A 274,345-nucleotide genomic window follows, 5' to 3' on the forward strand; every position below is an offset into this window, starting at 1 on the left:
TATTGATTGATACAATAACTTAAACAGTGGCTTGTATACAATGACTAATTATTGATATCTTTGAACATAACATTCACATACTTTGTATATAATAAGTTGGTTGAACTAACTGTAGATTCGTTAAAACTTTATTTTTAAATTGCTAGAAAAGGATGACAATAACGCATATCTTTTTGTAAATAGATTTTATTGAAGTTCGATGAGAAGCGTTAAGCTTTGTAATTATTAATATTAAATTTCCCACCAGAGTAAAAGACAAATCCATGATAAATGTCTCCGCCGGCATCTACAGAAGTGAAATTAGATTAGTGTATCTTAATGTTTATAATACTATACTAGGTATGTAATGTAATATGATGATAATAATATAATTCATGTAGTTTAAATTTTATTTTTCGATCAACTTTCATCTAAATTATTTTAATACGAAAAGACAAATTTGTTTTCCATAATAGGACATGTTTCAGATTTTTTGAGCACATATTACCAATGATAATAGCAATGTTTGTGTAACATTGATGGGATTCCTATTATCGCAAATTATTAATTTTGACAGATACCTATGTCAGATGTCCACAATATGGAAAACATTCATTTTGATATCTTTTCACGTATTTCCTACAATCTGTATATTAAATTATTGTTTCTTCTCCCATTGTAATGAATAGTAGAGCTGGTTTTATTTGTTTTTAGTAATGTTTTTACACATTTTTTTTATTAAAATTCATCAATGAATTAAATTTCTTTTTATACATTACATCTTTAACGTTTTACATTCCTCACAATATTACAATGCCAGTATCATACAGGCCGCATAATTCTAATGACACACGTTGAATGTAGAACGAACAATGACATATTAAATGGACAACTCACTTCATACCGGCGCGCACGAGAAATTGTGCATGAAAGTCATTCACAGATGTATAGGTAGATGTCACGTGACCATATGACATATCCATTTCCATTATGCGATACAAGCTTCGAGAATTTATAGTAATATAACCTTTATTGTAATGGCGTATTATTGTCATGACTCATTGCGTTAGAAACAGATTCTCGGTTACTTACGACTTCTCAGAGATTAGACGCAAGTGAGCCCAGCGCATCACAAGCGACTCTCCAATGGTTTCTGTCATTCAATTGTATTGAATAAACATTCATCAATATCTTAAAATGGCATTTTATAAATAATAAATAATACTAACACATGAAAAGTGATATCCCATCTTTCTTGGAGTGTTTAGAAGATTTTTTTTACAATTTTTAACTAGGCACATTGGCATTTTGTAACACAATAATAACGGTGGAGTCGAAACCTGACAGTCAGAAATTTTGTATGGGCAGACCCAGCGGTGTCGCCAGACCGCTTGCAAGCATAATGTTTATTTGAGCGTAGGATACCGATATTAAAATATGAATTTCGCCATCCGACAGACCCGACACAAAGTGAGTGTCATTTTATTTTCTAGATGCTTCGTCCATATTAATGTCATTGAGAACGAAGCTCTTACTACAATCGCTGTAATGTGGATAATTTGTGGCTTAGTATTTCATAATTAAACAGATGTCACTGTGTGTTTAATTTTTTAGATTATGCAAATCAATCGAGAGTGACTAGTAATTTGAGTTTAAATTCTGACGAGATAATTGTATGTGCGGCCTGTCGATCACGGCTTTATCGAGCGAGAAAACTCGCTGATGGCATAGATCCTGTTAATTATCGTGTAGGTACTCCTCAATTATTGAGAATAGGAGAATATATGATTCTTTGATACTTCCATTATCACCATTCGTGCCATCCCCTGCTTTTTTCTCGAATTTTCAGTTACAGAGGCCATTCTCGAGAGACAAAAATATGGTTTTGTCTATTGTTAAGTATATGAATGTGAACGCTATTCAAATACTGCTGCGATGTGTTTGTCAGAAAGTGAGAATCTCTGTAACAAGTCAAAAAAAGTTAAGAAAGGAATAAGGAAACAGCACAAATGGCAATAATCCAAGTAGCCAGAAGAATACTGATTATATTTTGACGTTTGACAGGAGTTGAAAATGATTTAATGTGATATAGTTATTGATAATAAATAATTATGTGCTGTGAAGTACACTTATTTTTAATTAAACTATTGTTAAATTGCATAAGTGTATTATGTTAAGAATGTTAATTAAATTAATTATAAGAATGTCTAAAAGCTCACTAATTAAAAATATTATATTAAATTTGTCTGTGAAGCTAAAAACACTTGAGTGCAATATCTCATATTATTATCTGTACTTAAAAATAATTAATATGTACGACGTGACATCTGACAAATTCCCATTGTAATAGCATTTTCCCTTATTTTAAAAAATATATATGGAATAAACCGAATTGATTTTATGCTAAAAAGACCAAACATGTTGCACACTGAGATCTATAGGGTCATAACTGCAAATAACATAATCTTGAGTAATTTGAGTTAAATAATTAACTACGATTTAATTAATTGCAGTAGACTGCTGAAAAATACGGCGGTCTAGCACAATAAATATTGTACCAAAGATTAAATATTTTTTAGGCAAAAGGGCCTCATGTGAGATAATGCCTCTATATAGCTCTAAATTAAAATTTTAAATATAAAATAACCATAGACACAATTTGTGGGAGGTCACTGCCTGCTTCCAAGTAGCAGTTAATGCCATATAGCATTAAAAGTAGATTTCTATCGAACTGCATTCATAAGTCATTTTTGGGTAATTTTGCAGTTATGACCCTATAGATCTAAGTGTGCGATGTATCTATTCGAATTTCTGCATCATATTTGCTATTAATTATTTACTCAGATACAATGATTCATTAAAAATACATTATAATACCTAGCATAATGAATATTATGTCAAATGTTGGCACACATTCTAGACTGGCACCCGAGCTTAATTTACCTCAGGGTGATGTATCTAAATTGTTGTTAAGTATTTCTTTTATTAGATATTTGGAATATCATTGTAAACCAATTGTGACATAACCAATGATAAAATATAAACACCTATATTCACTATTGCATTCTACGGATGTCATCTATACGGCCATGTTTAGTTATGAACAGTGGTATAGTGGAAACCATATTGGACAGAGTGCCAATGACATTAATATGGACGAAGCATCTAGAAAAAAAATGACACTCACTTTTTTGTCGGGTCTGCCGAATGGCATAATCTGTTCTAACGCCATTACAATAAAGGTAATATTGCTATAAATTCCCGATGATTTTTGTCGGGTCTACCGAATGGTTCGGTTCGAACGGGTTCGCTCAAATGAACATTGACACTAGAAACACTGTTCTAACGCCATTACAATAAAGGTAATATTGCTATAAATTCTTGATGCGTGATATCGCATAATGGAAATTGCGTGACCTATGCAATTGTGCGAATGTTGCTATGTTCGAATTTACTTGCTAGCTACAGTATTGAGTGCATTGCCCATTAATAATGTCATTGCAGAGCGCACATGAAATTTCTTTTGTTAAAAAATTCGCTCTGTCTTTTAATTTAATTTTTTAGTAATTAATAGAAATGTTTGGAAATTTTTTTTAAGAATGATTGTTAGAATAAAAACAACATAAAAACAGTTTCCTCGTATGTACTATTATATTTCGTACTATACCACTGGTTATAATGAAACAAAATACAGACGTGTACATGACGTCTCGAATGCAATAGCAAATTTGAGTAGGTACCTATTTGCGAGTGGAGAACTACAAGGTTCTAAGTGTTTGTCCTTGGCGAAACAAAAGTAACAATGAGGCAGCTGAGAATAGTACTTCATTGTTGGGTTTGTTTTCTCAACGACGAACACTTAGAACCTTGTAGTATTAGGCTCGCGTATTTAGAAAAATGTGATGATGTTACATAAACAAACTCTTGACTTATTGTATTGAAGACATGAAATATTGATACTAGTTACTATGAGTATTGACATTGATATGACATTGATTGATACAGTGACACACCAATTTTACGTTTCGTAAAAAAATTGTCTAAAAAAGCATGGAAAAATTTAACAAAGTAATATTTTTTTTTAATAAAAAATTATAAAAATTTAAATAATGCTTATTATGTTTAATTTTTTTTTATAAAACTCTTACAATATTATAAATTGATTTCAAGGTTTTGTCTTGTACGTCATCGTAATGCACAAAAAAAAACTACAAACAAAACGTAAAAATAATGTAAACAACAAGAATGAAAAATGTCAGCAACAGGCGACTGTAATATTTGAGCCAAAACGGGGAATGACAATACCATGTGGTCGACCACCCTTGCAGTAAAGTAATCAATTGCATTTTGAGAACATGAACTTGGACACTGTAAAAGTGTCTATAAAAAGAACTGTTCGTATCGTCTGCACCTTAATATTGACATACATTTATATTTTTCATTGAATTTTGAATTGCGGGGAATAAAAACATAAAACCAGGTATTAAATGTACTGAAATGAAACCAAACTGCAGAAACTACAAACAAAAACCAGGAAAATGTGAATTCCGGGTACGTAAAAGCGGAGTTCTACTGTATAATATCATGCTATATTGAAGATTTATAAAAAATATAGGACATTTAAAATACATGACGTCTTCTACTTACAAGTGAATATTCTTTCAGTAGATTCGACTGTAAAATATATCTGGATATATATATATTATATTTATATGAGTACAATAATATTAATACATAAGTACACTTTAGTGGCTTAAGAATTTACCATACAACAAAATATTTAATGAAATATTACTCTGTGCCTTCTGCAACATTAATTATTATAATGTACAGAATGTTATTAGAATTTAATATTTTAAGAAAAAAAAAACAAAATAAATGTAATATTTTTTTATTACGTGTTTTATTATACCATGTTAACCAGTTTTTAACTCCGTAAGCTGCTGAAGTGGATTCCTGCATTCTACTGTTTTACAACTCTCCTAGCTTGGGCTTAGTGTACGTCCTGAGTGGCAGCGTTTGGCGCAGCGTTGAGCGTTTTGCGCAACTCAAACATATAACCGTATAAATATATAACCAAAAAAAGACATTGTCTACGAACATTTTCACACACGGTTATACGTTTGAGTTGCGCAAAACGCTCAACGCTGCGCCGAACGCTGCCACCTAGGACGTACACTTAGTCTTTCTGGACACAATAATTGCCACTGGAGAGCCAACGGGGTCTGGTCTACTCGGGGCAGTTTTTAAACCTTTTTACGCCCTAGGCAGTTTTAAATCTACAGACCTGCGCATCTATTCTATACACAAGACTGCTTTCAGCTGCTATGGAACTATCTACGGTAGGTTTGTATCGAAGTATTAGCACTTATTGTAACAAATACAATAAGGTAGACGCATAGGCCCCACATCTTGAAGCGGGCCCCCAGGCTAGGACCTTTGGCGGGTCCCCTACCTATCGCTAAGGATAAAGGCAGTGTAACGCTCTACAATCCATAGTACAGCCAAAATGATGATGACCGTAATATGATGTACACGGTAAAATTAATGTGTATATTTAACGTTTCTTTTGTATATTTTAATACATATACCTATCCAATTGAATTATGGAGTTGTCGAGAATCGATACACTATTAAAAATTGTATCATACAACCATATAATTTTAAATAATAACATTATCGAAGGAAAATAACGTTTTTTGCTATTAAAGCAAATTTGTGATGTGTGTTAATCTCACGTATCTGGTCGACTCGCCACGCCGGGCCCCCAGGTTACAGCCCTGTGTGCCCCCCCCCCCTTGTGGGGGCCATGGTTAGCCGTCTTAAGAGTCAAAACTGTCGATCTCGCTCTAAAATTTACAACAGCCAAAAGAGGTGCATTTAAGGTGATGTACTAATACTTCAATACAAACTTACCCTAGATAGCTGCCGTAGCGGCCGAAAGTAGTCTTGTGTATAGAATAGATGCGCTGAAATATGTACTTTTCAGCATGATGCATCAAAACTGTCCTTGTACTTCATAGTCGCATGAATCATCATTGACTAGCAATGTGAGCGGCTTGGGTGTACAAGTTAGATTTAAAAACAATCAACAGTCTTGCATAATTGATTCCATATGCAGCCCATATCCTTAACTTGATTGCGTCAATTGCAGTGGAGTGTTGACTAGCAGTAGAGAATGATTTCGGAATTATTGTGCAGGTAATCTATGTATCTTTTCCGCATCACTCTAGAGATGGTCTAAATTGCTGAATAATATGAAAGAAAACGTCGGTGTTAAAGCTTCGTATGCCCTAGGCCAGTGGTCAGCAAAGTCATTAGTCAACAGAGCCAAATATCAATAGTACAAGATTGAGATTTATTTTGAGAGCCAAATTTCTTAAACTCAACTAAATTAACTTAATAAACTTTAAGTTTTAATTAGACTATAGGTAGGTACACAGAATAAAACTTGATATCATACTTAATAATGATCTTATTTATTGATTAAAATTAAATTGTAAGTAAGGTATCCATAAAATTAAATCATGACAATGACTGACAAACACTTAATGTGAAAATGGCCTTGCATCTCCTTGGAAAGTTTGGATAAGTCAGTTTTGTATATTGTTGTTTTTAATTTTAGGCACGATTCCAGATTCTCATCAATAAGACGACTCTCATTTTACTTTTAATAAGGTTCATGCTTGAAAAAGATTGTTCGCATGAATATGTAGAACCGGAAAGGGAAAGAACAGTAAATGCTAGTTTGTTCAACTGATCATAAGAAACAACGCCGCATTCAAGGGGCCAAAGAGCCGCGGTTTGCGACCACTGCCTTAGGCACTCTGACTGCTTTATGGATAAGAATGCCATGGGTCTACTGAAACTTAGTTATCCTTGAAGTCCACTTGATCTAAGGCTATTAAGTATTAATTACATTTTGAAGAAGACCTGAAAGATGGAGGACACGTAGGCTTACCATAATTATTTTTTCCAAATTGAGATAAAATAAAAACAAATAATTACAAGATAAAAAGAACTTTTTATATATAAAAAGTTGTATACAACGTTTTTAAAATTCCTGATGAATCATATAAACTTGACTTGACTAGCTTAAACGATCAAAAAAATTTGTACTCGATAGAAATACTGAATAAATTTAGAATACTGAAATGTCATTTTGCCATTTCATATTGATTTCCATAGTAACACATGTATATATTAATAATTTAGTTGCTAGGACCCCAGACCGCTAGCAACCAATAATAGTGTTTTACTTTTTACGGATTTCTTCCGAAATAACTTTTCATACAAAACAGAATTAACTGAAAATGAATTCAATTCTACTTAAAGATGGCTAAAAGTATTAAAAGAATGCATTGGCATTGTGTTCTGATATATTCTAAAAGTTTCAAATGTCTAGGTAGTCGGGAAGTTAGTTAAAAATCGATTGCAAGATTTGTACTGGATAAACAACCACCGGACAAACAAGAATACGACCTAATAAAAACGTTGTAAAAATTAAAAATAATTATTTATTGTATACAAAAAAACACAATAGGTACCTATTGAAATTGGTCTAAATCAAACATTAATCATTTTGGTTTTGACTACTCATATTTATTGCTGTTATGAATGTATTTCAGAAACTGTTTGCTATTTTTAATATTTTATAATTTAAAAAAAATCAACAGCCCCGTTAGTGTACTGTCTGGCGATGAGTGATAACAATAATACACACAATTCGTGTGATATGATGTGAAGCCATCTATAAAAGGTTTTCTGTATATAGATTTTTTTTTTAAATACAATATAATATATAAATGCTCAAATTGTCGGTCTCTCGGTTACGGATCAGAAAATATTTACTATAACATTATAAACCAGTGTTTTGCGTATTTGGAAAACTATGTTAACAAAAATGTTAGATCTGATACAAAAAATACTTAAGTTGGTAACGTTGTACATATCTCTGTTTATTTCTCTGTCACCATGACCGTTCAAGACAGCACAGATTTCATCACCCGAATTCTAATTTATTGTCAGTGAAATTTACTAATTATTAGCTTTCAGTTAATCGAGTTAAGGCTATACCTCAGTTGAGACATGGTCTAAAAAGATCGTGGCTAGGCGATACGCGGATTGTGCAAATGACGCGTGCCGAACGAAATATAATTTGTCATATAAATCCAACATGCGTCCATTTAATGTTCTGTTTATTGTTCTATTAGTAACAATAATAATATATTCATTGACATGTTTTCTTTTTCAAGTAAATGGGTAACGTTTTTTAGTCATCTTTACACGATTTAAGAATTAATACCCCCGTCGCCATCACGAAACAAATTGACGTGTTCACAGCTCGACGTTCGCTCTCCGATTGCCAGTGAGTCCAAAATTTCATTGCACCTATAAGTTGAAAATTATTTGCCGTTTCACTGAAGTACCGTCTTAAGAGATTGAAACCTCATAATAATATATTACCTATACATTAGAGGTGGGAAAACTGGTCGATTTTGCAGACCAAGTATACTTACTACGAGCGGAATGCAGAAACATTTGTCATAACTAAAATTTCCTTAGCAGAAAATACTATGCAGAAACATTGTCCTTAGTTAAGATCATTTCTATTGAAAATAATACCATATTTAAAAATTCTCTTTCCTATAGTTTAGGTACCTAAATTATAATATAATTGTTAAACGATGACAAAAATATGACAACTGCATTTTATAAATGCAATAACTATAAATACATATTAATATTTAATTATAATACTCTTATGTTTCCGTTATAAATCATTATACGTGATTCCACAGGCGCCGCAAGATATTTTTTTAACATGGTAACACTAGCGTCAAGTGTCATTCTATCATCTGGCATCTTGTATTTCTGCGGGCTGGCGTATAAAAGTAAAATAATATTCTGCAAGTAAATGCCAAACGAATTAACATTATCAATATCCATATTGAGATAAATTGTTAAATGAATATGAGTGGACTGTTTTATAGCACGCGAATTTATTTTTACAGCAGCTGTCAGTGGTAAAATGGTAATAGGGAAAGGGGCATGTTCATAACAAAAGTTGTCTATGGTTAAGGATTCCTTACTCTATACTCAGTAGAGTCTATAGTTAAGTCATCCTTTTCGGCGACTTATCCTTAGGATCGAAATCTTAGATTGTGCATGCCACTTGTCAGTATAAAAAAATACTTAGTATCGAAACTTGTTCCAAAATACTTACTAGTATTTGGACTACTATATAGAGCGTTTGGCATGCGTATGCGACATAAGTCTCATACTCAACTGGAACTAAAACCAACTCCATATTAGTATTTGAATTATCGGCTTCAATAGAATCGCTAAAAATACACTGAGCTCAGCTTTTCGAAATGTCATCTTACCACATTCGCGAGGGAATATACAAAATTTATGATCTCATACATACGATTATGTCATTCGAATGCATAGACTAATAAATTAAAATATATTTGTAGGTATTCAAGTGCTATTTTGTTCGCACACATTTAATGTAAATATTGTTGAAAGTCTACCAACTGGCGAGCGACTCGCGATGATATCATCACAAGTTTTTTGGAACAAGTTTATTGGGCCACACATACTGAGTATGGGTAGTTTCATCCGAGACTTGAATACACAAACTGGTGACAGTATTTACAACTCACCTCTAGTATACAGTGTTTTGGGCAGCAAAGACTTAGGCCATACTTAGGCTGATTATTCAAATGTAGCAATGCTGATGACTTGAAACTCTTTTTGGAAGTTGTCACCTTGGACGATTGTCGTCAGCTCCAACTTGATATAGATAATATATTAAATTGGGGCAGGTGTAACAAACTAGAATTCAATATTGATAAATGCAATCTTTTATCGTTTACCAGAGCCTCAAAAGTATTGTTTTTCCAATACTCGATGCATGGCAGAGTTCTGTCACGAATATCATCTGTAAGGGATCTTGGCATTACGTTTGAGAGTAAACTGACATTTATTAGCCATATAGTTACCATTTGTAACAAGACGCTTAAAATGTTGGGCTTCGTCAAGCGTACTTCCCGGGTCTTTTCAGATGTTACGGTATTAAAACTTTTATTTAATTCTTTAGTTCGAAGCAGACTTGAGAGTGGGTCTATTGTTTGGGCACCGCATCAGTTGAAGTATGGCCTTATGGTGGAGAGGATACAGAAGAAATTCTTGAATTACTTGAGGTTGTATGGATACTATCCGTGGCTTTATCCAACTGACTTTCTCTTAGGCATGCTTACATACCGCAGTCTGCAATTTAGAAGAAATCTTTATTTAGGTACGTATTTTTTTCGACTTATACGAGGTATAAATGAGAACTCTGCCATTCTGGGTAGTGTTGACCTGTGTGTCCCTGATAACTATCTTAGAAATAGAGACCATCAGTTGTTTATTCTCCCAAGGTGCAGAACCAACCTGCCACTGGTAATGCCAATTGGGAGGGCGATAACTATGTTCAACGAAATTGCTTCGGGTGTTGATATATTCCACCTACGTGAGAATGAGTTAAGTGAGTTTAGGTGGACGTTGTTTTATAAACTCTTAAAATAGGGTCTGCTTAACTCATCCGGTGTACTTCCTTGTACCTATCTAATTTATCTACTGATCTATCTCTTTTTTTATGTAATACTGTTTTATATTTCTTTGTTTCTAAATGTCATGTTGTGAACGTCTTAAACTTATAATTTGTAATGTCCACGTTAAAAAATAAATAAATTGAATTGAAAATAAATTGAATAGAAAGACTTTGATAGGGAGGAGGATAGAGAACAGAGACATCTGTACACCGGATTCAAAATAAGCAGGAGTTAAATAAAACAAACATATTTTTAGCTTTCATATTTTATTTATGTAAATAATTATAAGTAGGTATTCTATTTAGACAGAGATAAAATTCAACCACCACCATACGTAAATTATTATTGTAGTAGGCATTCAAGAACAATATTTTTAGAGAAACACATTTATTTCAAAGCATTAACATTAAACTCTTCAATCAAAACCATTTTCATAATAATCAAAAATTTGATAGAATATTTTAACTGATTTTTAAATATTAATCATTAGGTCTCTTTAGCACCTAGGTACCTATATATAATATTTTGTTGAATTATATTTGCTTATAAGAGACATAGAAAAAGACAAAAAACTAAAATAGCACTAAATGACAATAATTATTGTAAGGTTTCAACTATTCTATAGAAAACAATTTTGTATGCTTAATAATAATTGAGTCCTACTCCGGAAGAAGAGCATTATCGTATTATCGCATTATCGAGATATCGCTAATTTTTTCATTAAACCATCCTCGCAGACCACATCAAATGAAGATCTCAAGCAAGAACATGTTACCTACCTAACATTTTTGTCGAAAATGAGTTATGGTATGGTATGTTTTTTCCAGTGAACTAACTCTTAGGCTTCGGCCACACCGAAGTGCTTCGCTTAGTGCTAAGCTTGTCTACTAAAAACACTACTGCCACATTTCACGCTACGTGCTTAGGTAAAAATTCATTTGACTTTTGGGAGCGCTCAAGTCAACAGCGATGTCACTCTCAAAACTAACCAGAAAGTTACTTTTCACAAGAGAATTTAAGTATAAAATTTCGAAAGTCTGAAATTCGAACATATTTGGTGCATAATGTCAATTCTTCTAGAAGTACTCTTGGAGAGTTTCAAATTCTCTATAAAGAATTTCGGAAATATGATGAAAAGTTTTTTAGTTAGTTGAGGATGAACCAGGAAACATTTGACTTATTGTTGGGCGAATTAAGAGACATTACAAGAGGATGTTCAGATGTTCTATAACACCCGAGGAACAACTTTATAATAATTATACTCTCTTTTATAAACTGCTCCTATTAAAACTTCCTCCATCTTGAATAATCACTAGGTGACACAATAAAATTAACCAACACGTTTGTTCGCCGGGAGACTCACTAAATGAAATAATCACGTAGCGAGGCGCGACGCGTGCAGTGTGGCCATTGCGATAGTATAGTGTGCGTCCGTTCTCTAGGATATGTCACCTAGGTCGTAACGTAGCACTAAGCACCAAGCGAGGCACCTACCTGTGTGGCTTGAGCCTTACACTATTTTTCCGAAGAGGGCTTCAATAATTATTGTTGCAAATGATTTCAAAAAACTATCATTGATTGCTAATTATATTCTGATAGAATCTATTGTTGATTTATAATTTTAACAAAACTATTCATTTTATTACAATATTTTATTTAAAAAATATGTTAACAGAACAGTTACTTAAGTTGAAAATAATAAATTTTAATATGGAAGCAAAGTTAAATAATTCATTACTGTTTTAAATACCAATGTAACATGGAAATAGGTTCTTAGTTAGTAAAGATAAATACATAAGTTATTTACTTATATTTAAAAAAATCTGTACACAAAACTGAATACTTTATAATCTAATTATTGATTTATGTAAACTAAGTTAAAAATAAAAGTACTATAATCATAGTAATAAAAAATTTAATTCCTATATTAGCGTAATATTTACCATGGGCATTTTAATTTCTAATAATTATTATTAAAAAAATTAGCATTGAAATCATTTAATTTTTATTTCACAATAGTGCACTTTTTAAATAATTACTATTATTAAGAAAATAATGACTGTATGACAAACAACCATACTTTCATATACATATATAAATGTTATTGAAAATTTATTTGCTCAATTGCCCAATATGGAATCCAGCCCAGTGCCTTCTGTATGCTAGTCCATTGACTTATCGTACTAGTCACAGTGGCTAGCAACGGACAAGCTAAGCCTACTTAAGTACCATTGAATTCAAAATTGTGAGCACACTAGTCTGTATTCTATATGCTGGCATTCACATCACGTCGTTCGTGGATGGAGAGCATTATGCCATCGCGTTCGACTGTTGCAAGTTTTCAATGGGAGGGAACGAGAGGGAATGCAGTGCTGAATGCTGAAGCGGGGGGGAAACCGCACACCAGCTTATAGAAGACAGACTCTACGTCGTATTAATATATATAATATATCTTCAAAATATTCATTTATGTCGTTTCTACATACATTAAGACTCATCCCGCTCATTACGATAGCTAGACGCAATCACAAATCGCAGTCAAACGTCCACCAATCCGTGTCACGATTAAAATGATGCGAAATGCAGAAATACTCTTTATGTCCGAACCGTCCCAGAAAAGTTCACCTAGACTCAGTGATGCCAACTGTATTATAATTTTAATTTTGGGAAAAATGTAAAATACTATAATTTTACGCCAAATATACCAAAATACTATAATTTTAAAGGATTTAAGACGAAAAATGTTCCTGTACTATATATTTTTCAGAAATACTACAATTTTTACGCTTATATACTATAATCAGCATAGAAAAATATAGCAACACTGCCTAGATTGCTACTTTCTCTAATTTGTGGTTGCGTTTAGGTGTTATAAAGGGCGGCAGGGCCTAAAACGAATAGCTTCATAATTCAATGGATATTTAAAAAATACTGCTTCTAACTTGGGTTTATAGATGGTGAAGGTGGAACATTTCATTGCATTAATGATAAGTAAGCAACTTTTTTGTTAATTCAACAGTTTGAAAGTGTTCTGATCAGCTAAATTTTAAAACTGTAGGCACCTCGCACACTAACAACCGAGGAGACCTCAACTTATCTAAATTCAAGAAAGCCAGTTTAAGACGTAAGTTATGAAAGATACGGTTCTATAAGGCAGTGGCGAAGAGTGAAAGTAGGCTGTTAAGATCTAAACTAATTGTCAGTTATACGTCTTTGTTTTTATTGAACTAATACTATAATTTACAGATGGTGTTGTTTAGTTTTTAAAAATGAATTAAACCCTGTCTAACCAAACCACTATAGTTTTGGTATACTTTGGACAATGTGACAAAATTGTGCACACTTTTTCATTCATACTTATTTGTTACGTTAATTATCTAAGAGTTCGTATCACACATATTGATGGTTATTTCTTTAATTCATTAAGCCCTGCCCTAGCAAACCATAATAGATAAAAAATATTATTATATCGATAAAATATCCAATATTATGTCTGATTTAATGGCATAAATTTAGATATTTTATAGATAGATGAGTATTTTTGATTGTTTATGTAGATATTATGGCTTGGTTTTTGCAGGGTTTAATTGAATTTTAAAAACTAACCAACACCATCTGTAAATTGTAGTTTTAGTTCAATAAAAACAAATATGAATGACTATTAAAGTTTAGCCTGGACTATTTATGTTCGATCAACCTACCCCCACCCTTCACCACTGCTATAAGGCAAAGTTGTTTTTTTTTGATCTCCCGTAATGCAATAACATGATTTATTCCATAGAGTTAAACACTCAAACTGGATAAATGTTATTGAACAATATATTGACATCAGGCGAAGAATTAGCAATGCCAAATAAGACATATTATAGTATCGTCCGCCATTATCATGTGGTATATTTGATGGATGGCAATGGTGGAAACTTCACCCAAAAGCAACAAGCATGAAGCACCTGTAACCTTAACACAACTTTGTGTGCATAAGTGGATTAAGTTACATGTGTTTTGATAATTTGAGAGGTGCGAGGCCTCAGGGTTAACAAAAAAGTTTGGTTCTTACCACTATAATGAACTTCTTACCGCATAGATAAATGCAGATTCAATTGATTAATAATTATTATGATTTAATTATGTTAGATAAGTTGTCATATTATAATGTAAAAAAATATCCAAGCTTACTAGTTTGGTGAGATTCAACATAATTCAAAACAAATAATTATGTTACCTACTTTTACTATAACCATCCTATCTCAGGATTCATTTTTGTAACATCTCTTCAACTACTTTCAAAAAGATAATACATAAGTCGGCTCGAACATCAGGATTCGCCGCGTGTCGAATTTGTCAATGTGATGTCATCGTTAATCCACATAACAAACGTTGCCAAATGCAGCACCACAGATTGATTGAATGCGACTATACAACATGTGCAACAGGTCAACCATCGACATTGGAAGAATATTGCCCGTCGCGCCTCTCGCTCGACGCGGCCATTTGTTGTACTAGCTAGACATCAGTGGTCACCGGTCACGCTTTCCACACACAACACATCAAACTGAGACATCAATAATTAACAAAAATGGCAGACGAACGGTTCAACATTATGACTGAATCCGATATTTTCGCCTTCTACTTAAATTTCTGCGATACCAACGTATAATAATCTGTGCTTCAGCGTTTGACGACATTTTGCGTAATGGCATCTGACTGGGAGTATATTATTATTTTGACGTTTATAGATGCGAGTGTCACTAGTGACGCTAGTAGATGTGCGCGTTCGTCACGTGTAATAATGTTTCGCGCGGCTCGGAACTCGGTCGCGTCGAACGAGGCGAGTTTTGATATGAGAGCCGCCAAAATTATGTTTAAACAATGGGATCAATTTGAGACATTTTGACTAGTCAGATGTTGGCATTGATCGACCACATAATATTATGTCCATAAATAGTCAGAATAATAAATTAATATGACTTTATTTTTATACTACAAAAACAAAAATTAACATTCTTGTAACGAAATAATTTATTCATTTGGTGTTTAAATTAGTAACTATTTGTAATCACATTTCCTTGAATCGTATAATACAATTAATTTTATTCTATTGCGTATGCACCTAATTGTAATTATTAGTAAAAATGGGAATCTTTTGATGTGAATATAGCATAAACAAATTTGTAATAATTACCTAATTTTTTAGTATTTAAGATACAACCGCCTAACGGTATAAGGGAACACACTGTTGCCATTCTGTTTATCACATCTCACGATTTCTTTGACAAATAAATTACTATTACATCATAAAGAAAAACAAACTAAAATAAATTTTATTGTTAATTTAAACTAATTCCTCCTGAAGCATAAAAAAGTAAATATATATTACAAAATATCACCTTCATCCTTCAGAGAATCCTTTTCTATTCCACATCTTTTTAACAACATTTACTAGAGAAATTACATACTGATTTTTAATTGTCCATTAACAGAATATAGATTGATCTTCTGTTACCGATTAACATAAATATTACACATAACATAACATTAACTTACAGTAATACCCCGACTTACATAGATTAATTTGTATTTATATTGTTTCTAGTTTTAATGATAAATGAGCAAAAAATTTAATCGAAACAACTGCAACTGCTAGACAAGAAAAAAATAAAAGCAATCGGCTTCCGCCGTTTCAATGCTTGTCATCTTGACTTCTGTCATTTCGCCTTCCGTCGTTTTGACTTCTATGCCTTGGACTTAAATGACCAACCATCTACGCTCTACGATGTAACTTCAGGGTATTACTATGTAGTTATATCAATCGGAGTGACCACAACGCTGACTTATGCTAGAATTATAGTGACATTCATATAATATCATGTAGGAAGAGCCTTAGTACCTGTCAAAATCTAAGTAATTCTATAAAACATCAAACTTAAAATTAGCTGTTTTAATACATTTATATATAAATAAAAATAAATAAAACTAATATAATAAATAAATTGTTTCCCAAACTTACAGCATAGCCCTTTGGAGACCGATTTTACTTGGCTATATTAGAACTTTGATCTTCTAAACACACAATTGAAAATTTTCTTACCAGTCAGATTCGAGACGTCTTGCGATTTTCAAAATCATAGTAATATAATAGCGCCTGTACACGTGCATGGATTTACTTGCACCAATAGTGTGTTTTTAAACTATCGTGATAATAACAGTTTACACATAAAAATGTTGACTGTCTCGCCGACCTCATTCTTCAAGAGTATACAAGACGCGATGTTATCATTGTATGGTACTATTTGACAGGTCGTGAAAATCGGTTAAACTCAAAATGAGTCTCTGTATGGTGTAGTTCGTTTTTTACAGGCAGGTTCGCCACTATTGTTCTACTTTGCAGATATCGCAGTCTAATAATTGTCGCGTAGAAATTCAGAAGCTTCTAAACTTTTTGATCCACGTATGTAATCTTGCAATTTGCACGATATAGGTACGCGTTTACACATGCATTTTTTTATTATGGCCGCGATAATGCATAGTCAGCAGTAAATCCATGCACATGTTAACGGGGTATATGCCAAGTTATAGCAATTTTTCACAAAGGTACCTACTGATTTTATAAAAAAATACCTCAACAACATACTCCTACAAATGTCTTGCATATCACCAGAGGTGCGCTTACCACACTTTAGGAAACACTAGTAATCAATCAATACTTCTCTAAAAATGTATGTACTTAATGAAAAATCACTTTTTTTATTTTACTTTGCACAATGGATATAATTTTGATTTCGCCACAGTAACAAGACAAATGCATCGGCAACAAATAAACAAATACTAATACAACATCGTAACACAATCTGTTTACAAAACTATTAATTTGTTACCTTATTAACTGTCATATTACACCTTAAAAACTTTGTGACCGTAGCGTGTAACAAATGATAATCATTCACAAAACATATCTCAAGTTATATTACAATCCCACCGTCGGTACAATGCCTTTGCGGAAAAGAAAAAAATTACAATGTATATAATCTTGGAGCAAATTTTTGTTGAATATTCTGAAGGATGCACTTCGGTTTAAGATTTGAGCAACTTGTTGGCTCGTTGGTTCGCAACCGCTATACGTGTCTCGTTGCTCTCACCCTAAAGAAAACAGAACATTAAACAATTACACACATAACTCTTAAAAAGTACCTATGTTTAGCAGTGGCGAAGGGTAGGGGTAGGCTGTTAAGATTCGCCATAAACAGTGCATATTAAACTTTTTCAGACATACATATTTGTTTTCATTGAAATAAGACTACAATTTACAGACAGTATTGATAAATTTTTGAAATTCAATTAAACACTGAGAAAGCTAAGCCATAATAGATAATAGTCAAAAAATACTTGTCTATCTATAATTATCTATTATCGGTATTATTGGTATATTTTGGTTAGGCAGGGCTCAATAAATTAAAAAAATGAACCAACAATACATGCAATATGTATTTTTAAACTATGAATGAAAAAGTGAGCACAATTTTGTTGTATCGCCCAAATTAGATCAAATTATGGTTTCATTTAAGCAGGGTTTAATTGATTTTTAAAAACTAACTAACACCGTCTGTAAATTGCAGTCTTAGTTCAATAAAAACAAATACGTATGATTAACAAAGTTTAGTATGCATAATTTATGGCGGATCTTAACAGCCTACCTCCACCCTTCGCCACTGATGTTTAGTTATCACACAAGATCCCAGGAACTGGTGAAATAGTAAAGTCCTCCAATGTAATTTAATTACATATTGGTATAAAAAAGCACTAATATATGAGGCATCTAATTAACAAAAAGCGACAAGTCCACAATTTAATATTTTCGGGAAACAGCGTTTTTATGTTTCAAGCTTCAATTATTTGTTTTAACGTGAGATTTTTATTTCCGTTGTATTCCATGTCGAAATTAGAACCAAATGGCAATTTGTTTCAGCCGATAAACTCTTAAATGTAATAAATATAGGCAAAATAAAATTGGACTTAGAGCTACTTGTACTTCACTTTTTAATTTATCCCGCATAAGGCACATATTTCCGTGGCACTGTCATAAGTTAACCAGATGCTACAGTATGGGAGACGCCCCTTTCAATATTGAATGTTCCCTTATTGGTTGACTTAAACACGCGCGAAATCAACCAAGCTTTAAATAATATGAAACACGGACTTGGCGCTTTTTGTAATAAATCGAGACTTAAAATATTTTTTTTCATAGGGTTATGTCGCGTTTTGGAATTTATAGATCAATACATATTGTGTAAAATTATACAAAGAATACGTGCGTATTTTTTTCTCGATTTTGACCAAATGTGGACTTATCGCTTTTTGGAATTAGATGCCTCATATTCCTTTCTCAAAACTAAAACACAACCTTAACAGGAACTGTAACTGTTATTTTGTTGTGATAAATTCATTGGTCGAAGATTAAGCTACCATGAATGCTATATTATTTTCCATTTCGCTATACTAAACAGTTAATACTTTTACAATTTCTCCGTTAAATAAAATATTAAATAAATAAAAAAGAAAGTAAGAATATTCAAAGCAAAAATTTAATATTAGTAAGTATTTTCGAAAGTAAAACAAATGCACCGTTATATTATAAGGAAATACTCAATGCTTACACATTTATACGAAAGAAGTAGTCTAACTCTGTAAAACTGGTGGAAAATTTTAGATTACAAAACTAATTTTCTTCTATTTTAGCAGTGCATAGTGCCAGCAGTTCCAGTTAATTAAAAACACAGAAAATAATCAAAACATCTTCAATACTTACATCAATTATTGTCTGTCTTGAAGATGGAGGTGGCGAGTTTTGTGAAGATTTTGTAGTGGCTAATGTGACGTATGTGTCAATATTTTTTGTGTATAAAATTAAATGATTTAAACAAAATGTTAATTTAATATTTGTGTTGACAAATTTTTTTGTTAAATTATTTTACCTATGTAATGTTAATCTTTACGATATGATTGCTTAAATTTATATACTCAGTTTAAGGCAGTGTTTCTTAACCTTTTTACACCTGCGGACCACAGAAAATGGGAGAAACGCAGAAATAAAAAAATATCAATTATTCAGCTGTATGAAACGACTATATTGCAAAACAATTTCCAGTTGATTTCGTCACATAAAACCATTAATCTATTTTAAAAACAGAAACACAATGCACAAACACTTGCAGGTGCACGGGTATTGAAGATTTTATTGGAATTTTTAGCGTAGGCGTTTGACTCCAAAAATTCGCAGACCAGAAATTTCAGAACAAAAATAGTTGAGAAACACTGGTTTAAGACATATCGAATATATCAATGGTTAAGGGTGGAGGTAGGCTGTTAAGATACGCCATAAATGGTGCACACCAAACTTTGTCAGCCATACGTATATGTTATTATTGAACAAAGACTACAATTTACAGATGGTGTTGGTTAGTTTTTAAAATTCAATTAAACTCTGCAAAACCGAGCCATCATAGATAATAGTCAAAATATACTCGTCTTTCTATAAAATATCTAAAATTATGCAATTAAATCATACAAAAATTTGAATATTTTATAGATAGAAAAATTATCTATTATAGTTTGGTTACGCAGAGCTTAATGAATTAAAAAAATGGACCAACAATATTTGTAATATGTATTCTTAATCCAATGAAAACCAATAAGGATGAATGAAAAAGTGTGCACAATTATTTTGTTGCATAGTTGCATACCAAAACTATTATGGTTTGGTTTAGGCAGGTTTTAATTGATTTTTAAAAACTAACCAATACCATCTGTAAATAATTGTAGTCTTAGTTTAATAAAACAAATACGTATGACTAACAAAGTTCAATGTGCACTTTTTATGGCTAATCTTAACATCCTACCTCCACCCTCCACCCTTCACTATAGCAATATATAAATTCAAGAATCTTATTTCTCACAAAGATTACATTTCATTTAAATTCACATTACATTTCTATTAAGTACAGTAAAAGATAAGTGATTAATTTATTTTAATATTATTTATTATTCACATTTTTGTAACCAGAATAATTGAAACATTTTTTTGTATAATATGTTCTCGATAAACATAAAAATTCTCTTACAATTACAAAAAGAAAACATTGAAAAAAAATTATTACTTAATAACTGATTTTGTAAAGAAGGAAATATTATATATTATGTAATATAAAGAATTTATTGAAATAATATGTATTTTAAAACATTGATTACAGAATGATATAATATTATAATGTAAATAGCAAAAAACGATTACACACTTAAATGGAAAATATATTACTAAATTAGTCCCTCCAATATTTAAGTAATTATAGGAAATTATTTACATTTTATAGAATATAATATTAAAAATGACTGGTGTATTTTTTTAATAATTATCAAGAATAAAACAATTATTTAAATAGGTTTTCTACAATATCTACAAATTAATAAAAGTCGATCTCTGTTAAATATGTGCCTAATTATATTATATTACAGTTTAAATATTGAATGCAAAGATCTATACGATTCTATCGATTACGTAATCAAAAATAGCTTGAGAAAATCTGCTTTTGAAAATGAAAACTTTTCAGAACAATACAAATCTGATATAACAAACATATCTCTTCAATAACGGGAACTATTTGAATAACAGGGTAACGGTTATCAATATTCTCAAACATAACAGTATTAATGACTCCGGAATGAGACTTTCTAACATAGATAACCGAGTGAAGTATTTAAAAAAAGTTAACTATTAGCCTACAGCGCTTAACTATGTACTTATTAATGAACCAGCATTATAGAAGTTGTAGTGGAATAAAAAGAATACTTTATGTTATTATATTATAGCGCGGCATCAATAATTTTAAAGTAGATCTAAAGATAGGCCATGTAATACATATGGTAATAGGTTTCTGATGTAGTAAAAGTAGAGTTACTTACAGGTATAGAGTAATAATGGTGCAAAACAAATATGTTTGTTAATTCTACAGTTTCATGTAGACAGCTGTTATGGACTATGAACCTAACATGAAAACAGTCCCAAACAAGGCCTGAACTAAAACGAACCATAAGTGCGAGTGAGTGAGCATTCAGCACGTTTATATCTCCGCTTTATGCGTTATAATAAGATAGAATTTCTATAGCTGAATTAAATATTTTTTGTAAATGTAGCCGGTAATTATGAATTTATTTGACTGATTACATTCAGGTAGCCCTAATTAGAAGCAACACGATGGTATAACGTTTCATAGATAAGTTCATAATAAAAAAAGAGGTTCTACTGTGCTTTTTATGCAAGAAACTCGGCTTCATTTTGCTTATAACGTTTCATAGTTAAATCGAGGTTCTACTATGTGCTATATGCAAGGAACACAGCTTCACTTTGCCTAAAAATAGGCTCTCTCTATATACCATTACTCTGAGGTCCTAAACTAAAACAAATCTATACTTTTTATTTGTCAAGAAAATATAGAGTTAACAAAAAAATTTGTTTCTCACTATGATGAATATGTTAACAAACACAAAATTCAAATTTTTAAATTATTGAAAATCAGTTTTTCTTGCAGTTAAATGATGGTTTATCTCTGGAAATCACTTTCCAAGAAATTTAATGTATATAATGGCCTATCTTAGTATAATGTATCAATGTGTAAACAGTGACATAGTAATTGGCTATTTAATTACAAATGTCAGAATGACAGTGCATTTTCTACTGACGAGAGAGGGAGAGACACAATTTAATAAAAATATTATTTGTTTCGGTCACGATAAATAGGTATTTTTCAAATTTAATTTGCACATATGACTTTAATCTGTCAGCCAGTGACAGATTTTTTACATTTCGACAAAAATCAGCAAATTAATATTTTTACAGTAGAAAGGGTAATGAAATTATTGAAATTAAATATACATCGAGTTTTAATGTTGGATGTAAGAAAAATATACAGTAACGCCAAATTAATCTATAATTTTACATACCCAATTGGGATATAATTAAGCTGAGGACCAATTTCTATGTTAATTAAAAACAATTGAATATAACGTAAGTATATTATTTGTTTTGTAAATTAATATTACATGGCTGGTGTTTTGTCTTATTTACGATATTTTCCATGTAATGTTTTAAAAGACAAATGAGTGATTTAATTGATAAAAATATTTTGATTAAATGAATTGCTAAATTAATTCTAACTAAAAATCAGGAAGATCTAAATTTATTAAAATAATATATGAAATAACCAAAGGGTTATTTTTTTACAATAATTATTTTCGGGACAACAATCAAATGATTCTCGGATGTTACATATTTTTTTTTGTATAGAATCTACAATACTTAAGACACCAATATTGAGCCACTTATCAAAGTAAAGTGAGACTACTTTTTAAAATTAAATTATTTTATGAAATAAAATAAATATTTGTAACCTAATGTGAAAATTTCAAGTTATGTTAAAAAAACATTGGATGTTAATTCTCATCCAATAAAATTATATTTTTTAAATAATTACTAATTTGATAGTATTTTTTATGAACAAATATGAACTATTATTTCTTTTGAAGATCATCCAAACAAAATTTTAAAATTTAGATTAAAAGACAAAGAATATAGTGTCTATTTGACACTTAAAATATCTAATGTTGGTTAAAATAATTTTCAATATATACAGGTATTCCATAAGTTACGATTATATCAATTATTGTTTACAAATTGCACTTATGATTGAAAAATAATGAATATTTCTTAGTAAGTATATTATTATTATGTAGGGTTAAATAGCTTCTTTATAAAAATTATGATTTACATGCATTTTTTCAAGCGTTTAAATAAAATTATTGCAAAACAAATTTCACCGTAAATCATGAAATACCTGTATTTTATTATAGAATAAATTAGCAGTTAAAAATACAATGCGGGGTCTTCCGGGGCTATGTGAAAGCAGAAAAAGGTATTCCGTTTAATTTTATTAAATAGAATTTATTGATAAACATCTACTACTTAAGTCTTAAGATTAGAATAATATTGTGAATAGGTATTGAAGATATGTTGATAACATACAAATATTTCGCATATTCATTTACATATATTGTATTTATTCCTTGTATTGGCTAGCTTAACGATTATGTCACTTAACAATTTGTTAAATATTGTTTCACACATTCTGCTGTTTACAAAAATATTCCTATGGTGAAATCCATAATATATATTTTTATCCACACTGTAAACCTGAACTGTCATCTTTGTAAAAACTAATAACCCAACAAATATAGCAATACGTGCGAACAATTCGGTTTACTTCAATTCCTTGTTTGACTTCTGCTAATCCTAGAAAGATATTGTATTGATCGTTCGTCACCCGCTTGCAGCCCCCGACTTTACATTCAAAGATGTCTACTTAATAAAACAATGTGAATTTGCAGTCGGAAGAGACATCTTTCTCAGATGAACAACCGGTTACGGTTACAAAAACGACAGCTCATGTTATATTAATATTTTAAAGGCTTACTAATCTAACTAATATTTGAAGGAAAAAATTAGGAAATAAAGAGGACTGCACAGAAAAAAAACAATTTCAAGAAATAAAAAATACTTTAATAAAATAATAATCATATTTTTACATAAATAATAATACATAGCACGTTTGTCGAGTAACTGGACGTTGTTTAATGGTAATAAATATTTTTTTTGGATGCATAAGTTATTAAAAATATATATAGGTTTATTAATTTATTAATTATAATAGGAATTGCACCAACTCTAATGAATGTAATAATAATATATATATATATTGAGGACTGATTCATATCTCATTAAAAATCAAATGCATTGTATTATCGAATCAAAGATATTTTTTCTCGATAATCAGATTAAAATTAATAAGAGAGAAATAAAATCATAATGTCCTAGGAAACTTTGTTTAACTAGAATCAGTTACGAATTGGGTTTTAAATTTGCATAGTCAACGAATAGAGAAGTCAGTAATATGCAGCAATAATAACTATCAATGACTACGATTAAGTATTTCTGCTTCTTTTATCTCCTGTCAAAATCTATGCGACAATTAAGAATAGAATATGAAATCACAAAATATTAAATAATAGTTTTATAGTACCTACTATGCAACCACTAGTAATTGTGAATATATTTTTTTAATATTGTTTGTGCCTCATTCATAAATAATAAAAAAATCATTGAATGATCAAAAACTGCAACAACTGAAACAAACATCTTTGTTAATGTTCTAAATTTAAAAACTGTAGAATTAACAAAGAAATTAGTTTCACACTACTATAATAGATTCTTCTGTTCTATTTAATATTCATCAAGAACTGAAACATGTTAGCGATGATTTATTTATGTTCAGAGATTCATAACTATAACTGCTGGAAAATATAAAATTAAATTATTAAAAATTATAAAATTAAAAAACGGGATAAATTAAAGAATTTATCAATAAAAAAATTAATATAATTTCGTTGTACACTTAAGATAGAGCTTTGTAGCATAAAATTATGAGACCATCTAGATCGATATTTTTTTAAATTTTATAAAATATGTTTTTAGTTTTAGTAGGTACTCGCAGTTTCTTCAAATATATATTATATATACCTAATATACGCTCCCCTTTATTCACATACAAATATTTGTGGTTGCAAAGTATGTAATTAATTAAATTATAATATTATTACATAGATTTTTTACATCCAGAGATTATGTAATATATGATTTTATGAAAATCTTAAAGACATTTATTTATTTAAACGTAGTTGTTTATACAATAATTAAATAGGCTACATGAAAAGGTTTCAAAAAACTACGATACTCCATAATCTTGGCTATATAAATATGTTCATTATGGATACAGCCTTAGAATATTAGAAAAGTTTAAATAATACATAAAATTCTGTTATGCCTGCCTTTATAAATGTTAAAAAAACATAATAAATAAACAGCACTGACATCTATTATAATAATTTAAAAGATACAATTATTATAAATAATTATATCTCAGTTGCACCATAAATGATGAACAGTAAAATATAGTATGGAAAGAGTTAGGTTACGTTTTATTAATCTACAGTTTGTTGTTGAATTGTAGCTATGAAGCAGAACAAAACAAATAATTCGTCGTTGAAACTAGAAAAATGTGTAACCCCGTTTTAATCGAAAATTGACTTTGAATGCCATCTAGTGGCCGTTGTTAATATCTACCCGTCTTGCAAATGATGTAATTCCAAAATCATGGATGATTTAATTCCATTATATTTGTATACGAAAACATATTGTTTTTTGTCTCTCCTGTTAAGTACGGTTTTTGGAGTCTCACAATTTTATAGATTCAACGACGATATGGTATATTTGACACTGCATATATATATTATTTATTTAATATGTAGGTAATAAAATTATATTTCGATTCCATCAAAAAAGAAAATACTGTTATTTGTATCCACGGATTGGATTAAAATGCTGCCACGTTAATTAATGTATTACGTTCAGGAGCATCTGGCTATGCGATAACTATTAAAAAATATATGATATAAAAAAAAGTACTTTTTATAAGCAGTTAATAGCTCTATAATTTGTCTCACAAAAGCTATTAAATTGATATTTTTTCTTTTAATAAATAATAATTATCTACAGCATACCATAAAGTTTTTACAATATTCAAATGGAGAATTAATATTGCTTTATCGGTCATGGAGGTAAATTTTTAAGAATCTTGCTATTATTTGAAAGATTAACTAGTTATTTTTTTAATTATTTTTTACATCCAAGATATCTCAAAAATTCTTCACTCGAAACGACAAATACCGAACGATATTGTTAAACTTTAAAGATATGCACGTCCGACGTCTACAATAATATTATGAGCTTCGTGAAATGTTTAAAAGTTTTCTATAAAAATCTACCCATCCAGAATTTATAAATTTCCATACTCTTTCGTAGGCAAGTCACTGTTGAAATATAAAATAATAAATGATTATATTCCATAGAGAAAACAACCATCGACGGGACAGCCGACAACCGCTTAAGGGAAAGTGTGATCGACTCGATTCCTTGAAAGAAGTGTGCGCCATCTCTTAGTGAGTAAATAATCATTCAGAATTTTATTTTTACAATAATTTCTTCCTACCTAAAAACTCCCCTTTAAAAAAGTTAGCGTCGACTATCTATTCACCAGACTCTGCCAGCTTTTAGGTGTCATCTGCACAATCTACAATTATTATTGAATGCTAAAAAATAACATTATTTTATATTTTATAGCATATAACAATCAGATAAAAATGTATATTTAATTATTATTTTTAATTTGATATGACCTATAATCAATAAGTTGTAAACGTCGCTCAGACAAGCCCGACTAAAATAAATATAATAATTTGAAATATTATTTAGACAAGGTATGATATTATAAATCATAACATTAGTCCGTAGCACCAAATTAGCAAATGTTACAATTGACATTTTATCGTAACAAATTGACATAAAAACATTACAAATATTTACGAAATAGCCAAAAAATTTTAATGGCAAACTGTCCAGAATAAAAAAGCACTTAATGAATTAGATTAATATTTTGATTCAATGAGTTTAATATATTGTATCCGTCATTTCCACAAACATGAAAAAATCATATTTTTTTATAGACAAGTAACATTGCTGTCTGTCTATCTATTTCCATATAAAATATGCCAGATTTCAACAAAAAACAGTGTTTTGAAAAGAAAAACAAAATGGCCGATAAAAACTACGGCATTGTCCGAGCGATGTCGCCAACTTTACAGATGACAATATAAGAAAAAAACACAAAACAATTTGTCCTAAAGCTGTACAGGCCAGAAAACTTAACACATTAATAATTAATAATTATATCACCGACTCGGCTGATGACTCCTCACAAGGCAATATAATAGAAACTTAAACATACAGCCTCGTCACATTGCAATAACACGAACATTCACAATATAATAAAATATCGTAGCGCTTAGCGTACCGTAGGCTTTAAATTCACACACATTAAACAAATACGCAATAACGACAATCTTACATCAGAGGATAATAATATTCACAGTGACTAAATTGTTTCAGTATCATACCATGCAGAAAAACCTGTCGACTGTCTTAAACATGTAGCTTTACATGGTTATGAAAGTCAATAAAACACCAATAAATATTTTTAATTAACAATATAAAAGATTCATTATATCCTTTGTTACACTAACTGAATTAAAATGTTATAATATAATTTACATATATAGGTATATAATATACTTATTATGTAATATATTTCAAAGACTTTTAATTGTTAATTTCATTATTTTAATTATTTGTACATGTATTATTGTTGTTTAAAAGTGAACGTAACGTTAATTTCAATTAGATAAACAAAGGATTCTTTAGTTTCATTAAATAACATGGAATTCAATATATTAGTTTAAATATCTAGTCACCCACTATTAGGAAACATTGTAGAGATTGAAAAATATGACAATAGGATAACTATATATTTGACGTTTTATTGCATTCTACAGATATTATAATATAATGATATGGTAAACAAATTTGCCATTTTCCTGTGACTCCTCTGATACAAGATATGCCCTTCTATATTATGTTGAGATGTAATAATAAAGGTAATATATTTGTTGTTGTCTGTCGTCAGTGTGGTCGGGTGTGTTGAATGAGATTGGCTGGTGTGGTAGACTTGCGGTCGGCGGCCTCCGCCGCTGCCGACTTACTTGAGGAGATCGTGGGCCCGCTGGTTGGCCACGGCTATCCTCGTTTCGTTTGATTCTCCCTACAGAGACAATTATTCCATTTTGGATTTGGACATTTGACAGCCGAGCGGGGTATTTTATGACACATCGGTGACGTTTCGGGCGGGAAGGATGCAAACAGCGGAAGAAATAGGGCGGCTAGGTTTTTCAAAGATTATTTAAAAGCAACGATGATTTTTACAACATATACAGTACTGACACAGTAATTACAAGACATTTAGAAATCTCTCGATATATATATTTCATCGGCATTAATGAAACATCTCCAATATATCTGCGCATGACAGCAGTACGTTGATAACTCAAAATACATTTTTTTTAGGACAGTCAGAGAAGTCATAAAAATGCTGTGAAGATTTTCGTATTATCAACATATTTATGCCATGTACCTGGTGACAAGATTTCATATTAACGGAAACATAATATTATATATTTTTGAGTAAGTACTGATAACACATATCTAGTGGTAAGGGTCGATATAAAAACTTGACGCTGAGGTAAAATAGGATATTTAAAAAAGCACTTATCAATCAATCAAAAACATAAATCATTTTATTTAAAATGTGTATGATTTTATACTTTAACAAGTTACATACTGATAACCTCTCCTCCACAACACTCCTTGAAGAGCGTGTGTGAAGATAGAGAAGCGGTACCGCTTTCCTCGAAGGTCAAGCACATGTTACGAGACATTTGGGAGAACTAAATAAATATGAAGTGAAATACGGAAGTTAACTGCACAGCCCCCGTTTATTTTTACATATTATATGTTGAAAGTTACAAACGTTATAAGGCTAAAAAATTTACATCAAGTGATTTTTTAGCCCTGCGGCCAGAGCGACGTATCTGGCACACGGTAAGGGGTACATCCCAATGCCAGAAAAGACCCAATATATCTCATTCCCCTGGAGAGACAAGGATGGGGTATTATAGTAAAATGAGATAACACGTTGAGGTCATGGTCTCAGGTAGGCAGCATTCGCCACAAACATGTTAACTTCCCTGATATCACTGTTTAAACTGGGTAAAACTATTTCTTTTCAATGGCAGTAAACTGATCTCATTATTTAGTGACAATACATATACGTATCATTGCTAATTTTTTTTTGTCTAGATCCAGATAATATGTGTTTACAATAAGTACCACTTAAAAATAAAAATATTTTTGGTTCTATTTACATCAATATTTGAATCTTGAAATAAAGTCAATGTTTCATTACTAATGATAATAATATGGAGAAATTGATTAATTAGTTATGTACTCATAAACTAGATCTGATGTAGTAAAGATTGCATTTCCACAACTGTGTTCAAGACATGCTAAAACGTGGCTGTATTTGAATGCACAAATCAAATACAGCCACGTTTTACAAGTTGAACGCAAAAGGGAAATTGACTTAATCTTGTTTGTTTGTAGTATAGTAAGTCGTTAATATATTTCAGTATTGTTTTAGTCGAGGATAGATTTTAACATGAAACAATGTATTTTGTCAAGGTTCAATTACGAAATTGAAATACCCCATACTATGGACAAACATCTTTGACTGTTTTTATAATAATATTATGTTGTGATGTTTTTCTGTTGATAATTATTATTAGTCTTTAAAACAAACATGCCCCGTTTCGATTGGTTTGCATAATGTGTCAAAGGATAGTATGAGAGAATGGTTTGGACAGTTTGTGAGATGATTTGGACAGTTTTTCACATTATATGGACAGTTTTTGACGGTCGGGATGAGTGAAATGAAAAGAAGTAGTGATTCATGTATGCTGTCGCCAATATGTTATGCCGATCATGTTCAAAATGTTAACAGTGTAAAGACACTCATATCACGAGAATAGAATTTGTATAGAATCTGTATAGAAAGAGATCAGGTACTTTGTAGTCAAAAGAAAAACTAATGAATCGAAAATTTTTGAAAACAGCATGCTGCAGACGTGTTATGAGCGTTCCTTTTTTCTAAATTCAAAATTAAAACCAGTGAATGAACAAAACGGATGCCAAAACCAGTCACTCATAAATAAATTAATTATCTTTATTCAAATCTTGCAAAGATACTTTAGTGCAAAAGAATGTTAAATAATTTAATTCTTTGACATTTAAATATAACCCTAACGAGACAGTTTTTTTGTCTACATTGTATTACATACATAAAATTAATTGTTATTGTCATTCTATGGAACAAGATATTAATTTTATCATTCCATTACATTTGCGCTGACAGTCGGTATCTCCTTCGTAAAAATAAATTTTAAGAGATTTTAAACAAGAATTGATTATTAGTTTTATTTTGTTCAACTTCTCGGGGCTACGCCCACATATATATATATATACACATATTCAAAAATAATGCATTTGAGTTAGCTAGGTGATTCGAACCAGCATACGACTAATCAGGAAATAACACAAGTCTTAACACTTGAATTTGTTATTTCTAAGTCTCTTCGAAATTTAAATTAAGAAACTAAATATTGTCTTTAATTAAAAATTATTAATTACTAACAATATTAATTAATGTTCTTTGAACATAATATAATTAAAATAGTTCTTCATTTAGATTTATGTACCAGGAATTTGATTCAATAACAATAAATTTGTAAATATCAAATTGAAAGGTACACGGCAGAAACAGGCTCATTGCATTTTTTTCATTTTTGAGATTTAAATACGAATTTGTTCAACTGAAGAAGTGCTTCATTGCTTCATAAATGAAGGGAGAAGAAAATGTAATCAAGGCAAAAACAACCTCATTGTGTATAAAACTGCACAAAAACATAGTGATACCAGATCGGGTGTCAATAAGATATGTTTTTATTACTTTTTTACACTTTTATTATATTTCAAAATAAATAAGAAATCATTATATAAATTCTTTTACTTAATACACTGAACTCCCCATTTACACGGTAGATACGTTCCACGCGATACCGTAACAAAAATTATTCACTATGTTTTAAACAGATTCTGGCCAAATCGGTCTCCAACATGCATTCAGAGTTAATGGCTTTGCACCGTGTTATTTCAAAATCGTGTAAAAAGGGAGTTCAGTGTATTAAACTCATTTTCCAACCAATAACGATTTCATTCTTCTTTTTGCTCTCCTGCACAATTATCATTTTGTTAATGAGCCTGTTTTTTCCGTTGACATGTAAATTGTACGTAAAAAATTTCACCGTGCCACAGTTAGCTGCGACTTTTCTTATCGGAAAGAGATGACCGTATACTATACGGTCTCCAATTTTCATAGCTGATTTTGGCAAAATTAATGAATTAAAGAATTTTTTCAAGAATCAATTTATACTCAATTAAGTGATTTAATTGATTCTTAATAATCAATTAAGAATCAATTTATGCGTGAATTTTATGTCAGTACTATACGACCCAGAGAGGCTGTTTGTCTCAGTCTATCTGTTAATGGCTGTCTTTAATATACGGCCATATATTTCTGATACAACATTTCACGGTGAAGTGTGATACGGCGAACTGCATACGTACAAGTTTCCGGACACGGTTTTTGCCGAGTACCCTTCAATTGTGATTGAAAATTGATACACAATTTTATTCGACTTGTTGATGATTTGTATATATAATATACTTAAATAAGTACCTAAGTATACTTAAGTAATATAATAATAATTATATATTTATTTGTTTTCTGCAATAGTTAATAATTAAGCGTCAAAGAAGTAAATATAATAAAAGAAAGGTTAGTGGGGGGTCGGAAAGATTGATTTGTATAAAAATATTGCAAGTATTTCTTGCGCCCACTAATAAGACAAGAAAAATAGAGTGCGGCAATCGGTGTGACATAGAGAGAGAGAGAGAGTGACTCGATGATGAAAAAGGAACGACCACAAAGCTGAAGATAATATGAAAGGACAGACACATTGAAACATGACACACAATGAAAGGAAACACATCAATGAATAGAAATATATTCATGAAACAATCGCAACCACATTTCAAAATAACAGAAGGTAAATTATTTTGATGACAACTACTACCAATCCAAATCTACGAAACTGAAAGACTAGATTATGATGATAAATATTAAGATGTTAATAGTAACCAACAACTATAACTTGAGGTGTGGCCTTGGTGATAGTATCGCAATACAAATATTACAAACATCAATTATTCTTGGTGGAAATACATTGTATTAATTGTTAAAATAAAACATCGGCATTGTCATTTTGAACTGGACGAAACCGGTCCCGATTATTATTAAACTAAGTGGAATCAGTATGTTGTATTTTATTTTCAGTGTTTTCATACTAATTGTTTTTTTTTTTAAATCTTCCATTGATTGCAAAATTTTGTTCATTGCGACTGTGTCCGAAATATATCCACCGCTTTTTACACCAGGTTTTTATTTCAGAAAATGTACCGTCAACAAGTTATAAAATTTAAATTTCAATCAGTGTTTAGTCGCAGCGCTGTTATTTTAAAAAGTGGATTCGATTGTTTCATATTCAATTTGAAAACAAGTGCAAATGAATCAAAACAAATCACTAAGCTTGTCAGCCTCAACAAAAAGTGACAGGTTGTAAAAATCCAGTTGCATGAAAAGTGTACCAAACATCTCAATAAAATAATTAATAATATAGATATCTTAAGTGTTGGTACATTTTCCAATACAAAGAGTATGGATTTCCATGACTATTCATGTGCAGATTTATGATCATGTCGTTGATAATCAGTGTAAATATTTTTAATAGCATTGAAAACGGATTTAAAAAGATGTGTTTATTATAAAAGAATTAAAATCATTTCATTTGGAATAGTCTGTATTTAAATTTGGAATCCTTGTTATAAGATTCTTTTTGACTCGTATTGCAAAAACCTCACATGTCCAATTTTAGCCACAATAACTAAAAATCAGGTGATACTCAATTTATATTTTCTATCACCAATATAATAATAGCTTTGAAATGTAATTAAATATTTGGCAAATATTTTAGAATTGCCTGAAATTTGTTTGGTACCTAATTTGGACATTATGTGATTTGCACAGTAAGACAAAAATATACTAAATTGTGTTTTTCTGTGTTACCTCATGCCAATATTATTGAAATAATCAATGAAAATTAAAGAATAATTTATTATACACGGCTTATAACATTAAACCAAAGTGGTCGATTGCAAAAATTATCGTTTTAGAACAATTTTCATTGACAATGTGTTGAGCCATGCACACATTCAAGGAACAAGAAACACTCGGTGGAATAATTAATTCTCCGAGTGATAATTTAGGGCAAGTGTTCAATAAATACAACACACTGGTATATATATATATTTTTAAATATGATATAATGGCATTTAACACAATATGCACAAAAAAATGATATATCAGTATGTCTTATTTATTTTGCAGTGCGTCATTAAATCTTTGATGAATTTAAGTGTATTCTTAACACACAGCAATCATATAAGCACCAAGCATCTTCTCTATAGAAATGACTGTGAACCAACGCATGGTCGAGGTAGCTTTACCCCGCCACTACACGCTATTGTAACATCATAACATAACCTTGTTATCGTAACAATAAATTACCAGAAAGGTAACAATATGATGAAAATAATGTGTTTATTTAAGGCTTTCTCCATTCGGACTGTATTTTACAGTCAACGCGGGTTGGAATGTACATATCACTTTATCAGTTAGTTTGCATCAGCATATCGCTTGCTGTCAGTATTTCGGTGGGTACTAACAGCAAGTTGACAGTAAATATGTATGATTACAGCCCAAATCGATTGCAAAATGAAGTCCATGTGAGGTTCTATGCGATAAACCTCGGTAGATGTGTGTGTACGTCCGCGTATAGAGATGACATACCTTGCGGTTGATACGATCGACCTGTCTATTCTGGTTCTCGAGTTCAGATCCCATGTCAATGGCCATGTTGCGCAGGTTTCCTATCATCGTGTTTACTTGACCCATATTATCCTCCATCTCATCTTCTCGAGCGTCATTCGTTATCCTGGAATAGAAGACGCACATCATGAGACATTGGGTCTGATAAGAACTCGCAGAACTCACTTGGAGAGTTTACAAAAGTAAAAATAAGTTACATAGTATATCCAGAAAACAGTTTTTTTTAAATATGGCGCAATTTCGATTTTTTTTCAATATAATAATTATATATTTTCGATATATTTTTGTTAGGAAAAACCAATGTGCCAGTAAAAATATATCTGTATAAGCATAAAAAAATTACGTGAATAATCAATTGGAGAAAGAAATTTTTTACCTGATGCAGTGGGTCTATTCTATACTTATCGAACACTAAATTGATAAATAGTATCAAACTTAGGGTAGGTTTGTATCAAAATATTAGCACTTATTGTAACAATTACACGAAGCCGGTTTTTATTGTTGCAATAAGTGCTATATTTTAACAGCACCTATCTTGCTGCTGTTAAAATATAGCACTTATTGCAACAATAAAAACCGGCTTCGTGTAATTGTTACAATAAGTGCTAATATTTTGATACAAACCTACCCTAAGTTTGATAATATTTTTCACTTTATCACTTTAGCGGTCGATAAGCATAGAATAGACCCACAGATCAACAAGAAGTCATAAACACCAGCAACATAAAATTTTACATATGGCTTGTGACAAAAACTACTATGGAAATTGTAAGAATTTGTATGGAAATAAATGAATTATACGGCATTCTATTTGTGGTCAAATTTCCATGAACATATCCCATAAAGCTAAGTTTAGCAATTTTTTTGAATTTCCATCCAGAGTATTATTGACTGTAGAAAGACAACTGCACAAGTAACTTACTGTACGTAACACATCATCACGTTATTTGATCTTATGGTCCGTTAAACCAGCACATAGAAAATTGTTTATTTATTTAATGAAAACACAATGATTTTAAATTTAGATTGTATTGGAAATTCACTGTTTTTGCTTTATTGAAAAATTAGCCATCACTTGTATGGCTTTGCATTTCCATATGAGGAATCTAAAAACAAAAACGGCAGTTTCCATTTTTGTCAAATGTTGGCAAGTCAACAAAAGTGTGTTTTCTCCTTCTTATAGGAATAATTTCTGAAAATAATTTTCTAAAATGTTAGTTTGTCCATATTTTTTGGCATACTTACTTTGTATAGTGTTTTACGATAATACTATGTACATTTTTTTTTTGCCATGTGTGATCCTAAGAAAATCATATGTGGAGGTTGTATTAAGCCCATATTCCATTGGCAGATTGCGTCTGGCCCGATCGTCTGCCACGACTGTCAAACTCTATTCTCTATGGTTTTCAAGGATCGTGAGCGATCTGGTCGAAAGTGGGAAATTTTCTATTATCCGTCGTGCGATCCTTTCATTATCAAGCGAAGATTGCCGAAAGCGTACGAAAATAGCCGAATATGCGGCTGAGTCATGCAAACGGTCGTTCATTTCATTATTTTCATTCTACTGGTCGATTTCAACTGTACAACTACAAGATGGCGAAAACTTAAAAAATATATATGGAGTATCACCGAGGACACAGTCCTCGTCGAATAAATACACGCCAAAGATATAATGTGGAACGTAAAAAACCCGCCATATTCAATGGCGATCACGCTGTTCTTCAGTTAGCCAACTTTTGACCCAGTGTTTTCGTTTACGGCGAGTCCTGACCGCCTGAGCCAGTTGAAATATAGCCATACTCGCTACAATAAATTAGTCTTTGGATTATTCGATTTCGATATTCGAATTACTCAATTGGTTTGGAGATTCAAGCTCGCCCAGTTATTCATGATGTAAATTAACAATAAGTATACAAACTTTCTATAAATGTCAAACGGCCGCATAAATTTTAACAGATCTGATGCTCGCTAGGTTTGACAGCTGACAGCTCAGTTTTGTTGACGTAAAATTGCGCGGGAATGCGTTCAGTGTAGCCACCAATCTAAGAAATATCTAGTTTTCACTCAACCTATATTTTTAATAATAGCAACACTAGTATTATTTTAACCAATCAAATCAAGGACCAACGAGATTGAATCGTTGCGTGTAATTGCAAATAGCTAGCGACGACGGTTGGCGTCGATCGTTGGATCGGGTTGGGTCTGTGCGTCTGCCAATGGAATATGGCCTTTAAAACATTTTTGTTTTTACGAGAAACGTTAGCCACTTACTCAACCTATTAGGTCCATATTCTGACTCTAAACACACATTAAAAAACAAAATGTCAATTTGCAAGACCGGGATTCGAACCCGGCACCCACAACATTATAAATCGACGCGGTACACATGTAATTTCTTCTAGTACACAGCAATTAGGAGGGCCGAGTGTGATTATTGTTACGGTCACTTCACGTCACTCTGATTATGTCTCATTTTCTGTCAATAACTTCTAGCTAATGTTATATGTTTATAAATCTGTGGAAAGTTACGATACTTTTGCTTATGTTTATTTTTTATATAAATGTTAATTTTCATTAACAAAGCATATAGAAAAAATTAGAGGTTAATGTGTTATGACAGTTTTCTTTCAATACAACAGTTTTTGTTTGAATTGGGGTACATGAATAGAATTGGGGTAGAAAATGAATAGACTTGTAACAGAGCCTTAGTAATTTATGAATAATGTTACAATTACCTTCCGATATATCCCGCCTGAGGTCCCATTCCGTTACGATCGTCCATAACTCTCTGTGGCTGGTTGTTCACCACTTTGCCGTCATCGTTCCCTTTCCACGTGCCGTCATCTTCTTTAAATGATGCACTTCTGCAATGTGACAATAACAACAAGAAATCATTACAAACTGTACCAAAGAAAGATTTACATAATAAATACGAACTTTTGTGTTACAATCAATTCATTAATCTGACAGGAAAATAAATTTCATTTTTTTTATTATGTTCTATATTTAAAATTGTCTTAATTTTTATTCAGGTTCGTTTACTTAAGAATCGTAAACCCCTTTATATATTAAACTGCCCTGATACTTTATAATAATATTCCATAACGCAATTTGGTCTCACATTTCTTTCTTCCAGTCGATTTTACATGGCTATAGAAGTTTTAATTTAATAATTACAATATAATAATTAGGAATACAATGAATTGTTTTTTACTTGTTACAGGGGAGGACGCAGATACCGCAGCACTTTTCCATGCCGGAGAGATTCTTCTCAGCCTCCCGCATGTCGGCATTGATCTGGTCCATGCCCTCCTCGATGCGGTCCAGTTGTTCTGTTTAGGGACCCACCCGAATGGGTTCAAGGACATATAGATTAATTATTGAGTCCTTTTAAATTTGAATACAATACACTATATTCAGAACAGCTCCATTTATTCAGTCAGTAATTTAAATATGTTGCCACTGTTTTTAATAACCATGCAGTATTCGTTGGCAGATGTTTTTTCCCATATTCGCTCCGAGATAAAGTTATAAGTAAGATATTGGCCTCAAATTTATATAAGTAACAATATTTATTGTATCAGTGGCTCCCATTGATAACGAAGAAGTTAGTGACATCAAAAATACTGACATGCTTAGGGTTCATTTCGGGACCATTAGAACCAAATTTTTAATATAGTTTGACCATTATCTTTTTGGGAAGTACTTACTGTAACCTTTTATGTAAATAAAATGAGTGGGTAGTTATTTAAATAAAATACTAACCAAATAAATAAATCTATCCCAAACTGGAAAGATACAGAATAAACAGCTTCTTAAATGTAATTATGCTCTTCAATTTATAAAAAATCCATTCTTTATAAGAAGAGAAGGGTTTCCAAAACTACTTATTAGTATTTAATTTAATTAACTATTTCTTATACAGAAAAGAGACTGAATGTATATTACATATTAAAGTGAGACACTAGTCTCAGTTATATTTGACGATTCTATTGAATTGCATCAAGCGTAAAAGAGATCAGAGAGTACTTACATACAAAAAAGACTGCAATAACAAAAATATTTTGGTATTTTTATATTAATAAGATACTCAGACACAAATGCAGTCTCCTCCAAGTTCAATATTACGACATATAATATTTGAATTATTAGATTTATATTTCAAAGTTTTTGTTCAGCATACTTACAATTAAAAAGGTATGCATTCTGCATTAAATTGATTAATTGAGGCCACGAGTAGTACAATGGCCTAACCTACAGTTCTTTACGTGTGCTGATATCCATTTAAAATGTTCTCTTAAAGCGGTTTAAAATAATCCAAACACAATTTTCAATTCAAACAAGAGATATTAGGTATTTTTTTTAAAACAACAATAGTAACTATAAATGCCTTTATTCAAAATTCGCACTGCAGGATTAGGCCAGTGTTATAGTTTAACCTCATATTCAACCTAAAAAGACTTGCATACTAACATAGCTTTATATTTACTCTAATTGGCTTCCGAGAGAACTTAATTTAAAATTGCTATACTTACTAATGCAGTTTAGAATTTAAATTATTTTTAGCATTTGCTTAAAATCAAAAAAAAATAATAAATTTAAGAGTAAAATTTTTGTGGTTTTTAATATTTTATTGTAGTTTTCAAATATACAGAAGTAATAATAGGTACCAGATTAAAGAATATTAAAAATATTACTGAATTTATTGATTGTGGTCTGTACAAAATGGAAACTATTTATTGAGAAATTAATTAATGATTAGTAGGTAACTAATTAAACAATAATTCTTTCTACTGATTTTTTTTATTAATTAATTTGTACAATGCAGTACCTATAGAATTTGAAACAGTTTTAGAACAATACTTACTTTACATATGAGTTGTCTGGTATCAAAAGAAATATTCCATATATTAAATAAGGTGTCTATTATCTAAAACCAACAAGTCCACAATTCAATATTTATGGTACAATGACGTTTTTGCATGTCAAACGTAACTGGTTAAAATTAGTTTATTTTTATTATCTAATTTGAATATGTCCATTTTATTAGCCGATATACTTACTTACCATTTATTGTAATAAAATACAAGAAAAATAAAATTGGACATTAACATTTAATTATTGTATCATTTTAAATAATAAATTTCGTGAAATTAGACAGAATTATGTATGTGTTATATTTATTCAATTTTTGTCAAATGTGGACTTATCGGTTTTTGAACATAATAATATACACATCAATTATATGGGATAGTTCTACTTTTAATACCAGATAATCATATGTACATGTGTTTATTTCTTTCAAAAAGCAAAACTCACTAACTCACAGTATTATAATGATTCTTAACTTTCTTTAGGAATGCAATTGTTTAAATATTAAAGAACATAAGGCAGAACAGAATACAACATTTACAGACGTCTCCCAATTTATAAAAAACTCGCGGTAAGTGATTATTTTGTATCTACATTACTTGATAATACTATGTATTTGTTAATATTGACATAAAACAACAAACTAGCAAACTTAATAATCACCTATAGGTATTTCAAACACGTTTGTTTATGCCTTTTTTAGTTTGTAATTATTTATAATCAAATATTTTGATTAACTGTATAAAAAGTTTGAATAATTGCAATATGCATAATTCTCCAGGACAGTAAAAATATTTTATGAACAAACCCTGAAATATTCTATAAAACTAATCAAGTGTACAGTTTTAGAAGGAGCACCTCCAGCTAAATAGTAAATATATTGGAAACTGTAGTTAACACACGTGTTTCAGCGGAATAAAATATTTAAAAAAAGATTTAATTTTTTTTAAAACTGGCATAAATTGTGTTATGTTTTTAAAACAACGCAAGTGCCTAAATGAAAATGTTCTGTGTAATCTACTCAGCCTTGTTCGATAATGTAACACCATTAAAATTAATTAATATTTAACAAAAAGCAGCAAACCTTGGTTGGGAAATATTTTCAGCACATTCGTCAAACATTATGGAAGAGAAAAGCGAAGAAAACACTCAGGTGTGTGTTTTGAATGGTCATTGTCAGTATTTATCGTAATCGTAGTATACGTATTATATTTTCGGTAATTACATATTAACTGAACTACCCTACATACATACAATACTGTGAAGTTAACGAGCAAACTATATTGTTAAAACAAGACTATCATAAATCCAAATCTCTATGGAATCCAAATCCAAATATGTATATAATTTATCATAGAAATCTCTGTGTTTATCCACATACGAAATTAATTAAAATAAAACACTTATTCTTATTACTTCTTAGTACTTATTCCAATAACTTAATAGTGATTAGGACCGGTTTCGTCCACTTCAATAGGATATTCTTAACCATTGAAGTAGACAAAACCAGTCCTGATGATTATTAAATTATGTATAATAATAAATGTAATATTATGTTTTATTTTAATTAATACAATGTCTTTTCGCCATGACTTGACAGTTAACACCATTAATAAAGTAACTTCGTTTTTCTGCGCCATATCGGCTTTTGGTGCTATATTTGGCCATCAGAATGATATTAAAATCACATAAGAGATTATTGTGATAAAATATATTTTTTAACTTGGAATTATGTCACTATTGAATTGTCATGTATCAAAAATAGAACTATCCCACATATAAAATATATGGGACAGTTCTAGATTTTTTGCCTTGAATATGTTTTTATAACCTAACATACAAGTATTGAATACTGTAGATATGTTTGGTTAATTAGTTTAACGTCAACTTCACAGTAACGTACATGTCTTTAAGGAAGTCCCGTTAATAAGTAAGAACTGTATTTCCATGTCTTGTGAACCGAGTTAGTTAGTGCAGTGCTTCTTGTATAAAATTTTCACGAGGAGATATAATGGAGACACGAATGAGTGGGTAGAATTCGACTCGGTTATGTGTAAACCATAATGACAAATATTGTTGGATATTGTATTGAACTGCTGTAAAAGATTTATGGTTGACTCGTTTTCTGACGTGTGGATATATTGTTTGTCTCTGGTGTGCGATTGATGTTGTTTTCTTTTTATAAGCGGTTCAGAATAAAAGTGACGTATTTTTAGTTATGCCACTGTTGGGCTGAATTTTTGAGATATATAAATTCATATTTTAATGTTTCATGATGATACTACCTATTTCCATATGTTGGGGTAAAAAAATATCAATAGCTTTGGCAAAATTCTTGTGTTAATAATGATAGCAATAGTTCAATAGTAGATACTTATATGTATTAATTAACGTGACTTTTATGTAGTACACCTCCGTCATATTTGTTTTTTTTTTGGTAATTCGACAATATTTGAATTACTTGTGTTGACAGCTGTTTCGGGCTATAAACCCATCTTCAGAACGACCATAAAACAACTAATTGTCAAAAACTCAAAGAGAACATTCCCAATTATGACGTCTGAACGTATTCTGTCAATTTATCTTCTTCCATTCACAGAACAGTGAACTAAATTAAATAATTGAAACTACAGCACTATTATGCAAAACAGATAATATATCATATTAATACAAAACACTATTTCTGTCATGACGTGGATACAAATATTTAACTTTTTTTAAATTAGTTATTTTACATAATATATTCCAAAACAACTGTGAACATAAATAATTCAAATGTCATAGAAATAACAAAGAGATTTGATTTTAAAATGAGTGAATATACGATTCAAACAATTTATATTTTGTGAAAAAAAATATTTGAGAAAAACTAATGTAAATCAAAATCCTCCTTGGTTGTGTTTTGACTTTTGAGATACTACTGTATTCTTTCTGGCTGTATACAAAATACAGACAGACTTCTGTATTATTATCTCTAAGACGTCATAGCGTAATTATGTTGTGTGCATGGACGAGAAAGTTTTGATTTTAACATCCCTAGATGGCAGGTATGATAGATATAGAAGGCATTCTGTATTTATCTACATAAGTGTACGCATTCAAGAAGACCTATTAATCATGTATGTATGCGAATCTATTTAATTTATATAGTGTGTACATAAAAAATATACTTAGTTATTGAGTAGTAGAAATTTCATATATGTTTATTTAACTTGTTGTTTAAATGGATTTATTTATGAATGAATATCTATGGCTTAAAGTAATATTTTTTCAGTGTTTATTAAAATAGACAATCTTCAGATAATATATTTTTCAGTGGGGTTTCGTTATTATTTATTATTGATTGTTTATGGTAAATGATTATTATTCATAAGTATCGTGGGATTTGAACGAATGTTTCTTTGATATCTTATTTCAAAATTATTCCAATAAAAAAATCCATTGACACTCGCCTGGGCCGTGCAGCCGTATTTTAACATAATATAAAATCCTGCAGTATCAAAACGATGTACATAATTCATTTTAATGACATATTATAGAGAACTATTCGGAACAAAACTAATTGTAATGCATTAAAATTTATACTTACCTATACAAATAAAGACAATTTATTAGTAATCCTTTATTGGTGGCCGAAAAATTAGATTACTAATTTGGTTAATGTTAAAATTGTTAAAATTCTATTCTACAATGATTAAAAATTTACTATATGAATCAAAGTTAATTCCAATGGTTATATTAGCAGACTTTTTCCGAGGAATGGTTGTCAGCAATTCGACGATCAATCGGCTTATTGAACTGAATCAAATTGCACCAGCGATTTCAGAGATGGCTGCTCTACCAACTCGGCCACCGTGGGTGGTTAAAATTAGGTTGATAGCAATTGACACACCAATATCAGAGGTAATTTTGATAAAAGCCGGTATTACCAGCTGTATAAGACTGAAATACCTATCAACTCAGCCGTAAATAAGACCACGCGCACATGACAACCACTAAACATTACCACAGATAGCAGAAAGTCGCAGGTTTGATTTTCAATCTATAGGCAGTTTGGACATGGGGATACCATGCAAAAGAATGGGCGGGTTTTGAACAAATGTTAGTTCGGCAAAAGAAGGACGTATGAAGACTGAGGGTGTAGCCGATCACCCGTTACAGTATTTGTGGGTAGATGGGGCATGTGGTCGGTTACATCCCCCACCCCCACAAGTCTTGTCTTTGTCATAATGACGTTCGGAACACGTGCATTTCCTCGCATAATATCCCCATATCCAAACCGTCCCCATATCGAACATAAAAATTGACATCCTGCTTTTTGCAATAACGTCAAGTTTTAACGTCTAGATATTGTAATAAAAAACGTTATGTAACAAAAAAGCAATTACATTTTTGCTGTCTGAAGTCTGAATGATTGATATCTTTAATTATGGCAATACTGATTTTTTCAGCCTTCAAAATATATTTAGACGATATTTTAATGTAGCTAATAAAATATGTAATAATTATAATCATAAAATAGATTCACATAAGTTTGCTGGATCAATCAATTTAATAATAGGAAGTGGTTAAAAATAGACAGTTCACATTATGGAATGACGTAAAGCTGTTGTTTAGTCATTTAGTGGAAGAAACCATAAAGTAGTTAGTATATTTCACAACGAGCAAAAGAATTAGTGAAGAGGATTTTTTATTGGAATAATTTCGAAGTGAATAAATAAATGGTTTTATTTCTGCTGACGTGGAAAGTCATTGAAGTAGAGAGTAATCCGAGTGAGAAAGAGAAGTCCCTGAAAAGCAACTATATACTACATTGTGCTCTTCTAACACATAACAGAAAACATCAGGAAGTTTTATCACCGACACAAACAATAGAATGTCACTGAACAAATCCTGATGTTGGCTCCCTGAACAACAGTGAAACATAACAATGCAGAATTATCCATATATTCATTGTCTATGCTCTTGTTTTCCTTTTTTGAATATTTTTGTTATTGGAACTGTTGCAAACTTTTTGAAATAAAACTATTGACCTGTCAAAATAAACCATTTATAAAAATCAATCAGTTATTCATATTTTACGTTTTCAATTTTCATTCTACTCTTTTGATTGATGAGAATTAAAGAAGATATCATTATATAAATAATTATTAAATAATAGTATTTAATGACTAGTTGACAATAATATAAACTGCCATTAGCAAAATAACTATAACCAATTGAAAATATAATATACAGTCGAACTTAGTTATTACGGTCACGGAAATAGCGAGATCTCGGATGTAATGAGGAAAGATTCGTTGAAATTTTAGTTTATGATTTTCTTCGTACATTTATTCACTTTTATAATGTTCACGTTTAAAAACAACATTTTCGACCCTAAGCAATAAAATCCGACTGGGCAAGTTAACTAGACCGATGCCGCCGGGATATCAGAAAGTACGTAATTGGTGTTTTCGACGACAACATTGAAAAAGTATCCACGCATATGGTTGAAATTACATGTAAAAAATCCAAGCTATGTGAAGTCAGTAGGTACCTACCAGCGCCGGTGGCTCAGCACTTCATTACAATAAACAACTTATTTTGTAGTTTATGAATGCCATGCTTGTTTCAAGGATTTTTACGATGATTTTCAGATTTTTTATGTTCTATGCTTAAATAGAACGTGGCGCGAAACACGTTATACAACGAGTAATGCTTATAACGAGGAAATTAAGTCGGTCCCATCTTCCTCGTAATAACCAAGTTTGACTGTAGATATTGTTTTCGGACGATTTCGCAGTATATCATAAAATGTTGGGTAAATTGTATATAAAACAAAATTCCCTTAAAAGTTCAAATTTCTAATACACAGGTAAAAATATTTTTCGACAAAATATATATATAACTAAATTCATTCAATCTGTTTCATATCTCAAAAATATGAAGGTACAACAATAGACATAACTTATTATGTTAATGGTAAATATATTGATAACAACACATGATTAGATATTAATAATTTTAATTCTGTTTAAAATTTGTAATTTTTATATTACTAGAGTATTAGATTATTTCATACATATTTGTTCGGTGATAAGACTTCCTGCATTCTACACACTTTGATTCCACTGAATTCCGTTCAATAGAGAGAAATAAAATTATATTTAAATAATTATGAAAAAAATAAGAAACGTTTAGCAGCTATGAAAGAAACAAGATGGAAACAAAATTATTGCAAGGTGCGTCAAAATAAATATAAAATAAAAATAGCGTGATTCCGGCCTGCCCTCAGTAATTAAAAATTAAATAAAATTCTCTTACTACTATTTTGACAGACTATAAATTTAATGACAAAAAATAAATAATTGTACTAAAATAAATGAGGGATTTTTTTTTCACCGCAGGCAACCCAAAACACGCCTCCCCCTACTTATGACAACTTAAAACCAAATGTTAAAATAAAAATATAATATTTACACATTAAATTTCCGTATGGAGCTCATTTCACAATGCCTATTCAGTTAAATACCATTGAGGTTGTGGGTGAAATAGCTATGAGAGAAATTTAATGAAATGGGTGTTTCAGATGAAAATATCATAATTTCAAGGGTTTATATAAAATGTAATTAGTTTTAAATGTGACACTTCACATAGGATGACAGACAATAATATGTGAAATAATTTTTAAAAAACTAGATAATATTTTAATACCTAATAAATTAATTTCTTATGTAGGCAATTATTTCACCGGCTTGTAGATACTATCACTATAAAGGTATAAGCCATAAAGTATAAACGACTCAACTTTTCACAAAATTTGCTCCTGTACATTTAGAAAAAAAATATCATGAAACAATACTGATAGGTTTGTGACAATATCAAATTTATTAAAAAAATTACACGTCTTATATAATATTTACTTTCCCATGGCTTTCTCATATATCTAATAGGTGTATAAATTTTTTATACTCCATTAATATATTATATTTTTTGTTATTGATGTTATGATTTCATCAGAGTTCAATACAGTCACATCTTTAAAATATTTTCAATACTGATTTGTAGCATGTAAAAAATATACAAGCATATATTATTCGTAAATACTAGACTAGTAATAAACTCGTTATATTATTAATAAAAAAATGTCTATAATGAACTCGGTAGTTCGTGGCCTTAAAATTACAAAAATTCCATCCGATCACCCGTTATATTAAAAAGAATAGACTATGAATCGTTGTTATTGTTACAAAGGTGTGGATGCTTACCCCCTTGCTCATCCAGCATGACGAGGGTTTTCATGCCCACCTCGTGGCTCTACAAAACACGCACAGTGTAACTAGATCTGGCGACGATGATATCGCAATTCGGGGATGAGGGTCAAAGGGACGGTGGTTTTTCAGAAACGTCTCAACAATGAAAACTTCTGGGCTCACTTGAACCCGTCAGCGATACTTCAAAAAAATTGTGAACCCATCTGTGATAATGTCCCCCAAATCGTCAACTGTACGAGTCACACTATTGAATACATTCCTATTTTTTTCTTCCAAAATTATGGAACCCTTCTGCTAAATCTTATAAACATTATAAAGTAAGGATTAGCTTTATATAATATAAACGTGCAATGTAATTATAAGATTTAAATGCTTAAAATTTTCAACGGGTGTTGCTATAACTATAAACTTGTACCTAATCTAAATTTAAAAACGTAACACCATGAAACATATTAATAGGCTGACATTGTAAAAAAAACTTATAGGTGTACAGAAAAATCTTAATACCGTTCAGGAAACATAGACATTATGGGAACCCTTATTTATTCCAGTGTTTTTTTATCCAGGAAGTTGTAATGTTATCTAGGTGATTAAATATTTTATAGCGTAATACAATTCTAGAGGATTTGTTCGCAGATTAAGTTAACTATGCAATGTTGGCTTTCGGACTTGAGATTAACCCTATTTCGGATTAAGGAAATGCTAAAATATTAAGCGTAACCCTATTAAAGTTGACAGCTGAAGACTCGAACTAGGATTACAGAATCAAAGAAGAAGTTAACATATTCTTGAAATATTCAAGGCGAAAATAGCGAATTTTTCAATTGCAGAAAAAATAAATTGAATATCAAAGAAAAAGATTAATCACCGTAATTTTATTTCGAAAAAAAGACACGTTCGCGTTATGGAGGCTTTTAGATTTTATTTATGTTGAAATTTTTCGCATTGCAAAAAAAATACGTGGGAAAAAAGTATCGATTTTTACACGTCTTTCGGGTAATTTAAATAGGGATTTTTTAATTTCAAATACATATGAGCCAATGCGTCACAGGTAACTAAAAGAGATGCAAAAACATACGTTTGATTCTAGATATTTGAAATCAATAATTTATATTTTGAGATTCTCTTTTTAAAAATATGTGGCAACTGCAAAATTAATATTCTGCTATTGGTATCTACTTTTATAATAATAGTAACGATGTTCATGTCAAACAATAAATATAGGCTGAAGAATAATATGTGAATATTCACAACGATCATACCAAAATTGAATTCAATTGACATCGAACGAAGTTTAATTTATCGATTACGATGAATACCCATAAACAAAATTCCGCATTACACATTCGGGGCGCGTTCCTTCTTATGTCACGAATATCATTTTCCATCCGCGATAAGCGAATTGAAAATGGAAGCAGACTAAAAAAGGGTCTCGCGAGTAAACACGGAGCTAATCTAATAACGGCTATGTAATTTAATATAGCAAATAACGTAACGGATAAAAGACGCGAAATTTCCGTCATGAATTGCTCTCCTTACAAATATGTTTAGGCAAATAAAAAGATACAGATATATCTCCATCTGTCAACCATACAAATCAAAAAATATGTAAATTTAAAAGAGAAAAGAACAAATTCGGGGAAAACTTTCCCCGTATTAAGTATCCCTTCATGATACCCTTTCAATGCTTTTTTTAGACTGGTAATACATTACCAAGTCTATGATAAGATTCGATTTACCTGGCAACCCTTTTTAAAATCAAATTTATAAAGATAAAAATAAATAGGCTTTAAAGTTATACGCCTGAGATTATCTACCTACCTAATAAAAAGCTACAAATCTCCGTAGGTAATATAATTACAGTTTAACCAAAGTAAATTTACGTTTGAGTCATGATTTTATATTATAATGAATGTAAAAATAATTAGATCTGAATAATTAATAAAGTTACAGTATAAATTATCTTTGCACACTGGATATAAAAATGTTACTGAATATTATGAACAGTCAATACCCGATAAAAATAACACTTTTTTTTAAATAATAAACTGCATTTTTTACCTAAGCCTATAAAATCTAATTATAGTTAAAGTATCCACAACATTATATACCTACCTACCAGCCGAAATATTTTAAACTTCGAAAAGAACATTAATTCTGTTTGTTTGAAATTCGAATTGTTGAGACTTTTCTATGGCGGGGAAAAACTAGACAGAGGATGAAGTTTTAACAATTCGCGTAATCAATTCCGATTGAATAAAACCAATTTAGAATTTGGCTATTGAAGCATTTTTTGCGCCGATCGTCTTTTTATTTTTTTATATCAGTACCTGATATAACACATGCACGATTGGTAATTTTTAAAAGAAAAATTAAATTACGGCGAAAAAAGTAAAAGTATACTTGACGTTAATTTGAATTAAGAATAATTAACGTTATATTATACAATAATTTCACAATTTACATATCAATATTCAAATGTTGAATATATGTAAGATACTATTTATTTTTTAACTTACAAAATAAGGACATTTAAACACGATTTTATTGTTCTAAGTGTATTAATAACAATAGGTACCACAGATAAGAAGTTGAAAAACTTTTAAGTTCGTTTAATTATGAATTTGGAATACTTCTAAAAGTTGGAATACTATCATAGCATCGCTTAAAATAGTACCTATTTCAAAATAAATCACAATTTAATCATGACGAAATTTCGTTTTACGGTAAAAAAAAAAAAAATACTATACGTATATAAACGAATTGTTAAAACTTTCTACGGGTGAAATTAAAGGGTAAGTATCCAGAAAAATGAAACAAATCAAAAATAGAAATTAATACAACTGTCAATAATTAAAAAGCAAAAAGAAATTAATAATTCAAAATTCATCATCTTTTATACATGTCCACAGAATAATTTGTCACGTATGTCCCGGGTTTCGCCTTTCAGCATCATCAGTAATTTGTTATTACCGCATGGTTTGTTTAATTTAATGCCTACTAAGAATAAATTGACAGTGTAAGTGTCTTCAGAGACCTGCGCATCTATTTTATACACAAGGCCGCTGTCGGCAGCTATCGAGGGTAGTTTTTCATTTTTTGTATCGAAGTATTAGCACTTATTATAACAATTAGAATACGTTAGTATTGTAATTGTTACAATAAGTGCTATGTTTTAACAACACCTCTCCTGGCTGTATTAAATTTTACAACGAGACTGTTTAGACGGCTAATTTATTGTACCTAATTGTTACAATAATTGCTAATACTTCGATACAAAAAATGAAAAACTACCCTCGATAGCTGCCGATAGCGGCCTATAGCAGTCTTGTGTTTCGAATAGATGCGCTGATGTGCAATTGCGAAATCATGATGTTGAGTGACATAATTCTGTGAACGTGTAAAAATATAAATCATTTTAAATTCAAATAAAATTTTTACCAATCACCATGGTGGGTGTTAATAAATCAAAAATACTTAAAAAAAAAAACTTTAATAAACGACCCTTTCTGATCCACTTTTGTAGGAAAATCAATATTTTTTGCATTGAGGTACGTAGGTCGATAGTCGAATTTTAGATCAACTACCATTAACTAAGTACAACTGTTTTTTGACCAACTTTTGTTTTTATAAAACAACCAAACTACTTACCTACAAACTTATCTGACGAATGGGATGGGGGAGCAACTTTTGAAAACTACCCAATCAAGACTCGTAAAGCCTCAATTACATTGAGCTTCTTTACGAGCTGTTTATTGGCGAATTTACAATCTGCCTGTAAAGTCGCCCAGTGTAATCATCGAATAAGATAATAAGCAGGTTGTAAACACTCTACCGAGAAAAGTTGAAAGCCGGCCAACTTTACACGCTACACACCGGCGTGTGGGCCTACTGCGTCTGCGCAGTAGAGCGCAGTACCAACCTCCCGGTAAAAAAACGAACTACGTTCCTTCATAATAGTCGCTGGCTTGTGGCTTCTCAGCGAATGGAAAATTTTGTGTGTAATCATCAAATCGCAGTAGCTGAATCGCCCGCTTTTAAATTCGCCAATAAACAGCTCGTAAAGAAGCTCAATGTAATTGACGCTTAACTGGAAAAAAGCTGACATTCGAATGAAATTTTCAAAATGGCGTCCAATGGTAGTTAGTAGTTCCATTTTTGGCCATTCTACACATAACTTTGTAGGTCTTTACTAATAGTTATTGAAAATATAACAAAAAGTCCAAATACCTAATCATCTAATTAAAAAATAATTCTTAATGTGGTTGAATCGTTCAGAAAGAGTCGCCATATAAATAATAAAAATATATACGACAGTACCCAAAAAAGACAGTTCGATTATTTGAATAGTGGAATATTGTGTGTAATATAAATATGTTATTGCTATTAATCAAATTTGAAGGTCCAAAAGCGTTGTGCACAAATCGACCCCAAGTAAAATGTGAATAATTATGGCATTATTTTATTTTAATGTCGATGATTCAGTGAAATACCTCCACTTAGTTTAAATGCAAGGAGTTTTAAAAACGATATTCGTCTCTGTTCTGGCAGAACACACTAACTGGAGAATACTAGTTTTGAGTAATTTGACTTTGAAGTTGTTAAAATGTTTGAAATGGTCTATCATGTAAGTTTATTAAGTAATCGTAAAAACGATGACTTTAAAATAAAGACTGTTTATTTATTGAGAAGGTTTCCAGACGGTAAAGTTTGAAATAAGGAACATTTTGGTATAACTAACTCAATATGTCATTTTTTCGAATTAGTGTCTTCTGCCAGAACAGTGGCAGATATATCCTACTCTGCATAAAGCAAATATGTGTACTAAGAATGTGTTTAAATGGCATAAGAATTCAATTTGATATATGATTGAAAGTGTTCCTAGAAAAGGGTTATATATTATAATATAATATAACGCTTTCGAACATATGTAAATAATTTCAAAAAACTTTTTAGTTATAAAAATAACTTGATATTATGCTAATGTATTTTTATAGAAAATTGATGTCCATCACAACTCGGATATTCTCATTTATATTTTATATAGACCGTTACATGTTGGCCGATTTCTGATGGTGAACAACGTGGGTATTGTTGTACTTGTTAAAAAAATAAACCAATTCATATAATATTTAGATTTATCCAAATAAGAGTAAATTTAAACCTTTTTCGAAGACTACGTCCATTTTAATGTAACAAAATATTTTAAAATCACTTTATATGTTCCACTAGAAAAATATGACGCCCAACGGGACTCGAACCCGCACCCACTGGATTCGCCCCAATGTGCTTTGCCACTTGGGTCCTATCTAATGGCGATGAAATTAGCTAGTAGTTCATACAACTGAAGCGCATAAATTGCGTTAATTTTTGGCAATCGGCTTTTGTAGTTTGAATCAAGGTACCAATGTACTTACCTTGATTGCATAGCCGACGTCTGGATCTCTTCAAAATATAGTTTTAACGTATTTGCACTTAATAATAATAAATAAATTTAATATTCCGAATCCATTGAAAACATTTTTATTTACATCGTTTTTATTAGCTCGTATTCTTGTTTGTCCGGTGGTTGTTTGTCCAGTACAAATCATGCAATCGATTTTTAACTAACATACCGACTAGCTAGACATTTAAAACTTTTAGAATATATCAGAATACGATGCCAATGCATTCTTTTAATACTTTTGGCCATCTTTAAGCAGAATTGAATTCATTTTCAGTTAATTCTGTTTTGTATGAAAAGTTATTTCGGAAGAAATCCGCAATCCAATCCACTATTATTGGTTGCTAAGTGGGTGGTCCTAGCAACTAAATTATTAATATATACGTGCGTTACTATGGAAATCAAAATGACATTTCAGTATTCTATATTTGTTTGTTTTTTATTTACTTCATATCAAGTACAAGTTTGAGCATATTGAGCATAATAATTCAACAGAAAATTTAAAAACGTATTATATAAAAAGTTCTTTTTATCTTGTAATTGTTAAATATATCATTAAATACGAAGAGTTATTTTTGAGTACTGTCAGAAAATATTCTTAAACTAGCAACAAATTATGATAAAGGTCAATCAACAAAATATTAAATTATAGTATTGTTATAAAGTTTATTGGATGGCAGGAATCAAGTTTTATGGAAACTGAAAACCAAAACAAGCGAATTAATAATAATTAAAACCAAGCCATTCCTAAATCAAAAAACACAATAGTAGATATAGCAAACAGCTCCATAATATAAAAAATGTTCAACTGATAGTTTTTTTATACTTTAAAATAAATGAACAGTTAATTAATAAAGGAAGTAACTAAGAGCCATCGATCAAAAAAATATTAAACCTTGTCTTAGCAGAGTGAAGAAGCTTGAAGAAACATTGTCTCTGGTTGCTGGTTATTTATAATTAATATGGTCAGAAAGTTTCTGAAGATGTTGTAAAAGATTTGAAATTATTTTGAAAGATGGCTAAGAGATAGGAAAGGACAAAAATCGTACGTCATCATTCACGCCGTCCACTTTCCCCCCACACCAAAAATCCCATTGCCCATAAATATTGAAGACACTGAAGAATCAAAACAAAAAACAAGAACGAAATGAAAACATCTTTCCTAAACAACTAAATAATGAAGTAAAAACAGTATAAAGTCAGAACGCAATACTCAGATGTCGAAGACGAACCTTAAACTAAACGATAATAGGATGATAAGAATAGCTTTGCAACAACAAATCGGCCCGCTCTATTGAACAAACAATTACCATAAGAATAAAGGAACCGCGTCGAGAACAAACCCCGAGAAAATAACACACATAGAAAACACGGACAAGTCCCATATATAATATATAAAACACAGAGTATTAATCAAAACAAAAAAGAAATATAAACATAAATTATTGTCAATCCAACCAAGAGATCATATCAAACAGTTAAAAAAAACAGTAAAGTCCGGTTAATGAGAGAGCTGAGAAAATTGGCAGACTGCAAGGCACATTTCGACGGACTACGGTCGATCACTCTCCGGTTCTTACCGCCTTGGTCACCCAACATTCGGTTCGTCTGGGCCCCGCTTTCCTCGCTCTACATCATAGAACACACATCAGTTACCGGTTACACGAACCGTGACCTCCAGCGTCAACAATATATCCAAATACTCCAACATGGGGGGAGACAACGAAAACAATAAAAAAAAACGGCCAGGGTGGATATTGTTTCTTTTTTACATGATGGTTTAAACAGGTACGTACATAATATAAACAGGATATAGAAAATGTGTGCATGTGAGACGATCTAACGGCGGCGATTCGCGAGTGAGGAAGGGACATCGACAGCGGTTCGGACCACAAGAAGCGAGACTATTCTAATGTGGTGCGCAAGACGCGGCCGACCGAGGACGGACGACCGGTGACTTCCCCAGATTGGAGTGCCGCTCGACGGTGCCACCTACCACCGAAACCCTCCAAGCGAGGAACTTAAATAATTAAATTAAAGCCCACCATCAAAATAATATATTATATACATCGCAGTAAAAGCCACTCCCGGGGTGTTTTAAAATATCGAGTTCGAGGGGCGGCACTGTTTGAGTGGGCGATCATGCAAGACACTCCAATTGCCTCGTGAGGAGGGTGTCGCAAAGCCTTCCTGCCGCGTCCGTCCCCGGCGCGGGCGAAGCGAACAGAATCCGCAAAGTCATTCACGCTCAATTTCAAGTCTCAGATCGGCACAGCACAAGGAACTACGGATAATATATATATATAACCAGTCATAGCGACACACATGCAGCTAACTTGCTCTCGGTATCGGTCGTTGTATTGTATATGTTTCTGCTCGTTTGTCCGTGAATCGTTATCGTAGTGTGTGGGACCGGAGAGCCCTCGTGTTTCCGCTTTTGTGGTGTTGCCCTAGCGAGCGCGCCGGGGCAGGCCTGAGCCTCCTCCGACGCTTCATTGCGTGTCGAGTAGTGTTGTTAATGTAGGAATGGATCACTCACCTCCCTGGTCGTCTAGAGCGACCAGAGTGCGTATTCCGGCCTCCTTGCTCTACGGGCCAGCAAAAACAAAACAAAAACGGACATATCCATGTTAGTATCGTCGGGTGAGGTGGACAGAATCGGTGGGTATCAGACATATATATATAGATAGATAAATAGTTGAGATCGCATATATAAGATCGGTCTGGAGTGATGTGAGTGTGGTTGTCCGAGCCTTGGCAGCGGCGGTTCGCCCTCCCCGTCCGGAAGGGTGTATTTACAGGAAAAACGGTTATGGAGATGTGATCGGTTGGCGGTCGTATTGCCATGTACCTATGAGGGAGAAATGCCGCTCCATCGAACTGTCTCCCGTCGCTTGTCTGTCAAATCTGCGAAGAGTTGTGGTTTAGATATCAGCGCTGTTGTATTTCGACGTGTTGTATTTTGACAATCATATGGAAACCTCGGGCCAAAGAGATATCGCGTCCTTCAAAAACTGCACTCAGTACAGTCAAACTTAATCACACGATTTTAAAAGCAAAAAAGATAAATTTACTGATTTTTAGACGGTATTATTTTATTAAATGTTTATATTATAGCATTGACTCGAAAAACCTCATTAAAACGAGACTGTATTTAAAAAAATCTTGCAAAGTAAAACTCCCTGGCCCGCGGTTGTACATTTTGTGACCGGCTTTGAAAAGTCAGCCGAGGCCAACTTCGATATTAGTGGAGATGATTTAGTTGGAACTTGACAAATAGCAAACGAACAACTACAACTTCTTCAGCTATACGTTGATCAAAAATATATAATAAAAAATTTGGAAGAATGTAAGAGATTTTTGTTGTGTCAAGCTGACGGAAGTTTCAGTGGTCGAGTGAGATTGCCAAGTTCCAGAAGTGACAATGACGAATCATGACATACTCCGGTGAGAGAAGATATAATGATGAATGACGAGTGAGAGATCAGAGGACAGATGAGGTGTAACAGAACAGAGAGTGACATGCATCGACAGATCCTGCTGTGAGATCTACACATACCAAATTTAATGATTAAAATAATGTGCAAGACGCGTGTTTTATCGCACTGAAGCTTGTCTAATAAAATTACATGAACGTGAATTAACAAAACATAATCATATTAGTCAGTATGTATTGATACCGTCTAAAATAATTGGATAATTATGCAAAAAAGGGAACAATTATAAATAATATTTTCTATAAGTACTGTAATGAGATTTACAAATAACGACACATTATTTGAAATTGGAAAAATTTCTTTCCCGCGGACAGATCTGAAGCGCTTAGTTTCAAATCCCCCTAAAACGGTTTTGAAAATTTTTGAGTTAGATAATATGTATTTAGATGGACATTTTGGTTACCTACATGGTGGCCAAAGATTGATCTTTATAAAACGCCAAAAACCGTCAATACGTATGATCAAAAATTAGGGTAAATTTCAAAACCCACTAAAAAGGTTGGGTGTACGGATTAAATAATAAATAAATAAGATTTAATAGATATAAGTTTTTCTCATTTTTTCAAAACTACCTAAAATTGTTTTTCTCTGAACTACCTAAAACCGTTTTAGGGGGTTTTGAAACTAGGCGCTTCAATGTAGTATTTATGTGTGTAGTTTCCATGGAAACTTTTTATTCTGTTAAAAAAATGTAATTCATTAATTCCAAAAATGTTAACAGTTTCCATTTTGCATAAGTTAGCCATATTATGTACCTTTATATTTATTTAATAATACTGTCATTTTTATAGTAAGTAGGTTGCGATTAGTATTTTGTGATTTTAATTTGTTCGGTGAGTATTAAACCAATTCGCCTTTGACTCCTATAAGTAAATGTGTAACGATATAAGAAATTTATTAAATATCAAATTTCTATTTACTAAAAAAAAAAAAACAATTGTGTGCTAACATTACAATATTAATCTATGAATTGTAGTGTATATATATAGTTTTGTTTTTGTTTATGGTTGTGATTTTTTTTCGGCGGTTTAATTTTTAAAAAAAACACGAAAAGTTGTGAGAATACGTCTATACCAAATATCCCAAATGGAATATTTTATAAAAAATGCGATAAATCAAATTAGCCCTGTATTTTTTTTAAATTTATTTTCATTTTTCATTTTTCATTTTTTTTTTTTTATATAATATGTAGGTACAGATTATAAGTGTGTAGATTTCGTATAATTTTGTGTGCAAAAACAAAAACAAACAAAATCGATGGCATTCGAAAAATTTCTATTGCATTAAAAAATTATACAAAACGTACCAGCAACTATTAGTTGAAAATAAAAAATAAGCTCTCGCAGAGAAAATCCCAGAATTATTAGTTATAGAAAACTACTAGAAGATACTATTTTATGAGCATCAGTGGCATGTTTAAATAGATTTAGGGTGAGTCTGACCCTTTATACATTTTAGATGAGCATAATATAATAATATACTCTTGTAAAGGTATATTAAAAAAACTGACGTTGTCATAAATATTTACATCGATTTATTGATAACAGATGCAATAGAAATTTAATTAAAAATCTGTGTGATAACGTGCAAAATGTATGGTGCAACAGGCAAAGAGCGTTTCAAACTATATTTTTTGAACATTGAAAAGTCATTCATTCCTGAGTATGAATTCAAGTGCACATGATACCTACCGCATATATTATACGAGCAAAAGATTCAGATGATTTTTTTTAAATAATTGTTTGACATTAAGAACTGTTTTCTATTTCAAAAAATGTATAATAACATATTATAATAAACATGTCTCGATCACGCAAAATGAGGTATCAAAATTTCTAGAGCTGTATTAATTTATTTCAATGTGATAATTAAAATTTCTGTATAACATGTTTTCTTTTTCCTGAAAAAATAAGAGGGATGTTTTGTAAAACCTCTATAATATTTTATTTTCGAACACCGACAAAATAATAATCTGAGATTTAGAATAATATTCTGCAAAATTTCGAACAAACAACGAAAAACAAAAGTCCTGGGAAATGTTCCAATTTTGAATTAATTAAATCGAACATTTTATTGCGGCGGTGTTGCTCGCATCATAAAAAGAGTGCACACAGAAAATAATGACAAGAAAATGGAAGAAAAAGGAATGCTGTCAAAGTGAGTGATGAAGTGAAATTTCGATAGAGTGTGATGGATTATTGTGTCACGTGGTAGCCGAACATGTTTTTCTCATATATTTAACGCGGTCAATACAACATAAACCAAATTTAATAGTAGAATACTCATATATACCAATTATGGAATAATAAAAACCCAACATTGTTTATTTTTTAATTTTTTAGCTAAACTTTTTTTTCTCTAAACATTGATTATTAGTAGTATAATTTTTACGTGGTAATTTATGGATTCACAAAAAACTCAGCATTTGCATTGGTTAAAGAAATGTGATTTTAATTAAGATTTATTTATTTTTATTATTGAAAACGTTATTATCAAATATTGTGTATTTTGTAGTTTAAGGTGATATGTACGATGATGCATCGGATGTAATTATTTTTATATGTCTATTATGGTCCCCTTAATTTTGATTGTACTTTGTGCAATAATGTATTAATAATCAGTGTCCATATGATTTTTACGATGGTTTAAATTTGAATAAGCTGTTCTAAATAAATATGAACGTAATAAAAATAAAGCATGTGAAAAAAATGTGATGTAAATTATTGCAACTTTGTGGTTGTGGCTATTTTATGGCATGTCTCTTGATACCTGGTGAGTGTCGCGATGGAAATAACGTCAAGTCGCTGACATGTTGTGATGATGGAGGGCTCACGGTATGGAATCGGTGGTATTTGATGAATGGCAGTGAACTCTCGTCTCCGGGGCTGATTTTAACGGCCACAGCGCAGTCAGATTGCTCCCGCAGACCACGCCATATTTCCATGGTACGCGACCACGTTCACAATCGACCCAACAGCATAATAATATATTTTTTTAAGTTCCTAAAAGTCACACGTTAGATTTTTTAGTCATAATTGAACATTGGATGTCGTTACCATAGATATTAGTCAAATAATGCTACTAAATTTAAACCATTCTGTGATAAAATGTGAAATTCAAAAATGGTTCTACGTATGTCACGTTTTTTCTAATAATTCCGCCAAGTTTCAATTGTTTGAATTTTGAATGTTATCAATTAATTACCTATACTAAGCATACATAATATTATGAAAGCATAAATTACAATATAATACCTATACTGAAAGAGGGTGTTCAAGTATACTTGGTATATATTATGAAATCTAAAAAAAACATAGAGGTTTTTAAAATTTTCCTCAGCTACAATTGTGCATGTATTATTATTATTATTATGCTGAATGTATAATATGTATATATGTGTCACAATAATGACACTGTTTCTTTAATAGTTTTATTTATTTAATAGTTAAATAAATAAACGTGTTAAATGACATTTTCAAATCTGGATCTAAGGTGCCATTACTACACGAAAAGTTTTTAAAAGTTTCTCTTTTCTTCCGATTCCTAAGTGGATATTGGGAAAATTTAATAAAAGTAAATTAGCTGAAATACGTATTATGTAGAAACCTTCATGGAAAAAAAACATAGAGAAAAGTCCAAGTATACCTAACATTACCGAAATCCAATGTTGCTACACTAAAAATCCATCATGGTACCTACTTAGAATTTTATTCGAATTTATGAAACAAAATTTATACACCTTGGAATCGTACGGAATTTAACGCCAAACGCATTAATAACATTGAACATTGTTCGGAAGTTTTAATTCCCTCTACATAAGCGAGACTGTATATAGTATCTAGATATTATATACTTTCGCAACACCAGTATGCAAATATAGAAAGTTATTTATTACACTTTCCCAAAATTATTTATCCGAATTACTATAATCTGCGAACCACTGTAGTACATTTGCGAACATACGTTTATGGCTTTATATTTATCTGCAGTAAGTCCTACGTATATTCAAATGGCTTTATAGCAATAGTGGACTACGTCATATGATCATATTTTATTTTTGCGATTAAAATATCAATATTGGTAATGTAGTTAAAAATATACATCACAATATTATAATGCCTACTCTGTTGTGTCAAAAATCACTATAGTTACAGGGATTTGTATGACCACGAATGAACATCGGACACTTCTATCTGTGGATATATTCCACATTTAGTATGCGATATAAACGTAGCTTAAAAACTTCTAGCTAATAGTTATAATGTATCAGTTATAAAGCTTCATTTTCCTATGCCAATCTGATGTTCCAGTAACCTGTTTGTTTCATAAATTCTTCGATAGAAATATATAATGTAATTATTATAGCCGAGCGCTTGATAGGAGACGAGATATTATATTAAAACCAATTAATATAGATAGACTGACAGAGATAAGAGTATAAATATGGAGATCGTTATATATTTTATATAGTGTAGACATGCTTTTATTACATTAAATTCACCAACACAGACTCAGTCCAATAAAATTTATAGAGCAAAAAAACGTTGACACATTTATATCAAAAATGCAGATATAAATACAATTAAAAATATTGCTTCTCGCGTTTTTTTTCATAATTAAATTTAATAATTAATTCCAATATTAGTTTGCCAGATCGTGTGCCATAAACAATTTAGTTTGCTCTATAAATCACTATTGGCAGTCGTGGAATACATTAATTTATAAATGCCATTTTCATATAACTGCCATTTTATTACGAAGAAAATTAATGGAAGCAAAGAATATGCACGCAGGTACACGACGAAAAACAGGATTTAAAGAAGACACAATAATATTAATATACATTCATTTAATAATAATATTTAGTCCAAAAACACGATTAAAGAATGACTACTTATTAGCCATAAAGATAGAATTTTGAATTTGGAAAACTAAAGCATTTAAAATGGCTGGTTTAATAGAGCCGTAAAATGACAACTTAACAGAACTAAATTGTCCAGTTTTTTGCAGTAATATTCGTTGATCCCATTTTTTCAACAGAAAATAGTATGATGGAGCGAAACCTGTGAAAGATAATATTATTTATTCGCCGTCAGTACACATTATTTAGCGATATAAATAAAGCATAGCTATATATTATAGTAATTTAAAGGCTATGCATTCAAAATATTGTCGTGTAAAATTAGTATTAAAATACTTATATCAAATGTGACGTAAGCAGCCCATACCGTTTTCCTGGATAACTTCTCGAAAGATTAAGACTAAATTAAAACTTTTTATAAAGTTGGTAAAAGTGTACAATAAGGGCGAAATTTTAAATTATCCCTCGAGGAGTTTTCGTGTTTCCATAGAGAAAATGACAACAGAATTTCTTTCACAAGATTCACTCTATGTACCTCTTTTGAAAATCTGTCATTCGCCGGCCGGCACCAATTTACGGACACAAAAAAGATTACATACTTACTAGGTACATAATTGAATATACCTGCGAAGTTTTTTTTTTACCAAAAAAACGTAATTATTATTCAAATGTAATTTATTACTTTTAAAAAGTAGTCATAAATAAGGTAACGTCGAATAGCGAATGATAGATTCATCGTATATTAGGGATGCAATATAATATTCTTACTATGACCCGTCATTTTAAAATTATCATTTATAGAAAAATGGATATTGGTTCCTTAGTTGGATCATTTTTTATTTAAGTATAAAATTATGTGTTTATTGACCGTAATAAAATTATGACTGACGTGAGGTATATTGTCAAATACTAACAAAATATGATTAGATTATTTTATAATATATTTTGCGAATAATATCTATAATTATTATTTTGACACATGATTACTAGAAATGTCCAACTAACATGATGTGAGTTAACTTAATACAATAGTTTTAACCTGTCAGAAAAAGGTGAAAACTTTATGGCATATATGAGAAATTTGACCATTTATTATATGATCGTGATTGAAAAAAAATTTGCATCCGTAATATACTAGTACATTTAATACACTGTAAATAAAATAAACATAATGGAAACATCAATAATACAAGTCATAGAGAATAATATGTATAGGCGATAGATAGTGAAGGTATAGACAACAAAGATAGAAATACATAGACGGAGAGACAACAAACAGATAGGCAGCCACTAGTCAGAGCACATTTAGTGCGGGAATATGGAATAAGATTCATGGATCGGGAAGAGGGAAAACCCCGGAGAATGTGTTAATGAATTTTTCACGTTTTCATTTCGTCGCCGAGGAAAATCTTTGCGCCACTTGTGTTGCGGAGACCCTTTTGTGTTGCCATATTAATCTAGCTTCCCTTTCTTGTCCCACATGTCGACATTATATATCATGGCAATATTTTGGCGTCTAGCTAGACAACACAACGGTGTAGGTATCTATCTATATTTAATATTATGTCAGCTAACGTGATTGCGGTTGATGAATCAGTTAATACAATTGAATGAGAGAACCTCAGAGTAATGATATATAGTGAGCGTCTATTTTTCGGCAAATTGAAGCCATGTTTCTTGCGTATAACGCACAGTAGAACCTTAATTTTATTATTATCAACTTACTATGAAACGTTAAACCATCGTGTTGCTTCTCAGTACGGCTACTAAATTTAAACACAACATAGTTAACAAGATGTTCTACTAAAATAACTAGAAATAATTACCACTTACTCTATATTTAACACAAAACCAATAAATTTCAGCAACACGTGCTCGCAGGTTTTAAATGAATGTACCTAATCAGTCTAATCCATTTTTATCGGTGACGTTTTGAAAAAATATTTAATTCAGCCGTATAAATTCTATCTTACTCTAACGCATAGTGCAGAGATATATAAGCGTGCCGAATGCTTATCACTCGCATTTTTTTTTTCAGGCCTTGGACAGAACGTCACTCAGAAAGGTGTGACGTCAATAATGGACGATCCTCTAGTACAGTGCTGGATTGGATTAGTTTCCCTTTCACTTGGCAATATTCAGTTAAGTATAAACTAATGTAAATGTAAACTAATTTCAAACTAGATTAATTTATTTATTATTAATTCATATTCTATATAATAACTAACAACTCAATATGAACCATTGTGTTAACTGCCAATTCTTAGTGAAAACTCGATATATAAAATAATTCTTAACCAACATTTTAATATTGATCAGGACCAAACTGTCAACTGAGTCAATCAGTTGAGATTGTACTGTTAAAGCGTTCGAAAACGATCCTGATTTCTACGTGGAATATTTACTAGATATATACATTGCTTTATTTTAATAAAAATAACGAGATATTTTTAAATTTCGGTGTCAGTGTGACTGTAGATACTTGGTTGTATAAGTTAGCCAATGATGGTTATACTGATATATACCCAGTTTTTTCACAAAATACGTAATTGAAATAGTTGAGTAAATCAATCTTGATATTTATTAAATAGTGAACAATTTACAAAGTGTTAACTTTAATTATTAATACAATGTCTTTCCGAAAAAAAGAGACAGTTAACACTTACAATTCAAAAATATTCTCAAAATAGTTTAAAAGTGAGATACCTAGTAGTATTACCTAGTATTGAGTTGATGTGAATTTGACTTCATTGGAATTAACTGAAAAGTTGAAAAGGTAAGTTGACCCTTATACTTTCCAAGAACTTGAAAAACGAAATGTTTCTTCAGTGTCAAAATCAAGATTAGAAAATCTGAATAGACAAACTTTACATTCGATAGAAAACGTACAAAGTTCCGAACCAATAATAAAGTTGAAAGGGATATCCTTTAGAACTTTCTCTCGGACTAGACGCTTTTAAAATTTTTCGAAATACCAACTAACTTCGCTAGAAAAGGGTCGTTTGCTTAGACAATATGCAGACAAAGATTTTCCTCGTGGTATTCTATTACAAACACAAAATATATAATAATATATTATTTATTTTTAACCTGAAATCAGAAAATATGACATTATATTCGGACTGTTTATTTTAGTATGAAATTCAATATTTGGATTGCGAGCACTGAATTAAATTCACCAAAATTCGAAAGCCATTAGTAAAACGTCATGTTGTGTAAATATTTATCTAACTTGAGTAACTGAACATTATTTATACAGGTATATTTATTAGTATTTAGATTTAGACAGTTCCTTCTTTAAATATGACCACTGTTATAACTTAATTAAGGTTCAATTGGAAAATATATTGAAAGAATAAAAGTTATTGTACCAACATTTAATTGTAAATACTGTCAGAATTTTATTAATCTAGGCAGTATGCAGATACAAGTAGCGAAGGGTGGAGGTAGGCTATTAAGATTTGACATAAATAGTGCACATTAAACTTTGTCAGTCGTACGTATTTGTTTTTATTGAACTAATACTACAATTTACAGATGGAGTTGGTGAATTTAAAAAAAAAAATTAAACCCTGCCTAACCAAACCATAATAGTTTTGGTATGCTTTGGGTGATACGACAAAATGTTGCATCCTTTTTCATTCATAATTATTTGTTTTAGTATACACACATATTTTGTTGGTTAATTTTTTTAAATTCATTAAACCCTGCCTATATAAAACTATAATAGATAAAAAAAATTATTCTATCTATAAAATATCCAAAATTATGTATGATTTAATGTCAAAATTATAGATATTTATTAGATAGATGAATATTTTTTGACTATTATCTATTATGGCTTGGTTTTCAAATTATCAACATCATCAGTGTGAATTGTAGTCTGTAGTTCAATAAAAATAAATACGTTTGGCTGACAAAGTTTTGTGTGCTCGTTTATGTCGGATCTTAACAGCCTACCTCCACCCCTCGCCACAGGTAGATTTAACCACCATTGATAATAATTATTACATTGTACGTAACTTATAGATACATAAATGAATAAAATATATTTTTATTATTTACCATTAAGATATTGAATTTATCATTCGCATCTTATAGGTCTAAACAAATGTAGAAAAAGATATAAATCAACTAGTAATGTTTTTTATTTAATGCATAAGAACGTTCAGAACAGCCATTCTTCATATAAAGTGAATTTTCATTGTATTTTTACACTGGCAATGACAAGTCAGTTTCGTCCAAACTTCGAGCGATCTATTTTAACTGTCAAAAACAAATGTCTACTTTCACGACGATAGAGAATTCGAAATGACAATGATATCGATATCGGCGGGGCGTTTTGGGATAAGTCTAGGAAAGGGTGCATTTATATTATCATTTTGAGGAACGTTCGGGGGCACAATCAATGGTATTCAATATTATTCGGTAACAATCATTAATATAAAGCATTTCGGAAAGTAAAAGATCATTATTGGATCTCCGAAAGGATTCAAGAAGCACATTTATAAATAGACAACGCATACATTTTTCTATTCGATTAATAAAATTCAAATAAAGAATAATTCACTTTTTCAAACAGTAAAAAATATATGCGTGTGTCTATCGGAAAGGTTGGGGGGGGGGGGTATATAGAAAATTATTTTGTGATGGAAATATTATTATGTGTGTAAGTTTTATAATAAATCGAATATGAAGATAAAATATTTATCATATAATATGGGGAAGGGGTAAAGCTATTTTCAACCTTTCGTACATTATTATTACTGAAAAAGAAATAAGTGCACGGATAGGTAGAAGAAGAAAAGCGTATTTTTTTTTATTTCGCCGTGTGTATTTTTTTAATTTTGAAAAAGTATTAAATTATCGCTGTTTGATTAGTAACCCTTGCTGGCCATTTAATTTAAAATACAGCCAAAATATCGCGAATAAGCGGAAGTAAGTTTGAAAATAGAATTATTAATAATGTTTCCACAGTAACGAAAAAATGTAAAACTATACTTGATTTAAATGGCTGTTTGCTTTTAACGAAATTAGAAATATATTCTTGTCATTCTAATCGCGTACTGGTTAAGATAACTTACAAGATTAATGAACGTCGTACTTCATTTATATTTTTAATTAAAATATCTAAATTCGTCGTCGGGATTTAGCAATTGCTTCACTTTTTAAATAACATTTTGTTGGTGACACATCTCTTGAAGTAATCTATTTTTGACAGTTTTTATTTATTTAAATATTTTGTGCGTAAAATTAATAATGTTTCCAACAAAGGTGTAATGCAATATTTTTTTTATAATAAACCAATGCTTATATTTTAGTGAAAATCAAACAACTTTTACTAATAGCAAATTATGTGTAAATTAAATTTAAAACTGGGGATACTCTCATGTATGAAAATTTTAGGATGATATGAATATTATTCAATTAAATATTATTGTAAATTCAGTAAAGTTCAAACGACAAGCAAGGGTCAATTAACCGAAACTCGTTTTTTAAATGTGATAAAATGTTCGTTTTGTGTGTGGGGTTAACAACGTCAAAAAAAACAACATAAAAATTGGGGAAAACACACATCGGACATGGTAATATGAGGAGAACGGGACAGTCGACTGTGAGAGACAAACTCGGGAAAACGGGGTACACAGACAACATATCAACATATAGTACAGTTGCCAGACAGAATTTTAAAATGCTCGCATAATGAATTTATTTACAGGTAAAATATTTACACAAAAATATGTTTTCTTCAAAAGAAAATTGAACGAGATGCGAATGAAAATTCTGCCATTTTATAAAAACGACATGGTGGAAAATATTCGCCGTGTTATAATTAGTGTTAACTTGACATCATAATATTTAGGTAACCTTCACGCCTTCAAACGTGTTTGATTCATTTGGAATATATATATATTTCATTTAACATTTAAATAAGTATTTAATTTAACTAATGTAATCATGAACGTTTAAATGAGTGCCATCGGTCATCTTATTTAAAAGGGGTGAATGACCAATGGTCGACCAAATTGAAAATCTAGCTTCAATTTCCAATTTTTGGATTAACCAATTTCAAAGATTTTTTATGGAACGGCAACATTTTTTCCGCGTGCGAGCATTTAAAAATGGCGTCTGGCGGGAGTTTCTTATCATGCAGCACAGATGGCAGGGCAGCGACGGCACACAGACGGACACACCCGCGGCGGGCTGGCCGCGGACGCCAGACCCCCTTCCGGGGTCCCCAGACCCTTAAGAGACCAACCCCCACTACACACACAGACCGACCCGCGCTGCAAACTCACATCACATCATTGTTCAACGCCTCCCTCCGTAAACGTCAATTTTATCGAATTTGACTATCGTCTATATACTCTATGGTTAATATTTGAAACGGTCGAATTCAAATGTGGAATGTCGAGCTGTCAGTTCGAAAATTATAAGGTTATAAATTGCTCACCAATTTAGGAGCCGTGGTTTATGGCATTAAAATCTCTTATATTACAGGTATAAAAAAATCGTCATTTTTATCATTTAAACATCAATAAGATGTACGATTGTCAAAATTCGATTAAATAAAAACCGCAAAGTTCATTAAAAAAACAACGATCATAGTAAGTAGATACAGGAAAATATTAAGGGGTCTTTTAGGATTTGACAACGATTAATGTCGTGCATTTAAAAGGCGCCTCTTCATCATTTTCTTAAACTACTTAGATACTAAATTTAAAAACAAATGATATAAGACAACATGGCTCTGTTTGATACCAGGTGCTTCAAAACAACGTTGAAATCTTTTTAAAATCATGTCAGAATATTAAAAAAATGTACTTGTTAATAAATTTGTACGGAAGAGGTTTTTTTATTAATTTCAATTACCTAAGAGCCTTTCTAGCCTTCCGTTAATTTGTGGACGGTATAGCTACAATTCGAATAGTTTTTAGTTGAACGATAAGCACGATACTGTTTTACTTTAAAATCCAACCAATATAGGTACAACATAGTGTGAAAAAATGCATCGTTATATATATATTTGAATATGCATACCAACTAGGAATTTTACAAACAATAATTTAAGGGCTGACATGACAAAGCTACAATAAATTTAGATTAATAATATTTCTAAGAGATTTAGACGTATTCATTGAAATAAAAGAAAATATTAATTACCCGTCATTTTAAAAGTCGTCAATATTAATGATAGGTATCATTGAAGAAGGAAGTAAACACAGAATGCGAACGTCATGAAATATGCTAAATTGATATCGCTGTGGAAATAAAATCTCTGTGATTATTAAGAATTCTCTTTTCATTGAGTTATTCCTCGCAATGAAAAGCTGCCAAGTGTATAACTATGAAGACCAAGCTAATGTTTCCCTGAATGTTTAATTAAGGAAAGCCTTTTGGGACGCCGCGCGCACAAGAGCTTGTTTTAATGTCAGACTTTTGTATTACTGCATTCATAACGAAAAATTCAACCGAGTACCAACGAATATAATATTAATATTTTGATTTACTGGGACAATTTTGCATTTTGTAAACATCATTGACTTTGTTTTATTAGCTAACTACACCATATTTCAACAGATCCATAAATTAATTACATATAAAATGTATTCCATAATATGTGGTAGATTAAAAATCCATTATTACTAGAATAGATGTTTTAAATTGTTAATTACTGATGAAAATGTCCTGAATATACAAATTAGAATACTTTAATCAAATTATAATTACTAAATTACTTCAATATATAAAAATACTAGAGAGTCAAGAATAAATTATGGCAACATTATTATTTAAGTAATTTGATAGAATAATAAAATTACACTTTAGATATAAAATGATTTGCTCTTCAAAGTAAAGTTTCTTAAAATGGTTAAGTATATTGACAGTAAAGTGCATTAATCAAACTCAACAAAACAAAACGTAAATAAGTATCGTTTACTCAAGGAACAATTTATTTGATTTGTTATTTATTAGCTGCAGTGTTGATCATAAACACGGCATTATTAATTATGGTCCGGATGTAGCTAATCATAATAAGTCACTTAAACCTTCGATTCGTAATGAAACGTTTAACAATAATATTACGATAGATAAATTTAGTTAAACCTAATCTAAAAGTCAAGTCAAGCGAACAATACTCTGAACCCCGCCAAGTTCGAAAACTTCGCGACAGTTTAATTGCAACGAAGTTTAATCAAGTTAAAACATCTACCGACCGCCTAATATTATTTGCGAACGATTTAACAGCCATAAACAAAGCGACGAAAAACATTCCACAGTTTGAATAATTTATTCATAATTTTCACCGCCACTTTTTGAATTCGACCGCTTCCGTCGGAATAATCCGATTAAAATATGAGAAATAAAAATATTTCATTCAATTGATAGCGTCGACCGATCGAGACTGGAAAAAATACTGTTTGTTTTAGAAATTGGTCGACATTTTCATTTTGCGTAGGAATAATCTGTCACACGGCCATTTTGAATCACATAACAAATGAAAACAACAATTACGCTAACGTGTTATTAAATTTACGTGTGAAAATTTAATGCTACAAGTTGATTTCATTTGTTTCAGTGCAAGTAGCGCGTTTAAATCATAATTATATTAAGAAAAAATATTCTATCTTAGCCATAAATCATAGATTCTTGTATAACACAATATAAAGATCTATTTGTTCATAGATAATAACTAGTATACCAGAGATAAAATGGAACACAATTTAAATTTTTAATAGATAATTAATAACATCGCCGATAAATGGAATAAGTTATTTGAAAAATTTTCTATGTGATTCGAAAGGGCCAGATGTGATAAATACCTTTTAAATCTTATTGCATGAATACCAATTAATCTAATAACACTATAACACTAATACCATAACTGGATAGTTAATATATCGTCGTGAGACTTACCTCTTCGCATAGTGCTAACATACGCCGGGTGCTGTCCAAGGACTGAAAAATAAAAAGAAAAAAAACGATTATAATTAATATATTTCACAGCAAGGTTTGTTTTACACCCATTACAAATAATGACAAACAATGTTTTATTATATTATTCAGACTTCCACGGCTGTTTTTTTATCGTAATAGATTCTTGGGTTTCCGCCGCGTGTACTTCTTCCTTCTTTCCTCGACGTTTCGGACTCGTTGCAGATGCCATTATCAAGAGATATAATATGTTATGATGAAGTGTAGTGTAGGTAGAGTTGGGTTTCGGGAATTTCCCGACGGGAATTCTCGAGAATTTTTCGAGATTTTCAATCCCGGATCTCGAGAATTGAGATTTTTAACATTTCGGGAAATCCCGGATCCCGAGAAACTTTTCTCGAGATTCGGGATTTCTTTATTATCAAATATTAATGGAAAAAAAACGATTTTTCTATATGAAAAAAGTACACAGAAAACATAAAACGTTCAAAGACTGGCATTTTACACAATTAAGCCAACTTCAACTCAAAATGAGCGCAATTTTTCAACCTCAGGAAATTTTGTGTCTCAAAAAAGTACGCGATTGTCAGACGCAGCGATTGACAGTCTGTGTTTTTTGAAATTGTATTTTAATACGTTAGTTTTTGAATTATCTTTGTTTTCCTACTTCTATTTGTTGGTCTTCTTACATAAATAAAAAAAACATATTTTTTGGAATTTGTTTTTACAATGATTTTAGGATTTTTTACAGATTTTTTTTAAATTTCCAGAAATCTCGAAAATTCTCGAGAATTCTTTTCTGGAAATCCCGAATCTCGAGATTGAGATTTTCTCAGGAAATACCCAACTCTAAGTGTAGATGTATGAATGCAATCGTCGCTGTAAGAATTCCTTTTCCTGAAGATTCCCTCTGGCATCATTCCTAAGCAACAGGCCCGAAACGTCGAGGAAAGAAGGAAGAAGTACACGTGGTAAAAACCCCAGAATATAATAAGATAGTGTTTTATTAGTCTTCTTGTATTGATGGAATCACGATTTTCAGAACAGAAATTTAATCCAATGTTAAGAATGAAATTCTTACAACTTTTCATACAAGGCAATTGAATCCTTTAGCAGGGCATACATTTTGTAAATATGAGAAAACCGGTCATAAATTGTTTTCTTTTACGTCACTTGTAGCGCTTTAATCCTCGATTATTCCACTCTTTATTACCTACTACTTTATTATAGCTTGATCGTATAGTTAAATAACTATTTTTAAATGCTCAACCCAATTTGACATTGTACATTAGTTTTTCATCTTTACGTATTGACACATGCCTATATCCCCCATCAATTATCCTGTAATCGACAGAATTAGAAAGAAAAATATTAAGATAATATAATATAACTCGTGTGTCGTTAGTATACTTGTAACTTTAAAATAGACGAAACAGAGTGAGAAAGTGAAATAGAAATATAAATAAATATGTGAAAGATAGATAGTATGTAGGTACGCGGGAAGCATCCGTTGAAACCGCCTAATGTAATGGGCCGCCATTTTTTTTGAGCAAAGTTTTGTTACTGCAATATATCCATGTCTCATATTCCATGTGAAAAACCAAATACATGTAATATTTACTTTCCCCGAATCCGTGGATTTAATCAAAGTGTAACACCCCGAAATAAACCCGTACATATCACTATGTACAGACTACAGACGATATAATAAGTAGGTACAAAATAAATTGTAATCTTAGAATGTCGTCGACGTTGTCCAGTCTTCTATGTTAAATATTTCTATGGAATTATTTCCCAAACTTGTCGCTAATATAACTTTGCCGAAGACCCAATCTATTTCTAGTTTAGAAATCTATGCAATTCTATAATTAGACTATTCCAATTTTGAATTAATATAATTTCGTCATAATTTATTTAATCAATACGATTCAAATTTCTGTTTATTTCTCTAAGAACTAATACCGGAAATAGAAGAATTACTATAAAGTATTGCAAAAGACATCGTGCAATACATGAGATCAACTTGGGTAGGAAAATAGCCGCTATTTATTTAGCAAAGGCAGTTATAGCGGCACAAAAGCATTTATAAATGCTCGAGAAAAACAGTTGGTACAACTTAAAACTTTATTGGAACAAAATTGGTTTAACGTCAACTATTTTTAATCAATTAGCAATTTCGTTTAGTTTGGTTAAATATTATAGGGTCATAATTAAATTAAAAAAATTAAAGTAGTGAGACTTTTACTTGATAGGCTTGGATTTTTAGCAATATGTCGGCAGATCACGATCGTTTTTCATTCGATATTACATCTCTATAGACGGGTAGAAGAGGGTCATAGATCATAGAAATATAAATTTGATAAAAACACGTTCAATCATATTGATACTTCTTTGCAGTATGTTTTAATTGTGACCACAGTGGCAGCTGTAATTGTCGGATCGAAATGATTTTTGGTGACGTGGAAAATAAGAAATCGACAATTATTCTAAAAACACAATCACAGCAAGACGCCTTAACTTTATTTAGGCCTCTCAATCATCCAGTTCCTCAATTATTTTCTAGCGTCTGGACAAAAACTATTAAAATGAGAACTCTTGTTACCAAAACTAAAACAACATTACCAAAAACATAATCATATACCTAGCACACTTAATGATATAAGAAACAAATCTTTAACAAAATAATTCTGATACAATAAGCTTCAAACCTCGTTTCGCTACAGGATATCAAGTAGGCAATAATAATATCGAAGGAAGACCTTGTTCCCGCTTGGTCTCATGGTGGTATTTTTCATGATGTAAATGCACCCACGAGGTATAAATGAGAACTCTGGCATTCTGGGCAGTATTGACCCGTGTCACCCTGATAACTTCTTAAAAATCGAGAGCATCAATAATTGTTTATTCTCCCAAGGTATAGAACCAACCTGCCACTGATAATGCCAATTGGGAGGGTGACAATTATATTCAGCCAAATTGCTTCGGGTGTTGATATATTCCACTTGCGTGAGATGAGCTTAGGTGGACGCTATTTTATAAAATCTTAAAATAGGGTCTCTTTAGCAAACTCGGTATACTTCTTTGAACTTATATAGATGTATAATTGTATTTTCACTGCTTTTGTATGTTTATATTATGTTCTGTTTTTATATATTCATTTGTATCGCTTTTATTACTTTTTTTCTTCATTATAATAATGTTTCATGTCATGTTGTGAACGTCTTAAATTTATAATGTGCAATGTCCAAAATATGTCAAACAAATAAATTGAAATTGTCAGTTTTACGATCAGTAATAATAAATTAAGCGCTTCTCCGGAAAAAGAGGATTAACGTCATAATTCAGGTTTCCGGCAAATCAGATCAAATGACGCACCATTCATTTATCTACATACTAGCCAAAAAACATTATTTAATCTCCACAACAGGTGGCACTAGCAGTATTAGTAATGACCCGAAGCACGTATATGATTTTTTAACTCGCGCGCTGTGTTTAATGGCAATTATCGTAAAACGTGGATTACAGGAGAACGCTATTTTTCCGGTGAGCAGCTATTTATTGAAATTATACTTCTTTGGGGGCGTTTGGTTGAGAGTGAAATTGAGAGCTGCGCGCGCACACCGTTACGAAAGTGCGTGACAGTATGAAGTTAGCAGCGAATAAGTCATAAACGCATGTTTGATAGTAGAATTGTTCTGTTGCCTAGGCAACGAACTTATTATTGTAGGCCATTTGCAATTCCTTACGTAAACAAACGATTAAACGTCAGAGTGACAGTTGTTACTTTAAAAATAAAAACAACGAGAAATAATTATATAATTTAGTAATATAGGTTAAAGTGTATAGAAAAAAAAAAACCAACGGCGCTCCAATAAGCGGCCCTTTTTTCTGAGTGTGTAATTTAACAAGATAATTAAGAGCTAGTCGAAGAATCTAGGTTATCACAAGTTTTGTTTTTGTTTTGTTACGCCAAAGAAGTATAACTTCTAACGCGCGTAAATAAGTACACCACACACCGATTTTTCACCACACATAGATTCACGAGTTCCATTATAGCTGCTTCCAGTGATAATGACTGAAAACGAACGGTATAAAAATGTATCGATAATAGTAACACGCTTTGCAGTCCCTTCCTGTAGTGAAACGGAATTTCAAGCTCATTGGTTGTATAGTAAAAATGAAAATACTTACATCATCTGTAACCTGACCGGCTTTCATTTGTAAATCCTGAAGTTCCGTCCTAGGAACGCCAGGGGCCTCCCCCGCGGGCTCCGCTACCGCGCCTGAAGGCATTCTGTAACAACAAAATAAAACATATGTTATTATAAAAATTATAAGTGGTGTTATGTAGCTGATTTTTAAGGGTGCATATATTATGCAGTCTACAAGTATGCATTGTAAACAGAAATCAAGTTAACATAGTATTAATGTCGATTACTCATTTCGGACACATTGCTATCTAAATATCAAAAGGCGATTAGTTTTTTTTTTACTATAAACGTGTATTAAGCCCGTGTAGAGGTTTACTCAACCCTACAACTTTCGCATTATTGTCTATGGTCATTTATATAGCATAGATAATAATACGAACAGGAAATGACAGTCAATAAATCAGTTGCATTTCGGATTTTCAACGGTGTAGTCAAATAAAATTATGCGCGCAATTCCGCATAATCTTAATCGTAATATAAACCTTCAAACTCAACATAAAAACTAATGTAATAATCCTGTATTAGTGCCGGGTGTATCCAAACTTATTATCTACAATACAAAACCAAGAAATATCACCATTGTGTATTATTCAAATGTGCCCCGAATATACCATGTCACGCATTACACACCAAGCAACCGAATACATCGGGGCAACCTTAGCAACCCAGAGATAACCTACGATACCCGTTCTAATTGAATTCAATTATTTATATTTTAATATGAGGCGCCAAGGCCAAACGGCCTTTTATCCTCGTCATCTGTAGTATTCGCGTTTGTATACCTATTAACGAAGAGCGCATGGCTCTTTGTCGTGAGTCTGAAGGAAAAAAATGAAAAAGAAAAATATCTGGGAAAAATAGGGGATATACAGTGATTTCCCCTTCGAATTGACTGAGTCAGCACTGCGGAATATTTTTATTTTATATGTATGTAGATGGAGAGGTTACCAAATGACCGCTTTTTTGTCTCCTACTGTAGGGAAAAATATAAACTAAGAAGACTTTAAAAGCAGTATTGCTCCTGGTCTCGAAAATTCGGTGAGGATGGCTGGATCATAATTGTTTAGATCTGTGATTGACTGGTTTGGGAAGTCTGCTGTCATGGAGCTGTAGAATGTTTTAGAAAGTTTCAAGACGTGGTCGTAAATGGTTTCTACGTTCAAGTCTCTATGAAGAGTGGTATTGCGTACAAACCATGGGGCACCTGTGATTGTTCTAAGAGATTTGTTTTGTATCGTCGGTAGCGTTTTTACATGTTTTGTAGGATTAGCATAACGCATATGTCATAATGGGACAGGTGATCGCAGTATAGAGAAGAAGTTTGCTATTCTCATAAGATATTTCATGGATGAATTCGAACGCTGCTCAAAGAGATTAGTTCGGTTAACACAAGTAGGTATCATAATATAATACAAGAAATTGTAGTGAAAGTATTAATAAATCTTTGGTGAAGATTTAATAACAAAAAATAACACTCTCGTCCATGTTAATAATATTATTCCCGTGTGATCCATTTAACTACACGCCATCTCGCACCCCCTCGGCATATCAATTCATAAATTTAATTTTGCCAAAGTAATTTGACAATATTTGACGCCTTTGGCGCGAGAATTTTCCGAGCGACAACAGCGCCTTTCGGTGATGGTTATGAATACTAAAATTCCTACTGCCACACGATGCTCGTTTCCACATAATAATATCGTTATTTAATATGGGGAAAACTGACAAAAACGACTATTTTTCCTTTGTCCGCAGAATGGGCGGACTTACTTTTGAGTTTACTCGGATTAGGCAGAGCATCTCTACCGCATTTAGTTATTTTTATACTTTTATCCAACCGGAGTTCATTTATAATATATACGTAAGTACTATTTTATGATGGTCGCCAACCTTTTCAGACTGGAATTTATAGTTTTAATAATAATGATAAAAAGAACACAAGGATATAAAAATATACTAGTAGAGAAGGGTGGAAGTAGGCTGTTAAGATCCGCCATAAATAGTGCACATTAAACTTTGATAGTCATACGTATTTGTTTTAAGACTATAATATACAGATGGTGTTGGTTAGTTTTTAAAAACCAATTAAACTCTTCCTAAAAAAACGATAATCGTTTTGGTAGGAATATTTTGGGCGATACGACAAAATTATGGACACTTGTTCATTCATACTTATTTTTTTCGTTGGATTAAGAATATAAATTACACGTACTATTGGTTCATTTTTTAAATTCATTAAGCCCTGCCTAAACCAAATTATAATAGATAAATATTACTATATCTATAAAATATCCAAAGTTATGTATGATTTAATTGCATAATTTTAGATATTTTATAGATATACGAGTATATTTTGACTAATATCTATTATGGCTTGCTTTTCGCAGGTTTAATTGAATTTTAAAAACTAACTAACACCATCTGTAAAATAAATCGTCTCTGTTCTGGCAGAACACACTAACTGGAGAATACTAGTTTTGAGTAATTTGACTTTGAAGTTGTTAAAATGTTTGAAATGGTCTATCATGTGAGTTTATTAAGTAATCGTAAAAAGGATGACTTTAAAATAAAGACTGTTTATTTATTAAGAAGGTTTCCAGGCGGTAAAGTTTGAAATAAGGAACATTTTGGTATAACTAACTCAATATGTAATTTTTTTCGAATTAGTGTCTTCTGCCAGAACAGTGACGAAATATTGTAGTCTAATTTCAATGAAAATAAATACGTATGGCAGAAAAAATTTAATGTGCACTACTTATAGCGGCCTACCTCCACCCTTCGCCACTGAAAGATACATATTACATTGCGTCATCACATGTTCACATTATAAGAGAATCATATGGGCCTCCAGAGTGGAGGTTGTATCAACAGGTTGTTTGTTTGTACGAGAAATTGATGTTAGCTACTTGCTCAACCTATTAATGTCAATATCAATAGTCTCAAAATACACGGTGAATTTTGCCAGATGTGAGATTAGAGCCCGGGACCCGTGAGCATCGAAGGAGGTAGGTGTGTAAAAATAGTTATTTTTTTATTATTTAATTTAAAAAACGAATGAAAAAATATTAAGTATTTATTAAAAATAAAAATAAAATCAGTTCGTGCATTCATTGTCTCCCAGCTCAACTTTTGTGGCTGTTTTGCTCTTAGCCAAATGTGAAATCAATCGAGAAGAAAAATGTACATACTTACCTATTATTTCTAAAACTCATGGCTGAAAATACTTGTTGTCGAATGTATAAATTTTCAAAATAGAATATCATTTTTTTCGTGAAATTAAGCACCGATAAAATTGTTGAAAAGCAATGCATTCTCCAATATTTTATTTTGATGCAATACCAAAATTTCCACATGTAGTTTAGTACGTTTACATTAAAAGGGTTAAAAATCAATCGTGCCTATTATACTGCTTTTATATGAAAATAAATAAATCTTTATGAAGATTCAGTTTTTAAATCGTAAATAATACTCAATAACAATGAAAGCATGAGTTTAAAAGTTAAAAAATGTTTCTTATATCTCACGAGAGCTGATTGTTGAGGATTGCTGAGTTTTTGTTAAGGTTATTAAGTTAAGTAGGTACATGATGTTGATTGGAGAGTATTAGAGGATCTGGTTAGATTATAAAATTAATAGCTTAATTACAAAATATAATATATTGACAGTGCTATTAAAAACGTTGATCGTCGCTATTTTAAATACATAACGTTCAAATTATGAACAAAATCTGACAGTAATAACGTTTCCCGCGCTTTTTAATATTTTGGGAAAATAATAACAATAATGCCATACACGAAATCGTTTCGAAAAATAAAAAAATATTTCGCGTGACAGTTGGTCGCAGAGGAAATAGCGTGCGGTCTATCTCGAACAAATGGCTTTCCTGCTTCAGACGTTTTGTTTTATTTTAGCATTTTAGGAATCATAAACTTCGCTCATTACAGTCGCCATTCGGTTTGATATGACGACGTTGTTTTGGACAGTGATAATTGACAACACGACGCTTCTGGGATTTAGTTATGGAGGTAGTAAAGAAGCAGAATAATTATTCTATGATGGGCTGCATTGTACATAGGATAAACTTAAACACGTATCAAGAAAATGCTTGTATTTCGTTCTGACAGATACTCTCGGTATATGCACTCACGCTTATTCAATATTGGTGTATTTCAAAGTTGCTAACACTATTGCACGTATATGTGTGGTTCATTTTCGTAGGACACTAACACATTCAAACCCCTGCGTCAAAATGTGGTGTAGCCTATCGGAATTATATTTATTAATCTGTTAAGAGTTGCAGAACAACTCTGAATGACTTATAAGGTTAACGCGTGTTGACGGTGCCGAGGTCTTCAGCACACTGATTGTGTTCGTCCTCGATTAGTGACTGGCTAATATAACTCGTTACATTATTTTAATAATCAATAATAGTGACTATTTAAAAACTGCAATTTTTTAAAAAATGTTAAATTATTCGTAACAGTAGGTGCAGTGCTCGAAATGGACCGGAGCGCACCGGAGCGCCGTTCCTGTTCGTGAAATCGGTAAGACTATCGCTCCGTTTCGTGGACAAAATAATTTGACCGTCTGAACTAGATAATCCATATAATTAGAAAATCAAACACACTTATTTTATGAAATACATATAAAATTTGATAAATATGTAAATATCTTCAGAAAAATGTCGAGCGCTCCGCTTCGTAAACTTTTCCATTTCGAGCGCTGAGTAGGTACCTTTACGGCTTTGTATTGTCTTATATTATCTACACTGTTTGGAGGTTTTCTTCTATCCTGTTATGCCCATCTCTAGTTTTAGAATCTAGAACTAGATGAATTGAAGTTGTATTGTTTGATGTATACTAACTTATACTGAATGTCACATATTATAATATTATTAATCTTGCCCACATTTAGTTTAATAACAAAGTAATAATTGACTGCAACCACATATAAAAACAAACTAAAACTCTGGTGATGAGATCTGATCTACGTGAAACTGTATGAAACCTCTTTGAAATACTTTTACTCCCACATATTTATATGTGCATTGTAAACTGATAAGTTGAAATGTCCCTCGAAGTGGACAAAACTGGGCCTGGACGTTATTAAAATAAATTATGAATGAATGAATAACAATAATAGCATTTTAACTACCTAACATAAAAGTAATATATTATTCTATATTTAAATTCGCAGTGCTGCCAACAGGCAATTCACGTTAAATGAAATTACCATCCAACGTCCCTTACGAATGCTAATGGCAACCCTATCAAAAATATACGTCTCGAAAAGAAAACTCAGACTGTGGAGTCGTGCAAACTGATTTTACTAAATAATAACGACATAATAATAAACAGCAGCTGTTGAGAGTGGCCCACGTGTGAAGGGTGAAGGTCGCATTAATCGAAACACGTGGATTTATTCACTGGGCGTGTGCCAAATACATTTCGGTAATCTATCGAGTCGGCTGCGCACGGAGAAGGCTTGAATATCGACTATAGCCGTAGATATACGATAATACTTTTAGTCAAAGTTAAGAATCCCGAAACTAAGATAGGTACAATAAATTAGGTATATCAAAAATGTAATAAAAAATTACTTCTCTACAAAAACATCTTTGATAAAAATAAAAAAATACAGTATACCCACCCTTTTTACTAGAATAAACAGTGGAAATATTCTGAGATATGTAATATGATATATTAAAACGCTTACATTTCGTCGCCGAGTTGATAAAACCTTCGAGTTTTGTCAAAACGTTTTTTTTTATATATTACGCCGAAGAGTTTAGTAGAACTCGTAATGTTTTATATACAATCATAATTTAAATATACAAACATAATTTTTGAAAATACTTCTGAGAAAATACATTATAACCAATAGAAAAAATCTTGTTGAAAAAAGTAAGACACCCCGCAGGAATCGAACCTGCATCTATCGGGTTTCGCGCCCACGCACATATACCACTATGCTAAAGGTACCATACTTAATTACGACAAATTTGAACTAATTGCTTTTATAATACTCTCTAAAGCGCTTTCTAAATTGAGCTAATATTGGCTATCGACTATTGTATTTTAAATCAAAGTAGGTATTACTTTAATTACTAACCGACGTCACGGATTACTATTAAATTATTACACTTGCTAATAATTTTTAATTAATCACTTTTTTATTCAACGAATAATTCACAAGATTTAAGAATGTAACATTTACATTAACAATCACTAAAAATCGCAAACCATATAGGTACCATAACAAAACATAAAAGCAGACTACCATCTTTCAATGCGCCAACGTACATATTGTTATTCTTTTAATGGCGACCATTTTAGATACACTGCAAACGTTGTGGAATATAAACAATTCAAACTCTTTTGTTTCAAGAAAAAATAACTTTTTATATACAACGTTTTCAAATTTTCTGTTGAATCATATAAACTTGACTTGACTAGCTTAAACGATCAACAAAATTTGTACTTGATGGAAATAATACTGAAATGTCATCTTGACACGTCATATTTATTTCCATAGTAACGCACGTATATATTAATAATTTAGTTGCTAGGACCCCAGACCCCTAGCAACCAATAATGGTGTCGAAACAACTTTTCATACAAAACAGAATTAACTGAAAATGAATTCAATTCTACTTAAAGATGGCTAAAAGTATTTTTAAAAAAAACCATTGGCATCTTTTTTTGATATATTCTAAAACAGCGCTCGAAATGGAATATTTTCCGAACCGGAGCGCTCGATATTTTACGAAAATATTAACATAGTTATCTAATTGCATGTGTATTTTATAAAAATAAGTGTGTTAGATTTTTACATTATATGCCAATCTAGCTCATATGGTCAAACTAATATGTCCACGAGACAGAGATAATTTTGGGGATTTTACGAACCGGAACGGCGCTCCGGTGCGTTTCGGTCCATTTCAAGCCCTGTCTAAAAGTTTCAAATGTCTACCTAGTTAAGTTAGTTAAAAATCGATTGCAAGATTTGTACCGGATAAATAAGAATACGAGCTAAGAAAAACGTTGTAGAAATAGTCGGTATTTAAAAATATCAGATTGGTGTAACTCGGTGGAATGTAAATTTGAAAATTATTAATAGTCAAACAATGTTTATTTTGTTTTATCTTATACTTTAATTTAATTAACAAAATGGCGATCGGTAAACAAAATCTTGTTTCATACAAACGATCATCTTTCAAAATCTCCTTAGGCACTGTGAAAACCACAAAGAGAATGAAAAATCAACCAACTCATCATTTGTGCTCTTCGGCTGCGAGGCTTTTCCGTGTACCAAAAAAGGACGACAGATTGATGGATTTCGCGGGAAAGCGGGATAAGTAATACAACACGAGCTTTTAATGTCCCGTCTTACTCTGATCCTGGGAGATAAAAAGAGAAGGACTTAGTGAGGGTAGTTAGGTGTAAGTATGTTTGCGGAGTAAGTATCGGTTTCATTAAATATGTCTACGATGAAAGGGAAAAAAACGAGAAGAATATTAAAAAATGAGAATTTTCGATAAATATTATAAAAACGGAAAATTGTTTTTATTCAGTTATAAAGATAAACATGTGCAATTACAAGTCTAAATTATTACTGTATGTGGTATACTAGGTATACTGAGAATATTTGAATTAATCCATGCCATGCGTACCTATCTAAAAACGGCAAGAGACAAATATATTTTTTTAATTCAATGATAAACTTACAATTTAAAAAATTAAATGAACATTCATTGAACGGTTTCAGTTTATTGTTTTAATTATTTTATCATGATTTTTTTTCACTGAAATGTAATGCTAGAATATTTCATTTGAAAAGTATTGATTTTTATAAAAAAAAAAATACCCACTAATAATATCCACCACGTTGATTCCCCTTCCTGCCTAGACTGAGCAGGGTGGCCGATTTCCTGAAAGGCCGCAAGTACGGAGCATGGGTTTCAAATTTGACTTACCCCACTTCAAAGTTAAATAAATATGTTCTACATAACTGTAGTAAAATAGTAGTAAATTAGTAGTAAGATTTTCTGACCGCCCACCGGTTCCACAGTAACGGTGATTTATAAAGTAGGAAAGTAACTTTACCTTATAAAATTTATAAAGCAGAGTTACAGCAAGTTTTCGCAAGACTTTCGCTAAGTTTGGCAGAATAAATCATTATAAAACAACTTACTGTAGTTAAATCTATCTTTTTATTTATATTTTGCATACATATAAACATGAAGTCTGATGAAATTACATTTAATTAATTAAATTATTAATGATATCCTTGAGGCTGATGCTGTGAAACTAAATACTGGATATCTGGCTCAATTTTTGTGAGGAGCAAACGAAGATCTCTTTCGGAAATATTCAGGCGGTTTCTTTCTTTGGTCATACCACGTCCATCGAATTTATGTTTACTTTCTTCATCATATTTAATTTCTAACAGTTCTTCTTGGCAAGTTCTATCAGCCTCTCATTGAAAATGTTTTTAAAACCCCTACCGCCCACCATGAAAGCTGGAACGCCCACTAGTGGGCGGTAGGGAGCAGGTTGACTACCCCTGGTCTAAATTATGTTGTTGATACATAGCTATCCGTGTTTATTTCGTCTGAAATTTAGCGATGAATATACTGGCAACACAGTCCGGAACAATTTCAGAATGATTATGTCAAAAACACACAAAAGTTGCCACTTCCGTCATGTGTGCTGAAATTCTAATTACCCTCCCCCGGTGCCCGATTCAGCCCGGCCTACCCCAAAGTCAAAATGTATGTAAAACACTAATTATTAATCTAACTTGTTTAATTAAAACACCGAAGAGCCGCGCAGCATCAGTTTAATAATTTCGCTCGCATCCTGGACTGATAGCGGAAAGGGTGGTCGGGGGTAAATGGCATAAATCAGCCCCACTCTCCCCTTTTGCTCATATTTTCCCGCATTTTCATGAAATTTACCGCCACGTTTGGTAACGACCTTTTATGTGAAATTATTTATATCCCTCGTTACGAGGTTACTCGATTTTCTAAAAAAAACTTGAAACATAGGAAACATTATATCTATGTCATAAATCCAAAGTGTTTAAAGCCAGAATTCAATACTTTAAATTTAAACCTTCATATATTTAAACAATTTTATATTAATCATGATAATCATCGTCGTCAGTAATGTGACAACTCGGAGTGGCCCCTGGCTTCCTCCAACAACTCTCCAGCTGTCCATATCCATAATGGTCTGTTCAAAATATTATTATATTATTAAAATATACGACAGTCAGTGATGAAAACTCCCTACTATACGATTATTTAGCATTAAATGTATAGGTACCAACCTGAATTTTTAGCCACTAAAATGTAAGTCGGTAGGTACTTGTGTGTTCATTTAAATTAGGCAGTGAAATGTACAGAATTCACAGAAATCTCACGATTATCACAGCCTTTTAAACGCATATAAAATATAAACAACTATGCTGATGATGTAACAAACACTATTCCAAATAATATGGGCGAAGTAGGCGTTTTTTGAGAAGATTATGATGTACCTATCTACAATCCGTAAAATAACACATTATGTTTGAAAAGAATTGTATGATATTGTGATAATGACAATCTACCGACGCCGGTTTTATCTTTCTGATATTCGGTTTATGTTCAAGAGGTTCCTTTCAATGTACCGGATACCAAAACTGTGTAGAAAGAATTATAGCATTTGTGAGGTTAATGCGGTTGAGGGATTTTGCGGGAGAACCTTCCAAGCAACCAATATCCACAGTGGATTGCAGTACAGGTGATGATATCATGTTTCATTATATTAAATCACCCATCACCGGTATTACATGTTATAAATTTGAAAATGATTTAATTCCTAAACAGTTTCATAGTACTACGCACGGGATATCTAATTATGTCTCACCGTGGAACAGCATTTAGTATATATGGCTTCTGACTGGTAGTTTGCCAGCTCGAATTCCGCTGATTATGTGAAATTATCATGAGGTTTTAAATCCATATAAATTCAACCGATCACTCTATGGAGGTGTATACTATATAGATACTATTATTTAACAATATTATATATTTATTAGTATCGTCTCTGAAAACATTTCAAGTTACTAAAATTTGATTTTATGAATCTCCAATATCATGGTAAAGAAAGGAACTTCTACCATTCGGTTTTGATGCTCATGACAGTAGTTGTTCAGCACTAAAAAAAATGGTGAATGGGAAGATTCATTGCCGTTGACTGGACGCCATGGCAACGGGCTACAGAAACCAGGGTATCGCAGCACAAATGTATGAAATGGGCGAAGAAATACGCGAACGATACGTCTTAAACAAACAACTAGAGTTTAGATCAGACGTGGGCAAATGCGGCTCTTCATTGGGTGAAGTGTGGCTCCCAATATCTCTTGATAAAAATATAAGTATTTTCTTTCCCCATTATACTTGTATTTTCACGAGTTTTCCTTTCCAAATGTGACTATAGTGTGGCTCTTTATATATATGAAAATCCAGAATGTGGCTCTCGTGTATGCCCATCCCTGGTCCAGACAACCAAGTCAAGACAACGTAAGCTTGGATTACCGGGTCTGGTAAAATTAATTACGTGTAGTCTTTTCAATGTATGTTTGGAGTCAAAACATAGACCTAATAGGTTGAGCAAATGGATAACATCCATTACTTCTAAAAACAAAAATCTATTAAGAAAGCTCTTCATCATAAGACAGCCGTGATTATCATAAAATAAATAAAGTGAGGTTTAAGGTTGTTGGAAAAACTTACATCGATGGTCACATGCCTTAAAACTGCACTGCACTTCGAAGACTATTAATTGACAACACGTTGATACATAAAAATAAATAATGGCAAAAAATACATTTTGGCAGCCTGATATTTTTAATTAACATTTCAAAGTGTCAGACCAAAAAAAATACAATAAATTTACTGGCATACTAATAATAAATATTACAAGATAAAAAGAACTTTTTATATACCTACCACGTTTTTAAATTTTCTGTTGAATCATATTAAACTTGACAATTCTATGTATTAATAAAAAAATATATTGTAGGTAGGTACTCGATAGAAATACTGAATAAATATAGAATACTGAAATGTCAATTTGACATTTCATATTGATTTCCATAGTAACGCACGTATATATTAATAATTTAGTTGTTAGGACCCCCTTAGTAGCCAACAATAATAACTTTCCATACAAAACAGAATTAACTGAAAATGAATTCAATTCTGCTTAAAAATGGCTGTTCTGATATATTCTAAAAGTTTCAAATGTCTAGCTAGTCGGGAAGTTAGTTAAAAATCTTCAATCGTCCAATAAAAATCTTGGACAAACAAGAAAAAATATGTACTGGACACACAAGAAAAAATTAGTACTGGACAAATGAGAATACGAGCTAATAAAACGTGGTAAAATACATGTAACTGTGTTCCTAGAACCTAAATTGCCACCCTATTGATAAACGGTATGTATAATATTTCAATAACGCTCTGCTATATAGGTGCCTATCTCTCTATTACATAAACGTATATAAAGAAAACTACTTAATTGTTCAGAAGAAAAGATGTCGCGACCCGTTTCCCTATTTCCCACGTCACATAGTCTCACACACTGCCCCAGTGGCCGGGAAATACTCGTAACAGTAACCCCAACCGGGACACCCCCTGCCTAACCTATTTCCATGCAATGGCGTGGCGGGGCTAGAGGGTACACCAGTTCATTGAAATCGGAACAAAATTATACCGCCCTTGCTGGTTCGCCAATTTGCAATATGCCGTCAATTGCATATTAATGTGACAATATTTACTCCTAGAACTTACGTAACTGCGACTAGTTGCTAGCTAACTTGTCTATGGTAATATCCTGTTGATGTTCAAATATACTTTGGCTTATAGCGCCTGTACAAGTGCATGGATTTACCGGGAGCAATAGTGCGTATTTTAACACAGTCAGTGCTCAAAACACGCCTGGCGTGTGGCCATTACATATATTCACTGCTGACCAGTTAATTACTATATTTAATTATGATGCAAATTGCTACACGCCAGGCGTGTCTTGAGCACAGACCGAGTTGCGGTAATTAACTGGTCAGCAGTGACTAAATTGTGACAGTGTTAAACTATCGTGACAATAACTGTTTACACGTAAAAGTGCTGCTGTCTCTCAAATTCATTCTTTAAGAGTGAGCGAGACGCGAAGTTGTCATTTTATGGACTATTTCCATTGATATACTACTGGATGAATCATATGCTTCTTAAAATGACGCCCGATTTTCAGCGAGTCGGCCTTTGTTAAAACTTACTGAGTAAGCCCGGTCTAGCTTGCATCTTACTCTAATAGTCAGCGCATGACGACTTGCTCTGTCTGTTTTGCGTTGCAGCACCCTTAGGTTCACTATTCCAAGAACGCAAATTTAGTTTTACAGCCAGGGCAATACGGGTGAAATTCGGGAATCCATGTTAACGGTCTTAACACATTATACCTACAAGGAAATATTATAAGACGATATTCGTTATATCTTTTGTGAATGCTTTTGTGGTACATTTTTAAAATGACACTTGTATGGGAACTGCACATCTAGTAGTATATCAATGACTATTTCACACAATTTGACAGGTAGTGAAAATCGGTCAACCTGAAAATTCTTTCGTAGTTCGTTTTTTGCTGGCAGGTTCGCCACTGTCGTTCTAATGCGCAGGCGCAGATCGAAAAAGTTCTATTGTCGCATGAAAATTCAAAAGCTTCCAAACTTTTTTGGTACATGCATGCAATCTTGCCAACTGCAGAATAATAGCGCCTGTTATGGCGTGCATGGTATTACTGTCGGTAATAGTGCTTATTTTTAAAATATCGTGACAATAACCGTTTACACGTAAAAGTGCTGACTGTCTCTCCAATCCCATTCTTCAAGAGTAAGCGAGACGCGATGTTGTCGTTTTATAGTACTATTTTGACAGGCGTATTGAAAATCGGTTAATCTAAAAATGAGAAGTTCGTTTTTTTACCGGCAAGTTCGCCATTATCGTTCTACTGCGCAGCCGCAGATCTTACTTGCGCATAAAAAATCAGAACAATTCAGAAGCTTCTAAACTTTTTGATTCAGGAAAAGACATGTTTCCCCATACATTTTCGTACTGTGCACATTAAATCCATGCACCTGTAAACGGGGTGTTCCTATGTTTCGATTTGAACGGGATTGTCCCAGTTTGATAATGGTTCCGAAGTTGCAGCCGGTTTGACATTTTGTCCAGGTTTATAATGTTATAAGTAGGAATTGTCCATGCAAGAGATCGTTGACTAGCCCTAAAACGGAATCAATTGTATTTTATATAAATAATAAACAAATGTTATTACATCATAATATAATGTGATATTTTTGTTATGGTTTGTTAGTCATCGCAAGACAGTGCAAAAACCAGGTATTTATTTACATAATATTACCTTCAAAACGTCTGACTACACTTCTGAAATATGTTTGACGTTCAAAACCAAATCGTCACCTCAATACTACAACTAGATAACTCTGATTTGGTCATTGTTGCTAAAATGAAATTTAAACTTTACTTGACTAACATAAATCTAGGCTATAATTAATATTAAAAATAAAAATGGAAAACTGTGCTTGTCTAATTGGGAACAATTACATAATGTTCAATTGTATGAAAAAATATTGTAGATACCTATATTATTTTATTTATTTAATGCATTTATGGTTTTAAAGTTGCCTATTTAATATTTTCAAACACAAAATTAATACAGTTCGCATTAACTTCGGACTTACCTAGTTAGTTTTATCATTTTTTAGAAAAGGAAATGTAGAATCATTTTCAATAGCTATCTCAAAAACAGTGAAAATCACGTTATCTAGTTGTAGTATTGAGAGGTGACGAAATGATTAATGTCTGATTTAGAACAATCGTAATATTTTTTTTTCGAAGTTCAATTTTGTAATTTTCCATACAATAATAACCCTTATTTTTTTAGTTTTATATTTTATTTTATGTCTTTTTTTAAATAATAATTATGGCAAGCCTAAGAATACATGAACCATATAACTAATTAATCAGTGGACGTATGGCAATACCGTCCTCTTAATATAACTAACCACCTATTAAAGTGGTCAAATCAACAAATCAGACTGACACTGCTCTAACCAGTCTAGCCCGGACGGTACAGTTTCAGTACAATCTATAAAACTCGAGTCCGCTTTTAAAACGTAAAATTATTATTAAAATACTACACCTACATTAATCCAATTATGCCCAATATGCATTAACTTAATTGTATGTTACCTACTTTTAGATTTCAGATGACCTTAATTCATAGTTAAATTATTGTCATTATTAAGCACGCCTATGTGTAGGTAGGTATTAACACCCCCTCGCATTAATGAGCGAGCACTTTTGCATTATATAGGGCACTTCTGGGGTAATGTAGTGGAGGGAATCGTCGCTTTGAGAGATCGTTTGCACAAGAGTATCACACAACATGTACCTTATATACCAAGTACATTACGCTATGTACCTCTCCGTCAGTGTTTCTCAAACTTTAGAAAATAACAGAGGCCATCACACATATCATCAGTATTATATTGTATTTTCAGTAAAGCAATGTGAATCACATTGCCCCAACACTAAGAATTGACAGTTCTATAACCGCGTCAATGATTCAAGCGCTGAGAACTAAATGGATCTAAATGAATATTTTAAGGCTCATTTAGACGAGTCACTGCGGATGATTATCCGCAGTGAATTGAATGCAAGCGTTCATTTTTTGTTTACACGTGTCACTGAAAGTGAAATACACAATTGATCCAAAATGGCGTCAAGGGAAATTACGCTGCAGGTTGTAATTCAAACAATGTGTGATTGTTTGTTATATGAATGCAGAAATTTCATCGAGAGAAAAAGGAATACGAAAAAGAGTCGTTGGTGGATAAAACCATAGACTAATATTCTAATATACATGGGTAATGCGACGTAATATCATATGGAATGATGATAGACTTTTGGAATAATCCGCAGTGAACACAAAATGATCAAAAAGTAGAACCAGTTGAACTTCATTCACTTTTGATTCCGGATGATCACTTTCGGTGATTCGTTGATGAATGTGCGTTTGTTTACACGGTTCACTGGGGATGATCGTCAAAAGTAAATTATGTAAACGGGACTTAAGATAACAGAGGCCATCAGTTATCAGTGTTATCACACATATCATCAGTTAAGAATGTCCCATTAAGCGGTCGAAATCGTATTATATTGTATTTTAAGTAAAGCAATATCTTTCCACCAAGAATTGTCAGTCCTATAACAGGGTAATGATTCAAGAGCTGAGGACTAAATGAATATGTAGCCAAATTCAGTAAATCAATTCCAAAGTTAAATTTCTGATTGAAAATTCTACATAACTGTATCCAACATTATATAAACGAGGTCCGTTTTCAAATGACACATTATTGTAATATATTCCAAAAAGAAATATAAATATTTATTTAATTAAATACGTTACATAGTATGAAAATAATAACATTTTATACACAGGAGTAAATGGACTGTGACCAGCGTTGCCAACTTAGCGTTTTTCTTGCCAGATCTAGCATTTTCGAATAGGTGTCTAGCTTGCAAAATTCGCATCTGCCGTATGGCGTTAAACCTAGCGTTTTTTGATACCATAAACAGCTTAAAATTTCTCATAATAAAGCTAGAATATTATACCAGATTTGCTTAAAAATCAACATGCTGGTCATTTTATGTACCTTATACTCGTTTTATCTCACTAAAAAAACAAGTACCAGGTGGTAGTGCTACCTGTCAGCATTACTGTCGATACGCTCAATGCGTTCAATGTGTCCAACGAGCAAACATAGAGCATGTGCATGTGTCTGTGCATACCTTTGGAAGACAGGAGATTATGTGTGTGCTATGTTATGTTGAGCTCCGTTACAGACAGATAAATCAAGGCATAGGACTTATTATATTATGTTTATGACTTGTTTTATTAGCTGTAAAATACTAAATTCTTTTTGAATCTTTGTTTTTGTAAAAACTATGTTAATAAATTATGACATATTTTTTTTTGAAATGCTAGTTTCTAGGCATTTTTTCTGCCATCTAGCTTATTTTCATACCCTGGCATATTTTTGTGAAAGGCAACACTGACTGTGACTCAATGTTTAGAAACAAATGCTTATAACTTTTCACGCAAGCAGTTAAGTATACATTTGAATTGATTTTCACTGATAAATACGTATATTGTAATGTGAAAACTGTCACATACCTATGGCATTAATTCTCAGCCCCTTAATTATTCAAATTTGGAATCAATTTGAAAATGTATTCCATTCTAAATTTATCATGGAACTTCCACCGATTTCCTCATGCTGTCAATATATTTCGATTTCCGGATTTTACAAGGCCGGCCGTTCGATTATGTAATAGCGGCGAATTGCGAGCAATGCCTGGCAATGGGGGAAGCGTGGCGTATACATTACAAGGGTGAAGGTTAATTGTCGCGAGGGGTAAGTGCTGAATAAAGGTTGCGGCGAACCTAAGGTACTGCCATTGTAATTAGTCACCAGCCAATGTATATTAGTGCAATCAGCCTAAGTGAATTTATAACAATTTAAAAACACTATGGCCAAGCCGAAAAACCGAGGAGCGAATTACTTGCGCTAGTCTGGTCACAACACCAGCAGAGAAATCAGCAGCATAATAGCGAATAGTTCTTCTTCTATCGTGTCCATGCCGGAGATGCACATACACTTTTCCACTCCACGCCTTGGCCACTGCTATGCCTTGGCTCTCAACATGTCGTCAATGGTACAGATGGACGTAGCAAGCGGTCAGACCACCACAGGCACGACGAAGCAGATGAAGTTGGTTAATTATAAAAAATCAATTAAACCAAACCATAATAGTTTTGGTATGCTTTCGGCGATCCGAGAAAATTGTGCATACTTTTTCATTCATACTCATTTGTTTTCGTTGAATATTACATATTCATTCTAGAGCCGGAGTGCAAAGTTATGAAGCAGCAACTCTATCAAATGCAGTTGGGCCAAAGGATAATAGTGTTGGGCAGTGCCAAATACTCGATACTAAGCGAGAATTTAACATTTACATTGATCCACAAAAATAATTTGTCACGAATAACGCGATTTGATTAATCATTCCCAGCCAGTTCGATGTTTTCAAGGTTTTCTTTTGAGGTTAGGTTATTGAAGGATTTCAAAAAAACTTCGATGGGTTAACGCAGGGGTCGGCAAACCGCGGCTCTTTGGGTATTGGCGTGTGGCTCTTTGCCAAATTCCCAATTCACAAATTTTACAAAAACTTTTGCAAAATTCATAATTTTTATTTTTTGTCATTGATTTGTACACTTATTTTATATAATGATATTATCGCGAACTTAAATTTTCCTCCAGGATGGTTGATGCAAAAAGGTATGATTGTTGCTGTTTTAAATCCGCCCATTGCAAAAGTCGACAAATCAAATATTTCTCTCTTTGATATTGACACGAGCACTTTTGAAATACAATTTTATTAGTAGATTTAACAAGCAAAGAGTTATGGAGCTCCAAATTTGTAGGTCTTGCCACCAAAATTGAGGATTTGGAGAGAAAAAAATGCAATTTAATTTCACAACACAAGTGGTTATTCTGTAAAAATTATATTTATAATTTCAACAATAAAAATACATTTACGTTAGTTTTATTCGGGAAATCTTCTTCACTTAAGCCGCGTTGACACGGTCCAAGTACAATCCAAGTACACTTGGATCGAGTGCCACCCAAGTGACAGCTTCATACTAATTATTCCTATCCAAGTTAACTTGGATGAGTAGGACGCGGTCCAAGTAGCTTGGATAGGAATAATTAGTATGAAGATGTCTCATACGAGTGCACTTGGATGGCACTCGGTCCAAGTGTACTTGGATCGTACTTGGACCGTGTCAACGCGGCTTTAACAAATAAACAATGATAAAATGTAATTAATTCATTAAATTAAACCATATTTATAAAAATATACGTATGGCTCTCGAAAGTTTTTTTAACCGTTGTGCCATTCATATTTGGCTCCTTTAACTCCAAGAGTTTGCCGACCCCTGGGTTAACGTATAAAATATATTATGTTTATATTATTTTTATTTAATTTTGCTAGTATTTTATAAGTACCATCATCATACAATCTAAAATGCACAATGAGGTAAGTTGCTCTTTGATGTTGAATTCTAAGCAATAGTGATATATCTTGATTTTTTTAACCATTTTGTTATAGTTATTTTTACGTGCAAATAATGTTATACAAAAAAATCGTAACATTATCTATCATAAACCGCATAAATAAACAAAATAAACATATAGTTAACTAACTATTTCTTTTATTCAACGAATAATTCACAAGATTTTAGAATGTACCATTCTAATTTTTGAACATGAGTGTTTTCAGAAGTATGTATGTTCAATATAGTTAACTATTTGATTTATGTGAAACAAACATTAAAGTTTAATTATAGCGAAACCAAAATTTTTAATATATTCCACTGTTGCTTTCAGGTAACCAGAAACTGAGCTTGTGACGGGGAAAAACCGTGCATAAACATAAACCGTATAGTGTGAAAAGAGCGTGAACTTGTTGCCGATTCGGATTTTTCCATACGGCTAAAACCGTATAGTGTGAAATAAGGGTTCAAGTCATTCAACAAAAATATCATAATATACCTACGTAGATATTCTGATAGACTTTGACTCGATACAAGAACCACATTATATTATATTATCGAAGTTTCCCTTTCATCCCAAGTCACCATTCAATCATACTATCATAGTATCTATTTGTCAAGCGTTACTTGGAGTAAAGTATATTACTTATAACAAATTTCGTACTTCCGATGTGTTAATAATTGTATACGGTGGAAATGGGAGATTCATCAGCAGGAATATAATATACTGGAGTAGTTCCTCATCACTGTGTATCGTTGTATAGTCCACGCGATGGAGTCAGCAATAAAATTACAAAACCTGACATGTTTATGCAAATTGAAAATGAACGATTTGAACCGTATCCGGTAATTATGTATGTTCAGAAGCTTCTACTACGTTAAACAACTTGTTATTTTAGTTTTAAGACAGCTTGGTCGCACATGACAACCATTTGTATGTGCGACAAGTCGCAGGCCATAATATGTTTTATTGCAAAGATTATCTATATATAAGGAAAGGATTCTGCGGAATCAACAAGGCGTCGTAAGACTTACGAATTCTGTGATTTGCTCACATCATATTATCACTGCCTGTATCTTTCCTAATTATTCTTCTTCCTCGGCCGTGTCCGTCCTTTAGTTGGAGCATATGGACACCACACAGCTGTCTCTCGCCAGTCTCTTACATCTTCCCAGACCATGCCAGCATCACGGAGATCCGCCGTATACACTATATGGATAATATTTGGCGGAATACCATGACGCCGGAATCCAGTTGGATTTAATTAATAATAACAGGCCAATTCTTGACCAGCGACGGGGGCTTCCAATAGACCGGCATGACAATATCGTTCTTTACCAATTCCCGTGCATAGATTTAATGCTGACAGTACGTACCACGGGACTAGAGTTGAGTATTTCCCGAGAAAATCTCAATCTCGAGATTCAGGATTTCCCGAAAAGAATTCTCGATAATTCTTGAGATATCGGGAAATTTGAAAAAAAACAACTAAAAAATCCTAAAATCAGTGTAAAAATAGACAAATTCCTAAAAAATTTGATTTTTTTTATGTTTGTAAGAAGACAAACAAATTGAAGTAGAAAAACAAAAATAATTCAAAACATTACTTATTAAAATATAATTTCAAAAAACACGGACTGTCAATATCTTCGTCTGACAATCGCGTACGCTTTTGAGACACAAAATTCCCTGATGTTGAAAACTTGCGCTCATTTTGAGTCGACGTTGGCTCAATTGTGTTAAATGCCTCGATCAGTCTTTGAACATTTTGTGTTTCCTGTCCACTTTTTTCATATAGAAAAATTTATTATTTGACAATGACAATTATTATTTGATATTAAAGAAATCCCGAATCCCGAGAAAAGATTCTCGAGATCCGGGATATCCCGAAATGATAAAAATTTCAATTTTCGAGATTCGGGATTCGGGATGAAAAAACTCGAAAATTTCTCGAGAATTCCCGTCGGGAAATTCTCGAAACCCAACTCTACACGGGACCCAACGTGGCGATGTGAAGCATCTATTTCAAGACCGAGTGTGGTGCGGGGTGGGTTTTGGTTTGGAGTGATTAACTTCAATGACAGTACGTATTATCATGCAAGTTGCAAAATTGCATGCATGGAGCAAAAAAGTTCAGCAACATCCGTATTGTCACGCGATTGTTGATATCTGCGTCTGCGCAGTAGAACGATAGTGACGAACCTGCTATAAAAAATACGAACTATACCGCGCAGAGCATTTTGACGTTTACCAATTTTCACAACCTATCAAATAGCACCATGCAATGACAACAATGCGTCTTGCTTACACCTGAAGAATGACATTGGCAAGACAGTTAGCATCTTGCGTGTTAACAGTTATTATCGCGATAGTTTAATTTACACACTATAATGGGTGCCAGTAAATACATGCACATGTACAGGTACTATTTGAATGGGCTTGACAATAATTAGGTCGTAGGTATATTACGAGTAGTAACAAACTTTATTCCTACTGTAGAACTAGGAAGGAATTTAAATTTGTTTTTTCTATTCTATAAAAATTCTTCCTGTCAAATAACATAAATTTCTTACCGGCTATTTTTCATCGAAAAATTCTAAATTCTGTATTCATAATATCTAACGACAGTGTTTACATCAAGGCGACATTTTTTCCTACACTGCAACACTGCTTTCCGCGATAAAGGTAATTGAAATCCGAAAAGCGGCAGCATGGCAACCCCAGACCGCTTTCCCAAAGACGGTGAAGTACCTAACTTGTTTTTATCTCGTACAACCAACCTCAAACTCCGAGGCGGGAAAATCGATTTAAGCTTTTCCCGAGACGCTCTTGACGCGTCGAGTGCCACCTTGAAGAATAAAAAATACGAGTCAAGGAGGATTAGTTATTGTTTTTATTCAGCTTACGCGCCGTTAAGTTGTCTATGGCTCGGAAAAGGGGTTCAAAGGCAAATGGAAATTCAGATCGATATTCTGAGAAAGGCGAAATATAAATATTGGAATATTGGAGGCGAGAATTTCTTTTTATAAAGAATATAATCAGTAATCACTTTACTTTTCACAATACTAACAAAAGTATTTCGATTACTAATTACAAATAAATTGTTTTAATCATAAACATTATTTCCACAATAAAAACAACATATTTAGTCGAATTCTGAATACATTTGAGTTATATCGTATATTGCAGTGATATATTCAAGGCAATTGCCCCCTGGAGGGCGCCCGCATGCTCAAAATAGACAAATAATACCACTCGAGACCTCCTCTTTACTTACGAACCATTTTACGTATTTTGGATTCATCAGAAGTCGTGCAAAATCTTTCGTCTATAAAAATAAGCTGGTATATGTTGTGTTTTTAAGTAGTGTTATATGTACTATGCTTGCAAATCAACAATCATCGTATTTAAAATATTTACGTATACATCTCTCGTATAAAATCTACATATTGTTCAGACTTAGCTCCCAGATATACAACAATCTCTTCATTTTCGACCGATATACGGCACCTGGGGCTTCGAATTTATTTCTCATCGAGTATTCCATATTTGAGCGGAAATAAATAAAATGTCAATTGTATATAAGTAGGTAAGTACATTAAAACATAACATTACGTAAAAGGAATCCCTCGGCCTCTGGGAGCGTCCGGATTGACAATATAATCCCGAATCGCCTTTTCCCCGCTGACGTGGCAACGGTGTACAAAGAAAAAAAATCGCGGGAACGACAAAAAAGGCGGGAAAAGTCGGAGAGAGAAACTTCCACAAAATAAAATAAAAAAAACACAAAGGCTCTTAAATACGAGGATGGAAGCAGGCAGTTTTTATTTTATTTCTTTTCCTTTTTTATATGGGAAATTATAAACAGCGACCTATGTTTGTAATGTTGTGTGGGCGTGCTTGTCTTAATTTATTGTGGTGTTTTATTTTTTTTTAACATGTCTGTTAAATGAAAACATCGTGGGGAAATTGAGTTTTTAACAATGGCAACAATTTCATATCTTGCTTCCATTTTCAAATATGTATAATAAACGCCGCAGCAGATTAACTAACTATACGACAGATAATACTACTTACATAAGTATTGACAGGTTATTACAGATATTAGTAGGTTGATATATTAATGAAATATTTTCAATATGTCCAACAGAAGAAATGTATAAGAAAAATTCGCACCACGGAGTATTTTCTCGAGTGTGCATCAGACCGACCGCCTGTATGTAATGATGATTCATGTCTTTCACAACCAGTGATTGCAGCCATTTAAGATAGGATAAGTATATACTCAGAATATCAGTCCTATGCGACATTTCTTTTACCACGGGAATCGCAGTTGTCAGTTCCCAATGAATACGACAAAATATTTGTCAGAATCACCACCGCCTTGCGCTACAAAGAATTTTCCAGGGTCTTTGCAAGGCGGTTTCATATGCCCTGGCTGAATTCAAATTAGCAATACCCGATGCGGGTAGAAGAATAGTTTTCAATAAGGCATATTTCTCAGCCGGCACAATTTTCATTTGACTAGCATCAAGTAGAGTAGGTAGTTTGCGTGCCAAAGTCGTGAAAGAAACCTCGATAGTAAATGCGAGGTATCTCTATCTAAGATATTTACATAGTATTTATCAAAATTTATGTGTATTTTATAAAAGTAAGTGTAATATTATTTTCTATTATATGCCATATCTAGCTGTCAAAATATTTTTTTCCACGAGACAAGCGATAATTTTACCGATTTCACGAACCGGAACGGTGCTCCGGTGCGCTTCAGTCCATTTCAAACCCTGTATATTTCTTCATGTTTTTATCACATATTATGATTAATTGTCAGGCGCACATAACCTGGAGAGACTGGTAGTTTTGGGTAGCCTCCAGGGAAGGCGAAGCAGAGGAAGAGCGTCTGCGCGATGGAGCGACGAAGTGAAAGAGCTGACTGGGGGGCACCATCCATTCTGCCCTGAGAGAAGCGGAAGATCGAGAAAGATGGAAAGTCTTGGTCGCTCAAAGGATGGCGAAATTTAAATATGGTCACGATCCTCAGCCATGAGTGCACGACCAAGAAGAAGAAGATGATTAATTCTATATGCACCATGTTTGAATACGTTAAATCATATGTGAACATATCGTGTTCACATAAGATTATTTTAATACTGACCTATTCCGGCGGACATTCATATAGGATTAATATATTACGGTGCATGATTTTGTTTGCTCTCACATAGTATTAATTTAATATCGATTTTATTTCGTCTTTCCACGAGTGATTTAATACAGATAGTAGAGGAAAAAAATTCGCATCACGTGGTACCAATAACTCACTTTCTTCAAAATCACCACATAGGAGGTATTTCACTTCTTTGCTCAACTTGCCTGATTCTCACGGGTGTATACTAGGCTTTAAGATTAGACGGAATTACGTGGCTACGAATAATAAGGAATCGAGAAGGGTAGTGAGAGCTTAATGCTATTGTCCAGCAGTGGATTGAAACAGGTTTATGGCGATTTATTTTCTGGATTTCGGCATTTAGAAAGCCGGCCTTTATTATTTTATTATATTGTCCGGCACCTGCAGCCCTGCATAATTAATATCGGCTAGCCTTATAATATAATACATACACGATAACAGTTTTTACTTTAGTAAAGTTGATTAGTAATAAAATTAATACGATGAATCGAGGATACGTGATGGAATTTGAATTTAAATTCTAATTCATTTTAGTGTTATACTATTCCATTTGAGTCGTTTTTTGCGACCCGGGTTTCGCCTTTCAGATAATTTCGATAAATGCACACTTTCAAGGAATACAGTTAATTCTTACTTATATAATAAATTAATACAATAAAAGAAAGTAAAAACCCGTCGTAGATACAATAGATACTCACTATTAGGTATCACATTCAGTAAGCGTATTAGATTCTTGGGTTTCCACAGCGTGAACTTCTTCCTTCTTTTCTCGACGTTTCGGGCTCGATGCGGAGGCCATTATCAAAAAATATGTGTTATTATGAAGTGTAGTGTGTGTGTATGAATGCAAACGCCGCTCTAAGAATGCCAAAAAGAATTCGATTAGAGCAAACGTTGCTCAGAGTACCTATGTGCTATGTCAGTCGTGACGACCAGAGTTACCGGATCGAATATTGTATTATGTTTTCAGCATCGGACCTTACCAACGGTCCCCAATTCTTCACGTGGTCCAATGGAAGGTGTATGTCAGTAATAAGACTCGATGGATGTTAATCTTCAGCTGTGTTTTTTCGTCGTTTCTCAAAGTAAAGTTACATGTTGTAAAAATAAAAGGGAAAGAGCTCAGGAAAGTTCGATCCGCAGTGAAACAACTCGGTGAGCAGAGCTGAGTTAAGTTTGAACAAGTTGAATTACATTAGAATCATTTACAATAGTATACATATGAAATAGTAAGTAAGTAATATTAGTTTATTAAATAGTTAAAGTATATTATAGTTATATATTATTTATTATAGTTAAAGGGTTTGTATGTGTGTAGTAACACAGCTAGATAGGGTGGATAAATTGGGGTTGATCGATAATATAATATTGAGTAGGTACATTGCAATAGTCGTAATCACACCAATCGAATATGCTTAACAATAGTATATAATTAGTAACTTAGGGTGTCTATGAATTAAACAAAAGACAATTTATTATTGTTGGTGAGATATCACAGAGAGGGGAGTTACCGATACATAACAATTGGATTGGATTGGATAGAATGAAGAAATACACGCGGTGGAAACCCAAGAATATATTAAGATAAAAAAAACAACCGTGAAAGTCTTGACTGACTCGTAATTAATTGGTAAATTTAATAAAATTAGCTAATGAAAAAGGTCACTAAATATACTCACCTACTAAATATTAATAAAATAAAACAAATATACGATGTTAATGTATGTTCTATTTTCCAGTCAAAGCAATACGTAGACTTTCTATTTATATCTTGATGAATTTACTAGTGACAGACGATGACATTGTCTACAGTCTACATAATGGCATTATCCTCCTTTCTTTTCACCTTCGTTCCTCCAGGATGATACAACGCTGTGAGTAGGTTGTCATATCGAAAGAAAAGGTAGGTATTGATACTTAAATAATTACAAGATAAAAAGAACTTTTTACATACAACGTTTTTAAATTCTGTTGAACCATATAAACTTGACTTGACTAGCTTAAACGATCAAACATTTGACAAACAAACAACTTGACATTTCATATTGATTTCCATAGTAACGCACGTATATCTTAATAATTTACCCCTAGTAACCAATAATGGTGTCGAAATAACTTTTCATACAAAACAGAATTAACTGAAAATGAATTCAATTCTACTTACAGATAGATGGCTAAAAGTATTTTAAAAAAATGCATTGGCATCGTGTTCTGATATATTCTAAAAGTTTCAAATGTCTAGATATTCGGGAAGTTAGTTAAAAATCGATTGCAAGATTTGTACCGGACAAAGAAACACCAGACAAATAAGAATACGAGCTAAGAAAAACGTTGTAAAATACAAATACATTCAAAATATTACAAAGAATACAGTATCATTTGGTTTCACCATAAATAAATTTTATTTACTTTTAACTCAATTTTACTTCACCTACCGACATCTCACTGGAGCAGCCGAATCGAGTAACGATTCGATACGAAATAACACGATACCGTCTAAATTTGTTACCAGGTAACATGCCGAGGAAACAAGACCAGCGAATTTATTCTATACACAATACTGTTATCGGCAGCTATCGAGGGTAGTTTTTTCATTTTTTGTATCGAAGTATTAGCACTTATTGTAACAATTACAATAAGTTAATTATAATTGTAAGTTACAATAAGTGCTATGTTTTAATTAATATAAGAATATTTTAACACGAGTATTCTTAATATTGTATTGTACATGTCGACTGTGAAAAGGAAAAAGGGCATAATCCACACAATCAAATTTTACAGGAGGCATAAAAATGTTTTTGTTATGGTTTTCGGTCAAAGTTAAAATACAAAATCGTCATAACCTTGAAGTACGTGATAATTGATTATTTTGTTTTTATATCCCTTATCTGATATTAATTATTGAGTTAATTAAAAAAAAACACCAAAAATGATGTCGTTATTCCCACAGCACTTCCATTTTTTTTAATTGTGAGCTAAATTTAGACAATAAATCGGCATTTGCAGCTTACATCCATTGGACACAATGTGTATTTAGTCGTGTACAATGTTATTATGCAATAAAACCTATTTTGAAAAAACTGGGGGTTACGCCCTTTTCCCTTCTAGAGTCGATATTATATTCAGATATAATAGTATATGGTAGGTGCCTATATAAAACTATAGACACCTCATTCAAAACGAGACGATCAATTTGATGAAAAGTTACATTTTGTTATATTATAGATATAGATAGAGCATAAATGGGATTGTGTATGTCTTCTATATATGTATATATTATCAAAACATATTCTGTTATATTCGATTTTATTGATATTGGGCTATTAAACTATAATTTTTACAGTAAAATCATACTTTATTTGACATGACATATTATTATGACGTCTCGCGAAGTGACGTGACCATAGCCGACCGTAATTACATTAGCTACCAGTACAGTCCTACAAACTTATCTAAATAACGGTCAAAATGGAACTACGAACTACCATATGGACGCCATTTTGAAAACGTTATTCAAATGTCAGATTCTGTCCAATTGCGAGTCTTGAGTGGGTAGTTTTCGACAGTGGCTCCCCCATCCACTCTTTAGATAAGTTTGTAGGTATGTATGAATTAGTTTGCTTATTGAAATATTGTTTCGCTTTGTGAATTTCCTCCTTTTGTGACTAGTTGTCAAAACTAAGTTTACTTATATTTTTAGTTTATGTGAAAACTATTTTCAAAGTGTTTGAATATTTTTCGTCGGTGTTAATTTTGTCTAACGCGGTGTGCAATTCCCACCCATTTACCTATAATATATCTAATGTTCGCTAGCATTTTTTTAAAATGGTAATTCACTGCGCACAAATCCAAAGTTTACAGCGAGATAATGTTAAAAGATATCAATTAAATTTCAACCAAAGCCGTTAATAAAAGTGTCTCCGATATAACTTAAAACAAAACCAAACTTTGTCCATTAGTCATTTCGTGAACAATGGGATAGGAAGTACCTAACAACCAGTGCGGACCAAAGTACCTGTTACTGTTACTTATATCTTTGTGAATAATAGCTTTCACACGCTCGCAAAAGTTCGGAAATACTTTACGTATACCTACAAGAGCAGTGGATTATAATGCCGGTTTTAACCGTATACCAAAATATGGAAAACACAGACTTTCCCGAGTCAACAATGATCATTTTGAATTCTTGTAAACCCAAATCTAGCCAAAACCTTGCCTCTACTATGGTGACCATAAAAGTTGTAATTGATTTGCTGAAGATTGAACTAATGCAAATAATGTACCGATGATGTAATAATATGTGATTGTAAATTATACATAACTGTTTTGAAAAATCAGTAAATGAGGTCTCATTATCTATGTTTTTTTTTTAGTGTTAAGGAAGTTAAGGCAAGTCAAATCATTCAAATCATATACGATTGAAATGAAAATCGGTTATACACGTTTATCCTGGATACAGTGGCAAACACATTTTGAAAATAGCCGATATACTGGATTATTTCTTAGTGTGGGTTAGTTTAGGTTAGGTTATCAAATAATCCAGTATATCGGCTATTTTCAAAATGTGTTTGCCGCTGTATCCAGGATAACCGACTAGTACCTGAAAATCTTTACGACATGTTATACAAATACACCATATTTACGGGATATACCTATCCACAATGTTGGAAATAAAATGCTTTCTTCTGAAAATCTTTTCATACAATACAGTTATATTTTGTATTCCTGTTTCACGTAAATCTGGATGTGGTGATGTAAAAACTGTTCATAACGAATTTTTTTCATAATGAAACTTTTACCTGTTAAACGTGTTCCTCTGAATTCCTAGTATAATATACTGGAAACTGGCATAGGTATCCTAATACTAACATATTATGTTAGTATTAGGGTACCTATGCCAGATTCAGGAGATTTTCCATATGCATGGTCTAATAACTGCACTATAGTGTTTTTGTATATTTAATACTAGGGATACAAGATTTTTGAATACCAGTATTTTGTTGATACATTTCCTCTGTATTTATTAGTACCGATATCCGAATTCTCTTTAAATCGAGATAAAATGTGTATATTGCCATTTTAAAAAACTTCAATGGAAAAAATCATAGAACAGTTCAATGTGGCAAATTTTGTTACCTACATTTTATTTTATAATAACTGTTTTGTCATAAAAAGTATCAAAACAGAAAAGTACCTACCCATATTATGAGGGGACAAAGATACAGCATTCCCCAACTTGTCAGTTATCACCCAAGAAAAGATCAAGAAGACGAGGCCACATTTCATGGCTTAACAACCTCTATGTTTGTTACGAGTGCAGCTCTGGCAGCAGCCAATATACCAAAGATCGCTTTGATGGCGATATACTGTTTTTAAAACCTTTGGCACGTTTTTAACATCACTGAGGATTATTCTCATATCGTTTACAAAAAAATGCGAAATGATAATAATTGTACTGTACTATTTAATTATTTTCGATAAGATTGACGAAACCTGTAGATAATCTTGTGATCTCTGCCATCTTTCTACATTTATCCAAGTCCACAATCTTAAGTCGACAGTAAATACATTTCGTTGATCCGCCAGGCTTAAAGGGTACCCCTAGGCCCAGACTAGAATAGACACCATAAGCCTAAATGGTGTCTGGTAATAATATATTTGAAAATCCTTGATTCTGTATTTAAAGACATACTTAAAATAGTTACAAAGATCGTAGTTTATCTATTGGCATACCCATTGAATGCTCGGCCAGTCTTTATTTCAATATCTGCATTACGTATATAGGTAAGTTAATGGCTACATTACTTTCATTTTTATTTTTTCTTGGTTTATATAAATTCCCAAATAATATTTTCCATGTTTTTGGCTACTAGTTATAATATGTTTTAATATAAAGACCTTCCAAAAAAACACCAACTTCCTACCGCATTGATTCTTCCGCACGCAAACTGGCAATTTTGTTGAACGCCATTGATTTTACCCACATGGGTATACTAGATACCCACCTAAATTTTGGCCATAGAGAACAAACAAATATTCGCCATACACGTCATGTCAATAGAATATAAATTTAAAAATAGTAACACAGTTGAAATTTAAGTATCCGGTGTTACCAGCACTGAAATAATAAATTATTTTACGTTATACGATACGTTTGACGTACAGACCTACAAACTTATCTGTAGAATGACCAAAAATGGAACTACGAACTACCATATGGACGCCGTTTTGAAAACGTCATTCGACTGTCAGATTTTATTATATATGCCCACAATGGCTTATAACATCATGGGTGCCAGGTTCGAATCCTGGGTCTAGCAAATACACATGTTTTTCGATTTACGCTGTGAGTGAGAGTGTGGAATGGACCTAATAGGTTGAGCAAGTGGCTAACATTCCATTTCTCGTAAAATCAAAAAAAAAATTCATACAAACCTCCACTCATGATCGGACATGGTCAAAAAAATGTTTAGCAAACATATCCATTGATTAATAAAATATTTGGAAATACCTACATCTCCCGTCAAGTCAATAGCGAGAAGTTTACTCAGTATGCCGGTTGCTGGACATCGTCTGTCATTGGGACTGGGACTTGGGAGTGATCAAAATATCACCGAAATGGTCGAAAACGGCGATTTTATTTGCTTAATACTATTAGATGTTACATTTTATATACATTTTAATATTTTTAAGGAGGACGAGTTTGACACGTGTTTACAGTTTTGATGGTTATGAGCGTCTCCTGCGCGGGAAAATCGTTCGCTGTCAGTGAGTACAAAATACGGAGTTTTACATTCAGACAAACAACGTTGCCACGATTTTTTTTTTCGTAATCAACCATTATTATGCGTCGGTTTGAAAATGGTTCAGGCCTCTTTAGACCCCCAGAGGAGACATCCACAAATAGGGACCAAACAGTGGTCTAACAAAAAAATAATTCGCCGGCATTATATAAAAAAATATTCCATTCCATAGAGATCAATCTCACCCTAATTCGGTTTTCATTCGATCCGTAACACTGCCCTATCTTTTTTTTATGACACATCTATGGCTATAGAATCTCGAATGAATAAAAGCGAGTAGTTTGGGGAAAGTGCGAGAGAAAGCGCCAGTGTCGTCGGCGGTCGCAGCTGGCCGTTGCGAAATCAATACTCGACGGCCACGGGGTGGGAGGGAGAGGGGCGGCGGGAGGGAGAGAAAAGCGCGGAAATGCGGCGGCGAGGCACGTCACAATACGGGCGCTGGGCGGGAAAACTCGGGGACGTCTGTCGTTGATTACGGTACGGTTTACATTTATATATTATAACGAGCGCGTTGTGTGTTGCAATACTTCGTATACCACAACCATTGGGATCAACCCCATTTTCGTATACCGATTGTAGAGATAACTTTAGTACATTTTTACGTGAGACCTTCGTTGGAATATTACGTAGAGCACGGGTCACCAACCCTTGGGTCCCTAGAGGGGTCACAATGTACTACTTTCTAGGATGCCGTCCATGGTTTTTTTTAAACTAACAAACAAAATCCGCCAGTTACCGGTGGAACAGATAAAGTAGTCTTAGAGAGACTAAAAAAAATTAATGTTTTATAGTAACCAAACTATTCAATAATATATTATTAATTAATTTAATAAAACGCAAATTTTTTTTTAATAAGTACTTATTAAATAATAAAAGTGGAATAAGTACTAAAAAAATTTGCGTTTGATTAAATATTAATCAATAATACAATGCAGTTCCATCATGAATTGACAGTTAACACAAAAGAAAATATGTAATATATTAGTTTTGAATTACTACTTAAATATATTTTTATACGATGAATAATAAAAATACCTATATAATAATTAAGAATGTCATATTGAATCAATGCATTTTACCGTGACTCCTAAATGGCATCAGTAACTGTCTAAATTTCAGTTGTAACGTAGGTACGTAATCTATTCTCTCCTGTATCCATCTCAGTAAATGAAAAATATGGTCGTCAATTTAACGGAATTTGAGATAACCTCGGACGCATAGTTGTTAGTAAATTTCATCGTGATTAGTGTGGTACATATTAATCAATTGAAAAAAACACATTACCCGGAATTAGATGGATGCAGGTTCGAGTACCTACCGCTCGGTGTACCCGAAATAAAATTATTAGTTGTTCGGTCAAACCACCTCAAATTAACATAGTTGGAAGAACGTACTGATACAGCATCAAATTTACCATAAGTACTTTTCTTCAGAAACAATTAACCTGCTTATCAAACTTTCATATAAATAGCGCCAGTAGATAGTACCTCATCCCCGCATGCCATACAATTTATCAAAAGATCAAAACGTCTAATGATTATTAAATTTGATAATGATAATGGAAAATTTAAATTATCAAATGTTTTAAAAAAGCAATTTTAGGCACATTTTAGATGGCAATTTTTCCGTGTCATTAACAAAAGCCAACGAGAGTTGAGTTCTCATTACCATAAAAATATTAACCACCCTGCCATCAAACGATAAAAAAATACACCCACGTTTACAACTTTGCTCTTGCACATGTATTGTAAATAAATTAATGAAATTAACCCCTACAGTCTATACCAGTGGTTCTCATGTGCGGCCGCCAGCGCTTTACAGAATAATAATATTTCAATAAATTATTTATAAAATTATGAAATTAGTTGAATACACACGACTTGTCTTAAAATTCTTTCCACTCTCAAATGATCCATAATGTGTTCTTGTGATGAGATCATGACCTGTGAAATAGTCTCTTTCTATTTTATCTTCTTTTAGTGATTTCATAGATAAAATTACGAACACAACTTCTAAATTTAAATTAAACCTTAAAAAAATAGTGTCTTTAATCTCTAAATATGGAACTTGATAAAAAGTTCAAAGAATTGAATTTTTCGAACTCTTTCTTTCGTAACTTCACCTTTTCAGATGATGGCAAATGAAAATTTCATAGGAATACAAACGAGATTAACATCATTTGCAGTATTTAACTTAATTAACTGGACTAACGTTAATTAAGCGTTTTTGGAAATGAGTCATGACCAAGTACTTAAAAACCATTTTAATAATACCACAGTTGAAAAATTTTGGTCGAAGTTATACGTCGACCAAGAATCAAGTCAATTCAAAGAGGTGGCAACAATTGCTTTATTAATATTGCCGATTTTTCCTACTACTGTATACTGTGAATGATCATTAAGTGTAATGCACTTCATAAAAAACCAATATCGAAGCCAGTTGACAGAATGATGTAAACTTAGAAGCAGCCATGCGGCTCGCATTGAAAAAAAGGAGTATTGAGAAATGTCCATTTACATTATTTTAAAATAAATAGATAAGTACTAAAATGTTCAAATGTTTTTTATTAAATGGACTTGTCTATAAATAAATAAATTTAACTTTAATTTTTGCAATCACAACAAAAGTGAATTTTGGTGCGGCCACCAGACGTTTCCATAGAACTGTCAATGTCAATTGTGCGGCCACAGTTAAATTTCACGTGAGAACCACTGGTCCCCACCCCCATTAATAATAAAAAGCATCCAATCTATTTCCACAAATATTGACAAATTCTAAGCATTATTACGGTTGGCAATAAAATTATTAACTTATCGATTGATAATAATTTTGAAATTGAAATTTTCCAACAGTATTTTTATACTTCCTACTATTTTTAAACGAATAAATAACTCTATTTTCCGAACTCTTGTCTGTGGTCGTATTTATTCGCGCCAATTATTTTTGACAGCTATATTGATGGTGCCTAAAGTGCCTTACAAATCCGATAAATTCGATGAAAACTGATCGAATTACAGCGCGAAAAATGCGATTTTCCTAAATAGTAACACAATATTTTTACGACCAACATTTTTCTGTTGGAAATATAAATTTGAGGTGGGTGTGTGAATTTACTTAGGTACATAACTACACGACAGATTATTACGGATCAAATGAATGTCGTTTTTTCTGCAACCAAAATAACAGGACACATTTGAAGAAAACTATATAGCTATAAAAAAGGTTACTAAGACTTATGACTCAATTAACTGTAGGTCATTTCGCACCTCAGATTACTTGAAGGATATTTCAAATTGTTATCACCCGTATCTGTCAAAGACAGGAAGCATTTTATCATTTTCAACAACGTTTCAGTCATATTGATACAGAATCTTTCAATAGTCGAAGTTCTTTGGTGGGAATTATGAAACTTATTGCCTAACTGCCCTAACTAAACTTATAAACCAAACTTTCTCATTAATAAACTTTGACCATTGTAAAAACCATTTCATAAATCAAATTATTACTTTTCTATACGTACATATCCCTAGTAGCATTATCTTTAATACATAATTACTACCAGTTACACACATACATCATATATAATACATTATATTGGTGTGATACGTTAGGAAGATTAAAATAATGTACTTAATATCAAATATTGACACAAAAATACCACTTCCTGCATTTTATCATACAAAGGTAAAACTCCAGGAAAATGGGGTCCAGAGAGAAGGCGAATACCACGACAGAAGAATCTAAGGACAAGAATCAGTTTGATGCGAGGATTGTTGATTGGGACAGCACGTAAATAAGAAGAAATGTTAAATGTCCACTTTCAGTTTTGAGTCACTTGCAACTTGCAACTAAGCGATACAAAACCTCGTTGGCTGCAAATCGCTACACGCCAATCGATCAACAATTTAAGGCTATACCTCAGCTGAGGCATGGTCTAAAAAGATCGTGACTCGGCGATGCGCGGAATGCGGGTCGCGGGTGCAAATGACGGAAGCCGAACGAAATATAATTTGTCATAAAAGTTCAACATGCGTCCTTTTTATGTTATGTTTATTATTATATTCGTAATAAAAATAGTATATTCATTGACATGTTTTCATTTTTAATACTTTGGACGCGGAAGACGCACACGATGCGTAATGACCAGGCGGCCGATCGATGTAATTAACGTGCATTTTAAAGGGGGCAATTAAAATCTCATTATCTATTCAGCAGCGAAAGCGTTAAGTACATACGTAAAAGTTTTTTAGTCATCTTTATACGATTTAAGAGTATTTTCATCCGACGCCATGACAAAACGAATCGACGTGCAGACGCCTCGACTATCGCTCTCCGAATGACAGCGCGGCCGTAATTTCGTTTTACATACAGTTGAAAATTATTTGCCGTTTCACTTATGTACGCTCTTAATATCTGGCAATGAACGACTCTACGAAGTGTCAAAAACTATGTACGCGACAATGGGTTTTGTTAAAATTTAGTTAAAAACATACTTTTAGAAATTCCTGGATGCTAGTGCCCTTAGATCCAATAGACGAAACAGTTGTCAAATATTGATTTAATTAGAAAATATCGGCTGAAACAGAATTTAATTAATACTTTACGTGTTCAGCATGGGTCAAAATGGAGCTTTTATTCTATTTTCAAAGCATTATCCTGGACATTTCTTAAACGTTGTAGATAATCTTTTTATATAATTTTGAAGCCTTATTATCCTTTATATTTATTTTAAACATTTGATGACTGCATAAGTATTTTTATTACATAAAATAGTATTCTTTTAAACCTCTCGCTCTAATGTTTTAGAATATAGTCATATTTCAGTACATAAATGTGCAGTGGTGTTAAGATTTTTTACATTTATTAATTTTTAAACGCATTTATAAAACCATCAGTATAATTTATGTCGACATTATTATAGTGAAATATTTACGATAAAAAATTATATTGATAATCTCTGTGATCCCAAATTTGACAAGAATTAGGCATTTTATTATTCAAAAAATGGGCAAGATTAACACATTTGAATATAATTCTAAAGATACTGATTATAAGCTAAATAAATATAAAGGATAATAAGGCTTCAAAATTATATAAATAGATTATCTACAACGTTTAAGGAATGCCCAGGATCATGCTTTGAAAATAGAATAAAAGCTCCATTTTGACCTACGCTGAGCATGTACCCCCTTAATGCGACTTAATGTCCAATTTCGTCTTTTTGCGTATACATTAATTATTGTAAATTACTACATTCCATTTTTTTAAATTATTAGTAGGTACAGCCAGCGGCATCTATGGGTGTTGGCTGCACACATTTTGAATACAACTGTCCAACACTGATTGTTTATTTTCCACATCGTCGGCTTAACTAGAAAACTGCTTATCTACGTATTTGGTCGAAAAAAAGTTGAGAACGCCATTTTGTAGAGAATTTTGTACGTCATCGAACTGCAAACTACGTATAATTAAAAAAAATATGGCATTTGCACAATCTTCGCTTTAGAAAAATGCGTAACTTCTAACATCATATTAGTGACAAGAAAAGTGCGTATCTGCTTTCATTTGCTCTAAGTTTGGCGAGCAGCGAGCAACGTTCCTGTTCAGACTAGTTCAATTGCTCAAATTTGGTGTTTTTAAACGAATCTTCACATTATTCGAGGTATGTTATGTCATTATAATATCATTAAATATTAAGTTTACATAAAAAAGTGCTGTTTACATGTTTAAAATGAACTTTAAATTCACTGTGGTAGATACCTACTTTTCTCATAAGAGTGTGTCAGTAGATACGCAGTTTGCGGGCGTTTGTAATACGATTAATATGCTATTATTATTTTTGTTGATCCCATTTCTTGTACTAAAACTTAATTACTGACACTACAAAAGTATAAAAAATAATTTACAGTTTGATAATAAATATTATTATGGTTATTTACTTGTTTTATTAAAATTCACGGAAGGGGTTAGTGACACATTGAATTTTTATGTTACAGAAATCAACTAACATAAAATTATGAATGCCCTTAAAAATTACGACGTCAATGATGATGGTAGTCTCACAAAGAAAATTGAACCAGTGGAGACAAGGACTGTAAATACAATTGATTCAAACAATCTTGAATTAGGTGAAATTTGCATTTCGGTAGCACAGGTGGAAAATGGTTATGAAGAAAAGACAACTCATTGTTTGAGCAAGCGGAGACTCAAAACTACATCCAAATGGAGTCAAATAACAATTTAGAGACAACTCATTGTTTGATTGAGCAAGTGGAGACTCAAAACTACATCCAAATGGATTCGAATAACAATTCGCTAGACGATGTGTTAGTCTTTGCAGAGCAGGTGGAAGGAATACATACAAAAAAGGAGGTACAGCTAGTCTGTCAACTGAAGATAACATAGTTGATAAACGAAGATCTCAAACGGGTCAGATGGATAAAAACCAATGGGCAATCGCAAAAAAGAGAGAAAAGGGTGAATCTCACAAAGGAAAAAAGAAAATAAATGGAAAATGGAAGTATGGCATCAGCAGAGAAAAGAACACTGAAAGAAAGGTGTAATTGCAGTTCCTCAAAGAAAGATCGCTCTGTTATAAAATGTCAGTCGATATCAGAAGAGAGGAGAGTTATTTTTAATGATTTTTTGGAAGTTATCTTGGGCAGAAAAGAAAGTGTTGGTTAATACTCTTGTAACAGTTAATGCAACAAATAGAAAAACCAGTACGAAAAAAGCATCAAGAAGATCAACTTCCACTGTGCTATCCTTAAAATGCAGAAATAGATATGTCAGAGTGTGCAAGAAACTATTTTTGTAAAAATTTTATATGTAAACATTTTAATAAAATATTATTCTTCCCTAAGTTAATAGTTCAAACTTATTTTCCTATGATTATACTTGGTAGGAGAAAAGCTTGCTATGTAGGTACTTCTTTCAGCTTGTTATATCATGCTGTTACATTCATTGTGTGTTGATAATTGGGTAATATTAGTATCCTCACACTAAATTTGCATACTTAAAATAAGTTACGCAAACTGCATATCTCCAAATTTTATGTTGGTAAGGAAAAGAGAATAATACGTATCTGCATTTTTTGTGTTTTTTGGGAGACAGGTTGAAATTTTTCTTAATATTTGAATGCCAAATCAACAAAAATTATTATTTACGTAACATATGTAAAATTCACAACATGATATTGGTTACAACTGATTTTATTCAGTTTTTATGCTCTCCTGAACATTTTGCTAAACTGTAGATAAGCAGTTTTCTAGTTAAGGCGACGACATGCTTACAAAATGAACAATGGTTTCCCATTAAAAGGTTATTATATGTATCACGACATTCATTCGTAATCTTCGATTACAGTCATAGATAAACGACAACATGATTGCAGTCAATAAAGTAATGATGGCATGTAGACATAAAAGAAAAATAAGTACCCAGGTATTATCTATGAAAATTGCTGCTTGCGTTTGTAATAAATATCATAAAAAGGCGGGAAAAGTGACATATTGATGAAACTATCCATACATTGTAATCCAACATGGTGAGTTATTACTTGTCATAAACAACTCAATTAATTGTCATACCTTCAAAAAGAATACCATGCTAATTTATTTAAGGTCCCACATGCACCACGTAGATCAAAATTGAGTTTTAATGGTATTTTCAGAGCACAATCCCGGACATTCCTTAAGCGATGCACCACGTAGATCAAAATTGAGTTTTAATGGTATTTTCAGAGCACAATCCCGGACATTCCTTAAGCGTTGTAGATAATCTATTTATATAATTTTGAAGCCTTATTATCCTTTTTATTTATTTTAAACATTTGATGACTGACTGCATAAAGTATTTTTATTACATAAAATAGTATTCTTTTAAACCTCTCGATCTAATGTTTTAGAATATAGTCATATTTCAGTACATATATGTGCAGTGGTGTTAAGATTTTTTAGATTTATTAATTGCTCATTTTTTGAATAATAAAATGCCTAATCCTTGTCAAATTTGGGATCACAGAGATTATAAATATAATTTTTTATCGTACATATTTATGTTATTTAAATAGTAAACAATTTTACTAATGGTTTTATAAATGCGTTTAAAAATAATTAAATCTATATGTATGTACTGAAATATGAATATATTTTAAAATTCTAAAACATTAGATCGAGAGGTTTAAAAGAATACTATTTTATGTAATAAAAATAATTTATGCAGTCAGTCATCAAATGTTTAAAATAAATATAAAGGATAATAAGGCTTCAAAATTTTATAAATAGATTATCTACAACGTTTAAGGAATGTCCAGACTTATGCTCTGAAAATACCATAAAATCTCTATTTTGACATACGTGGCACACACAGCGTAGGTAACACACTTGTAGAAAAAGGTTCGTTATCCCTGCCCTAGTCAGTACGTCACAGTTAGAAAGCCTTTGCAATCCTACTCATTGTACATCACCAGCACGACTATACTTACATTACACCAATCATATATTTTCTCCACTTGATAAAACACACAAGGTACACATTTGCTCAACTAATTGAATCCCTGAAACACCTGAGGCTAAATTGAACACTAAATTCTGCCAATTAATATCGCAAATTCATTCTGACGTCTTTACTCCTACGCCGCAAAGGTGGGTGAGAAGAATCTGATAAGGTAACGCAATCTGAATAATTAATAAAGTGGCATCAACGAAAACCTGATAATCGCTTTGATATAAGCTCCTTAACCAGCCCTAAAGGGTTCCGGAAACGTTAATTTTTTACGACGTAGGGAAGAGAAGATAATAAATTATAATATAGTCCCTAGTTACGCCTATCATAGACTTGTTTTATTTTATTTGCCTGTACTTTTTATTCTAATCGTTATGTTGTGAACGTCTTGAATTAATAATTTTTAGGTGTTCAATGTGTCTTTTTTTTTTAAAATAAATACAGCTATTTGATAAATATTTTTTTACACTTTCTATCATCTCTTAAACTAAAAACTAAAAGTAAAATGCGGTCCATAAGTCTAAAATGGTTGCGACTCCTCGTATAGACCTTCCACCGCCTGATCTCAAGTTATAACTACTGACAAAGGCGATGAACTTTGACCTTTTCATTATATTTTACAGTTTGCAGAATGGCGAATCCTTATTAAAATTAAATCAAACAAGACCTATCTGATTTAAATACAAGCGTGTATCTACCTGTTGGTAGGTAATAATTTAACTTGAAAGACAGGAAAAAGTTTTAAAAAACCGCCTACGCGACGTAGCTTAAAAAGCTTAATTTACCAAAATTACCAAAATCCATTATAAGCTTACTGCTCCGTGTTTAACATTGGAATGGAACCTATAATTAATAATATAAATGGGTAACGTTTTTTAGTCATCTTTACACGATTTAAGAATTAATACCCCCGTCGCCATCATGAAACAAATTGACGTGTTCACAGCTCGACGTTCGCTCTCCGATTGCCAGCGAGTCCAAAATTTCATCGCACCTATAGTTGAAAATTATTTGCCTTTTCACTGAAGTACCGTCTTAACGCTCTGACTAAGTTGCGAATAATAAATCTCCACCAATAGTATCTTTGGTGGATCTCGTTGTTGAGGGACGAGACCGTTTTGATCGGGGGTGACCAGGAGGTGTAGATGAAGAGTCGTCAGGAGGAGAGATGAGAAGTCGAGATTTTATGGTTGCTCTGATGGATGGAGGAGCGAGTTTTATTTGCAGCGTACAAGAGTATAGTAGTTGTGTTACAATACTTATGATACTGTTCCGAGGTCCGAATCTCAGTAGAATGAGATATGCGGAGCGATTCAGAGACTGAGATAGAGACAGACCGGGAACTTATAGTCGAGTGACATTCCAATGAATAATTATTATGATCCGCTATTTATTGACGTACTCACAATCAAAATGATATTTTGAAAAATATATTTAGGAAATGATTATTATAATTGAGTCAGCTACTATATGAAAAAAAAACACACATATGTATTATTACCCCGACTCACACACAAATTGTGTATGGACCTAATAGGTTGAGCAAGTGGCTGACATCCATTTCTCGTAAAAAAAACAAAATCTGATAATACAAACCTCTACTCTGTGGAGGCCCATATGATCCTATTAGGATCGGACATGGTCGAAAAAAACTATATGGAGTTTGCGTCATCGTATATAGCTGACATGTGGAAAAATGGATATCGCGGAAATAATAAATGCACTAAGCTATTTACTGGGTTTGCCATAATTGGACACCACAGGATATGTATGTTAAAGAAATTGTAATTGCGGTAATGTATTTAATATCGCCGATCAATATGCTGACACGGATTCAGTTGTTTATCCCCATATATCTAAAAAATATTTTAATATTACATCCGAACGAAATGAAACTACAACGTGGGAAACTGGCAACATAATAAGTACCCATATAAATAGTATGAAATTATCGGTTTACAATTACAATACAACTAAAATTTCTATTAAAACAACTAGCGAAATCACAACGATTCAAAATAATATTTACTGTACAGATATAATATTGAAAATAAACTGAAAACATTGTAAGTACTTCTTCTTTATTATAATATCTAAAATTTTGAGGTTAAGCAGAGTACATAATATTATGATGCCTATCTAAAAAAAACATCGCGCGGTATTTGACATCAACATAATTATTGTTTAAAAAAATTATAACAGAATATGTACTGTGTAAATGTATTTTTGTACTGTCTTGTGAATCCGGGTATATCCGTCCAACAAGCAATCGTCACACATTAATGAATACTTACATCATGCGGAAAATGCCGATTGTTCAATGTAGAAATGCAATTAATAAGACCGAGATAAATGGAATTTCAAATCAGTTTAAAAGGCCTTCATCTAGCAATCTATTGTCTCAGTTTGATGATGATGATAACGACAATATAAATCGGTAAGTAATATCACCAATTTTTATAAATATAAAACGCAATACATCAGAGGAATGGAATCAGCTTGGTGAAGCCTTCATCAAGCAGTAGATTGATTCAGTCCCATAATAATGATGATGGCATAAATATGTGCATTTATCAAATAAGCCTTAATTGAACAATATTGTGGTCGAGATTTCTCAAATTCCACACTTTCCTTTTCGAATTTAGAACTCTGACGTGATCGATTTTTTTTTTGAGCCATTGTATATAAGATATAAGTAATAAATAAGGCACACAATCGATCGCCAACTCAGAACACCTCGAGAACAATAATAATAAGACTTATTAGTTCACTGTCGAATTATTCATCAATGAAATATAGTGCAACAAAGAAATGTTCTATGTTCCAATTTAGGCAAAACTCTCTTAAGTTGTGCATCACTGCATCTCTTGTATATGTGCATGATACCGTGTTTTCCAACCGTCTGATAAATAGTGCAGCGTGTTTATCGACGTGGTCTTCTGCAATGCGCAATTTTGAAATAGCACTCGCTCGCACTTCATAAATCTATAATTTAAAGAAAAACAACCCCATTACCTATCCTTATCTACAAGAGACGACCTTAGACCAGGGTTAACCCTGTGTATATCTTGGCAGCTCTCCAAAATGTTATCTATACACATGAAGCTCCTCAACAAATTGTGCCAATAGTTAATTGAATGGATCCATTACGTTTTTAATGATGATTAATGAAGCCATTGTTGAAGCTGATCTCTGCGAACTAGGAATTCACATACTACACGCCAGTAGCGAATGGTGGAGGTAGGCTGTTGAGATCCGTCATAAATAGTGCACATTAAACTTTGTTAGTCATACATATTTGTTTTTATTGAAATAAGACTACAATTTACAGATGGTGTTGATTAGTTTTTAAAAATCAATTAACCATAATAATTTTGGTATACTTTGGGTGATACGAGAAAATTGTGCACACTTATTCATTCATGCTTATTTGTTTTCGTTGAATTAAGAATACATACATATTACACGTCATATTATTGGTTCATTTCTTAAATTCATTGAGTCCTGCCTAAACCAAACTATAATAAATAAAAAATATTATTCTATCTATAAAATATTCAAAATTATGTATGATTTAATTGCATAATTTTAGATATTTTATAGATAGACGAATATTTTTTGACTATTATCTATTATGGTTTTGTTTCGCAAGGTTTAATTGAATTTTAAAAACTAACGAACACCGTTTGTAAACTGTAGTCTTAATTCAATAAAAATAAATACGTATAACTGACAAAGCTTAGTGTGCCCTATTTATGGAGGATCTTAGCGGCCTACCTCCACCCTTCGTACTGGTACACACAGTGGCGACGACTCTTTACTAAGCAATTATTTATTTCATCATATTTAACGTTTACCTTAACTTTTAAAGAAATCATTTAATTACGAGAATTCATTAAACATAAAATCTAATCAGTTGTATAAAAAATGTAATCGATGGCATCTGTCTGACTGCACATAATTCTCGAGCATACTCAACAAGTCAACACCTCCAAAATCTAAACAAACTTTGTGATGACGTCATAACCAAAATTCTGCTTGGATGGAAGCAGGCTATTAGCAAGGAGCTTACCGCATGGGTACATGTAAATTGTACGTAAAGCATTTCACCGTGGCACAGTTCGACGTGAGCTTTCTTATCGGAAAAAGATGACCATGTACCTACTATACGGTCTCAAATTTTATCAGATTCAATATGAACATTAATTCAATTTTTATAGCTGATTTTGGCAAAAGTCATGAATTCAAGAATAAAAACCTAACCTAACCTAACCTAACCTAACAAATAATCCAGTATATCCCCTATTTTCAAAATTTGTTTGCTGGTGGCTTTCTGTAAAGAGTAACCCGTGTTTATTTAGACATGAATTTTATGTCAGTACTGACTCAAATAGGTTGGACGGTCTTTAATATATGGCCATATATTTCCGATATAACAATTTCACGGTGAAGTGTGTTACGGCGAACTGCATAAGTACAAGTTTTCGGACACGTTACCGCATACCAGAAAATTTTTAATATATGCTTCTGAAATGAGAATTCTGCTGTTTGAGTCAGGGCTGTTAAAATCGGCAACAATATTAGAATATTTAATGCAAATCGCTACATCGCTAATGAATAAAAGATGAAACAAAATTTAACTAATTCCCATAAGTATGGCTTTTCAAGTATGCGCTTTTTTCCATTACCCATCTCTCACATCACTACACGCAATTAAATCAGTTACGACATGTTTCATTTTTACTCCAGTCATAATTATTAGGTCAAAATAACCCCCACATATGGAAATAATTCCCCCAAAGGGGACACTTTGCATAAGGAGAGTGGTAGTGTCCATTAACCAACCATACCAACACTAGTGCATACAGTGCTACGGTCGCCACCTTAGAAAATGGCAGACGATTTTCAGCTTTTATGTCATTAACGGCTGAAAATATCGAGAGAAAAAAACCATCAGCGAGGCTATTCACTTAACACCCAATACAATCGTATATATCACATTAATTATCGCTTTATGGATTCAGGCAGTTAATATCACAAGTCATATCTAATTAATACCCCAAGACTTGGTAGTGTTAACTTTTAGAGCGAGAGAGAAGTACGTCAATTACATATTAAAAATTGAGATGCGAATATTTTGATAAATAATACTACGTTACATAATAGGGAGGTACCATTCATTATAAGATGTTTATTGGCACATTCACTGTAATACAAATATTTTAATTCTATATTCTTACCGTGGCATCGTATCGTAGCAACATCTCCGTGTCCGGCTGACATGACTAATAAAATTTTAGGTTATGTTAAATTCTTGTTTGACGTTTGGAAAACCATTGATAAGCCTGCACGAGCAAACCCGAATTTTACCGAGCTCCACAAATAAGAGACGTATTTCACACGATATGCGTACAAACGTAAATTTTCGCCGTATTACAAATTACTGATTATTGTAGGTAACATAACCGCCATTTGTATGGAATCCCTTCCGTGTTAATTTGGACCAATAAATTGATTGTTAAGAATAACACTGCTGCGCATCTATTATATAAACAAGATTGCTTTCGACCGCTACGGCAGCTATCTAGGGTAGGTTTGTATCGAAGTATTAGAACTTATTGTAACAATTACAATAAGTGCTATGTTTTAACAGCATTTCTTTTGACTGTGGTAAATTTTAGAGCGAGATAGACAGTGTTGACTGTTTCGACGGCATTGTTATAATAAGTGTTAATACTTCGATACAAACCTACCCTACATAGCTGGCGGAGCGGCCGAAAGCAGTCTTGTGTATATAAAATAGATGCGTTGATCTGTCACTACGTAAAAAAACGTTCACTCAATATTTGTCTATATAAAATCGAAACGAACAAAACTTTTCTTTGATCCAATTACACAGTTACTGTCCACGTCCTTTTTTATAGTCTTCTAGAAAAACGTCGAAGAATCGTCCAAAAAAAACTAAACGATAAAACAAACAAAAGATTCAGGAAGGAAGTAAAAAACATCAATACGGTAGTTTCCCGTTTTGTTGAACGCGTCCTTGGGAGACATTTCACCGGATATACTCGTATTTCAAAACACGGTGTGTATTATAATTTCGGTAATGGGTGCCATATTTGATTATTAGTAGGTACATTTTTAGCGCAAGAAGTTTCCCTCAACATGTTCAAAACAAAAATGATTGCCATAGAGCTTGGACTACATTAGAAATTCATTATATTTTAGTATTACATAAATTAATGGTGTTTCTGAAACGTTTTTAGTTTGATAGAATTATTAAGCACCACAAATTAATATTTTGTAAGTAGGTTTATTGAAACATAATAATATGTACAGCCGGCATCTTTCTTTGACTGTTGAAGTTAATTATACGCAATATTCGTGGTTGCTAATCTAAATGAGTTGCCTAGAGTCACAGCTCACATATTCCTAAAATCGAGTTTTGAGATAATCGCAAAAAACCACCAGAGCACTGTTTTTTTTTTTTTTTTGTAATTAGAAGAAAAGTATTGAACTCCCTTGAATATTAATGAGTGAGTAAGTCGATTTACATTTTTTTTAAATATATATAATGCTGCAGAGTGCAGACAGACAGCACTCTATGCGAAATAGAAATCCCTGATTGGTTAGAAAGGCCTTAGTTATGACACCAACAGTCAACTTTATCAACAATTTTCACATGGTGACTTTTGATATCCAACTATTTTTCTTATATAGATTAATGCTTTTAGAATCACTTGGTATATTTAACTCAAAAATGGCAAAAATGCAAAATGTGAGATATGACTCTAGGCGACTCAAATGTTCTAAATACATATATTTTCATTATTTCTACAAGTCTATTGTGTATATTAATATTTTGTAGGTTGGCGTATTGAAACATGAAAATAACCGTCATCTTGCTTTATGAGTTGTTTGGTAATATATTATGTACATTGGTACGTAACGAAATACCTATGCGACTTTCGTGTGGTGTTTTATATAAATGTTATACATAATTATACTTCGGTGTATTTAGCTGCCTTTCTATGTATATAAATTAATTGATGCAATCTGTCCGTTCTTATATAACATAAATTTGCGTTAGGTGTTGTAATTAATGTTTTGGTTCCGTTACAAACTTGCAAATCCAAATGAAATGTAGTGTCAAAATTATGTATGTAGTAACTAAAAAAAAACCATTCGTATCTAGCAAATGCAAGTCTCAGCGTTTACCTTGGCAATAGCTACAGATTGTATTACAATTTATAAAATTAACTCTTGCTTAATTTGAATTAAAAGCTAAAATTAATCTGCAATACGAAATGAATTGCAACTAATTAACCTTAGTAACTTTCCCAGCTTCAGTTGAATGTAGTTATATTTAGGCTACGTCTACATAGAAAAGGTTAATTAATTGTGTTGAGATGCGAACGATAACAATATGAAGCTTGATATAATATTAGTAATGCTTAATTACGGCTAATTTAAACGTTGGTTCATGAGTTCGTTTTTCGGTCTCACTTACATATGGATGTATTAAAAAGTAAATTGTCAGTTTTATCAGCACGTGGACCGACGCAGAGTGCAGGCTAAGTACACAAACGTTTACGAAGGTATGATGTCATCCAATCGCGTGATCCATTGGGAAGACCCAAAGAATTACACATTGATTAAACAACATATTAATTTTGCCACATAAGCTGTACCTACGATACCACTGTAGGTACTGTATTTAGGTAGGTACTTTAATACTGTCTAATAAGAAGATAAAACTAGTCCAAAAATTATTATTTAATTTACTTACAGTACCTATTGCCAAACGAGGAAACACACTCTGCCACATTAGCTGTACGATACCGCGGTACAGTATTTAGGTACTTAAAATATTGTCTTTATTAGACAGTATTAACTCAGAAGTCAGAAGATAAAACTAGTCCAGAAATTAGTATTGCTAATTTAACTTGTACAATCTAAATATATAATTCCATTCTATAAAAACGAAATAAAATTCTTTGAATGAACGTGAACATAGAGCATAAATTAATTAAATTTAAATAAAGAATAAAACAGAAAATGACTACAGGTTGAGCAACATAACAGGTCGAAGCGATATTATAAAAAGTAGGCTCGCGGAAATGTCAGAAGGGGTGGCGCCAATGAGTCACGTGACAGCATTGAAAATGGCGCGACGCCACCTTGACACAATACAAAGTCTCTCACGAACGAATAACTTTTTGAATCTAGGCCTACCTTTAATCACTTTAAACACTATAATATTTTACCCGTGCACTAATAATAGACAAGTATTTTTTCCGCCACATTTTTTTATCGACGCCTGGAAATGGTGTTACTAATTTCGGTTACGTAATTGTCTAAACCGTTATAAGACAGGGTATAGATAGATCCACCAGTATACATTGTCCGCTGAGTGAGGGCGCCACATGATAACATTTGACGTATTATCATTACTTTATATAATGTGATGGGCTTAGTTCTAAATTCGAACACCAGACGATATTATATCTACAGGCGTCTGCAACGCGTCGATCGCAGCATACGTCCATAGGAATTGAATCCATTAGGATTAGGTGGTTTGCAAATTCTGGGAATTGTTTTAGTGTTACTTCATGTCTTGTTTCTTGATGTAAAGGTAAGTCGATTTACATACTAGTTTATGTGGCAAACTTAAATGGAAATGATCAGGACACAGCTGGAAGAAAAGACAGTCGCTGGACAAATTTAGTCATCCAGCGGTACAAAATATGTCGAGAAGAAACAGAAATACGTAATTCAACATAGCAACGCAACGAAATGCACAGGGTCGAACGGAATGGAATCAGCCTGGAGAGGCCTTCATCCAGCAATGGATTAAATACATAATCAACCTAGAGAGCAGGTTTTCTTCAACATCGAAGGTAGTAGGACTAATAGTTAAAGGCCAAGGTGTTGTGTGAAGGTCAAACATAAAGAATTTGGTGTACGTATCCTTTCGAGCTTAGGATAAAATGACCTGTTTTGTACCGTGTCCGGAAACTTGTATTTATGCAGTTCGCCGTATCACACTTCACCGTGAAATGTTGTATCGGAAATATATGGCCGTATATTAAAGACCGTCCAACTTATTTTGGTCGGATAGTACTGACATAAAATTCATGTCTAAATAAAACACGGTTCTTGTCGGTTTACACTCTACAGGAAGCCAGCAGCAAATAAATTTGAAAATAGCCGATATACTGGATCATTTCGAGGGCTTAGTGTCAAACAACACTATCTACAAAAGTGCAACTTTACAGGAGAGCCAAAATTCGTTATTTTAGATTCTTGTAACTTAACAAGGGAAATGTTTATTTAAAACCTAATGTTAATATTTTATAATGTTGTGTGTATTGTACATTTATCTTGCTTATGATGATGTTAAAATTTATAGGGATAGTTTTTAAAAAATATGAAAACAAGGGTAACTTGTGTAGTTAGCGTTAAACTTTACTGACGATTTAATAAGAAATTAGAAAAGATTGACATAACGTTGTTTGACTATCATGTAGCCGTAAATGTAAAATAACATTATCTCAAAAAAAAAAAAAAAACACTTTTTTGTAGATAACGTTGTCTGACTTTAAGCACTCGATTTGTTAGGTTAGGTTAGGTTTTCATTCTTGTATTCATGAATTGTGCCAAAATCAGCTATGAAAATTGAATAAATGTTCATTGAATCTAATAAAATTGGAGACCGTATGGTACCTAAACGGTCATCTCTTTCCGATAAGAAAGCTCACGGCGAACTGTGCCACGGTGAAATGTTTTACGTAAAATGTACATATAACCGTTTTGTACGAAAGACGTATATGTCAATATGATACCTTGTCTTTTCTCATCTTAGAAACTAACATTGAATGACCACATAGAATAGAATTATCGTAAACGTCGTCATAATTCAAATTAAGATTAAGAAATCAAGAGCCATTTTTGGTTCAGATGTCCGTGGTAATTCAGACAATTATTTTGTCAAAACGTGTTATTTTCAATTCCATCTAATTATAATTACAAATATTTACCTCACTAAACAAAAACCTTACCTGGTCATGTTTTAAAGTAACATTTATTATGTTGATCTCTCATTTACTTAGACTTGAGAGTTTAAATTAACCCGAAATCGTTGCTAACAACGTTAAAACTAACTGTTTTGAGCTTTAGCAATTTTCTAGCTACGCAAGTTCAAAATGTCCCCATTTCCGGCTGGAACGCTAACACAGAGCTTTCCGCTCCGAGGGTGTTCCCGGTTACAAGGACAACCCTTTTTTCGCACACGCCTACCAATATACATAGGACTGTATGAAAAATGCATGAAAAAAGAAACCCCACTTCAACCCTACATCGCTTAGCCTTTTCAGCGTTCATAACGTAAACCGTGCACACTGAAGCAAGCGGCTACCTCCCCTTATGTGTCGTTATTGCGATTGTTAATTTCTTGTTCCAGACAAATAAATATAAATGTTTAGCTGTAGGAAGCTCTTATTTTTGTACGATGTTCAATTAATTTGAAGAGAAATCTGTGCCATACAATTTATTGTGCGACAACATCTTCTTGGCTACGTAAAGGAAGGCGCTGTTGTCGACTAAATGGGAGAAGCTTGTTAGTTTATAATGGAAGTGCGGTTAAAATGGGAGGAGCATGTTAGTTCACAGTTTTAATACAGGTTAGGCACACGAGGCGAGTTGTGATGTGCGAGCCGGCTTAAAGTAATTCGGCAATAAAGGAACTAGCTTAATTGTCTGTACTTTACAGGAACCCAACAAGTTAATTTACATTCTATTGAAATTAACAAGAAAGTGTTTTCAAGAGATAATTGAACTATCTTTTCATGCGAGATTTTCTCTTTGTCTCTTAATCACTTAACGTAATAATTATTTTATTTTATGTCCAGTGCCATACGTACCTCAATATCGCTAAGTTCATTATGATTTATAATATTTCATCTCAAAGGATTCTTCCGTTTTGTTTTTAAGCATTTTATTCTAAACATTATAATCAAATTCCATAAATTCTTGTATAAAATATTGTTATAATTTCCATTTTAAATGTTTAAACTTGACGTGGAAGTACATTTTCAAACAGACAAATAATATAATAACTACTTTACGTAACAAACCTCATTTACAATTTTTAATTGATTTAAGTGTTGTACTATTCCATTTGAGTTTTTACGACCCGGGTTTCGCCTTTCGGTATCTTCAGACACTATGTGCACTTTATCACCTACCTATTAGGTCAGGGATTACAATAAATAATATAACAAACAAATTATGAATAGTTTTAAATGTTTGTAAAAAAACCCCTATCACTAATAATAATATATTTAATTGACGTACCTATACATCGTAAAAACACTGATAATTGATCATTAGATACTACATTCAAGAGGTGAAAATCGTCAGTATTGGGAAAACTCAAATGGAATAGTACAAAACTTAAATTCATTAGAATTCAAATTCCATCAGGTATGTAGGTACCCTCGATCGATAGTATTAATATCATTAAAAAATGTTGAACTTTGTACATTTTACAATCGCACATTATTAGCTTTTAAGTCGATTTACCTACTAAAATTAGTTACAAGTGCCTTTTAATCCTCAGTTCCTTGTTATTGTCGATTCATATTTCATTCACAAGTTCATGGCCAACGGGTTTTTGTTAGATGTTAAAAGATCTGTGCACAATTTGAAATTTCTACCACAGACAACAATATAGAATAGGCATACCAAATGAACACCACAGACATTAAAATGTGTGTGGTTTTTAAAATTATTGTCTGGCATCAATGTAGGTTAGATAATGAATAATGTAATAGCTACCTTGCTAGAATACACTTATTTTACAGAATTAGTTACTATAAAAAAAATACAACTTGTCAATATTCTCAAATTTGGCTTAATTCTGCAACAGAAATCATTTTTTTAAAATCAAATTTAGACTTTATAATCGTCCATGAGAGTATCCTATCATTTTTTTTTCATTCACGACCCGATTAAAATAATCAATTTCTATATTTTCTTGTCAGCTTATTTTTCAAATTTATAATTTGACCATACACCAGTGTTGCCATCTTTTTCTATGTTGATTATAGTACAAAAGGGTAAAAATTATAGTATTTCAGAAAAAAACTATAGTACAGGAACAGTTTTCGTCTCGAATCCTTCAAAATTATAGTATTTTTGTGATATTTGCGTAACATTATAGTATTTTACATTTTTTGCAGCTTCAAAATTATAGTATTGTACTATAATTATAGTACGGTTGGCAACACTGCCTTACACCTTTTACTACATCTCCTTCCATCTCATCCAGCTATCACCTACACATTTATATATGTTTTATCTCATCAAATCAAGACAAATATTGAGGGAAATTATCAATACTTGTCTTATTCTATGATACTTATTGAATGTGAAAAAAATTGTCAATGTGGCCCTAGAATCGAAAAGTTTAGAGACCCCTGCTAATATAGAATATAGAAATATCCGTAGCGGTTTTAGCTACATGAAGGGCGAAGGCTTGAGGCTTTGGCTGTTTTGGAGGCCCCTTACTAACAATGTGAAGATTAACTGCCATACTTATGCTATTTTTTATAAATTAATTTATTATGAACCATCCCTTCCTTGCTTTTTCGTACAAGATGGTTCTGTTATTACAGAGAGATAAGTTAATTACATATTTGCATTTTTGAGTGGTTGAAAGCTAGTTATGTGGAAGATATAAAAAAAATGCTAGAGTAGTAGATAAGTATACTTACATTACGAGTTTTAGATGGGATTATAAATATAGCAATGGTAATGTTGCCAGGATATAAATAAATCTTTGATTGGTGTCTAACACTCGAATTATAAAAAATGCGCATCATTTTAGATTGTTGTATAGATCTGCTTCATAAAAACCGCTACCGACCGATCCATTTATGTTATTTTAACAGAGGTTTCCATCAAACACCACAGCTTAAATATTATATATACATAATAATCTAGTTTCAAAACTTAACTAACAATACAATTTGAGTATCTGTCCGTTCAGTTGCAACTAGTGAATCCAATCCCGAGCCAAAATCTTGATCCCGGGATTTCGGGATTACGATTTGACGATCCCGGGATTGGCATTTTTTTCAATAGTTAACATAAAATTTCTATATATACAAATAACGTTGATAAAATCGGTCAAAAATAATTTTAGTATAGTTTATACCAGGGTTGGCGAACCTTTTTGCATACGCGTGCCAACATTTCCCAAAAAATATTTTTCGACTGTTTGACGTGCCAAAAAATCGGCTCGTTTTTTTAGAAAAATATTTTCGCCGCGGGCCGCAGATTGGTCAATTTTTCGTAGGTCATTATTTTTTTATATATGTAGGTAAGTATAATATTCATTTGTACTGTTATGAATTTTTTTATTAGTTTAATTAATGCAAGTTAATAAGTAAATAAAGGCCAGTTAATTTAATGTGGAAGTAAAACAGTTTTATTTATGAAAAGATAACAAATACAAGTTCAATAAAAGTAAAAAATAAATGACAAATGCATTAAAAAACATGGTGGAATCACTTTGTCAAAAGTGCGAAGCATTGTCTTTTCCAATCTTTCTCATTTTTATTAATGTATGTGAAAAAATAAAATGAATTGGCAACACACGGGTAATAAATCAAACTTCATTCAAACTCAGTTTATTTCTAATGTATTCGTTTGTTATTAAAAGTATTTTTTCTGTTATATTTTCGTTTTTATTTTATTATCCATAAAATTGATAAAAAAAACTCAATCCCGAAAGTTTCGGGATTAAGTTTACCAATCCCGGGATTCATAAGTATCGAAAATAGTTCGGAATCCCTAGTTGCAACTCTAAGGCCATCCTCCCACGGCGCAACTTATGTCCGTCGGAACTGAAACTAAAATTCCAGCCAGTATCTAGCTAATGTATTTCAATGGCGGCTCGCTGACGGCGAGACCGGAATCTCTCAGCTTCAAAACGGTCGCGAAGAGATGCGACATGCTAGTCGCGCGGTCTCTGAAGTTTCCAGTCACCGTAAAACAAAGGTACCAACATCATTATATTTCTGTGAATAATCATATTTTCTTACCAAAATTGGTAGCACTTCGTAAAGCCGCTAGCGTCATATCGTAAAAACCGAAACAACCAGAGACGTCAAAACTCAAAAGTACAAGATGAGCGAAGCGAGCATGTTTGTATTTTCTTTTTGATTAGCAGGAGTGATGATCCTAACAAACTCGAGGTAGCTTTCCTTGGACATAATATAGAAAGCCAGAAATTTGGAATCGGTTTCTTGCAGTTCCTTTGCAGCAACAAATAGTCTGCAGTTTATGTTCCTTTCTATATAAGGATGAATCAATATTTTCTTTTATTTTGACTCCTGTATCTGTTGTATTGATACAAAACCAAAGTCTCCTCGTCGCTTGACCCGCTCGAAGACATTGTTTGTTAAATATTAACTTAAATTAAAATAACCTAATAAGCGCGCGTATTTTGTACAACACAGCTAATAGTCCAGTAACAGTTTGACAGTTTGAGGTTATGTGATTATTATTTCAACTGAGTTTCAGTAGCGCCGTGTGCGAAGCATCACATTGGCCAGTTTATGAGATCCTTCACAAACCAGTTCTGTCAGATTTCAGTTGCGCCGTGGGAGAAGGGCCTAAAACTACAGGACCGATACTGATTTAAACTCGCAAAGCTCTCGATATCTCAATATAAATTTCCCGAAATTAACGCACTTCCAACAATATGATATTATGAGGCAGTTTGAGAAATGCACGCCCGGAATTAGAACAGATCCTGTGTCGATAATTTTCTATAATATGAGGTGAGTAAGGATTGCAATACAGGTATTTCAAAACCAGTATAGCAGTATTTTTCGATACCAAAATACCGGTTTTAAAAATCAGACGATACCGATATATTCGGTATTGAAAGTGGAAACAAAGTGTATTAATTAAAATAAAAAGATTTAACAGTACATACTGTATTTTTGTCGGGTTACGCGATGTCTGGCTTACTTGCGTTGCCCTTCAACATCTTTGAATATCAGCAATAGCAAGTACTAGAGATTTATGTAAGTATATCTTCTGTTTTCCATATATTTCACAAATACCAGTATCAATACCGGTATGCAATAGGAAATACCGTAATCCCGATATTAGTATTTTCATTCGGTATTGCAATCCTCAGAGGTGAGGTATCGAACAATCTATAGGTATTTCTACTTTTTTACGTATTTCGCGTGGACAAAGTCGTGGGCGATCGTTTTATATAATAACCACTCGAATGGCTATAGGCAGGTGTATATATTACTAGTCTTTCAAGGAGATGTGTAATGCAAAATTATTATGACCACGAATTAGGCAGTGGAGTGTAATTATAACGGTTCAAATTACATTATAGAAAATCTTACCTCGTAGTATGTCTACAACTCTACAATAAACAAACAAGATGACAAATTGCTACGAATAACATATAAATTGATCTATACTATAGGGTTTCTTCATTCAGCTATTCGCACAGAAATAGTTTTCTGTGATATTATCAAAAGGTCACAATGTGGATACACGCCGATACAGATATAGATATTTACACTATTATACATTAGTAATTAGTACATTCACTGCTGACCAGTTAATTACTTTTTAATTACCACATTTAAATATCATTTACTTATATCTAATGGCCAACTACTGCAAACTACTGCAAACGCACCAGTCGCGTTGTTAGCACTAAATGAGTTAGTATTGTAAAAATAATGTTGATCGTTAATATATTTTTTAACACCAAGATTTCTATTTTTATCCCAGTTTTCCGACCTCTGGCTTATCGTCACTGTTCTGGCAGAAGACACTACTTAATTAAAAAAAAAATGACATATTGAGTTAGTTATATCAACCAAAATGTTCCTTATTTCAAACTTTACCGCCTGGAAACCTTTTTAATAAATAAACAGTCTTTATTTTAAAGTCATCCTTTTTACGAGTACTTAATAAACTCACATGATAGACCATTTCAAACATTTTAACAACTTCAAAGTCAAATTACTCAAAACTAGTATTCTCCAGTTAGTGTGTTCTGCCAGAACAGAGACGTTATATAAATGTCTAACAGACCGACGGCTTCGAAATGTACTGCTGCAGTAGACATTTACGGATCCAATTGACCAACAAAATGAGGCATTGTTCAGTAAAGGGTCAGTTATTTCAGCGCAAAGAAATGCACAACCCACACTAAAAATCCATGAAGAAAAAATCAGTGGTTCACTAGCAATGTGATACGGAGAGTTTATGACGGTAGAACCACGTATCTCAGCGAGTGCGGCTTTGGGGAATGGCTGCCGAAACACAGTTATCGAAGCAATTTCCCCACACCCATCTCGCCGACTTTGAGAACCCCCCAGTTTAAATCTAATATATACCAGGGCCTCTTTGTCTACACAGTGATTGTTTTGCTATGTTTATTTCATCAAATTTATAATCGATTCTAATGTAACACTATTTTGGACATCGTTACCGATCGGTTGGCCACCTACCTCGTGTCCGGAAACTTGTACGTATGCAGTTCGCCGTATCATACTTCGCCGTGAAATGTTGTATCGAAAGTATATGGCATATATTAAAGACCGCCCAACCTCTTTGGGTCGTATAGTAGACATAAAATTTATGACTAAATAAAACACGGCTCTTGTCGGTTTACACTTAACAGAAAGCCAGCAGCAAACAAATATTGAAAATAGTCGATATACTGGATTATTTGTTAGGTTAGGTATTCATTCTTGAATTCATGGAATTTGCCAAAATCAGCTATGAAAATTGAATTAATGTTCATATTGAATCTAATAAAATTGGAGACCGTATAGTATCTACAGTCATCTCTTTCCGATAAGAAAGTTCACGGCGAACTGTGCTACGGTGAAATGTTTTACGTACAATCTACATGTAACACACCTACATTGCCATATACCGACAAATACGTAGTTTTACGTCAAAATAAAATAATATATATTATACCTAATTTAATAGACATATATAATAGTATACTATTGCAAAGAACAATAATATTATAATAGCATGTTACATTCTTATCTGAAAACATACCATTAAATTTACTCCCACGGACCAAGGTTGTGCGAAAGAAACATAGACACACAGGTACACATCACTACCGTAATGATATTTTATAACTAATTAGTGAAGTATGTTTTACACAGCCAACCAATGTGTCCTTACTTTCGATTTTGGCAGAGATAGTATTTTTTTTAAATTGCCATACTGAGAAATTATACAATAATGATTATTTTATAAAATTCTGAAACAATCTAGGTAAGTAGGTGTGTAATTGGTGTGTAATTAATGCGCGTTTGATAAGCCAAGCGTTTAGAGCAGTGGTACACAAACGCGGCTCGTGGGCCGATGCGGCCCGAAATGGCATTTGTTGCGGCTCAAAATAACAAGTACAACACCAAATTTTTCATTAAATATGATAAAAATCTGTGTTCGATATGTGAACAAATTATGCAGTAGCAACGGTATATAATCTGGATCGTCACTGATAGAAAACTTAATGCTATTTTTTTTATTATTTAATAGGATTATATTTTTACGGGTATAGATTTGCGACCGAAATTCATCTTTTTACAATGAGTCACACCGTCTGTGGTGCAGGTGCAGTGTATTTTTAGATTATTGTTTTCAAAACGCGCATTTTAGTGTTAGTTCTCCAGGAATTTTGTCAGTGCACGATGTTTGTCGACGTTTTGTTCGACGAGGTCATTTACTGATGGCGACTTTGTGAAGAAGTGTTAAGTAACCGCATCTCAAAAACTGTGTGTGAATTGCGTGAAGAAGTTGAGTCAGTGCGTCTTAATCGAATGACTGTGCAACGCCGTGTCACATATACATGTATATATCATTGCAACTAGAGTTGATCGATTTGCAGAACGATCAATTGTGATCGAAATATCAAGAAGGCGAGCTGCAGAATTTTTACAAATATCGTCCTGAAGCGCAGTTTCCCATCCTACGTAATAAGGCTGCACTTTGTGTAAGTCTTTTTGGAAGCACCTACATTTGCGAGCAAGCGTTTTCCTTATTAAAACTAAACAAGTCTCAACACAGAAACCGCTTGAACAATGATAACCTCAGTGATGTACTGAGGAATGAGGGTAGCAACCACAAGCATTGAACCCGATATCAAAATGCTTGCTGCCAGTATGCAGTGTCAGAAATCTCACTACTAAGTTCCATCGTGCAAATATGCACGTAATGCTGAGTGGAGAGTTATTGAAGTTGCTTATAAAATTATGTAACTATTACATTAAAAATAAAACATAAAATGTATATCTCATCTAGTATAATATATCATTATTTTCACCACTTTTACCCTTTGCGGCCCGTGAAAAATTGAAAATGGATAAATTGGCCCTTCTTTCAAAAAGCTTATGCACCACTGGTTTAGAGCAGTGGTCGGCAAACTCATTAGTCAATAGAGCCAAATATCAACAGGACAACGATTGAGATTTTTTTTGAGAGCCAAATTTCTTAAAATTAAATTATATATTATGTAGGTACACTATTTATTAATAATAAACTGTGGTTCAAGTTTTAAGTTTTAATTAAACTATAGGTACACTGAATAAAACTTGATAGCGTACGTAATAATGATCTTATGTACTGATAAAAAAATAAATTGTAAGTAAGGTATCCATAAAATTAAACCATGGCAATGACTGACAAACACTAAATATGAATAATTGTCTTGCATCTCCTTGGAAAGTTTGTGTAAGTCAGGTTTGTATGTTGTCGTTTTTAATTAAACACGATTAAGACGACTTCTCAATTTACTCTTGATTTCCTCTCTAGAAATCTCTTTACTAACCACAAAACTTGCTATATTAACATTATTGGAAGATTGTATTCAGTAATTAAATACATAACTTGATTCTTCTTGACTCTTCTAAAGTTCCTCAAGTGCTTTTTTCGTTGCATCACCGACAGGATATGTAGTGCGAAATGACGCGTGTTTAGTTGTAAGTGTCTTTCTACATTTTAATGTGCAAATTTTACCAGAAAATTAATAATACAGGTCGGTAGGCCATTTAAGTTTTGAATAAACGCGAAAGTCTCGGTCCATTCAACTTTAAATTCACGGTTTTCGCCTTCCGTTTTTCTTTTCTTCTTCTTTGTAGCCATGTCAAATAGGGCAGGGGGGATTTGTGGCAGAGCCGCAGTCAAGGGGCCAAAGAGCCGCATGTGGCTCGCGAGCCACTGTTTTCCGACCACTGGTTTAGAGTATTGCAAATTGTTATGATATTTAGAATAACACAGAACACTTCACTGCTGGTTGTTTGTTAAACATAACGACCATGAAAATTGTTATTTAAATTTAATTTTCAATTTAAAAATTCCATAGAATTTCTCGACTTATTCTAAACCTAAATTAATCGTAAATCAATTCCGAACAGACTTTTCATCGTTTAGCAGTTTTTCACGGCGGTAATTTGTACAAAATTTAAAATAGGTATCATTTAATTGAGTAAGCTTTATAATTTAAAAACAATGGTGGTATCTACTCGGAAATTAAATACAATTTTTATATTTTTAAGGCGCGTGCCTACTTACTTACCTTTCAGTAATTTTTAACAAATAAAAAGTACGAAGTACACGACTTATGTTTTAATAAATAAAATCATTATATCACATGGGCCTAAATAACCGAAGTATTCAGAAAGAATAAAATGTATCTAGTTATGCGTCAATTATATTGAGCTACTTTACGAGCTGTTTGTTGGCGAATTTACAATCTGCCTGTAAAGTAGCCCAGTGTCATCATCGAACAAGCTAACAAGCAGATTGTAAACAATCTACCGAGAAAAGTTGAAAGCCGATCAACTTTACACGCTACACGCCGGCGTGTGGGCCTACTGCGTCTGCGCAGTAGAGCGTGTAGTAGCGACCTCCCGGTAAAAAAACTAACTACGTTTTGTCAAAATAGTCGCTAACTTGTTGACTTCTCAGCGAATGGAAAGTTTTGTGTGTCATCATCACAATCGCAGTAGCTAAATCACCCGCTTTTAAATTCGCCAACAAACAGCTCGTAAAGTGGCTCAATGTAATTGACACATAAGGCACCAGTGTCGAAGGGTGGAAATAGACTGTTAAGATACTAAACTTTCTCAGTCAAACGTATTCCTTTTCATTGAACTAAGAGTACAATGTACCTAGATAGTATTTATAATTTTTTTAATTCAATCGGCTACCATGGCTTGGATTAGGCAGGGTTTAATAGGTTTAACAGTTTAAACCCTGCCTAATCCAAGCCATGGTAGATAATAGTAAAAAAAATCGTTTATCTAGAAAATATCTAAAATTATGCCATTAAACGACATATAATTATAGATACATATTTTTAAGATAGAATAATATTTTTTATCGATTATTGTTTGGTTTAGGCAAGGCTTAATGAATTTTAAAAAACTAACCAATACCACCTATAATATTATGTATTCTTAATTCAACGAAAAAGTATGACTGAAAAAGTACTTATGCACTATTTTTGCCGGATCGCCCATAGCATACCAAACTATTCTGATATGGCTTAGGCAGGGTTTAGTTGAATTTTAAAAATCAACCAGTACCATCGACAAATTGTATTTGTAGTGCAATGAAAACAAATAAGTATAACCTACAAAGTTTAGTGTGCACTATTTATATCGAAAACAGCCTACCTCCACCCTTCGCCACTTGTAAGCACCCACCTAATTTAATATACCTAAGTAAATTAATGTCGTATGTACGAGGGTGGGTCAATAAGTCCTTAGAAAAGCCGACAGGTGGCGCGACTAGTACTGTAAGCGGTTTGTTTTCATGCAGCGGCACTACCGATTCAGTATGTTGCGAAGTTTCAATCAGATTGGTCGGGTTGTTGTGTGTTTCTCGTACATTTAAAAAAAAAATTTTGCTTGTGGAAAATGGAAAAATGGAAAATGGAGAAAATTGAGTTTAGAGCTGTTATTAAACATTTTAATATAAAAGGGTTAACAGCAAAGGAAATAAAAAATGAGTTGGATTTAGTTCACGGCATATCTGCTCCTTCACTTGCAACTATTTATAACTGGTTAAATGAATTTAAACGTGGTCGTACATCAACAAAGGATGAACCACGCTCAGGACGTCCTGTAGAGGTGACTACACCAGAAATGATCAATAAAATCCACGATATGGTGTTAAGTGACCGAAGATTAAAGTTGAGTGAGATAATTGAGGTTACAGGGATCTCAAAAGGTAGCGTCATTTCTATTTTACATGACAAATTGGGCATGAAAAAAATTTCTGCAAGATGGGTGCCGCGTTTGCTCACAATCGACAATAAACGCAATAGGGTGGTGGCCTCTAAAGCCCTGTTGTCGCTCGTGCAACGCAATCCGGATGAATTTTTTCGTCGCTTTGTGACTGTAGATGAAACATGGATACACCACTATACTCCCGAGACGAAAGAACAGTCAAAGCAGTGGATTGCGAATGGCGAACTATGTCCAAAGAAGGCGAAAACCGTAAAATCAGCTGGTAAGGTTATGGCTACTGTATTTTGGGATGCACGTGGAATTATTTTCGTTGACTATTTGGAAAAAGGAAAAACAATAACAGGGGATTATTATGCATCTTTATTGGACCAGCTAAAAAACAAAATTGAAGAAAAACGGCCTCATTTAAACAGGAAAAAAATCCTCTTTCATCAGGAAAATGCCCGTGTTCACACATGTTTACGATCAATGGCTAAAATTGAAGAATTGAAGTTCGAATTGGTCGACCACCCACCGTATTCGCCAGATTTAGCCCCCAGTGACTTTTTCCTTTTCCCAAACTTAAAAAAATGGCTAAGTGGACAACGTTTTTTTTCAAATGAAGAAGTCATCGATCGGACAAATGCTTATTTTGAGGACCTTCCGAAAACTTATTTTTCTGACGGTTTAAAAAAAATTGAGAAATGTCTAACCAAGTGTATTGAGCTCCAAGGAGATTATGTTGAGAAATAAAAAAAAAATACAAAAATAAAAACTGTTTTAATGCTTTTTTCTAAGGAATTATTGACCCACCCTCGTATCTCAAACACTGGGTACTTAGGTAGGTACATAGTTATTTTATACCTGTATAAATTTGCCGTGGTGATCGATAAAAATTACACCGGCTTTTATGCTTTTCTGTCATTTGTGAATCGGCTTGATGGTTACGGATAATTTTCCTTCGTATAAGTGTTTTCGCACAAATTAGTAGACACGATCAAATAAACATTGAAGATGATTGATAATGATAAGTGATGACATTTTATTATCTTAACGGAACAAAAAAAAATATTTAATCCATAGTACCTAGATCACTTTAGTACCTACCTATATCTTTGATAGGTATTGCAATAAGTGGGTATACTTAATTAGTATCTATGGTAACATGATAACCATAACTAATTCGAATTCTCAATGGCGGAAATGATGCAGTATGCTACTTCTTCGAAAAAATATTATATTCTAAAAGTAGCCGTGACTAACAATGCTGTCATAAGATGCTAAAGAAGGTCTAACAATAATCACCTAAGTATTGCACGTACCTATTTATGATATTATTGTTTTCACCATTCTGAAGCAAGAAAAATACGTAGTTTTCCATAAACATGATATCACTATCAAACATTTATATCATTTTAATTCATACAGGAGGTGTGTTTGGAAAAATAGACGTATGGCTTGATCCAAAGATAGCCACAATAAGAGTTAGGTACATACTATTACAATGCATTGAAATGATATTAATGATTCATACATCGCAGGCTGTGTCTCGCATGACGTCATACGCGTCACAATACACTACCTACTCTTAGATGTATATTTTTTTGCTATTATTATGTACTTTTAATACAATAATTAAAATTATCATTATTTTTGATAATATCAAATACCTAATACATAATCATTTTAAATAGGTAGGTACCTAACATATGGATCAGCAATTTTTGTGCTGTTCGGCATACTTACTTATAATATAATTATTAAAAGGTTTCAATTAAATCAATTAAAATATGCTAGTTTTTTTTTAAATTTTGTAAAGATCATCGATCAATTGAATGACTCCAATAATTAGTGCTGTTATGTAAGAGTGCTTTTATATTGTTATTTTATATATTTCTTTACTGAAGTGATACCTACCTGACATAAAATAATTTAATTTTTTACTGAACAATATTATGTTTTTCAATCATTGTGAATTAGTGTCACTATATTTAAAAAAAAAACTAAAATAATAATACCATTTAAAAGCATATTATTACACATAATTATATTATATTAAAAATAAATATTAATTTATACTAGCTAGACACGGTATCGATCTAACCTCCTAAAAAATTGCCCTACCTACAAAAAGTCAGATGTTTTCGACTCTAATATCTCTAACCATAAAATATTATTTTTCACATATTCGAGTAAAATATTAATACAAATCTGATAATAACCCATCGTATCGTATGTATTTAAATTTACAAAGAATAATTGAATAAGCAAAAAATACCACAAAAAAATGACACAAAACGCTGTCGCTGTCAAGGTAATAAGCGATGATAAATTTTGTTGATAAAATATAGTATGTAGCGACTACATTGCGTGACATTTCATCAGTTTTAATCTAGATTTATAAAAGAAACATAATATACATGATTTCTTTCATTTTTCAGCAGAATAGTAGATGTATCGAATATTTCGTATCACACGGAAGCAAAAAGAAATGTCCAATTTTGACGTTCCGATACATTTCAATCGACCAATCAACGTGAAGTCGGCGATCTTGACAAATTTCAGGCAAAGCGATTTTCAAATATGGAATAATGAACTGTCAAAAATGTTGTCCGGGACTTACCTGAGTTTTTGTTGGGGTTTTAACTAACAAGGAAACGATGGCACAGTTATTGAACACCGACACACACCCACACTGCACTCAACAATTGCTGTGTAGAGACGTTTTCAGCATCTGACAGTTGCTGGTCGATTGAAGAAGCAGAGGTTACCGCATAGAGATGGGCAACACCGACCCGCGGGAGCCGATTGTACTATTTATATAATGGGTACTTGTACTATAATACCCCGTTTACACATCCATAGATTTACCGTGCACAGTAAGACAATGACATGTATGGGTAAACATGTATTATCCTGCAGTTGGCAAGATTGCGTGCATGAATCAAACAAATTTGGAAGCTTCCGAATTGTGATGTTTTTTTTCCGCGCGAGTAAGATCTGTGCCTGCGCAGTAGAACGATAATGGCGAACCTGCTGGTAAAAAAACTAACTACTCATTTGAGGTTAACCGATTTTCACTACGTCCTATCAAATAGTCGTATAAAATGACAACATCGCGTCTTGCTTACTCTTGAAGAATGAGATTGGAGAGACAGTCAGCACTTTTACGTGTAAACAGTTATTGTTATGATAGTTTAAAATAAGTACTATTGCCGACAGTAATTCCATGCACGTGTACAGGTGCTATAATACATTCGCTCGACGTACAAAGAATTTTCAGAAACATAAAAGTAATGCACATGTTATTAGTCTGAATTTAAAATATCATATGGTTTTTCGTCTATTATGTACATGTGGTACAAAATTTCATTATCTATTTTTATTAAATATACGTAGGTACAGACCTACAAACTTATCTTAAGAATGGATGGGGGAGCCACTGTCGAAAACTACCCAATCAAGATTCGCAACTGGACAGAATCTGACATTCGACTGACGTTTTCAAAACGGCGTCCACGTGGTAGTTCGTAGATCCATTTTTACTATTCTTTAGATAAGTTTGTTGGACTGTAATACTAGTATCTATTTAAAAATAGTAACATACTATTATTATAGAAACTTAAAACGGCACTAGGTATGAACTTCTCTGTATTATATATTATACATATATATTCTAGATGCTTTGTATTTACTATCGAAATTTCTTTCAGGACTTTGGCATGCAAACTACTCTACTTGGTGCTCAAAGGTAATTTGCACCGGCTGAGAAAAATGTAATTTCTGTATATTACATTAAACAACAGCTCTTAGATGCCTAAAATTATAGGAATAAATTTCTTGATGATTTCGTGAGTCGACATATTTTTGCTTTCATTTTTTTACTAGGTACATTACATTTAAAAAAAGTTTTACTTTGATAAAAACAAATACATTATAACTTACTGTTATTTGTGCCACCCTCTATCAGAGATCAGCCACTACCAAGCTGATTTGCACCTTGCCAGATACCAAGATTAATTTACTGGAACTGCACTCGTACCAATCAAAAAACAAGATACAAGTGAAAAATGTGTGAAAATGTATACAAGGAAATTACACATACTAAAATAATATAATTATTTTAACTAATTAATTAATTAATACCCCGGTTACACGTGCATAAATTTACTGTGCATAATAAGAAAATGTATGGGGAAACATGTATTATCCTGCAGTTGGCAAAATTGCGTGCATGAAACAAACAAGTTTGGACGGTTCTGAATTCAACGCGCAAGTAAGATTATTTTCGAACTGTGCCTGCGCAGTAGAGCGATAGTGGCGAACATTCCGGTAAAAAAACGAACTACTCATTTTGAGCTTAACCGATTTTCAATACGACCAGCTGTCAGATAGTAGTATATAATGACAACATCGCACCTTGCTTACTCTTGAAAAATTAGATTGGCGAGACAGTCAATACTTTTACGTGTAAACAGTTATTGTCATGATAGTTTAAAATAAGCACTATTGCCGACAGTAATTCTATGCACGTGTACAGGCACTATAACATTAATTTGAAAGCGATTCATATGTCATGGATTCTACTGACAGTGCATGGTTCTCACAGAACCATTAATAGCCACATTTGTTAATCGATTACTGCATTAGTTCAATCGTGTACTATTCGCCCCATCTCTAGAGATTATAGTTGGAAATGCGCAGTGAGTTGAGCATGCGCAGTGACCTCCCGCTAACTTCGCATGCGTCAAATGGCGGCGGAAAATTCGAAAAGCGATATTGATTTTGCAATAAATTTCAGACGACGCGCTCTTGCTCTACAAGATCGCGGAAATCCTTTGTTTGGAGATGAGCTCCCAGGCGCTTGGGACATTTTGTCACATAAAATAGTTACAAATTCTCTATTATTCTGTAAATTCGTATATCTTTTAATTTACAAATTAATCTAAATATTCTCTTCCGTATAATTTACAACGTATGAAAAAAAATATATGTCCGATTTACGTAATATTAACTTCCTTCAAAGCCGTAGAATATTGTGCGAATTTCCTTGAGATATAGCATCCATAGTATCGTGTGAAATCGAAATATATTAGGTACATAAAATAATATAATATAATTTATTGTAAATAGAAGTAAAAAATCTATTGTTTTTTATTTTATTGGGATTGCATAACTACGTAAATAGGTATATAAAAAAAACATTTATCATTTGGAGCAATGGTTACCTAGTAAAAAAAATATGAAATTAATTTACACTTACAGTGACATCTATCGAGTGTTTGAAATAATTTCATGACAAAAATGCTACCTATTCTCACAGTATAAAAAAATCTCTTTCAGTCGACAATCTACAACTGAAAATAGTACAGATAACATTATATTATCGTAACCACAAATTTAATAATCTACACACGATTCCTACTATTTTACCTAAATAGCAAAATTTGGCTTCTTGCACACCATATTCAGTGTATTTTTAGCAATTTTTTTTTGTAATTTTTCATACATACACTTGAATTTTTGAGTTGTAGAGTATTGACCATAGAGGTATTAAATTAAAAGAGGGGCAAGGAATCGGCTTTCTCATACAGCTGAATGAAACAGGCCAACAATAGCCGATAACTTACGAGAAATAGCGACGCGATAAAAAAAATTCAGGGCATCACAGAGGATTTACTTTGGTCATTATAACGTACCCATATAATATAATGTTAACGTTCAAATTTTGCCACAAATTGATTACCAGCCCGCCCCACCATACTTTTTCGCCATACTAGCCGGCTTCACCATACTTTCATATAACCTGCCGCCCCTAGGTATTGACATACTAAAAAAATGTTAATTTGTTGACTTTTTTACTATTAGAATAAAAAATGTGTTTATCTTACTTATCTGGTTGACCCGCCACGCCGGACCCCCTTGTGAGGGCCATGACTGTATCTAGTATGAAAAAGTTGGCAGGAAAAGAGGGACAGGGCCATAGAGATGTACATAAAAGTGACGAGTAAGATGTTTAGTTAGCCAGATCGCCCTGATGACATGTGTCAGCCATAATGAAGAAGTCACACTATATCAATAAAACAATGTTTGCTTGTTCATGTATTTCAGATGGATTCATCATTTATAAATTAATTTTTTTTCCGACCATGTCCGATCCTATTAGGATCATAATATATGGGCCTCCACAGAGTAAAGGTTTGTATTAACAGATTTTGTTTTTTACGAGAAATGGATGTCAGCCACTTGCTCAACCTATTAAGTCCATACCCTGACTCACACACAAATTGAAAAACAATATGTGTTACTTGCCAGACCCAGGATTCGAACCTGAGACCTACGGCGTGATAGTCCAACGCTTAAGCCGCAAGGCCACCGTGGGTGTCAAACCGACAAGTGACTGTATTCAGTATGAAAAAAATGGTGGGAAGAGTGGGACAGGGCCATAGAGATGTAGTTGTAGATATTCAGCTGTGGAGATGTTTAGTTAGCCAGATCGCCCAGATGACGTGTGTCAGCCATAATAAAGAGGTCGCAGTCTATCAGTAAAACAATGCTTGCTTATTCATGTATTTCAGATGGATTCATCATTAATAAATTTTTTTTTTTTCCGACCATGTCCGATCCTATTAGGATCATATGGGCCTCCACAGAGTAGAGGTTTGTATTAACAGATTTTGTTTTTTACGAGAAATGGATGTCAGCTACTTGCTCAACCTATTAGGTCCATACCCTGTCTCACACACAAATTGAAAAACAATATGTGTACTTGCCAGACCCAGGATTCGAACCTGGGACCCACGGCGTGATAGTCAAACGCTGAAGCCACGCATGCCACCGTGGGCCCAAGTAAAAAGTAGGAAGGTTCCTAAGTATTCGAATTAACTTATCAAAAATATGAAGGGATAAAATATAGACTTAAACATATAATAGGTGGCTTCAAAATATATTGCTACAGAAGCTCTACTATTATAGTGGAACATCCTTAATCCTTAATCCTTAATCCTTAATCTTGAAATGAAAGACCGAAGAAATTCAAGATATTTCATTTTAAACCAAAGTCAAGGGATCTTTTTTACGTTTTTCGAGCAATATTATTCTCCAAGTTCTCCAAATCTTCTTATTGCGAAATTATAGAACTTTGCACCAATTTATCGAATGGAAATATCGAAATTTTAGTACTTTTTACATATTTTTTCCGATATTCAAAATTATAGTATTTTGGGCGTATTATACCTGTTTTATATCGTACATAGTACGCAGACCAAAATTATAGTACAAATACTATAATTATAGTACGGTTGGCAACACTGCTTGTAGCTAACATAATCAGTAAACCTGTTCATTTTCTTGTTTCAATTTCATACATTTACGCTCCATCTCTATAAAAGAAGGTTTTTTTCAACATCTTTGTGTGTATCCAATAAAAAATATTACATTCTTCAATGTTGTTTGTCATTACTTCAATAAAAAACTTTCTTTTTTTAATTTTTTTTATATTTAAAAATCTACTTTGTTAAGCGAAATATTGCTGTATATATATTATTTTATAAGAGTTACATTGTAAGAAATAGTAATCTACGATGGGTGATTCGAAAATAATCATGTTTCAAATCTTTTAGCCATGACAGCTTCCCGCTTGATGTTTCTCCCCCTCAGCACCCACCCTTGCCCGGGCGAATTGTGAACTTTGGCCATCGGTTCGTCTTCCGCTGACATCAGTTGAATGAGAAACATTCTTCTCGGAGTCTTGGTCAGGTTGAGGTAGCTCCCGTGGATTAGGAGATACGAGAATATGACAACCTCTCCGCGTTTTGCTGATATCGGTGTTGCCTTCTCGAGTGGGAATATTTTCTAAAATAACAATATAAAATGTACTATCAACTGAGCAGTAACACATGGTATAATGGTGTCTATGGCTCTAATAAACTCAAAAGTCGGTTATAAAACTTTATTTAGACTAGCATTGTGCTACGGATCAGAGATGTGGACGGAGCATTTATAATGAAAGTCATTTGACTTTATTCATTATTTTAACATACAATAATAATACATAATAAAAATAATATGCCATGCCATAGTCAAATGTTTATAGCATGTCACTTGCCGAAACGAATGTTCTATCTCTTGTTCACGATGAGAGCATTTATAAATTAAAAAACAACTATATAGGGGCCTCCCAACCTATCGCTAAGGTTTAGGGCAGTGTAATGTTCTAAAGTAGTGTTCCCCAAATGGTGTTCTGTGGAACTCTGGTTCTGTATTGGTATTTTTAAATAAATCCACTTGAATTGTTGGCACTAAACTTGGCATCATAATTATGAAGCACTGATCGTGATCCCCTTTTGTGATAGCCAAGTAACATGCAACCCTTCGCCATATTGGATCAAATAATCATTTTATTAATTAGGAAACACACTAAAAATAATTATAAAATTAAAATCCACCCGTGAAATAGTGCCGTAGGCGACTTTTTTTACTATTAGACTAAATTTGTGGTGTGTTTATTTCACTTAATTGGTCGACCCGCACCGCCGGGCCCCAGGCTAGAACCCTGTCAGACCCGCCCCCCTTTTGGAGATCATGCTATTTTTTATGTCCATAAATGTTATGTTGAACAATCGGTGGAGAGAAAGCAACAATGATAGTCGTGTTCACTAAATGACAAGCTATACAATCAGCAACTTGTTACTTATCCAAATATAGTCTCCTATATTTCTCTGGAAAGAGCTGCCATAGAAATGGGACTCCAGGTCAATCAAGAAAAAACAAAATACATGCCTGCAAGTGAGGCTCCTTCAAGCTCACCACTCACGATTGACACATATCAGTTCGAAAGGGTCGACGAGTTCATATATCTGGGATCACACATCACGCATTACCCCTCAAAACGACATCAGCCAAGAAGTTAGCAGAAGGATTACTCTGGCAAACAAATCTTACTACGGTTTACAGAGACACTTCAGATCAAGACTCCTCTCAAAGAAAACTAAGATAAAGTTATACAAAACCCTCATCAGACCCATATTAACCTATGGGTCGGAATGCTGGGCTTTATCAAAAAAAGATGAGAGGAAGCTGGATATCTTCGAAAGAAAGATATTAAGAAGAGTCTTTGGAGCTGTATGTGAGGAGGATGGCACGTGGCGAGGAAGGTACAACCATGAAATATATGCGTTGTATGAAGATCCCCCTGTAGTCTCACACGTGAAAGTGGGGCGACTTCGTTGGGCAGGCCATGTCTCAAGGATGGAAGACACCCAACCACCAAAGAGGCTACTCTTCAACAGACCAGAAGGGAAAAGAATGGTCGGGAGACTTAGACTGCGGTGGCTGGACTGTATAGAAAGAGACACAGCATCCCTGAGACTAAGGCGGTGGAGGGAGCTTGCGGCAGACAGAGGGGAGTGGAGATGTTTCCTGGAGGCGGCCAAGACCCACTTTGGGTTGTAGTGCCGATAATGATGATGATGATAGTTTACGGTAAGGTTGATGATTGCTCAGGATGATCGGCGTGATTTGTTGAATCGGCGAGTGTGCTGATGTTATTAAAACATGTAAATATCTGTCATCTGATATAAAGAATAATATTACCTGATCTAAGTAGTGGTATTTCTCCCCTTTCTCTATAACGCCTTTGTCCTCCTGTGGTCCTAGTTTATGCGATCCTGGATAAACTGCCAGACCACCATTTTCTGGAGTCGTGTCATCCAAATGGATGAAGACGGCTACCATTGAGTGGTCTCTGAACGGAAAGTAATGATAATCCTATAAAAATAACCATACATTTTAGGATTTGGTAAGGAAACATAATATTAATACAACGGACTGAAGGCAATTGATGGATATCGAACATATATTGTGACCCAAGTTTTTGTTACATAATTGTTTGAGAAGTTCGTTTCAAGCACATCAATAAAAAAAGTGTGTGAGTATAGTAACATCTATCGGCAGAAAATAAATTTAATCAGACCAAAGTCAGTGCAACTAGATGCAGTCCATCCACAAGTGATGTAAAACTAATTAAATTTATTTCGTTATATTGCAAGATGTGTATCGCAGTAGCATAGGGTGGAGGTAGGCTGTTAAGATTCGCCATAAATAGTGCACATTAAACTTTGTTAGTCATACGTATTTGTTTTTATTGACCTACGACTACAATTTACCGGTTATGTTGGTTAGTTTCTAAAAAATCAATTAAACCCTGCCTAAGCCAAACCATAATAGTTTTGGTATATTTTGGGCGATACGACAAAATTGTGTACACTTTTTCATTCATACTTATTTGCTTTCATTGGATTAAGAATACATATTACACATATTGTTGGTTAATTTTTTTAAATTCATTATGCCCTGCCTAAACCAAACTATAAAAAATAAATAATAATATAATAATAAAAATAAATAATAATAGATAAAAAATAAATATAATAATAGATTATGATTTAATTGCATGATTTTAGATATTTTATAGAGAGATGAGTATTTTTTGACTATTTTCTATTATTACTTAGTATTCGCAGGGTTTAATTGAATTTTAAAAACTAACCAACACCGTCTGTAAATTGTAGTCTTATTTCAATGAAAACAAATACACATGACAGACAAAGTCTAATGTGCACTATTTATGGCAGATCTTAATAGCCTACCTCCACCCTTCACCACTGGTGTATCGTGATAGAGTCAACAACAGGTAAAACAATAAAATCAACATAAAAGATAAGTCCCGTGTTCTAATAAAATGTGTGCCTATCCAAAATCAAAAATTAGTAGTTGTGTGTAATAACTTAAAAAAGATATTTTATTATAAACCAACTACAAATGGTAACCTTGACGACAGTGGATAAACAACTACATGTTGAAAAGAGAAGTTGTTTCCATCCTCACAGTAAACTGTGTGAAACTATCTTTATATGTGGTGAATACCAAGTGACAAATTTAATAAATAATATTTTTGTATGGAAACTGAGCATTATTATTGCTCCAAAGTGGCTCCTAAATTCATAGTTACGATTACAGACCCAATAATATAGAATCTAAGGATATCTGATGCAATTTGGTTGAACATGGTTGTTGTGCTCCAAATGGCAGGATAGTTCTACAATTTGGAAGAAAAAATAACTGATTCATGAGTTATCCTCACCTGATGCATTAGGTATGGTGCGCCGTTTTCTGGTGGCTTCAAATGTGCTTTAGTGTGATGAAGAAGGATATTCTTAGTGCCCATCACATCTTCCAAGGAATTCAGAAGGTTTTCGTTCATAATTGTTTTTGAGAACACGTTACTGTGAAATTGAAGGTTATGGATGGATTTCACCTAAAACAAATTTTGTTTTATGGCACATATTGTATATCAGCGATAATAAACCTATGGCATGTGAATGTTTTATTTTGAAGAGAGAAAAAATTATAAATAATTAAAAAAATGTTTTACAAATTAATAAATATATAATATACTTAATAATATTTAAAAAATAATAACGGCATAGCCTTGCGTATTACCTTTGGTTTTTAATATTATTTTTACTAATAATATTTACCAATCGATGCCGAAACGGAAACGACAAAATTCATACATAAATGACAGATCCGCATTGTATAAAAAATAGCAGGAAAATACTCTTCAAGAATAAGCATTATGTTTAATGTAAATATATAATTGGATATGTCGATAATTATTAGGGTTTGTGTGTCACACATAACATTGTCACACTGACCTAATCAGGCAGCGAGGGAAGCCGGAAGAGGGAGACCAATCGGGCAATTAAAAATAAAAATATTCAAAATGATTCTCCAAAATGCGTCAAACTATTCTAATCCGGATATCAAACTGGACGAAACTAGAGAATTTTTGACCACTGTACTTGGTTATAACCAAAAATGTCGCCAATTTGATGTTTGCATGCTGACGGTGTAGCTTTACGTTAGTGAATTATGACTTCCTTTATAAGTACAGAGTAACCATATACCTACTGGACTTCGAGAACAAGATGCTTACAGCAGACGCTGGATGTCCTGTAGCATAAATTTAGGAGAAAAAAGGAGAAAGCAAAATGGGAAAAGCGGACCATGCAATCTTTCATCACAATGAGAGTGAAGAAGTGAAGTTGGACTTTGGTCAGGAAAATTTTAACCTAACCTGTTCTTTAATCCTAGAATCCTAGGCGTCCTAGAAGGTCGCTAGATACCATCCATACGGTGTATAGGGTAGAGTTATTGGATCCTGATATGATCTAAGAAAACACAAGAAGACTGATAAGTGATAAGCAACAGAGATTCTTGGAGGCATCGTATGGTGTCTATTTGCACCAATTGAGATGTGGACTTAGTCAAAAACTAATAGAAAAGGAAGAAGTATTTTAGCTTGTCAATGGTCAGTTGCTTTAGTTCAATCAATAAATCAGTTTTTACTTACCGAATAATTAATATAATTGGCCTGTTTCTTCATTTCGTCACCAGCCCACGAGGATTCCATACCCTCGTTATTTTTAGTTTCGAAGATGAAATTATACTCTTTGCACATCTCGTCCATCTCCGCCGAAGTGAAAATATTGTCAAGCTTGATGAAGCCATTGTCTTTGTAGAATTTGATCTGGTCAGCGGTTAGAAAAGGCATCAGGTTGTTTGTTATATCGCTCTGAAAGTTAACTATAATAAAAATGTTATATATTATCGACTAGGTGGAAACCCCAATCAAGGATGTATGAAATCAATCTATACCATTGATTCCAAACCTTTATCGTAACGTGACCCCATTTTGTAGCAGCTAAGTAATTTCCTAAATAAAAAAACTACTTGTTAAACTTGCACAACTTTTAGATTAAAATTCTAATGGATTTAAGTTTTGTACTATTCTATTTGAGTGGTTTTTTGCGACCCGGGTTTCGCCTTTCGGCATCTTCAGGCAGTGTGTACACTCACCAAAAGACAAATACACACTGCCAACGAATACTATTAACTCTAATTTATATAACAAACAAATTATGAATAGTTGAAGTGTTTATAAAAAACCCCCTACCTTATCAATAATAATACACTCTATAACCGTATAATAAATTGTCAAAACCTAATAATTGATCATTAGTAATTATAAACAATAAAAATACTACACTCAAGAGGTGTAAAAACATCCATTCTGGGAACAATGGTAACCTATTGGGAATTTAGATTATATTGTTGGGACCAACTTAAGGTGATTCATCAGTGAGACGGCAAATAATTTTCAACAATAGGCGCGACGAAATTTTGGACTCGCTCCCATTCGGAGAGAGAATGTAGAGCTGGAAACACGTAATTTTGCTTCGTGATGGCGACGGCCGTAATAATTCTTAAATCGTGTAAAGATGACTTAAAACGTTACCCATTTACTTTAAAAAGAAAACATGTCAATGAATATATTATTATTGTTACTGATAAACAATAAACAGAACATTAAATGGACACATGTTGGATTTATAAGACAAATTATATTTGGTTTGACATGCCTCATTTGCACCCGCGACCCGCAATCCGCGCATCGCCTAGCAACGATCTTTTTAGACCGTGTCTCAACTAAGGTATGGTCTTAATAGATTTTCATTTTGATATTTGAAAAGAAACTTCTTTAAAATAGCACATTTGCAACGGGCCCAGATAAAGAATTAATAATAAGAATTAGTTTACTATTACTTCATTTTGAATACAGTAATACCCCGAAATTACGCAATAGGTTGGTCCGACGAAAATTGCGTAAGTCAAATTCGCGTATGTCGGGAACAACTTTGTATAATATAAATACATATAAATTTTGTTTAATTGTGACCAAGGACTAACAGTTGCAGTTTTTTGTACATATTAAGTAACATGTATGCACAAAATATAAAAAAAAAATAAGTTACATAAAAAAGTTATTTCGATGTCGATGGTTTCATAAAATCTAACAAATTCGTCTGACGACACAATGCCTTCTTTTTTTTTCATGCAGAATTTCTTCGTAGCAAGCTAATAATTTTTTTTTTCTCTTGCTTTGTAACTATAACGCGTTTTTCGTTGAAAAGTTAGAATTTTCTAAAAAATTTAAGCTCTTTACAATTGAGCTGAGACCTTCTGCCAAGCTTGCATTTGTCATGTGCTCTTCTGGTGGAACTGGGTCTGAAGTGTTGCTAAAGGAAAAAATCAAGAACCGCGAGCACCGAGATCGCGTATGTTGGGGTATTACTGTATCTAACTACCTTTTTTTCTGTATTTCACATGGACGAAGTCATAGGCGATTGATCACCAGTAACTAGATACTAAATTCGATATAATAAGTATGTTATTTAAATGCGGTAATTAAAAAGTAATTAAATGCTCTGCAGTCAACGAGTTAATTACATACATACAATAGGGATATATCATTATTAAATACTGCAGGAACTTATTAATTAAGGATAACTTACCGATTAGAATTATAATTATTCACTTCGAAAGACATTTACTGAATAGAAGTTTTAGTAAGGTATGTATTTATAGTCTTATTATAGGGGCAGGGGAGGTAAAGTATTTTTCATATTACCAACTGATAAAGAATCGCATTTGAATATGCGATCGATCAAAGGTACTTGATGGAATTAGAATTTAGTTTCGCCTTTCGGCATCCCGCGAATTCCGGGTTGCAAAAAAAAAATCAAATGGAATAGTACAAAACTTAAATCCATTAGAATTTTGATTGCATTTGACTCAAAAATAATAACATCTCTCTCACTAATGTAGTAAACGAAGAATAACTAAAGAATTAATAATGGTAATTGTTAAATATTGTGTGAAGCTATTTGACAATACTAGATGTGGTAGTTATGAGTCTCTACGAATGCCTTAACAAAACCGGCATGTGAGTGTGACAAGAAAATTTTTGGAAGCGCTTAGTGACAAAGTTTTGAATTAGGCCCGTTTCAGACGGGACACCGGTATCGCGCTCGATATAATATAGGAGGCCTTTGTATTCGAATAAAGGGGCCTTTGAATTATGTTTATGAACGCCTCAGAGCTAAAGAAACTTGGAACATAATTGCCGTGAAACCAGGCGTGCAGAGAGAAATGATATGAAGGGGGTCCATTTTGCAAAAAATATCTATAATTTCTTGATTTTTTTAAGGCAGATGTAGATGTATTTTGTTTTTGTCGCTTCAACTATGGACCTCCACAATTTCTGGTATATACCCCATACGGACACTCCGCAAGCTGGCAAGCGATAAACACCTGAACTCCAGCTATAACTACAGGTGCTCACCTATGAATTATTTCTACCTGTAGAATCGAAAAACGGTTATCGAATATGCATAGACTAACGGTTATAATTATTATGATCATTGGTCTCCGTTTGTGTCATCCGCGCTCGTTTGTCTTTAAGATAATATGCTGCATGAGAATATTAAAGCAAACATTGGATGCCCTAGAACAGGGGTCGGCAAACCGCGGCTCGCGAGCCACATGCGGCTCTTTGCCAAATTCCCAATTCACATTTTTTACAAAAAAGGTATAATTGTTGTCGTTTTAAATCCGTCCATTGCAAAAGTGGACAAATCAAATTTTAACCGTTGTGATACTCATATTTGGCTCTTTTGGTCCAAGAGTTTGCCGACCCCTGCCCTAGAAGGTTGCACGAATTCATGAGTGATATAGGTCTTCCACTGACACAGGACTTGCATGAGATATAATGCCGAGAGTAGAAGGCCAAGTAATATTCATTTCACCTACATAATTTGTAATTTTTTCGTTTCAAGATCGGTTTAAAATCATGCAAGACAGTCACGTTGAGTAGAAGAAGTCGTCGGCAAACTATACATCAAAAGTGACGCGTTGGTGTATCCATACAAGCACGTTTCATGCAAATACTTTGATTTGGTCCGGGTGAAGATAAAAAAAGACTTGTATTATTTATATAAAAATTGTTTATTAAAAATTAGCACAAAAATTCATCATTGTCAATTAATTAGTCTCATATAAAATTAAATTGATTAAAATATCATATGCACAATCCCTGATGTATTTATAATTACATGTTGATAATAATATTGATTGACCTAATAATGTAAACATATTTTAGTTGAGATATGAATGTTTACAAAATAAAATTATCACAGTTAAATGAACAGTTCACTATTGACCTTACATAATGTTAATCAATGTCAAATATTCAAATGGCAATCATCATTGTAAATGTGGCATACATCTATATAAAAGAACTATCATAATAACCTTATCCATATGTAACAACCAGAAATTACCATAGTAAAACATAAGTATTTGGTGGTCAGATATTGGTTCCGGTTGGATACATATTATTATGTTTCAAATAATATTTTTCAATGGAATTTTTTACAGAGAAGTGTTTTGCATGATTTTTCAAATAATTAATACTAACAAAACCAATTAAGTACTCCAACTAAAATACACATAATACAGATAGTACAACATGGAATACAGGAACTATTTACAAAAGAAAAAGATTTACTAATTTTGAAAGTACAGTAGAACCTCGATATAACAGTTACATGTAAATTGTACGTAAAACATGTCACCGTGAGCTTTCTATCGGAAAGAGATGACCGTATACTATATAGTCTCCAATTTTATTAAATTCAATATGAACGTTAATTCAATTTTCATGGCTGATTTTGGCAAAATTCATGAATTCAAGAATGAAAACCTAACCTAATGACGCACACTTAATTTTCCGCCCCTGTGGGGGGCGCTCCCATAAGGAGTAGTGCCTCCCAACCGCTCGGTCTGATCCTGGTAGTCAATGTGCCACCGGTTAGATAATTACGACCCTCGACAAAGCAGAACAATTTTAATACATTTAGAAGTCCCGCAGTTTGCTCTGGCAAGTCCCACCACTTCTCAGAGTGAACTGTGGAAGATAAGTCGGTCGCAGACCATGTAAATATAAGGTAATAAGGTAATAGGATTAAATTTAGATTAAATACATGTTTAGTTAAAGGGTTAATTAAGTTAGATTAAATGTAAGATATGATTTGATTTGTAATTGTAATGTGTAATGTAAATTGTAATATAATAGGTAAATTTAATATAGATATGCAATGGGTTAGTCAAATAATAAAGTGAGATTTATAGACGGGCGTTAGTGGTATATAGTAATTAAGGAATTAATGTAATTAAGTAATGTAATCATATTACGTACATCGATATCGCTATATGTTTGGTTGATAGACTGACATCCGTCAACCTTATATAAATGTGTAGCATATGGCGGTATCGGTGATCGGTGTGAATTGGTAAGAAATACGACCACCCCTAACGGATAAAAAGGCAAGATTATTAAATCCGAAATCAGTCTGCTTGTGGGTTCCGGGAGTCGCCTCTGCGACGCCTTGTTGCCCCGGGACCCTCACGATCTCGTCTGCATAACTTATTAGAAATAATTAGTTAATAATAATCAAGTTAATTTTAAAAATAATTAAATAATAATATTCGAATTAATTTTTAATTAATCAGTAATAAATGTGGTTATTTTTGTGACTTCGGATATTAGTTGACTCTTGTTTATTGAGACTTCGAACTGTGAACTTCGAATATTAATTGATTTGACTTTTCTTTTTCTTACTAATTGTGGTGTATGGATAATAACAATAAATCGAGTTTCTTTTAATTATTATAACCTTTGGGACTTTCGAAACCAATGTGAATGATACCTTTGGACTATAATCCTTGATGAAGGAATGCCATAAGGCCAAACATATTCTAATAACAATAAAATACGGGTTCTGAAGATTTCATCTGGTGTTTAATTGACTTTGTGCCCCGTGACTTCTTGGTTACTCCACGTCCATGAGGTTCCTGCCTGTTCCTCCACATTAATGAACCTCCACTTCCAAGTGCCTGAGCTAGTCAGGAAGTCGGAGGCCTTCACTAACCTAACAAATATTTCAGTATATCGGCTATTTTCAAAATTTGTTTGCTGCTGGCTTCCTGTAAAGTGTAAACCGACAAGAACCGTGTTTTATTTAGACATGAATTTTATGTCAGTACTATACGACCCAAAGAGATTTAATATACGGACATATATTTCCGACACAACATTTCACGGTGAAGTGTGATACGGAGAACTGCATACGTACAAGTTTCCGGACACGCAATATAACGAACTTCGGATATAACGGACAAATGTCACCATGATTACAAGAGATGGCAGTATATTGTGTACAATGTATTAATTATTTATTTAAAACAACCGACCGGGGCTAGTGTAGAGTGTATTTGCTCATTTTCTATGGCTGGCCTTGCATGCACGGATTTGTAGAGCGCGTACACGCGCTGGTGGCATACACCCGGTTAGTGTTATACGTGTTTAAATCCAAGTGTCACCGCTTGTAAACATTATTCTGCGCATGATAATCTAGTAACATTTATTGACTAATCGTGAGATAATGAAATTCAACTATACTACACGCATTTTCGTAATTTTAGAGAGTTGATTATACAGTAGACTTCAAAAGTGCAAACAAAACTTGATTCTTTTTTCAAAGGAGGATTACCGAAAGCAACCGCGTCGACATCGAACATTAACATCACTCCACAACGGTGTATCTAGATATATTATCATCCGAAGACGAATAAACAGGATTTTGTTTGTGTTTTTATATAACGGACTTCCGGCTTTAACGGACACCCCCTCACCCGCATTAGTCCATTATATCGAGGTTCTACTATACATACATAGAAGATTTATCAAAAATAATTATTTTACAAATAAGTATGTATATAATTGTTTTCATATTACATTATGATTTGAAAATAATCAAGGACAACCATTTTAGAAAGATATTGGACAACCACAAAAACCTATAGACAAAATTAAAGAATGCATATTGTAAAAGATACTCAATTAGATATGTGTCCACCTTTAAATCCATGGATTGCCGATTCAAATTCCATGACTAGATCAAATTCATTTATTGTTTTTACAATGATTGTATGGATATGGACCATGGAAAAACCTATATTTTGGGTTAAGCGAACGACTAACAACTGTCGTGAAATTAACAAGAGATTGTCAGTTCTTCACCACAAACATATTACACGTCTAATTACAAAAACCAATAATCGAAATTAAAATACATGATTATATGACAGCTGTCAATTTGTTTCAATCTTTCGCCGCTAGTGGCATTACTTGCGCACACTAATTCACTAGATTCACGGATGATTAGTGATTTTAGTTACATTCTATGGATCAGGGACGTGTTTACATAGCATCCAAGTGTATCACGTGGCTGTTGCAACGATGGTTAAATTAATTAGATTTTTCATTATTCTAAATTATATCCGTCACCGTTTCTACTTATTATAAAATTATGAAACTAGTATCCCTGTGTAATAATATATTTCAGTCAATATGAACAATAATACACCACTTTTATTCGGACATACATTTTACATATCGATGGCCTAATGTCAATATCCCGTAAGTGACTTTTTACAGATTGTGCAGGAAGCTAAATAAACTAAATATTTAATATCCCGTATCTGACTGTTAATAGTTCAAACATATTGTAACTACAGAGCATGCCAATAGCCCTAAACGTAAAAAGTGGTAAAGCAAAGCACATAATGCCTAATACATATAATGATAACATCCAATAAAATGTGACATATTATATTTATAAAGGTAAACATCCAAATTTGTTATATTACTTGCTGTTTTACCTTTTAAATAATTTGAAAGTGACATTTTGAAGCTGAATTCAACACACGTCATGCAACACACTTGACAGCTTAGAGGCAAGATACGGGCTATTACAGGTTTATTTCTGCAATGTTCAGATACGGGAAATTACTAAAATGGCTGTATCATTTTTGTTAAAATAACTACAGATATGGGAATTTCACAGTCGATATGCAGTATTTTTGTTGTTTTTAGTACATAAAAAGTCATTTTCGTCATATAGGTCAGATACGGGGTATTGACATTAGAACATCAATATGATTTATAGAAAAATTTTCATAACCCTTTCTTATATTACATAATTAATCAGTCAATTTTTGCTAATCCATGAATCTGATATCGATTGTCCACTAATATAACAGTCTTTAAAACCTTTTATTGTTTCCATAGCCTGGAACCAATTTTTATCATCGAAACAAACACTATCACTTTTACCATCTTCGTTTTGATTGTCTAAAACATCTGCGCTAACATTACTGGCGACGCCATTACAATTTATAGGTTTTTTAACACATTTAGGTGAGAGTTCGGTGAATATTATCAATTTTGAGCAACAGTTAACGGCGAGATCGGGCATGTAGTTCAAGTTGATCACAGCTTGTGGAATTTTATGCGATATCCTCAACGTGTCTACAGGCAAAAAGAAATCTGAAAATGCACCCGTGTTGTCAGCCATCACGAGGTCAGAATCATTTCTTTTGACAAAGACAAACATGTTCGTCGGCCCCAAAGATTGATAGACAATATTTTGAAGATCCTGAGAGAAACAAATATTCCTGAAAAAGAAGGTTTTTATAAAGACACAGTTTAATTCATAATCAAAACATCTAAAAATTCAATCGTCAAATATTCAAATCAGCCATATGTTCTTGAACAAAAATATGTCATCAAAGGAAAACACAGTGATTTTGTATTGTCATAATTGTTGGGTGCATCCATCAGTGATAAATGTACCGATACACAATGTTTCAATTATTAGAAGAATATTTTTTGTATAATAACTTGCCACTGCGGCTGCTTCCTCACCTCCAACTCTGCATGAGTACATTCAATTACATGTCTTGCGTGAATCTCATGACATAGAAAATATACAAAGTTAAGTTGATGAGACGCACTGAGTTTGGGTGTGTGAGGCAGCCAAAGTGCTGTGTTCACATTGTCCAGACTTGACAACGCTGCCCGAACCTGTACCTGTTTATCCCATATTTTTATTTATCATTACTATTTAACAGTGGCAAAGGGTAGAGGTAGGCAGTGATCCCGATATAAATAATGCACACTAAACTTAGTCAGTCAAGGCTCGTATTATCTCTGCAAGACACTGGCCTTGATACCTCTTCAGTTATTTACACCAAAAACTGACAATAGAAACGGCGCTTTTCAATAATGCATACATTACAGTGGAACCGCAATTTTACATTCTTGGAATTCACGTTTTCCAACTATTTGCGTGTAGAGACCGACAAGTTTAACGTGAGGCTCCGCTGCACAGCTGCCGGGGAGCCTCACGTTAAACTTGTCAGTCTCGACTTTCTGCAGTTCTATTTCATTTTAGTACATTTAATTTCTGGTTTTACATTTTTATTACCCACAATTTACGCCTGAAAAATTCAAAATTCACTTAAAATTACATATTGAAATTAAAAATTCAACGTAAGATGTAATTGAAATGAATTCCAGATGCATGTGTGAATTTTATTTATAGACTGCAGTGCCCGGGACCAAGGTTACACAACACGATTGTATAAGTTGTTGTTTTGTGTTGTTTCTTTTGTTAACGCCTCTTCAAATCATGTCTCAGCAAAGAAAAATGTTTGCATGATTTTTAAAACGTTCGCAAACACGACGTCTATAAACGTCGTATTCTGTGAGATGTGATATGACAGGACATCCATTGACGTCTTCTACTGGATACGACATGACGTTTATAAAAGTCATATTTTGGATTAAAACAATAAGTAATATAATAAATGTTCGCTGTCTACTTGTGTCACAGTGCGAACATATTTCCATTAGATATATGTAGGTATCTAAAGAGTAAAAGAGTAAGTAAAACATTCATAATACAATAATTTCAATGTGTCATACTACTTAATGTGTGTGCGAATGTGTTAGGTACATAAAAAAAATTCAATACCCCCCCAATTGACGTTTTCCCTTTATTTACGTTTTTTTATCAGACCCTTCAATGTAAAATTGGGATTTCATTATATTTTGAAAGATGATACTTTTCTAAAGATTACCTCAGAACTTTCATTGTCAATTTCTGTGAATTAACCGAGTGGTTAATATGGAAATGGGAGTGAAGAGAAGAGGGCAGGATCACTCGGTACACTTCTTTGGCACAAAGCGGATTACTTCCAAGAATGATGCACATCTCCTGCGGCGGCACATCACTCTCTAACTCCAGCATCACATTCTGAAAGGACAATACATGATGAGATCACCACTCAAAAAGAATCCGACATCGAATAAAGCTTGAGAGGTCTCCGGTGGGGAATTTTTTCCTGACTATAAAAAGCGTCAATCACTGACAGTTAGCCAGCAGGTGAGGGAGTGTACTCAGCGACTATTTAATTTTCATTTCAATCGAAATGACGAAACGTCATGACTAGCATTGTTGCATCATACCCCGTTTACACGTGCATGGATTCACTGTTGACAGTAAGTTGACGTAAACATGTATTATCCTGCAGTTGCAAGCTTGCATGCGTGAATCAAAAAATTTTGGAAGCTTCTGAATGTTCATGCGACAATAGGGATTTTTTCGATCTGCGCCTGCACAGTAGAACGATAGTGGCGAACCTGCCGGTAAAAAAATGAACTATACTCATTTTGGGGTTAAGATGACGCATCAGTGAAACGGCAAATAATTTTCAACTGTAGGCGCGACGAAATTTTGGACTCGCTCGCATTCAATGAGAGAACGTCGAGCTAGAAACACGTCACTTTGCTTCGTGATGGCGACGGGCCAATTAATTCTTAAATTGTGTAAAGATGACTAAAAACGTTACCCATTTACTTTAAAAGAAAACATGTCAATGAATATATTATTATTGTTACATCGTTGTTAGAACATAAAATGGACGTATGTTGGATTTATATGACAAATAATATTTCGTTTGACAGGCGTCATTTGCACCTGCGACCCGCAATCTGCGCATCGCCTAGCAACGATCCTTTTAGACCGTGCCTCAACTGATGTACGGCCTTAACCGATTTTTACTATCTGTCAAATAGTACTATAAAATGACGACATCGCGACTCGCAACTGATAACGGTACAAGTCGGTTATTTGGAATACAGCGGCAAACACATTTTGAAAATACCCGATATACTGGATTATTTGTTAGTTTTGGGTAAGTTTAGGTTAGGTTAGGTTTGGTTAGGTTAACCTAACAAATAATCCAGTTATCGGCTATTTTCATAATGTGTTTGCTGCTGTATTCCACATAACCGACTTGTACCCTGATAACTCTTGAAGAATGAGATTGGAAAGACAGTCAGCACTTTTATGTGTAAACAGTTATTGTCACTATAGTTTAAAATACGCACTATTGCTGCCAGTAAATCCATGCACATGTACAGGCGCTATTAAGCTTGGTGATACCCAATGGGAAACAATACGGTAGATTCAGGACATTATAATGTAGATGACAAAAATATAAACAAAAAATGTGCCATCGATTTACTTTCTGAGATAATTAGAGCCAAACATTTCACGACTTCACTACTAGCCTAAGGCTCCCACAAATTCGACACAATCGCCACGCCGCCTTCTATGAAAGAGAATACACAATGTGCAAATTTGTACGATTCACATACAGCCTCTCAACCTTTTTAAACATACCTTAAATACGGTGTCCAGGGCATCAAGCGCCGTTGATGCAACTCTAAAATACTTGCGGGACTGCCAGCATTCGTTCTCTGGAATTCCGGATTTGTCTTTTTCTCGTTTCTTGTCCACCACATACTTCAAGCGATCGAACGAGTACGGGGTCTGTAATTTCTGATACACTACGAATTTTATTATTTCAATTAAAATGTTTCCACAAGTACGTTGCGTGAGAATTTCACTTATGTCTATGTCAATGTTTATTTGTCTAGAATCTTTCTTTAATATATTATCGTTCATGATTTGTGCTAAAAAGAATATTAAATTTATATTCGATGCACTTCAGTCACTGCAAGTGTTTTCTTTTATTTGTAAAAATGCTCCCTCGACGAAATATTGTATTACCGTAAAATTCAAATATTATCTTATCATTTTCACTATTTATCTCATCTGTCAAAAAAGTAACTGCCTTTTTGTCTATGGTGAAATATGTATAGGGATAGTTGAATTGATGACATTATGAAGCTGATCCATTGACAAGTCAAAATACTACTGTAAAAAATTCGCCGATTTCGTTCACGCTGTCTGAGGTCAATGAACAGGTAAAATATTCTTGTTTTTGAAGGTGCTATTTCAACATATGCACGGTGCTGCCATCTATTTTCACGCAATCATACTAGTACACTTTACGAAAAGTTAATAAATATCGGAGTATTTTTGAAAAAGAGTATAGTACCTAGGTAGACAGACCAGTTATTTTTGATGCTAAATTCGTCAAAATTATAGTAACACACATAGGTACCTACGAAAATACGTGGGCTTACGTATCAACTGTGTATGCGTAAACGTAAAGCTAAATAAGACTCAATTGAGACTTCATAGCATAATCAAAAAAAAAAAGGTATCAGGTAGGTACTAAAATTGTGAAAAAATATGGAAAAGATGCATATTAATCATAATATAATTAATCGCAGCATCCATCAAGCAGACAGCTTTTCATATCTAATTATTTATTGATACCGCTTAAAAAATGATACCTACTAAGTGTGGAAAGTCATACTGGCAGTGATTTATTTCATGTAGCAGCAATGACTCTAGAAATCAAAACTTTACTACCATGGATAATAATAATTGTGATTGAATGAACACACACATTTGAAAAGTATCAGCCAAATGACATTACCTGAATTAGACGGGTGCATTTTGTATTATGTTCCCCCACAAGACATCACCCGTGAAAGGTGAACAAATTTAATAAAGATGGCAGCGTTTAACTTATACCGCTTATAAATGGGATAAAATTAGTAACTCATTGGACGCTAACGACAAGCCTAACGCGAAACGATTAGGTGGCCATTAGATAAAATTAGCATGCTATTTAAATGTGTTAATTAATTAGTAATTATCTAGTCAGCAGTCAATATATTAAAACCAAAAAATCATGGATATGAGCTTTTTAAATTGTGGCTAATACAATACGCCTTTAATGCCAAATTGCAATTTAGCAGCGCAGTAGGTAAGTAATTTACCCGCACATCACATTTATGAAATTGTTATCAGTTCCCCCAAATTTCATTAAAAATTTATTAATATGTATCCGACCTAATTTTTTTCATTTTGAAACATCAACTATGCTGGTCAAATTGTTTTCATAGGTAGAAAAAGGTTTCAATGGGATTGGGAATACACGGGAACCATTAATTAAAACACAAATATTGAACAATACATTTTTTTCATATGTTGCTTTGGTGTTATTTCATGCTTGGCATAACAGGGTGGAAAGTTTTAAATTACGCAGTAAATACTGAGTCAATGATTTCCCCTCTCATCCAATCATCACAATGTCACACATGATGACCTGAGTATGTATTCAGTTCCTCTTAGCTCACAGGCCACTACATCTGTTCGTAAGGTAATAAATACATAGCAGTATATTGGCCTATAGAGTATATTCATCATTCTACTAGGCCGGTTTACAGGGCTGTAGAGTACAAACGGTTAAAAAAATACATATTTATATGAAATAAAAAAAGAACATATTTTTGTATCTAAAAATTTATTTGTCCAATATTTTGTACAATAACAGTTAATTTATTCAATACAATAACATCCCTTAATTTTATTAAAAATATGAAACCCTTAAAAAAATATTGAAAGCTTTTCCAGACTTTACATATTATTGTCCCACAATTTTATATTACATTGATAATATATTATTTACAAATTATCACATTTTTAAGGCTGGAAGAGGGTGTTATCATTCCAATAACTTGAGAGGAGACCACATTTTAGGCTATAATATAAATGAAAAATGTTTCACTAATACCATCTCATATACTACACAATCAGTGGGTCTATTCTATCTTTAAGACGGCTATTGGTGGTTATTAATGGTAGTTTAGCATATTTATGAATTGAGGTTGTTAATTTTTATAATAAGTTAACAAGTGCTATTTTTTAACAGTCCCTCTCTTGGCTGTAGTTTGCTGTTTTTTTAGAGCAAGATAGACAATTTAGATGGCAAACTTATTGTAAGAATTATACTCAATACATAAATATGATAAACTACCGTCGATAGCTGCCTTTTGTATAGAATAGACCCACAGGGCTTAAAAAAATATCCCCGGTATGCAAAGTCATTTCTTTACGGATTAGACTATGAAGGTCACCGATGTTTCAATTGTACCGTCTTTTCCTAGCCAAATCAACGAAATATGATCTCCTGCCAATTATTAGTTTTATGCTTTTTTTATGTAGAATACGTCTTTAAAATCAGTTTTATATTGGGGTACCACTAGTGTTGGCGCAGCGCAGTGTTGCCATATTTTTCTATGCTAATTATAGTACAAAGGCGTAAAAAATATAGTATTTCTGAATATACAGGAATACAGTACAGGAACATTTTTCGTCTTGAATCCTTTAAAATTATAGTATTTTGGTATATTTGACATACAATTATAGTATTTTAACGGAATTAAAATTATAGTATTGTACTATAATTATAGTACGGTTGGCATCACTGCGCAGCGTCACAAAATTATAGGTGATTTCAAACAGCTATAATTCAGTGGCTAATTAAGGGATCGTATTACAGTAAAACAATTACCAACTGGGTGCCAACAATTGGGTGCCAACAATTATTGTGTCTGAAAATATGGGCCACAAATATTGTCAGACATACGTCAAACGTTGTCTATACGAGCACAATTTAAAGATTGCAAAAAGATGCCACTTACCTCAGCCAAAAATTAATGAAAATATCTTAAAATGATTACGGCTGTAATCACATAACTTAGCGCCCTAGTACAGACGTATTCTACGTTGTAACTTGCAGTTACATCCCTGAGATAACCTACCGCTGAATTTTTTAAAATTGTTTCATTTCATATAAAAAAATACAAATAAAATGAGCTGTCTATTGATTTTATATACCAATAATTTTTCGCTCACCTAATAAGCTTCTATTATGTTGTGGTAAGTACAAATAAATAAAACATAAAAACACACAGATCAGGATAAAAAAAACATTTTTGACATTATAAAAGCACCTTGAATTTGAATCAATAAAAAATTGATAACACAATTCAGTTTTAGGACAAATGCAAGATTTGTAGATAAATGCTATTTTAGAAAACTTCAAGGCACCATCTTGTTATCGTGACAAAAACATAGCATTGAAAGGAATACTGTCATGAAATTCAGTGAGACACAACTGAATTTTGTTGTCAGTTATTTTCAAAATAGTTTTACGTCACAATTTTTAGTTTTTAATTGCGCGTAAGATATCTCACGAGCGGAGAACTAAAAGGTTCTAAGTGTCCTTGGTGAAACAAAAGTAACAATTAGAACCTCATAGTATTTGGCTTGCGATTTGTGTTCAGCAGCGATACATTGATAACTCAAAATCTTCAATTACATTAATCATGTTACATGGTTCTTTGTTTTAATTTATATAGTCTAACAATACAATGCAGTGAAATGATAAATAAGACAATTGAATATATTATTTTTCTTTATATTCCAAAAAAATCTAATAAAACAGATATAAATGTACAGTTTTCTGAGGTGAGTACCAAATCTTATTAGATAAACATTTGTCAAGTTAATGCTGATAAATAATAAATAATTAATGGCTGTTTAAAATCAAATATTTGTAACTAAGGGGATGAAAAATATATTGTATTATCCTCTCAGACACAGAATTAGAACATTGCAATGTTTTATGATTTGATTAGAGTGATCTTTGCTTTATCAGCCGACCTCCAATAGAGGATGGCACAAGAAGAAGATGGTTTGTTTATGAAGAATATTATATAAAGCATAATAGCGCCTGTACACAAGCATGGATTTACTGGCACCAAGTATATATTTTAAACTATCGCGATAATAACTGTTTACACGTAAAAGTGCTAACTGTCTTGCCAATCTCATTCTTCAAGCATAAGTGAGATGCGATGTTGTCATTGTATGGTGCTATTTGACAGGTTGTGACGTCAAAAATGACCTGCACTGTGTAGTCCGTCTTTTTCCGGCAGGCGCAAATATCATACAAATCCTAACTGTCGCGTGAAAATTCAGAAGCTTCTGCATGCAATCTTGAAACTTGCACGATAATACGTGTTTACACGTGAATTTTATTGATATGGCCACAATAATACGTACTGTCAGCAGTAAATCCATGCATGTGTAAACGTGGTACAATATTACATAATATAGGTGCTTCAATATTACAAGGTTCTATGTGATAATTTTGATGAAATGGCTTTCAAATATTAATAACTTCCAAATTAATATAAATACTTATACAACTGCCAATACAAGTTGTTGCCTAGTGACAGTGCTATTGTAATATTGATAAATATATTATTGCAAAACTGGTATTCTATACTTATTGACTGTTAAAGTGATAAATATTATCAAACTTAGGGTAGGTTTGTATAAAAGTATTAGCGCTTATTGTAACAATTACAATAAGGTGGTTATAATTGTTGCGATAAGTGCTATATTTTAACAGCACCTCTCTTTCTTGCTGCTGTTAAAATATAGCACTTATTGCAACAATTACAACCAACTTATTGTAATTGTTACAATAAGTGCTAATACTAATACAAACCTACCATAAGTTTGATAATATTTATCACTTTAGCGGTCGATAAGTATAGAATAGAGTAGTGAGTGTAAAGTACAGCATGTATACACGCTCATTTTCTATGGCCGGCCTTGCATGCACGGATTTTTAGAGCGGGTAAACGTGCATGTGGCATACATCCGGTTAAATGAACCTATGTCTCAGCTAAGTAGAGGTTAGCTGAGAATTTATACAATTCTCTAAGGGTATTGCTAATAAAAAAAGGTTGGAAACCACCGTTTACACAAACTACATATTATAACCTTGTAATACTGACACAGCGATATAACAAAAAGGATTTTTAGTAGGCATGCAATAATGTTGTGAGCATCCCAACTTACACCGCCATAGACGGTTGAGACACTTTCTTACTGCTGCCATACGATGGGAGCTGGTTTTTAACGTAGGCTAACATTAAAGACATCCTGGAACGAGGGTACACTTCCTGCCAGTGACCGGCTCGTTTCGATACGGCTCTGCTCTGCGCCCGCCGAAGGATTTCTCCGCTGCTTCTTTCTTCCATCAGCCGTAACCACCATTTCTTGACGGGGGGCGGCTGAGTAGCCTCCTCTGTCACCACTCCCAGCCCCAACTCAACCAGACGCTCGCCAACTTCTATCACCTCGGTTTGCGGTTGTTTTTTCTTTTGTTTTGGTTTCTTTGACTCCTATTAGAATGTTGAGAGAAATTAATAAATCAAGATGTTGTTTCTATACAAAAATACAACAAAATAGTTCAATCAACACATGGTTCTCCCTCCTATTGTATTTTTTTCATAACGGACAATAATATCTGTGGCGATCGATGGTTCCGTGAGAACCAAGCAGTGTCAGCAGAATCCATGACATACTACCCATTCTCAAATTAATATTATTTATTTACATATGGAAACTTGATTGGGAGGAAAAAGGTGTTCCAATTAATGGAGAGCACCTCAGTCACCTGCGCTTTGCAGATGATATTGTTATACTCTCACAAGACCCGAAAGATCTCCAAGGTAGAATGCAAGAACTCGCGGATGTCAGTCAAACGGTCGGTCTAAAGATAAATGTCTCAAAGACAAAAGTGATGAGGAACTGTTTTTCGGACCCTGCGATTATCTGTATTTCTGGCACCCAACTCGAGCAAGTCAGCAGCTACGTCTATCTCGGACAGCAGGTGTCCATAGACGGAAGCATGCACGATGAAATTGCTCGAAGAACAAAGCTGGGATGGAGTGCTTTCGGACGTCTGAATAGTATCTTCAAGAGTGACCTACCATTATGTCTTAAGCGTAGGGTGTTCAACCAATGTGTGCTACCCGTGCTCACGTATGGCTGCGAGACGTGGACCCTCAACACGAGAGATGTCCAAAGGCTAAGAGTCACACAGCGAGGCATGGAGAGGTGCATGTTGGGCATCACGCGAAAGGACCGTAAGAGAAACGAATGGGTTAGGAAGCAGACAAGAGTACGCGATGTAATAGACGTTGCCAAACAGCTGAAATGGAGATGGGCGGGGCACATTGCTCGCCGAAAGGACGGCCGCTGGACAAATGCCGTCATCCAATGGTACCCAAGGGGTACGAAACGGCCACAGGGTCGCCCTAAAAGCCGCTGGATTGACGAACTGGTAAAGTTCGGCGGAAATACGTGGCAGCGAACGACACAGGACCGAGAGAGTTGGAGAAAGCTTGGGGAGGCCTTCATCCAGCAGTGGATTGACCCCGGCTGATGATGATGACATATTGTTTAGTACGTGCATTTTCCTTGCATACTTATAGTACCTAAGCACTTTTTCACCTCAGCAATATTTATTAATGTTTATTATATTAAAAATGTACAGCAATATTTATTAATGTTTATTATATTAAAAATGTATTTTCTCAGAAAGGCCTTAGACACTCAGTATAAGCATTTTCCATCATGATGGGTTCAATAAAAAATGGCTATCACGATGGAAGAAATCTCACTCCGTATCATCGGACATTAAATTCAGTTGATGTGTAAAGAAAAACTGCCATAACCGATTTAGAAATCGAAAAACCCTCACGGTAGGCAATGGTCAGTCTCGAACCACCAATTTTTCAGTTGACAGCCAAGCGCACTACCAAATGCACCACGAGGCAGTGGCAAATATGGAAATTTTTGAGAACACTTAGTACACACAAATACATTATTGAAGGGTGCACGAGGTGGATTGTTTTAATTTTAATGTTGGCCAGCCAACCGCAGGAAATTGTTTGACTCAATGGAAATTCTACAATAACAAAATAGAAATCGCCGGCTAACAATTAAATTTAGTACACCGCCAAAAGTTGGTAAGTCTCGAAATCATGTTATGGAGTGATTGCAATTTGAAGTTTAACAATTGCAATTTTAAATTTGACTTTAAATTTTTTTAGCACACATTTATGTTATTTATTTATCCTATTTATACACATAGTCCGTTGTTAACTCTAAATACCTAAATTATCGACTTACCAACCCCACCCCCCTTTGTGGGTATCCAGTTGGTGGAAATGAAGATGGGATGGAATGAATTGCCATACACTTGATAAAGCTTACTATTTGAGCGAAAGCATGGTGTCCATATGCTCCAACTAAGGGGCGGATATGGCTGAAGAAGAAGATTTGAGCGAAACAAATCTTTATGTATGTGGTAAATATCAAGTGATAACTAACTAATTTTATAAAATAAAGCAATCCACCTTATCTACCTTGACAAGGTAGTTGTGTGTAGTCTTCTTTAATGCGCCGGCTAGAGTGACTTGTCTGCACGGTATAATGACTTGCCTGCGCGGTATTGGAATCGGCTATGACGGTTTTTTATAACCATCTGTCACATTCACTCACTAACAAAACTGCTGTATCACAAGTAAAAAAGTTTCACTTCAAAAACAACCTTTTCAATGTAAAATTTACCACATGAAAAAATAGTTTAACAAAGTACCTTGATGATGGACAAAGGTTCGATAACAGGCAAATGGAGGGTAACATTGGCCAGCACGGCGTCGGAGCCTCTGGCCAGAGGGATGAAGGTGGCCTCTTGTCCAACAGCAACACACTGCATCCAGCTTATACCATTTCCACCGATTAATTTAACTCCCCACACCTAAAGCAGAGATAAGTTTAAAGCTGTCTAAATTGAGTCTAATTTTTTTGTGAAATGAGACAATAGTGCATTAAAAATTTTACACAGATTTTACACATAATAATACTCGAACTCTTGTTCACACCAATCCCCACAACAAAGCTCCTCTCTTCTCCTATCTTCATTGTGCTAAAACTTGCGCAAGTGACACCATCAAGTTAAGTGAAGTAGGACGGCTAATGCTCTACCCACTGTCAGTGAGAAAGGAGTGTCGATATAAGTCAACGCATGGTACATATCTACAATTGATGCGATAATATTATCAACAGGGTTCAACATTCGAAATAAGTGTTTGTCCAGTGGTCAACGGCTGTGGTTCTCTTTTGGCAGGTCCAATGACGCCTCTTCACTCTTAGTGTAATGAGAAGTTGCTTGGTGCGTTCTCTTATCTCGTTGGTTTCAGACAAGTTATCATGCAACCTGTCGATTGTGTCTTGAATGCCCCCGATTGAGTTGTCGAATAGGACAGTGTCATTGGCGTATTTCAGGTCGCAAAGCTTCACCGTGGGGGTAACATATGCCTCAGTCAGGTGGTATTGACTTCCGTAGAATGAAGTCAAAGATTCAAGAAGTCTCCCCCCGGTGCCTTTCCGTTCTTGAGCCTTTTCACAGCCGATTTTAGTAGCAGTAGTATAGTAGTAGCAGAGAAATACCCAAAATTTGAGAAAATCACTTAGATGTATTGTGACCTCACCGAAATCGAACCTGGAGCCCCCAGATGAGAAGTTAGTGCATTACATATTGGACTACAGCCATATAGAACAGGGTCACCTCAGATAGTGGGATTTTAACCCAGATTTCCGGAATCACTTGTTCAATAAAATTTTCATACTTACATTTTTATACTTACAGGTGAAAAGAAACCAATTATTAAAAATGACTGAAAAAGGCATGTTAGTTTAAAATCCTAATAAAAATAAATAGGAATAACCTGAACTGGAAGAGGAGGTTTGCTCGAATGCCAGAGAGGGATACGAATCGGCGGCCTGTGGCTCACAAGAAGTCGAGGTCCTGCAAAAGACGGTTCTACTCCTACCACTTTTCCTTTCAGCAACTCTTTCTGTCGGATGAAATGCTCTGGGATATCAGCGACACGTGAAAATTTACTTATCTGAAAAAAAATTCTTACCAGATAATTTTCCAGTTATTATATTCTTCAATTCCAACCACATGGCTCCATAACACCCAATAACACCATTTGGTACAGTTCGGTTATGAGGAATACAGCGGCAAACACATTTTGAAAATAGCCGATATACTGGATTATTTGTTAGGTTAACCTAACCAAACCTAACCTAACCCAAACTAACAAATAATCCAGTATATCGGGTATTTTCAAAATGCGTTTTCCGCTGTATTCCTCATAACCGAACTGTACCCACCGTTTCGTTACAATAATTTATCTGACATTTTGATAATAAAAAACTAACGATTAATTATTATTATTTATTGTATTAAGTGATTTAGTAGTAGGTAGTGGTCTTGAACAGCTTTACTAAAAAACACGTGAAAGATATTTATAAGTTTCCTGAGAATTCTATGTTTTAAAACCCAATCCCACTTCAAACATTCATTTGAGTCGTATAGTATCAAAAGTAGATCTGTGCGTTATTCATCATTTCGAGAAAATGACGAATAACGTTTTGTTGGGTTTTTTAGTGTTATAATAGCATGAAATATGTTTCTACATTTAGAAATTAGAAATTCAATTCAAATTCAACAGTTCTACTTTTGTTTCCAAAGTAAAATACAGTTCTAATTTTGATACCAAGCCCTATTTTCCATCACAATTTTATACCACACAGATATGATTTTAATTCGAATATTATATTGCTAGTCGTACATTATGGTCAGAAGAATAATTTGGCATACTTAGTTAAATTTCGATATATTTGCGACAGTTCTACTTTTGATACTATACGACTCATTATTCTTTTTTGGTTTTTTTATTGAGACATTCAAAGTCACAATCTCTCCAATTAGACCGAGCCTGGGTGTGATGTAAATGAACAGAAAATATATGGACATCATTGTCACATCAGCAGCTCGATGACGACGTGTGTTTATTACACTACACGTCATCATTACAGTGTGGCACCACAGAAAAACAATGATTTATAAACGTCTAGACTATTTAAATACTCACAGGGCGAACTTTATAGATTGCTACCGCCAATCCTAAACCAGCAATCGTATAGATGCCAATCTGAAACATAAAAAATATTATTCTTCCAATAAAATAATTTAAAACAATTTTAAATGGTGAATTCAATATTGCCAGTGGGTAACATATTTTTAAGATACATTAACACACTCTACAATTCTATAGAAAATGAGTGTGTACCTATACCTACACTCTACTTTAACCCCGTTTACACGTGCATGGATTTACGGCTGACAGTACGTATTATCACAGCCTTTACAAAACAATGGATGTGTAAACACATATTATCGTGCAAATTGCAAGATTGCATGCATGAATCAAAAAAGTTCAGAATCTTCTGAATTTTCACGTGACAATTGGTCTGTGTAATATCTGCGCTTGGGCAGTAGAACGATAGTAGCGAACCTGCTGGTAAAAAAACCAACTACACCGCACTCATTTTGAGGTTAATCGATTTTTACGACCTGTCGTATAATACCATACAATGATAACATTGCATCTCGCTTACTCTTGAAGAACGAGATCGTGCGAGACAGACAGCACTTCTACATGTAAACAGTTATTAACGCGATTGTTTAAAATACACACTATTGGTGCAAGTAAATCCATGTACGTGTATAGGCACTATTGCACTCACATTGCTAATACCTGTTGGCATGAAATTAATATCACACTATTTTATCCTAGGTGCTATAATTATTTGGAAATAAGACATAAAATAGTGGTTATTCTTATTGGAATTTCTTCATGTTGACAAAGATTTTTACTAAACGTGAAATATTTACAGTGTAGGACTAAAATATTTACTTTTGTATTGATTACAAGCACATTCAAATGCATGTTCCAGTTGGACATATCTTCATTAACAAGTATGTTACCTTCTTGCCATATTGTATATTTTATAACAATTTACAAAACCAATTGATAAATTATATTTTCATTATGTAGTCATCATTGTTAAAAACACATAAATACGTAAATGAGAAATTATTTAAATGTGCAACATGTTACAGACCGTTCGTAACAGTCTATTTTTATTTGCCATATAAGCAACCACCTCCCAAATCGTGATTTATTGTGATTAACATGACATTACGACATGACAGATGAAAATTGAAAAAACACATAATAAAACCAGTGTGTCATTGTATTCTTATAAAAGAATATGAAAAGATATAAATTTTATGACATATTTCTAAATAAATAACTACACATGACCTAATATTAAAATGCAATGAGTGATAAAGGTTACAGTGGAAAACTTAAACTTTAGTTTCGTAAATGTGGCAAACGAACCTGTACTCCTCGGGTGTGTTTTTCCAAAGCCGAAGCAATTTCGTCAATAAGGTTTCTTTTACCAGCCATTTTATAAATGTTGACAAACAATTACAGCTATGTAACTTTTTTGTTCATATTTATTTTTATCAATTACACAACACCAATCGGATCGTCTTCGTACTTTCAAGATTCGGAATTCAAACTGTCAAACTTTAATATTGCCACTCAAAATAAAATGTTTCAAGTATACACGATGGTTTTTTTTTTAATGTATTAGAGATTTTTCACAATTATTATTATGCAGCTACAAACATTTCACATTGGCATGCGATGCGATAGTTTTACATGAAACAAAACAATACTACTTTGTTTTCCCACCACCACCCGTCATGTAGGTATGTACAGCCGTGGATATGCATGACCGCCGTCCATGACGCTACAAACGTGTCTGAAAAAAGTGATTTTAAGTGCTCATTCCGTCCCGAAACGGAGTCGCACAGGACTGATGCTACAACCATACACCGTAGTGCTTAAAGAAGAAAGTTAGGAAAAAATAAAACAATAGTCAGAGCGGCGCCGAGCGTGAGAATGCGATATGATGTTATAGGCTTGATATAAAGTAGGTACCTCTCTTTGGTATCTACCCATAGCCGATGGAAGCAACCATAACATTAATCAAATTTGCCCTCTCTAATTCTATTCTTCTATTCCTGTGCACTAAAGGAAAGTATAATATAACATATGCGCATATTGAAGGTTGGATTATTATGCCTTTGAGGTTGCGTAAGGAGATGCAGTTTTTGATTGTTCTGTATTGATAGGTAGGTACTCGACAACTCCATAATTATTCAAGTAGATATTGTATTAAAACTACAAAAAATCGCTAAAAAAAACTGATCCTTATGGACTTTTAACAGCTCTAATACAATTTTGCACAAATGCTTACAGACCTAGGTACAAATTTATCTGGAGAATGGCCAAAAATGGAAACGGCATTCATAATAGTGTGGTACCACTTCTCCCGGTATTTTACGACACACAAGGCCTGTGAGTCTGTGAGACATCCAATGATTGCTTTAATATTATGAACCGATATTATGTTTAATAAATAAAAGACAATATGACAAAGCGCATATCACAAATGGACACTAACGATCACAATCATTATAACGGTTAGACCACGCGCATTCGATAACCACTTGGAGGTGCGACATTTTCCAATAAATCTAAGCCGAGGGTTCTTAGTAAGTTTTACCTGCAATGTCAGGTGTTTATTACTAGACTCAAAATGCTGAGTGTTTGGGTAGGAGTGGAGAGTGTATCTCTAAAAGTGCAGAGGAGGTCTTCGATTGAAGCGATGAAAATCTATAAGTAGAAGGTGGGGTAAACGTAAAAGTTAGTGGTAGGTACTTGCTAAATTTTATTTACCCCCCCCCCCCCTCTACCACCCATACAGCCTACCTAAATTATTTAAAATAAATTATTATTTAAAAATGGAAACAGGGCTTGAAATGGACCGGAACACACCGGAGCGCCTTTCTGGTTTATGAAATCCGCAAAATTATCGTTCCGTCTCGTGGAAAAATAATTTGACCATCTGAGCTTTTTTTATAAAATAAACATAAAATTAGCTACCTAACTAGGTATGTTAATATTTTCGGAAAATGATTGAGCGCTCCGGTTCGTAAAATTTTCCATTTCGAGCGCTTCGTACATTGGTCAATTGGAAATGCTAACAAAAAGGGTTGCACTTAGCTGGTTTAATAATGTATTTACCTACTGACATACATAGGTATTAAATAATCGATGAGATTAACACTGATGGTCTTAGAAAAGTAGTTTAAAAAGTAGGCGTGTAAGTAACCTAGCAGAATAAAAGAATATAATCTATGGGCTTTCTTCTTTAAATTGTCGCCCTTCTTATTTATTATTAATCGTGTTTGTCGAGTGGTGTTAGCTGGTGACAAGTAGACACTTAATGAATAGTCTGTTATTTTCACGAACAAAGTTTACAGATCAGGCGATATGTCCGCCGATACAACATTAGCGCATGCCACCGTCAATCACACAGAATAGGTAGGTGCCCATTTTCACATCGTCATTGTCATTATTATCTACTAGGGTAGCAGTTACACATTCCACTGTTCATCCCCCGAGGGCCGAGTACGATATCTTATACGTCAGTGCCAAATGTGGAGTACATGGTCCCCACATCATGAAGCGGGCCCCCAGGCTAGGATCTTTGGCGCTCCCCCTACCCATCGCTAAAGATAAAAGCAGTGGGACGCTTTACAGAATCGTTTTCTAAATGTTGTTTCAGGTAAAATTAGGGGTGTTTGGTGTATTTTTAGCGATTTTTTTGTATTGTTGAATAAATTCACTTGAATGATTTTATTATGGAGATGTCGAATATCGACAAACACTAATAAAAATTGCTTCACACAACTAGACATTTTAAGATGTTAAGACAACAAATAAAATAGCGCCTCAGGCTACTTTTTTCCCGTTAGGGAAAATATTTTGTGATGTGTGTTTACTTCTTTCGATCATATCCGATCCTAATAGGTTCATATGGGCCTCCTCAGAGTGGAGGTTTGTATTGACAGATTTCTTTTTTTACAAGAAATGGATGTCAGCTACTTGCTCAACCTATTAGGTCCATACCCTGACACACAGAAATTGAAAACAATATGTGTACTTGCCAGACCCAGGATTCGAACCTGGAACCCACGGCTTTATAGTCCAACGCTTAAGCCGCGCGGCCTCCGCGGGGGTTTTTTACTGCACGTTCAAGACTGTTATCTTGAAGTTATTCTTGGAAAAGGGTGAGGGGAAACCCCGTCTCTGTTTAAAGCGCAGTGGTTCAAATTTTCCCGTTATCTAACTCCTGCGGCAGGTCGTGAGTAGGGAATCCAATCCCGAGCCAAAATTCTGATCCCGGGATTTCGGGATTACAATTTGACAATCCCGGGATCCCGGGACTGGTCCCGGGATTGGGATTTTTTTTCCATTGTTAATATAAAATTTTCATTGATAAAATCGGTCAAAAATAAATCTAGTATAATTTATACTATTTAAGACATTTATTGTTAATATTGTATACGTTAAATCTTGGAAATACACAAGTTTAATGGAGTAAATAATATTATAATATAAATAATAATGTGAATTTAATATGAGATTGCTATTTCTGATAGTAAAGACATAATGAATAGATCAGCGAGATTTAAAATAGTAAAGCAAATAATCATAGCGTACTTATGGCCTTTCCGCTTCATAAATCTAATTAGTCAGCCAAATATGAAACTGCCGTAAAACGTATGATATCATGGTGGAATTACTTTGTTAAAAGTGCGAAGCATTGTTTTTTTACCAATCTTTCTCATTTTTAATAATCTATGTGAAAAAATAAAATGAATCGGCAACCTACACATCAAACTTCATTCAAACTCAGTTTATTTCTAATGTAGTTATTTTGTATTAAAAGTATTTTTTCTGTTATATTTTCCATAAAAATTGATAAAAAAAATCAATCCCGAAATCCCGGGATTATGTTTATCAATCCCGGGATTCATAGGTATCGAAAATAGCTCGGGATCCCGGGATCCCGGGATTGGATTCCCTAGTCGTGAGTGATGCAATACGACGAGGTCACGTGGGTTTCTTCGTAGTTCATTTGAAGACGACTATCATGTAAGCTGGTTAAATAAAATGAAATGGTTAAATGTTTCCCTTTCAAAATCTCAACGAAATCATTTTATATTTCAGCTAAATGTACCTACAGGTTTTTTTTTTATATTACTTCCACTCATTTCTTATGGTACAATCTACCAAAATCCATCCCGATGACAAATCGACGCGTTGGACATGTCTGTCAGAAGGAATTAGAGGAATAGTTATTGTCTTCCAAGTTGGCATTATAAATGGCATGTTAGATACCGGCAAGTTTAACGTGAGGCTCCGCGGCAACGCGGCAGTTACGCCGCGGAGCCTCACGTTAAACTTACCGGTCTCTAGTTCTGCGCCCTGGGAAAACAAACAGCGTATACTCCCGAACTAATTTCGGCGCCATATTTCTCGCATTTGAAAGCCGTCGTAGCCTGCATCTGCCACTTTCAGTAGATAGCAATGCTGATAATATTCAATTACATTCACATCATATCAGTAGCGAAGGGTAGAGGTAGGCTGTTAAAATCCGATGTAAATAGTGCAGTTAATTAAAAAAAAAATTACATCCTGCCCACACCAAACCATAATAGTTTTGGTATGCTTTGGGTGATCCGATAAAATAATGCACACTTTTTCATTAACACTCATTTGTTTTCGTTGAATTACGAATACATATTACACAAGTAATGTTGTTGGTCAGTTTTTATAATATATAAAAGAAATTACTCTATATATGAAATATCCAAAATTATGTATGATTTAATTGCATATTTTATAAATAGACGAGTATTTTTTGACTATTATCTATTATGGCTTGGTTTCGCAGGGTTTAATCGATTTTTAAAACCTAACCAACACCATTTGTAAATTATTGTCGTCTTAGTTCAATGGAAACAAATACATATAACTGACAAAGTTTAGTAGGTGTGCACTATTTATATCGGATCTTGACAGCCTGCCTCCACCCTTCGACACTGCAACATATTATTACCAGTGGGTCTATTCTATACTTGTCTTATTGACTGCTAAAATGATAAAGTGATAAATATTATCAAACTTAGGGTAGGTTTGTTTCAAAGTATTAGCACTTATTGTAACAATTACAATAAGTTGGTTGTAATTGTTGCAATAAGTGCTATATTTTAACAGCACCTCTCTTGGCTTTGATATAACTTATTGCGAGATAGACAGTTTTAACTGTTTAGACGGCTAACTTATTGTAACAATTATAATACCTCAATACAAATATTGTAATAAATACTATCACTTTATCACTTTAGCGGTCGATAGTCGCCTTGTGTATAGAATAGACCCGCAGGTCTGATCCACATAATTATATTTTTATAATATTATGCCAAAATATAAAGGACGTTCTACTGAAATAAAATACGAAAATGTGTTATAATAATATATCACTATGTATATCGGTTTTTAGAATATTTATTATTAATATATAATTATTATAATTACATACAGTGACATCTAGTTAAGATGCCTCGAAGGTAATTGTATGCTCATGCTGATAATAGATGGCTCTATGAAATCGCAACTTTTGTTGTGATCCTCTTAACTCGGCCCACTCACTCGCTTGTATATAGCCGTCAGCATAGATTTTTCATTCAGCCCGTACGCCGTGTTTTTTGCATTTTCTAAAACAAACAATACCTACCTAATTTCACTCCAGCAATAACAAAACAATATTTACGCCACACGAACGGCAAATTAATTTGTTATTGTGTCATATTTGTGAGTGGAAAATATAGTACCTAATATTGATACAATATTTTAAGATTGTAATTACTATTAGGTAGGTATTTTGTATCATTGAATAAAACAGAGAGCATTAATAATTGTATTCGTTCGTTTATCACCCAAAGAAAACTATGGTATTTTAAGCTGAAATCTTTTATTACAATACTTTGATAACGTAAAAGAAAAAAAATGTGCTAATAATAAAATTATTGTATTCATTCCCAGTTATATAGTGTCTAGGACAATTCGGCGTCGGGACAACTGGGCGCTACGCAATCGAATGAAATTAGAAAATAAATAGACGTTCTTGAATTATAGGTACTTGCTCATAATTTATTGGTTTTATTTTTATTGTGATCCTTGACTTAATGACTTGGTGATAAAGTTTTTACCTATTTTATTGTTTTAATTTGTTATATAAGTTGTCAGTGTGTAATTAACTTTTGGCGAGTGCACATCCTGAAGATGCCGAAAGGTGAAACCCGGATCGTAAAAAATGACTCAAATTGAATAAGTGGTACAAAACTTAAGTCCATTAGAAAAAATATTTATTTTTGTTCTTAATATTTTAGATAGGTACGTATTTTTTCAACGTTTTTATTAGGTAGTATTCTTATTTGTCCGGTGGTTGTTTATCCAGTACAAATCTCGCAATCGATTTGTAACTAACTTCCCGACTAGCTAGACATTTTAAACTCTTAGAATATATCAGAACACGATGCCAATGCATTCTTTTAATACTTTTAGCCATCTTTAAGTAGAATTGAATGCATTCTCAGTTGATTCTGTTTTGGATGAAAAGTTATTTCGGAAGAAATCCGTAAAAAGTAAAACACTATTATTGGTTGCTAGGGGTCTGGGGTCCTAGCAACTAAATTATTAATATATACGTGCGTTACTCTGGAAATCAATATGAAATGTCATTTTGACATTTCAGTATTCTATATTTATTCAGTAAGTATTTCTATCAAGTACAATTTTTTTGATCGTTTAAGCTAGTCAAGTCAAGTTTATGTAATTCAACAGAAAATTTCAAAAGTTCTTTTTATCTTGTAATTATTATATGAATTAAAATATAAATTATTAAATATAATGTATTGACACTAGGGACCGTGATTTATCATTACATTTCCCCGGTAAAGAATTTTTAAATGATACACCGCTAACATTTTAAATAAATTTAGAAATGTTCCATACTATTTATTATCCATAGACCCATGAATTTTTAATAGGCAATATTTATTTTTTTAGTGAATCCGTGGCAAAAAACTGTGTAACTATAAACATATCCCCGTGATTATCGCTACGTATCGCGAGCAAAATAATTTGATCTTCAGAACTATCTTGGCCATATAACACAAAATCAAACACATTTACTATAATAAAATATACATACAATTAGATAAAGGTGTTAATATTTTTGGAAACTTATAGAGCGCTCTGGTTCGTAAAATTTTCCATTTTGAGCACTGAGATTTTTAAAAGGAAACATTAATCATTCCTATTTTACGACGTTTTTATTAGGTCGTATTTTTATTTGTCCGGTGATTGTTTATCCGGTACAAATCTTGCAATCGATTTGTAACTAACTTCCCGACTAGCTAGACATTTTAAACTCTTAGAATATATCAGAACACGATGCCAATGCATTCTTTTAATACTTTTAGCCATCTTTAAGTAGAATTGAATGCATTCTCAGTTGATTCTGTTTTGGATGAAAAGTTATTTCGGAAGAAATCCGTAAAAAGTAAAACACTATCATTGGTTGCTAGGGGTCTGGGGTCCTAGCAACTAAATTATTAATATATACGTGCGTTACTCTGGAAATCAATATGAAATGTCATTTTGACATTTCAGTATTCTATATTTATTCAGTAAGTATTTCTATCAAGTACAATTTTTTTGATCGTTTAAGCTAGTCAAGTCAAGTTTATGTAATTCAACAGAAAATTTCAAAAGTTCTTTTTATCTTGTAATTATTATATGAATTAAAATATAAATTATTAAATATAATGTATTGACACTAGGGACCGTGATTTATCATTACATTTCCCCGGTAAAGAATTTTTAAATGATACACCGCTAACATTTTAAATAAATTTAGAAATGTTCCATACTATTTATTATCCATAGACCCATGAATTTTTAATAGGCAATATTTATTTTTTTAGTGAATCCGTGGCAAAAAACTGTGTAACTATAAACATTTATAAACATGTCAGACAAGAAGATTGCTGCATTGAAATGGGCACGCCCTGTCCAGCTACATCCAATTTTACACAGGTCTGTTTCCCCTATTTAATAAAATCTCTAACAAAATATATTATATTGCAGTAGCAAAGGGTGGAGGTAGGCTGTTAAGATCCGCCATAAATAGTGTACATTAAACTTTGTCAGTTATATGTAGGTATATTGAAATATGACTACTATTTACGGATGGTGTTGGTTAGTTTTTAAAATTCAATTAAACCCTGCGAAAACCAAGTCATAATTAATAGATAATAGTCAAAAAATACTCGAATATTTATAAAATATAGAAAATTCTGCAATTAAATCATACATAGCTTTGGATATTATTCATAGATAGAATACTATTTGTTATCTATCGAGGGCTTAGTGTCAAACAACACTATCTACAAAAGTGCAACTTTACAGGAGAGCCAAAAATCGTTATTTTAGATTCTTGTAACTCAACAAGGCAAATGTTTATTTAAAACCTAATGTTAATATTTTATAATTTATTGTGTATTTTACATTTATCTTGCTTATGATGATGTTAAAATTTATAGGGATAGTTTAAAAAAAATATGAAAACAAGGGTAACTTATGTAGTCAGCGTTAAACTTTACTGACGATTTAATATGAAATTAGAAAAGATTGACATAACGTTGTTTGACTATCATGTAGCCGTAAATGTAAAATAACGTTATCTCAAAAAAAAAAAAAACTTTTTTGTAGATAACGTTGTCTGACTTTTAGCACTCGCTATTATAGTTTGGTTTGAGCAGGGTTTAATAACCAACATCATGTATTGTGTAATCATCATCATCAGCCTGAATCTATCCACTGCTGGATGAAGGCCTCTTCAAGCTGCTTCCACTTCTCTCGGTCCTGTGCATTGCGTGCATCCAGTGGTTACGCTACAACATACGGCCGTAGCCATAAATTGACAAACTATAATTGAAGTAGGGAGTTAAATGATGTTAACACGCGTGTTTGAACATGTACCGTTTAAAAGAAAAATCGGTTAGGTACATGTTCAAACACGCGCGTTAACATCATTTTATTCCCTACTTCAATTATAGTTTGTCAATTTATGGCTACGGCCGTATGTTGTAGCGTAACCACTGGGAAATGCCAAAAGAAATGGCGTATTTCAAAAAAACACTACCTTATTCTTAAGTCAATAATTATTATAAAGCAATCATTATTCGTAGGATGTTTATCACACTTGAATGGTATAATGAGTATCTTTAGAATTATCTTCAAATGTGTTAATCTTGCCCATTTTTTGAATAATAAAATGCCCAATTCTTGTCAAATTTGTGATCACAGAGTTATCAATATAATTTTTTATCGTAAATATTTCATTATAATAATGTCGATATAAATTATACTGATGGTTTTATAAATGCATTTAAAAATTAATAAATGTAAAAAATCTTAACACCACTGCACATGTATGTACTGAAATATGACTATATTCTAAAACATTAGAGCGAGAGGTTTAAAAGAATACTATTTTATGTAATAAAAATACTTTATGCAGTCATCAAATGCTTAAAATAAATATAACGGATAATAAGGCTTCAAAATTAATAAATAGATTATGTATCTACAACGTTTAAGGTATGTCCAGGATCATGCTTTGAAAATAGAAAAAAAGCTCCATTTTGACCCACGCTGAGCACGTCCGCCCTTAATTTAAATAAATTTTATGTTGCTTTTTTTAGATCATTCTTGGTAACCGAAGGTAAAATGATGGAACCAAAAGAATTTATACTATTTGATGGTAAGTTATGAAAGTATTTATTAAATATTCATGAATTAATCCGGTATTTTCCATATTCTCATGAAACTGATCCAAATTCTATAAAAACCATATTAATTTATTATATAACTTTGTTGAAAAATCAAAAATAATTAAAATTTAAGATAAATTAAAAAAATCTGTAAATAATACGATTTTCTTTCAGAGATATTTCCCGGAAAGAAAGAAGCTATGAGTGGAAATAAAATTCAAGACCACTTTGAACCACACAAAGACACTTTCCACCGCGCCATAGGTCCTGTACTTTTGATAGGCCAGTGCTTTGGGGTGATGCCGGTTTCTGGGATCCTAAGTCCTGACGCCACATATCTCAGGTAAGTAATAGCATCTAGATCCCAGAAAAACTATCTCATAACTATTTACTCTAGCAAAAAAATATTATGATCAATTCGTAGAAGTCCAGTCATCCCTAATTAATATTCCGCAATAAACACCTCGAAATGGACTACCCTGTCGCTTGCTTTAATGTTCTTAGTAAAATTAGATGGATGCAGGGCTCGAAATGGATCGGAACGCACCGGAGCGCCGTTGCGGTTCATAAAATCTCTAAAATTATCTCTCCGTCTCCTGATAAAATTAATTTGACCGTCTGAGCTAAATAGGCCATTTAGGTAACAAAAAATCTAAGACACTTATTTTTATAAAATACACATAAAATTAGATAACTATGTATTTACGTGTATATAAATAAATACATAATATAAATATTTTCATAAAATTATCAAGCGCTCCGGTTCGTAAAATGTTCCATTTCGAGCGCTGGATGGGTGTAAATGTTTAAAATAAATGAACACGCATAGTTAAAAAAACAATATTTACAAAAAATATTGATGGTTTTTTAAACAGAATACCAGCTGAAAATATGCTGTTAAGCGGACGCAACTGGTCCTGCTCTTTGTGGACGTGGAATTAGTACATATTTTATACCCAAATACAGTGTTTTATTTTAATTAACAAAAATATTAAAATGTAATTAACTGCTGCGCCCACATACATATAGATAGGCTTACCATACGTCCCGGTTTCACACATTGGTCCCGGCCGGTTTGGTGGTTAGTCCCGGTTGTTCCGCATATGAATGATTGTCAACAGTTGGACAGTGGGATGAATCAACCAAGGGCCGGCACACATATATGTTTTTTTCCAAATATTAAATGGCGAATGGAGATAACCAAATATCAAATCAAATCAAATTTATTTATTTTGACATATAATGACCATAACAAATAATAAATTCAAAGCGTTCACGACATGACAAAAAAAAGTGTTAATAATTTTTAAAAATAAAAATACAGAGAATAAGTAATAAAATAAGAAAATAAATAAAATAAGTAACAAAATAAAAGTAGATGGAAGCACACGGAGTGAACTTTGATAGACCCTATCTTAAAAACTTATAAAACAACGTCCACCTAAATTCACTCTCACGTAAGTGGAATATATCAATATACGAAGCGATTTCATTAAACATGAAACTCCAACTCCATTAAACATGAAACAATAAACTCCTGACCATCATACCAGTCAATTTGTGACTGGATACGGTGGGTTCGCTGGCAAGCTCTTTAAACTTGGACTTGTAAGCCGTCCGACATGTCCATGCGGAGGGGAAATTCAGGGTGCCAACCACATCCTCTGGGTATGTCTTAGAATGTGCTCCGAACGGAACGGGAGGAGATGCTCAGGTCGGTCCAACCAGCTGTTGGGCCCATCGGGCCGTCCGACTTGGTTGCTACTAATGCCAATTATCTTGCATTTAAAAAATTTGCGGCGCTTTACTGCGGGCGTGAAGATCTCTTCACATAATTTTTGCTATCTGTATGATTAGCTTCTTTATTTTTGTTATATATACAATAGAATCATTTTTATTATTATAATTTCCCTGTGCTCTTCTCGCCCCGGCATTAGAAAGTAGCTTTAAACTCAGTCAGAGCTCACTTTGAGCGTAGCAACCTTAGTCCTGGGTATCTTCTCCTAGCGCATTCCCGGCCTAAAACTGAACTAGATGCTTCACATCGCCAATGTAAGGCCACGTGATACGCTCAATTAAGACCGGGTGTGGTGCGTGGCGGGTTTTGGTTTGGAGGGATTTACTTCAATGTCAATAATAAATTGTCATGATTGACCGTAGTAGCGTATATGTGATGAGACGGCGGGGAAGGGTGAGAAAAAAGTTCATTCCAACGAGAAGTACGACTGGTTACAATACATAAATTAAATAACTTAAATTTTTGCTGCAGCATACCTTCTGCATTCTTCTTTTGTACATACTTTTAATAATAAAACAATTTTTGGTGGTTGAATTTGCTTCTTTGCCATAATACCTATATCCCATTCCTGTCCCGGCTTAGAGTTTCATATTATGGTAAGCCTACCTATAGGTATCATGATATTACTGAAGTGGAGATGTTACTAGAATAGGTCAAATGCATGAACGCGTATTACCTTATATATTTGCCTTGATTTATCTGTAATACGTACTACACGTTATTGCAATGTAGTTAATATTTCAACCACATGCATATTATTTATGTTGTATCTATATCTGTAGACGAAAGACTAAAATTTGCATCAGCATCATGGCCCCATAAGGGGGGGGGGGGGGTTGACGGGGGTTCTAGCCTTGGGGCCAGATCTTAGGGGGGCCGGCGTGACGCCTCGACCGGATAAGTGAGATAAACACATTACGAATTTGCTCTAGTAAATAGTAAAAAAAGTTCACGTGCTGAATTAATTTCCTGACTATAATAAAAATGGCTTTTTATCCAATATGGTGAGGGGCCTCATGTTACTTGACTGCCACAAAAGGGGTCTTGATCAGTGCTTCATTTATGATGCCGAGTGGAGACAACTAATTGAAATGAATATATGTATTACAAAATAAATAACTATTTCTTTTATTCAACAAATAATTCACAGGATTTAAGAATGTACCGTTTTAATTATTGAACATACATAATTCTGAAAACTCTCATGAGAAAATAAAGCCAATAGAAAAAATATTTTTCGAAAAAAATAAGACACCCTGCGTATCTTGGGTATCGCGCCTTGTGCATTACCACTATACTACGACTGCCAGGCTTAATTGCGACAAATTTTAACTATGTGGCTTTTTAATACCTGCTCATAAGTGCTCTGCAAATCGAGTTACAGTAGGCGATCGATTTCTGTATTCTAAATTAAAGTATTTATTACTTTAATTACTAACCGACGTCACGGATCACTCCAATATTTTCTGTTGTAGCTTACTTGAACTTGCTAATAATTTTAATTAACCATTTCTTTTATTCAACGAATAATTCACAAGATTTAAGAATGTACCTACCATTCTAATTATTGAACATACATAATTCTGTGTGTTGAGTGTTTTCAGAATTATGAATATTACAAAATATATTAAAAAAAAAAAAAAACAACCTTAAATTTTGTCTCGCGAAATCATTGGGTTCAGCAGAATACCATTTGGGAAACACTGCTGTAGAGCATTACACTGCATTAATTTAACCTTAGCGATATGTAGGGAACCCATGATCAGCATACTCACATATCTCAAATCATCACCTCCAACCCAAGTAACACAACATAATTCCACCAGCACACATAACTACAACATCAACTCCCTGGAATCACGACGCACTGTCCACGACATTAAATTCCTACACCAAATCATACATAACGCCATTGCCTCGATCGAAATAGTGCAGTCCAGCATAAATGTACCCCAGAAACGCACGCGCTCTCAAAAATTATTCCATATACCTATAACTACGCTAGTAATGCTGTATTCGTTAGAATGATGATGTACAATAATCTTTTCAGCGATACAGACATTTTACACCTAACATTTGACACATTCACAAAAACCATTTATGATAAAACATACAAAACTAACTTCACACTACTGCAATAAATTCCAAAGCCTACTCCCACGCACTCTCACCCACATATACACACGCACGTAAACACCTACCTACCTTATATTATATACTTATTTTAAAGTTGTTTCTTCTCACTCACTTTGTTTTAATTTAATATAAATGTAATAATAAATGTGGAAACCCATTATTGGTCCTTGTATATTATGTAAAATGTTGTAATATGTACTTGCAATGTCGACTGTGAGGTTTCCCAAATAAAAATAAAATAAAAATAAATAAAATACTCAAACATCTACGGGATTGATTGCGGAGTCCCTTTTATTTTGCAGAACCTGTGTATATTATTAAGTCAATCTTTAAAGTCCAGGTGATTAAATACCCACATAATGTATGTACCTACTTACGTTTTACCGCTTTTTAGGTTCTCATGGATAAGTTGGAGAATGCTGTACACAATCATAACAATATCTGTATCAGCTGCCATGGGAGGAGCATGTCTTCTCCGAATAATCTTCACGGGAATTGATATTTTTAAAACGAGTAAGTCCGTTAAGTTATATAAGGTTACAAAACAAACGATGCACATATTTTTTATCAGCAAGTGCAATGAGTTATTTTCCTGAAAGTCGCTAACTAAATCTCTTCTTCTTCGTCAAAATATCACGCCTGAGGATCCTAAACCAGATGATTTGGCCATCTGTCAGCTCTCTTCACGACTTGGCTCCATATGTGTCAACAATCACCGGCAAGATCTGTGCCAGTTGAAAACACGTGACATTCTTGATTTGGTCAGCATATCTAGAGCAGTGGTTCTTACGTGAAATTTAACTGTGTCCGCATAATTGACATTGACTGTTCAATGGACACGTTCGGTGGCCGCACCAAATTTCACTTTTGTTCTGATTGAAAAAATTAAAGCTAAAAAATGGACCAATTTATTTATAGACAAGTCCATTTTTAATAAAAAAGACATTTGAACATTTTAGTACATATATATTTATTTAAAAATAATGCAAATGGAAATTCCTCAATAGGTAGGTAGTCCTTTTTTTCTAATGGCTGCTTCTAGGTTTACATCTGTCAACTGGCTTCGATATTTGTTTATGAAGTGCATTACACTGAATGATCTTTCACAGTATATAGTAGTAGGAAAAATTGAAAATATTAATAAAGCAATTGTTGTCAATTCTTTGAATTGACTTGGTTCTCGGTCAACGTATTACTTCGACCAACATTTTTCAACCGTGGTATTATTAAAATGGTTTTTAAGTACTTGGTCATGACTCATTACCAATAACGCATATTTAACGTTAGTCCAGTTAATTAAATTAAATACTGAAAAAGATGTTGGTGGCTGCAGCAACATTCTCTGGCGGCCGCATATGAGATCCATTGATCTCGAGGGAGCTTCGATTCGACTAACATCATAATAAAATTCACGTCATAAAAATAGGCAACATGAAAGAAAATGTACATACATAAGGAAAAATCGTTTTTGCAGAAAGAATTTTTTTCCTAGTGTGTACCTATAGGCATGAGATCTTTTCAAATTATGTATATATTATTCAGTATATAGAACGATACATTCTGAAATCTTGTGTCTTATTCGTTGAATAAAAAAAATAGTTTATTAAAAGAAAATGTACATATTATTATAAACATAAAATTAATATAGGTGCAAGCATTTTCGGAATGAAAGTTTATAGAAATAACTGACTTTTTTGAAGTGAATTACTGACAGCTGTTGAAAGGATTTAAAGCCCATGTATTATTTTTCAGTAAGCGTCATGTTCTACGGAAGCACATTCCTATCTCAGGTACTTTTCTTGAGGCTGGCTCAGCAATGGCCGATGCTGGCGCAGGCTATTTCTCATGATGAGGATCATCAGATGCAAAACCCCAAAGCAAAGCGGCGACACACTCTCAGGATACGCTTCGGCTTTATCTGCTTCGTTGTTTTATCCATGGCTCTATGTAGGTTGTATTACAGATTGATTATTACTAACAAAATAACAATAATATATCATTCATCTATTCTTTAATGTAATCAGTAAAATATCATCAACATCATCAGCCGTGGTCCATCCACTCACTGCAGTATTAACACCCACTTTCATCCACGGAACTTGAGTTCATCTATCGAGCGAGTTTTAGGGTATCCTTGTGATTAGAGTTGGGTATTTCCCGAGAAAATCTCAAACTCGAGATTCGGGATTTCCAGAAAATAATTCTCGAGAATTCTCGAGATATCGGGAAATTAAAAAAAAACTGTAAAAATCCTAAAAATAGACAAATTCCAAAAAAAATATGATTTTTTTTTTATTTATGTAAAAAGACAAACAAAAATAATTCAAAATATTACGTATTAAAATAGAATTTCAAAAATCACAGACTGTCAATCGCTGCGTCTGACAATCGCGTACGTTTTTGAGGCACAAAATTCACTGACGTTGAAAAATTGCGCTCATTTTGAGTCGAAATTGTGTTAAATGCCCCGATCAGTCTGTGAACGTTTTGTTTTTTGTCTACTTTTTTCATATAGAAAAATCGTTTTTCAATTAATATTTGATAATAAAGAAATCCCGATTCCCGAGAAAAGATTCTCGAGATCCGGGATTTCCCGAAATGTTAAAAATTTCAAATCTCGAGATTCGGGATTGAAAATCTCGAAAATTTCTCGAGAATTCCCGCCAGGAAATTCCCGAAACCCTACTCTACTTGTGATCGTTTAGTGTCCCTTGGATACCACTATTTATGACGGTATCAGCCTGTTGACATTCATCTGTTTAGAGACCATTTGTGTATTTTGTGGTCTTATTCGCACATTAAAGCGCAAAATATATTATGGTGCATGTCACGTACTATCACGTGACGTCACAGTGAGCTGTTGCTACGGGAAAAAAGTGTGCAATGTCGTTTTTCTTGGTATGCGGCAACCGGATGGGACCGAGTCATCCCCGGTTAGCGAAAAATAGACGCCATAGCTTTCACTAATTTGTAAGTACGAGTACATAATATGTGTCACCGTGAAATAGAGCGTATCTATTTTAATTAATTATTTTAATACCGAGTAATCATCATTTAGTTATTAGATACATAATTTACTATCATTGCTTTATTTATTTGTAAAATAATAATAAATATCTCTATAAATAGCGATGGGTTTAGATGGACAAAATAAATAGTTAATTTAATCATGACATTGTAATTAAGTAGGGAGACAATGATAAAAATATTGGACATGGGATGTCCCACATAGGGATGTGGGGATGGTCCCTACGGTTCCATGACAAAACAGACAGTCACAAAACAGAACAACGATAAATATAACTATGAAAAAAAAAAAAAAATGAAAAAAAAAAAAAATTGAATATTGAAATTGTCTTATTTCTGCATTCCTAATCGCTAGAAAGCCTCAAATAAACGAGACTTAACTCGGTATTGCCGGCAAGCTTAGGATATCTCATCTTAATCAATATCTCTTCTTGGTCATGTACTCATGGCTGAGGATCGTGACCACATTTAAATTTCGCCATCCCTTGAGCGACCAAGACTTTCCATCCTTCTCGATCTTCCGCTTCTCTCAGTGCAGAATGGATGGTTCCCCCAGTCAGCTCTTGCACTTGGTCGCTCCATCGCGCAGATGCTCTTCCTCTGCTTCGCCTTCCCTGGAGGCTACCCAAAACTACCAGTCTCTCCAGGTTTTCCGGTCCGCGCCTGACAATATGTCAAAAACACTGCAGAATTCTTCTCAGACATATCGTCGAGAGCCGTTTCTTTATCTTCAGTCTCTGGATGATTGACTGGCTCGTTCTGTGCTCCGTCCAAGAAATGCGAAGCATTCGGCGCCAACACCACATGTCAAAGGCATCAATTGCCTTCCGCTCTCTTGCCTTCAGGGTCCACGACTCGACTTCTTATAGGAATATCGAGAACACTAATGTTTGCACAAGCATCATTTTTGTGGCAATCGAAATTCCCCGATCCTTCCATATAGTGGTAAGGCATGTCATCGCATTTTTTGCAATCTGTGAGCACCTTCTTATTTCCTCCACTGATGGTCGATCCCAGATATACAAACTCGTCGACTGTTTCGAGGTCCCGGAGTGTACCTGGTGTTGGTAGAAGGTTGGCCCGATCAACAACCATTAACTTGGTCTTATTCATATTAATAAGGAGGCCGTATTTGCGACTCTCTTCCTCTACCCGGTGTAGCAGCTCTGTGAGTTCTCCTTCATCAGCAGCAATTACTGCGGTATCATCTGCGAATCTTAAGTTGTTTATTTTCTGGCCACCAGTTGTTATTCCGCCTTGCCAATGATTTAGGGCTCTTTGCATTATATGCTCTCCATATATATTGAATAACTGGGGAGATAAAACACATCCCTGATGAACTCCCTTCTCGGTTCGGAAACTCTCAGAAAACGCACTATTTTTCTTATCTTTGTGTGGCTATTGTTATATAAATCAATATAATACTCGTATGTTCAAAATGTTTGGGTGACTAGGTACAATAAAATAATGACCTAACTTAACCTCATCTAACCTAACCTAAATAGATTCCACAAAAATAAATGTTTCATTTTTTCCCCTGACGGTTCTGTTTTGTCACTGTTCTGTTTTGTCATGTTCTGTTTTGTCACGGTTCTGTTTTGTCATGTTCTGTTTTGTCCGGTTACCGGTCCCTACGAACCCTGCCGCCGCATATTATTTTGATACAGGTAAAAGGTCGTCTGAGCTTGGTACCATGACACTCGTACCAAAATATAGTAAAATTGAATACGCAGTCTTGATAATTGTGCGATAACAGAAATACATCAAAATAGTGACTAATAAACTAGCTTACACTAGTAGATATCAGATTTTGATATATAGTAACATTTTCTAAAATGGAATTTGAACAAGTTTATTTTTTTATTTATCTAGAAAATAGTATTATGGCATTACAGCGATTGGCCAATGCGCCATAATATATAATAAATACAAATTATAAAAATGACTTAATTACAAATAACAACCAATATAACAATAAAGTATGTGCTTATGTAGATATTAAAGTAAAACGATAAATACAATTATAAATTTAACCAATTTAACACGTCCACAAACATGACATAGCTAATAAAAAATAAATCAAGCTGTATGGTGCCATAAAATAAGTTAATCGCACGATACACAGCATCATGAAACATCACATCCATCCTTCGACGGGGTATCATGGAGACCGTAGAGTTACGAGTGATATAAGTGGGAACATGAAAATTAATATTTGCCAGTATATACGGATTGTAAATGAACCCACGAAGAAGTAAAAAGAAATGCTTTAAAAGAGGAATCACTCTTCGGATGGACAAGGATTGCATTGATAGCATACCCAGAAGAAAACTAGTCAGAAAATTCATTTTATTATCATTATCATAAGAAAAAATCCGTATGTCCTTTAGTAGCGAAATCTAAGAAATATATTGTGGACTCGATCCAACTTAATTGCGTGAACGGACCTGTTAGTAGAGTTGGGTTTCGGGAATTTCCCGACGGGAATTCTCGAAAAATTTTCGAGATTTTCCATCCCGAATCTCGAGAATTTATATTTTTAACATTTCGGAAAATCCCGGATCTCGAGAATCTTTCCTCGGAATTCGTGATTTCTTTATTATCAAATATTAATTGAAAAAATGATTTTCTATATGAAAAAAGTGGACAGAAAACACAAAACGTTCAAAGACTGATCGGGGCATTTAACACAATTAAGCCAACGTCGACTCAAAATGAGCGCAATTTTTGCAACATCAGGGAATTTTGTGTCTCAAAAACGTACACGATTGGCAGATGCAGCGATTGACAGTCTGTGTTTTTTGAAATTCTATTTTAATAAGTGATGTTTTGAATTATTTTTGTTTCCTATTTTTATTTTGTTTGTCTTCTCATATAAATAAAAAAAAATCATATTTTTTTGGAATTTGTCTGTTTTTACACTGATTTTTACAGGTTTTTTTTAAATTTCCCGATATCGCGAGAATTATCGAGAATCCTTTTCTGGAAATCCCGAATCTCGAGATTGAGATTTTCTCGAGAAATACCCAACTCTACCTGTCAGGACTCAAACTAGAAATAATGCTGGCATATTCAAGAATACTCGACACAAATGATAAGTATAATGTACGAGTATATAACACGTTTTCAAATGATCTTGAAACCCTCATAACTAAAACGAGCATTTTGCTAAATCTAGTAATGTTAAGAATATGCTGAAGTTCTAATACAATTGATAGAATATGTGTGTGATCTTTTCATAAGTGGAGCATGTGCTAAGCATCGTAGCAGGAATCTCCGTAGCTGTGGACTGCCCGAGTGAGAGAACACCTACCGAATCCTTTTTCCAGAATTCGTATCCTCAAGTATTCTTCTTCACACCATACGAACTCTGGAAAGCACCGATATTACAGGTGAGACCAATTAAACCACCTGTTTAGAAAACTACTGACTCCATGATTCTTTTATAGACATTCTCTATATCAAAGTGCACACGTTAGGAGAATGGGTTTTCAGTATTCACCGTCATTGCAATAGTCATTTTTTTTATTATATTTATTCCAAACATAAACTCTGCCATCACTCTTGCCAGGAACATGAAAATAACACGCGAACTCATATAATATATACTAACAGGCCACAGAGCGGTGCGAGCCTATCTAAAAAGATTTAAATTGAGGGATGATGACTGTTGTCCACGTGACGGCAACACATCTCAAACTGTGTGGAATGTCATCAACGACTGCCCTATACTAGAAAGGGAGTGATGGACTCTCAGGACTCTGTATAGACAGCATAACCATGAAATTGACCTCCAAAATCCTCACGAAGTACTAAGCAATAGAACAACATAAGAAAACTACACAAAATATTTAATTCTGGCCATAAAAAAAATTAAAGATATAAATGGAGGAACATAATTAGCCACACATCAATGCAACTTACCTTCGCAACTACCTTGTACGAAAAAGCAAGGTCATGGTTTTTATATTTAAAAAAAATGTATATTATAAGTCATTTTTAGGTAGGTACAATATGCATTATACAACAAATGTTTCCAATCACTGCATAAAGAAATTTAGTAAGAAGAAAATATTATGTAATACCTACCAGGTAGGGATTGCAATACCGGTATTTCAAAACCGGTATCCAAGTATATAGTAATACGTTTGAGTTGCGCACGCCGCTCAACGGTACGCCGAACGCGTCCGAAGAAGTGTGTGCAGGTGGCAGGTCTTTTATCTGTTGTGGCTTGTTTAGCGTACTTATCAGCTTCCTCGTTCCCAGATATCCTTGTGTGACTTCTTATCCAGATGAATCTAGGGTTTCTTCCTATCATTCGAAGCTGTGTTGATAGTAAAATGTCCCCTACTTGTGGGCAGTGGTGCACCCAGGGGTGGGGGGCAAGGGGCCCTGGCACACATGAAAATTATCGGAATGATTTTAAACATTGAAATTGAAAGCCAATAAACTATACCTTGGGCTTAGACAAGTAAAAGCACTGCAAAAAATGATATGTAATTCTCCAGCACCGTTTTTAGAAAAATTTCTTAGATTTTAATTAATTTGTAACACGAAAAATTTCGAAACACTAATGTCGGGTTTTTTTAGAAACCCAATCCTTAATGGAGCTGTCAAAAAAATCTCGGTGTCCACCCGAATTCCGGAGTGTTGTAGGTCATAGCTGGGGAGGGCTGACAGGGCTCTAGCCTGGGAGCCCAGCGTGTCGGGTTGAACAGATAAGTGAGATAAAAATTAGCTTTAATAGTAAAAAAAAGGTAGGGGGCCCGCCAAATATCCTAGCCTGAGGGCCCGTTTCAGGATGTAGAGGCCATGGTGTAGGAACACCGAGTGCAATAGACAAAAGACCGATAAACGAAGAACGGACTACACCCACTAGTCGGTGGTGGTGTAAATCAAAAGAACATTTTTTTCAGTAGAATTCTGCATAAATATTATAGCTCTCTAGACCAAGCGGGTAGCACAGTCGATAATATTAATTTGAGTAATGTTTTAGCATACTGGGCGCACATGTCCAGCATGGTCGCTGTTAGTCTCTTCCAATCCGCCAGTCGCTGATGACATGCACAACGGTTACCGCCGTTATGCCTCCAATTTAATAAAAACTAGGAGAAACTGTACAAATATACCGCCGTGTATTGTAAAAATATGTAAAAATAATTATATGAAGAAGAAAAAGAGCCTATGGGACTAATTTACATTCTCCTCCTTGCCCCCCCCCCCTCAATATTAAATCCTGAGTGCGCCACTGCTAGTGGGTGTGTGGATGATGGGTTTTGGAGAGCTACCAGACTGGATTGGCTATCTGAGAATAATATTCTCATATTAACATATTATGTTGACATGATGTATCTATAGTCTAAGGTTGACATAGTTGTATCTGTGGAACTTTAATCTTTTCAGTGTCCGCTTGAGAGATTCTCTGATATTTATGCTTGGTATTGGATGCCTATGATGATTGCACCAATTCATTAGTGCCACGTCAAGTCTCACACTGACATGGGGTTTGCGTATCGTAGAATGCCGAGAGGAGCCAACCCTTTGAGAAGGCTGTACGTTGTACGACAACCAAAAATAATCCATGTCACGATCCTCAGTCATAAGGTCGTGACGAATAAGAAGAAGTATTATTCCATTATTTGTATTTGTAGTTTCGGCGTTCCTGGGAGAGGGTCTGGACCTGAAAACACTCCCCTTGTGTGCGCGACTGGCAAACACAACATAAAAATTAGAGCGAACTATATGCAGTCAAAATTTGCGCTTAGGAACGAAAATAGTACATGATTTATTTTAGTATACAACAGTGGCGAAGGGTGGAAGAAATCTGTTAAGATCCTCCATAAAATTCTCATTGTTAAATATACATATCATATCATATCATAAAGTTTTCTGTGACATAGGATCTCAGTACATAAGCAATTAAACAGTATTTTTTATCTATTATAGTTTGGTTCAGGTAGGGCTTAATGAATTTAAAAAAAATGAACCAACAATATGTGTAATATGTATTCTTAATCGAACGAAATTAAATAACATCCATAATTTTGAAAAACACTTTCTGAGAAAATATATTATAACCAATAGAAAAAATCTTTTTTGAAAAAAGTAAGCCACCCCGGCAGGGAATCGAACACTGCATCTCCCGGGCTTACGCCCCATCCATGCATTACCTCTATGCTGTACACATTTATTGTTTTCAATTTGCGTATGAATCCATTTCTCGTAAAAACAAATTAATTCAAACCTCCACTCCGTGGAGGCCCATATGATTCTATTAGGATCGGACATGGTCGGAAAAGAACGTTTAATGTGCACTATTTATGGCGGATTTTAACTCCACCCTTGCTACTGGTACTTATACAATTACATTTATTATTTTTGTCGATTTCAATCACTTTTAAGTTATTGGAAAATTCGCTTAGGCATACTAAACTCTGCTCAAACCTTCGTGTATAAAAAATAACACGCTGTGGTATCATTTTAACACACCTGCGTGTTAATCTAACATTTATTATTATTATTAAACTGGCGCTAGGGGCCGTTCAGGTCCATGGCCGACTGCACAACGTTTTTCCAGGCATCTCTGTCCAGCGCTCTCTCTTCCCAGTTGACTATCCCCAGCCTAATCTAATCTAATCTAATCTAACATTTACATTTATAAATTAAATTTGAAATAATATTGTTAATCTGTTTTTAATAGATTGCAAACCTGGGGTCAACGTTTAATTGGAATTTCATGGACCTATTTATAATCCTCATCAGTTTGGGCCTGACGGAGAGATTTGAAAGACTTAATGATCGCCTTGACGCTATTATTGGAAAGGTAAAAGGGCATTAGTATAATATTACAATAAAATACAAGCATGTCAACCGGGTCGAAAGCGGGATAATATTTTGACCATTAGACCATCATAGGCATTGGGTGGCAAAAATGGGTCTAGGACGATTTGGCACCGGACAACTGGACGCCACGAAATTCGAAAATAAATTGACGTTAGGTACTTATAGGTACTTTAAAAAATATTTAATATTATTATTTATAATTAAATGATTATATTATGATTTAATAGTTGGTGACAATGTAAATATGCAGACGTAAATAATGATTTAATCGTGCATATGTTTAAGTTCCAACGAAAAAAGAGTTTTTTATTTTATATAAAGCCTTAGGCATGGTAATTCTCAATCCGCAATAAAGAATACATTATGTTAAGAGTAAAATGAATTAAAACTACTAAGTAGTAGATAGAAACTGATTAAAATACCTCGTCTACGTTCTGTATACGTGTCTACGACAGTGCAGCGTCCAATTGTCCGGAGTCCAGTCGTCCCATTCCCGCAAAAATAAAGGCGTGTAGAGTATCCTTCACATAACTTAGCAATTGTACACAATGACAAGGATGTGTGTGTATACGCACTCCGTATCAATGCATTAGTAAATGCCAGGCACTTGATTGATTTACTCACTTTTTAGTATTCAAATTAATTCAAGTAAATCTATTCCAATTTGCAAGGTTACGTGAAGGGTACTCTACGTACAATTGTAATATAATTTGATTTCATTGAAATTTTGGGGAAGATGTATTAAAGGCACCTTTTAAGCATGGATACATGCTTTTGTCTTGACCTCCCGGGCGGATTCGTTACAAAAATCGCACTGGCGTAATGAAAAATAATGTCACAAAAATTGCGCGGCCTAGAGAATCAGACGGCCGCAAGCGGGGCTTCATACTTAAGCAGAAACAAGTCGTTTATTTTTGTAGTTTTGATAATGTGCATGAGCAGTTTTTATTAGGTATGTAAGGTAAATTCTCTTCGTGAAGATAGTTCTCCAATATTCCTTCTGAGAATAATATACTCTTACAATTAATAATTAAAATTATATTCTCACTTTCAACACCGTTTTTGAACATTTTTTATGATAAATGTAGAGTTGTCACTTCATAACTTTGCACTCCGAAATATATTTTATCAAATATATTATTACCTATTTATTTATTACTACATATATAAATACAAGTGAATATCATTTGATCTATTTTAATGCGAGGTAATCAGTCAAAGAGGCGTATCAGTGCAGTAAAAAAGTGAAAAAAAACGCAAAGTTATAAAGCGTGTATTCTATGAATAAGTAAATAGTCGTATATAATTCGTTCGAAACAGAGATTGGTATTTTTTTCTTTCAAATTTGGGCAACCAGCATTCAGAGAATCAGTAGGCAAAGCATGTATCCATGTTTAATAATTTTAGCCATCAGGGTTTAAGTAGTTGAGGGGCCCAGGGGCACCACTTCGTATTGCATCGCTTACGGAATGCCACGGAAGTGAGAGAAAATGAAGATCTGAATCACCGCGCTTTAAACTAATGCGTAATTTTGCCCCACCGTTGCGCAGTAGGCTCTTTGAAAAAAATATAATTTTCACGACAAATGGGTTGTTGCTGCGTATTTTATCTTGGTGATGGTGTTAAACTTAATTGTCTTCAACGAAATATAATATTATGTTTGTTTATGTTGAAGAATGATGATGGAAAAGAACCTATTGTAGACCAATTTCAAGCTTTGATACTATATAATAGATCTACTTTGCATATGGACTTGAAGTTGGATATGCCTGGTATATAAAATTTAAAAGTTCTACATATTTAAATGTATTATATACTGTTTGAGGCTTTCACGGTTGTTTTTTTTATCGTAGTAGATTTTTGGGTTTCCACCGTGTGTTATTCTTCCTTCTTTCCTCAACGTTTCGGGCTCGTTGCAGAGGCCATTATCAAGTGATGATATGTTTTATGATGAATATACCAGTTAAGCTATCGCGGATGCCCGATTAAATATATAGGCCAAACTTATAGAACGGTAAAGAAGCGTGTGAGTGAACACGAGAGGGCATACCGACTTAAACACTACACGATGTCAGCAATTGCCAAGCACTCGATGGATACAGGACACAAATTTGACTTTAAAACCAAGATATTGGGTCGGAATAAAGGATATTTCGCACGATTGGTAAAGGAGGTCATCGAAATACATATAAATCTTGAAAATATTAATAGGGATGATGGATTACGGTTAAAAACGTTATGGTTTCCGGCACTATCAGCAAAATCCAATATTCGAGCTGGTATCTCTGGTAGTAACGATTGACACATTACTCTGAGCAACGTTTACTCTTAGCTAATCGGATTCCTTTTGAAATTCTTAGAGCAACGTTTACATGCATATACCTACATTACATTTCATCATAAAACATATCATCTCTTGATAATGGCCTCTGCAACGAGCCCGAAACGTCGAGGAAAGAAGGACACACGGTGGAAACCCAAAAATCTATTACGATAAAATATATATTATATTCATTAACATCCGGTGGGAGTAGGTCATATATTATTAAGGGGCGACACATTTTAAGGGCCGACAAATCAAGAAATGCATGTGTAACCAAATCTAATTTAACCTAACCCAGGGGTCGGCAAGCTCTTGGACCAAAGGAGCCAAATATGAGTGGTACAACAGTTAAAAATAATTCGAGAGCAATACGTATATTTTTATAAATATGATTTAATTAAATGAATTAATTACATTTTATAATTGTTTATTTATTAAGTGATGAAGATTTCCCGAATAACACTAATGTAAATATATATTTCTTTAATTGTTGAAATTATTAATATAAATTTTACAGAATATGAATTGCATACAATTTTCTCACATTCCTTAAAACTAATGTGAACAATCACCTGCCTTGCATTTCTTTGAAGAGTGTCTGTATGTTTGGTATGTAACTTGTAGTTTTTAATTTCAGGTACGACTCTAAATTCTCATCGGTTATTTGGATTCTCTAAATGCTATTTATATTGGTTCATGTTTGAAAATGATTGTTCACATATATATTATTATGTAAACTCGAATATGAGTTCGGAAAGCTATTCCATGTATTAAAAATCGTAGTATCTACCTTATGTTGATCTTTTACAGTACTCCACTTGTGTTGTGAAATTAAATTGCATTTTTCTCTCTCCAAATTTCAAAAATCAATTTTGGTGGCAAAAACTACAAATTTTGAGCTCCATAACTCTTTCCTTGTTAAATCCACCAATAAAATTGTATTTTAAAAGTGCTCGCGTCATTATCAAATGCAGAAAAATTTAATTTGTCGACTTTTGCAATGGGCTGATTTAAAACAACAACAATCATACATTTTTTGCATCAATCATCACAGAGGAAAAATAACGCTCGCGATAATGTCATTATATAATATAATAAGTGTACAAATCAATGACAAAAAACAAAAATTGTGAATTTTGCAAAAGTGTTTGTAAAAAATTGGAATTTGGCAAAGAGCCGCATGGTAATACCCAAAGAGCCACATGCGGCTCGCGAGCCGTGGTTTGCCCACCCCTGTTCCAGACACAATTACAGGCAATCGATAGGTATCTAATATCCACTTTCTTAATTTATAATATGTGACTTATAATAAATAGTAATTTTTACGCTTATTTTTATTATTTATAATTTCGTTAACATCTAAAATACATAAAATGTTGTCACCTTAAACGTATTTTTCTTAAGTTGTGTTTGGCAATGTTGATGTTTTTTGTTTTTGTAGTTTTTTTTATTGGCTCAGTGCAGAAGGCCCTTTTCATATTGGAAGACCGTATTTAATTAGCTGCAAGCAGTGCTCGAAATGGAAAATTTTACTAACCGGAGCGGTCGTTAATTTTCCGTAAATAGTAAAATGGTAATGTTATCTAATTTTATTTGTGTTTTATCAAAATAAGTGTTAGATTTTAAAGATTTGTCATGTGGTCCTAGCTAAAATGGTAAAATTATGTTTTTCACGATTCGTTTTGCCGATTTCACGAACCGGAACGGCGCTCCGGTTAATTTCAAGCCCTGTCTGCAAGCTTCGTTTTAACCTTAATTAGATACACTTCAATGATAATATATTATATAAGTTATTTTTTTTAAATTTAACTAACTTTACCAACAGTTTGTTTTAATCTCGTTTGGAAGTTACATGTTTTCTTGAAGGCTTCGGAAAAATCGAGTGAATCACCTTGAAATAGTGTATTATCAAACAAATTAAAGGTATGTTTTTTAAAATTTCCGTGTAATAGAATCTTCCAGAAGACTTCTGGCGGTCAGCAAGAGAAGAATTTGCGAAACTGTCGAGGCTGGTTCGACTCGTCGATGAATGCATAAATGAAATAGTCCTTCTGTCTTTCGCCAACAATCTCTACTTCATCTGTCTCCAACTCTTCAACAGCCTCAAGTAATCAATAATTCATATTTCTCTTTATTATAATATATTGTAGCAATCATACTACTCTTCATTAAATTAGTGACACATTTTAATAATATGTAGGTTTTGTTATTAAAACAAAACATCAGCAATAATAATTGGCTGTGTTTCCTCAATCATAACAGTATCAATCATCATCAATCAATCAGTAGTATTTGTTTTGATTTAGAATTACAACAATATATATGTACTGCATTTCATATAAATAAGAAGAACAATCTATGAATCCACACTCCGCTCATCGAGTCCGTCACGAAACGTAGGTACTGCTGTTGTCACGAGTACTTCACTCGACATAGTACCTACATCCGTTATTCCACTCGAATCAAGTCTCTTAGTGCATTCTTATAATTATTAACCTCTTGATCATATCGATCTCACCAGTACATCATTAACTCGCTATTGTAATACCACGGCATCATCCTTATTATTCAATTCAGTGTTTTCCTGTATCAACCAATAAACCCCCATCACAACAACTAGAGTTGGGTATTTCCCGAGAAAATCTCAATCTCGAGATTCGGGATTTCCAGAAAAGAATTCTCGAGATATCGGGAAATTTAAAAATACCTTTAAAATTCCTAAAATTAGTGTAAAAACAGAAAAATTCAAAAAATATGTCTTTTTTAATTTATGTAAGAAGATAGACAAAATAGAAATAGGAAAACAAATATAATTCAAACCATTACTTATTAAAATGGAATTTCAAAAAACACAGTCTGTCAATCGCTGCGTCTGACAATCGCGTACGCTTTTGAGACACAAAATTCCCTGATGTTGCAAAAATCGCGCTCATTTTGAGTCGACGTTATCTTAATTGTGTTAAATTCCCCGATTCTTTGAACATTTTGTGTTTTCTGTCCACTTTTTTCATATATAAAATCGTTTTTTCAATTAATATTTGATAATAAAGAAATCCCGAATCCAGAGAAGAGATTCTCGAGATCCGGGATTTCCCGTAATGTTAAAAATTTCAATTCTCGAGATTCGGGATGGAAAATCTTGAAAATTTCTCGAGAAATTCCGTCGGGAAACCCAACTCTAACAACAACCAAGCAACAACGACTTCCACCACCAAAGTATTATGAACCAGCCAATTTTGCCTTGAACGACAAATACGTCAAGGAAAATCTCACCATTATCAATTAGTTTATTAATATATCAAAGCAAATTTCAATACCTCTATGTCAGTGCTTCTCAAACCTTTTCATACCCCACGGCCCCCGAAATCAAAAAAAAAAAATCCAAGGCTCCCCTACCCAAAAATTTTGTATTTAGCGACTAACAGTACTTTATTTACTTTCTTTCTTTTATTTTGTTAACTGTCAATTCATAGTGGAACTGCATTGTATTGTTGTTTAATTTAATAAAACGCATTTTTTGTAGTACTTATTCTACTTTTAATCAATAAATTAGGACCGGTTTCGTCCGCCTCAGAGGGACATTTTCAACTGAATATATTTTTTTTAAAAACAATATTTATCAAACAAAATCCAAAGCTACAGAAATAATATAACAATAGGTACACAAATTATCCGTCCAATAATACCTTCCCAATAACAAATTAATTAAATTAATTAAGCAAAATCCTCTGGAGGCCGCACATGAGAACCACTGGTATGGAACAAATTATTAATTTGATACATCCACAATATGATATTTAGATTTTTTTAAAAAACAGGCAAAAAATCAATGAAATGTTCAGTTCTCGATATTGGTGCCAGATAACAATTAATTAAAATGTATAATACAAGTTATGACATTTACATTTGAACCACACCGCGTTGCTAACTCCAGCTGCAGATCGAAATCATAAAAATATTTGGAAGTTTGAAATCCAGAGGCGTAACTACTGCGCGCATTAAAATACTACTAACTGATTATAGTGACGTGCACAGCAATCATCAGGGTCCCGTCTGTGGGAGGACAGAAAGTGGGTAAGACAAAAGCTACTCGCAGCTTATTCGAAGAGCTTATTTTTTTAGCTTTCGCCTTTTATCCGTAAGCTATTTAAATTTTATTGCCAATTTTAAATTGTATTCAGCCGATTAATATTAAATATAATATATTATATAAATAAGTAACATTTTATTATTTCTTATTCTGTGATAATTTTATTGCAAACATATCTGCTATTTTACAACACTAAAAGGCACTGACAACCCCTAAAAATACAATTAAAAAGAGATTAATAATATAGGGTGGAGCCAAGGCCTGAACAAAAACGAACCATGAGTGTGAGTAAGTAAGAATTCGGGTTGAATTAAATATTTTTCAAAACCTCGCCGGTAAAAATGGATTAGACTTATTACATTCATTTAAAAATTGCGAGCACGATGTTGACCCAGGAACACGTCACTTTGCTGCGTGATGGCGACGGGTCAATTAATTCTAAAATCGTGTAAAGATGACTAAAAACGTTACCCATTTACTTTAAAAAGAAAACATGTCAATGAATATATTATTATTGTTACTAATAGAACAATAAACAGAACATAAAATGGACGTATGTTGGATTTATATGACAATTAATATTTCGTTTGACAGGCGTCATTTTCACCCGCCACCCGCAATCCGCGCATCGCCTAGCGACGATCTTTTTAGACCGTGCCTCAACTAATGCATGGCCTTAAATATAAAGTTAGTGGTTATTACGTTTAGTTATTTTAGTAGAACATGTGGCTAACTATGTTGTGTTTAAATTAGGTAGCCGTACTGAGAAGTAACACGATGGTATAACGTTTCATAGTTAAGTTGATAATAATAAAATCGAGGTTCTACTGTGCGTTATACGCAAGAAACACGGCTTCATTTTGCCGAAAAATAGGCGCTCTCTATATACTATTACTCTGAGGGTGGGGCACTAATACTGTTATAATATAAAAAGACCAAATATCTTCTTTTTTTTTCACATTCACAAGTATAGGAATTTCTCAAGCCCTAGTTTATACAATGTTATTGACCTTTTTCCATGTATTAAGTTCTTTCGTATGGGATTGTATTCAACGGTTACATGTAAGTTGTACATATGCAGTTCATCGTGGGACACTTATTCGTGCGCCGCAGTACGTGAAACATGAGTTCGTATAAAATTTTATCAAATGACGAGTTCGTCGTTGAACATTTCACCGTAGAATACATTTGTACGTATCTTACAAAATGCGGCGATAGTTTGCAAATAGCACTGTTCCAACTAGATTAACCCTAACCTAACCTAACCTAACCTAGTAAAGACATCTCCACATGTTATAGCATACGTACAAATATACTCCACGGTGAAATGTTCAACGAAGAACTCGTCATTTGATTAACTGTTACACGAACTCATGTTTCACGTACTGCGGCGCACGAATAAGTGTCCTGCGGTGAACTGTTTACGTACAAATTTCCGGATACGGTATTCAACGGCGCCATAATCTCTGCATATAGAAAAATAAAAACGAGGAACTACCCATACATTGCATAATATGCCCAAATAACCTCCACGCCTAAATTTTGCACCAGCAGCTTTTGCGTGCATTGGAAGCTAAATTATTTTTCGCATACCAAATTAATGCTTTCCCTTGACCATCTGCCATGTCTTCGCATCAAAATTTAGAACATAAACTGTGGCGCAACGACCACGAAGCGCACCCCTGAGAGCGTAATATCAGTCTAATAAAAATATTTACTAAAACAGGGATGGTGAACTCATGGCACACGTGCCACTAGTGGCACGCGAGATGATTTTGCATGGCACGCGAATGTTTCATTTTGAAGAGATAACAAATTACGATTGTATATATAAATAAATATATGAAAACTTACTTATATAATAACGACATAGCCATGCCTATTTTCTTCGGTTTTTCATATTATGTTTACCAATCGATGCGCAGACGGAAACGACGAAATTCATGCATAAATGACAAATCGCATTGTATTAAAAATTGGAGGCAAATATCTTTTTCAAGATAATCATTACGTTTAATGTAAATATACAATTGCATAAGTCGGTCCTTAGGATCGGGGAATTAAAAATAAAAATATTCAATCAAAAAAAGTAATGAAATTTATCGGCAGTCATTCAAGTATAACAACTGCTTGTTATTTTGCCTCAGATATTCTGATCTCTAAAAATCGAAAACCGTTCAGTGATGGAGAATATAATATGAAAGAAGAATGGTTTAAATGGTTCCATGATCTTTTTGACTAATTTGAAAACAAGGAAAAAATAAAAGAATAAAATATATGATATGCCTTCGGCTAGAAATACGGTGAAAGATAGAATACCAAGAACTCAATTGTAATTTTTAACTTTTTTAATAGAATTCTTAAAAACTATTATTTAGAAAAAATGAAAAACTGCTTGGCACGTCAGACAGTCGAAAAATATTATTTGGGCACGCGTACGTAAAAAGGTTTGCTTTCCCTGTACTATAATATATTTCAATTCTTCGATAATCGTTACCTATGCGAATAATTCAGTTTCCACTGTACCCACACTGTACACGCACGCGCATGCCCTTCCGCCGTATGGAGATAATTTTTAACCTGGTGAGGGTTGTGGCCACAGCCTGATGCGGGGGTTCTCTCACGTCGTCTACTTCACCTTCTCCTTCGGCTTCCTGATGGCGAGGTCAATCTCCGTGTCACTGTACGCAGCCAGACTCAACTCTACCTCGAGTAAGCCAGCTGCTGTCATATATGCTGTCCCTTCAGCCTCATACTGTACAGAGGTTTGTCCCCAAATTATATCTAAATAATAGATTGAATCCAAAATTTAAACTGAGACAATCAAAAATCTAGAAAGGTCATTAGGCGCGTACTGACTGAGCGAGCAGCCTCGCGTGGTCGCGAAGCAGCTTCGCCATAGATAATATACGTAAAAACCTCGCAAGGAAAAATGCTCAGTCAGTCAGTACGTGACTCGCCCGAGCGCTGCCACGACCGATCCAATCGCTATCGGTTTATCGATGCTCAAAGGCGCTGCGCGCGGCTGAATCTCATGACGTTAATTTTGTTGCGAGCTAGCCCGCTACCTGCCTCGCGAAACAAATGCCCGAGGCTGCTCGCTCAGTCAGTACGATATATGAATCTGTTTGTTTTTAACATTTTGACAAAATACTTTTATTTCCAAAATAGGTATTTTTTTAGTTGCTAGTTATCGCACCACACAGATTAATTTACGGTGCTTTATATGTTTATTTTATAGTAACGAAAGACTAATAAATTAACACTAACAAAAAATATCGACATAATTAAATTAGTTTGTGTATACACATTGACCTCGTTGGTTGAGCGGACATCTTTGTATTACTACAAAGCCGTGGGTCACGGGTCCTAACTCCTAGTCCATGTTTGGTCAATAAAAATGCATGTTGTTTTTTCAATGCGTCTTTGATATTATAGTGCAAGGACCCGATGGGTTGAGAGAATGGCTTAGAACTATTCGTCGTAAAATTTTGTTAATACAACCTCCAATTTACTTACTTTATGAGAAAATTTCATTAAAAATTTATCATTTTTTGACAGCTGATGTAAGCCAATGACTTAGAGCTATTTTAAATACTAGACTTGTCTAATTCGTTTAATATTTACAAAAATTGAGAATGTAACTTCCTTTTTATTGAACATACGTAATTTAAAAACACCTCAGATTTCGCACCAGACCAAGTCCATTTGATACGGGATCGAATCCTGTCGGGCGTAGTGTTTTTTTCTAGTATAAGTATATCCCCCATGACAACCACCCACCCACGATAACACCCACGATGGCCGCGTGGATTAAGCGCCGGTCTATAGTGTCGAGGGTCCCAGGTTCGAATCGTGTGTCTGGCAAGTACACATATTGTTTTTCAATTTGTGTATGAGTCAGAGTATGGACCTAATAGGTTGAGCAAAGTGGCTGACATCAATTTCTCGTAAAAATTAAATCTGTTAATACAAACCTCCACCCCGTGGAGGCCCATATGATCCTATTAGGATCGGACATGGTCTAAAGAAAGTCAAAATCAAAATCAAATTCACTGTCATATAATATAAGCTCGGTTTAGTAGAGAAGGTTATTTTTAACGTATTTGCTTAAACCAGCATAGTTAACACTATTTATTTTGCAGATTATTCGGTTTTTAGAGCAAGTAACAACAGATGTCGTAGCACTCACTGGATTAAACTTCTTCTACGTCACGAGAGGGCTAGTACTCACCGTAAGTTATATATATTTAAATTCTTTTGTATTTATTACCTTCTACTTGCTCCGTACCTTTCATATATTATAATTGCAGGTTTTGACTCCACGTCATGTCCGCCTCATTTTACCTCTTCAACGAACTCCTTCCGAACGAACTTCCATTGTTCACAATTTCCCCCGTCCATATTATGATTCTCTCTACAAACATTTTTTGTCACACTGTTCTTTCCTTAAGGGGTTGCTATACAGAAGAGGCCTTGAGAATTGAAAATATGATTTTTTTTACATGTGGTCTATAATATCTGGTCTACTAGTTAACATAAAAAGGTCGCGTCAAAGTTGTTTGTGTCAATAAACTTGCTCCACGACTCGATAGACTCATATTTTATATTTATTTCGTCAGGGCTGTCGAAGACGTAAATCATTAATATTTATACTTTTAAAATTTTATTTATAATATATATTATATAAGTTTTGTGCATCTAATGCCGGATCCACACTGGTAACAAGTTGCTGGCAACCTCGTTAGATTTTACGATAATTATGATAATTATCGTAAAATTTATTAAACAATTATCGTAAGTATCATACAATTTAATGAGGTTGCCAGTGTGTAAATGGCTTAATGTCCACTATGGTTCACGTAGTGGCATGGACCTGGGGTTAACTAATTCAGGAAGTCAACACCCATGATACAATTTTTTCCAGTTTTGGTTGCATTATATTCCAAAACTCTTCTGTAAAAATCGTTTCCGGTTTTATAAATGGAAATTTCTCGGTGTATAATAGTAAACAAACCTACGAATAAAAAAAGACAAGAAGGAACATACTGATTCATCGCAGTAAAATCTGGCAATCAAATTCGCCATTTTGAAAAGCGACGATTTTGCGTAAACAAATATCACGTGGTCTGTACGTGTGCGGCAAACTTCGAATGTGTTGTGTATTTTATGTTTGTGTATCACGCATTGTCGGCCATATTTGCCGGCCTTTCTGATTGCCGTGATTTGTACACATCTTCCTTCCTATATTTTTTTATTCGTAGAAAGAAACAGTATTCGTTTATTAGTTATATGAAGTTGGCCTTGAACCTGTAATAAAATAATACACAATTAAAAGATTTTGGAATAGAAAAAAACACATTTCCAAGCTTTCAGCCGTGCTCACTCGTGAATGTCATTCGTCATTTAGATAAGTATATACACATGTTGATGTTATCTTGCAAAGTAAACAGTTATCTGATCTTTACACTATAATATGTACATGCGAATGTAATGTTTTCAAATAATTGATATGGATTATATACCATCGTATTATTTTCTCGAAATCATAAACATAATATAATAGTATTTGAGTTTCAACCTATGTTCAATTTGAATTGGGTTATAATAATAATATACCCGTAGATATATCAATGGTATGTTTGCTACGAAATCCACCCAAGTTATCAGTATGTACTTGCACAAGTTTGATTAAAAACTATGATAAAATTAACATTTAAAAAATATGAATACATATATTATTTTGACAGCCCTGTTTTCTGATCGGCGGACAACGTGCAGGTGTTTATCAAATAATAATTTCCGGCGGTCGACAATATCAATAATAATAATAATGTTTCTTGAAATGAAATCTCCGATGATTAGTGATTTTTGCGAAAAGATCGATTTAAATTAACGTGCTAACGACGCCGAGGTCCCTTTTATACTAAATTATAATTGAATACCTCCCTCTTCAGCCCCCTCTTAACTATATATTGTCATCTAGTAACAGAAATTCACTGAGATTCAGGGCTCTAAATGAACCGGAGCGCAGTTCCGGTTCGTTATATCCCCGTGATTATCGCTACGTCTCGCGAGCAAAATAATTTGATCTTCAGAACTATCTTGGCCATATAACACAAAATCAAACACATTTACTATAATAAAATATACATACAATTAGATAAAGGTGTTAATATTTTTGGAAACTTATAGAGCGCTCTGGTTCGTAAAATTTTCCATTTTGAGCACTGAGATTTTTAAAAGGAAACATTAATCATTCCTATTTTACAACGTTTTTATTATGTCGTATTTTTATTTGTCCGGTGATTGTTTATCCGGTACAAATCTTGCAATCGATTTTTAACTAACTTTCCGACTAGCTAGACATTTGAAACTTTTAGAATATATCAGAACACGATGCCAATGCATTTTTTAATGCTTTTAGCCATCTTTAAGTGGAATTGAATTCATTTTCTGTTAATTCTGTTTTGTATGAAAAGTTATTTCGGAAGTAGTCCGTAATCCAATCCACTATTATTGGTTGCTAAGGGTTTGGAGTCCTAGCAACTAAATTATTAAACGTGCGTTACTATGGAAATCAATATGAAATGTCAAAATGACATTTCAGTATTATTTCTATCAAGTACATTTTTTGATCGTTTAAGCTAGTCAAGTCAAGTTTATATGATTCAACAAAAATTTAAAAACGTTGTATATAAAAAGTTCTTTTTATCTTGTAATTAATTCATTCCCTTTCAATTTAGCCATGAGATAGCCTGTGTGACTTCGTTTTATCACTTGATGTCGCTCTAGTCTCAATAATTTCAATACCAGAATGAAAAATATACAATACCTACTATGAACCTACCTGTATTAAATTTACTATGAAGCAGCGCTCGAAATAAACCGAAACGCATGGAAACACAGTTTATGTACATGAAATCCCCGAAGTTACCACTCCGTCTCGTTGAAATATTAAATAATTTCGTCTCGTGAATTATTAAGAAGTAATACAATTATTAGTTATTTTTTTAGGTATAATATATTTTAAATCATAGTAAAAAAAAGTATTTATTACGTGACGTACAACAGCGGCAAGAATATTATGCCCTAATCTTGAATTAGTCAATTTAATCGTCTGAACTTGGCAGGTATATTTCTATAAAATACATACAATTATTAGGTATACATATTTAAATATTTTTGGAAAATCGATCGAGCGCTCCGGTCCGTAAAATCTTCCATTTTGAGCGCTGCTTTGAAGAAAATTGCTAAACACTGTGTTGTGGAAAAGTGGAATTGTTTAAAAAATAAGCATCTGTCATAACTTTGTATTGTTAATTTTTTTCAGATAGCAGGCACTGTTGTCACATACGAGTTGGTCCTTCTGCAGTTCAACACACCAGCACCTCCAGTAACCGCGAATATAACCATTACAGATTCTTGTGGAACACATTTGAAAGGATAACTTTGCTGACAATCACACAATAATTAATGACATTAATTGACATTCCAAAACATAGTTTAATTATATTATTACATAGATAAATTTTCATGATGCTGGGTAGGGATTGCAATTCCGATGAAAATACCAATACCGGTATTAATATTTACCGGTATTCGTAAAATAATTTGTAAATAATTACAAGATAAAAAGAACTTTTTATGTACAACGTTTTAAAATTTTCTGTTGAATCATATAAACTTGACTTGACTAGCTTAAACGATCAAAAAAATTTGTACTTGATAGAAATAATACTGAAATGTCATTTTGACAATATGTCATATCGATTTCCATAGTAACGCACGTATATATTAATAATTTTGTTGCTAGGAACCCAGACCTCTAGCAACCAATAATGGTGTCGAAATAATATCTAATATAATCTATCACACAATCATATTGATAATTAAAAATAATTACAAGATAAAAAGAACTTTTTATATACTTACCACGTTTTTTAATTTTCTGTTGAATCATATATACTTGACAATTCTATGTATTAATAATTTAGGACAAATAAGATAATTGTCAACAAATCTTTTTTTTGCTATTTTGCAACAAACGAAGAAATATAGAATACTGAAATGTCATTTTGATTTCCATAGTAACGCACGCATATATTAATAATTTAGTTGCTAGGATAACCCCCTTAGCAACCAATAATAGTGGATTGGATTACGGATTTATTCCGAAATAACTTTTCATACAAAACAGAATTAACTTAAAATGAATTCAATTCTTCTTAAAGATGGCTAAAAGTATTAAAAGAATGTATTGGCATCGTGTTCTGATATATTCTAAAAGTTTCAAATGTCTAGCTAGTCGGGAAGTTAGTTAAAAATCGATTGAAAATTTTGTATTGGATAAACAACCATCGAACAAATAAGAATGCGAGCTAATAAAAACGTTGTAATAAAATAGAAGGTTCTACCAATATATATAAATCTCTTTAAAATATTAATATTTTATAGCATGTATTATTTCTGGTTACCAAAGACGATGAAGGGCTACGGAGGTAAACAAAACATCGCGTAACCCGACAAAAAATTACAGTCCTGTTAAGCCTTTTATATTAATTAATACATTTTTTCCACTTTCAATAATGAAAATATTGGTATTGTCTGATTTTTAAAACTGGTATTTCGGTATCAGAAAATTCTGGGATACCGGTTTTTAAATACCGGTATTGCAATTCCTAATGCTCGGTACTTACGAAAAGAGTCATAAAACATTGTAAATTATAACATGAATGACTATATCAAAATAACAATGTATACATTAGCGTTATCCATAATTTTGTACGGTATAGGGTTATAGACCATGAGAGAATAAAAGCACAAGGAAGGCAATTGATGTCTTCAAAATGTGGTATTAGCACAGGGCTTGAAATGAACCGGAGCGCCGTTCCGGTTTATTAAATTCCCAAAATTATCGCTCCGTCTCGTGGAAAAATTGCTAGAGGCGTGCTTAAAATAATGTATTGGCTCTCTTTTTAGATGCGACTCCTTTCCTTCTTCGCATTAAACTAACAATTTACTAATAATAATTTTAACATTACTCTTGATAGTTTTAGACATACGTAGTTCTATTATAAAAAGCTTCAGATTACGTAAATCGATAGATTCATACAGTACGCGAGCGTAAAAATGAAATGATAAATTTGGGGGCGTCCCTCATTTGATAACGGAAGTGCGATTAGCTTTACTGGAGGGATTGTTAGTTCACAGTTTTAACACGTGGACAATAAGTTCTTGTTCGACAGTAGATGTCACCTTCACATATTCAATAAACCAACTCGTTAAGTAGATACCTACTTCACAAGAATTACTCTCTATTATTTTTCAATGTATTAATAAGAATTTTAATTAGTAGTACACGTAAGTAGATGTAAGTACAATTTAGAATTGCATCCAGTATTATAGTATAACGCATAGTTTAGATCAGCGATACTCAACCTGCGGCCCGCGGGCCACATGCGGCCCTTTGAGCTTTTATGTGCGGTCCGAAACACATTTATTATCAGGAATTTCGTATATCTTGAGATTCGTTTCGACTTTGACGCACAGATAGTGACACCCGAAGAGGATTGTCATTATGGTCCACATCAGATCTGGTATAAGAGTGTTGCTATTGCACACGATTAATTTAAAAAACACGCATAATTTTTAAAATGTCAAAAATGTTTTGTAAAAAAGGGGAGGTTTCATGATTTTTTTCGTCACACCAGTAGTGATGCGGCCCGCGTTACTTTACAAATATATGTATTTGGCCCGAAGAAAAAAAAGGTTGAGTATCATTGGTTTAGATTGTAAAGCAGTTGTTAACTATTAGATAATGTTTAATAGCACCCGACAACTTAAATTCAATAAAAATAAAGAAATCTAGCAGGTATGGAACCTGTAATTACATAACGGCCCGTTAGATTTTTAATGATGAAATTTAACTAGATACTACAGATATATCATCATAACTCGTCCGGTGTTCGAACTTAGAACCAAGCTCAACACAGTATAAATAGTATTGAATGATATTATGTCAACAATTATTGTTAGTATGTGGCGTCCTCACTCATCGGAAAACTTATATACTGATGGGTCACTCACTCACTGGGTCTATACCTGAAATGCATTTACTATGTACCTACCTACACAACTTGTTCAAGAAAACTGTGGCTTATTAAAATAATTATTTAACAACAAAATATGTATCAATATAGATATCAAGAAATATATAAATAAGTAATAACCTTTTTTGTTAATTTTCTAAAACAATATATCGTCACTGTTCTGGCAGAAAACACTAATTCGAAAAAATGACATATTGAGTTAGTTATACCAAAATGTTCCTTATTTCAAACTTTACCGTCTGGAAACCTTCTTTATAAATAAACAGCCTTTATTTTAAAGTCATCCTTTTTACGATTACTTAATTAACTCACATGATAGACCATTTCAAACATTTTAACAACTTCAAAGTCAAATTACTCAAAACTAGTATTCTCCGGTTAGTGTGTTCTGCCAGAACAGAGACGTTATACATACCTATGTATATATAATTGTCATAAAACAATTCTCAAATAACCAATAAGTGATGTTAAACCGAATCTCACATCCAAAGACGCCTCGTCTGCCGTATTGCCATAAATTAAACCTTTTAGGAACGTCACTCCGATGTTGCATATGAAGACGGCGCACATACGCACCTAGAAACAGTCGCGCTTAACCTCTCAAAGCGTGGATATATCGGGATGCGGCGACCGGCGAACCAATATAGGAATGACCAATTCGTAAGTCTCTCACTGCAGAATGTTTTTTTTTGTATCTAATTGGACGAGAACCATCCCTTTTTTTAAATTACTTTGTAATGGTAATGAATACATCATTCATATGCTGTAAAAATAACAATTTAAATATCTCCATGTATTTAAATATAGGATTATGAAATTTGTTTTTCTATTCTTCTTTCTTATTTCTATTCGGGAAACCAATCCTACAGCGACGTAGAGTTGTCATCTTTTATTTATTATGTCACACAAATCACCTGATACGAATTAATTAAAGCAACATACCTGGCAACGCATAATAAGTATTGCAGAGTAAGTATATAAGGAATGTTTTTCCGGTAGTCATTCAATTTCATTATTAAACATTCCGCGAGATAACATATGTCCAAATTAATATTCCTATATGGACATGGTTTGACTGTCGATAAGGTATAACAAATAGGTATTATTTATTGAATTTTAGTCGTAGGCTCTAAGGCAATTATTATTTGTCTTGTGTTAAAGAGGAGATTGTCAATTTATTACATTATTTGGTAAAGTAGTAATGCTTATAAGTAGAGTTGGGTTTTGGGAATTTCCCGACGGGAATTCTCGAGAAATTTTCGAGATTTTCCGTTCCGAATCTCGAGAATTGAAATTTTTAACATTTCGGGAAATCCCGGATCTCGAAAATCTTTTCTCGGGATTCGGGATTTCTTTATTATGAAATATTAATTGAAAAACATTTTTTTTTAATTAAAATAAATTAACAAAATTTGAGTTCGAGTGTGGCGACTGGCGAGTGTGCGATCGTGTGATTTTAGTTTCTTAAATAGATATACGATTACGTCTTTTCTTATAAGAATATATTATGAAGGAGATATGGCGAAACAACTTGAAAAATATGTCCAGCAATGCTCAAAACCAAACGCAAACATTGCACTACATGCGACAAACTCAAAATCGATTGTCAGACCCAGCCATTGACAGTCTGTGATTCTTTCCTGGAAATCCCCAATCTTGAGAATTCAAAATTTCATCATTTCGGGAAATCCCGAATCTCGAGATTGAGATTTTCTCGGGAAATGTCCAACTCTACTTATAAGTAATAATGTATCAAAATATAATATAAATAAATATATACATTATTATAAAATGGTTTTTTTTTCTTGTATATAAATAACCTCAACTTTGAGCAGTGCTTGGTATGGAACGGGGTGGACCGGTAGACTGGGTGCCGTTCGTGAAATGATCGAGAGCCTAACGCTCCGTCTCGTCAGTATATTTAAAACTGTGTTCCGGTTTGTATGTTGGTATGATTCTAGTACAAGCATCTGTGGAAAAAAATACCTTTTAAAGGGAGGAAAGCTATGGGTAATCCAAAAAATAGGACAGTCATACTTACGGGACTCACGATGATAAAAATAAAAATACTTAATAAATGACAACAACATAGTTTATGTAAATTTAATGTTAACTACCGTAACTAATCGTTTAGGTACTATAAAGGTTTTAGCACTGGTATTTATTAATGTATATTTTAAATTTCATAATCGTATTTTTACTGGTAGGTAATTAGCAATATGTAATTTAAAATAATAATATATCAGAGAGATTGAGTGGGGCGTTTTTATGTCCGAGTACGGCCCATTTGCGGCAATGTGCACCTAATTTCATTACGATGGCATCTGCCCTACAAAAAGTGCTTCAGACTGACATTTGTGTGCTCCTTTTGTAGGCACCGTCCAATAACTTTGTAATATATCTATCTGCGAATATATCCTTCATTATCCGTGATATTAGTTCCTTGTTTGATTATCAACCAGCGCTCGAAATAAAAGATTTTATGAACAAGAGCGCCCGATAATTCTACCAAAATAATGATATATTTGTATAATAAGGTTATTATATGTGCTATATAGAAATCCACCTGCCACGCTCAGGCGGTCAAATTGAGAAATTATAAGACTGGACATTCCTTAAACGTTGTAGATAATCTATTTATATAATTTTGAAGCCTTATTATCCTTTATATTTATTTTAAACATTTGATGACTGCATAAAGTATTTTTAATACATAAAATAGTATTCTTTTAAACCTCTCGCTCTAATGTTTAAGAATATAGTAATATTTCAGTACATGCATGTGCAGTGGTGTTAAGATTTTTTACATTTATTAATTTTTAAACGCATTTATAAAATCATTAGTATAATTTATGTCGACATTATTATAGTGAAATATTTACGATAAAAAATTATATTAATAATCTCTGTGATCCAAAATTTGACAAGAATTGGGCATTTTATTATTCAAAAAATGGGCAAGATTAACACATTTGAAGATAATTCTAAAAATATTAATTATTAGCTATGTCTTTGACCATTCAAGTGTGATAAACATCCTACGAATAATGATTGCTTTATAATAATTATTGACCTAAGAATGTTTTTTTGAAATACGCCATTTCTTTTGGCATTCCCCAGTAGTTAAGCTACAACATACGGCCGTAGCCATACATTGACAAACTATAATTGAAGTAGGGAGTAAAATAATGTTAACGCGCGTGTTTGAACATATTTGTATTTGACTATACTGATTAAATAATTACCCATTATCATAATGTGTAAAGGTTTTACATACAGATTGAACGTAAAGAGGTGGTTTGGCTAATTATATTGGCCGTCATTCCTTATTTACCCACCTACCAGAAATCCTTATTTATTATTATCGCAAGACCAGGGCGACCAGCAGTTACGGGTCATGAGACGACCATGATTGCGAATAACATTTAGTTAGCTCGAGTGACATCAAGAAAGCGGACGCACGTAGGCTTGTTATAATAGCTTAACCATCGCTAACTGGCACTTATGAATTGTTTATATACCGCTGTGCGTATATTGTGATTCGTCCATCGAATACCCTTTCAACGTCATAGGCAGTTACTTTAAGACAGCCGACGCGCCTAGGTTTGTTAAAGCTATCGCGCTTTATCTGATACGCTACGAACGAGGCCGCGTTAACCACAGAGTGACTCAGACATATGTTCGACCTTCGTTGCGCTACATCTGATATGGATTGAGCGAACGTCGCGTCTATCATCCCTCCTAAACTTGTCATCATCATTCATCCCGTGAGTGCCTGAGTGCGTGAACATCAAACCAGCTCCAGCGCACGCCAGCCCTCTCAACAAAAAGGTCAATGTCTGGTACCCTGGTTAAACCACCCCCCTAGATCAGTAATCAACCATCACCTTCAAATTACAGTCCACTGCTAAAAAAACACCACCAAGAGGTATTAAATAATAAAATTATTGACGACGTTTTTACACTGATGGTCCTAAATCCTAATTTAAAAATTTGGCGCGTAAATAACATGACATATTATTATTATTATTTAAGAATTATTATGCGCTTTCTTATTCGAGTGTTGCCTTTCGTATTTAATATTAATCGTGTTTATCGATTAGCGTTAGGTGACAAGTAGCACGTAATGCATTGTCTGTTATTTTGACGTACACAGTTTACAGATCAGACGATATGTCCGTAGATACGACATTGGCACAATATGCCACTGTCAATCAAGCAAAACAAGTACCTACCCATTTTCAGATAGGTAGTCATTGTCATTAGTTACTATCTACTCGGACAGCAGTTACACTTTCAACTGTTTTGGCCGAGTTGAGTAGTATAATTTATTTATTTATTTTTATTTATTAAGAAAAGACATATTGAGTGCATTATAAATTATTAATTCAAGACGTTCACAACATGACATTTATAAAAAGTATAAGTAAATCAATTAGAAAAAAAACAAGGCAAAAAATATATTGTTTAAAAAGAAATAAAATAAAAAAAACAACAATAGTTCAAAAAAAAATTAGTACAAATTAAGCAATAAAATAGAATTAACAAAAAAAGAACACATAATTCATTGCGAAAAATGTCTACACCTGGTGAGCCTGACATGAGTAAGCAGCTTTCACCCAAAATAGGTCATGGCTGGCTGCGACCACGCATGTGGTTGACGGGTGCATAAAAATTCAAATTTTCCAGAATATCGGGATTGGAAACTATACCACGTGAGAGCAGGGAAAATGCTTTAAGAGCAGAAGTGACCTACGAGCTTCAAGAGAATGAAAGGCGAGCATGCCTTGAAGAAAGTTAGTCGGAAAATACCCGCTTGAGAAATTGTCAAAAAGAAAATAATTGATGTCGAAGATTTTTTTTCTGAATACGCTCTAAAACAAGCTTATAGGAAACCTCATAAGGACTCCAGATAATGGACCCATATTCAAGTATACTCCGTACTAACGACACATAGAGTATACGTAAAACAGTTGGATTCTTAAATGGCTTAGCTTGTCTCATGACATCCTAGAAACTTGCTCGTACGCAATGCCGTAGAAGTGATGTGTGAGCGAAATGATACACGTGAATCAAACATTATGCCAAGATCTTTAATTTCTTATTGACGTTTTAATTGAGGAATAAGCCATACTTGGCGAACCTCAGACATTCATAAACTAAAATATGTTAATAATAAAAACTGACACTATATAATTTATTAAAATAAAATTATCAGTTGCAATTAAATCAACCCACACTATTCAGCAATATCGACCGGTCTCCTGCAACCATGGTTTCCAGCAGCTTGAAAATGGGAGACTAACAAACAGCGCTCGAAATGGAAAAGTTCACGAACCGGAGCGCTCGACAAATTTTCTGAAGATATTTACATAGTCATCAAATCGTATGTGTATTTTATAAAAATAAGTGTGTCAGATATTCTATTCTATGGCCTATCTAGCTCAGACGATCAACATATTTTTTCCACGAGACGGAGCGATAATTTTACAAATTTCACGAGCCGGAACGGCGCTCCGGTGCGTTCCGTTCCATTTCGAGCCCTGCTAACAAATTAGAAACCAATAATCATTAATAGGACGTCAGTAGTGCCGTGATATTGAAAAAATATCACTGTTGATTTTGATGTTGATTTTTTTGACGGCCCTAGACGTCAGTATTGTATCAAATAATATTTAGATACGCTAAGATTCCCCAGTACACTACATTTTGTAGCAGGGTTTTGAATGTGTGAGTGTCTACGAAAATGAAACATACATTATAGACGTGCAATAGTGTGTGTTTCAACCTTCAAAAACATAATATTGAATGAGCGTCAGTGCATAAACCGAGAGCAGTTATCAGAACGAAGGACAAGCCTAGAAAGACGTATTCTTGACACGTGTTTAAGTTTATCCCATATTCTTCCACATTAGAGATCGGCTGCCTGTTAATCCATACCCGTTAGGTATTTCAGTTGCTATTAATGCTGTGTTCCCCGGAAACCAGTATGCGTAAAGTCGTATCCTGCAATCAGTAACCCTAGCAGGCAGTAGTCTCGCTCGACAATCGCAAGCAACCGCGAGACTCTCGACAACGCGATGGTTATAGCCATTCCAAAATGAATTACATCACTTACCTGCAGAAAATACATCTTGCAAGTTATCACGACATACAAAATCTCAAAGGGACCGTGTATCACAATTGAGTTGTCGGGCTTTCTTTTTGCACTCGTGTTTGTTTTTTTTGTCGATTCAAAAATGAATTACGTCGCCTAGCTTGTTCACTACCAAGTGAAACGCACTATATGGGTGGAGCACATTTTTGGTTCTCGATCGCCACGCGCCATCTGGACAAGATCTAACCCTTATTTCACACTAGGTATACGATTTTAACCGTACGGAAAAAAATCGAACAGTAAAAATCCGAATCGGCAATTAGTTTGCTCTTTTCGCATTATAAGGTTTATGCATGGTTTTTTTGTCGTCTTAAGCTCAGTTTGTGGTTAAGTGTTGTGCTGACAGTACGATTTAAAAACCGTCTAATGTGAAAGCGTGCCTTAGGTCACGAACACCAATTAGTCAACGGTAGCCGTCCGGGCGCCGTGAATACAGTGGTAATGGACAGCTGCTATACGGCACCGTTTCGGTTTTTAACCATCGCCGTGTAATGTGAAAAAGCCCATGCTCTTCTTCACGCCACTTACAGAATGTCGCTGTTCGATTTTTTGCCGTACGGTCAAAACCGTATAATGTGAAAGGAGCGTAACACCGGTTTTTTGAATTTTAGCTCGGCCCATTTACTTGCACATACAACGGTTTAGGGTAGTTTTTCATTGGGCTCGTGCGCTGTGTTTTTTAGAATACTATTATTACCACCCCATCAATTACAAAACATACTTGACCAAAGAATTGGCGAATAAATCTGATATTGTGACATTGGTAAATATAATATAACGATATTGATCAATATTTTAATTACTACTATTTTACATCACTGAAAAAGTGTTCATTGTAATTGCAGAGAGACAATTATTTTAGCAGGAACTGAAACGTTTTATTATAAGTCCGGTACATTGTGTGGATTTTTCGAAGTGAAATATCAATAATTATATAATATAATATTTTCAATACTACAATTATTTTTTTAGTAAGCCTGGCACAAAAGAATTGCGTGTAAAGAATAAATTTGAGAAAAAAAAACATTTTATGAAAAAAATGTCGGACAAAAAAATGGCTGCCATGGAATGGGCGCGTCCTGTTCAGATACGTCCGATTTCAAACAGGTTTGTTTTTTTTTAATTTTTTTCACAAGAATATATTTTTATTTACAACGTTTTTCTTAGGTTGTATTCTCATTTGTCCGGTACAAATCTTGCAATCGATTTTTAACTAACTTCCCGACTAGCTAGATATTTGAAACTTTTAGAATACATCAGAACACGTTGCCAATGCATTTTTAATACTTTTAGCCATCTTTAAGTAGAATTGAATTCATTTTTAGTTAATTCTGTTTAGTATGAAAAGTTATTTCGATACCATTATTGGTCTCTAGGGGGGTCCAAGCAATTAAATTATTAAATAATATATACGTGCGTTACCATGGAAATCAAAATGAAATGAGATTTCATTATTCAGTATTTCCATCAAGTACAAATTTTTTTTGATCGTTTAAGCTAGTCAAGTCAAGTTTATATGATTCGACAGAAAACTTAAAAACGTTGTACATAAAAATTTCTTTTTATCTTGTAATTATTTATTATCAGAACATCCTAATATATGAGATATATGATTCATAACTTTGCACTCCGGCTCTGGGATGAAAATAATGTAAGTAATATATTCTAAAAATATTTTTTTACATATATTATCTATTTATTTATCTATTAAATACCTACTTCATATTATATTAATACAAGTGAATATCATTTGGATGAGGCGTATCAGTGTACTAAAAAGTGGAAAACAGCGCAGAAAAGTGTAAAGTTATAAAACGTATACCTACTCTAAGAGCTGTCGAGTGGTCGCTTCGCCCGATCAGACGAATCCCCTGTGTTTTTGTGTACTATTTGCAAATGGCGAAAAATTTTAAATTTATAAAATATAACCCTTCATGTTAAAATCAAACAATTATTTCGACCATACATAATAATGCATTATACTTTTATTATTAATGACAGTACACATTACTTTTACAATAGCGAAGGGTGGAGGTAGGCTTTTAAGATCCGGCATAAATAGTGCACAGTAAACTTTGTTAGTCTTATGTATTTATTTCTATTGAAGTAAGACTACAATTATTTACAAATGGTGTTGGTTAGTTTTTAAAAATCAATTAAACCCTGCCTAACTATAATACCATAATCGTTCTGGTATACTTTGGGCGATACGACAAAATTGTATACATTTTTTATTCATACTTATTTGTTTTCGTTGGATTAAAAATACACATTACCTTCACATATTGTTTGTTCGTTAGATAAAAAATATTATTCTATGTATTAAATATTCAAAGTTGTGTATAATTTAATTGCATAATTTTAGATATTTTATAAATAGACGAATATTTTTTGACTATTATCTATTATCGGTTGGTTTTCGCAGGGTTTAATCGAATTTTAAAAACTAACCCACACCATCTATAAATTGTAGTCTTATTTCAATGTAAAGAAATTCGTATGACTGACAAAGTTTAGTGTGCACTATTTATGTCGGATCTTAACAGCCTACCTCCAGCCTTCGCCACTGAGTCATTACATACAACACGTACATTTTATCAGGCGTTCATAGAAATAATGGTATTGGTCGGCCTCAAATAAAACATAATGAATTATTATTTTAAAATTAAAGCCTGATTATGCACCTAATGATTTTGTTTGCAAGCATACATTAAAATAAACTTATTAATGTTTTTTTTAGAACCTTCTTAGTTGCCGACAGTTTATTGATACAACCAAAAGAATTTATATTGTTTGATGGTAAGTTATGGAAAAAATAATTGTCTTTATTGAATATCTATAAAATAATCATATAATATTTTTCATATTTTAGTTTCAAATTCAGTGACGTCCCTAGACAAAATGCCGCCCCTAGGCAGCGTCAAAATGCCGCCCCATTTTTTTTTTTATCATCCTTTCATTACTCCAATATCTAAGAAATGTGTTGTATGAAGCATGGCCCCCTCATCCTGAAGCAGGCCCCATGTTAGGATCTTTGGCGCCCCCCCCTACCTATCGCTAAGGATAAAAGCAATATGACGCTCTACAGTAATGTTTTCCAAATGGTGTACGCGTTAAAATTGATGTGTATATTTAGTGTTTTTTTGTATATTTTAATACATACACTTAAATTATGGAGTTTTTGAGTATCGCTACACAATAATAAATTGTATTGTGTAACCACATAATTTTAAATAATATCATTATTGAAGGAAAATAGCGCCGTAGGCGAATTTTTCGCTATTAGAGCAAATTTGTGATATGTGTTTATCTCACTTATCGAGCCCGGGCCCCAGACTAGAGCCCTGTGGGGGCCATGGTATGGATACATTACTAATAAAATATACACCTACCACTAAGCTGAAACATACAAAATTAAATTTAGATATCAATAAATAAATAAGAGAATAAATATAATATTAGTTAGACACTACTTACCCAAATCACCAGAGTCTGAGATGCCATTTGGTTGATATGTCTGACACATTTGGTTTGTATCATTTAGTATAATACCTACGCAGATGTATTATTTTCACACCATTTTTTCTATGATATTATTGTTGTACCCTACAACATGTAAACAAAATAATTTTCCTCATTATTTTTTTAATATAAACCTAAATTTAATCATAAATACACTATTAATTAATAGTCTCAACATTCAACCGTTGATGATTGAAATAAACTACAAAACCACACTATTATCAGCAAAAAATATGTTTACAAAAAAACGACTTAAAAGAAGGTATTGCACAGTATTGTATTCACAGCACGATAAATATGATATAATCTAGGTAGATACCTACTAGTGTACATTTTTATTACAATTAGCTGGTACTTAACGTAAATACCTATTATATGCACGAATACTAATTGATTATGTCAAATGTCAATAAGGATTAATAATCATTATGAATAGGTATCTATTTGGAATAGGTACATCCGGCAACTTTTAAATCTCGCGAGTGACTGGCAAAAATATTTGGATAAATTAAAAAAATACGGTATGTATCTAACTATAAATCTCTACCATAAATTCTCCTTGTTTCGTTACCAACGTTGATATTATAATAAGTATATAATATTATTTTCTTTTAATAACTATGGTGCGACATAATTATTGGCTTTTGTGCAGTATACCTACCACTGTTATGAAAGGAACTTTTTAATCTGAGTAAATGACATTATATTATTATGACTGATTTATTATTCGTTTGTGGTGTTTTACATTTATAAAACTATTCATAATGTGTCTAGGCGCCAAGTTTATTAGCATTTGTATACGAAACCGTGCAGTCAAAAATAAAATAAAAAAATCACAAGCGGAGCGTGGTGACATCATACTAAAATCGCTGCGAGTACCTTCTGGGTAATAATAAAAAAAAGCATCCTGAACAAAACATCCCAACGATCAGGTTATAATATAACTAAGTTTAGGTAGCTATTTCTATATAATACCAAATGATTCTCCTCGATTTGCCGCCCTTCGAGTATCTGCCGCCCCCAAGCGACGCTCAATCTGCCAACCCCCACGGGACGTCACTGGTTAAATTAATATAGAATATTATAAAACTAAACTTATTAATTGTCAAAATTAGTTGTATCTAATACGATTTTTTTCCAGAGATATTTCCCGCGAAGAAAGATAATACCAGTGGAAATAAAAATCAGAACTACTTTGAACCATACAAAGACACTTTCCACCGTGCAATAGGCCCTGTACTTCTGATAGGCCAATGCTTTGGGGTTATGCCCGTTTCTGGGATCCTAAGTCCTGACGCCACCTATCTCAAGTAGGTAGTAGGATTTAGATCCAAGAATTATGTATTTTATTAATTATTACAAGTAAGAATAACATGAAAAGTTTTCCTAGATTGACCTAGATCTTCCTATCTATAGTAGAAACAAAATATGATTAATTCGAAGACGGCCAGCCATCAAGACTTAATTAATATCTGACAAAACACCTCGAAAATGATACCTGTTACAAGATTTTATGAATTTGTGATATACAATTTGACGTCTGGTGGCTGTAAATGGAAATACATTGTATTAATAAAGGACAAAATAGCAGTACTGTTAAGCAGTCAAAACCGGTTCTGATGTTTGTGGATGTAGAATAAGTGGCTATTGAGGGGAATGGGACAACTGGGCGCCTTACTGTCGAATTAAATAAATTGACGTTCATTACGATTTTATATAGAAAGTAGACGAGAAATTTCAATCAGTTTTTATCTAATACTATACTTAGTAGTTTTAGTTTATTTTTCTCTTAATATAATATTTTTTTTTTTGATTGAGAATAATTATTATGCCTTAATATATAGCATATAAATAAAAGAAAAATTACTTTCTTCTCATTGGAACTTAAACATATGCACAATTAAATCATTATTTACGTGTGCATAGGGATTGCAATACCGGATGAAAATGTCAATACTGGTTTTTCGATATTTCTTATTGAATACCGGTATTCATTAAAACATAAAAAAAGAAGCACTATAGATCTACCATCATAAATTGGCGTTTCAGGGAGGGCGCTAGTATGACATTGAGAATATTACCATAACTAACAAAAAAATGGTAATTTATAATTTTTTATTGGTAGTAGATTTCTGTACAAATATTATGCAATCCAAACATGTTGTAAAATTAAATGGCATTTGTAACAAATTTATCCTCGATAGACAATTTTAGTTTCAAATTCGACCGGCCGCCAACTTACGATGGTAGATCTATAGTTATATCTATTAAAATTTCTTTTATAGAAAAAACCGATATACCCACAGTTATTATGTTGACATTTAAAAATATCTGTTGTTCATAATATTGTAGAACTGGTGATTTTTACAAATAATTTGATTATATTGATGATTTTAATTAAAGCCCTCAAAAAGGCTAGTTCATCAAGTGCAAATAAGTGCGGCTGCAGGAAATGCTTCTTAAATTCAACGCTAGTACCAACAGTCATCAATAATAATAGAATAATTGAACATTTCTCATTTGTTTACTATTTCGAAATTATATTAAGATAATTCATAGCGACAATTATGTAATTAATATTATATTTGATAGATTGTGTTTTTTCATTATTTCACATCTGTTGCATTTGCATTTTAGCAGCACATAACTTATAATTCATTTTCAAAAACGTAAATTAGTGTGCTTTCTTAATACCGAAAATTCCGGTATTTTGGAATTTTAAAACCGGTATTTCGGTATTGATAAATAATGGAATACCGGTTTTCAAATACCGGTATTGCAATCCCTACGTGTGCATATTTAAATTTGCACTAAGTATCAAATAATAATATAATAATTAAAATATACATAACAATATTAAATATATCTATTAAAGTACCTACCTATAATTATTCACGAACTGAGCGAACGAATTGAGTGGCGCCCAGTTGTCCCGGCGCCGAATCGTCTTAGACACGGTGTTGAGGTAGTTTGCAGGGATTTTTAGTGAATTTTCTCATTCCTCCGTGTCATCTTTTTAAGAAACTCTAATGTGACTAACTGTAGTATAAGTAGGAAAAGCGCCATCGTTGTTTCCAGCAGAGTAACACTCACACGAGCATGGGCCACATTCTATCTTTTCTGTACTCAGGAGTGGGAGAAATAGAAACTGGTATTTAATTTTGCTACTCCGGTATGTATCTCATCTGAGACTTATTTAGCACGTTTACATAATTATATAGCATACACTGTTATGACATTATTATTATTACAATTTCATGCAGTATTCCAATTTAAATTTACAAATTTAAAAATTTACACTTAAGGCCACACTCCCTCAGAAACACTTGGAGACAAGAACACCTTGAGTGGAAATTGGTACTTTTGTTTACTTATATCATCAAGAAGTGTCTGTCTCTGGGTTTCATTCAAAGGACATTGCCAAAACAATGATTGTGATTAATGTGTCTCCAATCTCACTTCCGCACTGGCACCTAGGGTAATTTATTATACCCAAGCGAGCCAGAGATGAGGCAAGATTATACTGATCCGCTCTACAGCGATTATTTGCTACAATTATTATTGTTTCCCTATTGAGTATTTCGTTACTATAACATGGTTTGGTTTCAAAACTGTAATATAATCTATTGAAAGTACATTTTTCCCTTTTGTTAGTCTTTGTTTTTTTAATGTATTATCTGTTTCAGTTTTAACTATTCTCTTGAATGTTTAAAAAAGTATGTAGAAGGTATCACTCAGATTGCCTTTATTTTACAATTTCTGGGGTTAGATTTTGGCTACTACCGTTATATTGCTTGCTTAATATCATGGAATATGCATCTACATTATCGTTTTTTATAGGTTCACTTGGCTTAGTTGGAGGGTACTGTACTCAGTCATAAGTACACTGGTAGCAGCGGGTCTGGTAGTGGTAGTTCTTCTCCGCATAGTCTTAACAGGCATTGACATATATAAAACGAGTAAGTACGTTAGGTTAGGTTACCTTAAGACCCAGTATGGCTTACACATTGGAAAATTTTTTAGGAACGCCACAAACGCCGGTTTCCTATTTACATATAACTAGGGATTGCAGGCGGCTCTCGTGGGGCAGTGGGTAAGGCGCTGGCCTTCCACCCGAGAGTTCTGGGTTCGATACCCGGTCATGAAAAAACATTTATGTGTTTTTCTCAAAGCCTGGGTGTTTGTGATTATTCAAAATTACTAAGAACCACCTTGTACAAAAAAGCAAGGACATGGTTATTAATAATTCTAAAAAAAACTAGGGATTGCAATACCGGAATTTCAAAACCAGTATGCCAGTATTTTTCGATACCGAAATACCGGTTTTAAAAATCAGACAATACCGATATATTCGGTATTGACAGTGGAAACAAAAAGGCATAACAGGATTGTAATTTTTTTGTCAGGTTACGCGATGTCTGGTATACCTGCTTTCGTGGCCGTTCATCGTCCTTCGGGACCAACAATGGCACATACTATAAAATATTAATATGTTAAAGTGATTTTTACATTTATTATATTTATTGGTAAATACCTACTTCTGTTTTTTTGTCAATTATTTTACGAATACCGGTATCAATACCGGTATTCAATAGGAAATACCTAAATACCTGTATTGGTATTTTTATACGGTATTGCAATCCCTACATATAATGCATACACACCTACATGTCAAAAAAGTGGCTTCACTTTTCGGGGCTCACGCGTATGCCGGCATTTGTGACATTTCTAACAAACGCCAATGTGTAAGAATATTAAACTAGAGATCCCAGTGGCGTAACTACATTGCACAATACCTTAATGTGCGGGGAGGTCTCAATTAATATTATGTGTACTTACAATATTAACATTGCTCTAATAAGCTTGATAAAGTATTCATCATCCTCTCGATCACATATTTTTTTTGAACTACCTATTGCGTTCGCAAGATAAATTAAAACGATTCGATGAGCAGTTTATTTAGGGATTGCAATACCGGAAATTACGAAAACCGGGATCGCGCTATCCATCGATATCGACATACCGGTATTAAAAATCTAAAATACCGATATTTTCGGTATTAAAAAACCAGAAAAAATACTCAATCATCCTGATCATCATAATTTTAAATGACTGAATCACCCGATAAAAGTGAACTATGCAATAACAAAAAAATCCACCACATATTTATTTTGAGCAAAAAACTCTCGACTTTGGTTAGGAAAGAATATTTTTGTCGATTTCAGTTTCTGGGTTGAATTCTATTTCATTTTGTGTTGAACAGAAAATAATTACAAGATAAAAAGAACTTTTTATATACCACGTTTTTAAATTTTCTGTTGAATCATATAAACTTGACAATTCTATGTATAATAATTTAGGACAAATAAGGCAATTGTCAACAAACCATTTTTTTGCTACTTTGCAACAAACAAGCAAATATAGAATACTGAAATATCATTTTGATTTCCATAGTAACGCACGTATATATTAATAATTTAGTTGCTAGGACCACCCCCTTAGCAACCAATAATAGAAATTGGATTACGGATTTCTTCCAAAATAACTTTTCATACAAAACAGAATTAACTGAGAATGAATTCAATTCTACTTAAAGATGGCTAAAAGTATTAAAAGAATGCATTGGCATCGTGTTCTGGTATATACTAAAAGTTTTAAATGTCTAGCTAGTCAGGAAGTTAGTTAAAATCGATTGCAAGATTTGTACTGGATAAACAACCACTGGACAAACAAGAATACGAGCTAAGAAAAACGTGGTAAAAATAAGGTGTCGTGACATAATTGTCTTGAAAATATCGTCACTGTTCTGGCAGAAGACACTAATTCGAAAAATGACATATTGAGTTAGTTATACCAAAATGTTCCTTATTTCAAACTTAACCGTCTGGAAACCTTCTTAATAAATAAACAGTCTTTATTTTAAAGTCATCATTTTTACGATTACTTAATAAACTCACATGATAGACTATTTCAAACATTTTAACAACTTCAAAGTCAAATTACTCAAAACTAGTATTCTCCAGTTAGTGTGTTCTGCCAGAACAGAGACGATATATTTTAACGAATACCGGTGTTCAAATGTAATACCGAAAAACCGGTATTGCAATCCTTAATTACAATGCATGCACCTGGTATGCGATAATCACATAAGCAAAATCGACACTATGATGATCGCATTGCAATATTTTAGCAAAATGAGTGCGATAAATGCACTCACACAAATGTACCTACATACGCATTCAATTTGGTCACGATCATTGTATAAGTAACATCACCACTTGAGAATACATCTAAAATATATCGGTAATATATATGTAAATATATCGCTGATTTGCAGTTATTAGTGTAACTGACAGTTTTCCATGAATATCTCGGAATGAAAGTTTATTGAAATAACTGATTTATACCCCGCCTTTTGCATCTAGTACAGCGGTCGAAATGGACTGGAATGCACCGGAGTACAGCTCCGGTTTGTAAAATCCTCAAGACTGCCGTTCCGTCTAGCGGAAAAATTAAAAATGGCGCTCCGGTTCGGACATTAATTTACATGTTTTAATAAAGTTTCATACGAAACTTGCCATGATGTACACACCGGGTACTATTATATTATATTTTCTGACAATTGGGTGGTTCACAATAATTATGGATGAAGTCCATCAAAATGGATGGATCCTGAGATATTTGGACCTAAAATTAAAATACCTTTTGTAAAGTTCAGGAATGTTTTCACTGTATATACTTATCATATTTTGATAGTACATGGATCAATTTAAATAAATAGTCAAAACCTAAAGTATATTCAGGCTTTAATAATATTAGCAGATTAATGTTAGCAAATACCTCTTTATACTACTGAAGTAACTGTCAAAATGGACATGATTCACATTCAAATTGATGTCTTGTGATAGTTTTATCTAGCCATTGAAATAAAAAAACGTAATTTTATGAAAATTGGACTTGATCCATAATTATTGTGAACCACCCAATTATCGAGCACTCCGGTTCATAAACATCTCTATTTCGAGCGCTGTTAGCGCTTCCAGTACTGTCCTGTTGCAACTATTTAATGGCTGGTGGAACGCTTTTAAAAACCATGTATTATTTTTCAGTAAGTCTTATGTTCTACGGAAGCACATTCCTATCTCTGGTACTGTTCTTGAGGTTGGCTCCGCAATGGCCAATGCTGGTGCAAGCCATTGCTCATGATGAGTATCCTCAGATGCCGAGGATTCATCCAAACTCTAAAGCAAAGCGGCGACGAACTCTCAGGATACGCTTCGGCGTTATCTGCTTCGTTGTTTTATTCATGGCTCTATGTAGGTTAAAATTAATTACTCATAAAATATAAGGTTATGTAGGTAATGTGAAGTTTTTTATGGCTAACTTAATATTAAATAAATATTATCTATGAAGAAGGAATTTTCAAAACACTTATTAAAATAGTCTAGACTCGCTAACCGCACGAGGCTTTTAGTAAAAATAAAACTTTATTAATTTTTCAATTATTAAAGATTAAGAATTTTCACATAGCCCCTGAACCGATTTTAATTACGATATAAAATTCACGTTTTCAATACATTTATGGAACTAGAAATGAAGTACTTATAAACCAATAACGTGATAGTTAAGGGGGGAAAACTTCAATTATAGTTTGTCACTTTATGGCTACGGCCGTATGTTGTAGCTTAACCAATGGGGAATGACAAAAAAAATGGCGTATTTCAAAAAAACACTACCTTATTCTTAGGTCAATAATTATTATAAAGCAATCATTATTCATAAGATGTTTATCACACTTGAATGGTCAAAGACATAGCTTATAATAAATATCTTTAGAATCATCTTCAAATGTGTTAATCTTGCCGATTTTTTGAATAATAAAATGCCTAATTCTTGTCAAATTTGGGATCACAGAGATTATCAATATAATTTTTTATCGTAAATATTTTACTAAAATTATCTCGTCATAAATTATACTAATGGTTTTATAAATGCGATTAAAAATTAATAAATGTAAAAAATCTTAACACCACTGCACATTCATGTACCGAAATATGACTATATTCTAAAACATTAGAGCGAGAGGTTTAAAAGAATTCTATTTTATGTAACAAAAATACTTTATGCAGTCATCAAACGTTTAAAATAAATATAAAGGATAATAAGGCTTCAAAATTATATAAATAGATTATCTATAACGTTTAAAAAGTGTCCAGGATCATGGTTTGAAAATACAATAAAAACTCAATTTCGACCTACGACGAGCATGTGGGCCGTTAAAGGATTTATACACCGTTCGGCAGAAAGCTAAAAAAAACTATGTTTCTTGAACAAAACCTAAATCACTGTGCTACTCATATTTGCCTCTTATATGTCAAAAGTTGGCAGACCTCTAAGATATCTCATTAACTCGTGTATAGTCAATAACATAGCACAAAAATGAAGTAATGCTTCCGTCAACATAAGTAACGAGAGCGTGAGATGGCGCCTTTACTCAAGCACATGTATGACGTAAACGGTTCGGGATTTTGTGATTGTTTCCACGCAACCAGTCTCCGAAACGGTTAAGAGCCAGTCAAGACGAGCAGGTAAAACGCGACAGGTTAATGGCTACCAACCGCGCCATTAAATATAACCATGTATGTGCAATTAGCTTATCTGGCCTAGTGACTAGCCCGCTGTACTGGTTACGTTATGTCATTGCTTCGTGCGTGTTCATTGATCAGCGTCACAATGTGTGTGTATTACATGCCGGTAGGTCTTAGAGCCGTTTCACACGAGACACCGGTGTCCAGACACAGGTGTCTCAAGAGCAGTGATGTCCAGTGGAGGTAGGTAGATAGAGCGTCGCTTGGGGGCGGCAGTTACTCGAAGGGCGGAAAATCGAAGAGAATCATTTGGTATATATAGAAATAGCTACCTAAACTTAGTGATAACGAAAATGTCTTTCCATTAATAAATTCAGCTCACTGGTTGGAAACAGAATGTATTAATTAATGACTAATGTATTTTTTTGTCGAGTTTGCGATGTCTAGTTTACTTCCGTTGCCCTTCGACGTCCATGGTAACAAGAAACGACACCGTGTACGGATTATACAAAATACTGTATTAAAAATGGGGCCATATTTTTGGCGCTGCCCAGGGGCGGCATTTTGTCTAGGGACGTCACTGCTCAAGAGGCTGCATTTACACATTTGTCCAAACACCAGTGTCTCGTATGAAACGGATCTTACTTGATACGAAATACCTACATCTGATTAGAATCTCCAATCATTGACCTGCGTCGACGCACGCAAACTGCAGTGTCGTGTGTCTGTCCCCTAACGCGCACTGACTCTGCTACGCAAAACCAGCGGCAAAGCGGATTTCCGTTTGGTTTTGACCACAAATAGTAATTTAATATTAGATATGTATAACCCTTAGTTTTAGCCTTTCGACCCTCACCTACTGAAATATAATAATTATATTTATTGTAATGAAAGTTCATACTAAATGATATTTTGTCGTTTAAAATACATTAGTGGAGCATATACTAAGCATCGTAGCAGGGATCGCCGTAGCCGTGGACTGCCTGAATGGGAGGACACCCCCTGAATCTTATTTCGTCAGTTCGTTTCCTAATGTATTCTACTTCACACCATACGAGCTCTGGAAGGGTTTGTTGTTACAAGTAATTAAACTTTACTATCTACCTATATTTAAAACTATACACACAAAGTCTCAATAATATAATATATTAGTGAGCATAAACCCTCTAGCGACAAAGCACGAAAACTGCAGCTTAATACAATTTTTAATTTTAAATAGGTACTACGTAATCAATAAACCTCTAAAATCATTAGAAGAACAATAAATATTATTGTTTACAGACGGTAGCAACCTAGAGGAAAAAAGAAGAATGCATTTTAAAACAATTTATTGATAAATTCCATTTGAAGAAGTCAAAGATACCTACCCTTATAATTAAAAAAAACATTATGACTGAGCGGTAACGTGTCATAAATCCCGTGTTCAAATCCTGGGTCTGTCAAATTCACATGCTGTTTTTCAATGTGGGCAGGGCTCGAAATGGACCGGAGCGTACCGGAGCGCCGTTCCTGTTCGTGAAATCGGTAAAATTATCGCTCTGTCTCGTGGAAATAATAATTTGACTGTAAAAATCTAACACTTATTTTTATGAAATACACATAAAATTTGATAGCTATGTCTTCTAGCTATGTCTTCTAACTATGATAACTATGTATTGTTCTTCAGAAAACTGTCGAACGCTCCGGTTCGTAAACTTTTCCATTTCGAGCGCTGAATGTGAGTTTGAACCAGAGTATGAACTTAATAGATGGAGCATGTGGCTAACATCCATTTTTCGTAAATAACACAAAAACCTGTTAATACAACCTCCACTCTCTTAGGATCAAACATGATGAAGTAAATCGTAATGTAATGTAATATTATATTTTTATGGATCGTGTTTATTATAAATATTTAGTTTATGAAGCTCTCTTCAAGGTAAATATCAAATTTTTGATTAAGTTATAGTTTCAATGTATTGTATATATTTAATTAAAAAACACTTATTTTATAAAAAAAAAAATGTGTTACTTGAAATCCTTTTTAATTCACAATACCAAAGCTCGTGCAAATTGTACATAGTATCTTTATAGATAATAATATTACCTTTATTTTGTAAAAGCTCATGCTTTGTAAATTCGGAATAAAATTTATCTAACCATAAATTTATTGTTAGGTAATGGTAATTTAAATTATATTGAAGTTATATGAATATTAATTAATACCATGGCCCCCACAAAGGGGGGGCTGACAGGGCTCTAGCCTGGGGGCCCGGGCTCAGGAAGGACCCGGCGTGTCGAGTCGACCAGATAAGTGATATAAACACACATCACAAATTATCTCTAATAGTAAAAAAGTCACCTGCGGCGCTATTTATCTTCATTAGTGTCATTATTTAAAATTGTGTGGTTCTACGATACAATTTTTAATTGCGTATCGATACTCGACAACACCATAATTCAAATGGATGTATTAAAATATACAAAAAACACTTCATTTTACCGCGTACACTATTTGGAAAACGCTACTGTAGAGCGTCGCACTACCTTTACCTTTAGCGATATGTAGGGAGCCCGCCAAAGATCCTAGCCTGGGGGCCCGCTTCAGGATGTGGGGGCCATGATTAATACAGTTAAAACTTTAGTAAACTCTAGACAAAGCTAACGTGAATAAAAAAAATATCACGCAATGGTGTTGCTAACCAGACATTTGCATTTGGTGAATTAATTTTCGAAATAATAATAATAATCTGTTTTTAATAGTTTGTAAACCTTGTCTCAACATTCAATTGGAATTTCATGGACCTATTTATAATCGTCATCAGTTTGGGTCTCACGGAAAGATTCGAAAGGCTAAATGATCGTCTTTGCGCCATTGTTGGAAAGGTAAAAAGATATTAATATTATTACATTTTATGTTTCCTAATTGTAATAGTAATAAAAAAAATCTTGCGAAGTATTATATTCAGTAACGTCCAGTGGGAGTAGGCGGGTCATGTAATGTTTGGGGGCGGCGCATTCTGAGAGTCGAAAAATCAATAAATGAATGCGAATAATACATTTTTCAAGAAGATTACATACGTAGGTAACTAAATAAAAAATATGATCGTATGGTGGTTGCTCTCGTTTGTTCACCGTCTTGGCGATAACATGCATCATGTCATGATATAAGTATCCAGGTATAGACGTACCATTAACTCTTACTTTTTTAATAGTGCATTAAACAGTACATGTACATTATTTGATTGCTGTGTAATAGAATCTTCCAGAAGACTTTTGGCGATTGGCAAGGGAAGAATTTGCGAAGCTGTCCAGGTTAGTTCGGCTCGTCGACGACTGCATTAATCAAATTGTCCTTCTGTCTTTCGCCAACAATCTCTATTTCATCTGCTTTCAACTCTTCAACAGCCTCAAGTAAGGAATTCATAACTCTACCAAATATTATAAATTATAATTTTATGAACCACATACGTAAATGACATTCCAGATTCAACAGCGCATAACCTTATACTGTCAAGGTGGTTCTAAATTCAAAATATTCAGATGCAATATTAGTTTCTATTAAATATAATTCATTGATGAAAATAGTTGTTCGCAACTATAATTATGTTTACCCAAAGATGGACAAAATAACGATTTTGTCACTTTTTTTTATTGAATTAAATGTATTTGTGGTAGTGAGTTTCATTATTTTGAAAGTACATTCTGAAACAATATTAGTTTTGCTTATTTACAGATATTCTGATATTATTATGAACACTAACTACATCGATAAAAATATTACTACAATTATCGCTTATTTTTTTCTGTTCTTCTTGGTCATTCGCACATGGTTAGTGACTATCCTGAAATTTATTCAGCGAAAAACTCTCTGTTCTCTATGGTCTTTTTCTCTTAATAAAGAGGCCCTATTTGCGACTCTCTTCCTCTACCTGTTATACTAATTTTTAATTAACTATACTTATTTCAAAATATTACAAAATAAACAATTACTTTTATATGACAGTACAGTAAAGCAATATCTTTAACTTGTCATTGTCTTGCGTAATGGAGATAACATTTAAATATACATCATGCAAATTACTGTCAGATTCTTCAAGCATGATGATGAAATTAATATGATCCTCAGCATACCATGTTGTCGATCCCTGGTCGATACTCGATAATAATAAATGTGATATTTCATTAAATTAAATCAAGTGGCGTAACTACTGTGCGAAATTAAAGCATTTTTACTGGTAATAGTGGTGGGGAAAGCAATCATAAAGGTCCAGTCTGTGGGAGGTCAAAAAATGGGTAAGACAAATAAAAGATACTCGCAGCTTATTCCAAGAGCTTATTTTTAGCTTTCGCTTTTTAACCTTACGATATAAATTAATATTTATAAAATTTTAGATTGTGGTCATTATTATGAAAAAAAACAAACCATTGCTTAAATAAGATTAATTTTTTTGTTATCCATTTCGTGGTAAGTAATTTATAGTAAATAGTTACTAAACCTAAATAATCATTGTCACTCCCTCAAAATTTAAATTAAATTTAAGAAATTACTATCAACTTACTGTGGACACTTAATAGAATTTTAATTTAATCTCTAATTGCTGCAACGTTTGTACTGTTCATAAGGAATCAGTTTTAGTGATCCAGGTATCAAATTTCGGCAGTAAGATTCTACTTCTTGCTTCGAATAAAAAAAACACAGTCCTCTTAAACCTTTCATGTTAATTAGTACACTTTGTTTCTACTTTCAATATCAAATATTATATCCGTATTGTCTGATTTCTAAAACCGGTATTTCGGTATCGAAAAATACTGGAAGATCGGTTTTGAATCCCTAATACCTACCTATACAAACATAATATGTTTACAGTTAATGTTTTTAAGATTGTTACAAAGGAAGATATATTTATTATTAACATAATACGCATTGAAAATATACACGCATACACTATTGCACCAGTAGCTTTGCCTGGAAACTAAATTATCAACATCTATATGAGTTTTCTTCCACTACCCACTACGCCTTCAGAACATAATTTATGGCATTGCCTGTGAAAAGCCTAAAAATTCTGCTAGGAGTGTAACTTAAAATACATTAAAATATGCTCGATTCCTAGCTTGAATAACTTTTTTGCTCGAGTGTTACTAACATGACGTATTAAATATCCCTGTTTATAGTCGTTAATTCATGGCTGAAAATCGTTCCGACTCGGAAACTCAGGAAGCCAACCACTTCCTCTAGGAATCTCCCAAAATGTATACTTAAGATTGATTAGAAAATTGCGATGCCATACTGTGAACTAGTGGTGGGAAAACTGGTCAATTTTGAAGACTACGTATACTTACTACCAGTATAAAAAAATACTTGTTATCAAAACTTGTTCCAAAATACTAACGAGTATTTGGAATACTATATATAGCGGTTGGCGTGCGTATGCGACATAAGTCTCATACTAAACTGGAACTAAAACTTAACTCCATATTAGTATTTGAAATATCGGCTTCAATAGAATCGCTAAAAATACACTGAGCTGGGGTTTTCGAAATGTCCCATTTATTATAAAATTTTAAACACATTTTAAATTTATGAGTTGTTTTTATGGTTATAATATTCTTGTTAACATAAAATGAATAACAATGATTTTTTTTATTGTAAACTGCGTCACCTCAGTCACCTCACCACATTTCCGAGGGAATAATATGCTGTTACAGAAAATTTATGACCTATTTGTTCATACATAAGATGATGCCATTCGCATGCATAGACTAATAAATTAAAATATAATTGTATTCAAGTGCTACCTCGCTCGCGCGCATTTAATGTCGATAGTATTGAAAGTCTACCAACTAGCCAGCGACTCGCAATGATCATCACAAGTTTTTTGGAACAAGTTTATTTGGCTTCACGTACTGAGTATGGGTAGTTTCATCCGATACTTGAGTACACAAACTGGTGACAGTATTTCCAACTCACCTCTATTGTAAACGTTAAGATCTTATCAATTAGATCGTTCAGCAGTTTTATTAGCTTTTTGTTTTATATTCCACCATTTTATTTCATGCCTTAATACTCTCCCATGGGTATCTGTAATCTGAAGTAACTGCTGCTGAGACATTCCCATGCATAAAAAAGTAATGATGTTTTACATTACAAAGCAGGGCATCGTGATAAGTCCCGTTGTGATGTCGGCCGGTTTGGTTTAGAGTGGTCGATGTTTCACATGGGTGTATTGTCGAAAACCTTCCCTTTATAAAGAGTCTCTGGATAATTAATTGGTTTATTGGAGTCTAGGATTTCAAACTATTCTGCGTCAACAACATATTTCAAAGGTATCCACTATCTTCGTACATGCATATTTTTTTAGGTAGTTGAGATACCGTAATCGTTCCATTCTTTCAATAGTAGTAAGATTTGGGAACATAAGTTTGGCAGTCTATGAATCAATATACGCCTTTTATTTCTGCCTCCATTTTGCGGAATTTAAAAAGTGTTCTGAGGCTATAAAAGTTTGAGAATCGTTATAATTAAGAAAATACATTTGTATTTTACCATCATCATCAACTAGCGTTGATAAAATCTTGCTCACATTATTTTCAATCCATAGCTATTCGCTAAGTTATATTCTCGACGAACTATAATCGATGCCTGATAATTCAGTTTCCATTTTATCCACGTACACGCACGCGCACGCCTTTCCGCACAGATACCGTGATGATGATATTTGAACCTGGTGAGGATTGTGGCTCCAGACCGATGCGAGGATACTCCCACGTTATCTACTTCACCTTCTCCTTCGGCTTCCTGATAGCGAGGTCTCTCTTCGTGTCGCTGTTCGCTGCCAGACTCAACTCTACATCGATTAAGCCAGCCGCCGTCATATATGCTGTCCCTTCGACTTCTTACTGCACAGAGGTTTGACCTTTACACTATTATATAACTTACTATTCTAAATCCGAGAGATAAACTGGGTTATTAGAATAACGTACTGTTGTGTTGGTGTCACATAATTTAAAAACATTCGAGGGTCAATAAAACTAAAGAAGAAAAATTCTTTGTATGTACTTATTTATATTGAATTGAGTTTCAATATCAATTCAATTCAATTCAATTCAATTTATTTATTTTTTAACATATTGTGGACATTACAAATTATAAGTTTAAGACGTTCACAACATGACATTTAGAAACAAAGAAATATAAAACAGTATTACATAAAAAATAGATAGATCAGTAGATAAATTAGATAGGTACAAGGAAGTACACCGGATGAGTTAAGCAGACCCGATTTTAAGAATTTATAAAATAACGTCAAAGTTAACTTATTCTCACGTAGGTGGAATATATCAACACCCGAAGTGACGATTCGTGACAATACCAAAACTAGATTCGATATAATGAACAAATATTTCAATCTATAAGTACATATTATTTTTCTTTTTTACCTAATTAATTTATTCAATTTTAGCTAAAGGTTATTCAAAAATTTCTGATGATCTTCGATGTATTCAAGAGAACTTATTAAACTATATTTTAATGACAAAAATTACCATACAATAATAAGATGAAACCCTTTAACAAACGGACGATTTATAACGTTTATTTTAAATTTCAATTATATATTTGACATAAAATATTTGTTTTTCTTTGTAATGATTTTGAAACGTATTGATTATTTTAAGCACGTAATACGTTTATTATCACTACAATGTATTAAATTTCATTATTCGTAGTCAGCTGTCACGTATCTTTTTTTTTTTTTTCATATAATTATTTTCAATAATAACTTACATTATTCTTAAAGCTTAAAGTTCTAAAATATTTTTAAACAAATCCAAAAACAGCTGTGTTTAGAAAATAAATATTCTATTTTAAATTTATATATCTTGGAATTATTTAGGGATGCTATACCACTAGTAACTACATATTATATATTTTTGCAGAAAAAATGTCAGCTAATATAGTACATACTATTTGAATGAATCAATTTATTTAATACTAATTATTTATTTTTCAGATTTTTCGGTTTTTAGAGCAAGTAACAACAGATGTCGTGGCAATCACTGGATCAAACTTTTTCTACGTCACGAGAGGGCTAGTACTCACTGTAAGTTACATAGCTCCCTATAATATTAACAAATAAAATAAGAGACAGTGTGGCAGCAGAGATGGCAACACCGGCGATAGGCGGAAAATATAAGAGTAGAAAACCATAGCAACCAAAATCAACAACCTTATACAAGACCGATCGTAACGAATTCGAAACGAATTATAACTGGTATTACTATTATTTACAATAAAATATATAGACATTGAGGATTACAACGATTATTCTAAAGTGGTGACCCCGACGTGAGTAAAGTAATAAGAAAGATGTACAGACCGAATATAGTATACCTAATACAAACAATTATTAGAGGAGGGAAAACTGGTCGATATTGAAGACTAAGTATACTTACTAGGTACCAGTATAAAAAATACTTAGTATCAAAACTTGTTCCAAAATACTTACTAGTATTTGAAATATTATATAGAGCGTTTGGCGTGCGTATGCGACATTAAGTCGCATGCTAAACTGGAACTTAAATTTAACTCCATATTAGTATTTAAAATATCGGCTTCAATAGAATCGCTAAAAATACACTGAGCTAGTCTTTTCGATATGTCCCATTTATTATAATATTTTAAACACATTTTAAATTTATGGGTTGTTTTATGGTTATAATATCCTTGTTAACATAAAATGAATCTTCTTCTTATTGTGCCATCCCGAGGTCGGCCACCATCAAGGCGATTTTATCTTTGTCGTCTGCTACCCGGAACAATTCAGTGGAGCTGCACTCGTTCCAATCACGGAGGTTCTTAAGCCACAAAATGCGACGCCGTCCTCTGCTACGCTTCCCATTGATCTTTTCTTGAATGACAAGTCGGGGAATGCTGTATTTTTGTTCTCTCATAATATGGCCGAGGTACTGTAGTTTCCTGGTTTTGATACTACGTAGAACTTCTCGGTACTTCCCCATTCGATTGAGAACTTCAACATTTGTCACCCGGTCAGTCCAAGGAATTTTGAGGATGCGTCTATAAAATGAATAACAATGATTTTTTTAAATTGTAAACTGCGTCACCTCAGTCACCTCACCACATTTCCAAGGGAATAATATGCTGCTACAGAAAATCTATGACCTATTGTTCATACATAAGATGTCATTCCCGTGCATAGACTAATAAATTAAAATGTGATTGTATTCGAGTGCTATCTCGCTCGCGCGCATTTAATGTCAATAGTATTGAAAGTCTACCAACTAGCCAGCGACTCGCGATGGTTTGTCTTGTTGTGTCAAATTCAAATTCAAATTTTATTTATTTTTACATAAATTATTAATTGAAGAAGTTGACAGTATGGCATTTAGAACCAAAGAAATATTAATAAAACAGTATTAAGTATATACAAAAAAGAAATAGATCAGCATTAAACAGTAGAAAAATGTAAATACAAAAAAATAGATATCTCTAAATTAGTACACCGAATGAGCTAAGCAGACCCTATTTTAAGAATTAATTTGTGTCCAAATGATGTAAGCTGCATATGCCGATTTATTATCAAAATTTAGCTGGCATTTTTTAATCAAAGGTTAAAAAATCAAACAACTTAGCCGTCATATTTGTTGGTATTTCTTGAATTAACTCAATAATTAATATCAGATTAGGAATATAAAAACCAAATTATTAATTATCATACACTTAAAAGTTATATCTATTTTGTATTTTAACTTTGGCTGTAAACCAAAAACAGTTTTGTGCCTCCTGTAAAATTTGATTTGTGTGGATTAAGTCCCTTTTCCTTTCTACAGTCGATATGCATCTCAGCAGTGATGCATTGGAACCAGAGTGCGCTTCGATACGTCTTCTATATAAATATTTTATTACATAATAATTATTTTGAATCGAAATAAATTTAATATGTCGTTATTATTAAAAAAAAAATCAATAACTAAAATAATATATTCATAACTATGGACTATTATGACAAGTGTCGTATAGACTAATTGCACACAAATCTCTTACTGGGCGGCTAACGTGGGCGAAGTTGATGCGAACGCGATCGCGATGCGGTTTGAAGCGATACTATCCAAAACGATACGAAGCGGCATCGTTGTCCTACGTGTAGCTGAGTCACCAGCTGTCACCATTGCACATTTACACAATTTGTTTATTACCATGGTAACGCCTAGAAATATTTTAGATGTATGTAAATAATTACCTCCTATGTTTATTATAAAATTGTTACCATGGCGACGCCTACACCGCCGCGTCCACAAACGTCCGCGTCAAACCGTTTGATCGCGTCGCTGATGCCCCGCACCGCTCGCCGGGTATTATCTGCACGTAGGCCACTACAACAGGTGGCGTTGACTGTTTGATATTTTTGAGCCGCGCCGCGCCGCGCCGCATTGACTTCGCCCACGTAAGACGCCGCATTATGAAATAGGCGTAAAATAGAAAGAATCTTTGTTTTAAAAAATAGATTGTCTATTATTTCAGATAGCAGGCACCGTTGTCACATACGAGTTAGTCCTTCTGCAGTTCCAGGCGCCAGCACCTTCAGTCACCGCGAATATAACCATTGCGAACTCTTGCGGTTCACAATTAAAAGAATAACTTCGTCCAAAATGTCAAATTTTATCATGTTCTTTTGAAACCTCATGCATATTATCTAAGACTCTTCTGTTGTATGTAAAAGTACGTATGTGTTTTATTGATTCACAAAACTCACTACGGAAACAATTGGAAAAAAAGACCTGAAGGATAACACAAATTTAGAATAAGTTTTCTTGAAGTTTTAAGGCAGTACTTTCCAACCTTTTTCATACCACGGCACACTTTTGCCACGTTTTTATTAGCTCGTATTGTTGTTTGTCCAGTACATTTTTTTTCTTGTTTATCCAAGATTTGTATTGGATGATTGAAGATTTTTAACTAACTTCCCGACTAGCTAGACATTTCAAACTTTTAGAATATATCAGAACACGACGAGCATATATATCAAGAGATCATCTCTTGATAATGGCCTCTGCAACGAGCCCAAAACGTCGAGTAAAGAAGGAAGAAGGAGACACGGTGAAAACCCAAGAATATACTACGATAAAAAAACAACCGTGAAAGCCTCAAACACTGACTAAAAAACGTTACCCATTTACTTGAAAAAGAAAACATGTCAATGAATATATTATTATTATTAGTAATAGAACAATAAACATAACATTAAATGGACGCATGTTGACTTTTTATAACATATTATGTTTTGTTTTTCACGCGTCTTTTGCACTTCTTCTTGTCGCGTAGTCACGATCGTTTGGTGCCGCAGCTGAAGTATAGCCTTTACTCATTTAGTGCTAACACCGCGACTGGCGCGTTTGGAGTACTTGGCAATAGATATAATTAACGTGTTATTTAAACGTGGTAATTAAAAGGTAATTAAAAGTTCAGCAGGGATTGTGAATTAATGAACTTGAGGGCAATGTAGACGTAGAAGACATTTTTTAGGATAAAAAATATATTCGTATTATTTCATGTAACGGGAAATTCTCATTAGGAATTATTTTTGCTATCCTCTGAAAATATTTGATACCAATGTATGTATCAATATGTACCTATGTAACATTTTTAATTAGTATCAAGCAATAAACATATATTTTTAAAGCTAATTTTTGAAGTTTTATTATTCAATTACCTCACATGTCACATTATTCCATCTTACCATATCATTATAACATACTGAAATAGAAGATGGCAAAACATGATATCTCGGAAAATTTGAAAAATCTTTTTTTTCTATGAAACGTGGAGTAACGAAACTTTTAAATACTTATTCTATCTAGAATTCATTTAAAATACAACCTTACTTTATATTATTTTCAAAAGACATATTCGCCTGAAAGATTCAAACAATCTCTAAACAAGAGTGCACATATCAGGTTTTGTCATCTAATACTGCATAGTAGAAAGACGATTTTAGTTACAGGTTGTAGAGCTTTGGTTGGCACAGGAAATATTGTCGATATATTAAATTGAATAATCATTAGAGTATTATTATTTTTTAAATTTATTATCTTTGGTGTTAATTGTCGATTCGTGGTGGAAAAGCATTGTATTATAATTTAAATAAATAGCAACTGTATAGTATGTACTAATAATTCCACTTTTATTAAATATTAAACTGAACCGGTTATGAGTTGATTATTACTGAGAGATGATTGTCAATGAGTAGGTATTGTTGACAAATGGAATCAGTACTATAAAATTGCCGTTAATTAATAGTGTTATTACAAATCAGGTGGTGTTGCAATAATTATTATACTATATTGTCAGTGAAAAATAATGTACCAGAATATGATAAAAATATACTTATATATTTTAATGTGATATTCATTTTCGGCCTTCAATAAATCAACTATGGTTTTATGTGTGTATTTTATGTAATATTAAATTAAATTATCGTAAATGAAATATTATAATTTTATTTTTAAATACAAATAAGTGATATTCTATGAGGGTAGGTAAACAATGATTTTTAGCAGCAAATAAAGGAAGAAAAGTGAATTGCACAATTATCTACAATAATAGGATGTAGGTACTATATTATATATATATTTCTATTTTCCTTTTAATACATAATGATTTGTCAAACGATTACTATCCGACTGTCTTTCTATAAGGCATGCTCACTTTTCACTCTCTTGAATCTCGTAGGTCACTTCTGTTCTTGAAACATTTTTACCTGCTATCACAAGGGATGGTTTCTAATCCTGGCGTACTACAGAATTTAAATTTATATGTGCTTGTCAATTATCTACGTGGTCGCAGACATAACCTTTTATTGTTCAGAACTGTTTGATCGAGTCAAGCCTATCAGGCACCATTAGCGAGGGGTGCAAGACTAATAAATGCGCTCCCCAAAGACATCGACATTTTCAATGTTGAACTATTTTGTTTTTGAAACTTTATTTTATTGTATAATTTTTTTTAATATATTTTTTTTTATTATCTTCTTTTCTCTTGTGAGAGTAATATTTGTTATAATATAATAGCGCCTGTACACGTGCATAGATTTACTGGCAGCAATCAAAAGTGCTGATTGTCTCTCCAGTTCATTCTTTAAGAGTGAGCGAGACGCGATGTTGTCATTTTATGTTACTATTTCGTAAAATTTGACAGGACGTAGTGAAAATCGGTTAACCTGAAAATTCGTTCGTAGTTCTTTTTTTGCCGACAGGTTCGGCCACTATCGTTCAGGCGTGGATCGAAAAATTCCAACCTTTTTTGATTCATGCATGCAATCTTCCCAACTGCAGGATAATACCGTTTTTAAAAAAATATTTTTTTTCCGGTTAGGTACGTGTTCAAACACGCACGTTAACATGAACTTACTCCCTACTTCATTTATCGTTTGTAAATTTATGGCTACGACCGTATGTTGTAGTTTAGCCACTGGGAAATGCCAATAGAAATGGCGTATTTCAAAAAAATACTACCTTATTCTTAGGTCAATAATTATTAAAAAGCAAACATTATTCGTAGAATGTTTATCAAATTTCAATGGTCAAAAACATAGCTTATAATCAGTATCTTTAGAATTATCTTCAAATGTGTTAATCTTGCCCATTTTTTGAATAATAAAATGCCTACTGCTTGTCAAATTTGGGATCACAGATATTATCAATATAATTTTTTATAGTAAATATTTCACTATAATAATGTCAACGTAAATTTTACTAATGGTTTTATAAATGCTTTTAAAAAATAATAAATTTAAAAAATCTTAACACCACTACACATGGATGTACTGAAATATGACTATAATCTAAAACATTAGATTGAGAGGGTTAAAAGAATATTATTTTATGTAATAAAAATACTTTATGCAGTCATCAAATATAAATATAAAGGATAATAAGGCTTAAAAATTATATAAATAGATTATCTACAACGTTAAAGGAATGTCCAGGATCATGCTTTAAAAATAGCATAAAATTTCCATTTTGACCCACGTGGCGCACGTTCCCCCTTAAGTTAAAAATCATGTTTTATTGCCGCAATGCTTGTAATAATGAGCATATTAATCAATTCTGATGACTTCAAACGTTGTAAATCGAATAATGTAACGCTTTTGGTAGTTGCCCATTTGTAGAAATTGTGTCTAACTTATCTATAATATTATGTGATTTAAGGCGCCATGCCAAGTTGTGACAACAGTGCCATTAAAATTGTTTAATAACTATCGTTCAGTTTAGACGATTATTTTTGTTTCTCACTTAAAATCTATAAAACCATGTACTATGGTATTTTATTAAAACGTTTTTATTAGCTCGTATTCTTGTTTGTCCGGTGGTTTTTTGTCCAATCTTGCAATCGATTTTTAACTAACTTTCCGACTAGCTAGACATTTGAAACTTTTAGAATATATCAGAGCACGATGCCATTGCATTCTTTTAATACTTTTAGCCATCTTTAAGCAGAATTGAATTCAATTTCAGTTAATTCTGTTTTTGTATGGAAAGTTATCTCAGAAAGATCCGTAAATAGTAAAAGACTATTATTGGTTGCTAAGGGGGTGGTCCTAGCACTTAAATTATTAATATATACGTGCGTTACTATGGAAATCAAAATGAAATGTCAAAATGACATTTCAGTATTCTATATTTGTTTGTTTTTTATTTACCTCATATCAAGTACAAGTTTGACCATATCGAGCATAATAATTCAACAGAAAATTTAAAAACGTTGTACATAAAAAGTTCTTTTTATTTTGTAATTATTTCGTTCTTTAACTCTCCTTACATTAATAAATCTCAACATTTGAATCGCGTATTCTTTATAAACATAGTAATGTATTTGTGTTTTATTGACATACAAATTAGCTGTTCCATATAACATAAGCACTTTTAGCATTAGGCCCTAAGATTTAACTTATGTAAGACTAGCGTGTATATATATATTATAGTAGTGAGGGGTGGAGGTAGGCTGTTAAGATTCGACATAAATTGTGCACACTAAACTTTGTCAGTCATCTGTATTTGTTATCTAAATTCGTTTATATATTATATCCATATGTAGCTGATATAACATTCCCTTAGGTACCTTTTAGTTTATATAAAATTCTAGTCGTATGACGTATATAAGATATTATGTTGTGTTTGGTGTAAATTAAATATTACTAATAGAGTTTAGTTTATTTTTCAAGGGCGGCGAGTGACACTACATTTACTGACCTTCATATTTTCGGCATTGAATAATAAACAATTTTGTATGAAAACATATCACTCAATCTACGCATGAAATGTATTGTTATCAATCTTTTCATTGAATATTTCGATATACGACGTATGTAAAGCTCGGAAATAATAATATAATAAAAAGATAAAACTTTTACTACACAATTTGAAATAGTCAGTTGGTCGCAATATACTTAATAAACAGTAGGAATATTATTTACACTAAAAGCTACCCTTTTTAGCGTAAAAAAATAATCGTTTTACTATATATAAATAAAATAATAATGTATATTTTTATAAAGGGCAACCCCTCCAAAAATTATTTTTGTAATTAAACTTTGTAAGTCATACGTATTTATTTATATTGAACTAAGAATACAATTTATAGATGGTGTTGGTTAGTTTTTTAAAATCAATTAAACGCTGCCTAAACCAAATCATAATAGTTGTGGTATACTTTGGGCGATACAACAAAATTGTAATTGAACATTCATACTTATTTATTGTCGTTGGATTAGGAATACATATTACACATATTGTTTATTCGTTATTTTAAATTCACGAAGCCTAGCCTAAACCAAACTATAATAGATAAAAAAATGTTATTCTATCTATTAAATATCCAAAGTTATGTATAATTTAATTGCATAATTTTAGATATTTTATAGATAGACCAGTATTTTTTGACTATTATCTATTATGGGTTGGTTTTCGCAGGGTTTAAGGGGGGACATGCTCATCGAAGGTCGAAATTGAGTTTTTATTGTATTTTCAAACCATGATCCTGGACACTCCTTAAACGTTGTAGACAATCTATTTATATAATTTTGAAGCCTTATTATCCTTTATAGTTATTTTAAATATTTGATGACTGCATAAAGTATTTTTGTTACATAAAATAGTATTCTTTTAAACCTCTCGCTCTAATGTTTTAGAATATAGTCATATTTCGGTACATAACTGTGCAGTGGTGTTAAAATTTTTTACATTTATTAATTTTTAAACGCATTTATAAAACCATTAGCATAATTTATTACGAGATAATTTTTGTAAAATATTAACGATAAAAAATTATATTGATAATCTCTGTGATCCCAAATTTGACAAGAATTAGGCATTTTATTATTCAAAAAATCGGCAAGATTTATACATTTGAAGATGATTCTAATGATATTTATTATGAGCTATGTCTTTGACCATTCAAGTGTGATAAAAATCTTATGAATAATGATTGCTTTATAATAATTATTGACCTAAGAATAAGGTAGTGTTTTTTTGAAATACGCCATTTCTTTTGTCATTCCCCAGTGGTTAAGCTACAACATACGGCCGTAGCCATAAATTGACAAACTATAATTGAAGTAGGGAGTAAAATGATATTGACGCGCGTGTTTGAACATGTACCGTTTAAAAAAAAATTAAAAAAAAATCGGTTAGGTACATGTTCAAACACGCGCCTTAACATAATTTTACTCCTTACTTTAATTATAGTTTGTCAATTTATGGCTACGGCCGTATGTTGTAGCTTAACCACTTGGGAATGACAAAAGAAATGGCGTATTTCAAAAAAACACTACCTTATTCTTAGGTCAATAATTATTAAAAAGCAATCATTATTCATAAGATGTTTATCACACTTGAATGGTCAAAGACATAGCTTATAATAAATATCTTTAGAATCATCTTCAAATGTGTTAATCTTGCCGATTTTTTTAATAATAAAATGCCGAATTCTTGTCAAATTTGGGATCACAGAGATTATCAATATAATTTTTTATCGTGAATATTTTACAAAAATTATCTCGTAATAAATTATACTAATGGTTTTATAAATGCGTTTAAAAATTAATAAATGTAAAAAATCTTAACACCACTGCACAGTTATGTACCGAAATATGACTATATTCTAAAACATTAGAGCGAGAGGTTTAAAAGAATACTATTTTATGTAACAAAAATACTTTATGCAGTCATCAAATATTTAAAATAACTATAAAGGATAATAAGGCTTCAAAATTATATAAATATATTATCTAAAACGTTTAAGGAGTGTCCAGGATCATGGTTTGAAATTACAATAAAAACTCAATTTTGACCTTCGACGAGCATGTCCCCCCTTAATTGAATTTTAAAAACTAACCAACAGCATCTGTAAATTGTAGTCTTATTTCAATGTAAAGATATACGTATGACTGGAAAAGTTTTTGTGTGCACTATTTATGTCGGATCTTAACAGCCTACATCCACCCCTCGCGACTGCGTGCCACTATATCATTGACAATTAATTTACCATGATTAAAATATTTAATTTATTTATTTAATCGTGTTGTAAATTTTATGTTTATACTAATGGATGATCATAATAATCCTAGGTAAAGAGTATTTACTTCCACAGTATGGGGTATAAATTATTAATAATAAATACATACTGACAAGGAATAATTAAATGATAAAAATGCTTCGTAAGAAGGAAAAGAAATTAAACAGTATGAAACTTAATAATCGCACCATACGACGCACCACTAACAGGTTAAAAATTATAACCCTTAATTTTATATCGTGTTTTATTTTAATATGCTTAATTTTTTTGATGAATTATTTTATATTTTTTTAGGATACATATTTTAGAAAAAAGTTTTTATCGTCCTGGATTCTTTGTGTGTAATGGTTTGTATATTCTAAATTATTAATTTACACAATATGAAACCAAAATAAAATATTTTTTTAATTCTAGTGTTTCCCAAACATACTCAAAACTCGCAAACTCTAATATACATAGATGTGACAATCGTACCCCATTTTAATCGAACATAATTAGACATATAAAATGGTCGAACTGCTACAACAATAGAGTGCAGAATTTTGGAAATTTTTAAAAATAAATAAAATGATAAGTTTGTATTTTATGTTAAAAAAATACCGATGCAATTAATGAAAAGTCTTTAATGGGTAGGGTGGAACTTTTTGATATATTACGGCACTAATTTTGAGGTCAATTTATATAATTTCTACGCAAATAATTCGTCTTCCTAAATAATTGTTATGAAAAAATGTTCAACCGAGTACCACCTATCACGTTTTGGGAAACACTGACGTAGATCACTAAAAAGTTGTATAAAACGTTTTATCTCTGTGCATTTTGGTTTAAGTTAATTATTGTCACTGTTTTAATATCACAAAGTTGTAACGAAATTAATATTTTGCATCGACGTGACTGTAGCCTATCGATATCACAATACCAATTACGAACTCCACCCATATCGACGTCTGGCCGTTGTGTTTGGCTCGTCACACTTCGCGCACACTTCCTCCATTTGAAGTGTGGAAAACAATTGGCGGGGGATACTTTCACGGAGCATAGAGGGGTAAACGCAACGTTGTGTGGTTATGTCGGCGCGCAGATTTAAACTGATTTAATTACGTCAACTCAATGTAATGATTTTTTTGTGATTTTATTGAGGCTTTGACTGCGACTCGCTGTCATATCGCCTCTTCTCTTCTAGAAGGGGATCCGTCGATCAGGTCCTCACTCCTATTCTGTTAAATAACTTTACAATTTTGCCTAGCTCTTCCGTCTTACCCACCGCCAGGACACCCTTCAATTCGTCGAAATTCTCATAGATATCCGCAATTCGCAGCTGTACTCTGCGAAGTTCATATTTAGGGCATTGTAGTGCTATATGTACAATGTCCTCTAAAACATGACATTCATCGCAGAGCTGCGATTCGCTTCTTCCCATGAGGACATCAAATCTTTTGCCCATTGTGTGCCATATTCTTAGCCTCAGTATTAACTAAAGCTCATTCCTCATCAAAGGAGACTCTACAAACCAGGACATCTCTCGTGGTGATGGTAGAATAGACTTACTCCATTTCCCCTTTTCTAATGATGCCCTATGGTGAAAATCTATCCACATACTTTGGCCCATTTTCTTTATAGCCTCATTCCAGTCCTGATTTTCTGGTATCCACTGATATGGTACCCCTGAATGGCCAGCTTCCTTTGCCAGATCATCCGCCCTTTCATAGTTGGTAGCCCTTGGTAGCCAGTGTCCATCTACTGACATTCAGTTGAGGTACGCTGAGTTCCGCTTGTAGCACGTGAATGGGTGTTGTCCTGATAAATCCTCCACATATTCTTAATGCTTTGGACTGGATGCGGTCTAGCCTCACCGAATTAGTTTCTGCAGCGGAGTGGTAAAATGCAATGATTTTGTTAGGAGACATTGCCAGAATGCTCGCGATATGCAAGAATATTCTCTTTTTACATTCCCATAATAATGTATAATAAACATAGTAGGTATCCATATTTTTTCTCAGAGAAAAAACTGTCCAATGGGGAATTATTTTCCCATGCTTCGAACAATACAGATGACACCTTTCACCGCGCCATAGGACCAATTCTTGCCATAGGACAGTGTTTTGGAGTCATGCCTGTGTGTGGCATCATGAGCAATGATGTGTCTAAGTTAAAGTGAGTATATATGCACCCTTTGCACGATATTCATTCGTTTAGATCTATTCCATTCACATAGCTCCATAACACCATCTATTAAATGTTCCTACTATGAGCAATTATTGTATAAGTTAATTAAATAAATGAAACTTCCAACATTTTATTTAGTTACAAGCCTGAAGCAACCGGTTTTGGAAGTAAGTGATTTATAATAGGTTTCTAACATTTGACAGGTGCGTGGTTATGTTCCTTCTTTTTTCTTTTTGAATTTATTTTCTTTCTTTTGAGATAGAATCGAGAGCTTCTTTTAAGACATCAAATAATAAAATGTTTCAACTTAATTATCTCATATCATGCATGCGATTTTTGCACTTATATCTATTTGGTAGCTATATGTTAAGGTGTCAGATTCATAACAGCATTAAAACAGGACGATTTTATCTCTAGTCGTTTATTGTTTTTAATATTACATATATTTTATGCTCTATGATAAATTAGTTTTATCTTAAGTGTACAGTATAACATTTACAGACTATACAAAGATTATTTCAATGAAAACATACATACTTTTATCTAAAGATATGAGGTGTCTAATTCCAAAAAGCGATAAGTCCACATTTGGTCAAAATCGAGAAAAAAATACGCATGTATTCTTTGTATTATTTTACACAAATTCCAAAACGCGACATAACCCTACGAAAAAAAATATTTTAAGTCTCGATTTATTACAAAAAGCGCCAAGTCCGTGTTTCATATTATTTAAAGCTTGGTTGATTTCGCGCGTGTTTAATTCAACCTATAATGGAACGTTCAATATTGAAAAGGGCATCTCCCATGCCGTAGCATCTGGTAAACTTATGACAGTGCCACGGAAATATGTGCCTTATGCGGCGTAAATTAAAAAGTGAAGTACAAATAACCAAAAAGTGAAGTACAATAAGAAGTAATAATAAACTATGTCCAATTTTATTTTGCCTATATTTATTACATTTAAGAGTTTATCGGCTGAAACAAATTGCCTTTTGGTTCTAATTTCGACATAGAATACAACGGAGAAAATAATCTCACCTTAAAACAAATAAATGGAGCTTGAAACATAAAAACGTTGTTTCCCGAAAATATTGAATTGTGGACTTGTCGCTTTTTGTAATAAGACGCCTCATATAATGAAGTCAAATGGTTTGTGAAGCTCATTTTCTATAAAAATTGACTTTCCTAGTTTTACCCGAGCATCACATATATATTTATTTACCTTTGCAAATATCGTAGCTATGTACAAGTGCTACAACTCAATCTGCTATATACGCCATAATCGCTACGACATAGGGTCTACGGCGTAGATATAATATTATTATGGCATTGGTATACCAGCAATATGAAATGCCACGTCATTTAATAAAAATATATACGTCTTAAACCTAGTAATCTCTACTCCATAGGGTCTACGGCCTACACTGTCTACGACGTAGAGATATTATTTTGCATTAGCTACGGTATATCTGCTACACATATAACGAACATAGTACGAACTAACCTGGGCTCTATGTTCACGTAAGAGTACAGGTATTGGTATTCACTTTTTTGTCAACCATCCACTAAATCTATTATACCCGTGATATACGTCTTAAACCTAGCAATCTCTACGCCGTAGAGGCTAGGGCTTACGCTGTCTACGACGTAGAACTAATACTTTTCATTAGCTACGAATTCAGGCTTTATTCCTGGGTCTGGAAAGTACACATAGTGTTTTTCAATTTGTGTAGAGTATGTACCTAATAGGTTGAGCAAGTGGCTGACATCCATTTCTTGTAAAAACAAAAATCTGTTAATACAAACCTCCACTCTGTGGAGGCCCATAATATATGATCTTATTAGAATCGGACAAGGTCGAGATTATCTGCTATAAGTATTGTCATGTAAATTTAAGTGCCTTCTAACATCGAATTTATTTGGGTTCTATTTCTACGAACGATTATAGATATATTTGAATGCTGTCTGTCTGCTTGGCATTTTAATCAATTTTCCGTATACCCAGAGGCTTTAAATCTAATAAACAGTCGCTAGTGTGCTATACTAATAATATACAGCAGCGAAGTAAAAACGCGGTCTAAATATGTAGCGACAAGCGACAGCGTAAAAAGGCCCCTTTATTCAAGCAATCCTGCGATTTTGTCAATATTTCCACACAATCACTCCATGGAGGCATTCACTTATCCCGTCGCGCGTGTAGGCTTTGCTGCACATAAATTATTTTCCGTAAGGTTTATTTCACATTTGTTGTTCTGGGCTTGTAAACCAATATGTGAGAAAACCTTTTTGCTTGGGATTTTATCTATCTGAACCTTTACCGATTGATTTTTTTATTGTCGGTTTACATAAGAAAATTTAAAAAAAATGTTTGCCGTCGAACTACTTTTCGAGATAATATATACAGATAATGTTTACCTGTTTGTAGATTTCGTTGGAAATCATGGAGATTGCTTCACACACTTGTCAGTATAACATTAACCGGATCCCTGAGTGTATGTTGTCTGACAAACATGATTGTAACAGGGGTGAATTTGAGCAAATCGGGTAAGTTTATATTTGAATTATAACAAACTGATGTATGTGGCGAGGTTGTAAAATGACATAATATAAATTGAGAAAGGATAGTTTAAATTATCGTAATTAGGTAGGAGTCCTGTAGCTTAATTGGTTAAAGCATATTGGCGTGATACCAGTGGATATACGGGTTCAAATCCCGTCATACGTCGTATTTATTTAAAATGTATTTTTTTCTAGTGATAGTGTAGTTTATCTGAGGTGGCTTCAAGTTATATGTAGGTATGTTCGATTAGTGTATAGTTCGGAATAATTTGTATTTAAAGCCATTGAAATGTATTACACCAACGGATTTTTTAAAACTGTTTATATTTTTATAACTACCGCATCCACCAAAGACATAGTAAAAATATCCCAAAAATAAAATATATCGTCTGCAGTCAATTGTTTGCTAAGTCAATTTTTCACTAACCGATTCAAAAAGGTTGCTCCATAAATGGACATAATAGCCAACAAAAATTCCATATATTATAAAATATAATATATATTCAAATACCTCCACGTGATACTTATTAGATCCACACAGAATTGTAGAGAAGGAAAATAAAAACTACTTACATAAATATTTTAATATAAAAATGCTTTTATTTTTCCAGTAAGCCTGATCTTCTTCTCCAGTACTTGTTTATCTTTGATACTGTTCCTTAAATTAGCCACCCGATGGCCTGCGCTAAGTCTGGCGATAGCTCAAGCTGAATATAACTTATCGTCGTCGTCGCATCTTCACTCGAAGACGACATCTTCATCCCGCTGGACTCTCAAGAGAAAATTCTGCACCTGCTGTTTTGTGGTCCTGTCTTTATCACTATGTCAGTAATACCTATATTATATAATATGTATTTAATTTAATTATTGACGGGTTGCTAGTACTGAGCTCTCTCTGATTCCCATTTTTTTCGGCTGACCACCCCTTTTTCAAAAGTATTTTTCGCGACTCCTCTCTTTTCGGGAAAATTCCATCGAGTGTGTTTTGTTTTAATTTCTAAAACATAATTTGAAAAGAAATCAACTTGGAACTGTCATTATAAAACATTATGTTAAAATAAAATAACACGTCAGTTGAGATTACACATAAATACATTAATTTACTATACTTACCATCGCTAGTAATCAAAATAATCAATTTGTGTTAAAATTTACATTGGCCCATTGAAGCTGACGAAACTAACTTTGATTTGGTGTAAGTACCTACTGCATTTTGTGTTATATTTTAGTTAATATATTGTGCTATCAATTTGTCAATATTAAATATGTAAATGTGCCACAGACAATGTCATGAGATTTTATAACTTTCTTTTTAGACCAAACCAAACCTAACCTAATCTAACCTACCCCAACCTAATATTACCTATTATAATCTTAGTTTGTGATAATGATGCATCAAAATGTATGAAAAGTTCAAATTTTCAATTTACAATTTTATTATTGGATCGAAAAGCCAATGCGCCGACAGAAAAAGGTATTTATTATAATTGTCTACATGGAATAAACTGTTTTCGCAAAAAAAAAAATACAAAAGCTCATGACCACATCTACGGCATAAATACCATTAAATAATATATTCTGTCTTATTGGCAACTTGCTTCTAGGGTTTCTTGCTGCAGGTTTTATCTATGCTTTATTCTTTATTGCACACTTGACCCTGAGGATATTAATATCCCCTCTTCCTTAGATCCTTCTAGAGCCTACATTGGCAATGTATGGCTTACAACCATACATGCATGCCGACAGCTTGGGAAAACTATACATATATTTAGTCAGTAAGAGGTCCCTCCAAATGGACAGAATAAATAAAGAGGACCAGAGGGTTTCCAATGTCACAAGCTGTGCGAAACATGACTGAGGGCTGAACCGTGAAGTATACAAAATAATTACCATACGGATTAAAGTAATCCAATTTTAAATAATTGCATTACTTGTCCTTTTGAAAACACTTAGGGTTTGAACTTTGTGACTCGGTAAAATTCTAATGATTTTCAACCAATACAAAATAAACGTGTAATAGAGACAAGATATTACCCGCTGACCGTGTGCGCAGATAAATTTATAAATGATGAATTCGCCTTAGAAATTGTAGCAGAGTAGATCTGCACCTCTGTATTATAAAAATCTCTACATTCAAAACCTCTGATATTTTATTTCATCTGTTTAAATCAGGGGTGCCCATACCAAATCTTTGGTGGGCCAATATTACTGAGATTAGAAGGCCACATATATAAAAAATAAAACACAGAACTTATTCAAAATAGTTTATTACCTTATAATTAATGTGACACTTATTTTGTATATTGTTTGATATCTTTTTTTATATCGACTGGTAATAATTTAGCCGACGTGCATCGCAGTTGATCGGTCGTGTTTTCATCGAGCAACCTGCTGCGACACTTCGTTTTTACTACATTTAATATAGATAATATACAGTTATGTAGTCCCAAATGCTGCTGTAATGCACATTGCCAGTAAAGTTGTTTTAATTTTGGATATTTGTCTTCGAGGATATACCTATTTCTCATAAAACTCAAGCTTATTCTTTTAGAACATGCACTTTAACTCTATGCTTGATTGTAGTTATATTAGCGCCATTTGTAAATTTAATGCTAGCATGCTTCACAACAAGAAAGTTATAATTTCACAAAATATAATATAAATGTGGTAATTTTACGAGAACGATTTTTTTTATTGTATGAATACCAAAATGCAAAATATAGAAAGCTAAAAACTTCAATTGAGCCGCGGGTTAGGCATGCCTGGTTTAAACCGACAAATTGTTACCTGAATGCAGAAATATTACAAGTCATATTTTAAATATTTTACAAGAGAGTTCTTTGAAATAGCATACCTACTTCAAGTTTTCTACAATCAGCTGCTACATACATACAATTAATAAAGTTCTTCATTCAGCTGTCGAAGTGGAATGGATTTTATTAGTTTTCTAATATATATGTATGTACAGTAGTACGTACAGTCAGTAGTCATGTCGCATACCTACCCCAATCTCCCACCCCTTAGAAATTATTTAATACCTCAAATCTAATGTATTTATATTTGCTATATAACTAATAATTATTGAATAATCAACAGTGGAGCATCTTCTTAGCAATGTCGCATCGCTTGCCGTAGCAAGACAATGTGCGATTGGCCGAACTGTATTTGAATCATTCTTCTTATATTCGTACCCTCAAGTGTTCTACTTTTCTCCATTCAGAGTCTGGATATGTCCGTTACTTCAGGTGAGAATAATTACAGTTAATTAATTCTTAAACACTATGTGTATAAAAATAATAGTGTCATAAAAAATAAAAACCATAATTCAAATAGCAAAGAGTGCTTTTATCAAAATAAGACGCCCTCTTAGTGATAGATGCCTCAATCAAGGAATGAGACTCCATATGGTTTTCTGATATGTCTTTGGAGATGTAGTTGAAGTGGGTGAGCGATGGAGGACTGATGTGAAGAACTGAAATCTGATGATGATGTAGATTGCCTGTTTATTTGCCATTTTGACAAAAGTACAGTGATCCAATGGTAAAAGATAGAAACGAGGTAGTGTAGTGATAGTTCTCACTGTGGAGTGAGTTTACGAAATGAGAAGATCAAGTGACACGTTTGTTCGATCGTTATAGCCTAACAGCCACATGTCATTCTAATTCTTTTTTTATATCATGTAGATACATACGTAAAACCAGAAGACATCGCTTGGTCTTTCGAGATGTGGTTATAAATATACGTACGTATCCTTAAAAATAAATAGACTGACACGCTGACATATTTTAATATCCTTAAACGAATGACAGTAATGACGGACCACTACTGTATCTCGGTCTCATTGTGAGAGAACAAAAATATACCATTTTGAAGTCATTATCCAAGGAGAGATCAACGGCAAACATAACGGAGGACGATACCTTTCATGAATTAAGAACCTCAGTGAATAGTGTGATAAGCCATATAATATAATAACCAGTTCTTTTGTAATGCTTTGTAGTGAAAAATACTAATTATGTTTTATAACCAGATTACCAATGCGGAGTCAACGTTTAATTGGAATTTCATGGACCTTTTCATTATCCTGATCAGCGAAGGACTTACGGAAAACTTTACGAAGCTGAATGAACGTCTCGATGCAGTTACTGGGAAGGTTATAAAATTACAAAATGTACATTATTTTTTAATTTGTTAAAATAGTATTTGATTCGAGACTGAACATGCACAATATGTACGCCGGCTCTCACGTCTAAACCTTCTAGAAACGTCGCTCCAATGTACCATATGAAGACCGCGCACATAGGCACGTCACGCGTAACCTCTCGAAACGTATACAAATTTTTAAATGCGGCGATCGGCTGCGACTCGCAGCCCGAGACGCATGTAATTTGTTGCTAGCATCACTAGATGTTTTTTTTTAAACTAATAAGTCGCATTCTACCAATATGCGGAGCTCCATTTGCCTACGTGTGTTTTGTGAATAACGATGACGTCACATCGACGTATTCGACACGTTGCAGACGAAACGAGTTTTGGTATGCGAGCCGGTTACAGGGGAGTGTAGTGCTAGGGACGTCTAATGCCAGACAACTGATATAGTATATTATTAATTAGTTTCCTTAATAAATACCACAGATAAGGTATTATTTACAGTGTAAAGCAATTTTGTTACCAGATTTATTTGTTTACAATTTATTTTATTTTATTCAATTTCAAATACCAACTAAGAATCTGGCCAGTCAGCCGAGTAAAATTTCCCGGTTTTCTTTTATTTAAAAAACGCGCTTATTTGGTTTCAGTTTGGAAGCTCTATTACACCCAGTGTGGTTGACAAAAACGTGCCAGACGGTGTATGAAAACAAACTATATAATTGGCAAACAAAAAAACGCTAGATTTTGTGTAAAATTGCAAGTAAATTAACTTATTATACCAAGAAGGAAGTCAATACCTTTACTATCATATATCGAAAAAAGTGCAAAAATCGAAAGAAATGACGATACGTGTAAAAACCACATACTTTAACAGAAATATATTCCAAAATTAACAATAAATACCTACCTATATTGTGTCAATGGCATTAAAGTTTCGTTTCATGTTTGAAGAAGAGAGCTCATTTCTTGCAGGACAGACATACAGAATTAAAGAACACACCTTTTAGATGAATTATTTTATTGTAAAATTATTATTTTATGTACGCAGAAATTCGGATTAATACACAAAAATATTAAATAATTCATGAAATTGTTTCATCGTGTTTTATTTCTCACTAAAATAGGTACCGACCTACCTACATTAAGTATCTGATAGTCAGAAATTTGATACGCATTAAAATAAATAAACTAAATATCTAGCGTTTTTAACACATTTAAAGCTGTTGGAGGCATCAAAAAACGCTAGTAAAAACGCTACAAGCCAGACGCGTTTTTTCCAAGCTAGATGCCTATCGAAAAATGCTAGAAACTGGTAAATGGTAAGAAAAACACTAAATTTGCAACGCTGCTTACACCCCTTACTGTTTGCTTATGCCATAAATGCTTACATTTGTTTTTCATCATAATTACCTATTATTTTTTTGTTGGTAGAACCTTCCCGAGGAATTTTGGAGAGTCACCAGAGAAGAATATGTCGCATTGTCGAGATTAGTTCGGCAGGTAGACGATTGCATCAGCGACATTGTTCTTCTATCATTTTTCAACAACCTTTATTTCATCTGCGTACAGTTCTTCAACAGTGTTAAGTGAGTATCTATAGAATTTTTATCCATTATTTCAATGGTTATGTTATATTTCAAACTTTTACAACGTATATGAAATGCGACGCTAAAGAAAAATATTAGGAAGTCCATGAACTAGCAAAGGAACCGATTATCAACGAATTAAATGTCGCGAACACAAGGGAGGTTTTTAGGTCAATGAGTCAATACATGTTGTATATTATAACGCAGGATTGGCGAACCTTTTTACGAACGCGTGCCAAAATTTCTCAAATATCATTTTTCGATTGTCTGGCGTGCCGAGCAGTTTTTCATGGGGAAAAACTATTTTTTTAAATCCTACCAAAAAATATTATATTGTAGACACCAATGATAATACATGGGGCTTTATAATTTTTTTCAATTGCACCATACATTTCGGTCCACTAATTTTGAAACTGTCTGGAAGGCCAATTCTTGAATGAAGCAGTATTGCCGGTAGCACAACCTAAGCGCAAACCTACTACAACGAAGTATATTAAATGTCAACCGGTGGTGTCGGGTACAGTATGCAATTTAGTATATACGCTTTGCCGGTAGAGGCGCTAGTAACTATCCGTTTGACTTTTACATATTATTAAACGTCAAAAATTTATACGTAGTGAGCAGGCTGTTATTCTATTTTTTCTATTACCGCTGAAAGTATTATTTTGAGTTTAAATTATCACTTAAATATTTATTGTGATTTTGTAATACAGAAACACACATGTTTGTTTGCAAAATACAACGGAAATTCCGTGTTGTAATATTGTTATATTGTAGACGTAACTAGCCTGTTTAAAGATTAATTGGCTACGTACTTCAACAATGAATGATTTAATCATGGAACGTTAACAGTAAGTACCAAAATGGATAAAAATGTTATTTAATTTCTATGACATTCACAAACGATCCGTTTTGGCATGTTTACTTTCTATCTTACTCTAACGCATGGACATGAGGTATAAGCATGCTGAATGCTTTCTCACTCGCACGTATTGATGTCGTTCGAAGCTCTACACACTCAATATCTCCTATAAAACTAAAAAATTTACATGCTTCAGTTAAGCGGTGTTTTTTACTGCTTCGTTCGTGAATTGCCCTTCTGAATTACTACTACTAGCTTCACCAAGTTTTTCTTTCTTATTTGGTGCAGTCATTTTTGTGGGTAGAAATGAAATTGTTTGTTAATGTATTAGATATTTTGGTTCTTTACGCGCAAAATGACACAAGAATTTCTCCGATCAGATAATGGACGGAATAATAATAAATAGACGAATTTATATAAATGGTGTTATGTTGTATTCTTCCAGACCAATAAGGAGTTTCACCCACATCATCTACTTCTCATTTTCGTTTGGATTTCTCATGGCGAGATTTCTATCAGTTTCTTTATTCGCTGCCAGAATCAATTCAGCTTCAAGGAAACCAGCGACAGTCATTTATGCTGTCCCAACCGCCTCCTTCTGCGTTGACGTAAGTTAATCGATTACACTTTAACATGTCGTTTATGTTATATTATAATATACATCACTATTTCCGATCTGAACTGTCAACTGATACTGAACAGACAACTGAACTGGTCGTCTAAAAGGATATTAAGAAGTTAAGCATGTCAAAATTAAAAAAAAAAAAAATTATATATATATATAGATATTCTTTATTGAGTACCTATGAAAGTAGTGTGTAAATAGTTTTTTTTAAGTAAACTGCTAAGGAATGACCGTTAACTATTGAGGGAAAAAATTACCGCCCCGTAGCCAGGGGCGTCACTCAAATTTCCATTCTGGGCAGTGTTGACCTGTGTGTCCCTGATAACTATCTTAGAATCAGTTGTTTATCCTCCCAAGGTGCAGAACCAACCTGCCACTGGTAATGCCATTGGGAAGGCGATGACTATGTTCAACCAAATTGCTTCGGTTGTTGATAAATTCCACTTGCGTGTGCGTGAGTTCGGTAGACAGTATTTTATAAATTCTTAAAATAGGATCTCCGTAGCAAACTCGGTGTAGGTACTTCTTTGAACTTATATAATATTATGTATAATTGTATTTTCACTGCTTTTGTATGTTTATGTTCTGTTCTCTTTTTATGTTTTCATTTTCATCCCTTTTATTATTTTTGTTTTTCTTTCTTCTTTATAATAATGTTTTATGTCATGTTGTGAACGTCTTAAACTTATAATGTGTAATGTCCACAATATTTAAAAATAAATATATTTGAATTTGAAATTGAAATTGAAATTGAAATTGAAATATATTTTAAATTTCCTAGGAAGGCCCTTGTGTGCATTCTCGTATAATAACATAGAGATATATTAATGTTTTTTTTTTATTTAAGTCAGATCTCAGAATTCTTCTTCAGAATTAAAAGAATGTTGAGAGCATTGAAATGATTATTGACGACCCGCTTGTACAGTGGCGCACCCAGGGGGGGGGGCAGGGGGCCCTGGCACCCCCCAAAATATGAAAATCATCAGAATGATTTTACACATTGAAATTGAAAGCCAAAAAACTATACCTTGTCTTAGACAAATAACAAGGCAAAAAAATGATTTGTATTTCTCCAGTACCCTTTTTAGAAAAATTTCTTAGATTTTAATTTCTGACACAAAAATTTCGAAACATTAATGTCAGGTTTTTTTAGAAACCCGTTCCCCAATGAGCTGTCAAAAAATTCTCGGTGTCCACCCGAATTCCAGAGTGGTGTAGGTTGGCTTGGAAGGGCTGACAGGGCTCTAGCCTGGGGGCCCAGTCTGTGGGGGCCCGGCGTGTCGGGTTGACCAGATAAGTGAGATAAATACACATCATAAATTAGATTTAATAGTAAAAAAAGTCGACTGCGGCGCTTATACTTCATGATCATGAACATTTTAAATTATATAATTGTCCAATATATTTTATGAATATTATGTTTCGATACTCGACAGCTCCATTATTAACGTAGATGTATTGAAAATTGCCAATAATTTACTGTATAAGTACACTAAAAAAAAAGTATAACTAAAAGTATAACTAAAACACAATTTGAAAAACGTTTATGTAGTGTTTCAGACTAATCTAAGTGGTAGATTGGGGACCCGTCAAATACCCTAGCCTGAGGGCCCGTTTAATATTTTGGAACCTCAATATTAAAAAACCAAAAATCTACGATAAACGTTCAGCGAAAAGAACGACTACACCCACTAAACTAGACCCACTACAGTCGGTGGTGGTGTAAATCAAAAGAACATTTTTTTCGGTGGAATTCAGCATAAATAGTGTAGCTCTCTAGACCAGTGTTCTCCCAGCTTTCGACATCTGTGTACCCCTTCTATAATTTTCGTAACACTGAGTACCCCTCGTCAAAGAAAAATGCATATAAGTACTTTAATAACAATCAAAATATATTTATTTTTTCCTTTTGTAGTACATAAACAAAATAATAATAAACGAAAAATAAAATTCATTCATAAAAAAATATAAATAAAAGTTATATTATAAAAAATAACATTCATTATAATCAATAAGAAGGATGAAATTGTTTATGTTGAAACAACAGATCATCGTAATTTGGTTCCCTGGTTATTAATTTTAATCTGAGATGCGGTTCCACACCCAAAAGGCTGTTCATTTTTTTTTTGACTTAATGTCTACAAATGCTGAAAAAGCAGCTTCACATAGATATGAAGTTGGAAAAGGCAAAATGTATTTCAGAAATTTCTCTGTTAACGCTGGATACACATGTGCATTTGCAAATAATTATATGTAGAAGAAAAATATCCTATGGGACTAATTAACATTCTCCTCCTTGCCCCCCCCCAATATTAAATCCTGGGTGCGCCACTGCGCTTGTATATTATTTGATATTCAAGTGATGGAATATACCTACTTGGAAAATTATGCAGAGATGTTTTCTACTGTTTTCTGCACTTCTGACAAAGTTTTCGCGGCACACCTGGAACCCCTCGTGGCACACAGTTTGGCAGACACTGAATTCTAAACGATTTCATCAGGAACGCCAGCGCCATCTTTAAATTAATAAAGCCTGAGAATATCTTTTTGCACAAGCATCGAGTGGTCCACTTTTCAGCTATCAAAATCAGATCCCAGATTGCTTGACATATTGATTCGCCCTTTCTTGTTTCAAATTGAATTATAAAAAAAATCTCAAATCAAATATATTAACTAGCAGTGTTATTTATAAACAATATACATTCCTGTTATTCATCAGCTGTCAAAGTCAGACTAGTCCTTCACACAAAAACCGGTGGTAATATCGATTTTTAAAAAAATATGTATCATCTATACATTACATTTGTAGAAGATGTGTTATTGCTAGTATATTATTTATCATGTAACTTATCTATCCAAATCAAACCATTCCCTGTGTGAACACGACAGGCGCGTATGTATGAGCACTATGTAGAACAATGACAGGCAATGACGGGTCATCCATAGACAACAACGGGAGAGGTGGAAAAGGTAGGACCAGTCGTTGTGAATGTATCGGCTTTCTACTTGAGTTGGCAATGGGAACGCCCAAGCTTATAAGCATACCATCGTTGTGTATCCTTTTATTTTTGGAATCAAAATGTGCTAATGGTGCAACACGTTTGATAATTATTATTACCTAATAAGAATGACCATGTTTTCTTAAAATTGGTTTATTCAGGTTCTTCGATTTCTGGAGCAAGTGACAAAGGACGTGGTGGGACTAACTGGATTTAATTTTTTCTTTGTCACACGTGGACTTATACTGACTGTGAGTTTTTTTTTTTTTTAATCAACTATTAATCTTATACCCCGTTTAAATGTTCATGCATTTACTGCTGACGGTACGTATTATCCAGCGCTCGAAATGGAAAATTTCACGACGCTCGATAATTTTACGAAAATATTAACATAGTTATCTAATTATTGTAATGTGTATTTTATAAAAATAAGTGTGTTCGAATTTGTAATATATAGAATATCTAGCTCAGACGGTCAATTTTATATATCCACCAGACAACGTGATAATCTTGAGGATTTTATTAACTGGAACGGCATTCCGGTGCGCTCCAGTACATTTTGAGCAGCCCTGGTATTATCGCAGACATAACAAAAAAATGCAAGTGTAAACACGTATTATGGTGTAAATTGCGAGATTGCATGCACGAAAAAAGATCAGAAGCTTCTCAATTTTCACACGACAATTGGACCGTGCAATATCTGCGTCTGCGCAGTAGAACGATGGTAGCGAACCTGCCGAAAAAAAACGGACTACACCGCGCAGGGTATTTTTGAAGTCAAATGGCACCATAAAATAATGATAACATCGCGTTTCGTTTACGCTTGAAGAATGTGATTGGCTAGACAGTTAGCACTTTAACGTGTAATGTTTATGTATAATTATAGCTATGTATTAATATTTTTTTCTTTCAGATAGCAGGAACTGTCATAACATACGAATTGGTGCTAATACAGTTCAATCCTTCAGCGTCTACAAATACCACATTTATTGACCCGTGTAGTATGTATTTTGAATAGAACTTAGTGTTTAATATTAGTAAAAAAAATCTATAACTTTGATTGACCTTATCACCGCAAGTTGCCACAGAAGCTCTACAGACGCAAGATTCCACAGGATATCACCGCATCCCTGGCTCGCTTGGGTATAATAAATGACCGTAGGTGCCACTGGATCTTGCGATATTTTTGGCTCGGTCGAATATCAAGGCGTTCTAGTGTCCAAGTGTTTCTGAGGGAGTGTGGCCTTCAAGTATAAAGTGTAATTTTTTTCTGTTTTTTTTTTAAATTTTAATTGACGTAATACGAGGGTGGGTCAATAATTCCTTCGAAAAAAGCATTAAAACAGTTTTTATTTTTGTATTTTTTTTTTATTTCTCAACATAATCTCCTTGGAGCTCAATACACTTGGTTAGACGTTTCTCAATTTTTTTTAAACCGTCAGAAAAATAAGTTTTCGGAAGGTCCTCAAAATAAGCATTTGTCCGATCGATGACTTCTTCATTTGAAAAAAAACGTTGTCCACTTAGCCATTTTTTTAAGTTTGGGAAAAGGAAAAAGTCACTGGGGGCTAAATCTGGCGAATACGGTGGGTGGTCGACCAATTTGAACTTCAATTCTTCAATTTTAGCCATTGATCGTAAACATGTGTGAACACGGGCATTGTCCTGATGAAAGAGGATTTTTTTCCTGTTTAAATGAGGCCGTTTTTCTTCAATTTCGTTTTTTAGCTGGTCCGATAAAGATGCATAATAATCCCCTGTTATTGTTTTTCCTTTTTCCAAATAGTCAACGAAAATAATTTCACGTGCATCCCAAAATACAGTAGCCATAACCTTACCAGCTGATTTTACGGTTTTCGCCTTCTTTGGACATGGTTTATCTTCGCAATCCACTGCTTTGACTGTTCTTTCGTCTCGGGAGTATAGTGGTGTATCCATGTTTCATCTACAGTCACAAAGCGACGAAAAAATTCATCCGGATTGCGTTGCATGAGCGACAACAGGGCTTTAGAGGCCACCACCCTATTGCGTTTATTGTCGACTGTGAGCAAACGCGGCACCCATCTTGCAGAAATATTTTTCATGCCCAATTTGTCATGTAAAATAGAAATGACGCTACCTTTTGAGATCCCTGTAACCTCAATTATCTCACTCAACTTTAATCTTCGGTCACTTAACACCATATCGTGGATTCTATTGATCATTTCTGGTGTAGTCACCTCTACAGGACGTCCTGAGCGTGGTTCATCCTTTGTTGATGTACGACCACGTTTAAATTCATTTAACCAGTTATAAATAGTTGCAAGTGAAGGAGCAGATATGCCGTGAACTAAATCCAACTCATTTTTTATTTCCTTTGCTGTTAACCCTTTTATATTAAAATGTTTAATAACAGCTCTAAACTCAATTTTCTCCATTTTCCATTTTTCCATTTTCCACAAGCAATTTTTTTTTTAAATGTACGAGAAACACACAACAACCCGACCAATCTGATTGAAACTTCGCAGCATACTGAATCGGTAGTGCCGCTGCATGAAAACAAACCGCTTACAGTACTAGTCGCGCCACCTGTCGGCTTTTCTAAGGACTTATTGACCCACCCTCGTACTACATGATCAATTGTAATAACAGTGTATGCTATGTACTTATGTAAACGTAAAACTAAATAAGTCTCAGATGAGACTTCGTAGCTTAAAAAAAGGATATCATGTATTTAGGGAAAATTGCACAGCGCGTTAAGGTTCAAATACATTATGATGCACGTCACGTACGGTCACATGCTGTCACCACAAAAAAATTAGTCTATGATTTCGTCATTCCGCAGAATATTTTTAACGATCACTATCTCTGTAAATTCAATGATGAAGAGTACCAACTCTAACGTATTAGTATATTGAATTATTATTCATTATCCATGCCAATATCAATTAATTTTAACAGTTTCTACGTGTGCCTACTTTAAAATTACTTGCGATATTGCATCCATATTATATAATATTTTGAAAATAACCCAACCTGCAGATCATAGATAATAGTAAATATTCTTATAGAAAATACAGTGCCAACCACTAAAAACAAAAAAACACGCGATTTTGACAAGAGTCGAAAATGTGTAGGCATGTAGAAAATGATTAAATAAACCTTTATTGAGTCATGCGGGTGGCGATGCAGATCGGTATGCGTGAGGTGACTTCATTGTTGTTCTGGTGATTTCGATAGATTTTGTTTACTGACAATGTTCGTTTAAAGGTTCAAAATAATGTGCTACGGGATGGGAGCATCAGTGTGATAACATTTTAAATACTACCAAGAAAAACGACATTACACACTTTTCTCCCGTAGCGGCAGCTTACTGTGACATCACGTGACATAACGTGACATACCGTAATCATTATAATATGTATTTGAACCTTAACGCATTTGACGGGTGGCTTGCAAACAGGCGATATGTAGTGCATCAAACAATAAATTATTGTACCAAATATATATTTTAATTCTTAGGTATCGGTATGTAGTATAAAAAACAGGTAATAAACACATAACTCCAGTGATAAGAACATGCCAACCCCCATATACTTATCACAGAGATTAGTTACATAATAATGTATTTGAATAAATCTTAAAAAAATACAAGATATTGATGTTTTTATGCTGACGTTATTTTTATCACACTTTACTATGTATATAAGCTCAGCGGCGGTTTTATGTGAGGCAGATGACGTAATTGATTCGTCAAAGGGCTTTGAAACATTTCAAACCGGTCATGGAGATAAAACAATAATCTTAAAAATAAGCATATTAAATTTCTCACAAATTCAATAAGCATAAAATGTTACTCAAAGCATAACAAAATCCCTGCAACTAACATCATAATGTAGCTCATAACAAAAATAAATTAATATAATATACCTATATATCATATACAATATGTGTTATTACTTGTCGGTACCGACCGCATTTTGCAGCTCGTGTGCGCATGGCTTTTAGTTGTACTTAGAAAATAATCAGTCTATTTTGAAGATTTAATGGCCGGTGTGATAGCTTTTTCTATGCGGTTTTTGGGGGGATCAAATTGAAGCAGTACAACCTCATATGTGACGATGGCACCAGCAACCTAAAACAGATAAAAGTAAATCTTAGCGGGGTCGCAGACCTAAACCGTCTCGACTGCAACATGTCGAACGATTTTGTTGGTATTCACAAAATACATGTAACCTAATGTACCTTTGCATACTGCTAGAATGCGACATTTTAGTTTTAAAAAAGCAGCTGGTGTCACAAGCAACAAATTCCCATAGATATGAAAAGAAGGTAAAATTCCGAAATGTGGCACTAGCACACGTACACAAATAACTTTTTCGTTCATGGCGTCATGGTCCCGGTATGACCTTGCCTATGCACACGGAAGACAGTTACAACACTGGGCCCAATTTTGATATATGACTTTATCCCAGACGAGACGATTTTCAATGTGCGACATGACTTAGACCAAGACAAGACGCAAGCAATCCTGCGCACCTATTCTATATACAAGACTGCTATCGGCACCTATCGAAGGTATTATAATTGTTACAATAAGTTAGCCGTCTAAACCTAAACTGTCAAAACTGTCTATCTCGCTCTAAAAGTTAAAAGATTGAATTAACTATTTTTTTTCAACGAATAATTCACAAGATTGAAGAATGTAATATTCTAAGTATTGAACATATCTACATCATGATGAATAGGCATATTTTAAAGTGTTGTTTTTGAGATATTGAGCGGTTTTGAAATGTATTTCTATATATAGTATAATGCCCACGGGGATGCCCCAATACCCACCGGATAGACGAACACATAAAGTTCGGTGCATATACGTGGCGGCGAAGAACTTGGGACCTATAAAAATGGAAACAGCTAGGGGAGGCCTTCGTCCAGCAGTGAATCTACCAGGCTTATGATGATGATATAATGCACACACACCAGCGCCATCTTTAGATTAATAAAGCATGAGCATATCTTTTTGCACAAGCAACGAGTGGCCCACTGTCCAGCTGTCAAAATCAGATCCCAGATTGCTTGACATATTGATTCGCCCTTTCTCGTTTCAAATTATAAAAAATTCTCAAATCAAATATAATATGAGTGTTATTTATAAATAATATACATACTTACCTGTTATTCATCAGCTGTCAAAGTCAGACTAGTCCTTCACACAAAAACTGTTGGTAATATGTAGCATTGATCTATGCATTACATTAAGTAGAAGGTGTGTTGATGCTAGTGTATCATTTATCATGAAACTCATCTATCCAAATCAAACCATTCCCTGTGTTAACACGACAGACACGTCAGTATGAGTACTCAATAGAACAATGACAGGTCATCCATAGACAACAGCGGGATAGACGGAAAAAGTAGGACCAGTCGTTGTGAATGTATCGGCTTTCTACTTGAGTCGGCAATGACACACACGCATACACATATTATATACACCTAATTAACATATTATTATATCAATGTTATACGATACAAACCATGAAACCATACAGCTAAAATGAAAGGTTATATTAGGTTAGGTTACTCGCACAAGACAACTAGTTGAGGATACGACAGATCGTATGCCATGTGTTTACTGTCTGGACACGGGAAATGGATTCGGAAAAAGTAGTGGGTAAGTATTTTTCTTGAAAGTTAAAAGAAAAATATACACATATCTAAAGGGTCAATTACATTGAGCTTCTTTACGAGCTGTTTGTTGGCGAATTTAAAATCTGCATGTAAAGTCGCCCAGTGTAATCATCGAACAAGCTAATAAGCAGGTTGTAAACACTCTACCGAGAAAAGTTGAAAGCCGGTCAACTTTACACGCTACACGCCGGCGTGTGGGCCTACTGCGTCTGCGCAGTAGAGCGCAGTAGCAACCTCCCGGTAAAAAAACGAACTACGTTCTGTCAAAATAGTCGCTGGCTTGTGGCTTCTCAGCGAATGGAAATTTTTGTGTGCAATCATCAAATCGCAGTAGCTGAATCGCCCGCTTTTAAATTCGCCAACAAACAGCTCGTAAAGAAGCTCAATGTAATTGACGCTTCAGACTATAGATACATCTAGACACCACCCGTTGCATTGCTAAATGAAGCTGCGTGCCGTGCGTTTGGTTTGTGGGCGAACGAACGCATTCGTACACAAATGTTTGAGACCATTTCGCTAGCTCCCGCCCAAAGTGCTCGCACTACACGCTCAGAATTAAAATATAAGTTTCTATTTATTTACGTTATATAGTATTTTTAAGCGGAAATGCAACCATTAGGTAAAGATATCCATAATTTAAGTTATTTTAAAGAAACACTAGGTCACTGATAATAAAATATATAATAATATACAAATAAATTTTCGCGAACATATATCAACTACATATGAAACATAATACCATCTTCTTCCTTATCAGTACGGCTACCACATTTTAATATAACACACAGAGTGTCACAGTCTTTTCTACTTAATTAACTAAAAATATTTACCACTGACTTTATGTTTAACACAAAAATAGCAATTTTAGCAACACGCGCTCGCATGTTATCGACGCTTAGTTAAGCAACAAACTAAGATTTGGTGGCGACACCACAGCAAATTATCTCACACATCTGTAAACCTTTTATCTTACTCTACGGGGAGGGTGCCAAATACTTTCTCATTCACACTTATGCATCGTTTTTGTTCAGGCCTTGACACATATATTTTTTTCGCCTTAACTGGAGCATACGAAAACCACTTGGCGCCTCAAAGAATACCTGTAATTTTTCAATTGCGTCATTCCAGGTTATATCAGCATCCCGTAGCTTTGACGTATACACTATATAGTTAGTATTTAGCGGTTTTACAGGACGCCGGAATCGGGTTGACTTGCATAACAGAAAAGCCAGATCGAAATTCTATTCAGGCGTCCAACGTCGCCACTTCACTCTCAGCATGATGAGAGGCTGCTGAGTTCTCTCTATTATCTCCTCGTTACTCATGAAGTCCACCGCACACATATTATCCGTTGCAAATATTTGTTCTCAAAGCTCAGAATATGGTTTCTCTGAGCCTTAGTAAGGCGTGTCCGGAAATTTGTACATATGCAGTTCGCCGTATCACACTTCACCATGAAATGTTGTATCGGAAATAATGTATATTAAAGACCGTCCAACCAGTTTGGGTCTTATAGTACTGAGATAAAATTCATGTCTAAATAAAACACGGTTCTTGACGGTTTACAGGATTTTGAAAATAGCCGATATACTGGATTACTTGTTAAGTTAGGTTAGGTTAGGTTTTCATTCTTGAATTCATGAATTTTGCCAAAATCAGAGATGAGAAAGCTCAGGGTGAACTGTTCTACGGTGAAATGTCATACGTGCAATTTACATCTAACCTTCGTAAGGACGTAGAGTGCCGTGATTCGCTACCCCTACCTACATATGTATCTCAAAGGAATGTGAAGCCAGCAACGTGTTGTCTACCTCACATTCCCCGTATATAGTATTCTTGCTGGAGTGATTCGCGTGTCCCCATCGTATACCCAACTTTAGCTGGACACCGCGCAGACGCTTTTCGATTTTCACACATTTCGATGCATCATTATCATACACTAATATTATATTAGGTTGGAGTAGGTTAGGTTAGAATAGGTTATGTAAGGTTTAGCTAGATTAAGTTAGGTTTGTTTGAGTTTGGTCTAAAAATAAAGTTATAAAAGTTCATGCGGGCATCTATTATTGTCCGTCCAAGGTTCATATAATATTTTTTTTTTATATATCAGTCGCTGAATTGATTATAATAAATAGATTAACAACTATAATAAACAACTAAACAACCTACATTTTGGATTTTGTTAAATATGCTTTTAGTAGCTTCAGTGACGTCCCTAGATAAAATGCCGCCCATAGGAAGCACCAAAACGCCGCTCAATTTTTTAGACAGTATTTTTATCATCCTTTCATGAGTCCAATATCTAAGAAATGTGTTGTATAGATACATTACTAACAAAATATCAGACTGCAATTATTCGCAAATCTGCACGTGTCGTCTCTGGTCACCAAAGACGTCGAAGGGCAACGGAAGTAAACTAGATATCGCGAACCCAATAAAACCAGTGAGCTGATTTTTTAATGGAAAGATATTTTGGTTATTATGTACCTACTAAGTTTTGGTAGCTATTTCTATATATATTCCAAATGATTCTCCTCGATTTGCCGCCCTTCGAGTAACTGCCGCCCCCAAGCGACGCTCAATCTGCCTACCCCCACGGGACGTCACTGAGTAGCTTCAATTTTAATGGGCTGGTTCAATCATTTTAAGTTAAAAACCATGTTTTATAGACGCAATGCTCGTAATAATGTGCATATTAATCAATTCTGATGACTTCAAATGTTGTAAATCGAAGTATGTAACGGTTCTGGTAGTTGCCCATTTGTAGAAATTGTGTCTAACTTATCCATAATATTATTATATGATTTAAGGCGCAATGCCAAGTCGTGACAACAGTGTCATTAAAATTGTTTAATAACTATCGTTCAGTATAGACGATTATTTTTGTTTATCACTAACAATCTGTAAAACCATGTACTATGGTATTTTTCGTTCTATAATTCCCCTTACATTAATAAATCTCAACATTTAAACATTTGAATCACTTATTATTTATAAACATAGTAATTCATTTGTGTTTTTTTGACATACAAATTAGCTGTTCCATATAACATAAGCACTTCTAGCATCAGGCCCTAAAATTGAACTTATGTAAGACTAGCGTGTATAATAATTATATATCATGGCCCCCACAAGGGGGGGGGGGCTGACAGGTCTTTAGCCTAAGGGCACGGGCTCTGGGTGGGCAGATAAGTAAGATAAACACACATCACAAATTTGCTTTAATAGTTTAAAAAAGTCGCCTGCGGCGCTATTATATTTCATGACTATTAACATTTGTTAATTTTAAATTATATAATTGAACAACGTAATTTTTGATTATTGTGTATTGATATTCGATAACTCCATGATAAAAGTAGATGTATTAAAAATAGAAAAAAATAGTTAATAATACACTGAATAAAGGCCATAATTTGAGCTGTAACAAAATTTGAAAAATGTTAATGTCATGTGTCACACTGCCTTTAACATTAGAGATAGGTAGGAGGACCGCCAAATATCCTAGCCTGAGGGCCCGCTTCGGGATGTGGGGGCCATGATATATATGTATATTATAGTGGTGAGGGGTGGAGGAAGGCTGTTAAGATTCGACATAAATTGTGCACACTAAACTTTGTCAGTCATATGTATTTGTCATCTAAATTCGTTTATATATTATATCTATATGTAGCTGATATAACATTCCCTTAGGTACGTTTTAGTTTATATAAAATTCTAGTCGTATGACGTATATAAGATATTATGTTGTGTTTGGTGTAAATTAAATATTACTAATAGAGTTCAGTTTATTTTTCAAAGGCGGCGAGTGACAATACATTTACTGACCTTCATATTTTCGGCATTGAATAATAAAGAATTTTGTATGAAAACATATCACTCAATCTACGCATGAAATGTATTATTATCAATCTTTTCATTGAATATTTCGACATACGACGTATGTAAAGTTCGGAAATAATAAAAATAAAAAGATGAAACTTTTACTACCTACTCAATTTTTAAAATAGTCAGTTGGTCGCAATATTATACTTAATAAACAGTAGGAATATTATTTACACTAAAAGCTACACTTTTTAGCGTAAGAGAATAATCGTTTTACTAAATATAAATAAAATAATAATGTATATTACAAAGGGCAACCCCTCCAAAATTTATTTTCGTAATAATTAAACTTTGTTAGTCATACGTATTTATTTATATTGAATTAAGACTACAATTTACAGCTGGTGTTTTCTAGTTTTTTTAAATCATTTAAACGCTGCCTATACCAAACCATAGTAGTTCTGGTATACTTTGGGCGATACGACAAAGTTGTACACACTTTTCATTCATACTTATTTGTTGTCGTTGGATTAAGAATACATATTACACATATTGTTTATTCGTTATTTTAAATTCATGAAGCCCATCCTAAACCAAACTATAATAGATAGAAAAATATTATTCTATCTATTAAATATCCAAAGTTATGTATAATTTAATTGCATAATTTTAGATATTTTATAGATAGACCAGTATTTTTTGACTATTATCTATTATGGGTTGGTTTTCGCAGGGTTTAATTGAATTTTAAAAACTAGCCAACACCATCTGTAAATTGTAGTATTATTTCAATGTAAAGAAATACGTATGACTGACAAAGTTTAGTGTGCACTATTTATGTCGGATCTTAACAGCCTACCTCCACCCTTCGCCACTGAGTCCCTGAATTGCCACGATTAAAATATTTAATTTATTATATAATTGTGTTGTAAATGTTATGTTAATAATATTGGATGATCATAATAATCCTAGGCACCTAAAGAATATTAACTTCCACAGTATGGGGTATAAATTATTGATAATAATTAGTAATTACTAACAAGGAATAATTAAATGATAAACATGATTCGTAAAAAGATGTCTGTAAAGAAATCAAACAGTATGAAACTTAACAATCGCACCATACAACGCAGCACTAACAGGTTAGAAATGATAACAATTAACTTTATATCGCGTTTTATTTTAATATGCTTAATTTGTTTGATGAATTATTTTATATTTTTTAGGATACATATTTTAGAAAAAAGTTTTTATCGTCCTGGATTCTTTGTGTGCAATGGTTTGTATATTCTAAATTATTAATTAACACAGTATGTTACCAAAATAACATAATTTTCTAATTCTAGTGTTTCCCAAACATACTCAAAGCTCGCAAAAGCTAATACACATAAATGTTACAATCGTACCTCATTTTAATCGAACATAATAACATATATAAAATAATCGAACTGCTACACAAAAGAGTGCAGAATTTTGGAAATTTTAAAAAATAAATAAAATGTTAAGTTTGTATTTTATGTTAAAAAAATAGGGTGGAACTTTTTGGCATATTACGGCACTAATTTTGAGGTCAACTTATATGATTTATACGCAAATAATTCATCTTCCTAATAATTGTTATGAAAAAATGTTCAACCATGTACCACCTATCACGTTTTAGGATACATTGACGTTGATCAGTACAAAGTTTTATAACACATTGTGTCTTTGTGCATTTTGGTTAAAGTTAATTATTGTCACTCTTTTAATGGTTACAAGGTTGTAACGAAATTTTTATTTTGCATAGACGTGACTGTAGTCTATCGATTTCGATATCACAATATAATTTACGAACTCCACCCATATCAACGTCTGGCCGTTGTATTTGACTTTTCACACTTCCCCCGTTGGAACACACTTGGTGGAGGATACCTTCACGAGGCATAGAGGGGTAAACGCAACATCGTGTGGTTATGTCAGCGCGCAGCTTTAAACTAATTTAATTACGTAAACTCAATGCATTGATTATGTAGTTAGAACTCATTGCCAGAATGCTCACGATATGCAAAAATATTATATTTTACATTCTCTTAATATTGTATGATAAATATAGTATGCATATTTTTTTTCAGAGAAAAAACTGTCCAATGGGGAATTATTTTCCAATGCTTCGAACAATACAGATGGCAGCTTTCACCGCGCCATAGGACCAATTCTTACCATAGGACAGTGTTTTGGAGTCATGCCTGTGTGTGGCATCATGAGCAATGATGTGTCTAAGTTAGAGTGAGTATCAATGACCCCTTGTACCATACTCATTCGTTTAGATCTATTCCAATCACATAACTCCATAACACCCAATAACACAATATAATTTCATATTTTCGTGATTCGAGATAACTCCAATGTGTTAAGCGGTTTTCTGCGGTTATTTAAATGGCAGTAAAGTTGGTACCCGTGTTTCGTCCGAAGCTCAAATTTGCATTAACATCACGATCGATTATCCTATTAACACATCGGGCTGCCGTTAAAAGTGTTCTTTGATATTAACCTATAAATAGAATACATCAGCGATTTCCAAACTGGGAGGCGCGGAGTATTGCAAGGGGAGGCGCGAACAGTTTAACACAATTAATATAGCCACAGGTTTGCAGTTTTCAAATTCAAAGTTTATAAAACGGCCGCTAGTTATAAACTACATAAAAAAAACAGTCTATAAAAGGTTGTTTGCAAACCTGTTTGAAAATATGGAGACTAATTCTATAAAACCTCACTTCTATGCCTACTATTGTGAAGCGTGCTGGCTATCTCGTGAAAAAATGAAATTAAAGGGTCAAATCATGATGTTGAAATTTGAGGCAAATTTGTTTAGGAAAGATAATTTTGTTCTAGTTCTATTTGGTTGAAATTTTTAAAAAATTGAGTGAAAAATCAATGCAAGGACCACTAATGCATTCATTGATTTAAAAAGACAAGGTGAAGGCATTTATGAAAAATTGGAGCTTTTGAAATCAAAATTACAAAAAAAATAAGTTTGCCATGTTTCCACTTTAACATGATTTCTGCGTCAGATATATTGAAGCAAACAAAAATCTATTTACTGAGTTCTTGGTTAGTTTTCTAATGCACTTTTCACACTATATTATTAATAGTAAAAAAAAGTCGCCTGCAGCGCTGATTTGTATCAGGCCCATTAAATAATTGAAATATGTGGTTGTGCGTTGTAATTTGATGTGATACCTATATGATGATTGATATACTTAAATGATAACTTCCGTGTATAATTTAGGAAAGACTACATTAGAGCACCAGACTGCCCTTAACCTCAGCGATAGGTCCCGCCCGCCAAATATATAGAAACAGCCAGCCAAAGATCCTGGCCTTAGGGCCCGCTTCAGGATATGGGGTCCATGATAGAATCCATTTGTCACTGAACGATGATGAATTTGAAATTGATTGTGCTAATAAACAAGCACATTCATTGCATGAAAAACAAATTACTTTAAAAATGAATATAATATAAGTAGTAAAACCTTGTTTATTTTAAAAAAAAACATTTTTGTATTAGTACATTGTTGACTATTTAAAAAGGTTTTTTTTAAAGGGAGGCGTAGTAACATAAAGTTTGGAAACCACTGGAATACATCATTATTTTTATCACAATTTTTTATTATTTTGAACTTCAGTGCTACGTTGAAATATGAATAATTCCCAAAATTCTACGGTCACGCTATCTACGTCGTAGAGGTGCCTGATGACGGATTATCGAAAAAATGAGCAATTATTGCATATTGTAATTGCATAAATGCCACTTCCAACATTTAATTTAGTTACAAGCCTGTAACCGGTTTTGGAAGTGAATGATTTATGGTAGGTTTCTAAAATTTGACAGGTGCGTGGTTTTGTTCCTTCTTTTTTCTCTTTGACTTTATTTTTGTTCTTTTGAGAGAATCGAGAGTTTCTTTTGAGACATCAAATAATAAGATGTTCCAAGTAAATTATCTCATGCCATGCGTAGGATTTTTGCACTTATATTTATTTGGTATCTATAGGTTAAGGTGTCAGATTCATAACAGCATTAAAACAAGATTTTTTCTAGAATAAAGTTAAATAAGAAAACCTTCTTGTATAGAGATGGAGCCTAAACGTATGAATTTAATAGGGAAAAAGGACCACCAAAACGTTGAAAAGATAGATATCAGTTATATTTTGTTAAACCTAGTAATCTCTACTCCATAGGGTCTACGGCCTACGCTGTCTACGACGTATAGCTATTATTTTGCATTAGCTACGGTATATCTGCTACACATATTGTCAAAAATTTAAGTACATTCTAATATTGAAATAACATGGGCTCTATGTTTACGTAAGAATACAGATATTTTATTCACTTTTTATCAACCATCCACTAATAGACTTTAAATTCATTATACCCGTGATATACGTCTTAAACCTAGTAATCTCTACGTCGTAGAGGCTACGGCCTACGCTGTCTACGACGTAGAACTAATACGTTTCATTAGCTACGAATTCAGGTTCGGATTCTGAGTCTGGCAAGTACACATATTGTTTTTCAATTTGTGTATGGACTTAATAGGTTGAACAAGTGGCTGACATCCATTTCTCGTAAAATCAAAAATCTGTTAATACAAACCTCCACTCCATGGAGGCCCATAATATTTGATCTTATTAGGATCGGACATGGTCGAGATTATCTGCAATACGTATTGTCATGTAAATTGTTCCTTCTAACATTGAATTAACTTGGGTTCTGTATTTACGTACGATTATAGATGTATTTTAATGCTTTCAAAATGCAATTTTCCGTGTACCTAGAGGCTTTAAATAATAAACAGTCGCTAGTGTAGTGACAAAGTAGTATGTTTAAATATTATAGCATTTCAGCTACTCAGGGTTCCTGTACAACGTTCAACCAAAAAGTAAAATACCCTCCAATTAATATTATAATGGTTATGTAGTTAATGGAATTTAACAATATTAATATAAAATCGCGGTCTAAATATGTAGTGACAAAAGACAGCGTTAAAAGGCGCCTTTATTCGAGCAATCGCGTCGTAGGCCTTTTTCCATGTTGTCAATATTTCCACGCGATCACTCCACAGAGGCATTCACCTATCCCCTCACGCGTGTAGGCTTTGCTGGACATAAATTATTTTCCGTAAGGTTTAAATCACATTTCTTGTTCTGGGTTTGAAAATCAATATGTGAAAAAACCCTTTTGCTTGGGATTTTATCTATCTGAACCTTTACCGATTGATTTTTTTTTCGAGATAATACTCGTATACACAGATAATGTTTACCTGTTTGTAGATTTCGTTGGAAATCATGGAGATTGCTTCACACACTTGTCGGTATAACTTTAACCGGATCCCTAAGTGTATGTTGTCTGACAAACATGCTTATAACAGGGATGAATTTGAGCAAATCGGGTAAGTTCATATTCGAATTATAACAACTGATGAGCTTTATCAAGCTTAGTGTGAGTGCCAATGTTTATGTTTGAGTTTTATGTAGCTATGTTATAATAGTGTGTAGTGAGGTTGTAAAATGACATAATATAAATTGAGAAAGGATAGTTTAATTTATCTTAATTAGGTAGGAGTCCTGTAGCTTAATTGGTTAAAGCATATTGGCGCGATACCAGTGGATATACGGGTTCAAATCCCGTCAAATTTATT

At 33.2% G+C, this 274,345-nt stretch overlaps 7 protein-coding genes and 1 pseudogene across 10 annotated transcripts; 4 read left to right on the forward strand and 4 right to left on the reverse strand.

The window, feature by feature from the left end:
* Nucleotides 1-23,229: 23,229 nt before the first annotated feature.
* LOC147071573 (synaptosomal-associated protein 25) lies at nucleotides 23,230-136,147 on the reverse strand. 3 transcript variants are annotated; one of them, XM_085948507.1, is made up of 8 exons: nucleotides 135,997-136,139; nucleotides 73,307-73,409; nucleotides 69,098-69,139; nucleotides 46,372-46,420; nucleotides 37,464-37,581; nucleotides 36,985-37,113; nucleotides 34,211-34,355; nucleotides 23,230-28,393 (listed from the first exon to the last, which is right to left on the reverse strand). In XM_085948507.1, the coding sequence occupies exons 2-8, from the start codon at nucleotides 73,406-73,408 to the stop codon at nucleotides 28,331-28,333; spliced, it is 648 nt and encodes a 215-aa protein (XP_085804633.1). In that variant the 5' UTR covers nucleotide 73,409; nucleotides 135,997-136,139; the 3' UTR covers nucleotides 23,230-28,330. The 3 variants fall into 3 exon arrangements, with proteins under 3 accessions (XP_085804633.1, XP_085804634.1, XP_085804632.1); XM_085948508.1 differs by lacking the exon at nucleotides 46,372-46,420 and adding an exon at nucleotides 53,401-53,449; XM_085948506.1 differs by lacking the exon at nucleotides 46,372-46,420 and adding an exon at nucleotides 54,360-54,408 and having other exon boundaries at nucleotides 23,231-28,393; nucleotides 135,997-136,147.
* Nucleotides 136,148-140,875: 4,728 nt separating this feature from the next.
* On the reverse strand, nucleotides 140,876-147,834 carry LOC147071574 (uncharacterized). 2 transcript variants are annotated; one of them, XM_085948504.1, is made up of 5 exons: nucleotides 147,791-147,834; nucleotides 145,789-146,010; nucleotides 144,517-144,690; nucleotides 142,968-143,141; nucleotides 140,876-141,227 (listed from the first exon to the last, which is right to left on the reverse strand). In XM_085948504.1, the coding sequence occupies exons 2-5, from the start codon at nucleotides 145,987-145,989 to the stop codon at nucleotides 140,976-140,978; spliced, it is 801 nt and encodes a 266-aa protein (XP_085804630.1). In that variant the 5' UTR covers nucleotides 145,990-146,010; nucleotides 147,791-147,834; the 3' UTR covers nucleotides 140,876-140,975. The 2 variants fall into 2 exon arrangements, with proteins under 2 accessions (XP_085804630.1, XP_085804631.1); XM_085948505.1 differs by having other exon boundaries at nucleotides 140,910-141,227; nucleotides 145,789-146,021; nucleotides 147,791-147,827.
* A 3,121-nt stretch (nucleotides 147,835-150,955) lies between these two features.
* Nucleotides 150,956-157,368, reverse strand: LOC147071575 (uncharacterized). The gene is made up of 3 exons (XM_085948118.1): nucleotides 156,929-157,368; nucleotides 155,322-155,497; nucleotides 150,956-153,854 (listed from the first exon to the last, which is right to left on the reverse strand). The coding sequence occupies exons 1-3, from the start codon at nucleotides 157,211-157,213 to the stop codon at nucleotides 153,389-153,391; spliced, it is 927 nt and encodes a 308-aa protein (XP_085804244.1). The 5' UTR covers nucleotides 157,214-157,368; the 3' UTR covers nucleotides 150,956-153,388.
* Nucleotides 157,369-158,963: 1,595 nt separating this feature from the next.
* On the reverse strand, nucleotides 158,964-168,819 carry LOC147071576 (mitochondrial inner membrane subdomain organizer). The gene is made up of 5 exons (XM_085948198.1): nucleotides 168,634-168,819; nucleotides 167,320-167,379; nucleotides 166,105-166,284; nucleotides 164,973-165,134; nucleotides 158,964-162,708 (listed from the first exon to the last, which is right to left on the reverse strand). Exons 1-5 carry the CDS (start codon nucleotides 168,700-168,702, stop codon nucleotides 162,379-162,381), a joined length of 801 nt encoding a protein of 266 aa, XP_085804324.1. The 5' UTR covers nucleotides 168,703-168,819; the 3' UTR covers nucleotides 158,964-162,378.
* A 9,195-nt stretch (nucleotides 168,820-178,014) lies between these two features.
* LOC147071577 (gustatory receptor for sugar taste 64f-like) lies at nucleotides 178,015-205,725 on the forward strand. Its single transcript, XM_085947972.1, has 11 exons — nucleotides 178,015-178,048; nucleotides 178,233-178,401; nucleotides 182,387-182,505; nucleotides 183,745-183,939; nucleotides 188,263-188,411; nucleotides 191,720-191,842; nucleotides 193,622-193,634; nucleotides 196,148-196,292; nucleotides 200,878-201,040; nucleotides 202,421-202,510; nucleotides 205,609-205,725. The coding sequence occupies exons 1-11, from the start codon at nucleotides 178,015-178,017 to the stop codon at nucleotides 205,723-205,725; spliced, it is 1,317 nt and encodes a 438-aa protein (XP_085804098.1).
* Nucleotides 205,726-215,598: 9,873 nt separating this feature from the next.
* Nucleotides 215,599-230,087, forward strand: LOC147071578 (gustatory receptor for sugar taste 64f-like; annotated as a pseudogene).
* A 3,300-nt stretch (nucleotides 230,088-233,387) lies between these two features.
* Nucleotides 233,388-237,293, forward strand: LOC147071579 (gustatory receptor for sugar taste 64e-like). The gene is made up of 3 exons (XM_085947973.1): nucleotides 233,388-233,546; nucleotides 234,649-234,738; nucleotides 237,177-237,293. Exons 1-3 carry the CDS (start codon nucleotides 233,388-233,390, stop codon nucleotides 237,291-237,293), a joined length of 366 nt encoding a protein of 121 aa, XP_085804099.1.
* Nucleotides 237,294-252,993: 15,700 nt separating this feature from the next.
* LOC147071580 (gustatory receptor for sugar taste 64f-like) lies at nucleotides 252,994-260,193 on the forward strand. Its single transcript, XM_085947974.1, has 5 exons — nucleotides 252,994-253,104; nucleotides 254,535-254,689; nucleotides 255,997-256,159; nucleotides 259,337-259,426; nucleotides 260,089-260,193. Exons 1-5 carry the CDS (start codon nucleotides 253,018-253,020, stop codon nucleotides 260,191-260,193), a joined length of 600 nt encoding a protein of 199 aa, XP_085804100.1. The 5' UTR covers nucleotides 252,994-253,017.
* The last annotated feature ends 14,152 nt before the right edge of the window (nucleotides 260,194-274,345 follow it).

Source organism: Rhyacophila brunnea, unplaced genomic scaffold (genome assembly GCF_057557595.1).
Source record: "Rhyacophila brunnea isolate RB1 unplaced genomic scaffold, BYU_Rbru_1.0 scaffold_20, whole genome shotgun sequence".
NCBI lineage: Eukaryota > Metazoa > Arthropoda > Insecta > Trichoptera > Rhyacophilidae > Rhyacophila > Rhyacophila brunnea.

Bases quoted from the DNA above. Each gene is read 5' to 3' on its own strand.
- LOC147071576 (XM_085948198.1), bottom strand. From the start codon at position 168,702: ATGGCTGGTAAAAGAAACCTTATTGACGAAATTGCTTCGGCTTTGGAA. The intron at 165,135-166,104 runs GTTATTCCTATT...TCTCTGCTTTAG, and splicing joins AACCTCCTCTTCCAGTTCAG to GTGTGGGGAGTTAAATTAAT. The intron at 162,709-164,972 runs GTACTTTGTTAA...ACATTCTAATAG, and splicing joins AACCTTTGTCCATCATCAAG to GAGTCAAAGAAACCAAAACA.
- LOC147071579 (XM_085947973.1), top strand. From the start codon at position 233,388: ATGCGAGGATACTCCCACGTTATCTACTTCACCTTCTCCTTCGGCTTC. The intron at 233,547-234,648 runs GTTTGACCTTTA...TTTATTTTTCAG, and splicing joins CGACTTCTTACTGCACAGAG to ATTTTTCGGTTTTTAGAGCA. The intron at 234,739-237,176 runs GTAAGTTACATA...CTATTATTTCAG, and splicing joins CGAGAGGGCTAGTACTCACT to ATAGCAGGCACCGTTGTCAC.
- LOC147071573 (XM_085948507.1), bottom strand. From the start codon at position 73,408: ATGCCTTCAGGCGCGGTAGCGGAGCCCGCGGGGGAGGCCCCTGGCGTT. The intron at 69,140-73,306 runs GTAAGTATTTTC...TTTATTTTTCAG, and splicing joins CCGGTCAGGTTACAGATGAT to TCCTTGGACAGCACCCGGCG. The intron at 46,421-69,097 runs GTAAGTCTCACG...CGTGTTTTGTAG, and splicing joins TGTTAGCACTATGCGAAGAG to AGCCACGAGGTGGGCATGAA.
- LOC147071575 (XM_085948118.1), bottom strand. From the start codon at position 157,213: ATGAACGATAATATATTAAAGAAAGATTCTAGACAAATAAACATTGAC. The intron at 155,498-156,928 runs GTATGTTTAAAA...TTGTCCTTTCAG, and splicing joins CCCTGGACACCGTATTTAAG to AATGTGATGCTGGAGTTAGA. The intron at 153,855-155,321 runs GTAATCTTTAGA...CTTCTTTTTCAG, and splicing joins TTGACAATGAAAGTTCTGAG to GAATATTTGTTTCTCTCAGG.
- LOC147071580 (XM_085947974.1), top strand. From the start codon at position 253,018: ATGGACCTTTTCATTATCCTGATCAGCGAAGGACTTACGGAAAACTTT. The intron at 254,690-255,996 runs GTGAGTATCTAT...GTATTCTTCCAG, and splicing joins CAGTTCTTCAACAGTGTTAA to ACCAATAAGGAGTTTCACCC. The intron at 259,427-260,088 runs GTGAGTTTTTTT...TTTTTCTTTCAG, and splicing joins CACGTGGACTTATACTGACT to ATAGCAGGAACTGTCATAAC.
- LOC147071577 (XM_085947972.1), top strand. From the start codon at position 178,015: ATGATGGAACCAAAAGAATTTATACTATTTGATG. The intron at 183,940-188,262 runs GTAGGTTGTATT...TCTTTTCATAAG, and splicing joins TGTTTTATCCATGGCTCTAT to TGGAGCATGTGCTAAGCATC. The intron at 196,293-200,877 runs GTAATCAATAAT...TTGTGGCCACAG, and splicing joins CAACTCTTCAACAGCCTCAA to CCTGATGCGGGGGTTCTCTC.
- LOC147071574 (XM_085948504.1), bottom strand. From the start codon at position 145,989: ATGCCTTTTCTAACCGCTGACCAGATCAAATTCTACAAAGACAATGGC. The intron at 143,142-144,516 runs GTGAGGATAACT...TTATTTTTATAG, and splicing joins CACCATACCTAATGCATCAG to GATTATCATTACTTTCCGTT. The intron at 141,228-142,967 runs GTAATATTATTC...TTGTTATTTTAG, and splicing joins AATACCACTACTTAGATCAG to AAAATATTCCCACTCGAGAA.